This window comes from Sturnus vulgaris, chromosome 2 (assembly GCF_052056855.1).
Source record: "Sturnus vulgaris isolate bStuVul1 chromosome 2, bStuVul1.hap1, whole genome shotgun sequence".
Lineage (NCBI taxonomy): Eukaryota > Metazoa > Chordata > Aves > Passeriformes > Sturnidae > Sturnus > Sturnus vulgaris.
The window spans coordinates 54,620,283-54,908,640 of NC_142244.1; the positions used below are offsets into that span (position 1 = coordinate 54,620,283).

Here is a 288,358-nt window from a genome sequence, read left to right on the forward strand (position 1 = left end):
TGAGAATCACTCTTCAAACATGTGTACACCTTGTGATGATTTCCTTTATTCCACGTTTCCTTGGCTTGCATATGGAAATTTCACCACAACAGTGTCAAAAGACTTATAGAGACATAAAGCCAAACAATTCAATGTTTTGGCTTCTCTTTACCATCCACTATGAGAGAGAGGAGAATTATTTCAGTGGCTGAAAAGCATAATGGCAAATATGGTACCACAATGTAATAATGTATATTACACACTTCATATTCTGTTTCTCCCTGTCATTAGAGGTCTAGGGATGGATGTTGTCCACATTTCTTCCACATCTCTTTTATTTAACTATGGTAAACCAGCAATTTCAACTGGAGGACATTTCTTCCTAACCAGGAGTAGCCTAATGCTATTGCCTAGGTTGCATGAGAAGCCTTTATCCAGTTAATCCTTGTCCCTAATGGGAGGCTGCACATTATACGATGAAATTTTGTCCAACAGGCATTCTGCAAATGAAATCATAAAAGGGTTGCTATGCCATAAGTGCAGAACTAGGCAAAAATTCTCCATGCAGATTACAGTAAGAAAAAACAGTAAAGGCCAAGGGCCATATGAGAGGATGGGAAGGCAGCATTGTTTCACAGCTGCAGCTCAGAAAAAAATGAGCCTCTGAAGCATTTGAAGCTGCAGTAAATTTTAAACTAAAAGTTAATTATCATAGATAATCTTGTTTTCTCAGTGTCTACATTATCTACATTATCCTCTTTTGGAAGTAATCAGGATTTGCTGAAAGTGCATCACACCAAAATTGGGACTTTGGGACTGCAATTTTTATTATTTTATATAAAATTTCCACTGAAACAATTGTCCTGTGCAAATTTCTGTTGTTTTTCATTAGCCAAACATTTTTCACTTTACTATGTGTTTTCCTGCTTCTCGTCTCCCAAAGTGTTAAAGCATCTCTACTATTCTCTTCAAGAAAAATAAAGGGCAAGACAGGTAATAAGCCTGAAGCCAGCAAAAAGGAGGTAATGAACCTTTTTAAATATTTTAAAATTAAGCTAAACAAGATCACACTAATGTGTGAATATTTGCTACTTGTTCCAGAAGTACGCTCATACACAATGGTGTATGACAAAGATGAAAAGATGAACATTTGGAGAAACTTTTTAGCCTATAAATCATAGTAATTCCAGAAAATGATGCTATTTAGTGTCAATCACTCCAAAGACAATACAGATACTATATCCGATATCATTATCATTATGGAAAGTTACATCACGTTTTACAGCAGTTTGGAGTAGAGCATGAAGTAAAAGCCAGGAACAGAGAAAGTGCCCCAAGCTTTTGATCCTCTTCTCCTGCTTCATCCCTTGCCTGAGAGCAGGGAGGCAACTCCTCAGGGATATGTCCTGAAATGACAGCCTCTTAACCATCTTCTAAAGGGCAAGCAAGCCAACCCTTCTGAATACACTCCAAAGACTCCAAAGATTGCTAGGAATTTTGGACTTGTAGGTGTCGTGTTATGTTATTTTCCAGAGCACTTTTCACCTAAACTCTCTCCACCAGCAGCAGGGTGTCTTGGCACACTCAAAATCCCTGTGCATGCTTGGCTGCATCTCTGGGTGCTTTGGACATGCCTGCATGGTGTGCAAGGCTGTGGCTGGCTAAACATAACCTGCCTCTGATCAGAGGGGTTCTTCAGCCTGAGAGGCCAGCTGGGCTGCAGAGAGACACTGGCACAGATCAGCTCAATCCACACTGAATCTGGCCTGGATCCAAATATCCACGACTGTGGAACCAACAGGCCATTTTTTAATCCCACCAGATATAGTTTGAAATACCTCTAAAAATAGGATGTGGGAAGCAAACACAATGGTATTTGACGTAAGACTGATCAAATCATAACACTTAAGTATGATTCAGTGTCCAGGGCCATGAGCTATTCCATGTTTCTGCTTAGTGTAAGATGTCTGGCTGAGGGTTCCATCCATTTGCTGTAGTCACAGTGAAATCATTCTTCATTTACTCTTCATAATCTTTTTAAAAATATTCTTCTGGAATGTAGTTCCTCAAGCATGCAGCCTAAGTCTATCTTTCATAAGGGTTTGGGGTTTTTTTTAATTTAAAACTATAACTGCTCTAATACTACTAGGAACACCTTTCTTGTTAAAGGTAAGTTGAACATTTTTTAGCCTTTCTTTGTTAGGTATAAGTTTAAAATACAGACTCCCTCTAATTTCCTACTGGTATGTTGTCCCCAAAGCAATGCAAGTCTTCCAACAGAAAACAAATAAATCACAATTTAACCCAAGTATAGCCTGCAATCTGGTTTTGCTTTGCACAGCAAATATTGTGTTTCATTTAATTTTCCTTTATATATTCTAGTAGTTTATTTGTCTTTAACTATACCCACATTTTGGACTGATGTTTCATATATATTTTTTTATAGAAAATAACTATCAACAAAGACGCCATTAAATCTCCAGAGCTTCCTTGTTTCTTTCTGCATCTGTTTTTGACTTTGGAATCAATTTCTACAAGACCCATTAGAAATGTTCTATACTGTTTCAGTACCCTACTTTTCCTTATATCCTACACACTTACCAGGTCACTGCTTGTTGCTGCTGTTGTTTTTATTAGATGCAATTTCAGGTGCAGTCATCTGTCTGCTCCATGATGCCTATAATGTTGATCTTTCTGGTTCTTTTTTTGGATGCACTCCTACAAGTAATATTTTCAAACTTCTAAAGTCCAGGTACTGTCCGGAAGGGAATAGTCACTCTAGAAACATTTGAAATAATTTGAATTTTGTACCAGGGTTCTGCTGATCTCCCATTGTGCTGTAGTGTTGCTGCAATTAAACAATGGCAGCTGTTTGTGACATGTAATTATCTAATTTTATTATTTATTAAATATTGTTAAAATGCAGAGATCACATTAGACTATAAATTTTGATTTACATCTAAGGAAGTGGAATGTGTTTCCTGAACATTTTATTTTCTGGAAATCATCAAAGCTTCCATAAATTTGTAAAACTAATAACATTCTAGGGTATTGTGAGGTGACCTGACACCTCCAAGAGGCTGGATACCGTAGTCAAAGAAGCAAGGTGATAAAACATTGGCAGGCAAACTGAGAGTGCTTTGCCCTGGCATCTCTGCCTTACAAAATTCAATTACAATGCTGGTCACGAAGCTCAGGAAAATTACTAACAACGAGTACAGCAACTGCTTTTGAGGGCATGGAAGACAATATATCTCTCTCTATTAATATCAGTGGAGGAGGTGCTGCTTGGCTTCTTGGCTATCTAAGCACTTCTGTGGCCATGGAGCCAGGTAGGCTGACAAGGAATGAGAAAGCAGCAAGGGCACATTCCTACCACTGAGTTCAACACCAGTAAAAGGGAAACCGCTGTGACTGGGTATGAAAAAGCCACGTGGGATTAATAAAATTAGCATGCTATCTGAATTTTTTATATGAAAGAAACTGGGTCTAATGAACTTAATTTTAAAAGTTTTTTATGCATGTAGTTTGTACATATGAATATTCTGCTACTAGCTTGGGATTTATGGAGTGGATTCCCAGACCCTTTTCAGTTCATAAATTAACACACTGGACTGAGTCCAGGCAAGTGCTCTGTCTGAATTGAAGCCCAGTGCCTTCAGAGAGCACTTGTCAGCTTTCTGGCAGGCACAAGCCTGGCCTTGCACTGCAGTGCTTCCAGGGGTCACCACTGCAGGGCAGATCACACAAACACACAAACCCATGCTTACTTTTCTAAACAGAGGCCTTAAGCACAAGGGTACAGAATATTCTGTGTAATGACTCATGATTTACTCCTCCCTCCTCCTTCTTTTTTTGAAAACTTTGCATTTTGCAACAGAGGCTTGAGGAGCTGCTGTGCTCAATGAGTATCAGGAGGAGTGTGTAGATCAGCACTGCATTCAAGTGGGGAGGGAATGTTTTCTGCAACCACTCCTTTATTTTGTCCAGTTTATGCTGAATATATGACAAATATGTATAAAGTGAACTCGACAGCAAGGACCTGTGTGCAGGACCTAGCCCAGTGGAGTGTTACACCCACGGACTGGCCAAAAATATTTTCTTTTGCCTGCTCTCTTTCCAGCCCTCTGTGTACTTTAACGTGGTAAAGCTTCAAAAGGACAGGGGCAGAGTGCCTCACTCTAGCAGAGAAAGTCTCATAGAAGCTGCTGATGCAAATCTTGCAGACTGAGATGAAATCCAGGTCTTTTCTTTCCTCAATGAGGACAGTTGCTGGGTAAGAGATGGCTGCCATCTTCATAGTCTTCCTTGCCTCCTTCTACAGTTTTTAAAAGAAATGTCACTATTCCACCTTAACATGTTTTAGCCAAAACACATTCATAAATATCAGACCTAACAGATCAGTCATCTTAAGCAGATGAACATGTAGATTTCAAATTAATGATAGGATAGGTGTCAGTTTACACAGCTCTGAAGTGTTTCTGAGACTATGAACCCAGATATACCTATGATCTTCAAAATAGAAGAACTAATTACCCACAGAACCTGCATACTTTCAGCTTTAGGTGATCTGACCATTGAAATGTCTTTTTCTCCATCACAGCTTGGGATTTATGAAGCTAAATTCAATTTAAGTGTCATATTAGATGCATAAGCCTGTTCCTGGATTTTAGCCAGCCTCCAGGCTAGGGAGCTATTTGGCTTAGTGTTTTAATGGGTATCTTACAGTGTGGAAGTTATCAGCATGCTTTAAAGCAGAAGTAAGCCAAGTTCTCTCAGTTTCACACAAAAATTCCCTTAACCTCCTGAACCTCCTGAAGCCCTGTAACATTTACATTGGTGCAACTTGGAACATCCCCCCAGGAATTAATTTTCTTTTGCAGGCTAATTTATAGCATTTCTTTGATAAATGGCAAGAAAAGAGCTAATTACTGTATGCAAAGGATGTATATTCGTGCTTAATGAAAATGGTAACAGATCATGGTTTGAGACTGTGAGGAAGTTATAATGGGGAGGGAAGAGGTAGCTTGTTGATATCCAAAGCCAGTCCTGTCATGCTCTGTTTGCATGGCTCTGATGAATGTGTACATCAGTGATGTATGTGCTGGGTACAAACTGTTACCTCTCAGAGTTTGCTTTCAGTGATGCTCTCCAAGGAATGGGAACCCTGAGTACAGCTGTGTAAAGAAATGGCATGGAAGTCATTTGGTTTCTGGCAAAGCACGGATCTCGCTTCTCTGCAATGAGCTGTCTAAAGGTTCTTCTGAGAAAAATGTCAAGAGAAAAAATTTCTGACATCATTCTTATATGGAGTTACAGTTAGGACACCTGAAGCTTACTGTAAGAAACCACAGTTGAAGGAGGAGATTCTTAATTGGTGAACCTGTTAAATATGGCTGTGGATGATAAAAAGAAGAAGAAAAAAAATGTAAAAAACTTGTTTAATTAGCTTGCTGCTTTGCTAGACCGGCTGAAGATTGGCACTGCCTTTGTGTGATGGAAATACTGAATGAATGCTTTTATATTCTATAAAGTTGTGCAGCAGTTTGCAGTGGACTGGCAATCCTAGTAAGATCACACAGATGTGACACCTCCAGACATCTGAGCTCTCTCCAAATGTATATTTTTATTTTCTGAACTTGTCAATGAAAGACACTGAAACAGGAACAACTTGCACTCATAGCAGGAAATATTCTCTTCTCCAGGCTGAACTGTCCCAACTCTCTCTCAGTCTTTCTTCAGAGGAGAGACATTTCAGTCTCTTCATCATCTTCACGGCTCCTAGCTGAACTGTCTCCAGTATATCCATGCCTCTTTTTTTACTGAGGAACCCAGCACTGAACCCAGTTTTTCCGATTTGTCTCACTTGTTCCAAGGAGAGAAGGTTCACCTCCCCTGACCTGCTGGTGATGCCAATTGCTAAGTAAAAGCTGCAGTTGCCAGGGTATTTTGGAAGGAATTCGGTGTGATGTGTCATGTTGACTCAGATGTGTTGGGTCTTTTGGGCATTTAGAAGGAATATGTCATCCCTGTATCACAGCAGAGTCAGCTGTGGGACAATTACCTTGCCAAGACTGAGGCATCTTTTGATCAATTTAGAATTTCAAAATCTGGAGAAATAGTCAATGTGCAAATCAAAATATTACTGTGCAGTTTAGCAGCCTCCAATGCTTAGGTAGGGATGATAACTCTGGATAAAGGGGCCTAGTTTCTGTTCCTACACCATTTTCCATAATTGAACACTTATGTAAAGGCTGGTTGTTGATCAGGAGTTCAGTGTTATAGGTAAAGTGTGAGCCAGCAAAGAGATTTCTGAGTTATATTGCTAATGCTTCAGAAAAGGCTGGCAGGCAATGCCAGTAATAAAATATTGTTCATTACACTGTCATTACTTTATTCTCTTTTGCTGGTATTTAGAAAAGAGTAAATGTTATTTTTCACATTCTTTAAATGAAAAATTTATTTTCTTGCTACTAGTACATAGGAAATGTGATAATATTTGTAAAAATATTACCTTATGAAAGGTTAGAATATTTTTTAAGTTTGTGCCTTTGAATTTTTCAAGCTAGACATAAATGTTAAATTATAAATTCAACCATGTGATTTTATGAATAATTTGTTAAATATTTTTTGTAGATAATTTCTAATGAAATTTAGTGAAATGACAACGAAATATCATTGTCTTTGCCAACTCTTTACAGAATCTCTGAAACCTTTGATGCTGAGCTGAGGTCAATGTACTTAAAATGCATTTACCCAGCTTTGCATCCAGAGATTTGCTCATTCTGTAGGTGAAGTGTCAATTAGACTATGGTGGGACCACCAATGAATTCTTGAGTGAATGACTGACTAAAGTACATAAATTGTGCTTACTGTCATAGGGTAACATAACTTGATTTTTTTCCCAATAACTATTAGATAAACAATCATTATAATATAATTTTATAGCAATCAGACCTTCTATCAATTTGTGTAATTGGGTGTATTCTCAAATGGTATTGTGAAAATGCAGTTACAGCTATCCTAATGATTAACGTCTGGCTAACAAGCTGTGTTGACATTTTTAAAGGAATTAATCCATATAAAACACATATCTTCTTGTTTTTTTTTGTCAAATGAAAAATTAAAAATAGCAAGTCAAGGTCTATCAAAAAATATCTAGTAAGAACACACTTCATTATTTTTAGATGCAATTTAATCACATTTCATCCCATTTCATCATTTTTCTTCTGAAATTTAATTTTAAAACACCAACTGAAAAATCCAAAAATGCTGAGTAAAATACTTCTTCCATTTTTAATCAAAATTATTCTGTGAGATTTATATGGGTTAACATATACGATTAATCAAAATAAAATAACAAATTTTTGTATATTTTTTATCCTTCTGAATACATTTTCCTCATTCCATTAAACATAATTTTATTTTCATTAATTTTGTTCCTTTGAAGTCATACGATCAAATCAGTAATGCAAAGATTAGCTGCTCTAACTGCAAACACATGGAGATAAGAAATCACAATGTTCATGACGAATCCTAAACAGCAGTAGGACAAATGATTCATTTTTTTATATCTCAGCACACTCTAGTATGGAATAAATGAGACAGAATTGTTGGTCTGAGAATTACAATAGACCACCTCAGTTTTTTGGTTCTTTTTTTTAGAAGTCAACCAATATTTCTGAAAATAGTTTTTAAATCCTTATTGCAGTTTATGCTTTCTTTATTATCACCACAGTTTCAGTTAAGAAAATTTAGCTTAATAGGCCTTGCATGAACCAGAATACAAAATCAGTAATGAAGAAATTCAGGTTACATATTTATCCCTTTTCTTTCATTTTCTTCAACAGCCTGAGCTGGGAGTGTACCTCCTGAATTTTAATTTATAAGGTGAACATTGGCTTTAAATTCCCCTGCTCTTCAGCTGACAAATTGTCTAGTGATTTGAAAAATACATAGGTACTCAAAACTGGAAAATTTTCTGTGGTACCCAGTGCTGCAGTGCCTAAAAGACTGGTTCCTGGCTCTGGGATGAGAAGTTATGGTATTGGACCATACAGGGGAGAAGGGATCAGTCTGGACCAGGGGCCTCAGGCTGGTTTTCTGTTTACCCCGCTGGGAGATGTGATCTGCAGCCCTTGTTTTGAGCTGGACACGGAGGTGCTGGTTGAGAAGCCCCTCAGTCTGGAAGACATTGCAAATCCCACTGGTTCCTCTGCAGTTCTATGGCCCCGTGGGAGAGAGGGATCTGCTCAAGTTCACACCTGCTGTTTTACTCACCAGGTCCCCTGGCTCTGCAAGGGCTGCAGCTGAAACCTCTTCCTCGAATCTGAGAAACTCCAGGCTCTTTGCGTGATTTATGGGATTGTGTGAAGCTATAAATCTTCTGCTACAGCTAAATGCAACAATGATACTGTTTGTATAACAGTTTGCGTCAGCTTTGCTTCACCACATCTGTGTCAATGCCGAATTGCTGAAGGACTGAGTAATGGCTGAAATAACACCAGGCTCCCTGGCCACCAAAGGGAACTGCTTCAGCTTCTCCTGGTTCTCAGGGGATTACCAGAATTAGTATAAACAAATCCACGAGAGCTTCAGTTAACCTCAAACGAAGTGACATCCTTCGAAAAAAACTAAAATAAACCCCCTGACGTTTAGCTGGCAGAAATATCCACAAGCTGACCAATCTGTATGGAAGAGCACCTCACAGGATAGAATATATCTGGCAGCATCAATGTCTGGACCAGAATGCCAGAGAAACATCAAGAGTTCATTCTCTTTCTCCAGTAGCAAAATTAAACTGAAAATTCTTCAGTGCTCTTAAAACTTGAGTTCTGCTTCCTCACTTCTGCATTTTGGATTGGTGCCAAAAGAGGAAATACTTGACTGTTGTAAGGTGCACTATTTAGATTTCCGCAGCTGAGAATAAAACTGCCAGAAAATGTGTAAGAAATATTATACTTTGTGAAATTTACAACCTACATCTGTAAACTAATAGACATTTGGATATATACAATATTTGGAACAGCTTCAATTTTAGAATAAATGTTTGGCCTTTACAAGGGATGTGTAAGATCTAATGGGTGCATGCTAAGACCAGCCATTGACACAATCAGCATATTTTCACATGGCTGACAAGCTGCCCATATAATACTTAATTGCAAAAACAAAACACTAATTCTGAGACTGAATCAATACAGATTATTTCAAAGGCATGTCAATAAAGACTTCTTCTACCCAACACACTGTCCTAGGGTTTTTTCTACACTATATGTGTAACACTGACAAATTGTTTTAGGAACATTTAGAGAACTTTCAAGAGACTCATGGAAATGGGGTTTTTAATGTTTCCCTTTCCTTATATCCAATAAGTCTGTTACCTACAAGAAAACCACACATTTTAAACTTGAGTTCTAATTGACCATTCTCTCAGTTATGGTTTTCTTTGTTATTTTTATATGTGCTTCCTTCACAACTTTTCCGGGGTTGCAGTCCTTTTCTAGGATCACACTGAATTCTATGAAACCAAAAGGACTGAAAATTCATGTTTTTCTATTTTCTCCCTTTTTAGAAACACTTATTTAAATGCTCTTATACTTCCTTTCTCAAAAAAATTCTTCAAGGTAATCTCTTTTTATTCCAAGGTTAGGTCAGTTTCTTTTACCTCCTAGAATAGAATTAATCGGATACAATCACTTAAAAACCGTTCAATTCTCCAAGTTTTAGTTTTGTTTTTTTCATTCTACTCTAGAGGAAGACCTTTGCTCCTTGTCTCTGGAGATAATTTTGTGAGCAAAGGGTCTGACTTGGCTGAGGAGAGCTATTCTAAGGGATTACAGAAGGCATCAAGTTGGTTGGCCGTTTTCCCTTTCACTGTTCCTGCTGAAAAAAAACTTCCAATGCTTTGTTTCTGCTGAAGAACTCAGCAACTACATCCTGGTACTCTCATGGTGTTAGTCTCATTTATTTTTTTGCCTTGACTTTTCTGATACCCACTCTGCACAGTTGGCTTAGTTTTTATTTCTTGTTAGCTCTTTTATCTTGTTTCCACTCTCTGTGTCCTTTCGTTGTGTGCTGAAGGGGAATGAAGAGTTTATATGCAAGTCACATTTTTTTCTTGCTGCATTTCCTATTTTTTCAAGATGAGGTGTAATTTGTACTTGTGTTGACCTCTTTATTTTCCTCGATGGTAGTGTCAGCTCTTTTAAGTAATTTGTCACATTTTTATATTTCATTTAACAATAATGAGACTTGTCACTGTCCAAATGATGGGAGCAAAGGGATTGCTCTGCAGTTAAATAACTTAGACCTTCAGATCTTCAGACCTTCAGCTACATCCCATGTGTTCTATTGTGGATTTTTCACCACAGTAAGTGGCAATTGTCACTGCTTACTTTCAGAAAAGAATAGACTACCAAGAGGTAAATAAAATTATTGATAAGAATTTTAAGAGTTAAAATGAAAATCCTAAACAGTGCAGGATTTATTGGCATGAAATAACACATGACAACAAACAGGAAAAATGCTTTTAGATGCAAATATTGGACCAAACCCCAAAATAACATCTCAGTAAGCAATTTTCATGACTTAGGGAGCCATGAAACCCAAAAGAGGAAGAACAAATGCAACAAAGCATTAAATTGCAGTGTTATTATCTATCATATTATATTTGCTCTGTATCTTTAGGCTAGCAAATACACACAGACAAAGGAAACCCAAAAACTGCTGAAAACTGCCAGATTTGGCTTTTCAAGAAGCTGAAAGATGATGATGAAAGTATGTAAAGTAATGAAAGCTTTTAAAGGACCCAGATGGGGTTTAAAGAGCAGCTGAAAGTACTCATCACATTGCATAGCAGAAGCATGTACTCCTGACAAACGTGTGCAGATGTTTTGTGTCACTTATCCTAGAAATTAGAAGTGTAGAGGCAAGGAAAATGTACTATCACTGTATGACTTATGAGTCCTGGTACCTGTGGCTTTCTCCCATGGTTTTTTTTCTCTGAATAATCATAGAATCATAGAATGGCCTGGGTTGGAAGGTACCTTGAAAGTCATCTGGTTACAGCCCCTCTGCCATGGACAGGGATGGAGCTCAGGGCTCCATCCAGCTCCTGATATCTAATCAAAACCAACTCTCTTTGAGAATAATGCAATGTTTGAATTCATAACAGAAGAATCACACTGGTTTAGGCCTGCCTGGAGAAGCAAACTGTGTGCTTTAATTCAAACTCCTTTATTGTTAAAATAGTTAAGACATGTTCTGTCTCTTTGATCTCCTGTGATAAGGAAGACTTAATGATTGATTTAAGGAAAAGTCCTAAATAGGAGTAATGAAGGAAAAATTTGAAGCACTAAGAATCTTTAGGCCACTGTCAGATTTTTGTCTCTTTCCTGGAACTGCATAATTGAATTTTGGGCACTGAAATGCATGTAAATTCATGTTAATAATTAAAAAAAGAAACAAAAACCCGCATCAGAATAAATAAACAACTCATAATGGCTCCATGATCCCAACTTTTAAGCAGATAAATGCCTAACCAGAAACCTTTTAATCCTGTTATGTTCTCTGACAATGCATAAATAATTCCAGAGAACACTTCAGTGCAGTTCAATGCAGTGTTTTAGAAGGTATAATTCTAAAGTGTTAAATTATAATAATTTGAAATCAAGTCATTGCATTCAAATTACTTTTGTGGCATGTAAGATCAGAAAACAGGGCTGTTATCAATTTCCCAAAATAAAGACGGAAAAAGATTCATTAAATAGAACAGTTCTATCAAAGTATAAAATTGCACCACATAGGGTGACAACTTAGCTGTCTAAAAGGCAGAGCAAAAATGAATTTTCACATAGAAAGTTTCAATTTCTTTGAGGGGAAAATTCTTACTAATTCTGCACAAATATGCCCAAAATATGTTGATTGAAAAGCTCCCATGACAATCTCTCCTGTAAAGTGAGTACAGGTACTCACATGACTGTGTTCCTGAGGCAAAGTCAGGAACATAGCCTTATAAAACCCACAAAGCATTGAAATGAAATCCATTCCCATCATCAAGTTTTCACGCCTCAGTGACTACTTTATTGTACATTTCACTGCCATAGAAACACTGTGTGTAGTCATTTATAGTGAATGATTCTGCCTGATGTAGAATTTTCCGTCTTCTGCACTGACAAGGGAAAAGAACCCTGAGGGACACTATTTTCTCCAATCTTTGGGACAAGATAATGGACAGTTTTGGGGAAGTATGGAAATGAGACACTTCAAGCTACTCAATGGTCACAGGAAACTCCAGGGATCCCGGGTAGCAGTCCTTGTTTGGGAGTTTGGGAGGTTTTTGTTGGAAGTAGCAGTGGTATTAGAATTACTATTAATCTTGTGATTTTATAAACAATATTAATTTTCATGCTAAATATTTATATTTTATTAAAAGGAAGAACTGCTCATCCTCATCATTAAAAAACCCACTTAAAAGACCTGATCTGAAAAAAAGGGGAAAAATAACTTTTTTTCTATACAAATATGATAAAAACTTTCTTGAATGAGAGTAAACACAGGTCTTTTTCCCTAATATGTGGCATATACTTTCTTAGCATGAAGATCTCACATATTTTGAATGGCTCATGATTTCCTTTAAATAAGAAACAAGTAATATCTTTTATACTTTTCCTCCGTAATGCAATAGGACAATGCACGAACCAGACATAGTAATATTTTTTCCTCATTTAATGGGTGTATGAAGCAGTTGTATCAGTGACATCTAAGCATTTTTGAGGCTTTGAAAATTTATCATTTTTTTAAATTTTATTTTTATTTTTATTATATTATTACACTGAAAGCTATACTCTTTACCAGAAACAACAGAAAAAATACTTATTTTTTATTATTTATTATTATGTGTTTAGGCTTTATTATGTGTGGGCTATCTTTCTTTATATGATTGAAAATTATAGGTACTCCCTCAAATGTTTTTACATTCTTACAGCTAGTTAAATTCGAGACTGCCTAAATGTTTTGACAATGAATTCTAAATACCAAAGATTAATTCTAACACTGGATACCTTAAAAGACTTTAATGAAGATAGCCAAATACTCTGCACGCTATGCATCAGGCTTATATTCATTACAATGACTCTTCCTTTTTTGGGTGAAGAACACTCACTCAGGCTGAGTGAAACAAAGCAAATTCCCAATTTAGAAACATGAAATGTCCCCTGGATAACTCAAGTATTTTTGTGCTTACTGAAGAGGAGACTGAATTCACTACAGTCAGCTAAGTCTCTTGTGTAGACTTACCCATGGTAGAAAGCCTTATTGCCAGAAGTTAAAGTGCCAGAGATTTTCTTGTGTTCCAGGGTGTCTGTATATGCAGGCAGAGAATGCCCAGGGTGATTGCACCAGCAGCTGCACTTCCACCAGCTTGTGGAAACAGAACGTTTTGGGGAATGATTTTGTGAACCCGTCTGCAATTGACTCAGAATTCACGTTTTGGCCAGAACCACCATCAGTGCATTTTCAGCTGAGACAGCTTGTGCGTTGAGTCTCAACTAACTACTAACAAAAAACATAAGGATAAGAGCAATCTAAAAATATTGAGATTGAGACAGAGCTGGATAGAGAGAGCATAAATCTTTCCCAAGTGAAGCTTGGGGAAGTAGGTACGCCTTTAGTGATGGGACTTACATTCCATAATATAACCTGCTATGATGGATGGGGTTCCTTTGCTTTTGTTGCAGTATTAAACATCTGTCCTGGAAAAAAATCCCAAAGTAAACCAAAGGAAACTAAAAAACGAAAGAAGTAAGTTAGGGTAAATATTATGCCAGTTTTCTGCTATTATGTTGGAACATTCCCTGTGTGTGAAGATTGTAGTGGATGATCTGTTTGGTTTCTTTACTAAGTGTCTGACTGACTACATTACAGTGTGCCTGAAAGTATCCCAGTAATCAAGTGAACATCATGTCCTCATCTCTTCTGCTGAGGACTCCTAATATTCACCTAACTTTATATCATGCTCTGGTTACCTAACTTCTTCAGCTATGTTTTGTCCCCGAGACCCTTCCTTCCCTGGTCTTGTGGGTGGAGAAGAATTTTAACTGTGTGGATGGAATCTTTGATCTTAAAGAGTTGTTTCCTTGCTTGTCCACACTGCCTTACCGAGTTCAGCACATCACTGCCCTTGTGCACATGTACTTGGGCGTCCTTGTATTGGAAAAGCTGAGCTGGTGAAATGATGGTTTCTGTAATTGTAACAAATATAACCCCAGGTCTGGAAAGAGAAAGCTCTCCCAGGTTCTCCAGTTCAAGCATATGCATGATGCTCTCCAGAGCAAGCATTTCTTAATTTTATCAGCAAAAATAAGGTCTAGTATAAGTGAAAAGTGCTAAAAAACCCAGGACAAACATCTATTGTGTTGAAAGCTGTAATAGAGGGAAACCTTTAACAAGCGAGGTCTCCGTGGAGAGGTCTTCATTGCTTTATGAAATTGCTTGAACAGCCTTGTGGCTGCTCTTTTATCAAGGATGAACACTGGTGTTTTCTGAGCCTGTAGCTTTCTGACTTTGCTGATAGCTGGGGCTATGCATAAGTGAATGAATCTGTTTCAGGGACATTACACAAGTGCATGAATCCAAACCTTCTCTCAACCCTGTAATTCTTTGGTCTGTGCCTATCCAGAGTGCCCAAAGTAATGTGAAGTCTGTGTTGCAGCCTCACAGAGCAATGTGTCATGAACTTCCATAGAGAGGTTGCATCCAGTATTAACAAATTGGTAAATTTACATGTGTGTCTTGTGATGTAAATATTGTATTCATTTTAACTTGTTAAAATGTTTTTTAAAACTTGGAAGTGATGTATTGCCAAACTGCATCAGATATCTGATGTTATAAAAAGGATGATGGGGCTAGGTGGAAAAATAATTCTAAGAGCAAATTAGCTGGGCCTGCTTCAGGGAGCTCCAGAATGCCATTTTCCAAAACAGGCTCCTTCTTTCTTACATGCAACATAAATATACCAGACTTCTCATTAAGCTTCTGTTTCAGTCAGTCATTCCCTTGAAAATAAATCTGAATATGAGTAATTTACATCAAGCTGTGTTTTAACTAACAGCATCTTATGCCATAACCCAGATGTTCCATTTTGCACACTGGTATTGGAAGGCCAATAACATCTGCAGCTTCATCTAGGTGACAGTCATAGCTGCACACTTTCATTTCCCTGGATACTGAGATACCAAGAACCATAATCTATCTCTTTACAGCAGATGACAGGCTTGGGTACCTGCCTTATTTTCGGAGTCCCAGGGGAGAGTGATGTGGATTCAAACCACCCACACTTCAGGCTCCCCCACTAACAACTCATTTGCTGCATTTAGCAAGTGCTGGAGGCAAGACTGTCTCATGTACCAAGCCATTGATACCACGAGTTTAAAAGTTTTATTCAGATTCAGAGTCACAACTCCTTCTCGTTAGGTAATTTGATAAATTATGAGTGGAGACACAGTACCAAAACAAAGAAAAAAGATTATGATGTAATCCTGCCTCCACTAAAATTGACAAAACTCCCACTAGTGTCTGTAGGGGTAGGATATCTCCTCCCAGGTTATATCCACCTACTGTCTCTGTTGGAACAGCTGTTAAAATCTGTGTCCCAGTGATATATTTTGCATACCTCAAATTAAGCTTGCAAAGTGACTTTTATATCTGGTATTGGATCAATTAACAAATACTTCAATTTCAGCCCCGATGAAAGATTGTTGCAGATAGCCATTTCCCGCCCCCCCCCCCCCCCCCCCCAATCCCTATTTTCCTGAAAATTGTTGAAATGTCAAGAAGAATAAAAATAAATAGTGGTATCATAGAAGGAAAACTAAGCAATTAAATTGCAGGAGTAAAAGTTTACCACATTAAATAGTGCAGAGAAATGAACATAGGGATATATCTAGCTAGAGAAGAGATTTGTTAGCTTGATCATGATGTTCTTGTGAGACCTGAGAGTACTTCTGTAGTGCAGGGCTTGTGCATGACCTGCCATCACCCTCATGTTCAGGTGATCCTGGGTCATACAAGGATTTCCTCTCCCCACTGTGGTTTCCCTGAGCGGAAGAAATGGTGACCAGAGCAGAGAGTGAAGCCAGACTGGCTTCTAATAATGCCTCATCACCCATGAATGAATAAAAAAGAGTCCAGGAATGGACATACAAAAGGTCTGGTTTTTATCTTCATCATTCATTACTACTTATGTGGTAATTTTTCACTGCAAAAATATTTTTAATAGCATTCACACAGAAACCACAAAGAGTTAGATCATAACCTCACAATTTGATTATATGGGAATGTGGAATTTTGGACAAGGAGAAAACAACTTATCCAAAAGAGCTGTTTAGCAATTGGTCTAGGATCTTAGTGCTGAAAGTGTCAGTGTAGGACATTTTAATGATTAAAACGATTTAATGATTAAAACAGGATTTACCATTGTACTACCCTTTGAGCAGGAGGGCAGTCCATGATTAATGGCATGGTTGGGTACTTTAGCACTGCTAAGCCACAGGCTCATAGATAGCATGTGACTCTGCTTGCTTATATAAAATTTAGAGGAGCTTTTTTTTTCACATGGCAGTTCAGTGGCTGGTTGCTCTACTAAGCTAATTTAAATCATATATTTTGACATTTCCAGTTGAGTACCCAATTTAAAAATGTGCAAAACTACCAACATGGTAAAATCTGTTTGGTCATGATGACTGTTTACATGGTCTATATGGACAGATGAGACAGGCATATTCTGAAGATTTCCATCGAAAAAACTGAAGAGGCACATATGGTTTATTTTTTGTCTATGATCAGTTAATACAGCCTTGTATTGTCAGTAATCTGTGCTCCTGTGTCTCTTGTTATGTCAGTAATCTGTGCTCCTGCTCACAGGTAATTCTGGCTGTGAAACCATAAGCCATGGGGCTTTCTGAACTTTGAGACTCGTGGTCTGTGTGCCAAGAGCCAAATGAATTGAAATGGTTTCTTGATTCATGGGCACAGCCCTGGTATCATGGCTGATAGTGGATGAAGACTTTCAGACCTGTAATATTTTCAATGATGAAACTGAAAAGAATGCTGAATTTTATAATTATCTGCTACAACACTCCTACTGACATAACTTTACTTCATTCATGAAGAGGGTCAACAATTACACAAAATAGTTCTTTATTGCATGGTGTTGAAAAAATAATTTGATTTTGGGACAAGGAGGGAAATACACAAGGACATTTCCAGTTCATAAGAAATCATTCACAAATGCAACTGAGTCTCTAAATAATTTTTCGAGCTCTAGTTGTCCTTACTGGAGCAGTAGGTTTGGACCAGATGACCTCCAGAGGTTCCTTCCAACCTCAAACATGTGGTTCTGTGATTTCATGAACCACACATCCTGAACTTATATGGCATCATATGATAGCAAAAAAAAAAAAAGTCTCAGACCTATGAGGCCATACACAAACTAAGTAAAAGTCAGTACTTTGTCCAAAACCAAAATAGTTTTTAAGTTGTACAGATGTTTCAGGAAAATATGAGTGAGTGGATTATTGTCACATTAACAGGGATGTTCATCCTCGGTATAGCTAAAGCAGTTGTAATTTCTGGTGAAGGACTACTTGGTGGAATAAGTCTGCCTTATTTGATGGCAGGCAAGCCAGAAAGGGGAACAAAATATAGGAAAGCGGCTCTGAAGAGAGTATGAGGGAATGACTGATGGAAGGCACCACTCATCTGGGTAAAGCATTATGGACTATAATAGTGGGAAACAATCCAGACTTGGCAAGTAGACTGATAACATGATCTAACAACACTTTTCCATCTGTAATGTCTCTCATCTCTAGCTGGAGGAATAACAAATACACATTTGATATGCAACTGTTTTGTTCCAGACTTGCTTCTGTTTGGATTGTGGCATGACATGTCCCTGGCTCATGTTTTTAGAGCCCTTTCTGAGGACTGGAGGTGGAGGAGAGTGCACATTCAGGTATTGGTCCAAAAGAGTTGGGGTTTTTTTACACACACGAAGATCCATTATCTTGGCAATGCTCCTGGGGCTTCTGCAGGCTTGTACAGGAGGTGAGGGTCTTGCAGGGGCTACATACAATATTTCAGGGCTCTTATGGGATAAGCCTTTCCAAAGACAACCTCATCCATATCCCATTTCATATGAAAATTAAAAATAAAAAACTCAAAACTACAACAATATACTTCTTTTTTAAAAAAAGTTCTCTGCCAGCACTCCTCTTTAAAAATTGTACTTACTGTATTTCCTGTCTCAGACCAGCTGGGATCCAGAAATGAGTTATCCTTCTGCTTTCCCTGGAAAGAACAGGCTTTCCCAGTTATTTCTCAACTGCTTTTTTTCTAGAGATGGAACAAGAGGGCTCAGCAGTCTCCTCACCACTCCATCTATATCTTTGACTGCCATACAGGCACTTTGTAATTGTGGTCTTCATAGAAGACAGCAAAAAGTCCTACTAGGTCCTCCATACAAATGGACCTAGATGTCTGTAGACAGATGGATGTGGGATCTGGATTTACTATGGACTGTGGTGACAGAGTGACAGTACCTGAGCTTTGAGGGATTGCAGGGACACTGACAAGCTCAATAGGTAATTTTCTCTACAGTCAGCAAACTGAAGAGACGGTGGTAAACTTCTGGAAATCAAACCCCAGATCATTCCTGACTATGCCCCTGAAAACATCCCTGTCTCTTCCCTTCCAGTACTTCTCGTAGTGATGTGTTTTTTCTCAATTAACAAATGTGTTGTTTTAATTCTGTTTAGCATTAGTCACATCACATGGCTTCAATGTGTTCCTGACTCAGGCCATATGTTCCACTGGTGAGAAATACAGCTGTTCCATGTGAGAAATATGGCTATTGGAAAAAACTGTTAAGTATTTCACACAGAAAAGCATTAAAATACAATTGGACTACCAACTAGATGTGTAAGTGCCTGTGATCCATCCCAGACATGATTAAAACAGCTCGAAAATGTATCAGCAGGAGTTATTCCGAAATGAATGAATATAAAGCAGGCATGCAGAAAGCAGAGCTCCTACCTATCTTAAACATCCAATGCACCATGACCAGCAGCATGTTCTATTTCTTGGTGGTATATCCATCACAAAGTTCTCAGATGACACAAAGCTGTGCAGTTCAGGTGACACAACAGAAGGATGGGATGCCCTCCAAGGCAACCTGGACAAACTTAAGAACTGGACCCATGAGAACCTCATGAGGTTTAACAAGTTAAAGTGCAAGGGCTGCACTTGCATTGGGCACTAGGTGGTAAAAGAAGCTGAGGACAAAGTGATGGTAGTGTGGATGAAGACTGTATGTGCCACTGGATCTAAATTCCCAAAGAAAATCTCTAGGTATGTTTTTTCTTAGTAGTATAGATGAAAGATAAAATCAAAAGTCAAGAAATCAGAGCAGACAGGAGATGCATCAGATCAGAAAGTGAAGCAAGAATGCAACACCTGAGGACTGACAAATATTATGATCCAAAGTTTAAGTGCTGATGCCATTCCTCTGACTTGCACATTCTGTCATAGAGGTTACGTTTGTTTAGCAGGGAAGAAGTCCATAAAAGAAAGCTTGATGTCTGTGGTATTTAAAATAAGCTAGTTAAAACAGCAAGAAAGGAAGAATTTTAATCTAATATGACATTAGGAATAAATTAGTATGGCTGTAAAGGAGACTGAAAAGTCCCCTGAATAGAAACTGCTTCTACTTTTCAGTCAATAACATGCTGGGCTGCTAATGAGATATTGTCATTCTGATCCTAATTACTTATACCACATAGAATTATTTTCCCCATATAGAATCTGTAGCTAATTTTCATCTTTTGTCTCAGCTGCGAAGCACAAATCCTGTCTATCACTGAATGTTTTAATTAGTCTTGGTTAAAAAAAATAATACACTTAGATAATTTTTTCCATATATTAAAAAAAGATCAATGCTATACTGAAAAACAACTCTTGGCCATACTGAGAGGTTTTCATTTTCCTGGGATGCTATAAAAGCCATACCTTTGGAGGAAGGGGACACAAAGGAGACGGTGAACCTTTGAAACCTTCACACTTGGGGTTTATTCAGAAGAAAAGTGGAGGCAAATCTTCCTTTAATAATAGAACATGAAGCCCTGTGCTGCTATAAATCTTAGAAAATCCTGAATGATCCTATTACACATCTCATGATATCACTGTGAATTCTGAAGCTCATTTCTCAAAGGAATCAGTTCTTTTTTCGTCTGAGTTGTGCTCAGGCTTTGGTATCCCTACTCAGACCCTCCATCTGAGATTGGTGTTTATCGGTTCTGAGCTTTAGACAGTAAAAGAATTAATTACAACACAACTGATGTCTAAGGACTACTGCCTGCATCCACTATTTTATTAGAATACTTTGTGGACAAAAAGTGGAATTCTATAATTTAGTTTTGTTATTCCATGTCTTTTAAGAGATAAACGACATGAAAAGGCATTCTAAGTTTACATAAGAGATGATCCCTTGCTTAGCACATTTTCAGTTGTCAGAATGGAAATGGTAAAAAAATCCTTCCTGCCATTTTTTTTTCAGATTTCACACCATTGTCTTTATAAAGGAATCAAACTAGTCGTTTTCTTTTTCTTAGATCCTCTTTCATATTTAATGGTTTGTAGATAATTTTTGTGCACTTTCTGTTGTCAAAACTGAAAGATTTGGCAATACTGACAGTTCAAAATTCCTCTGCATTTGTTTACAGGATATCAAAGGGAGCAAAAGAAATCCTTTAAGAATTCCATCACCAACTCAACTGGACATTCCTGTTTATAAATACCTGAGAGACTATAAGGAAACACAAAATAAAGTGAATGCTCTATTGATAATGAGAATTCTAACTTGGTAGTATGCTAACCCCCTATTTAATCACATTACATTAATTTAAATTGCTCTGACTTGAGGGGAAAAAATAGGAGGGCAGGAGAAGTTGTAAGTTCTCCAAATTTGCTCTTTGGTAAAAGACTGTGTTGACACAGAAATGGCTAAGCATATGAAAAGCAAATAAAATAACATGTTAATTTTCTTTCTACATTGGGTTGAGGTCTATTCTTGTTCAGATAGCTAGAAAAAGCGACTCCACCAAAACAAATGTCACTGTTCATTGTAGCTGGGCAGACATCTGTGGTGGTCTAAGAAGGACTGAGAGGGACAATGTATCAGGGAACCAAGTTTTCATGGAGAAATGCCCTTTATATACTGTTGTATTTAACTTGTATTACATATTGCTATTATATTATATATTACATAATATTAATAAACTATATTGAAGGGTGAAGTATGAAATGTATTTTAGTGAATACCAGATGCTTTAAATGTTCTCAAAGCAGAAAACATACCAAAGTTACGATATGCCACAAATCCACAAATTTATTCCTAATTGAAAAAGCAAAATCGTCCTACCACAGGATAGATTTTAATCCATTTTTTTGCTACCTTTTACTTTCATCCCATTTTCTGTCTGCCATTACGATTCCATTTTCTTCCTTATCTCCTAATCTTTTTTAAGGAGAGAACACAGACACATTCTTCCCCTAAAATAATCCTTTCATTTAAAATCTTACTTGACTGATAGCTCATGGTAGCACAGCAGTGAAGGAAGAAATTTAAACCCAATGACTTAACGACAGTCAAATGTCCCAGGGAAAGGTAACAGCTTCAGTTCACCTTTTAGATAGTCCTAAGAGCTCTGATGCTGACCTAAAAGTCATCCCTCAACCCTTTGAACCCTTGCCAGGGTTAAAAGCTGTCCTTCCATTAAAGCACTGTCATAGTAGATGCCGAGGTTACCTTAGAGACATGTCTGATGGCCCAGTAAGGCTGCACAATTTATCAATCCCATTCCCAGATAGTTGTACTGTTCTAGGAGAGGTGTTTAGGGTATGTCACTGTGGAATTAAGGAAGGTTTTTAATTGTTTAAGGAGAGTGATGCAGTTTAAGCCATTAGCATGTGCTAAGTAAAAAGGGAAGCATCAGTTTGCTTCTGTGAAAGCATATTTTGCAATTTACAAGTTAGATTAAAAATCTTAAGAATATTTAGAATTTGCTTTGCTATTAAAAATAATTACAATTGAAAACAAACACAGTTCATCCAAATTCTTTATTGAGTATTTGTTTCAAAACAGAAGTAGAAAAGCTTGTTAGACAACGCCTCTGATACTTTGGTCTACAAAATTAAGGAACTTTGAACAGGTTTTTTTCTACTCCATGAATAATCGTCTTTCACCTTTTGTTGATAAAGGCAGAACAGCTTCTATGAGTACAAAATTAGAGTTATAAAATGGACATAATTTACAGAAAACTCCACATTAGTATCAGACATTAGCAAAGCATGTTTTGATACAAAAGCTTTCAGACCTGGCCTCATTTTTGTAAGACCTTTTCCCATGCTTAATTAACTGTTTGCATGCATTTTATTCATTGCTTTTATAATCCACTTTAATAATCAAAAGACACATTAGGGAAAAATGGGAAAACACTTAAGAATCTCAGCATATGTATTGTTATAGGATTCCTTTAATGGGAATGTGATTTCTTATAAATAAAGAAGTCAACATGATTTCTAATATATTGCAAGAAGCTCACAATATTTGCTTTTTTGCTTTTTTCAAGAGCTTCCATTAGCCAAGTTACTAGAAGGTATTTGGATATGTAATATAGGACAAAAAAACCATGATAGATTTAATATAAGGCATATTTGTTTGCTTAGAAAAGGTAACGTTACTGGTATTACGAATTTAAACACATGAGGAATTTTGACTTATAAAAAGCAGACAGTACTACTGAACCAAAAGTGCTATGTTAACATCTCATATTTCCTTAGATTACTATAAAAGTCACCTGAGGTGATTATTTTTCTTTTTCCCTTATATTTCTTATTTAGTGGAAATAATAATAATAATAAAAAAATACACTCTGTATTGTTCCCTGCTCATTTTTAATCGAATCCTGCAAGCATTTACTAACGAGAAGAAGGAATCCTGGTTCTACAGAAGTTTTTGGGCTTCCAGGATCCCACCCTGCATAGTGCTTACTATCAAGAGCAGTAAAAGCACCTCCAATAGACTACTCCCAGTGAGCACTGTGCTGGCAGTGAGTATCTGCAGCTTCACATCTTTTTGTGGATTCATGGTTCAGTTTACATTATGTCATCAAAATAACATCATTTTCTAATGCTCTCATTTTAAAAAATCCAAACAGTTCCTCTCAAAGACCATGTTGTTAATTTGTAGCTCTGTGAATTCTGTCTTGGCAGGTTTTAAGAACGATCTAGTCTTGTTCTCCTTCTTGCTGCTCCTCCTGCAAAATATGGAAAAAGAACTTTAATTATTACCTATAATTATATATATCATAGCAACAGTGTATACTGTATTTACTTGTGAAGCAGACATGTGAAAAGGAAAGATGAAGCCTGGTGCTGAATATTTCTCTCTTGTGCTGACAGCTGTGAAATTAAACTGATCTTTCAGCAACTTCTTCATTAATCAAAATTTCATAGATTCTGAGAGCTATAAATCCTGTAGTGGAGAATCCCAGAGTGTCATTTTCCCATTGTTAAGACTCCAAAGTCAGACTTCACTTTATGGCTTCAGATGGCTTTATTCTCATCTGAAACACTCATTCAATAAAGCACATAATCTACGCTGTTTTCAGATATCCAAAAAAAATAATTTCAGATTTTGTTAGGTTTTTTTAAAAACAGAAATACAGCTTTTTCTTTTGAAATCTCTATTTTTAAGAGCTCTTCCCCCTGCCCCCGACTCTTAAGATAATTGAGAATAACATTTGATATGTGTTATGATGTTTAAATGTATGGCTTTTTTTTTACCTTGTGTCCTCTTGGCTGGTTGTGCTTTCCGTGCAGGTGCTTCTAGAAAACAGAAATGTTGCAGTCAGAAGTTATTTGCTCAAGCCTTTGAATTAAAATTCATTAGAGATATTGGAAACTAATTGCTGTTTTTTGAAGTTTTTTCTTTAAATTTTTCAGTAAATTAAGAATTTTGTTCCAGAAGCATGTTGGCTTGATCACCTGAAATATGAATGCTTATAATTCCCACATTTCTCTCATGAGCAGTCATCCATTAAATCTTAGTAATGTTTAAAAGGTATATTTTCATTTTAAATATATTAATTAATCCATTATCCGCACTGATCTTCTACAGATGGTTACATGATGCAGGCAGGTGCCAGGGCATTTTGTCTGTGCTCTGCATTCATCAAACACCCTGTGACACTGTCAGTGAAGTACCAGCTCAGGTTAAGGCACAGGACTCAGTCTCAGCTTTTGGCAGTGGATGTCCAGGTCTGTTGCATTGAAATTACTTCATGAATTATTCAAAAGTGAAATGCTTGAAGCCATTACAAGATGTTGGCCATATTTCCAGCTGTGTTTGGGGCTTAATTTGTAACTGTAGTGTGAGTCCACAGTACTGTTCCACATTTAGGGTTAATTTTCTCAGGCTTCTGCTTTAAAAGGTGTAGCAGAGCAAGGACTATTGAAAAGGTACCACCCCCATTAGATACATCCTTTTAATAACACTTATTCAGTGAACCTCTGGATGTGTTTTCTTTTTTCTCATCAAACCTTGACACTTTTTTTAACCTGATGCCTCCTCATTGGGAGGAAAAACACGTTGCAAGCATGAGAAATAGTTCTTCTGTTACTGTCACAGAAAAGTTACTGCAGTAATTTTCCTTCTTTACAACCATGAAGTACTTGTGCATTCACTTAACAAGCTGCAGCCAGTTCTCTTTTCATCCTGGTGTACAGGGTATATAAATGAATAGCCCTGAGATACAGGCTTGACCTCATTCCAGCTGAGACTAAACACTGGGCATCTGCATCAGCGTGGCAGAAAATTCCAAGCTATGGTCCATCCAAAGTGTGCTTTCCATACCTAGGCACTGTCTGTACAATTATGCTTTCAGATAAGCCTCATGTTTGAAGATCACACCCATGTGTCATTTTCAGGCAATAGGAGTCTCCCCAGCATGCCTTGTACTATTCAGCACTGAAGCTGTACAAACACGATGTATAAACCTTCACTATTTGGCACAGACTTCAAAATTAAAAAGGCAGAAACACATTTATTTAATTTCATTCTCCAAAAGCCTTAATATTTTTTTCCTATGTAGTTCAAAGGCTGACAGAATAACCTATTCTGCATTATTAGAATTAGAATTAGAAAAAGACATAAATACAAAAGAAACCCTAAGCAAATTACTTCTTAACCTTGAATGAAGATCATTAAACAATGGTTGTTAAACTTGAAGAACAAATTGCTAGCATAAAGGCAGAGTGAATTCTATTTGGCTCCTTTTGGACCTTTATTCCATTCTGGTATTTCAAATCAAGAGCTTTCCTCATTTAACAACATGACAAAGGTAGAGAAATTCCAGGACCCAGTGAGATATTTACACAACCCCAGAGGTTATATTCCCTGCACCCCACCCACTCCTTCACAACGCTGAGAAACCCTGGCAGCAACAGATCACATTTACACTGACAAGAAATAACTCAAGTTAAAAGCAACTCACGTGGTCTTCTTCTGTATGTGCTGTTTAAAGAAAAGTCAATTCTTTATGGTGCATGTTTCTTCAAATGTTTTACCTAAGTTTGCGGTTTGGCATTTCCTCTTGTCTACTATGCTTGCCAAATCTTTTAGTTACTTTTAGCCACAAGATAAGCTTCAACATATTTCTTTGCAACATCAGTGAAAGAAATAATTTCCAAAACAATTATGAAATTCTTCTTGCTAAAATGCTGGTTTCAAACCTAATAATTTTAATGAATAGATACTGTAAAACCTCACCTGGAATGATCACTTTGGACAAAGCAGGTCTTAGTGATACTGAATTTTTGACAAACTAACCTTCCAGATGAACTTTCTTGATTTCTCTCTCGATAATCTGTGGCTCTCCCTCAATTACTTTAGTAACCTTGGTGTACTCAGTTCCAGCTATGGTAAGCATCAAAAACAAATGAGTTAAATGTGGCATAGCATTTTTCTGTATGCAAGGAGCCCTCAGTGGAAACAAGTTAATTTTTGGGCGTAGGTGTTACAGGCTACCATGTTACTCATGCCCTAAGGCGTGTTATCTCTAGGGATGAGTCGTTCACTGCATTCATTGCAATTTAAAGCTTTGCTTCAGCAAAGACTGCTAATTGTTTTAAGCAGTTCTGGATATTTTATGAGCAGAATTAAAGCCCATATGAAATAATTCCTTTATTTAGACAGTGATAATATATTTGTTTGTGACTGTACTCAAATTTAAATGATAAGGAAATTTTCAGTAAAAGATAATTTTATGTAGACAAGAGGGCCATAAAGCATTATCACCATTATCACCAACAATGCTAAAGCAGCATGTGTATCTGCTTTTATTGGCTAAATGTATAGTAAGATATTATCATGGCAGCCAAGGGTAGCTGACTGGATAAATCATGGAAAAGATAGAGAAAAATCAAATTAAAGCAAAAAACAAATCTGCCTACTTGGTCCATTCTGTAAAGCAGGATGCTTATGCCAACTAACATATAATAGCAAGGAAAATAGCAAGAATTCAAGAGATGATATTGTCTTCTTAAAATTTCCTAAAGAGAAACGACCTCTTTACCAAACACCTATATGCTCTAAAGTGTATCTCTACAGATTACACCTATTTGGTTGTATACCTCTGTATCTGAAGGTGATTACAAGTACAGTTATAATTGTTAGATTCTGGCATCAGAACTATCACTTTTGAACAGTTCTATGGATAAAGTTTGATCTTGCTCCTTGTTGACTGGTTTAAACCAGTAGAACATAGTTCAGTATATAGAGGAATTTTCTTGCTGCAATTTTTAAATTTCCAGCTTTTCTTTTAAATAACCAATTCAGAAATAGGTATCTCCAGAGAGCAAATCTTTTCACATAGCTGGGATACTTAGGATAAATGAAAAATCCTCTGAAAGTTTTGGTTTCTGTCCAATATTATAGGTGGATGCTGTAAAACTAAGATTCAGATGTTTGAAACAAAACTGAGAATTACAGGACAGGAATCACATCCATATCTTGGCTTTTCTCTAAGACTAGCTGTGTTACCAACTAGCATGTGTAAGTTTGGTGGTCAGCTGTTCAGCTGTTGAACCATCAGGAAATTTTTTACCTGACTGAAGTTTAAGTGACATCCACACAATACTGTTTTTGAAAAACTATGAGATTTAGTCAGCAAACTAAATGTGGCTGTAAGTTATTTTACTGGTATACAACTTTGTAACTTACTGAAAAGTGAACATAAAATCAAATGGAACCAATTAATTTATTTCAAGAGAAGCATCCATCCATATTTTTGAACTTCTGGCTCAGGTTTAAAATAACATTTACAAAAACCATATCACTTAAATTCTTTTTTTATTCCCCATTGCTATTATAGATAGTTTTTCTAGTCTACATTAAGCAAAGAACATTCCAAATTCATAGATAAAGATTAATTTCAAAAGCAGAAGTTCTTTTACTAGTTTTCTACAGCTACTGGTTATGTACTGCCAAAACTGTTAGAATTAAGAGAGCAAGAAGTAAAGAAAATCATTCCTTGGAATGCTGTATTTGAAGAGAATTAAAGTTAATGTCTGGATATCCATCACCTGTAAGCATTTAAAGAAGATGTTAAACATGCCTTTAATTATTAACTTGAGGGCAATGAACATTCATTTCTGAAGAACTGATAAGTAAGATGAATTTGGCTGGTTACAATATTCCATTTGATAAGTGTTTTTCACAGAATTAAATTTGCTAAAAGAAAATTGAATAAATCTTCATTGCTCCCCTGAGTTTTAATTAGGTAACCTTTTAAAGACTGAAAAAAAACCAAGTAATTTTTTTTTCTATGATCAATGGCATTAAAAAATTGATTACTCAAACTTTGGTGCTTATTTCCATTTCACGGATATCTGGCACTAGAATACAGTATTCTATTTTTCCATTAAAATTCCACTTCTATTACATCAGTCTTTAAAATGTTGAGTTCAAAATATCCGAGAGGGGTTTCAGTTATCATAACCTGTTGCAAAAATGTTAGTTATAATACACTGAATTACCTCCCTGCAGAAGTCTTTTGATTTCTTCATCTTCCAGTAAATGACCATCACCTTCAATAAATTTGGTCACTTTCGTAACCTCTGATAGAATACAGGTTATGGCAAAAAAAATGATGTACAGAAAATATTTGGCAATCCCACAAAAGCATATATAATCCTGTCATAGCATTTAAAAAATTAAATTTTAAAATTCATGTCATGTTATCAAATTCCACATAAACACTGGAAACACCATATTTTATGACAAATATAACATGCTATATATTAGACCCATGCAGCCTCAGCTCTAGAGCTGACTGAAATATGAAGATCAAAGATCTAAACCAGAATGTTAAATTTAGGGAGTTCTGAGGTTTAATGTCTGGGTAAGATTTTGCAGTATGAGCATAATTTTTTAAACATGGAATATCCATTCAGTAATTACTTAATTTATATCTAGAGATATATATTTATTAAAGAAATTAAATAAAACAAACATACTAACCTTCTTCAAGGATTTTCTTTAACTTCTCTTCATTGTCTGCAGCCCCTGCAGTAATTCTGGTATATTTTATTTCAGGACCTGGAAAAAAAATTATAAAATAGTGGCTTTTTTCAGATATAATAGTTTTGTCCTTAAAATATTTTTTTCTTATTTATTTCATATGGTGATTCCATGGCTAACATGCCTTAATCTGCTTATATGATTTATTTTTTACCACTTCCAAAATTAAACTGAAATAACATTTAAAACAGTAGTTAGAACTAGTCATGAAAGTAATTAGGCAAATTTATCATAATGAATTACCTTCTTACATTCTTAAAGTAAGACACTATTTTAAACACTGCTGTATCAGGTCATAGATCATATATTTCTGAAGTTCAGTTCATAGTCTGAACTGATGGTTGCAAATGGATATTTTTGCTTTTATTATTGCTACAAATAATTTGAAGAATTAACATTTGAGTTTCCTTATCTACAGTTTCTATGGGTTGAAAATAAGGATACAGGTCTGAAATGCTGTCATTTTACGTTATATTTACCATTTCATGTAGGATATTAGTGAAACTTGAATCCAAGAATTCAGAAAATTATATTTTATGTGTCTCTCCTAAAATTTTCACCAGAAAATAGTCCCAGTCTTATTCAAAAACCACTAATGCCTTTCATTCAGTTATTTTCATTGTAGTAAAAAGTTGTATGATATAGCTTAAGCATGATTTTTTATTTGTCTTTCTCAAATGAATTCAGTCGAGTTTCAACATTTTCTAAATAAACTGAATATTAGGACTTACATCTAAGTCAATATGTTGCTATAACAATGTCTTTTCCTTCCGAGCTCTCTAGCAGACAGAATTTTAATGGCAGCATTCAAACTGATATTTAAACAAGGTGATCAAAAAGTGTCAATAGGGAACTCCATATATATCACAAATTATGCATAAATATGCCTCACTCCACTTATCAACTTTTAGGATGCTTAAAGAATAGCTCTGTAATAGGTCAAATACAATTGAAATTGGCAAAGGAATTTGGGAGCTTTTGTGTGAGAAAATCAAGGGATGCAGATGCATATTGATTTTATCTTACATTAGCTGTATCCAAATGTCTAACTTGTGGATGTCAGATCAAGTCCCCACCTTACAGAGAAACAGAGATCTTTCTCTGAAAAGGCTGTCAAGAGAGCCTGGGATGACATGCAAAAGCAGGCATCTACACATTAAACATCTACATTTGGTAAAATGAAACCTTACTAGAGATATACAATCCAGAAGTTCAGAATAAAAAAAGTTTCCTTGTAAAGCAAGACAGAGTACAAAAATGCACTAAAAGCAAACTCATTGTGAAATGGTAGCAAGAAACTTGCAAAAGTAGACACTTAGCAAATATATGAAAATAAAAACTAAAACAAAAAAAAAAAAGACAAATTTTCATAGTTTTGCATGCTGTTAAAATATTGCCATGTATGTACATGTGTGTAGGACACATGGCCAGACTTACAGAGACGGGGAATTTTAGTGAAAATTCATCTGTCAAGGAAACGAAGTTTAGGCACTAGGACAGAACTTAAGATACATTACTTTTGTATGCAAAGGTGGACTTTACTAAGAATTAATATCTCAGCTTAATTTACCTTGAATAATTCTTTCTTCTGTTACTTTTTTCTCTGTCACTTCCACGGGTCGTCCATCAATGATTTTGGTGTATGTTTTAATAATTGGTTCTACAAGGATTTTTAAATTCAAGGCATTAATCAAGTGATGAACTTTCAAGTGTTCTTTTTGAGATGTGGAAACTGACTGAAGCGCAGAAGGAAATACCATAGAATATTTTATGAAAAATAAAAATGTTCAGAGACCAGGAACTAAATCTACTGAAAAACTAGGATGATTGCATGATTTTTCCTTGAAAACCATCCTAGATGTGAACATCTCAATGCCCTTAGCAAAGAGAAGGTAAGGTTTATGTCTTTTTCTGACAAAATTGCCTTTTAATCACAGAATCACAGACTAGATATTTGATTGCAGGACAACAATGAGCAAATAATTCTTGACTGAGACATGTTATGTCAGCATGCAGAGTATTTCTAAACTGTCTTGACTGCAGCTATGGAACACAACTAGGGAAAAAAACCCCATTTTTTAAAAATGCATGAGAATTAAAAAGTATATGATGCAATAAAATTGCAGCACTTTACAAAGGCATTGCTAAAAACAGAACCGCTGTCTAATGTGGATCACCTAGATAAAGTATAAACTGATGGGGAAGAGTGAATGCTAACACAAATTGAGTTGCTGAAAGCATACCAACCTCCATGAATCACTTTAGTTATTGTCTCCCCTTCCCTGACGATTTTGAACTCAGGTTCCCCTTCAATTAATTTAGTGAGCTGTGTGATAGATGGGTCTGTGACATAGGAAAGAAAACAACACCTTACAAATAGTCAGAAAATACTCATAGTATTCCGTGGGGGTGAGATGAAAGTTGCATTTTCTCCCTCTACTCTAGATAAGCCAGGTGATTAAAACAGAGAAATAGAGGGCTGTTTAAGTCTGAGAGGTTATTTGTGGCAACATTGTACAATCTTGTGTTCCCTCACACAAGATCTTAAATATAGGTCCTATCACACACTTTTGGTTTGGTTTTTTTTTTTGTGTATATGATATTTTTCACACTTGTTGGCAAGTTCCAGGCAATAAACCAGATCCTCAGCAGTGTAATAGAAGGCTTTTTCTATATATATATCTTGGTAAGAAGGATACTCTGCATCTTTGTTGATATCTTACAGCTATTGCTCCACCATTGATCAGCATGCAATCTACATAGTGAGAGCTTCCCTTTTAAAAATTATTTTTATTATTTGTTGCTTTGGAGGTTCTTTTATTTGTTGTTTCAGAGTTTCTTTTATTTTTTGCTTTGATATTTTTTATATGGCTTTTTTTTTTCCCCATTGTATTTAACACTTGGCCAGCGGTTACATGGTTTAAAAAAAAACCAAAACCAAAAAGCAAAATTCTGAGATGAGTTGGAATGGCTGTAAGGATATTTATCAGCACTACTGGCTATCATTATCATGGGTGAGGTCATCTTGATTACACGGATCCAAATGTATCTCTGTCTGACATGCTAAAGCAGGAGATACCAGATAAATTAGGAACACACCATCAATTGCCAGTAATAATATGGTTCATCTCTAATGAGTGCAGTGGGACTCCTTCTACTTAAGAAGCTGCTGTAAACTTTCTTTATTCCTTGTTCAGAGACATAAACGTAGCATAATCCATCTTTTTACTTTCCCTAAAACCTCTTAAATATCTTTATATGAGTTTTTGTAGAAGTTGATTGTGCATTGATTATTTTTCCATATATATATTTCCATATATATATTTTCCATCCTGATCAGGATTTAACAATAGCTTTTAAAGATGCGTGCCTCCTGCTAATTGTTGATAAGTCAATTTAGGCTGCCTTCAATAATAAAATGCAAAAATATTTTTTTGTTTTTTTTCAGTAGCAAACGATTGCACAAATTAAAATTTAGAGGTAAATAATTCATTTGCTGCAGATGAGATGCTATGATAGAATCATAAAGATTTCCTCTTATTATAGACATCTATTAATCCACCCTGAGTTCTAAACAGTGGAACTAGCCATCACTTCTTTTATTTTTAACAGCATGAATTAATGAAAAACATTTATAAATATTTTAAAGAAACTGTCTTAGGAAACGCATTTCCTTGCTTCTGTTTCAAACTCAGAGGAATTTTTTGCATGTTGAGAATCCACTGAATACCAATTTACATTGGTACAAGTGAATATAAATGAAATAATGTAAAAGTTGTATTTATTAATGTTTAAAAATGCCTTATTTTTACATTTCTCAATAACTGTGCCTTTTTGTGTGATTGATACAGCAGATGTGTGCAAACCAAAAAGTGAAGGCATAGGCAGCTCTATTGCCTAGTCTAGGATCAATCCTTTGAATATTTTATCTCTTAAGATTTGGGTTTCAGTCAGATTTAACTCGTTATATCTATTTAATCTTTTAGATCCCATACATGCCCAGGCATATAAAATGGAAGCACAACACAAGCAGAAAACAGTGAGACAGGAAAAGGCACACATCTCCCTCTAAACTTGGTGGGGAGAGATGTAATTTTTTTAGTGGAAATCACCCTTGAGTCATGATCTAGTAGAACTTCCTGACAAAAATTAACATTTAACTTTGCCAGCTTTTATCTACAGACTGTTGTGGATTTATGTGGTTCTGATGGCATCTGCCACTCACTACTGTTACTGAGAAGGCTCAGGAGTATCAAAATTGGTTTGATTTATTATATTTGAATAACTTGAATTATCAGCAGAAAGGCTGCACTAGTCAGAGATCTTCCCTGGAGAGTGTCCCAAAGCAGAGATTCTGTACTGGAAATGGAAAGGTGTAGCCCTTCAATATTCACCAACTTTTTTTTCTCTATTTGGTGAATAAAATTTAGTTCTACATTTGACTATACAAGTGCTCAGACATTTCATTTTTCTCCTTAAAAGACAAGTTCATTTCAGTTAATTTTCAACTTCTAAATATCCTGTGAATCACCTAAACTATATACTCTGTCTCTGGGTTTAACAGAGCAGAAGAGATACTTTCAGAGGATGATTCACCCTCACCATAGGGAAATTTCCAAAATAGCTTGGATGAATTACCACATGAAATAATCTATCCATTTATATTGCACCGTGGATCTGATTTAATGATGGAGACTAGTCAACAAAGATCAGCATGTATGTTAAATGGCCTCTAATCCTAAATAGGATGAAGCACAGACAACCTCCTGAAAAAGTAAGCATTTGTCATTTCTTCTGGAAGGAAGTCCTTCCAGAAACACTGATTAAACAGTCTGGAGAAAATTCTTTGCATGACATTTTTAACTGCCTTTCTCAGTTGAGATAAAACAAATTTCTTTTCAGTATTTTTATTTCAATGGGAAGCTTGATCTCAGCAGCTTTACTTAAATTATAAATCACAAGTGATTTTAGCAGTCCCAGCCACACATTTTTTTCTCATCAGCCCTACCACCAATCTTTAAGTCATGCTTCTGTATTGAGAAATAAAAAAAAGACAAAGATTGGGTAGATATAATTTTCAGGCATCCAACAGATATTGGTAGTTAGAACTGATTGAAAATCATAGAAAAATGAACCCATTTTTTCTTCAAAGTATAAGAAACATATTTACTTTAAAATACCTATTTTAATTTTTAAAAAAGGAAATGTCTTAATTGAAAAAAAAAGGTGATTAAAATAAATGGTTTGAAAAAAGACTAATTAAGGCATTTTTAAATACTCGTAGAAAAAGGGAAAAACTCACTTGGGGAGAAAAAAGCCCGTGGGTAATCTTTTCATACCAAATATTTCAGTCAGTTCTAATTGCAATATTTGTATCTTTGCTTTTCCAGCAAAGTGCTTAGCATCCTGGAGTTGCTAGGTATAAAATGCATCATGCTAAAGAAATAGATTCAATATATATTCTGAATTTGTATATGAACATATGCAAGAATATATATTAAACGGGCCTCATTTACCTTCCTTTGTGATGATAGGCTGGACGTTGCTTTCAATTATGTTAATTTCTGAAAATATAGAAAATGGAATATACAGTGCATTCCATTCTTACAGTTTCTTTGAGGCAGTGATCAGTTAGATTTGTTCTGCTCATAAGGATGTGGATAAAATCACAGATATTAATGGGTGGAATAGCAACTCAAAAGGATCTGGAGTATGAATCTTGGTTCTGGTTATGGAAATGGTGATCCACCCAGGTCACCTTTAGACAGAATCTGCTGAGCTGGTATTTGCCTTTGAGCCTTTATGAAGCCCATGGGTCGTGGTACCCATGATGATGTATAGTACATAATAGAGAGGGTTTGTACAATTACCCACACGAAGTTTTACACAGTTCCCTGGCATGTCTTACACCTGAGTATTGCCCTTTTCATTAGGGAGCTGATCAGGCATACACAGGAAACTTTCTGGCATTCAGAACTATAGATGGAACATCACAAAAAGTATGTCGTGGGGAGATCAAGTTGTCCTCTACACCCAGGACAGACTCAAGTATTCATTGGACACCTCTGATAGTGATTTGACTCATACCCATCCACTGGAGGAGCCCACACTGATATAGCTTCCAGCCTTCCTTGTCTTTCAATCAACTAAATATACAGCTACAGCTTTCTAGATGTCCACATTCACCTCTCTAGCCTAATTTTCACAGGCATTGCTTCCTGGGCTGCTCTCTCTGGCCATGGGATGTAGAATCAGAGAATATTTCAAGTTGGAAGAGATGCATAGGGATCATCAAGTCCAACTTCCTTCTTCTCAAAGGACTACCTAAGACTAAGCCATATGACCAGGGTGTTATCCAGAAGCTCCTTGAACTCTATCAGGCCTTGCTGCTGTGACCACTTTCCTGAGGATCTTGTTCCAGTGACTGACCACCCTCTGGGTGAAGAACCTTTTTCTAATGTCCCATCTGAACTTTTCCCAAAGCAGCTTCATTCAATTTCCTCGTGTCCTGTCTTTGGTCACTGTAAAGCAGTCCAGCACACCCCCTCCACTGCTCTTCTTGGGGAAGGCATGGGTGGCAGTGGGATCACTGCTCAGCAATGAGCTCAGCCCTCAGCCTTCTCTTATCCAAAATGAACAAGTCAAGTGACCTCATCAGCTCCTCATAAGTCTTGATGTCAATACCTTTCACCATCTTGGTCACCCTCCTCTGGACACTGGGCCCAAAGCTTGCACCCAAAACTGCACACAGGACTGGAGGTGAGGCTGCCCCAGCTCAGAGCAGAGCAGGGCAATCCCCTCCCTTGCCTGGCTGGTGATGCTGTGCCTGATGCACCCCAGGACACAGGTGGCTATTTTGGCTTCTGGGGCACTGTTGACTCATATTCAACTTGTCATCAAGGTGAATTACGCTGTTTTTTGTCCCAAGGGTTTTTTACCTTCAGTATGTCCTTTCCCAATTTTCAAAAGTCTGCTCTGATGGTTTTACTTTCTACTGTGAAATATATGTAGAACTCCATTGGAATTTAATCATTTGTCTAAATTCATACTGCCTCACAAAGTTACAGCAGGATCTTTTTCTTCTAACAGCTTGTTTCAACACATATTCCATATCCAGAAATCAAATGCAAACCCTGAGAAAGGCTGCAAGAGAACTAAAAGGGGTATTTTTTACATTTACTCCCTAAAGAAAAAGTATTCTGAACAACTGTCTCCCATTCAAGCCTCATATTTGCACATATGGGAAACAGGGACAAGAGGTACACTCTGTCCCTCTGGAAATATTTATGATAAAGAAAGTATCTCAGTGCACAGTCAAGCTGCATCTTGGAGAGTGAGTACAGTACAATGCTACATCTTAGAGAGAGATACAACTCTGTTCTGCACTATGCACTGAACCTTGGCTAAACTGAAAAACAATCTTTTCCATATGTATCTTGTCTACCCCAAGAGCTTAAGCAGCTTATTTCAGGGTTACTTTCCAGTCACACATCTGGAAAGGGAAAAATACGGTAGCACAGCAGCCAGAAACATTCTACTTTGAGTCTTTCTCTTCCTTTTCTTCATTGGCACATCTTACTTTCCCAGAAATTGCTTTCTTCTTTATTGAAAAAGAGATGTACAATTCCAAATTGGAATTGGCAACACTTAAAAAGCAATATCCAACACATCTGGAAGTATTTAAAATGAACTTACTGTAAAATGTCAGTGGAATCTCTTTGAAGGTACTGTCACGAACAAACTATAAAAACAGAAAAGCAATTTATTTAAAATTTGTAAAAAGTAGCACTTGCCTTATGGTTTCCTAATGAGTGTGGGTAGGATTCACTGCTTCACTGACCTAAAAGTTAGGTGATGTTTAGTTTTCTCTCATTCATCTTTGAGGGAGAATGTAATCTCAAGAGGTTAGCTGACATAGACAAGGATGCCTACAAGTTATTGATACTGCTGGGTTTAATGGCATAAGAATTTAGTCACTCTGTATTTTTTTCAAATAAGTTATTTGTTTTCCAAGAGTGATAAAGTGAACTGAAGAGCAGACTTGGGCCAATTCACACTGAAGTTATCCAAATGCAAATATGAAGAAAAGAAAAGAAAAGAAAAGAAAAGAAAAGAAAAGAAAAGAAAAGAAAAGAAAAGAAAAGAAAAGAAAAGAAAAGAAAAGAAAAGAAAAGAAAAGAAAAGAAAAGGAGAAAAAGGACCAGAGAATCACTTATTACTTATAATGTGCTCAGTTTCACAAATCCTGCCAGAAAGACAGAGGGATAATTACTGAAAGAATACCTTAATTTGAATGTATTTAATCAACTTCTTCAATATTGTGAGCAGCTGATCATTTCCAACGGGCAGTTCTGACAAAAGAAGCAGGCATGTAAGAGGAAATATACAAATGTGTGCATTTTGCTTTGATTTATGGTGATCAGTTGATGCAATCATGCTCAATCAATCATATAAACACATACTTGATATATAATATTCCCTGTCAGCAGAAAAACTAGTATTTGGCTAGTCTTGTCTTTCATATCTTTTACTTTCATAAAATTTCAAAATCTTGCCAAGTTTTCAAACAAGGTTCTTCCACAAAATAAGCATTGAGGTAAATTTTCTGTTTAAAATTCCACATAGGAATTGTATCTTTAAATTAATTAACTTTTTAGAGTTATTGCAGTTACATAGCATGTAAACAGATTTAAAAGAGTGGGTATACAAATTTCATTAAATACTCACCTGCTGGATACAGGAGTTTGTCAATGACATGAATGACACCGTTTGTTGCCATGAGGTCAGATTCTCTTGATTTCAGTTCATTAACCAGAAGAGTATCATTCACCTGGCAAAGGATCAGAAGAGAACCCAAGTTATCAGGGACATTAGAAAACAAACCCAAACCTTATTATAACATTTGGAAAAATGTGTGCCATCCTATAATGTGGATAGACATGGAATATATCTGTTACAAGGCTGTAGCAGGGAGACATTTTCTATACTTAACTGTTTTCAAGTAGAGTTTGCCTCCTTGGATGGTTTTAAGAATATTGGTTACACCAGGCTCAAAGCCACTTCCAATGAAAACTCCTTGTGTCAAGTGGTAAAGAAGAATATTCCTGAGAGCATTTTTGTCTCCTATGTAAAAATAAAAAAGTAGCAATAAAAAAAATCAAATGGCAGGGGATAGTTCTTTGTGGGAATTCTAAGGATTCACATAGACTTGAACTAGAATGAAACATAATATATATGAAAATACCACGAGCACATACAATTTGAATTTGTTAAAATTATTACAAAGAAAAAACCCAACTCTATGACAAATAGGTACTCAGAGCATAATCACAAAGATCCTATGAGAAATCTTCTACAAAAGAACATAAAAGGGGTCAATGGAGCAGTTAGAAATGCCGGGTTTGTCTGTTCTTACAGAGGACAGAAGCAACTTGCAGAAGCTGGGAAAGTGGGAACCCACCCTTTTTTAGGAATGATTTCCATATTTCAACATTCACTATGTGGGACAAAAGACTACATTTTTAAGACTGTCTTAAAAAAGAAATGTATCCTCTGGCCCAAGTTAATATCCTGAAAGGGCTCTCTGGGTCAATGGAGGTTGAGAGTCATAGGAGGGCTGCAGAAAAACCATAACATCCCCAGGAGATAGGATGCCAAGCAGAGAAGCTTTAAAACACATCTATTTGCCATTACATGGAATATTGACCATTTTAAGTTTAATACTAGAATTACATGCTGATATTAGTTGTTATTAGGAGTTCCAGCCTTGACGAAACTGCAGTGGGAATCCTGTCTGGTCATACTATTTTCCTTATGTCTCTCTCACTGAACATTTTCCTTTTTCCCCCTGTATTTTGTTCTGTTCACTGATACTACTGAAATTTACTTCACTACTGAGATGTAATTAAATTATCTTTTTCTTCCTAGTAAAATTAGTACTGATATTTTGTGACTGGACCGTTCACAGACAGCATTAGGTTACATAAAAAGCCTATACATGGCCACTCCAAAGATTTTGCACAAACTATCAGACTACCTTTGTGACTATGCCACTATAGTTACTGGTTAAAATAATCCTTGGTTTGTATCTTTCTTACAGATAAATGAAGTTTATACATTTTAAGGTTTAATCTTTATGGAGAAAGCAACATAATAACTTAAAAGAAAACCAAAACAGAATTCTAGAAAGCAATCTGGCACAAAAAAAAAAAATTCTGCTGTGAAAAAATTATGAGGGCCAAGGAAAGCATTAAGTAACTGAGTCACAATGATAGAAAAAAATGATGCATAAAACTCCTTGAAAAGCAGAAGGGCAAATAAAATTATCTTGTTAACTATCAAATTAGTCCAATATGGCATTAATCTCGGAAAACTTCAAGTTCTGAATTGAAGACAAAAATAATAGCAGGAAGCTGCACTGTGGAATAAGATAGTGAAGAGTGAAATCTAAATTTAAAAATCAAGTTGGAGTTTTTTTTCCAAAAAGATATTTTCTCTATGCCCAAGAAGGGTATAATTTGGGGGATTCTTTTGACCTACTCTATGCAAAATGTAAACTGCTTCAGGAGACAGCTTTTGTGTGAGAGGTGCATTAGTCTCCTTTCCAATCAATTTTACTTTGCTTATAATTCCACGTTTTTTTATGTTACTTACTTATCAGTATGTCCTTGTCATCATCAGTCAAACCTTTAAAGGCATCATTAGTTGGGACAAAGAGAGTCCACTGTCCAGGCCGTGATAGAACATCATCCAAATCTGCAGCTTTCACAAGACTGAGGAAAGTGCTGTTTACAACAAAAAGACAAACCACAAATACATTTTTTTAAATGTGGTAACTATAATTGGGTCCAGTACCCCATTTCTGAGAGTGTTTCCATTTTTAAACAGTTTCACTGTTTCCCAGAAATAAAGATAGTAGAAGAGGAAAATGAGAAAAAAAAATAGGAAAAGACAGTCTTAAAAGTAGCAGACAAAGGAACAAGTATTTGTAAAAAACATGTTGGCAGCCTGAATCAGAGCAGGATTCATCAAACAAAAACCCTTGCAGATCAAACAGATAAAAGGAGGATGCAAAGGATAGTTCTTGCTCTAGGAGTATTGAGATACTGATATATTGAAAGGGACAGAAATAAGTACTGGAAAGGTATACAGTCCTGCTGCACCCATATGGAATTGTACCACTCATTAGTTAAAACTCCAGAGTCCACTACATTTATAGCTCTGGATTCAATTCCTTCTGCCCTCTTACTCCTCTCATTCTAGCATCTTACATCTTTGTGCCATAAAAAACCATTCTAGCATTGAGTGTGGAAGTTTTTTCAGCATCAGCTGGAGAACACTTTTTCTTCCCCCACATTTTTTTCCTTTTATGTTATTTCTGTAGGCAATAAATCCTTTTCTGCCATCTCTGCTCTCAAAACCCCAAAAACTTACATACCCACAGGCCAAAACTTTTTCTCAGAGCTGCTGTGCTGTTTATAGTTACCTTCTGCAGGAAAATCTCAGTTCTGTCAATATCACTACTCACCTAAAACGCTTATCATTCCTCAGCATTTCATGCAATGTCTTTTCTGCTGGATTGATGATCTGTCTGAAGACGTGAATAAAACCATTTCTTCCTTCTTTGCTTCCTCTGACCATGCATGAATTTTCAATGCATACAGACTTATTGAAAGAGAAACAAGTGTAGTTGTTTACACAATGTTATGTACACATATATATGTCCTACAGTCAAATTGTGTGTTCTTGCCAGGAAATTTGGTGTTGCTTGAGAAAGCAGAAATAGCAAAATCTAGAATTTGCATGGTGCAAATATTTTAAAACTTGATTTTTTGTGTGTGTGGTTTTCTTTTGAGAATGTTCTTAATTAGTTCTAAAAATGAACTTTAAAAATTTGTAATTAAATGAGCACCCAATTTGAAATTCTGTTACGTTTTCCCAAAGAGTTCTCCATGCAAATAAAGCTTGGAATTAGAAAGATCAGATTTTCATTTTTTGCTATCTTAAAAGTTTAAGGATTTTTTGCTGGATAGTCATAATGGTAAATGTTGGGAGTTTCATTCAGCTTTAACTTTTATTGACTCTCCATTTTCATAGCTGGATGCATATTTTTAGAAAGACTCATTCACTTACTGTGCGATACACGAAGACTCTGAGTAGTTTTCCTCCAATTGTTTCAAGCTCTTGTCCATTGTACAGTTCATTGAGCCCAACTTTCACTTTTATAATATGATTCTGCAGGATTGTTTTAAGAAGGCGTTGATCCAGCCTCAAGGTGTCATCTACAAAACCATTTAGATATTAATACCTAGTCATTTATACAGTGAATTTTTATTCAAATAAAAAGAGTCAGGAAATACTGAGTCTTTCATTGAAATGCTTGAGTTAAAGTGTGAACAAGCCTGTGTATACAGAAGGCAAATTGTTCTGACCATCTTAAGTTCAGTCAAGAACTTTTGATGCAATGCTCTAGTTTGTATTAGCAAATCAAAACCACTACACACAACCATGATTAATTACTATAACTAATATGTCTAATGATTGACATATGGGGGCCTGCTCCATCTTCTGAATTACTGCTATAGTATGTATTAGAACTTCTCCTTTCTACATGTGCACCTAAAATCTATCCAAATTTACTTCCAAGGTAATGAGACAACACTAATTATTTGAGAAAAGGCAAGATGTCACCTCTGCAAATATACAAACACCTGTTTTACAGTATATTTTTATCAACTTCTCTCTGCTTTAATGTACTGATAAATACTAACTTGCTTGTATTTCCTGGGTTTAGCTGAGATAGAGTCGATTTTCCTCCTAGGAAAATGCTGAGTTTTGGATTTAATATGAGTATAATGTTGATAACATGCTGATGTATTGTTGTTGCTGAGCAACACCTCACTCACTTGGCTTAAGTGCTCATCTTAAGCCATTGACATGTCAGTGTCCCATGCTCTGCCAGTGAGGGATCATGGCCAGGACAGGTGACCCAAACTCATTCCATACCATAGAATCTCATGCCCAGTATATAAACTGGGTGAGCTGGCTGGGAGGTGCCAGTCACTGGCTGGTCATAAGTCAGTTGGTAGCGGGTAATTGTATCATACATACATACATTACTATTATTATCATCATCATCATCACTATTATTACTATTGTTGCTATTTCTATGAGTAATATTAGTATTATTAATATTATTATTTTACTTTGTTATACTTATCAAACTGTATATATTTAAACTTATGAGGTTTTTTTAGGTATTTTTTTTCCTGATTCTCCTCCCCATCCCAAATTGGGGGAAAGAAGGGAGTGATTAAGTGGATATGTGGTATTTAGCTGGAATTAAACCACTGCATACATTTTCTGAGAACAAAAAAGTTAATCTAATGAAAGTAACATAAAGATTAAGGAAACTTGCAGTTCATTAATATCTTTCCATTCCTACAGTCTTTCTGTGCATATTTTGTATCTTGTTTTAGTGCTACTATTTCCATTAGCAAATTACATGACTGAAAACAAGTTGTGTAGTCTGGTGGTTAGGCTTGTTTTGTCTTTCTGCAAGGTATGTAATTTGAAAGGATGAAATCATTCTGTCTATGATGCTCTTGCAGTGAGACTGAGAACAAGTACTGGGGGTTATTTGGAAAACTGTCAGAGCAGCATACATTCTTGTTTATTTTGACAATCTTTTAGGGCTACTAACCTGAGAAAGCACCATTCAGAGGTGCCAGGAGAGTGTATTGGCCTTCTGGCCTTAGAGAAGATGCCAGACCTAGCTGTGCCACCAGGTCTGTAAATGTAGTCTGCTGAGCACCTCCAAGCTCAATGACTTGTTTGGCTGCAAATAAAGAATTAAGAAAAGGTATTTTAACACACATTATCTTCTTATTCCTCATTTGGATCCTCCATGCTTATCCAGAACTATATATCTGAGGAAATCTGGGTAAGGTTATTGAAAATATCTTCAGTGAAACAAGTTTTTCAAACACATTACTGACCAGAATCAGGAATTAGCACTTGATCAATGAGGTGGATAACACCATTGCTTGTCACAATATCTTTGCGTTTCACCATTTTCACTCCATTCACAGTCAGACTTTCACCATCACAACCGATTTCAACAGTGTTTCCTTCCAAGGTTTCATAGACAGCTCCACCTGTGATGGCTTCAGAGCACTGGAGAGTATTTAATATATGAAACTTCACAAGAGCTGCAGAGAAAAGAGCAGGAGTTTAATAGATGTAGGTGTTTGGACACATATTCATATACATATATTTACATATAGTGTGGAATAAATTATTCCAGCCACACTATATTTAATTAATTTCACTCACGGGTACTTTATTTAAATTTAATGATACTGTAGGCTTCTAAATAATTTACAGTCAAAACTATTTGGCATCCCTTATATTATTAAAACTGAATTGGTTATGCTACAATCTGCTGGAACTGCATATGATAGCCTCCAAAAGGACCTATGAGTACAAAATTTTATAGGCTATGCGAAGATATGAGAGAATTTCACATTCAGATAGCCCAGAATTTCTAGGGACAGGAATGTCTGTCAGACCTATGCAGCTGAACTATCAGAAACTCAATGTGCCCGTATATTCACAGTTCCCTTAAAACTGTTTTGAAGACTAAGTTTTCAATGACTTTCCATCCTGAGGCAAGTACTAGAGACAGAAAAATAACTCCTCCTACACACATGAAAGTAGAGGTGCTTAATTCCAGAGCTATAAGGATAATATATTTTCTGCCTCCTGATCCACTCATACATAATTCTCATTTGCAAAAAAGTTTAAATACCTTCAGAAGCCACCTTGTCACCCTTGATTCTTTCAAAAACTCCCCTTGGAAGTCTCTCAAAAGCTTCATTTGTAGGAACAAAGAGTGTGTAATGACCAGGTCTTCCAAGAATATCCATGACACCTGATGTAATGGCAGAATCCTAAAATATAATTTTTTCTTTTTAATGCTGATTATTTAAAATATTACCAAAATACATTAACTGTCTAGTTTCACTTCATGCCCACAGATACTTGAATGCTAGCCTGAGATCATAATGCCTTAAAAAGATAGATCGTGAATGTTATAGAAAGATGAAAAAAGTAATTGACAGAGGAATTTTTTTTAACTGAAAACTAGAAAGTATTGATTTTTATAAGTTTTTTTAAAAGACATTAAATGTGGTTTCTTGTAACTTGGTCATGAACCGGATTTGAGGAATTCAGAGGATCCTCTGAATGTTTATGCCTCTGCATTTTAAATACCTTTTTGCATTTATTAAGGAGCTAGAAGATAGAAAAGGACAACAGTTATTTGCAAACTAATGACACATTTTTAAAATATGCAGCATGAAATCTCATTACACTGTGCAGACACATTTTCCAGAAGATGGAAAAATTAGGAACTTGGACAATTTCTAATCATACTTCCTCTGTGCAAGAAAAATCCTTCTTATGTGCATCTACTGGTGCTCTGAAACTTACTAGGAGGTTCTGAAATATATTTGGCATCTTTACCATTTTTAATCATCCATTTTGAAATTGTTCTTATTTATCTAGCACCAGACACTGTAAGTTCATACTCACATTTCATTTTCTCAGTGCTTTAAGAGAAGACGCTTTTTACGTACAGAGACACATTCTGTGCTTTTGATGTTGCTTTTTTATATAGCTAGATTTGCAATATTAGCTGGAGCTCTTCATTTGATTTATTTCTCTCTTTTACTGAGCTAACCATTTTTACCTCCAGATATCATAAAGAAATTAAAAAGGAATAAGCAAACCCGCCTAAAATAAACAGAAAAGAGTTTTTATTTTTGTCCACTTACTCTAAATGATGAAAGATCCTCCTCGGCTTCAATGAAATCTTTAATGGTATATTCAACAGCAGTCAGGACACGATCAACAACGTGGACAACACCATTGGTAGCAATCTGGTTACCATGGATGATCCTGGCACAGTTAACAGTAACAACCTATATTTGAAGAATCAAGTAGTAGAAGATTAAACATTGATTTGAGCACAAGCTTGGAACCTGACTCTCACAGGCTGGCAATGTGTATTCACAGTTGTTATTTCAGTTGTATTTTTCAAATTTTGAAGTAAAGCCTTGTAAGATTTGAAAGTTTGACTAAGCTTCTGAAAAGATAGCAGCATATTTATTCAGGTTACATTGATTTCATATTCATGTTTAATTTCTTACTGCAATTATTCTAATTTGGTTTTGCTTATCTGGCTAATATGGTGATTATATTGCTTTTTAGTGATGCAACCCGTGGACAAACAAATATTTTGATGCATTTAAGACATCAAAGATGACTGACTTAACTGGGAAGTTTCTAGCATTTATAAAAATTATTTTTTTTCTAGCCAAGTAAGGGATGTGTGTTTCCTACAACCTTCAATGTTTCTACCATGCACTCAAATTAGAATAAAAGATCTGCTTTAATATTATTTAGCAAAACTATGAAAACTAATAGTAGATTTTTCTGTCAAATTTATTATGATCATGTATTTTGGCCACACAAGGCTTTGTCTTTTATGAAGAAAATTCGTTTTCATTTGAACTTTGATTTTTTAACAGCGCGATGTTTGCTCATTCATTCTTAGTGACTAGTCTACACAGCAGTCAAAAGTTCTTCAAGAGAATATTTATTTTTGTCAGTGGCAACTGACTTGGTAGATGGCAAACTTTTGATAATATATTTTCTTAGTTATATAAGGTAATAAAGGAAATAAAGGCTGCAATTAAATGAATATATTAAGGGAAAAAAAGAGAATAGACTTACCCCATTAGGATAATGGTTAATAAGCAATTTCTGGCCATTATACATAGACACTAGGGTCATGCCATTCTTAAGATCTTTTGTCAACATGCGCTTGTTTAACATATGGTGGTGGAGAGCATTATACAGTTCAATGTTTACATTGTCAACCAAATTCCTGTGAACCTCCTGGAGAAAAAAAAAAGGAATTTAATTAATTAGAAGCTTCAAAGCATTCTTCCACTCAGAAAGATGTACGTGTTGTTTTACCTTAGTATATGCTTTCAACATATTCAGCATCTGTTAGCCTATAAATCTGATTCTACTTAAATGACCTTTAAGTCTGGTTTGCTCACAAATGGAAGACAAGGCTTCATCACAGACAAGTCATTGGAGAAGGTTTAATTCAATGTTTATTTAACTAAGATCAGTACTAAAAGAAGGACACCTGAATTACTGACAACATGCAGCCATATATCATGCAGCTGCTGGAATTCCTAGGAGATTCCCCAAAACTTTGTTAATACAATTAACAATACTAATATGTGTCAAGCAAGTGCTTAAATAAGAAGCAATTACAATTGCTTAGTACTCCTGAAAGTAAACTCAGCCTCTCTAGCTTCAGAAATGTATGTTAAACATTCAGATTATTTCATTATTACTTTTATTATGCCCTTCTAAGTCTAAAATCTCGACATTGTTTCCAATCTAATTTATCCCACACTAGCTTCTTCAGCTAAAATGTTCAACCCACGCACATGCACACAGACAGACACATGGACACACATACACACACACTTACTGAATCTAATTGGTCCCAGGCTTCATTGCTTGGTGCAAAGAAAGTGAATGATCCTCGTCCCTCAATCTCTTCTCTCAGCCTTGAAATGTCAGAGTACTGCTGTGTGGAGGTAGCTCCCACAATACCAAGAGTGCCATATACATGATCAATAGGAGCAACTAAAATAAACATGAGGTAAGAATATTGTAAACTCTTCAGTCCCCCACTTTATCACAATCAATTTTTCATTGTGTCTTTTGGATGCACAATAGTTCTGAAACGGTTTAATTCAGTATTAAACAACTTGTTTAGATTAAAAATTTCATTGTCAGCATACTCAAAAGTCGTTTAAGCACATCTGCTTGCCATTGCTTTTGGTGTTTTTCTTAATGAAAAATTAGTTCAAACAATACTGAATATTGTAAAGTTTTCTTTAGAAGAGTTGTTGTATTCTTTATCAACCCAGCATGAAATGGGAGGCTATCCATTTACAATCACAAAAATTTCAGTGGAGTGGGTCTCATTCAGTCACAATGGACCAGAATTCTTTTTGTGAGGCCTCTTGCTCCTCTTCAAGTGTCTGGTTTATGCATGTACTGATCATCCAGACAGTAAGAATGGCTATAGTCTCACAGTTAAAACATGGCTACATGATAGCATTCATCTCTCCTAATTTTAGGCATCTAGAAGTGAGACATTTGCATGCAATCTAATGGTTCTTGGCTCTTTTTATGGTTATGGAGAAGAACAGGAGATTCTAGTGTGTGACTGATCTCATCCTTATGTCAGCATCTGAAGGGAGATTAATTTATGTAAACAAACTGAACTCTGCATTATTGAACATAAAAGGATAATTTCAGATATAGGGAAAAAAAATTATGAAATGCATTCCTTCTCATACTACTCTTCTATCAATCTATTAACACTGTCAATTCTCACCAATCCAGAATCTGGAAGGGGCTGAGAAATTCAACCTAAAGTCTATGATCTAATTCAGTGCTAGCTGACTTTTAGCTATGTTTGCAGTGTGCAAATGAAGCTGTGCATTCTTAGACAGTACTTCTTAAAAAGAGGCAATAATTTCTCATGATGACCACCTTTGAAACTCTGCTGTAACTGCAATTTTTCCCATATGCCAACTAATCCATAAGAAAATAAGTTCATACCTGCAGGACATCCTCTTGTACCATCCATCTTCATATAGCCAGGACAGCACTCATATAAGACAGTTCTGTGAGATATAGACAAAAGCACAATTAAATATTATACAGGGGAAATAAAATAATTTTAACTAAGTATAATTTAATTTTTATTATAAATTTTTCATTGGTAGCACATTTCCAGCTATTCAGCCTTTTGTTTGTCATTCAGCTTTTTAAAAATTGATTACAAATTGGTCATATTTTACTAAATGTAAAGCTTTTGAATTTAAAGAATGACTACCATCATTAAATTTAAGCTCTGAGAGGGAACATGGGCAGACTTATGGTACTCATATGGAGTTACTAAAAGATGATGTAACTAGAACAGCAGCTGAAGAGCATTAATTTATCTATTGTATGTTGAACAGATATGACATTGAACAAAGAGAAAAAAAAGGTGAGGCTATTAAAATGAAATCCTGGCGGAAGGGTTGCAAAGGAAAAAGACAAATTTAAATGAATAGAATAGAAATTAAAGTGGCAGAGCTACATGAGATCACCTACATAATGGTTATAGGAATTAACCAGTATTTCAGAGAAGGTCCTGTGTATTGTATGCTGATTACAAGAGGAATAAGAGAGCCTCTGTTTTCCAAGGAAGAATTTGAAGAAGCTCAGGAATGAAGGAGAGAACTAATTAGGAACAGACATAAAATTGGTTATAGAGAAGGAAGTCACTGGAAAAGCTGGATGGATGGACACAAGGGAAAGTCCACAGGTAAATGTGAAGATGAAAACCAGAATAAAAGAAATCAAAACCAGCGTTTAAAAAACTTGTGTTCACAGCATACAGAGACTTTAGCCTTGCCATGGGCCAGGAAATGTTATATAACTATGTCAATAAAATACTATCGTTCTCAAATACACTTAAGCTACACATAACAGGGGTGAATGTTCATTTTAATATTGTGATTCTTATAAGATATAATGTCTTCTTAATTAATAGACAGAAATAACAGTTCTACCATTGACCTGTTTGAAAAATTCTCCTCTCTTACAGGAAAATGTAAATTCACTAAAGTTATCACAGAGGCAATTTTGGTTCCTTGGAAGAAATTTAGTACATTAAACTTCATGTATTATTTTTCATATTATTGTAGACTGTACAGTATATGTTACATCATAATGACATCACTGTTTTACATAATAGATTTATTTTTATAGATGTAGCTGATGTTGGCAGTTCAAAAGTTCTGAACATCAATTCCTTGAAGGTTTTTACTGGGTCTTTAACCACTACAGTCCAGCTTTTAATTTGCAGAATCTTTGGTGGCAGCTGAGTACATTTCTCTCATGTTTCATAATTTAAAGCTGACAAAAAGTTAACCACAACCACATTAAAATGAATATCTTATTCAAATGAAAAGTTGGACTTAATATCTTCAACATCCAAACAACTTCAAGGGATTTCAAGATAAAGTAGACTGGAAGAAAAATAATAGTACACAGCATGATTGTAAAAGTGAGGATTATAATTCCATAAAAGAGAGCAATTTGATGGAGGTGGTGAAGTTGATTTCTTTTTTAAACACACTCTTTTATTTCTCCATGCTATGAAAATACTTTTGTCCATTCCCTCATATGCATATTCATACATTACATATTCATCCTTCTGCCATGTTTATATTTTCAACTGAGAAACCATATATCGAAAGTATTTGTATAGTTCTTTTAGTACACCTCTCTCTTTAAAGCAATTCACTGAAGGCTATCTCTTGGGAATGCATGGATAACATACAACTTAGGCTACAGATAACCTTTTACTCTTAATCTTTCTTGCATCCTTGCCAGAAGCTAATAATAAAAACATAATAATGTGATTATCTGATTAAAAAAATGTGTAGCAGAATAGGAATCAAAATGTTCTCCCAACTGTGTGAACTGCTTTGTCATGAGAAAATATTTTTCCCTTCCCTGGAATAGAAAATCTTTCCCCCTCATCCCATGGGAAGCTATGAAATATTGCAGTTTAATTAGCTTTTGGAAAAAGGAAAGAGGCAGCTGAGTTATAAGCATAGAGTAAGATATGGCAAGTCTAATCCTCATACCATATCCAACAATGATAAAATTAATGAAAGACAGAAAATTGGCTGAAGAACATAGTTAAGATGAAAATGCTTCTTTAGCCAAGCATTACAAGATCAGTGCCTTTTTTACCATGTATCTTGTTATGCACAGCCCAGGCTTCTTTTCAGTTATCAAGTTTCTGCTTACATTATTCATGTTCCCTTACAGTTTTCTGCAGTTGAAAGGTTCTTTAGCTGTGCCCAAAATGTCAGAAGGATGAGATGGGAGAAAAGAGGTGTGCATGGAGCATCATCTCATGTTAAGGTAAGAACCAGATAGAACTCGGTGCAAGATGCAGTTCCTCAGTACCATCTGTGGGTAGGCACAGCACACAGAGGAAGTGCCACCTCAGACCAGACCAGAAATTATCCTCATGACATCCCTACTAGCTCAGTATAAGCCTTTGGCCAAAAGAAGAAAGAAAACAATTATTCAGATAATAAACCAATGCAGCATTCTTGAGGTTTTGGTGAAGTTTGTTTCTGTGTTTGTCTTGGGTTGGGTTTCTTTTTGTTTGTTTGGTTGGTTTTGTTGCTGTTATTGTCTTTTTTCTTTTTTTTTTTTAATACAACATTGTCCTGACTTCATCCAAAGGAGTATATTCAAAGGAAAAAGTCAGAACAGCACTACCTTAATCCTTGTTATTCTTGGCTAATAGAGTCAGTTTTCAGTTTATTCAAATCAACTCTGTGACTCATCTGTTTCTACTTCTTGCTGGCATGGAGATAAAATAGTGCTGAGAAACAGTGGAAAGAATTTTGGTCCAACAAATGCTGATTTTAGGAAATTTGTATGTTACACTGCCATTGTAAATGGGAACTGCACATAATAAGAACTTTCAACATTTTATAGATATAAGTTAGGGAGGACTTGTTAAAGTGGAGATATTGACATGACAAGAGCTGTTGTCCTTCGGATTAGCATTCTTATTGGAGTAACCTCTTTAGTCTTTTTATTCTGGTTTTAATGTGCAGAGTGTAAAACTCAATAATGATTAAGACTAAGTTATAACAGATGCTTTATTATAACCACAAAAACCCATTAGACAACCCTCAGGAGTTCTACGACTCAGCTTATTCTCACACACATCCTTTTCCTCATCTAACCTTCCTCATCTAGCCTTGCTCTGTGAGTACATGTACAATGGTCGGGGGGTTGAAATGGAAGGGGAAGGGCAGGTGATAATTTTGTGTAGACTGTCATGACCAAATCCACCCAGCCCCACAGCTCACTGTCTTCCTCTGGTTGGCTCTATGAGACTTCTTGGGACCTTGCACAGGATTTGTGAGATGTTTTACAACTAACAATCCTCTGAATTCCAGCCATGAGGAGAACAAAGTCTCCACGTGACTTCAGTTTGATGAACCTATACTGCCTATTGCTTCAAACTATTTTTCCTAATGCATGAAGTTATCTATCACTGCTTAACACATTTTGTTTCTGGAGCTTGGCAAAGCAATGTGTTCCCTCAGATTCATTCCGAGAGCAGACTTTCTTTCGTGGGAAGACATGACATCTATCTAGGAATAAAACCACAGAAGTAGGTTGTTTTCCAAAGCTGCCTGTGAGAATATTCAAGTTCCACTCTAAGCATTTTCAGGAAATACCCTTCATCCCAATGTGTCTGCAGTAGAATAAAATTTTAGTGCCAAAGTTATCAGTAGTATGGCAGACTTTACTGAAAAGGTGAAGTATTTTGGATGGCTTGCAGTGTGCCCAGAGAAGGAAAGGGGGAGTCAGTATTGCAATGCCACCTGGAGGAGGAGAAGTAAAGATTCTAATATCAACAGTAAACAGTTAGTTTGTCTGGGAGAAAAAGAGTTTTCTACATTTTTATTATCTCAGTCAATGGAGAATAGTTTGGAAGCGGAGCATACTTACGCTTTCTTTCCACAGATGGCTTGCTGGTACCAGTTTCTGCAAGTGCTGAAGTATTTCTTTTTTGTTCCCATAACTTGCTGAAGAGCACAGACATTTGGGCTATGGGTGCAGTGAGAAACATTTTTAAAAAAAGGTTTTGTACATGAAAAATTCAACATGAAATAGTAGCAAATACTCTCCCTGTTGAGTAAGAAATTAACATCTGGCTCCAGTTTCCAGGACAGGTGTGTTTTGAAGTAGCCACAGTGCAAGCTCTTGGGACTGCCCAGCTGGATTCCTTAGAAACTCCACCCTCCCTGCAGCGACAGAGGCTTCCTCTTCGTTCTGGTTTGACCCTGTGTTTCTGATGGGCAGCGATCACCAGCTGTGCCTAGGCAAGTCTCAATATCCATTTCTCCCTTCCCCCCGTGAGGTGAATCACCAGCCACCAGGGACCAGTGAATACCATGAGGCTCTTTTCATTAAAGTTTTTTGTCTTTTACACATCTGTGCAGCTGAAGGTCGTGGGGAGTTGGGGGAGAAAAGTGCCTTGTTCTTTATGTAGAAGGAAGCCCTGTCTTCTGTAAATCAATCAGCTATTTTGATTGCCAACCATTCTGAATACCGCAGGCACCTAAATAAACATTCTGGGAATTACGGGGGACCAAAGGGTAAATTGGCATGTAAATAAAAGGAAGTCACAGACTTCAGAGGAGAAATACATGTTCCTTAGCTTGGTGGTGTACAAATATTAATTTCTTATGGTCAAATTCCATGGAGCAAGTAAATTTAATTCGAAATGTTTATACTTCTGCAATTAAAAAAATTCACCAGTTCAGAAGTTAGAATATATACTTTACATCACTGGGAAGCCAGTGAGCTTTTTTTTGAAAAGCTAAAAAAATTTGAAAAGTATATGTGTAGCAGGCTGTGGGAAGATAGGATGTTAAACAATTCTTATTCGCAGAATGTTTTTGCTTAAGAAGACTAGAGGAAAATATCTTTAGGCACATGTGTTTCCCTGACACCAGCTGTTCAAATTATTTCCATGTCTCCAAGCAGCCTGGCTTGTAAGCATTGCCTTTTGGAAGCCCTGCTGAGCAGCTTGCTGCACTGTTCTAGTGGGAACAGAATTGTCACAAAGGATTTCCAGGATATATTCCCATATAAGAAAACATTTAAACAGAGTTTGTGATTTTCATCAGGATCGAATAAAGAGAGCAAATACTGTAGACAGTTATCAGCTCTGCAAAAGTTTGAAAGCATATCTTAAACATTTCTGATATCCTATTACAATACTTATGAACTGAAATTAATTTTGGTGATTCTGAATCACATTTTATCCATTGAGAAGTGGTGATTTTAGATTTCTTTCCATTTTATGAAGTTTAACAATATTCTATCTCCTTTTAAAACTCTGTGAAAAGCTTTTTATTCAGGCACAATTCTTGTAAAATGAATTTTAAAAGAAAATTCTACTTGAATGACAGTAAAAATTCATAGAGATAAATTACATGTAATATAATGCCAGAAGAAAGGGGAGACTAAAGATTAACAGCTTCCTTTTAAATTAGACATAAAAGCCAGTCACTTACCCCTGGTCGCGTGCCCTTATTCGACTGTGAGTTAAAATCTTGTCATAGTGAGCAAAAGCAGCTGCTGGTTCAAATGCAGACAACAAAAAAGTCGAAAAGGTGAATAAGAAAAAGATCTTCATCTTTAGTCCTCTGTTGCTTCTGGCAAGTCTGGAAGAGAGAACTGGCAAAGGGTCTGGAGAGCTGACAATTTATATACATGTTAGAAGGTGGTGGGAGGGAACCACAGGATCAACCTGAAACTTTGTACCACCCCCCTTAGAACAGCAGCTTTTGCTCTCAGCTTCAGAAACCTAAATCAGTACCATACATTAACCATATAAATAATTTATTTTAATCCTCAATTGATTAATTTCTTCCTTATTACAGAAGGCTTAACATTTTATTCTGCTGACACAACAACAGAGAGAGTTCGGGAAGTTTAGACTTTGACTTATGGTTTAGTATTTATAGCACTGAGGCATCCAGAGGTCATGATCATTGCGTGTGGTTTTATTCAAACCCAGAGGAAGATGTTGTCTGTTCCCATAAGAACTGCATTGCTTTCCTTTGTTTTCCATGTCCTCACAGTTATCAGCTATTTAGCTGTTTAGCTAGTGAAGTTGATGAAAGTTTCAAATACAGTTGCCAATAACCTGAAATGGCGTTTTTGTCTTGAGAAAAAAAAGCTGTATTAACACACATTCTGATTATGAAGTAGTCTCTCAATCAAACACAGTTTTAGTTTGAATATTGATTTTGATTCTAATCATAACAAGTATTGTTACATAATGCTTTCATTCAGAGCTTTATATAATATATAGTTATATATATCAAAATCACAGAGTATCTGAAAATTTGAATGTGTACCTTTCTGTACTTATTAATCAGTCCTTCAAAGCCTCTTGTACAATAAATGGAAAATGTAATTCTGATCTGTTACTGAGGAAACTGAGGCAGAAGTGACAGGCTCAAGCCTCCTGTGAAGGGATAGTCTTAAGGAACCAGGGGCAGCTGGTATTTGGACTGCAATCCAGGAGTTTGAAATTTTCATGTCAAGGAAAAGATGCTGCCATTTATATAGAAGTGTTTGCTTAATGCTTCATGGTTTCTAAGATTAAAACCAGAGACATTTGATTAAATGGCATGTGGGCTTCTGTTCTATCATGATCTCTACATACCCAACTTGCAAAAAACTCAAGATAGCTCATGAAAGTGTCAGCACCTCTTGATGTATGAACTCCATGTCTGAAACCTTATTGACAGATCCACTGATGGAGGTGATGGATCAACTCTGTGATTTCATATTACAAGATTTAGGAGAATATCAGTGCTGTGCTTTTATTCCTCTCAGAGCTGTGTATTTCTTTCTGGTCTTTGCAGCAAGAAATACTCTGAGAAATATCACCTGTTAAGTGCCTAACTGTGGAATTTCAAGCTGCTAATTGGCCTTAGTTTGCTTTTGCAGTTCTCAATTTAAAGGTGAAAAGATCAGAAGATATGCTGTAAAATTAACTTGAAAAACTTCAGAAACTTCCAGAACTGTCCCAGTAACCTGTCTTCTCAGGAGTGTCTCCCTCATCTCTGAAATCTCAGCATAGCTCAGGTTCTTCTCTTCCACACTTACCATGTAGCACCGAAAAATAAGTAGCAATTGATGCTGCTGTATGCACTGAGCTCTTGTTTGCATAGCTATCCACCACAGTTAATAATGGAGCCGTCTGAGCAAGGCAAACATTTTCCTTTCCATAATTTTCCAGTTTTGTGATTAGTGCCCCTACCTCAAATCTCAGAGAATCCCTTTTGTTCTCTGCATTGAGTACAGTAGGCTATAATTCAACACTTACCAACAAGCCTGGTCACAGCATTATGCTATATTTAATGAGGCAAGCATAAGCAAAAAATAGTAAATAGAGAGGTAAAGTTCCCTGAAATAAAGTAGCATAATGAAATAAAATAATGAACATAGGCTTCATTTTCTGCAAAAATATCTAAATTCCTGAATAAGTTATTCTGGTGAGTGCTGTATGAATGCATAAATACTAAAGGAATAAAGATTATCTTTTAGTGGAGATCACTTCCTTGAAAATATCAACCCAAGAAAAACGGCACAATTTCAATTTAAAAACTTTTAGTAATAACAAAACAAAGCAAAAAGCATAAAGAAGAAAAAAGAGTCCCATTACATGAATCTTATTCTTCGTTTATGTTTATGTTAAACTAGACATAAAAAACAATATTGGAGCCAAGTTCTATTTTGCTTGTGGTACAATGGCATGCTGAGCTGCACACCAGAGTACTATTTCATAATTTGCCAACTAAAGTACTGCTTTTGTTAGCCAATGCTTTGTTCACTTGTGCCTATTGGTACTTTATTTATTTTAATTTGTTGTTTATTTAGCAGGTTGACTACTCCATCCAGCTGCCACCTTAGTTTTTTTTCTTCCTTCAGCTAAATGCTTTGTGCTATTATATTTCCTAAGTGAATTTATGTTGAATTTCTAATTAGAAATATTAAATATCAAATTATAAAATAGCTTAAAACACCTCATGGATTTGAATTATTATTGTAGTAATAGGAATCTTTATTATCCAAAACAGAAAGAGTATATCCAAAGAAATACCTGGAATAAGAATGGAACAGGTGTGGATTTTCATCTTCCATGACATGCAACTTATTCCAAGAAAAAAGGTCTAAGATATCTGCTATTCTGAACAGTTTATTGTGTTTCTCTAGAGACCTCTAGTGGAGAAAAATCTGTAAAGTCATTTTCTGAAGCCTGTTTTAAGTGTTTACACTAAAAATTTATTGTATGATAAGCAATTCTTTTTATTATTCCTGAGGAAGATTAGTTTAACCATATGATGGAAAATCTTTTTTTCAAGTATTTAGGGTTGTGAATAACTTCTTTTACATCAAATTGAAGCAACAGAAACATATCTCTATTAGTAATTTGTGGCTAATCTGTAATAATGAAATCTCAACATGGTAGCAATATGATTCAAAAGAAGCCAGTACTAATTCTAGACTTAATTATCTCTGGTCATTTGCTGCAGAACTTAATAAAAAAGATTCTGCTCTTCAATAGAAATTATTATTTTTTTTCAAGTTTGAATTTCATTTGGCACACATTGTCAAATATTTTTTTCTCCTTATATTTCTACCTTTTTACAATAACTAAACTTCTTCTATCTTTCCAAGTTTTAGCAACACTAAGGTGTTTATCAAAATAGCTTCATATTATTTTCCCCATGACATCACCCAGTGAGAGTGTGACATTATGTGTATATAAACATATATGGGAATTAAATCACAGAAAACACTGTTAGATGTAGAAACACGAAGATAGCTCAGAGCCATCTGAATTTAGAAGAGAAGAATTGGAGAAAGGAAGAAATGAAGACTCAAAGCTGTCATTCTGGTGGTTCAGAGCTGTAAATACCAGTCATTACTTTGGTTCCTTACAATATAGAAATGTTGTAAGGAAACATTCATTTTTGGATATCCTCAGAAGCTGTAGGTATCTGGTTTTAAGCAAGTCAACAGGAGCTGTAAAACAACCTGATCTCGTAGAAAGTTATTAATAGCTTAGAAAGCTGTTTTATAGTCAAATTTTGGTGGAAGAAGAAATATTCCTAAAATTTTAAAATATTGTGTACATACTTCAGTTTTTGTATGTTATTAATTTATTCTATCGTTTTTATGCATAATGATTAAATCTAAAGTTTTATGTTCCTAGATGTTATTCTAAACTAAGAGTTAAAGTATCTTGTATGCTAATTTGTGGATGTTTTTCTTTAGGAAATTATATTTAATGGTGATTTACAAACCCAGGGACGGATTGCTTCTAATAAATCTCTCAAAAGCTTTTCATAGTATGGACTGATCCTTCTTATGTGTTTTGGGAAAAATCTACATCCCCAAACATCAAAATTTTCTGCTTTCTCTGTGTCAAAGTGACATTAGAAATGCTAACATACAAATTATAATGTGAACGTAGTAAAAATTTGTAAAATATAGCAGTATAAGCATGAATTATATGGTCTGATTCCTCAGTCCTGATCTCCATATTTAGCTCAGCTACCCTGAAAAATTAAGTAAGGATTAGCCTTACTCCTCAGGAAAAAGGAATGTTGATTTCTCATCTGACAGCAGGTGATGCTGTTGCCATTGGCAAACAGTTGTTTTCTTCCTTAGCGAATGAGCACATCTTCTGACAAGGCAGCCCGCAATAAAATCCCATCTATGGATTATCCAAGTGCATTCTTGACTTCTTGTGCTTGTAAAGCACGTGGCAAACGTCAGTGCAGCACCGAGATAAGAGCTGAGGGAGCCAATCAATAGGAGCTAAGAAGTCATTCAGGCAGCAGGAGAATGTAGCAGAGGGTACCAAAGACACAGTAGAAGCTACAAGGGTGTTTGTGTTGGGCACCACTAATTTTTTAAGGTTGACCTGGAATTAGATGGTGTGATAATGAGCTACACTGCGTGCCTCCACTCTCTATTCTTTACTGCTTAAAGGAAAAAGCACGGGCAAACAAACAAAGAAAAATCCTACGAGTTTGCCCATGCCATCCAGTTTATTTAGTAAGTGAATTAACCATTGTTTGCCTCACAAACAATTTTTTTTTTTGTTGAGGTTGAAATGACAGCAAATTGTCAGTAGCATGCATCTTAAATGGCTCAATTAAATGCTTATTCGCTCTGCAGGAAAGCTTTTAGAGATTTCAAATGTCATTTAAACTACTCAAGTGCAGGTAAAATTTATCACACTTCTAGTTAATCAAAAGGTCATTTATTGCAGTGTCTGTACTGTCATAAACATTAAGGAGTGGTCCCGAGGATATGCATACTACACAAATGGTAGCTATTTCATCTGGTTTGATTTTTGTCATGGCTGCTATCAAGTTAAGGCAAAATTCTAAGCTTCTTGCTATTTACAGGTTGTATAATCCTGAATGCCATGAGTCTTTCCTGTAACAGCCAGACTTTGAAACCTAGAACATACAAGGATATGTGTCAAAACTCTAAGATGCTGGAATTTATGGTATGGTGGGTGTGTGGAGTGAAAAACATGGGAATGAATAATTATTTTTTATGATGAAAGACATCTTTTAAGTTGGGGCTTTGATCAATAACAGTGTCATAATAAAAGAGCTACTTTTGCTTTACACTAAGTGTAATATAAAAACACTTAGGAGTGACTCGAAGAGAAACAAATACTTTCGGGTTTTATAAGGTTAAACACAAGAAAGACAGCATTCTGGAAGATATGAAAATAATAATTACCAAAATTGAGGTGTACTGAAATTTGAAAACTTACCTTGCTCAGTTTGAGCCTGTGTATGTAGTATGGAAGGGAAGTGAATTTGACATTAAAATTATTTTTCACTATTGATTTTTTTCTCAAGTTTCAAGTGCACATGACATACCAAGATAGAGCTTTTGTTAAGTAAAGAATGTAGTGTCAGCTCAATGTGGAAAAAGAGAAGTGGTCTAGGCAACTACATGACGTTTTTTGAGAGTTAACTGTCAGATTCTCAGAGATTTCAGGAAACAGAATCATTAATATTGTTAGCAAAATCTAAAATTACTTCTTGTTCGAATAATTTTTTTAAAATGGAAGTGATGTGAAACTGAATGCAAGATTGATCTCTGATAAAATAATGATAAATATTAAAATAGATTAAAGTATTAATAATTGAAACATATATCTCAAAAATTAATATAATTCTATTTATATAGGTGACTATAAAACAGAGTTTAAAATCTCGAGTTTCAGGAGCTACTGGAAAGCCAAAGCTTCCCCTCAAACTGAGCAGGGAGGGATTTGACCCTGTCTGCCCACATGGTGTAAAATATCAGGCTCTCCATTTGTCTGACATTCAAGTTTTTGTTTACTGCCCAGAACTGAAATGAAAGTCAGGGAACCAATTCGAGACATGACAAGACAGATTGCCTTAATTGCATCTACATTTCTATGTGTCCTGTCTGGGAACAGGGCAATTGTCCGCTGGCTCTACAAACAACTATAGAACATGGCATAAATTTAAAGAACTTTTTAGTATGTGATTAGGCTACAGGTTTGTGAATATGGAAAAAAACCCCCCAGTATGGGTTCTAAATTAAAGATTCTCCATATAATATTCACTGCAAAAAGTAGCTTCTTTGAGTTGGAGAAGCTTAAGACATGTTAACTTTTCTAGGAAACAAAACACCTCTTCCAGGAATTGAAGCATTTAAGGTATTAACTTTCAAAAATGATGAATTCACTTAATAAGATCAATAAATATCTCTACTAATAAGAATTCAATGCTGAGGTATTGTCTTATACCAGTGGGAACCTGCACTGTGCATAAAACAAAGGACAATGAATAAGCCCTCAAATGTGGCCAGAGTTTAGTTTTCATATACAATGTCATAAGGTCAAAACTTAAATGTTTTTATGACAAAAAACATGTGACTGTCTTCACCATGAATATTTCAAAACACACGGGTTGTCTTCTGAAGGACTAAGATGGCATGAAAATATGAGTAATATCGCCTTCCTAAAGGAGATAATAAAAACCAGCTTGAAGAAAGTCAAACCTGTTTTTAACAGGATATCATGCAGACTCACAAAGAAAAAGTGTTGCCCTAGTAGATGGATATGACTTTCAAATTTAGATTTCAATTCATCAAGTCATGTGAGCACATTTTTTGCATTTTAGAATTTTCAAAGCATGCACAGTCAGATTTGATCTGTACTATGTGTATCTGCATGCAGTTTTTTGCACATTTGCACTTCTGTTTTATTTTCAGTCCTTTTATGTGACTTTTCATAGGAAGTGACACCTACTATAGCTTTCATTATTAAATTGAAACTTTGTTTGGTTTAAAGACTTGCAAGGCAAAATTACTCAAACAAAATCATGCAGAATATAATCTCCCTTGACAAATCAGTAGATCTAATGCTGCAAGGTTAGAGAAAATTGAGTTTCTCTTTGATGTGGGTAAAGATTTCAGGAAAAGATCAAGGATATCAGTATTGTGTTTTGGAGAGAAAATGAAACATTTATTTGTAATGTCAGGCACACAACTATTATTTCACTGGTTCAGTGAGTTACCATAGCAATACAATCCAGTGGCTTTTGAAACACCTTATTTATCTTTGTCACTGAGGGGAGGAGCTATTTTATTCAGAATCAAGCTGAATCAAAGTGAAAGAATAATTTTTTAAAAGTTTTTTTACAATGAACAGCTAATCCCTTCACAAAATAAACTTATTAATTATAGATCTGTCTTTTTAAAATCAGCCTCATTTCTACAGTTAATGCATGAATGCATTGTGAAGAACCAAGAGTAAATCACTTGAGTGGTCACTTTTCATGTCATAATGACCATGACTTTGAGTGAGTTTTACTTATTTTGTGGTGTCTGTAGAACACTAGAAATTATAATGAAATCACACAGCTGATTGGTATGGGCTTGCATTAACACTGGTGTCAAACCAGTGAGAAAATGTGCAATAGGTGAATTCAGACCTTGCCTGATCTTTCAGTAACATGGCTTACTTGTCTAGCAGGCAGCATTTATTACAAGCAAACATTTCACTATCAGATGAGCTCTTGTTGCATTAAAGATCAGTTAATAGGAGCTGGACTGGCTTTTAGAAGTAAAAAACATGGAATAAAACGAGCATTCATGTCCTCAGAAGATCATAGATGTACCATAATAAAAAGCAGGTTAAGTAAAGCTTATGGGAAGATCTGTGTCTAGGAATGACTGCTGATGAACAGAATTACTATTTGATTATTCTGTATCTGGAAAAAGAGAAGTTTTATGATTTCTCATATCACTGAAAATAGTAAAGAATAAGCCCAAATATTGTACTATAAATCTTGGACACTATATCTTCCTTGAAGATAATTATTGCAAAGGAGACCTATTTTTTTTGAGGAATTGATTTTCCTTTTGGATTGTACAGATTGTTTGAGTGATTGGTTGAGTCTATACATTTTGCAGTACAGGCTATACTGATAAATTGCATGCTACAGATGGTACCAATCTGTCAAATCATTAAATAAATTTTAACTTCACTGAATATGCTGATTTTTAATGAAATCATATCTAATAAACTATTAGACATATGCCAAACAGCTCCTTAAATACCTATTTTTCTCACTTCATAGCTACTGAGTGCTGTAGATTGTAAATGTCAGGAAATTATAATATTATGTGTCTGAATGATCCTGAGGCTATCTAAGCAAATGACCAGTGCCTACAGTTCTTATAAAAAACAGACTGCTAACATTGCTTAGTGTTTATGATGTGGAAAAGATTAGGTTCTTAGACTCTACTAATACAAAGAGAAATCAGTTTATAGATCTAGTTATAACTGATAAGGGACAAAATAAAAAGTAACATATTCCACTAACTTTCAATGGACATCCCATTTATAAATCACTGAGTGACAAATTTATAAAGTTCTTTAGCAAATTTGAGGATCCATTCTCAGATGTGGGAAGAATTCCACCTGCAATACTATGTATCTTTAAATTATTTTGAAAGCCTGTTCCCAGGACTCCCCTGAAAATGTGATCTATTTCAAAGTAAGGACTAGGGCACCTGTAAGTATGCATGGCCAAAGTTTCACTTTGAGAGATTGGAAGAGAATTTATGGACTATAGGCTGTCCCAATATGGGGTCAAACCTTAGTCCCAGTGGTATAATGGTAGCCAAGTATACAGTGCAGAAAAAAATGTCTAATTTAGGAAGAGGTTATCTTACACTGAATTTCTGGGAGATTTTTGCTTTTTTTTTTTTTCTTCTATTTTAAGGGAAAATTCTCTACTGAGCTATATAATCCTGATAAAGGCTAAGAAATGTAAGGATTACTTCAATCCAAGAGAACATGTGATAGGTATTTATGTATCATGTGCCCCCCTGCCCCTGGGCATGAGGTTTGTTGCTTTTTTTCAGGCTTCTGTATTTGACACAATCATTCTGTGATGTGAACATGTCAGCAAAGATATATGGAGCAATATTTGGTCAGTATTATGTCTTATGTTACTTCAAAATGAACAATAATCCCCCGTTACAGCTTGAGTAATACTAGATAATTCTAGCATGAGTAATGATCAGGTCCAAGGCTTCTTTTTTAGTACTAGGCTGTATCTAAACTAATACAGAATTTCTTCCTATGTTCTGCTCACACAGGCCTTAATTTGGATATGATAATTCTCCCATCTGTAATTAAACCCTGGAGTTAAAGAGCATAATGAGAAAACTGGGAGAACAGCTCTGGGGATATTAAGACCGATCGTTCTAACAGATGGTTTAGGCATGGAGTTTAATATTGAAAAACATAATGCTTTACTCTGTCATTTTTAGCAGTGCTTCCAAATGCTTTGACCTCTGTCACACCATTGCTTAAAGGCACTTGAATCTTCTGTTTCATATAGCTCTCTCTGACAGAATAAGGATGGCTGAAGTGGCAAGGAAATAAACCCACATGCACTTTAGGGAAGCCCGTAAGACTTCCAGAGTGAAGTAAAAGAAAGACATACAATCGAGAATGAGGCTGTCAGCATAAATTATAATCAGTCCACGCTGTATTTAAAGTTGATAGCAGACTTTTAAACATACTGCTAACATTTATGAGAGCTGTGACTACATGTGGGGTTTTTTGCCATTGCCAGAGCAACTGCACAGTTATGTTGATACCCTACCCAGACTTTCCTTAAAGTTCTGACTGATAACATCAAAGCTGGAGAAAAAACAAAACCTTTGAAGTCTTGAAGTGGGTATAGACAGAGGGAACTACCCAGCATCTAAAGCCCTGTGTACTGGGGAGCCATGTGCCTGCTGAGATTAGGAAACTGCTCATTGCTGAAGGTGTCATCAGCAATAGCTTCTGACTTGGTCTGGTTCTTGGAAATTCACACTGAGTGGCCCTTCCAACATCTAATATCTGTTTGCAGAACCCCCCTCCACAGCCAATAGTTCAGACAGAGGTTTAAGAGAACTGAGTGTTGGATAACTAAGCTCAGCACGTTGCTGCCCTTCATCTACAAAAGGAGCATCCTTGAATGATTGAATAACAGTGGACATCTGACTGTGGGGCTGCAGGCTGGGCACTGCCAGAGCAGCCAGGGGCTGCCCTCTGCCAGTCACAGCTATTCCAGCTGGCTCCAAACAGTTTGGGAGTAGGCAAAGCCCAGGCCTTGTTCAGCAAGGTAAAGGTTGGGATATGTTGTGCATCCTTTTATCTTCTTGAACATTCATGGTGAACTGTCAAAATTTGTTTAGTATTACTTGTCTAAAAAGTTAAGTTTAACACCACAAGAAAAATCTGATTCTCCTGATAAAAGTTTTAGTCTTTCTTTTAATTATTTCTGTTTGAAGGCAAGAGTGGTTTTGTTTGGATTAATTGCAAGATGTCTTAAGGGCTTTTCTTCTCCATAAGGTTTTGATTAATTTTATTTTCTCAGTACAGGGGTTCTCGTGAGGTATCTTTTCAGCAGCTTCCCTGGAGCTGCATAGTTTATGAAATGAAAAATAAAACAGGTCTGTGTATTTCAGTAAATATATCAATCAAGATATGGTGCATATTTAGTCCCCAAACATTGCTTTATTTTCCTATTAAAAGATTTGCTTTCCTTTCCTTTCCTGAAAGGAAACTAAATCTTGAAAATGGAGAATAAAAATCTCACAAATACTTTGGAAGGGAGATATGATTAAAAAAGGAAAATTTGGAAATGGAGTGACTATAAGCAAATGGATGAAATAAGGTGCATTTAAAAAGAACTGAAACTTACCAGAACTACACTGAAATCCCCAAATCGGGGAATGAAGTCAAATGAAAAGACAGGAGAATAAACTGATGAAATGAAATGCTTAAAGAAAAGAAAATTCAGCACTGAAGGAAACACAATGAAATTGCATGGGATAACAAGAAGCACAGGGAAATGGACCAAAAATTGCCAAATTAATCACGAGATTTCGCCTCCTTTCATGAAATAAAGAATTCCCTTTAAAAATAAAATCTCAGAGACCAAATTGAAACAAACTGACTGGAGTGGACATGTAATGAAATAAAATTCAATAAAGTGAAAAAAGGGAAAACTCTGAAATGTGATCATTGTAATCAAATGAAATGAGATGACGTGAAGTGCTCCCTTTTGCATGCCTTTTGTAGTTTTACTTTGCCTTGAGCACAAGGCATTGTGGTTTTCTGAACCCTAACCTTAAGCGTAACCCTAACCCTAGGCGGAGCTCTCAGGACAGTGTTCAGCCGAGGCTGGTGCCGAGCAGAAAGACAAGGAGGTCGGTAGCAGCGCTGGGGCAGTGCCATGAACCCCTTGGGATGCCTTTTGCAGCTGGAGTGTCCTTGGAGCTCTGGGATTTGTATTTTTTTCAACCCTAATCCTAAAGGTAACCCTAATCCTGGGTGGAGCAGGAAAGCAGCCTTGGGCTGAGGCTGATGCCAAGCAGAAAGGTGTGGAGGGAGAAATATTAAGGCAGTGCTATGCTCTGCATTTTTTTTGTAGCAGCAGTGTGCATGGAGCTGTGGGCTTTGTGGTTTTCTTAACCCTAATTGTACCCCTAACTCTAACTCTAAGGGTACAGTAAAAGCAATGTTGCTGGATGCTGGAGCAAGACAAAGAAAATGCAGTGAAAAGGATCAAAACATGCCAAAATTGTTCCCAGTGAAATCCCTGATCTCCTTTTATGACCAGGTGGCCCACCTGGTGGATGCAGGGAAGGCTGTGGATGTTGTCTACCTGGACTTCAGCAAGGCCTTTGACACTGTCTCCCACAGCACACTCCTGGAAAAGCTGCAGCCCATGGCTTGGACAGGAGCACTCTGTGCTGGGTTAAGAACTGGCTGGATGGCCGGGCTCAGAGAGTGCTGGTGAATGGTGCTGCATCCAGCTGGGCATCAGGCACCAGTGGTGTTCCCCATGGATCAGCTGGGCCCTGAGCTATATAATGTCTTTACTGATGATCTAAATGAGGGGAATGAGTCCACAATCAGTAAATTTGCAGATGACACCAAGATGGGAGATGTGTCAATCTGTTGGAAGTAAGAGGGCTCTGCAGAGGGACCTGGACAGGATGGATAGATAGATGGGCCAAGTCCAATGGCATGAAATTAAACAGGTCCAAGTGCTGAGTCCTGCATTTTGGCCACAATAACCCCCTGCAGTGTTATAGGCTGGGAACAGAGTGGCTGGACAGTGCCCAGGCAGAAAGGGACTTGGGGACTCTGCTCAACAGCCGGCTGAACATGAGCCAGCAGTGTGCCCTGGTGGCCAAGAAGGCCACTGGTATCCTGGCCTGTCAGGAACAATGTGCCCAGCAGGAGCAGGGATGTCATTCTTCCCCTATACTCAGCACAGGTAGGGCACACCTTGAATGCTGTGCCCATTTCTGGGCCCCTCAGTTTAGGAAGGTGAGACACTTTGAGACACTTGGGCACGTCCAGAGGAGGCAACAAGGCTGGTGAGGGGCTTGGAACACAAGCCCTGTGAGGAATGGCAGAGGGAGCTGGGGTTGTTTAGCCTGGAGAAAAGGAGACTCAGGGGTGGCCTTATCACTCTCTACAGCTGCCTGAAAGGTGGTTGTTGTCAGGTGGGGGTGGTCGCTTTCTCCAGGCAACCACTGACAGAATGAGAGGACACAGTCTCAAGCTGTACCAGGCGAAGTTTAGGTTAGATGTTAGAAAATAAATTCTTCACTGAAAGCGTGACTGGGCACTGGAATGATCTGCCCAGGGAGGTGGTGGAGTCACTGTCCCTGGGTGTGTTCTAAAATAGACTGGATGTGGCACTCAGTGCCATGGTTTAGTTGATGAGGAGGTATTAAGTTAGGTCATAGGTTGGGCTTGATGATCTCAAAGGTCTTTTCCAACCTAATTCCTTCTGTGATTCTGTGATTTTGACAGAATCAGCATGTAAGTCAATAGTGTTATGCTCCCTTGGCACTGTGACAATGTCACAAAAGATCAATAAGAAAATCCCAGGTGAGATTGGAGAAGTTGACTAATGAAAATACTTTAAATGCTATTTTAATACTGTCTTTATGTGGGAAATAGATTTCCCATGAAAAGAGTTTATTTTCTAGTTTATTGTAAAGAATTTTGTCTTATGCTCATTTTAGGTTTATAATTTCTTTTATTTGTTCTTTCATCACTTGCTTCTCTTGACCATGCTGGGTAAATCTTGGCTCAGTATCATACATCTGGTTCTCTCTTCACCAGCTCCAGTGTGTAAGTGTGTGGGAATATTTAAGTTTTCAGACGTTATTCATGTTCTGCAGAAACAGAAAACAAACAAACAAGCAAAGCAAGAAGTAGCTTCCAAAATGAAGTGCTCGTTCCCCACCATACATGGTCCTTAATGAATAAACTTTCTCAGTATTCATTTCCCTGGGGAAATATGAACCAGATTTGGGTTAGAGTTTGACTTCCTCAAACTCTGGGTGCTTGGACTGATGTTTTGGGTTGGCCTGTTTTAGACAGGTTTAAATACTGAAATACATTCTCACATATATTGTGCTTTTATATTTTTTGTGTTATTGTTACTATTGTTTAGACATGACTGTCAAAGGCTCTAAATCATACTTTATGACTGGGTAAACAAATAGTTATTATAGATTCTTAAAATCAGCAGAGCACATTTCTCTGTGGCTGAAATCCTGATGCTTCCTCCATGTACATCTGATTTCAGATCAGAGATGTATAATTCTAGGACAATAAGTTCACTTGGAAAATGTCAGAGAATATTAGATCTTGGGAAGCTACAATCCTGTAAAAATAAAATTAGTAGAACTAGTCCTCAGATGAGGTCTCTCATAATCTCTCCTGATTTACAATCTCTCAGCTAATGAAATTCTTAATAATTAATAAATAAACTTCTGGGTGTCTTGCAAAGCAACCCACAGGAGCAACTGTATCATTAAAAAAAATTAATGCTTATAAAAAGGTCCCTCTAATTTTACTTAATAACAGTGAAGGGAACTAAGAATGCTGATATTCACTACTCTAACTTCATAAAAATTTCATAAAAATAGATCTCTTTGAATTTTATTTTCTCTGTTTCTTTTTCTTGATGTAGAACTGGATGGTTAAATTAGTCATAGAGAAAGATTATTGCCATGCTTTTCTAGCTGCATTCATGTTTCAGATATGGCTGAACAATATATCTGAGTAATTCATCCAAATAAAACTATTTATAGTATTCCTTAGTAAACTGTCTTTTAATCCTATGGACACAAGATCAAAGGCAACATAAAATCTTGCATTATTTGTTCTTATTGTCTACTTTCAGAAACAGGTAACAGAAAAATTTAATATATTTACCTTTATTAGTGGAGTTACACATTCACTGTAAAAACAGTATTAGATAGGGAAAATAAGCAGAGGAAAAAGGAATAAAAATTATTGCACAAATGAGCATCTGTATAGAACTTCCTGAGTTTATCTGAATGTGTTTGAATGCTTATTGTATTCGAGATAAGTTGACACTTTCAGAAAATGATGAGGTATGCATCACTCATCCTGTAAATTCTATTTTGTACGCTAAAAGCATAAATCATTAACCAGAATGAATTATTTTGTGGCTGACATTCTCACTTGGTCACGTTTAAGGAGCAGTCTATGCTGTCCATTGAATTTATGAAAGGTTAACTCAATGCTTTCAGATGTTCTTAGGGTACTAATTATACTACAAAACCTCCTGAATCTCTAAAAACTGAAAAGGCTCTGTTTTATTTTTTTTTTTTGTTTGGGGCTGTAGGGTTTTGGGGTTTTTTTTGTTTGTTTGTTTGTTTTTAAATGGGGACTGAGGTTCAGGAATACAGTGTTTCAATCCACAAAGATTTGCTGTTACTGGAGAAAAAGTCTTTTGACTAACCTGTTAAATTGAAACACATGGATTCCTAGTACATTATTTTATCTTGCTCACTAACCATGGACTTTTATTGCCTGTTTAAACATTTATGGAATAATTTTATTGTGGATTTACAAGCTGAGCATACAAAGCAAATATAGATGGGGCTACTCCTTCTTTTTCAGTTCCATTGAACAAAGTATACTAGCTCTTATGAAATCACTCTTGATTCCACACAGTGGAAGAGTTTGGAGTGAGTTCTGCATGTGTGGAGTTCTCTTAGTCATCTTCAGACTAGAACCAGCCTTTCTGGAAACACCTATTTTACATCTTGAACATTTCCTCTGTCTCCACTGCAAGCACAGCTCTCATACTATTACAGTGCAACACTGAGTATGTTGCCATAAAGAGACTTCTTTTTTAACAAGGACATCCTCAAATGCATTATCAAAGAAAAAAAGTGAGAGAAAAGATACTGAAGAACCATGATGAACTCGTATTTATTTCAACTATCAGGTATTGGAAACAGATTTCTAGTCATAGATAATGATATAAAATCCCTCTTAAATGTACAAAAGAGGAAAGGATCTCTATCAAAGACAATTATTCTGATGTTAAGTGTCTGACATTGAAAGCAACATTGGCCCTGGAGTGGTACCATGTCAGGTTACAAAGAACTAAAGGCCAGAATGAAAAGGCCACAGAAAAGCAGAAATGAGCAGTGCAACACCTACTGCTGCACAGCACTTGGCCGTGACTGTGATAGTCAAATAAAGAGAAAAGAAAGTTTAATTGAAATGAAAATAGCATAACTGATTTAGACTACACCCAAAGAAGCCTAAGGCTGAAGGGGGATGAATACAGTCAGAGCAACCAATAGTAAAAAAAAAAAAAAAAATAGTTAAAAGACAGTGGCTGCCCAAAAGTACAAATATAAACAGTTGAAATGATTCATGTGTATAAACATTTCATAGCTATATTCAGCAACAGCAGAAGATTTGACTAATTTAAGAAGAGAATTTGTTGAAGGGATCTGTGATAAAATTGTATGACTAAGTTCTCTTACAGTTCTAAATTCATAATAGTTGAAAGTTGTAACCTTTTTTTGTTGTTTTGATATTAATGAGAAATTACCTTTGCTTCATTCTTTACACTTATAAAAATAAGGCAACTTCTCAAATACTAAAGCAGTGGTTATTGAACTTGATTTGATGTAGTTCAAAGAGTTCAACTCCTTTTTATATCTGGAGGATCGAAATTCATCCTTAACTGCAGCAATTTATTTTGGAATATATCCAGCTACTTAGCCATAAACTGTCTCAAAGGATCTTTAATCTGCTCATGCTGCAGTGAATATAGGGTTCATAATTAGAATTTCAGCTAGTGAGAGAATTTAAGCACAGAGAAATAAGATTTTCTCAGGAGAGATTAGAGTGCCTATGTTGAAAGACAGGTGTGCCCAAGGACATCTTAACTGATGTTAACAAATGGCTGCTTGACATGGAAAACAGCCAAACTTTTAGCAGGGATTAGAACTGGGGAGTTCCTCTTTCCCAGGGTTAAATACATAGTACTGCTATTGTTGCATGTACACTTACTAATACTACTGCATTCACTACCACTATCATTACCAGCACTATTATTTCATATTACTATTTACTAGTACTATTATTTTTGTGAGGTTACCCTACTCACTAAAGCTTTTGGTATCTCTTAAGAGACTTTAAAATGAAGATGGATTATGTTGCTGTCATCCAGCTTGTACCTCTATATTCCCAGAAGAATACTTGATACCAAATGTTTTGAACTGTATTCAGTAGTTCATTGCCTCTTCACATAATTTAGGCATGATTTGCTTCTTTTCTCTTTCATGCTGCTTCTCAGAATATGATGAAATATTCATCTGTGGTTTTGAGATTAAATGGAGTATTATAGCTTGCAATATACAAATAGAATTTAAGAAGAGTATAATAATTTCTTTGTGTCTTTTTTCTATGCTTCACTCCTGTAAGAAAGCTAAGCAAAAATTTTCCTCCTCAAAGATCAGTCAAAGGATGCCATTAATGAAGACATTCTTGTATCAAATATACTTTTGAAGAATTTTGAGTGCCCAAATACCAGAAATTTCACCTTCTACAGCTCCCAACGCTATAACTATGTTAAAGACATGCATTCTCCTAGGACTAGTTACTACTTACTTAGAAAAAACCTCGTATTGTAAAAATCACAGAAATTCTCATTTCAACCTGATCTATCAAAAAGAAAGTGCTGTGTGATGTGTTTAGCTCATACCAGTCAATGTAATGGTCTCAATCTATGAATGAAGAAAACAAGATTAAAACCATCTGCAGAGCTGTGGTTACCCCCAGAAGAGGCACCTACCTGACTTGTTCTCTGGTAATATTGTACCCAATACAAATATAGCTGTGGCCTGCTGCAGGCTCACACGGCCCCACAGTTTGAATCCTCTGATGTTCTCACCTCTGCAGTGCCCTGGAGAGCCACTGAAGCATGCAGAGTCACAAGGAGCTTTTGCAATTTTGTCTTGAAGGCAAGCATGCAGTACTTGCAGCCTGACCTCTGACTGTGAATCAATGTGAAGCACTGTCTTGCATGAATTCAAGCTGCCTGCTGTCCAGCTATGCCAAGGTAGCAAAGTCCTGCTGGGCTGTCTGCACTCTATCTCTCCAGGAGCTGAAGAAAATACAGTGGGCAGGTATATAAAAATACAGGTATAAAAAAAAATACAGGTTTTGTCCTCACAAAAATTTAAAAAAATATTTTCTCAACATTTTAAGCAACCTAATATTGGTATTAAACTCCTTTGTACTTAGCCGATTTTCTAGCTGCCTGAAACACTTTACAATTTCAAGCTCTGCTTCAAAAGACTGTCTTTTATAGGGGTTCATATCCTGGTTCGTTTGTATTCCTCCTATTTGATGCTAATGGAAGCTGCAGGAAGGGACAGGTAGGCTTGAACTTTTAAATTTCTTTTAAGGAGAAAGTATGCTCAGCTTTGCAAAGCTTAATAATGCCTGTGCTGTGGCATTACCAGCTTTGCTCTGTGCATATCTTGATGTTCCTTGGATAGGTGTCCTCTCAGAGGCATACAGTGAGAAAGAAATTTTTTTGACTGCCTGCAAATCAATAAAAGTCCACCACCATTTCAATTTTGGATCTCTTTTGGGCTCATCTGTTGTCACAGAAGGAGGTGCTCATTTGGCATTGCTTTTAAATGGAATGACATTGGGTCCTTATTAGTATCAAGCTTTGATGCCTAAGAATAATATAAAAATAGAGCAAACGTTTATTTTATGTATGCTTTATTTAAGAGACCTATGTTTCAGTATTGGGATGTAAGAAAAAAAAAGGCACCAAAAGAGTGACCACTGTTGCTATGCAATACATTGTGTCCCTGTGGTAAAATATCCTGCCCACCTGCACTGTCTTTGCTGTTCTGTCTTGTATCCACTCCATGACTGAGACTGATGCCCAGCACAGTGGGGTCATGATGGGATGGTGTGGCTGATATTTCACATTAACTCCACTGTATTGGGATCTTCATGCACAGGAGAAACAGGCTGCTGTGATGTCAGAACATTACACAGAACTCTTAGAGCTGTTGTAGTTAACTTGTTCTGATGACGGTGATGTTTGCAATACAAATACCCTGCTCAGGCACTTTCTGTCTGGAGTGAAACCATGCGGCTGGAATGTGTTGAAAGCTCTTTTGAGCAAGCACTGTCTGTTTTGAATTTGGCTAGTGTAAAGGGAGTAAGCTTAGGACCCGAAGGCATTGCAAACCATGATGAAGAATGAGAAGCTGAAAGCAGTAGTGGAGAAGGACTGTTAACTGGAATATAGAAAATTCTGTGACAACGTGACACATTTGCTTTATGGTATTTTTAGCAAAAATGTTACAGTACAAAAAAGAACTCTCTAAAAGAGCTGACCTAATACAAATGCTATGAGGTTATTTCACCATTATTATTTATTTCTTTCTTTTTGTACTTGTAATAATTCAGGTGCTTTCCAGACAGAAAAGCTGCAGGCCCTGCCCCAAGGAGCTTACAATCTAAAGGTGGACAAGGAGAGAGATGTGAAGGAGAGAGGGTCTACAGAGCAGTCAAGAGGCCAAGATGGAAACTAACCAATCAAATATGATTTGAACATATTGTTGCAAAGCTATACAGACTATTTTTCAATTATCACTCATATTTCCCATTTTGGTTTAACTGTATCTGCTGTGACACAAACAGGTGTGGAGGAAGGAAGCTTTCAATATGTGAGATCAGAGAGAGTAGAACATGTGTAAAGTAGAGCTGGAAAACTCACCTTAAAGTACAGAGATGAGAGTGGTTTGCCTGGATTTCCAAGACCTAGTTCAGTACTAGAATAATTTAGATCCAGAATGACATGGCTTTAGGTCAGGTCCTACAGATTTACATGGGATAGATTCCATCAGAAATATAAATGTACTCTTTGCATCTGGAAGTTCCTTAATATATCCCAATATGAGCTACAAAATCTATCATGGCAGGGCTGGGGAAGTTAAGAATGAAATAACAATAAACATACCACAATTTTGTGGTATATTTAAGGAGGAAAAAATGGTGTTGAAAGTTAGGGGTGGTAATTCTTATGCCAGTTGTAAAATGAAATTTTTAATAATGTAGGACACCAGCCAACAATTAAAAACCCCACAATGTTTAATTTTAAGTTTACTGGTTTTAACTAAGACAGCAAGTCACTCATCAGTTATGAAAAATACTATGAAATTTTCTTTATACATTTAGGTATCTATTATAAAACATCCATTCAGGTTCCCCCAAACTGTAAAATTGTCAAAGAAACTCCCTTAAGGCTTGCCTTTTAAAACTTCTCAACAAATTGCCGTATTTATTCAAGTACTCAGGGGAATCATTGTATGCTTGTTTATTCCTGAAGTATCTTTCCCTTAGCAAACGCAGGTGTATTGAGAAGGAAGAAGCTAATAAGCAGCTGAATATTAAAGTGCATAGGTTGTCCACACGAGGAAAAAAAATGGTTGAAGAAGCAGTAGCTGTGGTGGTAAAGAATTCTTGGGGAGTAATCCATCATCAATTTTTAGTAAGTCACAGATATTTCTTTTCCTATAAGAAATATTTCTACATAGAGTCTTCAAAACTTGCAAATGCATTTCTAATAATGGTATCAGGACAATCATACTCCTCTTGCTGTGTGGGAAAAGTTGTAATTAAATAATCAAAAAGACCTATTTTTTATAATTTACAGGTATTCATATTCCTTCAATAAATAAAAGAATATAATTTATCTTCTGATTCTTTATAGATTTTGACACAAGTTTCTAGCAATTTAAATAAATGATTCTAATAGCTTGACATGAATTATGCTGGCAGGAGCCACATATGATTATTATGGTGCACAGAATCTTTTAAGAACCTACAAAGTTAAATAAAAGCTTACAAGTCTCTTAAGCTACTTTTTATTTGCATAGAAAAATATTTATCATAGGAGTCAACTATCATATGAGAGAAATTCCATTTGTTGTAATTGAAAAAGATAGCTAAAAAGTTTCTGTGGGTTATTGCAACAGTACAAGAATACAAGATGCTTCCATTTATTAAAAAATGTAAAACAAATCGTGAAAGCTAAAGCAGGCTACAAAACAGAAGATCCTCATATTTTCTTTCTCTTGACTACTATGTTACAAGATCATGTGCCACAGTTGATTATTATAAAGTGTAATTCTGCATTAGCTAATATAATTCTTAAAACATCTCCCCCAAAAGCACTATGCAAAATATATATATTTGTAAATGCTTCCTCCTGTAAGCATCACAACCTTGTTATCACATAGTCACCCTGAACAATTGTTTCCTGTTTGCCATCAGAATCAATGCTAATGTCCAATGCCTTGTCCAGCTGATCCTGTGGAGTGGCAGGTTCTGAGTTCTGTAACTCCATTTTCTCTGTTTCTGAAGCACAAATGCTTCCCTCTACCTGTGAATCCAGAGACTCACCGGGATTTTGTGACTCAGCTAACACGCGTTTTTTGCCAGGACTTCGGAAGTTTAATTCACAGTTCATGATTAATTCTCCCTCTTCCAGTTCATCAGTTTTCTCACATTGTTCTTCTGCCTGTTGACGGGAAACTTCTTCAGAAACTGTGTATATTTTGTTTGTACTCTGCTCCACAGAGTTTGTTTTTGATCGTCTGTGAAACAACCCAAAAGTTTTTATGTCTGTTACAAAATTCACACGCTTTTGTTTCTCCTGAGTGGACTCTGACACCATCATTGCTGAGCCATTGCTTACATTATGTCCTTCAGAGGCAATATTGGCTGATCGTGGATGAATCATCGTTGTTATGTCAAAAAGGCTGAAGGGTTTCTTCTTTCCTTTCTTGTTTCCTTCACTCTCACTATTTTCCTCATTTTCTGACAGAGAGGCAGCGTCTTTGCTCATCTTTGCAGTCTGCAAATTAGACAGCTTGCTTCCTTTTAACAAACCCAGGACTTCAAAGCGAAAGCTGGAAATGTCTTGTTTTAACTCCTAAAAATTAGAACGAAAGATGAAATGTTACAACATCAAAGCTAATTTGACTCTCCTTTGAGGGGGGAAAAAAAAAGGAAAAGAAAAAAAAAAAGGTTTAGGCTTGGGTGGGGTCAGCAATAAGCTTTATTGTCTGGATGTCAGCATACCAAGGTTGAAGATCTTGCTCTAGGAAGCAAGTTATATGCTACCTGAATAACTGAGTGTAAGAAATATGCTTCACAGTCTTAAAATATCTTAGTAAATTACTAAAACACCTATAAACATAAGAATAAACACATACCTTAAAATTTTCTTCTGTCAATCCTTCCTCAGTTTTGGCATCTCTTATCATTGCTGCAACATACCTTTTAACCAGATTTCTCATAACTTCCTAAAAATATAAAGTATTTTGTTAGCTTTCTTGATATTAGTTAGTAAACCTATATGCACAGGCTCTGCTTGGGTTTTTTCATGTTTTAGGAACCTGACAAAAACTATACAAACCTTAGGTCTGTTTGAAAATTTGTTTTGCTTTTTTATGGAAAGTACTAATGCTCATTGTTCTGAGAAGGGATATTTTGGGTTTGACCCAAGGTATGTCTCCTGCCAATAATATCCAGCCTGGTAGCAAGCAGTTGCTGATGCCTCATGAGGAGAGCAAGTCTGGTGTGGTTGTACCACTTTATTTCCAGCTATTCTCTCTCAAGTCTCCTGTGCTGTGAGATGCAGTGACTCTCTGAACAAAAATGATAGTTCTGGGTTTAACTGGCTGTCACAGGTTTTCTTATGCATTTTGAACTAATGTAAACTTTCAGCATACAGAAATCCTCTGCTAATGAATTCCACAGTATGAAGTAAGATTCCATTTGGGGTTTTATTTTAAACCTTCCGTTTGGTAGCTTCCATTGTTGTCTTCTAAGAATCCTAGAAATTATTTAGGTTGAAAGAGATACCTGGAGGCTGTCTGAGTCATCCTGGGGCCATGCCCAGTCAAGTCATAAATATCTCCATGGGTGAAGATGCTGCAACCTCCCTGAGTGACATTTTCCAGTTCTTTACTACCCTCACTGTGAAGATAATTCTCCTTACCTTACAGAATTTCCCTTCCTTCAACTTGTGTCCATTTTGTCTTTTGCTTTGCACCTCGAAGAAAAATCTGGCTCCTTCCCTCTAACCACCCACTCTGTTATTTAAGGGACCAGTTATATTCCCCCTAACCTACTCCAGGCTGAAACCTGAGCTTGTATGACAGTCCTCTCACCATCTCGGTGCCCCCTTGCGGGATCCCTTCCAGTTTGTTAAAATTTCTCTTGTAGTGTGGGGTCAGACATGACATACTGCTCTAGATACAGCCTCACAAGTGAGGGCTGGTGGAGAATAATCACTTCCCTCAAAAGACTGTCTATACAACCTCACTAATGAGGTGTTGTACACGTGTGGTATTCAGTTTACAGATAAATGGCAAGCAGCTGCTCTGTGCTCACCTTCCTCACGATTTTATAGATCCCTGTTGTACTTCCAACAGCTGCCTCTTCTTCAGGTTGGAAAAGTCCCAGCTTACCTAGTTATTTCCCATATAGGATTTATTAACTACCAAGCCTACAACTCACACCTTGTTTAAATTGCAGCCCTTTTAACACAACAAAAATTCAAAATAAAGCTGAAAATTATTCATTATGAAATAATAATCTAAAAAAAAAAAAAAGAAGCTGAAGAAGGAAGGATGAAAAAAATTGCTTGCAGAGGATCTAGGCAGAGGGGTTATTAAGGAAGTTGTCTATGGGGGACTAAAGCTGGAGACATGAAGAGTAGGTTCTGATGGAGCATGCCAGTTCGTGGCACATACGGTTCTGATGATTTCTGGCAGGCAGGAATTTGCTTTTTTTAAAGGCAATCCATGCTACAATGGTCAGAATACTGAATAGTATGCTATTGCTTTAGAAAATATCCTTATGCTCCAAAAAGAAGAAAATTATATTTTCAAACGTTTTTGTTTGAACATCAAAAATACTGAGCTTGTTTGCTGAAGAGGAAATAAGTACAGCTTTTATGTTTTTTTCCTTTTATTTTCCTTTTCCACTTTCTTATGAAATTCTTCTAATTTTTTTCCTCATTAAGATATTCTGAAGTCAGAGAAAACAATTCCCCAAAAAATAAACAAAGGTCTGTACCTGGTATTGATGATGTCTCCTCAAATTGTCAGCTGCACGTCTCTGAAAAATAGAAAAGAATAAAAAAAAAAATTAATCCCTGTTTGTAAGTAAAATACTTAACCACAGAAAACAGCAGGCCTGTGCATTATGTGATATCTACCAAGCTGAGAGAAAAGGTTCAAAATCTGTTGAAAAATGACAGTGTTTGAAAAAAGCCTATCATTTGCGTTATAGAAAGGAGAAGGCTGCTGTGGGGAAGGCAAAGTGGATTTTCTACATTTTTGTCAAAATGCTTTTATTCCTGCATTAGCATGGATGTGGTGGAGCAGCCAGGTCACAGGTTGCAGAGCCCCAGGGTCAGTGATGTGAGATAGAAGTAGAACAATGGATCATGTCACTCACTTGCACAGACTGAAGCATATTTTACTGAAATGAAAAAAGCTTGACTCATGTCAAGTTAGATTTTTCTTGGAGGTGCACAGCGAAAGAACAGGAGTCAATGGACATGAGTTACAGGAAGGGAAATTCTGCATAGAAAATCATCCACACAGTGGAGTTCATAAAGCCATGCTGTTAGCAGGATGCTGGCTATGGCTCCTAATGCCTCATTTAAGATAAAGCTAACCAAAACCTGCACTATAAAACTGTACTAATGAAAAAGTTCCCCCTTAGTTCTCTGTAAAAAACACTTAGTCATAGAGAGGTGTATGGAAGAAAGAAACAGCTTTCAACACAGTTTGGTGTTGATAAGGAGGGAGGGTAAAAGGGACAGTGAATAGGAGCAGCAAAAACAAGTATGGTAGGATGAAAGAATAGCCCAGGTTTTAAGCAGGTGTTGTATTAGATTATACTGCCATATCTAAGGGCTGCCCAGAAGAAGACGAGAGAAAAAGGCCTGAATTTTTTTTCCCTTTAATTTCTTTTGTCCTCAATTGTATAACGAGTAGCATATTCCCATCCTCTAACATAATCATCCCTAACTGAGGAAAGAAATACAGCTTTAACTTAGATTCTCATATCTGCTGCTGACAAGAAAATAATGTGTCTGACCACTGATTATATTTCTACAAAATAGAGCACTGAACAGCAGCTTAAAACAGGGTGAAAGGACATCCAAGGGACTTGTTAAAATTGACCTCAGTTGCACAGTAAGGCAGGCACAGCAAGTTATTCAATATTTTTTTTTTGCTTGAAAGAAGTGATGAACCTTTTCTCTGTACTTAGAGTCAGTTTGCACTTCAGGGTTGATTTCTTGTTTGCAATTAATTTGAGGGATGCAGTGGCTTTGTGGTTGGGCTAGCAAAAAATAACAGAGAGAGGGAAAATCATGATTTCCTAATCAGTCTGAACAGTCACTGGGGTAGGGCTTTGTAAATGAGAATGCTTTCTTCAGTATTTTTCCAGATTTTATTTCTCCATCTATGCCCCGTCAAAGAGAAAATGGATATTTCTTGTGTTTAAGGATGGAAGGATGGGCAGGCTTGCCCATCACCAGGGCCGGAGGGGACAATGCAGTTGTGAGAAGGCTCACACCCTCACAACACCCGAATTTAGCTGATTTTTATAACAAATCTCAGCTTTCTTGCAGTTGACCACACGGTGGAGATGTTTCATTCTGCTGAGAGAGCACCAAGGGAGTCCGTGGCTAAGAAAGCTCTCAACAACAGCTCTGACTCACAGGTGAAGGGAAAAACACTTTAGGGTGTAATTGAAACACACTTCAGGTAAAGTGAATAACATCTAAGTAAAAGAAATGCTGAATCTTGTCTTGCACAATACTTCCTGCAGCTGCTGTCTGCTCTGCTTTATTTTACAGCAAAATGTGAAATAAAAGCATAGGTTTAATTCTGTACCTGTAAAAAGAACTACCTAGATAACATTTATCCCTTTTTTTGCAACCAATTCAGAAACTTCCAGAAACAGAGGCTGTGACTTCACTTAATGTAATGCCAACAAGTCCAATTTGGGATAACTATGTGAAAAGATTTGTGTGATAATGTGTAAGAACAGTTCTACTGCATTTAATTGTTTTTAATCCATACTACCAAGAAGCTGAAAGAAAATTAATTTAATTGTATGTTTTCATGCACAGCTACATACCTACTCCACTTGGAATTACTCATAACCTATCAAATTTATTATCACCAAACTGTTCTCTCTCTCCCGTTTAAATGTTTAGGTTCCATCTCCAGTTCCTAATTATCTTTTGCTTCCTTTTGAAACCAGAATGAATCTTTGCCTAAACACATCTGAAAAACAGGCTATTCACTAGACATAAAATGTCATTAACATTCATATTGCCTTTATTTAGTTCTTAGCTGGCCTGCTTTTCTCTGCTTGGCTATAGTCTAACTTATGGTTCAAAATTTGTTTCAAGTAACCATTGTTCTATATGCATGAAGAAGTCGAAAATTATGGCTGGCAAAGGGATGAAAGTTTAATTTGATTAAAAATAGCAACAGGGTGGGAAACACAGTTATGCATGTCAAATGCAATAATGAAATTGAGGGAGATGCTGTTGTCACTTTCCAAAAGGGGGCACTAATATCCTTTAGGAAGCTTTAATAGTAGATCCACTAGTAGTGATAATTATTTTGGTTTTCCTGTTTATGCCATTCCTAGCAATTTGCACTGTTTGGAAAAAGACAACTCTTTAACAGTCAAAAATTTAATAATATTGTATTACTTATTCTGATGTGTTTTATTAAAATGATATCTTTTATAGTGAAGGAATATAAATCCAATGTCTGCATTTGACTTTAAACTGCCTAATGATAAAGGTCCAGAAAACAGAATTATTGTCTTAAGTTGTGGGATATATTCCTCATCTTGAATAGAAACATCACCTTTAAAGGATTAGAACTTAGGTGTGTTGACAGGGAGGCTTCTCCATGAAATGGTTCTTGGCTATACAAGGAACACTCCAGATTATTGAAAGCCATTACTTCTTCGTTCAACTTTCAATAGCATACATTACAGAGAGAATACAAAATGCTTATATTGACTTAGAAATTGCATCATTTTCCACTGGGTGAAAAAAGAATAAGAGAAGGGAAAAGGAGATTTTCTGTGGTAAATGATAATAAAATCATGTAGGTTGCTCAGAAAATGGCATAAAAATCTGGATAGCTAGAAAAGAGAAACCTGTTTATCTAAACATGAGATGCAAAAAATATAAATTACTGAAGCAATCCCTAGCAATCCTTTCCATTTTCAATTCTGAAATACTTAAAATTATAGGTAAAACACTTTTTAGTGACGGATCAGACATAAAGTGGAATGTAATTTGAAGAAAACAGTACCATTTGTTCTGTTTGGACTAGGATTTCTTTTCCCGTATTTTTTTTTTATTTCTGAATAAGCAATGGATTTCAGATGACCAACAAGATTAGCTTTGACAAGCCATAAGCCTTGTGTAGTCAGGAAAACCTCAGTTTAAATAATAGAATTCTATTGCTAATCTGGCTTTTGCAAAGGTGATCTAACAAAATAAATAGAACTGATACAGATATAGATGATACAGATGTATGTAAAGAGCAGCACACACATTTCAGAATTTTAAGTGCAGGAGACAACTGATAACAACTGAAGAAAATGCTGCATACCTGGGATATGTCAAAATGACAGAATATAAAAATGTGCTGAACTCTGAATGGTAGAAGAGTTCTGTCTGATTCATAGCAGAGCTGAAATATTAGTAAATCACATGTACCATCCTAGCCTTCCTTCAGCAGAAGCTGTGGCTAGAGAAGCTGCCATCAGCATGGCTGGGCATTGTGTTGCTTTGGAGAAAAAGTCTCTTCCGAGAAAAAAAACCCTGTGACTTCACCACCCACTGCTTCAGCTGTCCCACTACAACAAAGGACAGAAGAATCACAGAAATGACATCCAAGGAGAAGCACATTAATTGGCTTTTTTTCAGAGGCACCTCATATCATTACAGACCGTGTTCTTGCCCATGATAGTTTTGTTATAAACAGCAAGGCAGATGAACCTCCCAAGCAGCCATGTCAGACTTTTTTTACTGGCATTTCTCTTCTTCCTATGGGCCAGATAAATCATTTCACTAGAATGTGTGCTGTAAACTATCCTGACCCTGAACCCTTTATTTATACATTTTGCCTGCATGTAATGAACTTTCAAGTGTACACATATATAAATTTTACAGTGGATTCTTAACACATTAGATTTGATCCTTGACTCAGTCCTAGTTCATGTTTCCTGCATTTCCGTTACTGAGGACTTTTTGCAGAGATCATGCATAATCCCTTGCCAGCTCCTTTCAGTCTATCATCTATTTTATATCCTCTAGCACTGACTCACTCTTTGGATGCACACTATTGCTTTTTCTACTGGAAAACACCATAGTACGTCACTGCTGATTAGTGCTTCTTAATAGGAAAGTTAACATTTAGAGATTTCAGAACAGAATGTTTTAAAATCTGAGTTCTGCCTTACAGACAATGTGGCATCCATCCATCCATATAGCCAATATCAGAAAATCATGCTATAGAATCATATAGAATCATGCTATAGAAATTTTTTTTTATCTCCCAGTTCTAGTTGTGGGGAAGGAGACAGAGTTTATAATGCAGGACTCAGTGAAAAGGAGTAGATCCCAACAAAGCTTATCTTGTAGCTCAGAGGCCAAAGTTATTACAGGGGAGATACAAGTGAAGTGATACAAGGTTGAAAGGACATAGAGGTTCTAAATTTAATTTGTGATGTAGCTTGTGGGAACTTTAGAAAAAGTTCTAGGAAATCAAGGCTGAGCTGTGGGTGATGGGAAGTTTGTCAATACCAGAAAGAAGTCCACTCCCTCAGGATAAACTATGACATCACCATGGTGTGCCCATTTGTTGAGTGATGATTTAACCTCTTGGAGAATGTCCAGTTAACAGCACCTATGTGGTGGTTTGCATCCATCCAATGTGGAAATCAGAGCACAGAGTGCATGTGCACATCTTACTCCATTTAGGAGCTTGGGTGAATAACTGGATCTGGAAATTGCAAAATGTTCCAAATTCACATAACTCTAATGGGGCTTGGGTTCTGCTGAGGAATTAGCTGAAGAACTCTGTAGTTTTATGAGATGCCCATGTGATGGACTGAATCCGCCTGGTCAGCCACAGCCACTCACTTTTTTCAGGCAGCTGGAAATGTGATTGCCATGGTAGCTCTGCTGGTGAGCTCTCTGCTTCAGAGGGATTTCAGCTCTAATTCCAACTAAGAATCTATTCTGCAGGGGAAACCAGTGATAGATATGGCCCTACTGTCCCATTCGCTTTAGGGATTCCACTTTCAAATAATTTAAAAAACATTACAGAAATCAACTAAAAATGTCCCACATCTCCCCGTCACTGATGTCCTCACTCCCAAACAGTTCAGTAATCAGTGGTTCACATTCAAATCATAAGGAAGTTAGGTTCAGCCCCCTCTCTTCTGTTCTCCCAAGGGAGCACCTTAACCCCTGCAGTATCTTAAAGATACTGAGAAATTTCTGTTGTCATAGCTTTTATGCTTGGAGTAAGTAATTAAATGTCCACTGGAGAACAGAAGTAAATCTGGGTCTCCCCAGCCCAAGATATTTGCTTTAAATGGCATCTGCTCCTTTCTTCAAACAGAAATTTCATCCTGAAGCTGAAAAGTCTTTCCCAACAAAAGCTTATTTGAAATTGAAATATACTAATTAAAATATTTAGTGTTTAGAGACGTTGGGGGATTTTAACTTAAAAACAAAAAGAAAATTCTATTTGGAAAAATTCTCAAGCAGCTTGGTGCATAGACTCCCTACCCTCTGACCCTTTGCTGCACCAGTTTTCCCAAATTTAAGATGTGGGTTTCTTAAAGGTGGTATTTATGTACCCCAGCAGGAGGTAGGTGCAGGAAGTAGAGATGATCTTTCTGAATCCCCTTTCTCATCATACCATTCAGCATAGGGCTGGGAGCCCCCCGTATTTTTCTTTATAATTCCATTTATCCAAGAATGAGTTTACTCCTAAATCTGCAGTTTGAGAAGATAAGAAAAAGGAAAAAATATTTCCTTATCACAGATGGGAGGTCTGACAGGAAATATTGTCCTGAAGATTCAGCTGGGATGTATAAGGGTATTCTGCATCTGTCTCAGTCAAACAGGAATATTGTGTTAATCAGCCCTCTGCTATATACTGGCATCATACCATTAATTTTAATATCATTCTCTCAGTTTACACCAGCTAATCATCCCTACCAAATGTTTAACAAATGCCTAGAAGCATAGCCCACTCTCCCACATACACAATACATCACTCTCTCTCGACTTTTTCTTTCCAACAACATCTCATAGTTTCTCCTTCTGTTCGTCTCTGCATTTACTTTTTTCACTTCCTATGTTACACAGAGATGTTTTACTCTTAAAATTATTCACCATTCATGCTAGTTCACGTTCCTTTTAAAATTTCTATATGAATCACTGTTAGTCTTTCTTAACTTAATGGTTTTTTTTCAGTGTTTGTTTCTTTTAGTCCATTACTGGTTTGTTTCAATGTCACCCTCATGTTTATTAGTGTCTTTTCCTGGCTGTTTTTTATCAATATGTAAAAATATGACAGCTGTATGAAATAATTTTGCTTTCATAATTTAGATATTGGCCAACAATATCAGTATATTGTAATAAGTCTGATTTGAAGCTTTCTACAAAGAGGATAAAATCTATTTATTAGCATAGTAATTGTGAATTAGCTTTCTATACCCCTTTTCCTCTTTACCATATATCTGTACTTGCATATGAAATAATTCCTCCAAGTACATTTAGAGATTAAACTGCATTCCAGGATATGACAGCAGAATAGGTAGGAAAAACTTATTACTCACTTATCAAGAAATGGGGAAGAAATACAAAGAAAAGGTTGATGTAGCAATTGTCCATCAGAGAATTGTATCAAACCCCCTGACTTCTTTAAAATGGATGGAAGTTTTATTACAAGAATCAATAGCACAAGGACTATACCCCTTTCTTTTCCCCCTTACTCACATTTGACTTTTCTACTCTCTCTTAATGCTTGGCTGTCTGAGTTCCTAACAGACTTGAAACATTTCTATTCATCAAATCGTTATGGTATAGAGAAAATGCCATTATCCACGTCTTATCCCAAAAGGTCTTCTTCACACTAGAGCTGACTAAATTCACTCTAATTACTGAGGTACTGACTCACTCATGGGAAATGAAGAAAACGTCGAGAGAATTAGTTGTTGGTAGATTAGGATGTTGCCTGAACTTTTACACTGACAGTATAGAAAAACTGTGCCACTGACTGAGGTATCTCAAGCAGATGAAGTTAGGAGGGAAAAGTTCAAATCTGCTTTACCCACTGCAGCTACCAGAGAAAGTAAGTGGTTGAGATATTATACAGGCATCTGCTGAATCCAGGTGCAGGACTATTCTTGGTCATCTTGTATCTTTTCCCCTCTTTTTTTTTCCCCTAGAAATGTCACTGCTAATCAGCTATATGAGAATATGGTATGATTTCAGACTGTGATTCTGAAATAGCTCTACCTTTAAATTCAAGAAAACAAGTAAATGCTGTTACTTTTCAAAATGTTTTTTTAATGGGAACAGCTTTTGTTAAGAATGTTTTTATGGTAAACTCATTTCATTACATGTAGAGAGACAGAGACACAGAGAATATCCCATGATGAATACTTCATATATGAGTCTGTGGTTCATGGTATTCAAATATACCCGAACTGTGACACTTGAACTAGGGATTAGCAACCAACAATTCTGACACTGGCAGACAAGTATACACATTTGATCTCTTGTATTTTTTATTGCTCTTAATCTTTCTTGCACAATCTATAGATGAAGCACAGTAATGGTTCATTCTGTCATTTTATGGGGATATCATGATACTTTCTCTTCAAATACATTGATATTAATGCAAAAAGTAAACATTCAGTGCTATAATTATTCTCTAACTCATATGTACATTATTTGACAGTTCAGACATTCTATAAGGCTGAGAAAATGTCATCTGTATAGCAAAGAGGAGGACTACAGGCAGAGTAAACCACAAAACTTACCCCTATTGTTCCAAAACTTTCAGGCTTTCTTCTAATTTTTTTCTTGCAAAGATGTCTCCATAACCATTTGATCAGATACCACAAAGATTTTGGGCTTGGTATGACATTAAAAGGAGTGGGCAGAGTTCCTCCTTCTTCAAAATAACTCATCCAGAGTTTTGTTCGAGCAAACTTCCACTCAATGTCTGCATGATCCTGCACACAAGAAGCACATCATCAGCACAGATGTTGCTGTAATTAAGGAGGTGAAATAAACCTTTACAAAAATCTGAAGAAGCTAAAGCTAGAACAATCTTGAAATACTAACGAATTGTCTTGTTAAAATACTGCCATCTTTTGACAGGTCTTTAACACAAAGCAAGGCTAAGCTGCTTTACCTCAGTAGGATGTTCAATATGTAAAATATATCTCTACTTATAAGCACTTCTTTCATTGTTACAAGCTGTTCAATTATTGAATGCCTCTCAAAAAACAGAAAAGGTAATTACAAGCAGAGAAATTCTACATTTCTAGAAGAAACATTTTGTTATAACAGCAGCTCACAATTATTCCACATAGATCAGTCTAATTATGCTGCTCTGTGGCACCTTCAACAACTCAGTAAGACTCATGCATTTACTTAGAAATTAACAGTCCCCAAAATTCACAAATAAGTTATCCAACAAATTATGAGCCTATTAAAAATATTGAGTCAAGTATCTTTTTTTTCCCCTACTACTTTTGAATTCTATATTTGGGATAAGTTGTGGGGTGGGGTTTTTTATGTTTATTTGAAATTTTATTCCTTTTGGAACCTATATAGTGTTGTATAATTCTGAAAATTTTGGGAAAACGAAAGCTAAAGGTCATGGAAAGCTATCTAAATCCTGATAGCAGATGAATAAGAAGTTTAAATCACTAATGTTAGATTTTGATAGCCAAGAACTTCAGCTACAGGTTTAGCTCTGGCCATACAGTAAGAAGAGCAACAATTCAGAAGTTGTAGCAGGAAAAGTACACTACTTACAGCCCAAGTTTTGGTGAGTGGTACTATGTTGTGATATGGTTCACTAGACTCTGACAACTTGAGTTATACAAACACAGGTGGTCAGTTTTTCTTTTGTGGAAACACTTGTAATTTCCAGATTGGAAAAAAGGGCACATTTTAAAATCTTAAGACTGTAAAGCTTTCTTTTGTTTTCTTTCTGCATGATCATTCTTGAATTATCATATGATGAATCACTGTTTCTTTTTCTTATTCTCATTAATAGACAGTTTAGAAATAAAACTACACCAATAGCCCTGGTAAGGGTAAAGACAGTTTTCATTAAAGGCACTGTGAACAGGACACTGTTGAATGAGAAGACATGACCTTTTGTTTGAATAGCTAGTGTCCTTGGAATATGGGCACCCAATTTCTGTTAAATGTATTTCCATGTCAAATTAAAAAAAAAATGTAGCCTTTCAAATGCCACTAAATATAATGTATTAAAAATGAAGCAGTGATAGAACAATCCTGGACTGTCTTTTTCTAAGAAAAGGTCCTACACAGTGCAGCTTGGGCAGGGCTGTAGCCCATATCACTTGCCAGAAGGCTCATGACACCCTTCTCAACCCATGAGCTGGCTTCTTCATCATGGTCACCTCTTCCCCATTTGGTGTTGAGGGGAAATTTCCTTCTACCCAGTCCAGCTTGGGTCTGGTTTCTTTGTCCTTCCAGAACAGTGCAAAAGAATCGGAGTAAATTGCAATATTTGTCCCAATGTTCTATCTGTGAAATGTTTTACTGCCAGAAAAACTGAATGTAGGAACAGAGAGAGGGTATATATTATAAATTATCTAAAAACAAGGAACAACTTACAGCAATGAGTTGGTAAGAGTTATTCATCATGGCTATTAGCATGTTGAGCAGAACAACCAGAGATATTACATTATAGGTACCAAACATGGTGGCCCCAACAAATTCAGTGAATTCATGCCTCGCATTCACGTTGGTCACATAGAGATTGATGAGTCCAAATATAGACCAGAATAATGACTGCAGCGTTTCAAATAACCTGAAAAACAAACCCCAGAAGGAATAGCTGTATAATAGCAACACATTTAGTTTTCAGATTGTTCAGTTTCTCCCAAAATGCACAAAAGTTCTTGACTTGAGATGAATGACACTTATCACAATATAGCCAACATAGAGGGAATATCTTTCTAGTGAAACAATGGCCTAGTGTTTAAAATCTGAGCCTCTAGATATACAATACAGAATCTATAAATAAGCCTGCAAGCAAAAGGCTGATTTTGTTCCATCTTCAGAGATATAAATAAAGTTTCAGATGTGTCATGTTGGACACCTTCTTTTGAAGAATTTTGACCCTTTGCCTTAACTGTAAGGGGTAGAATAAGGATACGAAAGTAACTAAGTGATTGTGTCTCGGCAGGATGTTGAAAGAAGTATGATATCCAAATATGCAATTCTGATTTGTTGAGAGCCACTGAGATAAAGGAGTTAAATAATTAGAAAGACATTATTATCATTAGCATACGTATTGTTTTATAAAGAAGGGAGACATAAAAAAGATAAGCATGCTGCTTTCAAAAGAAACTTATGTTTTTATACCTAAAGCATATGATATTCCCTTAGAGAAGTTTGTACAACAGATAGGAAGCTATTAATGATGAACTGTAAAAAATAATCCTCTGCAGCTAGATAGATTGAAAAATTTTCCCTTTTTTCTGTGTTCAGCTACACCAGTGTCATAAGAATGGTCCTGGTTAGACTCTGCCCCTTGAAAGTATGGAGCACATAAAGCATCACAGTTTGCCATGGCACCACCTTGTAACACTAGTACCAGAACTCCCCACTATGTCCCAGATGAATATTGCTTCCCTCAATGCTGAGCTCTGAAAAATGTCTGTGTGCTTTTTTGTTCAGATCACATACAGTTTAGACCTGCATAGGTGTTATTAATATAAAATATAAATATGGGATGCCTGAAAAAAGTTACTTGATTAAGATGATATAAAGGCTGCTATTTTTATAAAATTATTTCCTCTAAGAAGGAAGCCATTGGTAATAAATATATTTTTTAAAAAGCCTAGATACAGAGAAGTTAATAGGGAACAGACATTTATAGCAGTAGTTTCATCCAGGTTGGAAGGTGAAAGACTTTACTTTTCATTTGGTAGTGTTTTGGTACTACAGATACACTAAAAATTATAATGAAGTATAATTGATTTTAAAGTGAAAGAAAAAGAAACCGTTTATAACAGAAATTAAAAATTTGGTTGTGCTGAGTAGAGTCAGTAGAATTTTGGACTGCATGGTTTTTTACAGCCTATTATATTTGCAAAGATTCTTCATTGATTTGTGAATTGAATTTAATTGAATTCTGAATTGTACAGACTTCATTGTAGTATGAGGCGAACATTATTAGAGTGATGAAACGTTAATAGTTTTTTATTATTAGGGTAATATTAGATATGTTTGTCAGGACACCACTGTATTACCAACAGAAAATGGAGGTTCTTTTCTGTAAACAGCATCTAAGTGATTAAAATATCTGGGGAGAGGAGGAGGATAGAAATAAATAGCTACTTACGTTGAAAATGCATTATTCTGCTTTTCACATCGTATTCCTTTGCAGTTGCCAGGTTCATTTGTCTCATAGTAGAAGTACAGCTGGTTCAATCCATTTGCAAAAGCGAGCAGCACAAGGCAGTATATGAAAAGAAACTTCAAAATGTCCAGCAACATTCTTCCTAGAGATATCTGCAGAGGTCCCAGGTGAGAATTTGCAGTGAATAATGAGATCAGGCGCAGGGAGCTAAAGATGTTTGCAATTGCAAACAGGGCCTCAGCCACCAGGGTTGGATGCCACATGTCCCAGCTGTCCCGTGGAACTAACCCACTATACTGAAAACAAGCAGAAGGGGAAAAAATTACTCCTCTATTTCAATGCATAAACAAGCATGTCACTTTCTTTCTAAGCTGCTCAATTAATTTGCAGATATCACAATAAATTTTCATGGTAGCAAAAATTTTCACAGTTTAAAAATTCTGACACTGCAAAAGGGACAGTTTGGAGCACCTTGCTTTTTGGAGTGATAGAAATTTCCAGCTGTACAGGCAGGTAAGTTATTTCTTTGAAGAAAAGTGCAGGGCTGACAGTGATGGATAGAAACCCACAAAAACTCTGGCAAGTAGGAAGAAAACATTCAATCACCAAGTAAGTATATCACTTAATCACTAATACTAGCCCAATGATGAAAAAGATGTTTATTAATGAACCATGGCAAACTGCTTATGTGTCTCATTATCAGAGTCTGACCCCTGAAATTGTGACTTCTGTTCCAGCTCTACCAAAAAAATTATTGAAGATGAAAGATATTTGAACTGAGGCTTAACTACTGTGGCAAACTCATTATTATTTATTTGGTCTCATTAATCTGTTTTATAGAACATATCAGAGTAGAGAATCATTGCTAGGAAGCCCTCTAAAAAGGGGATAATATAATAGGAAGCAGATTTCAAAGTGGGACTATGGTGTTATCTGTATTTACCTACTCTAGACCACACAGATGCACCTTCAGAGCTGCTGAGCATGCCCTGAACAGAAAGGAAAGGGACTCCATTTGTCACTGGGGCCAGATGACACAACATAAACAGGCACCACAGCATTTCACCACGTTCGCCCTACAAAGAAGGTGATCACTCTCAGAGTGGTTCAGGAACACCTGAGTAACTTGAACACATATTAAGTCTGTAGGACCTGATCAGATGCATCCCAGAATCCTAAAGAAAATGGCTGATGTAGTTCCAAAGTCACACTCCTTCATATTTGAAAAGTCCTCTCAGTCAGGTGAAGTGCCCAGTGACTGGAAAGAGGGAAGCATTGCACCCATTTTTAAAAAGGGGAGAAATTAAAACCTTGGGAACAACGAACCTGTCAGCCTCCTCTCTATGCCTGGGAAGGACATGGAACAGATCCTCCTAGAAGCTGTGCCAAGGCACGTGGAGGACAGGGAGGTGATTTGAAGCACTAGCACGATTTCACCAAGGGAAAGTCCTTCCTGACCAACCAAGTGGCCTTCTAGGATGGAGTGACTGCATCAGTGGATAAGGGAAGGACTGCAGGTGTCATCTGGGCTTTTCACATGGTCCCTTGCAACATCCTTCTCTCTAAAAGGTGAGAGATGGATTTGATGGGTGGATTGTTCAGTGGATAAAGAATTGGCTGGATGATCAACAGCTTGAAGTCCAAATGGACATCAATGACAAGTAGCATCCCTCAGGGATCTGTACAGAGACTGAGACTGTCTAACATCTTCATTAATGACACAGACAGAGGGATTGAGTGCACACTCAGCATGTTTACAGATGACACAGAGCTGAGTGGCGAGGCTGACATGTCTGAAGGACAGGATGCCATCCAGAGGGATCAAGACAAGCTCAAGAAGTAGCCCATTGGGAACACCATAGGTTCAACAAGACCAAGTGCAAGACACTGCACCTGAGTTAGGGTGGCTCCCAATATCAAGAGAGTCAGAGGAATGAAGGGATTGTGAGGAGATGGAGTTGAGGTACTGGTAGATACATGCTCACAGCCCAGAAAGCCAACCATATCCTGGGCTATAGAAGTGTGGCTAGAAGGTCAAGGAAAGGGTTTCTGTCCCTCTATTCCACTCTGGGGAAACACCTCCTGGAGTGCTCTATCCTGCTCCAGCATCCTCAGTACAGGAAATACATGGGCTGTTGGAGCTGGTGTACATTGAAAAGGTCACAAAGCTGGAGCACCTCTCTTCTGAGGAAAGACTGAGAGGGTTGGGGCTGTTCAGTGTGGAGAAAAGGTGACTTTGGGGAGCTCTTGTGGCCTTCTAGTACCTGAAAGGGCCTCATAGCAAAGATGGAGATAGACTTTTTACTAGGGCCTGTAGCAATAGCAATGAGCTAATGGTTTTAAACTGCAAAAGGATAGATTTGGACTAGATATAAGAAAGAAATTTTTTATGATAAGAGTGGTGAAACACTGGAACAGGTTGTCCATAGAGGTGGTAGATAACCCATTTGGGAGACATTCAAGGTCAGGCTGGATGAGTTTCTGAGTAGCCTGATCTGGTTGAAGATGTCTCTGCTTACTGCAGAGGCACTGGACTACATGACATTTAAAGGTCCTTCCAAACCCATACCACCCTATGATTCTGTGATTCTGCAATCCAAACCGTGAAAGGGAACTGGGCATTGTTTTGGATGCTAACAGTTGGCAGGGTGTCTCTAACTAACTGCTAGTGCATGTGGAACTTTCCCAGTGCCTGACAGCAATCACTGGCACAATGCCATTTACTCATATACAAGCAGCCATAGCAGCTGACAGGTTTGTGGATTTGGGGATGAGAACTGCCAAACTGAAAAACAGCCCATTAAAGAATTAAGAATTACTCATTTCGTTCACCTGTGATATTTGTTCTCTACAGAGAAGTGAATTAAATCTAGACCTGCTGGAATCATAGATCAGTACTCTCTTCATTAGACTATCCTCTCCTTAATGATTCTGCTCATCTGCCCCATACACTATGGCTCTTTAATATGGTTCTGATTGATTCAAGATCAGTGATGAAAAATAGGCAGTAGAAAACAGAATTTAGTTACCAGAGACAACACCTAAGAGATAAAACAAGAAGAAAAAGCAGAAGAAAGTATTTTCAGTGTTTTTGAGAAGAGAGAGCTGAAAACTCCTCAGCATGATTCCTATAATGTCTTTCTTTGAATAATATTTTACAGCACATTACTGCAAATTCTCATGGCACTTTACAACCCTCACAGCTGAAAACTTGCACCTATTAAATAATGAGGAATAATTGGCCGTACAAGCAAAGATTGGTACTGAGCAGTGCAGTAGATACTCAGAGTAGGCAAAAGTACACAAGGTGTTTTGGGGTAATAAAATAAAATACATTCATGGAGAAATGTAAAGAACATATATGAAATTGGGAAGAGACAGAGTTTTTGGTAGAAAATCAAAAGCATCAAACTGCAGGCATATTTGAGGTGAGGGCAAGTAGTAGCAGATTCCAGATAAGTTACAGATATGAGGGAGTTGAGAGAAATTTAAGGAAATACCCTTCTGAGAAATAAATGGAAATACAGGACAATGAATAAGTATAGCACATGATATACCAAGACAACAAGAATCAAGTTTAACAAGTTAGGTGTGGACAGTCATATCTGCACTCTGCCACCTGCTTTTACAGTCAGCAAAGAAAAATGAGAACTTGTAGAGTAGTGGGAAAGAAAATATCCCACATAGCTGAGTTGCTATTTAACTTTTCATTTTCTCCTGACTGATGTGTGGGGAAGGGGATAGACTGTCTTACAGCTGTAGTCTGGCAAGATGTATCCAATGTCACATTTTCTAGAAGAAATGATGTTAAGCAGAAAGATGAGGAAAAAAGGACTTTGCCTATGATATCCTGGATAAAGACACAAAACTAATTTGTTCAAACATTCAGAAAATATTAAATTACCTTTTATTTGTAAAAGGGAAATTAAAGGCACAGTTGTGATATTTTAGCATAACTGACTCTTCCTTTTTTGGGCCCAAATGCTTCCTGCATGTTTGGATAGAATTCAAGAGGTGTCACGGTCATAAGCAGAGAGTGATGGCTGTTATTTTAGTGTTGAAGAAACAATTTAAGAGACTGGAAATACTTGCCAGAAGAAAGTGAGAAAGGTGAAGGCCTAAGAGATAAGTTTGGAAATTGTCTGTGAAATATACTAACTGCAAGAAGACAGCAAATGATCTGAAGAATAAAATGGGTATAAGAGGTCTCCAACAACAAACCCCTATTGACTCCACTAACTTGAGCAGAGGATGCCGAAAAGAAATCTAGAAATATTAAAGAAAGAGAACAAAGCAGCTTTCATTTGGAAAGAAAAATACAGAATACTACTGAAAAGACTAGGCATCCTAAAACCAGGAACAGTGAAAAAGAATTTTAAAATGTCTCTTAGAGCCATACCACGGAGAATTAAAGTATTTTTTCTCTCTTGTTTGGTGAAGTCCTTTTGTTCTACACAGGAGAAATAAATTAATATTGTTCAACAGAGTGGAAAACGGTAAGTAAAAACATAGCAACACTGAGTTTGCAGTAAATCATGATGTTGATACTCTGCAGTCCTCTATTTGGTGACTCTGACAAATTTCTGCCCCCTCCTTGAAATGCAAACACAAACTTTTGACATGCAACAAAGCCAACCACTGCTTAATTTGATTAAATAACACCTATTATTGGGTCAGTGGTTGAAGAAAATTTACATGGCACATCAATGGAAAATGAAGAAGAGCAGAAAACCGATTGAGCAGCATATAAATGTAGTTTTAGGATAAATGTATGATGCTTTTGTGATGTCAGCCAGGGAATGCAAGATAATAATTCTTGATCCTTACTCAAAGGAATTAAAATGCAAATTCAATATCTGAACCATTTGAGAGAAAAAAAAATCTGAGCAATCACTGTTTTCCCATTAAAACAAAAGACATGAACTCTCCATCTTTTGGAAGCACCACGAGAGATCAAACAGACATGTAGATCAGGCTACCTGGATCTTTAATGGGCTGTTGGACCTCAGTCTAAGGTGACCCCCTTGTTTCTGGTCACAAAGAGACAAGCTGAATAATATCCATTTCAGGAAGAGTACTTTAAATCCTTTCCTGAAAAGTCACATGAAAATGTGAACTCTTCCTATTTTAAAATGTATGTACCAATCTTTGCATTCATTATGTGGAATTTCAAAGCAGCAGTAGGAAGGGGGCAGAGGGATGGCCTAGCAGAGAGCTTTAAAATGGTAATTACACTGAGGAATTGAGTCCATAATTTCTCAGGGGTGGAGAGGTGTTAATTCTCCTATGTAAATGGACATTTAGTCTGTGAATCTAGTAAATATCAGTCAAAACCATTTTACAGAGCAAACATGTAAGAAGATGCTAGCTTCTGCAGAATTGGTGGCAGGAGAGATATATAATCTTATTTACTACTGAACAAAGTATACCTGACACAGTGATCATTAAGCCAGTAAATATTCAGATAAATAATTTACTCTAGCTACTTTTCAGAGTTCTTGCCCCAAATAAGAATTTGTTTCCCTACTAGATCTTCATGTCAGTGGCTGAGGCACGTTATCAGCAATGTGGAATTGTATGTGATTTCTAGCAGAATTGGAAATAAGTAGCACGAGGTCAAATGCTCAGGTTTAACAAGTATTTAAGATAAATCAAGCAGATTCTACACACATGTTGGCACTGAACTTAACTTTACACATCAGAACAAAATAAATTATATTCAAAAAACTTAAAAAGAACAATTTTTTTCTTAACACACAGTGATTTTTACCTAAAATCCTCCATAAAAACAAAATGTTAACAAATGCTTAAGATCTGTTATTTTGTACTTTAAAAAAATTGTGACTATACATGATGATATTTTTATGGAGGAGAGAGCATTTTCAGTAGATATACTGGATAATTTAGGAAGACCTAACATGTTGATACAGAGATAAAAAGCCATAGGCCATTGAAAATTGTAAGATGCCCTTGTTTTATTTGAATACTGGCAATGAAACCAGTAACTGAGTTATTTTAGCAATTCTCTCATCCTGAAATTTACGCTTTGGTGAATTTTACACTATGCCATCAGCTACTCCAGATAATATCCATCTACTTAACTACTGCATCAGTCAGAGAGCCTTAAATGGTAATGAACACTATATTTTACTCTGAGAATATTTATCCCATAGAAGTTTATTCAAGGGAGTTGGTTAAAATGTTTTCTTAGGTGGTTGGATCTGTAGATGATAGAATAAATCTAAGAATCGACCCTACATATTTGGTTCAATAAAGACAGGACAGCTGTAACTTAGAAAAACCTAACTCACAATGCTTAGGAAAGGAAAATTAAAACTTTACATTAAAACATACTGGTTACATTTGGCTTCCTCTCAATCTCATCTGGCATTGTGGCAAGGAACACTGTGGAAGGCATTTGAAGGTATGTGGCAGGGTATTAAATCACACTTCTTTTCCTCTGTCCATTACTTCATCATGTGTTTCAGTTGACTAGCACAGCTTTTTTAAACACTGTATTCATTATGATTAAAATGTAAGCACTAATTTGAAGAGTAATGGATGCACATTATCCCAGATACTGTCACCTTGGAATCTGATTACTGTAACTAGAAGGCATTTGGGAGATGAAAGGATTTTAATGTCTTCTAATTAATATTATTCTGAAGTGAATAATTGACCATCTCCAATGCTTTGGAAACATCTATTTCAAATGAACTCTGTGCTTTGTTAGAAGGGACGGTGAAATGACTACTTGTTTTCTAGTCACTTTAGGATAAGGTATCTTCATGCGTGAAAAGGCATTTCATTAGTTTTTAAATGACAATTCAGCACTCTTTGGAGCACCTTCCTCTTTCAGGCTCCAAATTTCTTTGAGTGAGAAGATTTCCAAAGGTTTGAAGACAGAGACCCAGCATGCTAGAAACCTTTTGTCATAGAAGGCTGATGTGTCAACACATCCCAGGGCTTTGTTCATCCCTGGTTCTGACTGGCTGACACATGGACTCATGGACACAAAATGATATAAATTAGAGTTCCTAGGTTCCTCTAAGCCTGTGGCAGGGCTGCAGCAAGAGCAGCTGCTGTTTGGGGAGAGGAAGTCATAACTGGCTTCTTGACAGCTCTCTCCTTGTCCCAGACAGAAGTACCTTGGCAGAGGAGGGTCTCTCCTTCCATGCATACAGAATAGTACTATTGCAACTATATATTATCACTGGCAGCAGGGAACTTGAAAAGCCTGAAGTACAATGCTGATCCCAGTGGCCAGTAAAGATGGGCTTATCTTTACTTGGATGAGACAAGAACTCTAAGACAAATGCTAAAAAATGCTTTCAATTTGTTTCATATGTGGTTTCCTTGCACTTGAGACCATTTTTTGCTCAAAATATCTAATTTTATGAGGAATTTCTATCACATTATGTGCTCATGTGGAATACATACAAAAATTTCACACATGTTCTATGCCTTTGGAAAGAAGGTATGTTCTGCTGGAAGATACTTAAAACATTATAAATATAAGACTATTCACAACAAGTCCATGAAAAGAATGTAAAAACAATCTTACCCAGCCTCAAGTGACCATTTTATACGCTTCAGTTTTGCTTTTTCATGTTGCACTTATAATAAATTCTCAAAAGAAATTAAAATCTTGCTCTTTAGCTCCCCCCACCAATTTTACATATTTTGTACATATTTTGCCAGTATACCTTTCTGAAAGTTGTATAATATTGTCTTAGGGGCAATAATTTCTCACTTTAAAAAATCAAAGATTAACATCAAATGCAAATGTTATAAAATACTGCAGGTAATTTTAATTTCTCTAGAAATCACCAGTATAACAGGTCAGGAAAAAAAATAAGAAAAGATTGCTTGGGCCAAGAAGAAAAAAGCATAACCCAAATATTTTGTTTGCTCTTATACTTGTCTAGTTTCTTGTCATTGCTGCAGAAGATTCACAGAGCACATCATACATCTCTTACTTTGCTAAGCTTCAGGACCTCCAAACACAGAAGAAAGATAGAAGAAGCCTAATTTAATTTATCTTAAAAATGTAGCTCGTTGTTTTTTTTTACAGTTTACCTTTGAAAATGCAACAATTTTCAAGGAGATTGTTGCCAAGTACAAGGAGTTCATTACAAAATCCATGAGGTTCCACCAATCGTGAATGTAGTCCTGCAGTCCACCATCCCACATCTGCTTAATTTCACCCCAGATAAAACCTGTAAATAGAACATAATTCATTAGGCATGAATATTAAGTTTAAAAAAGGCTGTGACTACTTTGGACACTTAACTCATGGTAGATTGATTCTCCTTATATCAAGTGTAAAGGGAAGGTGGGTAAGTGCTCTAAATTACACATCTAGTTAGGTGAAATTTCACCACTCATTATTTCCAGAATTAATTTGTCACACAAAACATCCCCAAAAATATGCTTATACAAGGATAATTTCTCTAGTTTTCTTCAATCTCTTTCTCATTGTATCCTAAAAAGTATAAAAAGGGTCCGAAAGTAAGTTCCCAGTGTCAACTCAGTCCTTAGCAACTCAATGTATTTTATACTGGAAAACTGATGACTGCAGAAGTCAATCTGACACAATTTATTTTGATTGGAACCCACACAATAAGGAAGAGAATTTCTATTCTTACTGTCAATGCTGAGCTACAGTCTCCCTTTTCCATATGAAAGAGTATTATCTCCAGAAGAAAGTCTTTTGTTGACACCTTCCTTTGGGACATGAAGGAATCGAAACTGTTTTCAGGTGTCCAGAGCACACATTGTGCTAGACACAGTGAAACAGAAATATTCCATCCAAGAGGGAAATCTTGCAAGTTGTCTGACATGAACTTGGTTTAACAGCTTCAGAGACAACTGTGTGGGGACTCTTTAATGTTATAAAAATTAAAACCACTCTGAAGAAGATATTCCACTTACTGTATAATATGCTAATAAGACAAGACAGTACATTTAAATGCATATTTCACATTATTATCTACAGAAATCTTTTTATAACAATACCATTAAAGCTTTTAATTTTTCACAGTTAATTATTTTATAGTAGGAATTTCTTATGTTGTGCTCATTAGAGGGGCAAAATTCACCAAAAATAAGGCCAATCTCTCCCACAATGGTGTTGAGATACAGTTTATTCAACATGGCTTTTTTTCATCTGCTCTTTTAGAAAATGATAAACAGATTTTGTGCAGGGGCCTATAGAGTTCTGCATTTCTTTAGTCTGAACTTAATTCTTAAAATTTTGTCTCAATGGGTCTTCTGGTTGACTGGATGGAAAACTTATGTTTTTTCTCAAACATGATCCCTAAGAAGTAATTTCTGGCCTACTATTGCTTGTGCCAGGTAGGTTTTTGAGTTATTACAATTTAATTTTGTAGTGTACTGACTTGGTTTTTCTGTCTCCTGATTACTTTCAAAAGGAAAAATACCCTTCCTCATTAACTTCACCCTCAAACCTCAGACACATGGTCCCATCTTGTTTCTGTGTGTCATCACCAATAATCACAAGCCTCAGTAGTATCTGAATCATCTGACTGATCCATTTCATAGGATTCATTTTCAGCCATGCTGCTATCACCATTTCAGCATTCTGCAGACCTAGGGCAGCACGCTCTGAGGAAGGACCTCACTGGGAACATGAGGACAGGAAAGGGGGATACCCATTTTACTGCCTACAACAGCCTAGACAGACTGATTGCAACTCTACTTGTAGTGTATCACACAAAACCAACACAGAAAATACAGCACCATTACAAAGTGAACACTTAATTTAAAGGTGCAATCAATTGTGTGGAGTAGCAGTGAGAACAGCTGAACATGATTGCATGGCAGGGGTCAGTATCTTCTAACAGCACACACTGTTACACTGCTCTTAGCTGCCCAAGGCCACCACAAAGGCAACACAGCTCCTACATGCCTGCCCATTTCAGCCAGTGAAATGACTTAACCTCTTATTCTTCAAAGACCTGGTGAACATGAAGATGTTGACAGCAGATCTGCCTCCCCCTTCTCTCCACAGTCCTCTCCAACCTTCATCACACAGTCCATGGACTTGCAAATGTCCCTGCTTGCTCTTCCACTATCTTTTGGGCATAACTTATTAAGACCTAAGCATCATCAGGTCATAAAAGCAGCTGGTTTGTGTGCTGCTCTATCCCCTTCACATTTCAGACACTCATCTGAATCACCTGCATTATAGCACATAAAAATCACCACTGTGCTGCAGAAAAGATCTGGCTCCAGGCTCTGAGCTGAAGTCTGTGTAGTACAGACATGGCCCCTAAGTCTCAGTGTCACAAAAGTGCTTTGCTCTTTTTAATTTAAGAAATTTTCGCTTGAAAGTTGCAGGCTCTTGACATCTGCAAGAGTGCTGTGGTACGCGAAGCAAAGAGCTGCATTGATAGAAGATCCCCCAATAAAAAGGCTTTGCAGAAATCAATACACACATTCATAGAATGAAATAAACTTTTTTGTAACTAATCAGAGTTAAGGATACCTTTAAAATATGCTTTGAAAAGACAGCAGTAATAGGTTGGGATGCAAAATAAGATGAATGCTTTAACAAGAGGCTTTAGGTTAATTGAAGTATCCTGCCAAGATATTCTATGGTTCATAACCAGCCAAAGGTGGGAACTGACACAGACTGCAACGGGGCTGTTCTCTGTAAGATTGTTGCTCAGTATTGTATGCTTTGACAGCATTACCTAAAATATAATGGGATTATGTACAGATTGAAAAAGAAATGCTGACTAATGCTGCTCCACTTGATCTGTTTCGTAAGTGAAAAGCCAGACTGTTTTCCCAAGCACTTCCTGGGCTTCAGAAAATGAAATGCAATTTTAAAGTTGACATTAACAGAGAAATACTGGCCTATTATAAAATAGTGGAAGAGAGTATATGGCTGTTGTAAATTTGATCATTTTGAATTAGAAACACAATTAATCCAAGCTACCAGCGATTTGGATGTAATTTGGCAGCTGAAAGTTCTGAGTATACTTTGATATTGTAAAGGTGGTGGTTCTAATTATTTTCTTGGCTCAAGACAACTTTTATGTTCATCCTGATGCATATTCTTTTCAAGCAAATAGTAATGGAAAACTGGAAATCCCATATTTTTGCTGGCTGTAATGGAGATGTGATAGTTTGGTCTTCTTGCTGTACAAATTCAATATATAAATACTGAGATCCTATGTGACTCCAGAGAACTTTAAGCTATGCTGATAGATGGATGGATACTATGCTTGAGAAAGACACACAGCCCACACATGCACAGAAGAGCTGCCTACACATGTATTTTTGAAAGCAAATCTTGGTACCAATTCCTAAGATTGATTGCTCAAATTCACAATTCCAGGGCAACCTCACCATGAAAGCTGTGATCAGAGTCTTTGCAGCTACCAGGTCTCCATGGCAGGGATTCTTAGCTGGGCTCATGTGGAGCAATGAATGCTGGAAGAACTGGACTCTCTAGAGTTCTGTAAATCCTCCCCAGTGTGCCTGAAGGGCTATCCTAGAAAAGTGTACTCTGAACTCCCAGAGCCTTTATGTAAGGCTGAAGATGTCTTTAAGGCCTGGTGAGCTTATATGATGAAGGTATTCTGAACAATAAGCCTCAGGGATTCCCAGCTGTGCTGTTTAGGTTTAATTTATGGCAGCCAGGGGCCTTGGAATCTTTTTGTAGATCAGAACTGTATCTTTTTACAAGAAGGAAGTGTCTGTGAGGAAGAAGTCAGACCACCCTTACTTCCACAGGCTCTGACACAACATCCAATTTTTTTCTGTTACGTTCACTGGAAGAATCAGGAAAAGACTTGGAAAATCTATGTTGTTTTGTTTTGGTTTGTTTGTTTGCTTTTAGAAAAAATGCATCCAGAGATCAGAGCAGAGTTATCTCTGTGAACTTGTACACTTTTCTACTCAGAAGATTTATGGATAGCTGGGTGCTACCTGATTTTATTATGCAAGAAGGCTTTAGGGCATTTCCAAACACGACCTGACATGATAGAAGAGAAGACAGGCAGTGACAAGACTGTCTAATAGAGGCACTGCTACAGGTAGGAAGGAGATACAGAGTCCAGGCACTGCCTGATTATTAACGTGCCAAAGCAGCAACATTGCTGCAAACTGACAGAGCTCATGTCAGAGCTACACATTCAGAAGCAAGAAAGCTCATGTCTCACCAGAGCAGAGGGGACACTGCCAGCCTGCACACAGGTATTGGGGAAAAACTGCTATGAGAAACCAGACAAAGGCAGGGAGTAGATCTGAAAGCAAGAGCCTTTTAGACAGTCAGGCTGGGGACAAGTTGCTTGCCCAAAGCCCTCTTTAGCTCCCTGGGAGGAAACAAGAATCTCCCAGGCAATAATCCTGTCATCTGCAGGTGGGTCAGTCTTCCCACTGGCTGAAAAGGGAGCCATGGAGGATCAGGCTTAATTAAAACAGGTGTTTAACTTCCAGATGCCTCTATTTAGCTGAAATAATTACACTCGGAGCAGATTTCACTATTTCAGCTGGATATTCTTAGCTATATTCTGTTTGTCTCTTTTTGCTCCAACTGTGTCTTTCCTATCTCTTCACATCAGCCAGAATTAACACCTGCCTCTTAGACCCTCACTTATCCATTCCATGCTGTTATCATTTATTGCCACTTTACCACTTACAATGAAATTATCAACGTTGTGCAGCTCTTCCACTTCATTAATCAAGGACTTAAATTAAAAAGTTGAGGGTAAGACTTTCAAATACTTGCTGCATTGTTTATACCCACATATTGGAACAGTAAAAGAGAAATAATAGCACGGATATTTTGAAACAGCCTGAGAAGACAGAGACAAATTTCATTAAATGCCCATGGTTTTAATGGGATGAAATAGATAAATTCAGGGCAGGAATCCCACAGACCATAGGGGAACGACAGACACCATAGAGAGGTTTTGTAAAGCATTATGAGTTATTATACATGTGAGCTGATCAATAGCAACCATTGACTGAAGTCCAGTTTGCCTGAAACAAGAAAGCAACTAAAATTGATCATATAAAATTAATTTGTAGAAATAAAATGAATTTGTGAGCTAAATATTTTTTGCAGGAAAATTTTCTGAACATTAATGAAAAAAATTGTTTCTTCTAAAATAAACTGCATATAGTAAAATAGGTTTTATTCAAAGCAGCAAAATGAAAATACATCTTAGAAAAACAAAAAGCACTGAAATAAAAATATTCTTAGAAAAACAACATCTTTCATTAAAATTCTCATAACACTTAAAAAAAATCCTTAAGAATTTAGTAATAGATATCACATACTGCATATGATTAATGTGTAGATGCATCAATAAATATACACTGATAAGTTTAGCTTTCATTTTAGATATTTATCTATAGATTTTGATTTTGAGGCTGTAGTTCCAGTCTCGAAATCTTTGGATATTTCCAAATTATATATTTTGGATATAATTTTTAATATCTTTTCAAAAAAGTGGACCTGCTTTTCTGGTCATAAATTAAGACTAATGCAAATCTTGCAACTTTGAGCAGGGCAGCAACTCAATGCTGTTACAAAATTTTTCTGTTCCTTTGGATAAAGGCTTGGGTTAAACACAGAATGTTTTAGTGCTGGTTAGAAAACATTTTGGATCTATCCTGTTTGATCTTTTATAGCTACCTAGAGCTGTAATTTACTTTTAAGGAACACATCTCTTAATCTCATGCAAAGGAAACAACAAAGAAATAACTTCCCTCTGAAATCCATTCAAAGGTGTTTTAGGTTCTGAGGAAAAAATTTTAGACACAGCCTGTGTAAATCCCTGTGTTGTACTGAGACTTGAGCAACTGCAAAAACAATTTTCCAGCAACTGTGGAAATTCACAAAGATTTATGCCATCTCCACAACACTGCCTTTTGTTGTTTATAATTATAATTATGGTTAAAGTTTCACTGTGAACAATAACATCAAAATTTGTCAGAGAGAGATATGAAAGGCAATACCCTGAACCATGTTTGGTCTCAAAAAGTTTTGTGGATCCCTTGCTAATTTTTGCCTTACCTTTCCCACAAAAGGTTGGTTGCTCTGAGCTATTTTTGTTCCTTACCATTCAGTGATGGGAAGCATGAGGTCCCTCGGGGTCACTCCCTGCATGCCAAGATCAACAACAGCCTATTAGCATGTTTCTTGGAGAACATATTTTTGCCAGGCTGTGAAACCATTTAACTGACAAACTCTGCTTTGCTATGTGATATCGGGTTTTTCACAGACACAAGAAGAAGTGAGACAAGCTGCTAATGATCTAAAGCTCAGTGAAGCAAAGGAAAGTCCTTCCAGGGAATTCAGTCAGTATTGATGAGGCTTGATAAAGCTCTTCTGTTGCACACCTGGGCTGATGAACTGATCTCTGCTGAAGGTATATGAAGGTAACAAGAGGGATCCTGGCATGATTCAGGGGCTTCCACTCTCTCGGGCATATTTTGTTAACAGAGTACAGCTATTTCAAGAGAACATGCACAAAATCAAACACACACCTCTGGCTTTCCCATGGGTAAATGTCTGCTTGTGAGGGGAACAACTGTGCAATCTAAGTCCTCTGTCAGGTGAGGCAAAGAAGTGAGAATGACATGGCCAGAGGCATCATTAAAAGTACTTCCCAAAAAAAAAATCACCTGGCTATTTTTTTTAATCATAGTAGAAACAACACATTTTTCTTTGGCCTCCGTTTTGGAAATAACAAGACCATTCTAGATCAAATCCTAAAGTACAAAAAGGCCACATACCAGCCAACATCACCAACAACCAAAGAATAAAATAAAAAAATCTATAGAGAAAATATTTACCTTAAATACTTACAACTTGAGTTAAAGTAATCGAGTAAAAGGTCCTATTATGGCAAGATACAGGCAGTCTGGAGAACAAGTGGCTCTCCTGATGTTTAAATAAATAATTTCATTACTGATTCCAGTTTTGGAATACTTAGCAAAGAAGAGATATGAACTCTCTGAAGTGAACCTAATGGAAGGCCATCAAGCTAAACTGGCTCTGGACCACATGACGTACAAGAGGTTGAGGGAGCTGATTTTGCTCAGGCTAAAGAAGAGAACACTAATGGGAGCTTAATAGTCTCAAAGCTCAGTTGGTTGGAGCACGGTACTAATACTGCCAAGGTTCCAAGTTTGGTCTTCACTTCAGAGATGGCCCTTGTAGATCTCTTCCAACTCAGAATGTTCTGTGATTCTGTATTGTTGATGTCATCCACTAATGAAATTGCTGGTTCTGAAGAGCTGGAGCCACACTTGCTTAGAAGTGCACAATGGAAGGATAGGAAATAATGGTTGCATGTTGTGGCATGGGATATTGCTACAAGTATCAGAATAAAAGTTTACTGGTTGCTATACACAGGCACTTGTGAGAGAGGCTGTGAAATATTTGTCCCTGGGGAAATTAAAGATCTGACTGCACAGGAACCTGAACAATGTGACCTGTCTTTGCAGTTAGCCTGTGTTGAGCAGTAGTTTGGATTTAATGGCCTTTTGTGGTGATTATGTACATTATCCTTCCTTAAACAAAGTTGTGTTCCTGCTTTTTCCGGGGTTGTTTTTCTCCTCTGTGCTATATATGTCACTATTGGTTATGCACTGTTTCATCTTGCCAGCCATATTACCCTCTATATCTGCTCCCTGAAACACGTCAGTTCATACTAAACGTTTAATTTTTTTACACAACACTTTCTTGACCTAATTTAGGAGATGGTGCACACTGTACTTGCCCCCTCTATGATCAATTATTCTGAAGTGTCTTGCTGTGCCATCAGTTTGGATGTACATTGTGTTAAGGACTGACAAGACCATACATTCCCATACATCCTACCAGCAGCTTGCTAACCACAAATGTTTGCAATTTTGCACAGTTCCCAAACATCCACGTTTGCTATAGATTCGTGTACTCCAATAATATAAACCATTCTGACAGAAAGGATGGGAAACACATTGTTCAAGAGATCCAGCAGGGTTGTATTCCTGCTCGGGGCAGGCTTTTGAACAATGCAATCAAAATGAACAGTTAAATATGACCATAAAAGAACAAAAAACTCATCAAAAGAAATTCCCTAAAAAAAAGTCTTTTGCTGCAGCCCCCCTGAAAAACTGGCAGGGAGCTTTTTAACCACAACTATTGAACACTAAATTTTTCTGGTTGATGCCTTTCTCCTCTGAATTTCATAGCATTTGCTGGTGAAGCAAATGCCCACTGTGAGGACACTTAGTACAGTCACTGCTAGGTTTGAGGCCATGGTTTAGGGCAGAAGAACAGCTATGACAACCATACAGGGATCAACATGATCCTTACATGAGCTGCAGTCGAGGCACACAGAGGCACACAAAAGTTGGGTCTTATCTGATTTCCCCTCTGAAACACTACTATCATGCTCAGAGGACACCCAGCAACTGGATGAGAAATATGATGAAAAAAAGCTGTTCTTCCTTGTTTTTTTCCCCAAGATGATATTCTTGATTTTTCCTGTTCATATTTCAAGGGCGATTGATTCTCAAGTACAGTAATCAGGCCTATGTTTCTGTAGTGTGAAGCAACAGCTAATAATAAGATGACAATTAATTTTCCTTATGAGCCAAAGTTTGTTTCTTATTTGTTCAATAAAAGGACAGGAGATTCTGACTCTTCTTACTGGGAAGTTTTTCCTCAACTACTTCTTAAGGTTATGACAGCCTTGTAACACTGACCTACTGTTCCACAGATAATCACCATGTAATGGAGCACCACTTGTGTAATCATCTAATCATGTAAAAGACAAAATTAATGCAGAAGTTTCCTCAAGAGACTTTTAAAATGTAAAGTTGATAGTCTCCATGGAAATGTAGCCCAATACAAGTTTTTCCTCTGAGCCTCCTACTCTAGTGACAGTTTGAATATATGTTAATTATGCACATTCAGCCTTCCATTACATAGTAGTTGGCAAATGCTAATTACTATTTGCTCACTGGAGAGCTTAGGTCACTGTGGACAGTCTTGAAAGTTCCTAAATTGCATGAAATATCAGTGTCCTGAAGTTCATGTTGATGAGAAACCTACAACAGTGAGCACTTCTTCCTCTCTAAATTCTAAGAGAGATAGTATTACAATGCAAAGTACATCCAGAGCTATTTGAATTAAGAAAAGTAAAAAAAAATCCTATTGTTTAAAATATTAATAGTTTTGACATACAGTTGATGCTCCAAGATATCCTTTCCCCAGGAAGTATTTACTTATTTATTTATTACCAGGTTGCAGGTTTCAGAGAAGAACTATAACTCTAGAGCCACACTAGTTTTGACTCAAATGACAAATTTTTTTGTTTATATCCAGAAATGCAAAAAGATCTCTATGTATCTCAGATACAGTCTCCCTTGAATAGCACTTCATTTACTCTTTTTAAGAATACTGCTCAATTTTATGTATTGGAGAGATGAGACACAAACTAAATTGCAGCCTGGAAACAAACATTAGCTTATTGATAAGGACTTATGAAAAATATTAAGTTTATTAAAAGATGACTAGACCACAGTTTGTATGTATGTGAATAGGAAAAGAGCAGGGTTTGGCTGAGATTCATTCCTTTAGAAAAACAACCACCACCACTGAAAGCACCAGAAAAAAACAAACAAAAATTCATCAAAAGAAAATGAACCAAAATAACCCCCTCAACAAAAAGCAAACAAACAGAAAAACACATCATGAAAAAGACCCAAATATGCAAACAAAAAAGCTGAAATAGACACGTTCATCACATGCTGTGAGCTGGAATGTCCTGTGGAGATGTGTGTCTCCTTTAGTGGTACAGGGAAATCAGGTACCAAATGAATTGCCTTAAATTATGATGTGTTAATCTGAGGCCTCATTATTTGGCTGGGCTAAGGCACTACAGCAATCAAAATCTGAAAGCTGAACACACAAAATGTGAAACTGGAACAGGAAGCTGCTGTTAGGAAACATTAGAGATCAGTGTGCAAAATGCATAATTTTGAATGAGGGAAATTTTGGAAAGCAAGGTTTTTGTGAACAGGACAGTCTAGATTGACTACAAGCTATTTGATCAATGGTATCAAAATATTGATCTTCATCCATGTTCATGAACTTTTGTTTATGGAAGTGGCTCCCTTGACTTGACCTGTACTGCTTGCAGATGAAGGGTTTGTTCAGCACAAGCACAATCCATCCATATGAGTCTCTACTGAAAATACTAATGTTGCTTTTAGAAATGATAGTCATCTTAAACACCATAATTCTCAGGGTTAACGGCTTCTTCAAACAAGTGCTTTGGGATGCTGAGTTAATTAAACATCTTCCCAAGTAAACAACTATGTCAGAGGTTGAGGGCAACTGAGGTTCTTCCTCTTCCCACTGAGAGTTTTCTGGAGAGGAGCTAGTCACTAAATTTTTTTAATTGCCTATACCAAAAACTAGCTCTTGCCCTTCTCAAACTGTGCCTCTTTCTTCCAGCTCTATTAAAAGACAGGTTAATGACAAAATTCACTTTGACATGTCAAGGTCTACGTGCCAGCTATTCATTTTCTCTTATTATCTTTTAGCCTCAGGATACTGTGAAAGCTGAATAGATACTGACCACCTGCTATTTTGGAAGGCCAGACAGAAAAGATACTAATATCCCTTCTGGGCATGGCACAGCACAGAAGAGCCCCCTGCTCCTCCTCAGCATTGTAGCATTTATTTCTAAGGAAGTAATCTATAAAGATAATAGTGTTTATATTGCTTTCTCATTTCTAGATGGTACAAAACTGGGAAAATTAACGGGAGGAAATTTTTCTTTTAATATTTAAATGTGAAACTTGCTTATGGAATAAGTTATGACTAGTACATACTTGTCTGTAAGAATTACCAGTCTAGACAATCTCCCATATTCAATAATTTCTTCTCAATAATCTTAGATTTTGGCTGTTTTACTGTATTAGAAATATTTATCCAGCCAAGGAAAACACACCTCACAGTGAAGGCTGGTGGTGAGTACTGCTGTGCTACCACAGGGGAAATCCCAAAAAGCAGTTCACCTGTGGAAGGCAGGTCCTTCTGACAGATGCCTGAGAAGTGAGTGTAGACAGAGTTTTCAGTCATGCACACTGTGAAAAGCAGATGTACACCTGCCTCCTGCTTCCCACAGTGCTCTAACAAGGTACATACAGAGGAAAAGCCACTGAATTGTTGTTCTCCAAAATATCAGGCACAGCCAACTAGTGTACTACAAGTTCTACACTGTGTAGTATATTTTTTGGGATGAATGGGGCCAAAAGCCTTAGAAAAGTTACATTACTCTAAAGAAACCCACATGTTTGGGAAAAATGGAAGATACACAGTATCTTAATGAGAAGCTCTGGGAGAAGTAGTGGTATCAAAATACCACTGAAATTTAATACATTTTTGTGCAGGTACCTGTCCATGAGATGACAATTTTAATGAACATATCAAACCTAAATTCTTGCACTCAAGACTACTAAGTCCCTCCTTCTACAATTTTATTTTAAACAAATATGACCTGATCCAACCTGCTTTGGTTCTTAAAATAAGAAAAAAAAGGGGAGAGACCACAGCATATTGAGAGAAATTACCATCTGGCAGGGCAGACAGGCAAAGTTAGGGAGCACCTAGGATAATACTAGGATCACAGGAAGGAAGAACCACATTTAAGGATGACATGGTCCACACAAAGTAGGCTTTCAATAACCCCAGACTAAAATTTTTATTTTCAGCTATGAGGATAGAGAGGTAAGGGTTTTTTTCCATTTTAAAAATGCTAGGGAATTTTCTTATTCTTTCTGATATAGGATATTTGGTTTTAATTGAGAGGTCAATTCAATTGAATTGAGTTACAAGCTCTGGCACTGAAAAAATACTCTGTGTGAATATTTTAATGAAAGTACTCACTTGAAAATGCTAATCATCACTATTTGCAATAGGTGTATCTGTCATTTAGAAAGAAACTTACTGTAGGTAATTAAGGTTAGTAATAACACTACAGAAATTGCATTATGCCTCAATTCCCTACATGAAAAATAATTCTTGTACCAAAGGGATTCTTTATAAGAGTAGATTAGCAGTTTTAAAAAATGGACACTTACAAGAAACAGGAAAATTTCTGATCTGGAGAAAATTTATATGTAAAAGAAAAACAATATATATGTTTCAGGGCACTGCGTAATCACAGGAAGGAATCCTTGATATCTGCTGTTTTTCCTCACTGTAATCTATCAGATGGTGCAACTATGGATTTTCAAACTCTGCTGCTTGTCTACATTGTCAACTATTCTTGCTAAGCACTGGAGGAGATGGACCAATTGCCTGTTTTAGTAGGTCAATAATTCACGACAGAACTGTGCTGTATCCTGCCTCAGGAAAGCTTGGCAAAACCACAGTGGTCAAAATAGTTTTCACTGTATTTTCTTTAGCAATACATTTACCCAGGACCCACGGTAATATCATCCACTCGACGACGGTTGGTGGGGGTCCCTGCATGCTGAGGTCTGACCTGTCGATGTGCTGAGAGGCAAGCAACAGCAGGAACAGAAAAGTCAAGTAGGATGCAGTATGGCAGATAAACTTGATAAATGGCTTTCTGATGAACAGCCCCAGTGGGCTTTTGGGAGCTATCAGGTAGCACACAGAGAAGACTGGGAAAAGGAGTCCTATGACAACACATGTCAACATCTTCACTGCCCAGTGTCGCCTCCGCCATCCGGGGAACTCGTCGTACCAGCGGGATGCGAGCAGCTGCTGGCAGTTGGGCTGAGCAACAAACTACAGAGAGAAGAAAGGAAGAGAGTTAGTTTCTTGGTACCTCTGCAGAGTTTTTTCATTCTATGTATCTTTAGTAGATAGAGATTAAAAAAACGAAAATAAATCCACAACCTGTGCAAGCCCACTCATTCTGATTATACCAGTAAGACAGGGCTGGGTCAGCCTGTCTTTCCTTCGATGACAAAAGTAAAGTGCAGAGAAAAAAGATTTTCTTTTCACAATAATGCTTCACTTCTTCATTGGTTAAGTACACGAGGAGTCAACAGACTGCGAAACACATGGACTTCAAAACCTGATTTGAAACTGAAAAGCAAGTTCACAAATACTTCTATTATTTAATCAGCAACATTTGTGAAGAATTCACAGAACATGAGGTAGAAGCTGATATGAAACCAAGGAGCACAACTGAGGTCTGCAAACAAATAAACTGAATTCCACAGCCATGAACAAACTGTTCTCAGTATGTTCCCTGCTAATTCTCTAAAAAGCAGGTTTACATGCTTTAATACTGACAAAACTCTTGCAGATGCATTACAAAATACTTACAATGTGAACTAAGCACTAGCAATCCCCAGTGTTTCACTAATCCTTGTCAGGATGCACACCTATCCTGTGCGATACTTTATGGTCTATCTGTTACCATGACAGGATTTTATTTTTTACAATATTATCCTGAAAACTGAATTTCACCAAAGTCTCCCAAAAGCAAGTAAATATTTATTATTTTTTCAGATAGCTTTTCAAACAAGTATATATCAAGGTTTTATATCATAATTTTCTTTGATCACTAGTTCCTATTTCCCCACTATTTTCTTTTATAAAGGTGACATTGAATAGCATCACACAAGAGCTGACATAGAAGGCATAGAATAGAAGAAACGTATGTATCAAAGAGGGCCAGAGTTGCATTAAAAAAAGAAAAAGAATGAAAATAAGAATTTTCCTTCTGTTACTCTGGTGGTTTAGTGCTGGCTGGATGCATGGTCCCAACAAAGCTGCTCTATCACTCCACCCCTCAGCTGGGGAGTGGAAAGAGAGAAGATATAAGGAAAGGCTCATGGGTCAAGATAAGGACAGGGAGAGATCACTCACCAAACACCATCATGGGCAAAATAGACTCAACCTGGGGCAATTAATATATTACCCATCAAACCAGAGTAGAATAATCAGAAATAACATCAAATCTTAAAACCAGCTTTCTCTCACCCCTTCCTTTTTCCCAGGCACAGCTTCACCTCTGAATTCTCTATTTCTACCCCCTGATGGTGCAGGGAGATGGGAATGGGGGCTGTGGTCAGTTCCTCATGCTGTTTCTGCCTCAACTTTCTCCTCAGGGGGAGGACTTCTCACACTCCTCCCCTGCTCCATTGTGGGGTTCCTCCCATGGGAGACAGTTCTGCACAACTTTCTACAACATGGCTCCATCCCACGGGCTGCAGTTCTTCATGAGCTGCTCCAGCTTGGGTCCCTTCCATGGGATGTAGTTCCTCAGGAGCAGGCTGCTCCAGCATGGGTCCTCCATGGAGCCAGGTCCTGCCAGCAAACCTGCTCCAGCTTGGGCTCCTCTCTCCACAGGACCACAGGTCTTGCCAGGAGCTTGGTCCAGTGCAGAGTTCCCAGTGGGTCACAGTCTCCTTCATGCACATGTTCCAGTGTGGAGTTACCCAGGGGTGCAGGCGGATCTCTGCTCCACCATGGACCTTCATGGGCAGCAGGGTGACAGCCTGCCATACCATGGTCTTCCTCACCAGCTGCAGAGGAGTCTGCTCTGGCACCTGGAACACCTCCTCCCCTCCTTCTCCATTGACCTGGGTGCAGAGTTGTGTCATGTTCACATATTCTCACTCTCTTGTACCCTGTCTGAAATTGTTCCTGTGCACTAACTTCTTTCCTCTTCTTAAATCTGCTATCCCAGAGGCACTACCATCACCAGGGATGTTCAGCTTTGGCCAGAAGCATGTCCATCATGGCATATCTGGCATTGAGCATGGGAGAAAGGGGAGAATCTTCTGGAAGCAACAACTCACTTAAGCAGCCCAGCTATCAAAATCTTGCCATGCAAATCCAATACACTCACACACGTGTGAGTGCATTACATACATACAGTGGGTTAAATCATTAGCTGAATTTAGTAAGGCTATGTAGAAACTTTTTTGTCGTACTACATTTTTTTTTTTCACTAAATAATTTCAGATTTGAAGTCCATTCAAATGCACCTATTTTAGGATCTTACATTATTTTGATAATACTTATAACCACAGGAGCCAAGTTCCTTTGGGGATGAATAACAGGTAACTTCTCAAATGGTTTCTAAAATCACTGGGATTACTACTGGTAGAAATACTCTTTTTATTGGAATGAAATGAGAGTCAGCAGGCATCTTTCTATATATGTCTGGATCTTGTCAGAATTGATTACCTCAGCCAAATTCAAACTTAGTGTACATTAATGAAATGTCAGAGTCTTTAGTAGAGACAAATTTGCCTACCAGACACCAGCAGTGAAGCTGCCTCTGACTGTTGTGAAAGACAAGAAAACTTCCTCCTACTGTAAGGATCTTGAAAATAGCCTTAAAGTAGAGCAACAGAGTGCACTCCTCCATTAGGAAAAATACATTCTCAAGGTTTCAGGTTTTTTCATTCAAGGTACAAATGTCTGAAAATAATAGTGTATGTGGTCAGAGCAGATGGTTTCAAAGTTATGTTTTTGCCAAGTTTATTTTCTCAAAAACATTTTTCAACTTAATTAGCTGGAGTAGGTACAGATTAGTGCTTTGCTTGAGTAGTGAAAAAGTGTGACTCATAGAATAATTCCTCAATAAAATATTTTTCTCTTTTTCCCCAGAGAGTGCCAGGTCCATGTTTGCTTCCTCCTCTTCATACTTTCCCATTATATATCCTCTCACCTAAAGTAATCAGCTCCTAAGTCTTGCCTGTGCCCCCTTTCTAAACACCCTTGGCCACCCTCACAGTGTTGGGAACCTATGTGGAGGAACAGCTGCCAGCACCTAGCAAAGGCTGGGGACAGATGTAGGGCACCTACTCCTTGCCAAGCATGCCTAAAAGAGAATTAATTTTCCTGTCTGCAATGTAGAGAAAATTAAGTAAAAGGCAGGAGTTTTTCCAATGTCCAAATGCTGGGCTGCCCTGGGACTGGGCAGACCAGAACTGATGCAGAAGTACCTCATGCCACAGGGAGATCCTTGCTGTATGCGCCATCTGGAGGATGCTCCATGATGGAGTGGGCACTGCATTGCTTAGTTCTAATCTTTAAACAGATTAATATGCAGAATTGTCAGTGTTAATAGAGAAAGCATTTCTGAGCAGGCTTAAAAAAAAATGCCTCTTGTCTTCTAATACTCAGATTTCATGGTGTTGGGACTGTGTGGCTAAGGTACAATGTGTCAAGGATAGTGTTCTGAGGCACAGGAAGTTTTTTAGTAAGTGCAGAAAATTTTTAAATCCCAGACACTGAAGAGACAATTTTTTAAGTAATAATTTCATCAGAAGTTATTCATTTTTCTTCAAACTATGATTGCAATAGGCGAGTTCTAGCACTGGTTGGATCCTCTGATTACAGAAAAAAGCTTGCATAGACTATACATTTGCTAAGGCTGGAGTCAGAGGGAGCAGACTTGGTAATGTGCTTTAAATTACTTGCTTAACACAAAATATGTAAGAAACAACTAATGGCATGGCATGGCATGGCATGGCATGGCATGGCATGGCATGGCATGGCATGGCATGGCATGGCATGGCATGGCATGGAGCAAGGACATAAAATACTATGTCTGCATTTAAAGAGCTGTATGCATAGGGAAGCAGTTCTAGTGCCACAGGCAAAGGTCTATAACAGAAAACACAACACACTGTGTTTATCTACAGATGATATAATGCATTTCTGAGAGATCCAAATATCCAGGTCCATGCTGGTGTGTTTTTAATGTAACAACACATTGGCAAGGTTGGTTAGCAATGTTCTGAGACAACAAAAGTATCTGGCTGTTTACTGAAGACTTTTCTTTAGGGTTCTGAGCTTCTTTTGCCGTATAACATTAATCATGAACCAATCCAAAGTATTCTTCAGATATTTGGAAAACTATCTGAAATCTCTTGCTGAAACTTCTTTTGAAGTTTAATTTATCAATGCAGTGTATGACATTATTAAAAATGTCCAAACTAATTCTCACAGATTTGACTACCTCTTTCAATTTTGCAGCAAAGAGATTGTCATTATATGCTGTGAAATATGGTCAGCAGTGGTAGCTACATTTATTACATTAGCTAAAAAGTGAAGGAAGGTTTTGAACAGGGAAAAATTATACCCTGATGGAAGAAAAGTGTGCACAGTGGTGAACCCTACAGTCTTGTCTTCAGCTGTGCAGAAAAGGTGAGTTTGTCCCTTTTGGCCCTTGTGGAGGACCCGAGGAAATGACAGGAAGATGTTTTCATGCTTTGTAAGTCAGTATTTGAGAGCATCCAGAACTGAGGGCAGGGAAACCTTCCTGGGACTCAAAGTGTAAAGGCTGCCCATGTAGCTTGTAGACATTATTCACAAGTAACAAACAGTTAAATAGATCAAGTAATTTAATCTGGGAATAATATATTTTATTACTGATTCCAAATTCTTATTACACTTTTAATTTATCCACTGAAAAGCCCTTCTCTACAGAGAAAAATAAGGAAAAAGCCTTAATAACAAAATTCTCTTGTCAATTCACATTTATGCTATAACCATTACAAACCTTTCTATTAGAATGGAAGAGTAAAAGTGGAGGGAAGAAAGACAGCTCCAGCACAGGACAATTCCTGTATAAATGGATGGCATTACATCTAAAATGATCACGTATTAAATCTAAGTAGACAGGTAAATCCCCTGATGAACTTGGAGACAAAAAAAAAAATTAAAAAGTATTTTACACAAGTATTTTATGACTAGCATAAATAGAAATACACTGTGACATTAATTTGCCAGTTCTGCCTTGCCTATGCCAAAATATTTTCACTGTAATTTTCTTCCTTAATTGGAGAGATTGGAGGTATTCTTTTACTATTCTTGAGTATGTTTTATACTGTCAGTATTATGTTATTTGACTTTGACATTGTCTCTACATAATTAGCAATCAGCAAGTTTATATTTTCACATTATGATGACTTCCAATAGCTTCCAGCAGTTTGTAATTACACAAGGGATTTTGCTATATGACTATTGCCAATTTCACATCTTTAGCTCCTTTAAAGAATTTGCCCATCTGAAAATGTTCTGCTATTCATTCTCTTAGCTGTCATGCTGGGAATTGGCTCTTCCCTGAAACCACTGAAAAACAGAAATTATTCACAGTGCCAGAAAATATAATCTGGTATAAATAATAACAGAGCCTGATTCTAGTGTGATCCAAGCATATACATAACACAGGATTTAATTTTCACTTCTGATTAAATTTGATCTTTGGTTTTCCTAGAATATATCTCTCAGTTAATGAAATGATGAAGAAATAACAACTGATACTATTAACTATATATGGTCTTTAAAGAAATAATACTTTTATAAATAATATATCATCCAAATAAGTTGTCAGCTCCTTACTGTACCACAATTTTACCTTCAGGTATATATTTCACTGTATTAGGAAATACAAAAAGATATAAAAAACCTCCACTTGTAACAAGGTGCTCATTTTTACATTTACAAAAGCAGTCTAACAAAATCTGAGGTCCAAATTAAATTCTCATTCTGACATCAATAGGTGGTTGAGTATGTTATATAAAAAAGGATGTAATTTGTCATCTAGAAATGAAAGGTGTCAAAGAAAATGTATTTTCTTTCTTACATATACAAGTAAGTTATGCTGTAGCACAAAGAACTATCTCTAATAACATTCTCTCACAGATAAGTGTTAAAGACTATTTTTGAGGAGGAAACAGCCAAAAACATTTATCATCAACTTTCTTATTTTTGAAGTTGTGGCCAGATTCTCTGTTGTGCTGTGCTGTACTGCCATTACAGACACACTGGTAAGAAAGGTTTGCTCTGAGGTCTGCTGCTTTGTCACACACACTTCTCAAGGATTGTGCTCCCATTTGACAAGCTCAATTGCTTTTTCTTTCTCTAGAATACTTTACTTTTCATATTTTACAGATTTTCACATATATTTAATGAAAACCTAAGCTCTTCTATTTAGTTTAACTTCAAATTCACATGTCAGTATTTTCTATCTATTGGTTGAGAAAAGCATTGGCACTAATGACAGATTTAAGTCCCAGTCTCACTAAGAAGACTCCTAAATTTGGTAGATTGATTCTCCCCTTAGAGATGTCACTGCATGTTCTTTTCTATATCTTTCCCTAAAGGCTGTATTTAGAATTTCAGCACTTACTCTTTGACGACTGCTTCATTAAGACAAACAACATTTAATTGCAATTTAAATGCTTTGATGTTATTGACTAGATCAGCTCTACATTTTCCTTTCCAAAAGCTAGGGACCATGTTCTGGATTCCTTTGGGTACAGTAATACTGAGAGTTTTCTGCCTCAGGCCAGAAACCCTGCACCAAATCCTATGAATCTTCTCAGGTCTATCCCTTCTAAATCTTGTGTCAGCTGGAGCAGACTATCACAACAATCACGACTCATGCTGGATGCAAACCACTGGTCAACTTTTAGTCAGTTCTATCTGCAGCTGGTCCTTAAGGGGACCAGTGAGCTCACTCAGTGTCATGGTTTAACCCCCAGCTGGCAACAAAATACCACAGAGCTGCTCACTCACCACTTCATTCCTCTCAGTGGTGTGGGGAGGAAAATTGGAAAAAGGTAAAAAAACATGGGTTGAAATAAGAACAGTTGAACAATTGAATTAAAGAAATATAAAACAACAGAAACGATAATAATGATAAAGGAAAAGAGATAGAGGAATAAAACCCAAGAGAGAGGGGACTAAAACTCATTGTGCTGGTGATGTACACCCACAGCTGAGTGCTGCCCAGCCCATCCCAGAGCAGAGATTGGCCTCACCCCTAACCAGCCTCCCCCATTTTATATACTGGGCACGACATTCTAAGGTTTGGAGCATTCCTTTGGCCAGTTCAGGTCACCTGTCCTGGCCGTGCTCCCTGCCAGCCTCTTGTGCACCTGCAGACCATGGGACACTGAGATGTCCCCTTGGCTGAGGGTGAGCACTGCTCAGCACAACAAAACATCAGCACGTTATCAACTTTATACTCATACTAAATCCAAAACTCAGCACCATATCAGCTGCTAAGGAGAACATTAACTCTACCCCGGCCAAAACCAGGACACTTGGGATCAGAGCACCAGACCACACCACCTTTTATATGATCAGGACAACCTGAGTCTCATCAGATCCCTGTAGCAGAGCAAATTCACAGCACAGATGCCTTCATCATAAAATCCAGAGCTTACATTCCTCTCATCAAGAATAAAATATAATTCCAGGGGGTTTTATTTTAATTATTATATTGTGTAACTTCATATATGAGGAGGAAGGAAACAAAATAGAAGGAAAGCAAAAAGGTAAAAACTGAAATGCTTTGTTAAAAGGATTAATGACGTTGCAGCTTTGAGCATTTTAAATTTCTCATTTGCTACATCAATACAAGCAGAACCTGTTACTTTGATTCATTACTCCTCAGTAAAATAAATCAGTACAGAAAAAAAGCTATTAAGTATCTATTAAACAAGTCAGGATTTATCTATAATTGCAGTGATTCTGATTAATTGCTTAGAAAAGGCAATGGCAACTGAAAGTATAATGCAGTTGTTAGGAACCAGCTGTGCAAAAATAGCTGTTAGACTTCCCAGTGGTAAGGGAAAATGAATCAGTTATTGGGCTTTGGGATGATTGTGTAAAATAGCTCAAAACTTCAGAATTGTGATGTTGGTATAATACTTCTAGTTTCCACTCTGGGCGAGTGTTAGAACCACCACAATTCAAGACATTTTTGTAAGGAAAAACAAATACAGAAGCCCTGTAAGTATCTGAAGAGAAAATATAATATAAACTTACTTCTGTTATACTGGATCCCTGTGTTTGCACACCTAGCTGGTGTATTTCCACGCATAGCAAACAAAAAATAAAACTGATATTTCTACATAAAGTCCTGAATTTGGAACAGAATAACCCTGTGCAACAGTGCAGGCTAGAATTCATGGTCGAGGGAGTAACTTTGCATTATACACCTGGGGACATAAGTAAGCAAGAAGATAAATATGACTGGGCATGTATTTGCTTAAGTCTCTGTCATTTCAATCCTATTACTCCTGAGGCACTCTTCATATACCTCTGTATATTTTCTGTCTGTACCTATAGTTTCTACAAAATACACTACCTCACCAGAGAATAGAAATAGTGGCTGATCATTCTCTCAGTATTCATTCTGAAAAATTTGAGAATATAAACATGTTTTGTTTATAATCTCAGAAGTTCAAGTTTATTTTACAAGACCCAAATCAATATGTATTCAAAAAAACTTCATTTAGCAACACAGGGAATGTTTAAAAAAACCCACATCTCTTGGCCAGTGAGAAATTAGCAATTAAATCTCTATTCCAGCCCAAATAATTCTATGACTCTATTTACATTCAGGTTGTTTTTGTGTCCTGTACTGGTGAGGCCCCCAAGCATTAGCTGGTCAGCAAGAAGGGGTTAGGATCCAAGTTACTTGTAGTTCCACTGTGTGATAGAACCAGTGAGTTCCCTCACACCCAGAACATTCTACCACTTTGTCTACTTAGCTGCCATATCACCAGAAGGAAAAGTTTCAAATTAATAAACCAGCCTTTCAAAATTCGTAGGGGAGCTGCAAATATGTTGAAAGCAACTAAAGCACAGAATATAGTGAGAGTTTAATTGGAGAAAAATTATCTAAGGAAAGCTTTGAGTGAGGGATGGGTAGGAAAGCAACCAGAACAGCTAGATTCTTCCTCTGGGCATTGCCTGCTCATGTGAGAATTTCTATTGGCATCACTGGAGACCACTCTGTTCCTCATTTGCTCAGCTTGTTGCAGAGGCCAAAACAAGACAGAGAGTCATTTTTAGTACCACTTTCCTTTTTTGACTGTCCTTTCAGATTGCAGCAGGATATTGAGTTATTTGAAAGAAACCTGAGCGCAAAAATTTTAATGCTTTATTTTCTTCATTTTCAGGCTCTTTGACTGTTTCTGTGAAGAGAAAACCCTGCATCAGTGCTGTTTTGTTGCACTATTTAATATTTTCTGTAAGAACAGTGGTAATCACCTCCCATTAACACCAGGCAAATTTAGATTTCACTCTATTTGCTTAGCTTTATGAGTTGCCATCCTGCCTCCGTATGTCAAAAATGGATATTAAGCATAACTGTTCTTGACTCCATGCTAATACTATTCTAAGATGTAAGAGAGTTGAACTCCAAGGTTTCCCAGTTTCTTTAGAAGTGACTGTTTATGATGTGAAGCTTGTGTGGAACTGAAGAGGCCAAAGTTCCCCAAAATCAGTGGGAATCCAGTTCTTGGAAAGCATAACACTCATTTGAAGGCTGATTGAATACAAAATTAGAGGGATAAGGGAAAAATAAAAACACAGACTGATTTCAAAGGCATTCAAGCTAAATAAAGCAATAAACAGCATATTTTTCTGTTGAAAGTTCTCTATTAATGTGTAGATCTGGCTTTCCAGTTTCATAAATACTTAGGAACAGAATGTATATAGTCACTTAATCTGCTTTTCTTTCTCTTCAAACACTTTGATGCTTTTTATCTTTAAGTTCCTCTTGTTTAACTTGGCTGTGTTTTTATCTAAGAATGTTGAGGGCTGAGAAATCAGATTAATCACCCAGTTCCTGCACAAAGACTAAACTGAAATGATAAGTCTTTGGCAAGGATGCTCAGGGAGTACTATTCTGAGACCATTTTCAGGAGAAATGTATGTGAGTCTCTAACAGATGTATCAGTTTTATTAGTCAAGTGCAGCCATGTGCAGCTTCTGCAGTTTAAACAAAAAATATTAATCTTGGAAAGTATTTTAGGGGAGTATAATTGATGCTCCAAAGTCTTGCTTTCCAAAAGCTCTTTTACACCTAAGAATAGGTTGTGGTTGAAGAAAATTACCTTCTCTTGTGAACAGACCTAAGAAATACTGAGCTTTCATGTAATGGGAAGATACCTACTACAGCCGCTAATGAAAATCTGTGTATCCAGCATCTGCCAGCCTGGATAAATAATTACAGTCCTTGGGTAGTTCTTTCCTCTTATGAAGCTCTGCAATTTGTGGCAAAACATTAGACTTTGGTATCTCAAATAAAACCTGGAGTTACTCTCACCGTCGTTGTAAAGATGTCTGAAAACACTGCTGCTTTCTTTCATGGCAAAGAACCAGAGTGACAAAGGAATCAGTGAAGAGCCCATTTTAATTGAGAATTACATAAGCATCACTGTTAAGGATGTTCAGGCCTCATCTACATTGAAGAAATTAGTGACTGAGTATTCGACCCTAGTCATCTCCACTACCTATTGTGTCTTGCCTGGTTCCATTTTTTATTTCTCCAGACAGGTCTGTGCAAGGCAAATCTGCAACTTTTTGAAGTCTGCACACAAATCCCTTAGCATCACTCCATCATCCAGTCAGGCTATGGTCTGCTTGCATTTAGCAGTACAGGCAACCTTTCAAAGACCAGTTCCTCGCTCAATATTTTATTGATTTACATTATACATTTCTGTGTTAGACTGGTGTTTCTAGAACTTATTGCATGCTTCTAGTAACTGGATGACTCAGGGGATGTTTTTGTTTGACCAGATTCCATGGCATTCCCTTAAGGACATAGGGCATAATACATCGGCTTGTTCTACCAGGTAAAGGAATATATATTCTTTTAAAGTTTGGAAGAAAATGACCATTTTTTTAAAAGCTAGAGGTGGAAGAAATGTATGCAGAAGGATATAAACAAAGGTTGTTTCAGTCCCTGAAGGTTTGAGGCTACATTCTTCCTCGATAAATCAAAGGCAATTTGTTCACTGTCACAGAAATATACTTCATAGGCTGTTGTCACTGCCTGCATGACATACATGCCCTGGCCTGTGCTCCAGCAAGTCATAAAAGATACATTTCTAAGAAAAAGCTGCTCTTTAATCCTTGTGGAAGATACTAGTACTCTGAAGAAATATTTTCTTTTGGTTTTTTTTTCACTCTTCTGTGATGTTTCCTGATCATATGCATGAAAGCATGATTTTTTAAACCAAAGTTTATTTGAGAATCAGTGGCACATTATAATTAAGAATAAAGAAAATGATTGTATAATAAGACATAAGTGAGTACAGAGAGGAAAAAGCCCAAGTAAACATACAGAAACCCCTGAAGCTCCTATGTGACATGCAATTTAAATTTAGATCACATGAGTAACCTTGATCATCCTACATATATGCTTTTACAAAATCAGCTGGGTCGAAGACTTCTGCTGTGGTTCACAGAGGCCATTCTGGTGATGCCTCCTGAGCTAATGTCATCTTCAGTCATCTTTTTCTCCACAAAATCCAGCCTACATCTGTAAAGGTCTTATACTAATGCCATCGAACACTGTAGTCAGGAAGCAAAACCTCTTCTTTAGCACACAACCCTTTTAAATTTACATCCAAAATACCTACTCACTGAGATTACAGTGGGGAGACTCCACCTCGATCTTATTACTTACTCAATTGATTACCTGCTGCTGCCCACTCTGTGCCAGTTAGTACCAACCCTGACAGAATCCATAGCTCTCCTAAATTCAGCCTCTATCCACACACAAAAAAGGTGATTTCTTCAGCATCCAAATGCTTCAGTGAGATGTTGACAGGAATGGCAGCCAAAAAACTCCATACTCCATAATACAAAACTATAAAGTCAACTACCTTACATTGTAATTGTGCAGGAAACAGCTGCAGCACTCTCGAAGATTTAACTGTGAGCTCCTTTAGTGCTTCATACTAGAACTTCAAAGATAATCCAGCATTAGTGTTTTTCTCTGGGGAATTTTAGAAACTCCAACAAGGGATCTGACACACAAACCCCTTAATTCTCTAACCTTGACAGCTCACAAAGGCAAAAACTCGACTCCTCTTCGGAAAAGAAGACTTGATGGCAGATGTATTGTCACTACTGCTTTGGGAAAATGTTTTTCTTACTCTAAAGTACTGAGTTTGCTAAACTTGTTACCAACCCCAGCTTTTCCATGGAAACTGAGGGAAGATAGAAGCCAAATGACCCAAGGCTGAGAGAATAATATTTATGTTGTTATTGGCAGAGTATTTATATTGGCAGTGTCACAATGGGCCAATTTACATTGATTGCATTTATGAAGGCAGGTAAACAGTAAGGAAGGGAACTTCTTTTCCTTAATTTTCTTTTTGAAAAGTATGGGATAATAACTTTCACCTAAATGTTTTGAAGTGAAGCATCATATCTGTTGAAAAGTTGGTATAAGAAGAATGGTATAAATTTGCTAAATAGTTAATTATTTAATTATGTTGTTGATTTTGGTACTTTTTTGTCTAATGTAAGTATTTGTGTTTTGTTCCTGTGAAAACAATATCTGTAAACTGAACACTTTGACATTCTATCTTCTGATGTAATAAATATTTTTACAGTGATCCACCCTCTTCCTTCCTCAATCACTTGAAAATTCATATTGCTTGATTACTTCAAACTCATTGAGCTATTTGGGAAGTTAACTATCCCTGGAGTACTGCTGCAATATTAATAAGAACAAAAATACCATTTCTGTACTCTTAAAATCTATTTAGAGTCTTCCTTTATGCTTTCAGCAGAGATGCCAGGTTACATACTGGCAAGCACATATGAGAAAGATTAAGGTGGCCAGATTCCTGAACAGCACAGGGGAAGGGAGGCAAGTATGTGTCATCCTCTGTACACTTGATGACAGAGATTCCAAGCACACCAGCAACAGTGCTTATGTCTCCTCAGTTCCTGCCATCAGATCACAGAAAATCCAGTCTAGAAGGGACCTCAGTGGGGAATGAGTTCTTTCTTTTGCTTTGCCTGCATGGGTGGCTTCTGCTTTATTTATTAAACTACCTTTGTCTTAACCCACGAGTTTTCTCAATTTTACTCTTCTGATTCTCTCCCCCATGACACTGGGGGAGAGTGAACAAGCAGTTGTGTGGTGCTCACTTGTCAGATGAGATGAAACCACAACAGATATGTTTACTCCAGCTGAAAGCTGCACCAGAAAAGCAAAAAATAAGAAAAGACAACATCAAGCCAATATAGCCTTAAGTATTTATAAGGTCTTGTTTAACCATCACTCATGCACCGCAATTTGCAGATCACACCTGGAAAGAGTCTGAAAAGAAAACGTGCTGCTCTTGCCAGGCTACTTTTGCCAAGTTTTAGTACAGAACAAAGGGTTTTTTCATAGCCAGGTTAGGAAGACATAGCCTTAATTTAGTATAAAAACGATTATTTCTCCTCATTTAAGTGTTATTATGCTACTTATCTTTAATGTGATTTGACTAATGCAGTTTTATTGAGAATAGGACCACATGCAGAGGTTCTTTCTTTCACATGTAGTGAAAGAAAGTATTTTTCAGATTATATAAAACCTTTATCCTTTTTTTCAGGATTTTGACTGATTTGGAATAAATTCCCTAGAGGTTTCAGCTTTGGAAATAATGATGAAGAAACGTCTCAACACAAGTACAATCTTGCAGGCTGTCATAGCTCTAACAGTTCTTCTTTGCACAACTTTCCATCCAATTTTCAGAATCTTTATGTAAAATTGAGGATTTTTCCTTCAGACCAAAACTCTGAAATGCAGCTTTGCATCATGCTTACTTCTCCAGGCAGACCCGTAGATCACAAAATGCACGAGAAGGGATTCCTGTAAACAGGTTCATCATTTGAGCTTAAGGGCCTTTTCTGGGTCTCAGAGAAACAGAATATCAAGACTTAAAAAATAACCACTGTTAGTTACCTTCCGGAAATTATATGTTATTCTTTTTAGCCTGTATAACACATCTAGTTCCCCTTGTCACCTTTACAATAATTGTAAGCAACATAGGTAGTGACAAAAAATATTTTGTTCTCAGACAGCCTGAGTTGCCTGGAAATGTCTGTCTCTTCCCATCAACGATGAAGGAACCCACAAGGCTGGGCTGCTGACATAGGTACTGGAGTTAAATATCTGAGGTTATGTGGAATGAGTCAGGAACTCACAGCATAAGCACACTACAGGAATGGCTATTTCTATTTTTTATTTCCTGTGTGCTATTAAGAAGGTAGAAGCAAATGCTTGAACTAATTTTATTAATAATGTGTCAAACCTTTTTTACACGATGTTACACTTTGAGTTTGTCTTAATGTCAAATACCATGTAACCGAATCATGTCTTTTTGTGAACCGTAACAGGGTTGCTAACAAAACCCTTAAGGTCAGCTATTTAGAACAATTTAAACAATTTAAACAATTTAAACAACTGCATTACCCTGACAATTATACATTATTGTCTTTTATGCACAGCAGGTAGAGTAAAACATGTTCTCTTCATCCACCTAAAAATCTTAACATGCCAAACCTTGCACTTGACCAACACAGCATAGGCCTGTTGCACTTTGTAGACCTTCAGCAATTCCTACTTTCTGAAGATCTGCATTGGTCTTTCTCTCACACAGATGTTAAAGATCCTCACATTTATCCAGTACTATTCAGGAATGAAACACACTCAAAGAATAAAAGTCATGATTTGATGTAATAAAAAAAGCATGGCAGATGATGTTCAGCTCTTAGATTTCTTTCTTCTCTTATTCATATGTATTCACCTTGGCTTTTCCCTGTTCTCCAAATCATTCTGCAAAATCCTTCCTTATCAAGTCCTTGCTCGTTTGCAAGTGCTCACCGGCAAGTGAGACTATTCTCTCCATAATAAAGTTTTCAATTTCTTGAAACCTTTTCTTAAAATGTCTTATTTTCGTAAAATATCTCAAGAACCAATCTATTTCAACCTTGAAAAATATGATCCTATTACTTATAGAAGAAAGCCAATTGCCTCTGCAAGGAGGACATATTGATAGTCTTGTGTAAACATTTTCCTTCCTCTTTGAAGAATACCCTAGAAGTTCAAATGCCAGCACTCAAAATTGAACCTTATATGATTTTCAAAATCCAAGTTCCACTTTGTCAAACTTCTGCCATATTGAACATCTCCTAATTTTTCTACTTTAGTTCCTGGGGCTGGAAAGTTTTGAAAGTAATATTCTCTGCTCAACTAACTACATATAGATCTGATCTCTTTGGAGGCACGAGAGTGAGTTCATCTAACAAGCATTTGTTTTTCTCATAAACCTTTTGTTTGACCATGGGTGCCCATATTGATGAAGGCACCCTTTGCTATTTCAATCTTGATAGCTAAGGCTTATACTAAATCAAGGAAGGGGTAAGGAAGGAAGTGAAGATTTCTCTGCAGACATCTGGAGGAACAAAGAGAAGATAGATTAAAAGAATGAGCAGACAGGCCCAAAGCCAAATTTTGCTTTGGTTGTCTTGTTTTATTGTTCAATAAACACTCAATGGCGAGAGCCAGGTAGTGGAAAAAATTGCACTGCAACAGCACGCAGAAGCTTCAGCGTCAGCATGTCTAAATGTGCCTCAGTTAAGAAGTCGCTCTTATTTCAGGCTAGTTAAATCTAGCAGAGGCATGGATTAGTTAGTTTGTGGACACAAGGACAGAACACTTTGTGACATGTTCCTAAGTCTACCCTAGGTTTGTAGAGAAGCTTGTAGGTACATTAACAGAGACTCCTTCAGACCAACTTCTGCTGCTGCCAGTCTTGACAGAAGGGCTGTGCACTGCTGGTTAGGGGTTTGCACTACTGTATTTTCCTGTTGAGGCAGATATCCCATCAACATTTCTTATAATGAAGATGCAGAAAAGGAATTGAAATGAAAGATTTCCATTGTACTTCATTAACAGAAAGTTTCCTCTGAGTTAATTACTTCCATCAGGTGTTTGAAATAAAAAGACACTGATCTTAGTTCATGAATAGTTTAACTAGAACTGTGATGAGAGGGTTGTAACCTATGTGTAGCATATAGCATTTAAAGGTTATTGATGCCTTCTGAGACAGCATTAATTACTTACTGGTGAAATTAATTTCCCTTTTCTGAGCCTCTAGAATTCAAAGTCTCAACACATAGAAATTGCAGTTGATGCAGTAAATTGTCTACCTTGCTTCTACATTTTCAATGCCTAGTGAAGCATTCTAAATGAAGTACACTATTTCCTTACCCAGCCACAGAAGCAGAGAGAGAATTCTCTGGAATGTCTTATCTTTAACAGACAGGATCTCCCTCTGTGCATACCTCTGTCTATTGACTGTATAAGGAATTTGTTCCCATATTCTAGGAAAATTGTTTCACCACAACTAAATGCTGTATTAAGCAGATGTGCCCTGTGATTTAAAAACATTTTTTTCTTAGCAGCAATAAGTAAACCTTCCACAGAGACACCTACACTTCATTTAGACCTGCTTGACTAATTGATTTTCTTCTATAACAAGGTGACCTGAATGAGGGAAGGCTGTTGATATTGGCCACCTGGACTTCAGTAAAGCCTTTGACACCATTTCCCACAGCGTTCCTCCTGGAGAAACTAGAAGGTCATGGCCTTGATGGGAATACCCTTCATGGCTTAAGAAACTGTTCTGATGACTGGGCCCAGAAAGTGGTGGTGAATGGAGTTGCATCCAGTTGGTAGATGGTCACTAATGGTGACTCCAGTGCTCAGTGTTGGGGCCAGTCCTGTTTAATATGTTTATCAATGATCTGGATGAGAGTACTAATTGCACCCTCAGTCAGTTTGCAGAGGACACCAAGCTGGGAAAGAGTGTTGTACTGCTAGAGAATAGGAAGGCTCTACAGAGGAATCTGTAAAGGCTGGATCTATGGGTTGAAGCCAATGGCATGAGGTTCAACAAGGCCAAGTGTCAGGTCTTGCACTTGCGTTAACAGCCCAGGTAGGACTGCAGGCTGGGGGCAGAGTGGCTGAGAAACTGCCCAGTGGAAAAGGAGCTGGGAATGCTGCTCAGCAGCAGTTATACATGAGCCAGAGTGTGCCCAGGTGGCCAAGAAATCCCTGGCCTGTTTCAGCAATAGCATGGCCAGTTGGACCAGGGCAGTGATGGTCCCTCTGTACTCAGCACTGTGAGGCCTTGAATCCTGTGTTCAGTTCTGGGCCCCTCACTACAAGAAGGACATTGAGGTGCTAGAGTGTGTCCAGAGAAGGGCAATGGAGAAGGAGAAGGGTCTGGAGCACAAGTCTGATGAAGAGTGGCTGAGGGAAATGCAGTTGTTTAGCCTGGAGAGAGGAGGTTGTGGTGAGGTGGGGTCAGTCTCTTCTTCCAAGTAATGAGTGATAGAATGAGAGGGAATTACCTCAAGTTGCACTGGGGAGGTTTAGATTGGATGTTGGGAAAAATTTCTTCACCAAAAGGATAGTCAAGTGCTGGAACAGGATGCCCAGGGAAACAGTTGAGTTGCCATCCCTGGAAGTATTAAAAAGACATGCATATGTGACACCGAGGCACATGGTTAGTGGTGGACTCAGTAGTGCTGGGTTAATCATTGGAATTGAGGGTTTTTTTCCAACTGAAAGGATTCTATTACTAATTAGAAGAAGACTTTGTATGTGTAGCAAATAATCTACTCATCTAATCCATACTATTAAACAATCTGTGGAGTTCTTATCTATAAACACGGAGACTTTTACATGATTTACAAGGCAAACATATGACCTGGTTTAGAGTACCTGACTCTTGCATGGAAAAATGTTTATCAAATTTTTTGAGTACTATAGCTGAGAGTCTGCAGAAATGGGTGTTCTGGAGACATGGACCCAAACGTGTATATATCACTCCTCTCACTTATGCAATTCATAGACTAAACATATCTTCCTTTGGTGTCAAAAATGTCAAAATATTATCAGAGTCTGGTTTCTGTGAGGTTTTGTTATTTTTTACATGGAGACTTCTGAGTGCACCTTTGCAGCCTTTTGACAAATATCCATATACACAGTGACTTGCTACACATGGCTGCTCTGTTTCTGCTTATGTTTTAGGTGTGGACTAATTTTAAACACAGAACAATTCTTAAGATGTTGTTTTTCCAAAGTCATTCCTGCTTACAGAGTCAATAATTCATGGTTTTGCATCTGAAAGACTTTTAATGAGAAATTCATTATAATTAAACATTAAAAACTTTACTAAGAATATAGCAACTTTTCATTTCAGTAGTTTAAAAAGATTTTCTCCAGGAATTGCTAAAATAGTTTTCAAATTCAGTAATTCTTGCTTTCTATCATGTCTATACTGGTTTCTGTAATAATATGATATGGATGATATTAGCTATAAGAATTTAACTGGCAAACATGTTAAAGTCCAAATGGATTTGAAGTAATTGCAGACAAACAAAATCCTTTATTTCATTGAAATGAAGTGTTTAGACACTGACATGAAATAGCAGATTTGAAATGATTAGGCGTGTTTTCATTAAAAATTTCACTGAATTTTTGACATTATTTTGAAACATTTTCATTTCACTGAGGCTGTATTTTGCATAGAAAACTAGGAAGAACTGATGATTCTTTTTTAAAAAGTCCTCTTTTGAGCAGAAGCAAACAGATGGTTTTTATTATCAAAACCAAACAATTTTTTTTATCCTGCATCTTCACTTTCCTAGAAAACATTAATTGATCCATGAAATCTGAATATCATATTATTGTATTTAATATTTAATTTAGTTTTAAGCTGATTTCCCTGAAACATTTTCCCTGAAATTCTTTCTAATAAGGTCTGACCTCTTGTTACTTCTTTAAATACATCAAATTGTTAAACCTACTCTTTTTTTCACTCTGCCCTTTGCTAGCACATGTTCTGCAGCTGCTCACAACTCAGAAAAACAGGTCCTGCCCTGGGAAGAGAGAGCATTTAGAGGTCCATCTAAATGTATTTGGGAGAGTTTTAGTAGTTAAGCAGCTTCATGTCTAGTAAACAGGGAGAGAAATTTATATTTAGAATTTTTTTTAATCAGACCTATAAAAAATTCAGGACCAGAAAAACTTCAGAAAACTTAGTTCTGGCTTCTTTAGATAAGCCTCAACATGATACATAACACTGGATGGAGGCTAGATAACCTACACATTTACTTTAGGTTTTTAACTATAAAAGCAGAAAAAAAAGTCATTAAAATCTTTCCAGACTGCTAATTTGAGATGTGCAGAATTTAACCTGTTTACATCCTATTTACAGTATACGGTATTCCAAATTTACCAGAGACTGTCAAGGGAGAGAAAGATGATCAGCATAATCTAAGAATGGAAAAGATAAAAAAGTAGACCCGACCCACACCAGCCAGTGTTCATTCATTTGAGAAGTGAGAGAGAAAAGCTCAACAGTTACATACTTAAAAGTTCCCATTTCTTCTGTGTTGATATGAGAATGTCTAATAACAAAACAAAATGAGACAATACTACCAATAATTATGCCCTCATCCTGTTACTGTATTTGAGCTTATACAGCTATAGCTTAAATGAAATGGGATATTTAGTGTGAGGCAAAAATGTAACAGAGATATAAATGACTAGTGTAAGTATTTTAATTGCACTAATTAAGCTTACTGTGAAACCAGATGATATTGATTCAGCCTATTAATCTTCTTTATTTCACATGTAAGCGAAAATTAGTAAGCATTGTAGTAAAGCACTTTGTCGCATTTTTGTAGTTATGTGCTTAACACCTAAACAGGAGCAAAGCTAAAACAAATTTAACTGAACAGTGAGAGAGACTGGGTTCTTCCTGTGATATCTCTGTTAAATACTCTGGATATATATGACAAGAAAACACATATTTTGGAATGAGAGCAAAAGATGACTATCTACTAATCAATAAAGAGAGCTACTATTCTCTTCTACTTAACTGCATTGCTGCACCAGAAATTTGCAATTAACTTGAACTCAGATTTGCTTGTGAACCACATACAGGGTTTGGGATTTGCCTTCTCCATCCTTACATGGAGCTGCAGCTAATTCAGATAATATTTTCATTTGCTTTTGAAACCAGGGAAACTTATTTCTCACTGCTCATTGTGTGCTTAGAATCTGCCACAATGAACTTGTGGCAGCCTTCATAAAACAAAACTCTCCCCTACTTGAGACAGCAAAATGTCTGTGCCCAGTGCAGGGTGGTTGTGTGACTTCAGGAAACATCTCTTGTTTGCTGCTGGTTGTAGCCCAGGCAACAGTAGGTGTCAGAAACAGGCACCACAAGCTTCAGCAACATCTTTGCTTACAGCCAAACAGCACCAGTGATGCAAAATGAACAGAAAAGAACCAGCACCTTGGATATTCTGTCCCATGGGCTGTGCTACAAAACCCCACATAGTCTGGCAGATACACTCCTGGTTCTGCCCCACAACTCTGAACAGATATTATCCACAGTCTTTCCAGACTTTATCCTGCAAGGTAAACTTGAGACTTGAAAGATAAATCTTTCAACCTCATTAGTCATTAATAAAAAGGATTGATGATTTTATCAGGGAAGTTTCTCTGTTGATAATACACTGTAGGTAACCTGTGACCTGACTCCACAGGCTGACAATCGATATCACTGAGATGCCTTTTGACAGCACATGAATGAGAATCACAGTATTATGGTAAGTGTGAAAGGAATGGAAATGCAGAGATGAGCAACTTTCACTGTGGAGAACCTCAGATCCAATTGGCATAAAGTTCTTGGTTTGTGGAAGGCCCAGTTCAGCAGCAAAGTGAAGAACACGGAAAGCTCTAAAGACGAATACACTTTCTCAATTTTAACAAACACAGGGTGATGTCAGGGAATGCAGACCACTACACAAAGCACTGATTAATCATGTGAATTTCAAGGCACGTTCTCTGTTCATTATAAGGCATTTCTAGATCTACATTTCAAATATCATGTCATTTTGCAAAGTTCTCAAGAACTCTGACCTCGGTAATTTTCTTTAATCATGTTTACTAATTTTAATTTCTTTACACATTAAAAATTCTTCACCATCCACTTGTTTGCTTCTACAGGTACCCTCAATCTGCTGTTCTACACCATCCTGTGTCTTGAGATTAAACCAACTTACTTTAAAATGCCAAAAGGAATTGCTGATAATAATTTTTGGTATTGTTTTCAGCTTGAAAGGAAAAAAGTAATACTTAACTCTTGAGCACTTAATCATAAAAAACAATGTAAAAAAAATAGAAAGACACACTTGTCATTATTTTGCCACTTTTAGCTGCAATTTTTGGACTTAGACTGGGCATTCCGGACAACCAGACCTGATTGCTTACTTATGGAGCTCTGACCTCAGCCCAATACAGCGTTGATAATAGCATGAATAAAGGTTCAGATGTTAGGGGAGGGTTGTAAAATAAGAGAGGAAGACAATGCATTCTTATCTGTTTTGCTGTTTTGTTTCAGGGGAGGTGCATTTAAAGAAACAGAAATAGTCATTGTTAAGTTTGGAGCAGTACCATCTGAAAATAATTTATAAAAGCAGTGAATATATTGCCTAAAATCTTGTACTATCAAGAGCTTCTGGCTCGGTTCCAGTGCCCAAGCTGAAAGAATCCGCTGACCCTGGAGGCTGCTGGATTCAGCCGGAGGTTGTGTCTCCTGCAACATCCTTAACACAAGAAATAGAAGGAACCTGGTGATGTATTTTTATCATGATCTATATGGACCAGGACAGCCAGAATCCAAGCAATTGTTATGCCTGAGGTACGTTTCTTGATCTTAGAGCTGCACCTACCAGAATATTGTAGCAATAATCAGAAATAAAATAAGGAACAGTTACAGAGGCTACTGCTTGCTTCAGCAATGAGCATGGAATACATTTTGAAACACATTTAGTAAATCTCGATTTTACTTCGGTGAGAATCAAATGGTAGGGATAGTGGGAAATATTTATAGGAATGAAAAATGTGTGTAAACTATAAAGGATCCACTGATTTAGAATTGTTTCACTAAATCAGTATGGCCTAATCTTTTCTATTATGAAGAATAAATTATGTTGTCAGCTGTATTACTGAAACTTAATTAGGCACAGCAATCAGATGCAACTATGAAAAATATTTCACCCTACATATGCCTATCACAGTCTCTATCTCAAATTAAGAAAATTCAAGCTTTGTGTTAAGGTTTAAAAACAAACAAACAAACAAACAAACAAACCATAAGAGATCAGAATTTTATTTCAATGCATGAATCCTTGCGAAAACAGAAGTCCAAGCTTCAGTTTCTTAAATGAGTGTAAGACAGGATTAGCATTTTAAGAATAGAAATAGTGGTTGTTAAGTCAGGCAAAGTATGATCTGAAAATAATTTATGAAGGCAGTGAATATGTTGCCTGAAACATTGTACTATAAGATATAAAATGATGCAATACATTTCCCAAAGGAAAAAATGCTTATTAGAAGACTTATGAAGTCAGAGACCAATTGAGATTTTTTTCCATCCGTACTTCTGGAGCTCCCTACCTCCATGGTGGCTTCTTAGGATGACTAAATTGTATTTCAAATGGACAAAAGAATCATTAAATGTTTGGTTATTATTTCTTCAAATCTTTCCAACATACTTAATAACACATTTACTATTATATTTTGCAGAACCAAGATTTAGCAGAGATAGACAGACTAGCTCAATTTAACACAGAAGTTTCTTAAGCATTTGTTTTAATGAATATGAACAAATACTATACACTTACATTTGTCTTGTCTATAAACTTCCATAGTTCAGCTTGGAATGTACTGTTTCCTAATAAGATAATACAACATATTCTGACATGATGATGTGCAGGGATTAGGTGAAGGTTTGGAAGTATCATGGAAACTGTCTTCCTAACTCATTTTTGTATCTTGCTTCTTCTGCATTTGCATGGACAAAAGAACTGCATTACTTTTAAAAAGATGTACAGGAATCCTCTGATTCCAGCTGAATGTACACATTGGTGAAGCAAATGTATTCATTTTCGACTGCCATGGACACCAATACCCAGGTATTTCCATTTTTAATTCTTTATGAAAGAGAATCTGAATGTCAACATTTTTGGGAGTCATGCATGGCTATTAAACTTCTGTGTCAGTATCTATAATAGCTACTTTTTGAAGAAACTCTCAACAGAGATGCCTCTAGTATGTGTTTTAACACATAGCTGCCTTTTTCTGTCAGACATGGTCCAAGTTAATTTAAAGTATGCTTTATGTATTTCTCATCCTATTACTGAAGAGCACTCAGAGCACAACTACTGAAGACTACATCTATTCAGGTATAAGAGAAAAAAGTTTCACAGAATCTGTGCTAGAAGAGAACATTTTAAATGCTGATACTATCAAACTGTAACAACTATTCAAATTCATCCAATTAAACCTATAAAAAGAGCAGAAACCTAGTAGAACAAAAAAGAGATAAGCAGAAATTTGTCTCAGTTAAAAGGATGTATTTCAGGCTCTTATCTATCACATTACTACTACTGAATACGCTTAAATATTCTCCAGCACACTCACCTCTTTTTGACGGTACTTAATTGCCAGTTTCAATCTTGCAAGATCATTACCACTCTGTTCTTCTATCAAGCTATTATCATCTCTGTAATTAAGAATAATTTCCAATTCCCTGGAACTCCGTGTCTGATCCAGGAGATCTTTTGCAAATTGCTTGCATTGCCGTGACAGTTCCTCATACTCTGACTTAAACTCATTTTCGACTTTGCTCAGCTCCTGCAGCTCCCAGCTCAGCTGAAAAGCGGTAAGGAAAGGATCCTCGCTGGACAAAGCAATCAACGACGGGCTGGCCAGAGCCTTGTAGATGTTGAGTCTGGACCGAGAGTGGCGGAGGCTGTCCACATCCGAGCTTGAGACACATTCCACACAGTTACAGCGCACCTCGTGGGGCCTGGGCACCGACACCCCTTTCTGCACGAGGAGCTTTATGATTTCGTAATTGTTGGTGTGGGCAGCCAGAATAATAGGTGTGATGTCCGGCGTAAATTCTGAAAACTGCTTGTCCAGAAGCACTGGTGGCACCTGTGAAAGAAGGCAAAAACCCTTACAGGCCTCCTCGTTGAACAAGACTTACAGAAAATTAAGCTAAAAGTGGTTTACCAGGTAATACACTTACTGATGGATTTTTATTTCTGCCCAGAGTTGAAGGAAGCTCTTTAAATATAACAATTCAATTAGCTAAGATAGTGTCTTTCCAGTTAATCAAGTGCTATATACAGGGTGTGATTTCTCATAGAACCTGTTTATATGCAAATAACCCATGGACAATGATTTATTAGAGCAAATTATTAGATAAACAAGGACAAGTTAGACACAAATGCTCCTCCCGGTCCCTTGAAGCGAGCAAGATGGAATTTTTTTCTTGCTTCTCACACTTTTATCTCAGTTTCATAGGGAAGAAAAAATCATGGTGGGCATAACTGTGAATCTCTGAAGGAAGCAACAACCAAGACATGGGCAAATTGATTTAGAAAATAAAATGGTCAAGTAAATGAGAAGAAAATATGTGTTTTCTTAAAGAAAATGTTGAAAATAGGGTGTGTAGAGAAACAAAGATACTTGCTGCAAAGAGCTTAATGTCTTAAGGTTCAGTTCTACATACACCTGCACAAATAAACGTATTCTGTTTGTAGGAAAACAGGGGACTTAGTAGAAGAAAGGTCCCCAGAGACCATTTTTAAAGCCTCTTCTGATGGGCATTTCTGTTTTGTCAGTCCTCTTTATCAGAAGACTGTAAGGTTTTTTATTTTAAGCTTGTTTCTTTATTTTACACTACCAGGCTCTAGACTCTTTCCCAGGTCAAGACAAATAGTTTGATTAGTATGATTAAGAATGCAAGAGCAATTAGCCAATGTCAATCCAAAAAATAACCACCAGAGGGAGGACCTCTGAGTGGAGATCTTTCAGGAGGAAGAAAAAGGAAAATAATTGACTCAAAGTTCTCTGAAGGCTAGAGAAATATGTGGCCATCACAGGGAGGAAAATATTTTTATACAAGTCTCACAACAGCACCATGGCCTCACTGCCAGGTGGAAAAAACACCAGTAGAGTGGGGGTGGAAAGTCAAGACTGGAGATCTGGCATTCAGGACTGTAATCACACATCCCTCTGGAAGCAAAACCTGCCTGGCCATAGTGTATTGCTGACCTTAAGTAGTTGTGCCAGATTCTGAGAAGGGACGTGGAGTCAACAGGCCAAAATCCCTTTCCTGCCCTCTCATGCACTCAGACATGCATGCTTGGCTTGGCACTGAGTCAGGCTGGCACTGAGTTTGTCTCAGCACAGGACTGTGGCTGCCTGGGCTGGCACACCCACCCTCACCATCCCGTGCAGAGGGTGCAGCTGTCCTCACAGGTGGATGTTCACAACCATGGTTCTGAGCCAAGAAGCTTCTGTGCAACCTCATTTCTGCTTTCTTTATTCTGAGGTACAAACATGATGGTGTAGCATGTGCAGACAAACATGGGTTAAATATTTCTCATGAGGTAATGAACCCAGCTGTGAATATACTAATGAGAATATATGGATGGATGAGAATATATGGATGGAGGGAACACTTGGGTATAAGAGCAAACAGAAGCTCTGTGTGCTGTGCCTGGTCTCAGGCCGAAAACCACAACTCTGGACATAGAGCTTCCCAGAGGACTCCATGGCTCTGCCCATGCTGCTCTGTCAGGTCTCTTCCAGGGTATATCTGTCACCTCCTGGCTGGACACTGCACAGAGGCCACCTGGGGATACTCAGACCACATCATTATTCCTGTCTAGTGTGAACTGGGATTGAAATCCATATATGTTTTCTCTCCTGTCTTTGGTGTCAGTGGGGGAAGTGAGTTTCCAACCCCAATTCTCACAGGTTATTGTAGTCTTAGATTTGTCTTCTCTTTTACTAACGTATTATATAGGGGAAAAAAAAGAACACTCTGTGCATACACACACACTTTTCATGCTCTCTAAATTGCAGCTGTGGGCAGTGCTTTTGAGACTAGAATGGCACGAAAATGGTGGTAGAGATTGAAACTTTGCATCAGTAGAAATGAAACTTTGGGCTATCATAGAACTGAAAAAGGTTTACAGAGAGGCATGTGTTGTGTTCTGACAATATCTGCTGTAAGCAGTGAGATTCTCTCTCGGCCTCATGTTCAGGGTACCAGAAAGTAAAGGAGAGAGCTGCAAGGGCAGAAAACTCAAGGTCAGAAAGCTGTAACTTCAAACTCACTGACTGCTCAGAGTATAACTCTGTCACTTCACATGTTGCTAGTTTTTTACATTCTGACAGTACTAAAGTAACATTTGCTTCAAGCCCTGCCAGAACTGAAGGCTATCCTTAAACATATCATCAGCTGCAAGCTCTGAAAAATTAAGACACAGCTTCAAAAGACATGGTATCATAGTGACTGACTTGTACATGGGGTCCACTTCCTTACAAGCTGCTTGCTTTTTCTCATAGCTTATCAAAACCTTTCATCTTAAGCTAATTCAGATTCAAGGCTAGTGCACACATTTTGCAATTCATTGCATTGGAATTTACCCAAATATAGAAGCATGTATCACAACTTTTCAGCCTTAACTTACAGAAACATTTAAATTTAAAGGGCAAACCCTAAGACTTCAATTACATCATGACTTCAACCCCTGATACTTTACCTCCTATTTTAAGATTTTCTACTAATTTAAACGAAAGAGAGAATATCAAAGTAATAAGGTCAAATTATTCCCTCATCTGAAGCAAAATAAAGTACTTATCTTTGAAGTACTGGGTGCTCTTATGGCATTCAGAAAATTTCAACATCTTACAGTCGACCTGGAGTACTTGCTCTTAAGTTATCAGACTTACAATGAATTTTACTTTCAAATTACTAAAAATAATTATCTTTAAAGAGAACTAAACTAAATAACCAGCATACACTGATATTAGCCACACATTTGGAAGCCTTGACAGGACACTCACAGAAAATATTCAAGTCTTCCTTAAATCCTGGAGGATGGAAAGATACTAGGTCTTATAATCACTGACTCTGACTGACTTCCCAAGACTCAACAGTAGTGTAACTATATTATACATTTTGGAGTTAGTGTGCTAAGTTTGAGGCTGCTTAAACTTGAAAAAGTCAAATAAGTTTTGCAGTCTTACATTTTGTGAAGAATTTCTACTTCAAACTATTTACAGGGCTGAATGAAGAGGTTTGGTGACTATCTATATTTGTTATGAATGTCTATGTGATTAGTAGACAAAAGAAAACAAAACAGAAAATAAAGGATAGCACTTCAGTGCTCAAGGGCATGAGATTTTTTTTTTTGCATTTCTTTTCTCTGCACTCAGTGTAAATAGAAATGAGTTAGTCTGGTTTGGATATCTAACAATTCTTTTAGATACCAAGTGGAATGGTCCTCTTCAATGTGTTAATATTTCCTGTATGGTCTGTGTGAAGACAAGCTCTTTTGCTATGACAGGAAGAGAAATCTAGGTTAAATTAATGCCAGTTAGGTCTGAGACGCTCTCCTGTTCCCATGACATCAAAGGAGAGACCGATTGTTGATGATCTCTTAGACATCTAGGAAACAGAAAAATACAACAATCAGTTTGGAAAAGGAAGAGCTTAAACCCCATGTGTGTCCTTTTCTCCATCTAGATTTCTCATAATAGCTCTCATTACTGCAATATCTCAACAGAGAGACTGAAAACTGGAGTCCATTTACCTGCTGTTTAAGTTCAAGAAATCAGAATCTATAGAAATCTATTTCCTTGGGCAAACAGATAGGCCACCTGGCTCTTGTCCTTGTTTATTTATCTGCAATTATTTTGTCTCTTGTTTGTAAATGAAAGCAAATCCCACTTGGTTTTGGGCAGCTAGGGGAATAAATTTCTGAGTCGTGTCCGTCATGACAGCATGACTGGAGGAAAAAACCTGAAGCAAAGGCAAAAAGCGAATATATGACAGATAAGATGAATACATATGTCATGGAGTACCAAGTTATATAAAGAAATTTTTCTTATAAAACTGTGTCATCAAAGTCTCAGCTGCTTTATCACTATTTTTCTATAGCTGTCATCACTCAAACACCTTGAAAGTGCTTAACTCTACATTTCTGTACAGCCCACAGCACATGAATTATCCCTATGCATACACAATTTCATGTACTACATTCTGGCCTGCTGAGTTCTTCTCTTCTTTGATTTGCTATTATTGTATCATTACTGTATCACTTGAAATATATCCTGATTAAGACAATGGAAGTAGTTCCCATGGGAAGGGTTCAAAAAATTCCTCTTACTGCAACTCCTTTACTGTGGAATAAGACACCAGTAAACATCCAGATATATTGAATAACTTAGAGATATCATCTCAAGATAACTTGAAATCAGTTATACAGTCCTGAGGCTCGTGTTGAAACCATCCTCACAAGACCCCACACACAGCAGGACTGCAGTGGTGGCTCCTGATTGCCTGGAAGTGCTTTTCCCCATCCCAGGGTGCTCACCGTGCCTTGTGCAGCTGGCACGCTGTGGGGCCATCAAGGATGTAAGGCAGGCAAGTGGATGGAGGTGTCCAGGCTGAGCTCAGGGACAGTGTGTGTGACACTAGCCAGGCAGCACACACCTGGGACGCTCTCATTGTCTGCTTTCCAAAGGCAACTTCCCCGGCCTCCCTGCTAAGGGTTCTACTTGTTCTTTGTCCTTGAACTCATTACATTTCCTAAAGGTAAGTACCACACTCTTAATCTGCTACTGAAGTATTATCTTTCACTGGACAATATTCTGCCTCTGTATCTTTTTTTTGTAGGAAACAGACACATAAGAGATGTAGAAAAGAGGGGTCTTAGGCACTACAAACTGTCTAACAGTCTGAGGACTAAATGTAAATGTTTCAGTAATATTTAACTTCTTCTAATTGTAACTTCTTAAGAATGCATACATTCATAAGATTTAATTACAAATTGTGTCCTTTAAGATTTTCATACCTACATTTTACCTCAGTGCTGGCAAGGTGTTTAATGCTTCTCTTCCAGATTTCTTTTCTCTGGAGTCTAATGTAATTCCAGTTATGAATTAAAGCTAGGTAGGTATAGCAAAAAATAATAATTAAAAAACAGATATTTTTGCGTGGACATTTTTTAAAAAAGTATTCCAGATTATTTTTTTCTTGTTTATCTTGAAAAGTTCCTTTATTCCAATATTTCCCTATAATCTAACAGCAAGAAAGGCCTATCCCACATTTTTCCAGATTAAATTACTGTGGTCATACTATATGATTATGACAATTCTAACTATTAATTTTTAAAAATGTCCCGAATATTTTCTTGTGAAAATATTATATTTCATGTCATACGAGTAAGATGTCTAGCAGAGAGGAGCTCTGATAAGCAGCCCAAGACATACATCTAATTTATAAAGCTGAAACTGGGGAAGGTAAACACTCCCCTTAGCATAGAGCTCAACGTAATTTATTCTTCAGACACACAAGCCATGTGCTAATTAGCTCAAAACTTGATTAGTGTGCTATCTCATGCTGGTACTGACCCACAGCTAGCCATGGCTTGGGTCTCCTAACCTGCACTGCTGGGATACAAGACAGGCATTTTTCAAAACTACTGCATTTATCATTTTGGCCAATTCTCCAGGATGTGTGAAAAACGAGTATGAACAGTTAATGCTGAATGTGTTACCTTAGGAGCCTGCTTTTAGTCTGTGTTCCTGATGGTAAGGGGGGAAAGGCCACATTCTTGCCTCTGTGTAAACCCTTCTCCATGTACATGACATGTCATAATGTATTGCCAAGGCTCAGGCCTAAATGCCCTCATTTGGTGGCAATATGAACTGCTGTTAGCAAAGGATATCTTCCTCCCACCTAGAATAATGTTTTATGCAATATTATGTCCATTTATTTTTCTGAAAATTTACTTTCAGCTTTGTTGGAACATGACTGGAACAGGGATGTTTATAGTAATACAGAAACCCTGCCACATTTAAGGAGGCTTCAGTGCTTGCCTTTTTACAAGTCTGTGAATTTTGAAAAGTTAAATTTACAAGTTTGAGTTATTTTCATTCATTTTTTTTCAAGCACAAGCTGAGTACATCCAAAACCTTGGATGCATTTTTTTTTATCAGTTACACTTAACCTACCACAAGATGTGAGCTTTTTAATGCTTGTTCATGCTCATTTTATTACAGAACCAATTTGTGTGTCACAAAAGTCACATCATGGACTGATCACTTCCAGTCTCCATGACAGCCACGCTGCACAAAAAGCATTAATGTAACACATTAAGGAAAAGAATTTGACCAATCTGTTCCTAAAGATCTGCAGTGGTGGGTGGATATGTCACACCATTTCCTCACAATGTCTCTGATACTTCATATGCTTTACCTTTGTGCAGTTTAAGCCCATAAATTCTTGTTCTATGAAATGTGAATAGAGAGAATATTTTATTTCTCTGCTTATTTTCTGTTTTCTAATTTTTAGTTCAGACTTTCCTTATGGGGGCTGGAACAAGATAGCCTTTAAGGTCCCTTCCAGCTCAGGCCATTCTGTGATTCTATAATTCTGTGACCTGTGCTCATTCTGACGTCATTAGATGTGATACTGACTTTTGAACAGCAATACGGTATTGTCCAATCTTTTTATTTTAGTCTTGTTTTAATATTCCCTGCAGAACTGTTATCTTAATTGTTTTCAATTCCAATACATACTTGGTTGATTATTTCTGCTCCACTTATAACCTTACATTTTTTCTTACTGAGTGCTTTTTTCACAGAAATAATTTCTTGCTTGCCAAAATCTGAATTCCATTTGTGTCCTGCAAAAGCCTTGAGATTGCCAGTTCTGTACAGAATTAACAGGCCCTCTATTTCATCTAAAATGTCATGAATACTTGCACTGATAGGGACAGATCCCTGCAGGACTGCTCATTTCATCCCTCTGCTGAATTCATATGTCCTGTTTCACCAAGTACTGTTGGCAACTCCTGTGAGTGTGGTTTTCTTAGACTGCATTTTGAGTGACAGTTTATGAAATCATATAAATCTCGAGCTATATGATATGTACTGCTTTCCCCCAACATACAGAGCTTGCTATGTGGTGATGAATGATAATTATATTGTTATGACAAGCTTTGTTCCTGACAAATCTTGGTAGACTGCTATTCATGTCTATATTTTCTTTTAGGTATTTACAAGCAGAATGTTGGACTATTTTCTTCAGGATAGTCCTGCTGTAAAAAAAAAACGATACATTTATTTTGTTTGAAAAAAAGAGAATATGGAATGGAAAGGAAATGTTGAAAAATTAATTGATAACAGTTTCCAGACGGAAGCAGAGGAAAATATTCTGGATTTGATAGTTTTAGGATATGAATTTGTTGGGTGGGACTGATATCAAAGGATTTCAGTGCTTTATTTCTCTATCTCTATTTTTTAAAAATTTAATTTCTCCTCCCTGTATCTCTGAAAGAAGTCTGATTCAAAATACTGCCTGTACACAAAACTGCTCATTTCCAATTAATGTTTTCCTGTGAGCATTATGAGTGAATGGATGTGCTGTTTTATCAATGCCAGTAGCTTGAGCAAGGATAGGAAAATGCTTAAAGTAGACACTCAATAGAAGACTGCCAGGATACTCAAAATTTGTTTTCAGCTATAGAACTTATACTTGCTCTTACCACAATTTTTAAACAGGTAAAGGAATGTTTCTAGTAAGAGTTCCGGGCATTGCTTGACTGCTCATAATGAGGAGTGACAACCAAAAGTTGTTTTCACTCAAGGGACAGTGAAAGAAGAAAAGTAAAATCGTTTGGAAAAAACATGACAGCTGAGAAAGAAGAAAGATTTTATTATGGGAAGGATTAAAGGGGAACTTGAATTATGTGTTTCCATCATGATAGAGCTCATATATATCTCTCTCAGAGTTTGCCTGATGAGTAAAGTAAATAGTGAAATGTCCTGAATGTTCAAAGATCTAGGGGAGACCTTCCTATCTAGATTTTTTAAACAGATGCATACATAATTTCCCAAACACAGAATGGCTCATAAAGGCAAAATCATTTTAATGAAGCTTAGGTCTGATATTCCATTTCCTGAGAAACTGTGTCTCTGGTTTGATCAGTAAAATGGGGAAAAGCTCTTGCCTTTCCCTGTTCATTTTTCTTGTCCCAAAATGTCTCCAATAGTCAGCTGGAGAGGTGGAAAGAAATTGGCTTGCTTTGACAATGTGGTTTTCAGAGAAACGTCAGAACAAAGTTCCTAGAATCTTAGCAGGATCCTTTGTTTATCCCTGAGCTTCTTAGATCTAGAAACAAGAAAAGCTGTCCCACTGGCTATAGAATTATAGAAATAGTTTCTGAAAAAGAGCTTTTGCAGAAAAGACAATCACAGATTGGTGGCCTCCCTTAGTATCAACAAACTGTTTAGGAGATACAAGTGTCTCAGAGGGTGGGAATTAGCTAAACTTCTTTCCAGCTGGTTGCAATTATTTAACATTGCAAAGTAATTTGTGATGTCTTCATGGCTGGGATGTATATTTAATGTTTGAGAAAGTTAAAAGGGTTATACTCACAAAGAACAAAGTGGGAAACAGGCAAATTCATGGAACACTTACAGAAAAATGTTTTCTTTATTTTAAAAATATTAAGAGAAAGGAACACAAAAGATTATGTCAGAGACAAAGAAACCTGTATCTTCAGTAGATGCAGAGGAACTTCACAGTCGGCTGTTTCATAAGTAAATTATTCCCAACATGTTATTCAGTGGTTTGTTTTTTAGCAGGAGCTCTACATTTTGAACCGTACTGTAAATTTGCCATATTTCACAGATGCAAAACAGAGCACTTTTTCTGAAGTATACCAAGGAGACCAAGGCTCACAGCACTATGCTAGGATATGCTGGGGACGAAGATGTATTTGAGAGCCAAATTATTGAAAACTGAATGGTTGAAGACATTCTCAGATGGATTTAATTCCTTAACAATAGACGCGTTAAGATCCTCCTTGCATACAAGAATCAGTTGAACAATCCTCCTGCTTATGAGGTTTTGGAAACATGTAAGTAAACAAGAGAAGATTGCTAGAAATAAAGATATTCCCTTTGAATTCGCACTGCAAAGAGATCAAAGGAGAAATGGCAGAGACATGCATTATTATAACCTGCCCTACACAGTGAGAGACCGGGGGCAGAAGACTTAGTTAGAGGTACTTAAGGGTACATTGCTAGAAGGAAGCCTTTGAAACTGATGCCAAGGGGAATGGATTGGTTTAAACCCCTTAATACTCCTTGTTTCAAGTTAGGCTTAATTAGTATTGTATTCCTCTTGAGTTCACCAATTGATTGGATCTTGATCTGTACAGATCTTACACACGTGGTGCATCCATGCATAAGAGGTATTCCTAATGTGCTTTAGGATATGGAATTTTTATTTTTTTCTTTGAGCGTATGTAAGTATATTTTACTAAATTCAGGGTACGGTAGTAAGCAGAGAATTAAGAAACAAAGCTCTAAACGAGCAAGGAGCAGGGAAGAGAAATTCAATCTCATCAACCAGATTGCTTGTACTTAGAGTAAGTGTCATAAAACAAGTTGGTAGCAAATAAAATGGTGGCAGATGTTTTTGCATTTTCTGCAAATATTCAGCAGTACATAATATGAAATGTTACACTTTGAGGGTAGATATTTCAGATTTCTTTTTTTTTTTTCCCTGCCAGAAAGCCTCACACACTGTGACAAGCCTGCAAACTTAGATAATATTTAATTACCAATCCTCAGTAGTATTTTAGTAGCTGAGTTGAAAGGGGAACTAATTTTGCCTCCTGCCAATCTGTGGCGAAGATATGGAAGATATGGATCCTGGTACAGGCACAAAGTACAATTGAAACACTTCTGTTAGCACAGTATGTGACACACATATCCTCTATCCAGAAAACAGTCAGCAAATTGACAAGCTAAATTGGTAGCCTCCCAAGACAAGTAAGCCCCTGTTATCACATTAATGGGCTTTATCAGTCAGTTCATTGTGACTTTTGAATTTGTTGGATTGCTCCAGCTGGATGTTAACATGAAGGAGTATTAGAAATACTAAATTCCTGAAAGTTTCCCAAAAGATACGGATGCTTGAGATCTAAAGAAAATTTTGGTGTGAGTACAGCTATGTTACTAGACACCAGAGAATTCATACAAAAACGATGCTATGAGTGTATCAGCCTCTTCAAAGCTTTGATGAGTGCTTATAACATCCAAAAGAGGAAATTCAATCATGATGCATATTGTTAGGTGGAAATCAGATTTCATAAATTTCACTGCTCACAGAGAAATTTGACAAGAGATGGCCTGTGACACAAGGAAAGATAATGGTGGGGTGTGGAAGACCATATATGAACAAGCTTCTTGACAGTGGTGTGTTTCTGTTTTTTAAATTTTCCTAGGGTTTTCCTGTGCCTGAAGGTTTGTATCTCCACAGACAAGTTCGAGGTAATTGCATTTGAGCACAGAGGCTCCTCATAAAATGATGGCTCTTTGAAAATATTTTTCAATGGACCACTGCTCAGCCTTGGATTGCCTGAAGGTTTGTGTCCTTCGGAAACTGCTGTGCCTTGAGCTTCTTTCAACAGTAGGTGGTCCCATTCCTGAAACATTTCCTGGATTTCTGCACTGGGCACTGTCAGAAAGAAGACACGTTGCAGAAGAATGTACAGGAGGGTATTTATCTTCAGATTTAAACACCTAATGATAGCTCTATATCTGAACTTTTTTTTAAGCTCCTATTATATCCAGGAAAATTTAGGGCTCATCTCAGCTGCCCTCAGGTTCTGTGACAAAACTGCAAGGCCACAATACATGTCTCACAGATATTCTAAGATGCTTCATATTTCACTTACCCACTACATGTGAGCTACTGAGCTGGGCCCCTGCTGATGTAGTGAGTGGAGTCCAGAGAAGTCTTTTTCTTAGCTCACATTAGACACTTGCATTTGGTCAGCAAATCCTCTTGCTCATCACTGACCTTACTGGGTTACAAATATAAGCTATCTGACTTATATGTGAGCAGTAAATTGACTGATTCAAACAGCATTTTACTGCTTAAGACACTCTAGAGAATGAGAGAGATCTACACAGAAATGACATGAGACTTTCTGGAGGGTCTCCCTGCTTTGCAGGGCAGGAGGGGACAGGGAGGACACATCTCTGCACAGACTCTGAGCTCCACTGCTGCCTTGCCTTCTGCTTCAGGAATCTGAATAGGGGGCTGATTTCCACCCCCTTACATACATATATCTGTATGCATATATTTATATATAGCATATATTTATTCAGAGTACAGATCTCAATCTGCTCTATCAAGGGCCAAAGCATTAACTGTTCCCTGAGAGGCTGCTCTAAGCAGAAAACCTGTTTATATTGCTCCTTTAATGCTTATAAATTTGTTAACCTCCTAGGCTAACTCACATTGCCAAATGTACAAATAATTGGCAATGAGGATTTCTAGACCTAGAAGACAAGACTACCTCAATCAAAAAACGTTCTGTTTGTTGAACTTCTCACTTTTAACAAATTTATACTACTGGCCTCAAAGCTTATTCATAACCTATTTTCAGGCACAGAAAAACTGTTAAAATCTTTGGATGAAACTATCTTTGCAGTTGATGAGTTGTCAGGAAGTGAAGGCAGGCAGGTTTGGCAAAAAGGATGCCAGGCATGGAGGCTTGTGAAGATGACAGTACAGGACCACTGACTGTAGAAGACAGAAATTTTGGACATCTTTTTAAATTTGGATGCTGCCCCTATTCTGATTGTTAAGTTTGGCTGAGTGCTGTAAAGAAGGGCTCGAAAAACATGAAAAAAAGGGAAAATCAATCAGCACAGAAAATATGACTTCCTGAAGAGAAATCTCACTTGTATGCAGACCTTGTTTTTTAATTAACTTTCTAAAGATTTGGATTTTTTTTTCTAAAAAGTTTGATTTTTTTCTAGGCTTTCAAATATTTTTGATGATCTGCATTCATCTCCTCATGGTAGGAAAGTATTTTCACTTTTAGTATGAGCTTAAAACAAGAAATATGAAAATATCAGCAAATACAGGCAGAAAAGTACTTAATATTTCTGAATCTGTAACACTTCAAGTTTAAGTGGAAGATTGGTTCACCAGCCGTCTTTAAAATAAATCTGTATTTGTCATCACCAAAATTTTCTGGATTTCTGCAAACTACTAAACCAGAGGATTAGATTCATAGCTGGGAAAAGTCATCCTCAATAACACTACCTTCCAGAAATCTATCTATAAGGATCCTGATAGTCCTAATTTTTCTTTATATTGCCAATAAAAAAAACGGCTCATCATTTTGTAGAGGTCAAGAAACTGTCATATTTCCCCATATTTTGGCATTCGTCTTTTGCTACTGCTTCAACCATGGAATATTATGATTTAGCATTTGTTACAAGGTGATGGGTGCATGTTGTAGAACACATTGCCTACCTCAATATTCAAATTGCTAGCAGCTCTGTTTGATGGCACAGGCATACCAGCTTCTGGAGTATTTCTTTAATAATTGTCACAGGTTTTTCTGCTCATCCACCCACCCTACCTCTGATGCATATAAACACAGACAGTTTGGGTTTATTGCCAAGACATAATGACATTTATGTGCAGCTTTTTTGAACTTGAAAACAGCCAGCAACCTTCTAAAAACACAAGAACAATACTTTTGTAAATTCTTATCTCCATCTCATGTACAATTAGTCAGCTCTACCTTTACAGTGCACCTGTGCTACATGTTGTTTTCATATGCCCAAGTGGTTTTATGAAAGACTGAATATGTGGATAGGCTACTATATCAATTTCATCCATAAAATGAAATATCCACACAGCCTCTCCCATTCATCCTTCTATCAGTATGTCAGAAAATTCTAACTAATCAGACACCACTGGGAAAAATATACTCCTCTACCCACTCAGGCAGCTAGCAGTGGAAAGAAACAACTTTTTGCCCTCACGTTCCACTTCAAGAATGTGTACTTCAAGCTCGACAAAGAATCTCTGCAACGCCTCCTCCATACTCATTACCAGCTAGACTGTCATTAATCACAACATTCAAAAAAGACATTTAGTTCATAAACTTCTGTGGGAGACATTTTCAAAACAAAAATGATGCTTGAATCTCAACAGACAAAGAATATCCCACAAGAGATTGTGACTGGTATTTTGCAAAGTTACTGGAGAAAGAGGTTTAGCTTAGCAAACTACCAGCCATCATTCAGTGTTCATAAAATCTTTCTGCCTCCTCATGATCAATATAACTCCCAGGTCAGCTACTAGGGGAAAATTTGAAAGAGCATTAAAAAAATACATTTATGTAAAGTCCACTGCAGGCATTCTGGACCTGTAACCTGTATAAATTCCCTGGTCTTCTCCATCAGGGCCCACTGCTACCAGGAGCAAGTACAACCCTGACATAGGAGCTTCCCCAAATACACCAATGGGCTGTGTGGCAATGCAGGACTAGGAAAATTATATCCCACGAGCCTTGGAAAGAAAACAATGTGCCAAAGCTGCCTAAATGCTCTGCACACATTAAGGGAGGCTGAGACTGAAGCTGGTCACAAGTGCAGCTCCAAAGAAGAGCATTGGCTTCATCTCAGGACCCTGGGACTGCTCAAAGGGCAATTTCAAGAAGTCCAAAGATACTAAGAGACATTAAAAGAACAGAGTGGGTGATGTGGCCACATGTAGGGAATCTCCTAGGAGATAGGAGCTCTGTCAGGCCTGATAGGAGCTCTGTCAGAAGAGCAGTATCTACGCTGCCAGTATTTCAGGAATGGAAAATGACTCTTCAGGCTCTGTGCTACTTTCGTGCTGTTTCCTGACTCTTCACTTTTAGACTTTGTTTCTGGGCATGCTGCTAGACTGAAGGCACTTTGCCTGCAAAGCTGTCTAGCTCTGTTGTTTGTATCCCTTCCCAAATCGCTTAGGTGAGTGCCTGAACATCCACAGAGAAGTCAGTTCCACTGGCCTAAAAACTGTACTGTCCAACATTCTGGACACTTCCTTGCACAGGACCTCATCCCGGCTGGTCTCTTACAGTCTTTCATTCTCTCCAAAACTACATAGCAACACTGGTAAAAAAAAAAAAAAAAAAGAAAATCAGATGTTGAGACACTGTTTTTTCCTGATGAGAGTTGCATCAGTAGATTCAAGTGAAAGACAATTTGTATTGTTGACCTCTTCCTTTCTACCTTCCCACACTCCGAATAATTCTCAATCAGATACACGCTTCAAGATTTATAAAGTATAACTTCAGCCTTTGACAGTAAAACAATGCCCTTTTTCTCCCTACCTCCCAAAAAGTCCCATAATAGGAAGCTTTCCTACCAACCACCTGATAACTCTTCCTGTCCAAGAGTTCACAATGGCTGCTAGCATGCTGAATAGCACATAAATACCACAGCATTCCCGAATTCATGCCTGGTTTGTGAGATGTCAGAGTTGCCATCTTCTTCCCCATAAATTCTCTCCTCACCCATCTCTTCCAGATGCCATCCTTCTAACAGCATAAAACCACAGCTTGCTGTGGTTACCCCTGCCACAAAACATGCATCCCCTTCCTCTCAGATCGTTCCCTACAGATAAAGGCTAGAACAGACCATACCTAAAGTCTACCATGACCAGAGAGAATACAAATTGCTCAGTCTGTCTGAAGAGAAAATGGTGACTTAAATGTTGAATCTTTCAGTCCTTCAGAAATGTCTCTACATTTAAAGTTTCAGAGGTTTGGGTTCTGTCTCTTCTAATAAATATTTTTTTCCCAAATATTTAGACATCAGATTGAACTTAGCCTTTCTTGGGCCTTTGAGAAATTGCCAGGAAAATCCATGAAAAAAATTGTATATGCCATGGACTAGCATTTTTAGAGGCCAACACATTGACAAGCTGAAGTCTTGCTTCCTGGCTTGACTTTGGCAGAATAAGTAGAGGCAGGGCTTTTGCATAAAGTAGTTTATGATGGGACTTTACTGCTTGTCCTTGGAGAGCAAAAGGCCTCTGAATATTGCAGCATGTGGATATAGTTTATTTTCAGCTCCCTACTTCCAGCACCATGCCAGCGATTTCTACTTTTCTCTGCATGTGAGCCAGGCACATATCACAGTAATCACATCCTTCCCTGTCCCAAAGTTCTCCTTCCTCTAGCAATTCCCTTGTGTTTGTAAATGCCAGTCTGGCACTAGCTCAGTATTTTTTTTACACATCTGCACATCTATCCCTAGAGTGTCCACCCTTTTAAAAATACCCTCAAGTATCACAAGACTGACATGTAATAGTGAACAGAAAGCATAAAAGCACTGTCATGTGCTTTCTTCTGCTAGTCAGACAATGCTGTAAACACTGCAGTCAGGTTTCCAAGCCCTAAAGCAAGTCAGCTAATACAATGCTACATGAGTTCAAGCCTAGTAACTGAGATTTCAGCTTCACTTATGTGATTTGCAGCATCCTTAGAAGGCAGCTACACCTCTGCTTAGTCTTCCCTGAATATATACAAATATCTGGATGGTCAACCACCCAGCTAATGATCAATGCCTGGGTTCCTTAAGCAGTAGAGCACACTATGATTTAGATAAAGGTATTACTTTTTTTATGCTGCCTAATCCCCAGCCCATCTGTGGATGTTGCATGCAATTTAATAAGACAAAAACTTCTTCTGTAGATACTAAATTTAAAATAACAACTTCCCCCTCCCTTAATTTGGCATTCAGATATCCCTCAGGGTATGCAACAAGTGACTTGGCAGATAATTCAGGACATATGGCTTTGAAGAATGGTAATTTAAAAGTACTTGGATAAGTTTCCTCAACTCATTCACATTAATTTGTGCTATTCTCTTTTACTTGTGCCCAAGCAGCTGGTACAGCTAAAAAGTATAGAAAATATAATGAATATAATGCAAGTAACAAAAAACCCTTTTTCCTGAGTTGGATTAATGTATAGTGCAAAAACATCGCTCAAAAACTGAGAAACAGAAGGAGTTCAAAGACGATTCAGAACTGTTAAACCTCCGTGCCTCATCTGTAGTCACCAGGTGGCACCAGATGTATCCAGAGATTGGTGATTAGGTTCAAGCCATTGTAACCTACGTGGTCTTTGAAATGCTGGGCACATCACCTACAGCTATTAAGTAGAGCCCCACAGCTGAACGATCAGTAGACTAGAGAGTTTAGATCTAACTTTAACAAGATCTGAACATTGTTTTACAGTTTGTTTGTTTGGGGGAGATGGGGATGGGGTTTGCTTGTTTGTTATATTGGAGATTTGTTAGGGTTTTTTCATAATTGGAGTGGTTTGTTTGTTTTGTTTTAGTGTTTTGTTTTTTTGTTGTTGTTGTTGTTTGGCTTTTCTTTTGTGTTCTTTTATTTCTTTTAGGAGAAGATGTAAATTAAGATACAATGCCATCTCCTAATTTGGAGATGTTGGTTATAAAACTTTCCCAAAAATGTAAAAACGCATTACTTTAATTATACTCATTTATTCTTGGTCTGAATTAACATATTGTTACATTTTTCACCTTTTCTTTTGCAACACTTAAAATGTTTAAAACATTGAATTTTGGAGTATAACCAATTCTTTTAAAAGATACATTTTAGCAGTCCTGAAGAATTGTATCTTTCTGTTGATACAAGAGGACCTGTTCTAGCTTTCTGACATTGACAATGAGCGCTTAAATTATATAAGAAATTCTGCGCTTAAAAATTATTTCTTTTTACAAATATAGCTACATTATTGTAAGAGGTGAAATTGAAATTAGCTATGCATCATACACAGGGTATTAACTCATGAATATAAAAAAATAGTGAGAGCTAATTCATTTACTTGTGATTCATAACAGTTTTTTTCCCAGAATTTCAATGTTCATAACTTTTATCACTAATTAAATATTTGGAAAATTGGTTTTTGTGCTTGGATTGGAAGTATTTATATTTTTCTTTTTATTATCTGTCTTCTGTAGAAAGAAAACTCTTCATTAGGGACCAAATAAGAAAAAAAAGGAAAAAAAAAAACAAAACTAAAACCAAAAAACACCACCAACAAGAACAAAAAAACCCACAAAAAACTCCCAAAAACCACCCCCCCAAAAAAACCCAACCAACCAACCAAACAAACAACAATAACAAAAAAAAACCCGCAAAAAAGGTGAGACCTTGACCTCACTGTATCTATGACAAAACTCCCACTAACTTCAAGGGGCCAGGATTTTACCACACATGACCAGATTTATTCAAAGAAGAAAAACCAAACAGCGAAAGATATCATGTTATTAAAAGCACAGAGCCTGAAATCATTGTCTAAACAATATGTTAAATATTTACAAATACCAGTAATCAGAAAGTAGAGTTGTAGTTTGAAACAGTTTCAAAAGAAACTTGAAGAGGAAAAAAAAAAAAACAAAAAACTTGAAGGAAGGAAAAAGTATATAATAAAAGTATATTAAAGCATGTAATCCTGAGTATTCAGATTTTATATCTTTAGCCCATTGGAATGATTTTTCAGCCAGAAGGTACTTTTTTATTATATTAAATTCATTGTGGCATTACTACAAAATGCCATTGGTATTTGCATTCTCTTCAGCATGCCATGTTCCTAAAAATGGACCAGTGTGTTGATCAGTGTATTATTACACACATGACACCCATAGAAGCTTAATCGTTGTTGGGATCCCCAGTGCATACAACAGAGAACACCCAAGATGTTCTGTAAAACGCCATCTTTATAAGCACTGGCTTGCAAGCAGTGCTTATGGTGGCAATGGGCAAACCGAGCCTTGTACAGACACAAAAAGAGATGTCTCTGTTCAAATGATTCATGATTATTCTTCACACTTTATAGTAAGACCCCCAGCAAGTGCAACCAGGGAAACCAAGAAAGCGTAGGAGGAGCAGCACTCTCACACCAGCCAGCAGTGGACTCTGCCACTGAAAAAACATGCTTAACCTTCAGCACAGAGAACAAGCCTCTAGATGGGAGCAAAGTAGTTTGTGGATAATTTAACATGGTAGTATTCACACAAAAAGTAGCCTATCCTTTGTCTGTTATAGAGTGAATCTTGCCTAATACAAGTTGTTCTGTTGGATGCAAGAATTTTCATTGAAGCAGCTGTGGCACATACAAAAACGTAGTCCTGAAAGAATGAAGAACAGTCTGAAATTTAGTCAGCTATTGTAAGGTGAAACTGTAGATTCCCAAGGCTAAACAGGGGTGTATGCTGTCTTAAAGCAAGTAATTGATAAAGACAGTAGCAGGAGTTCTCCAGGGAACTCAGTTTTTTTGCATTGCTAAGGGGAGCCCAGGGAGCCAGACCAGAGACGAGACACACCTTTGGATGGCTACCATCAAATGGCATGAACTCTGCCCTGCAAACGGCAACTTCCACTACAGAGGCTGGATAATGGAGAAACCGAGATTTAAACTGGTTTGGGATGGGGCTGTGCACTGATCCTTCAGGGTCCTGGTACACTGCATTGAGAAATTCCTATGCACTGTATTCTCATCTGCACTATCAGTTTAGGAATAATGAAATGAGACAAACATAATATGAATACAGTTTTCTTCCCCTTCTCTGACATAAATCTGTTACCATTTTACAGGAGCTCTGCTTTTACTGTCTAGAAGAGAAGGCAGGCACACACATTTGCAGAAAGACCTAGTATATTTCTTTCTTAAACAAAGAAGCATAGAATTAATGTTATTTTATCAGCAAAAATTATACTTTTTACCTATTATCTGCAATTCTCTCCATGGCAAGTACATTATACTGTAATTAAAGTATATTGTATGAAATTTCTGTAAAAGATCTGTAATAATTACAACATACTATTCATTGAAATGCATTAATGGAGTACCTATAACACAAAAAAGTTGAAATTGATGGAAATAGAATACAATAGTACAGCTACTTTTAAGGGTTTTCTTCCTAGCAGAGTCCTAGGAATATCATAATTTATGATATGTTATCCTGTCTCCACTATTTTCTTAAAATGAGAAAGATTTGCAAGAGGCTAGATACTTCCCAGAGATGTATCAAGGCAGTTCAAGGGAAAGCAGAGTAGGTATCAGATCATGAAAATCATGAAAATTATTTTATCATGAAATCAAGAAAATTAGATTATATTCCTTTGAGAGATTACAAGGGAGAAAGGGAGGGGAATTTGCACCTTTTCAGTTGTACTTCATAGGATGGATGACTACTTGAGACAGGACTGAAGTTCTGATCAACTGGGTCATGTCTACCAGTTTTGCCTTTCTGAGTTGAGATATGATGACCTCTACATGGATGGGTTAAAACATTCATTGACTTTAATGTGAGTTTTATAATTAATTCAAATGGACTACTTATTAACACTTCTATTATTTTTTGAATTATTTGTTTCTTTGAATGATTAAAGATTTCCCAGCAATATCTGCAGGAATAATGTTATCATTATACAGAGGGGAGTCATAGGAAAGACAGAGACTTTTAACCAAGGCCTGTAGTGACAGGAAAAGAGGCAACACTTTTAAACTGAAAGAGGGTGGGTTTAGAATGGAGAGAAGGAAGTATTTTTTTTTACGATTAGAGAGGTGAGACACAGGATCGGGTTGCTCAGAGAACTTCCAGGTGTCCTATCCCTGGAAGAGTTCAAGGTCAGGTTGGATGGGGCTTTGAGCAACATTGTTTAAGGAAAGACATCTCTGCCCATGGCAGGATGTTGGAACTAGACTTAAAACTTCTTAAAAGACTTAAAACTTCTGACTCAAAACAATTTCTGACTCTATGATGTATAAACATAGATGAATACAATGCATACGGCATCAAAGGAATTGATTTTCTAGTTTTAACTACTGAATGCATGGATGATGTCTGATTTTGTTTTTCTTACTCCCTTTGCACAGTTCTTCTCTTTACATTAGACCAGACTGCAAACTCAGAAAATCCTGCACGTACCTGCTTCTCTCCACTGGGCTTCTTGTGATTTAACAGCAGCTCCACGGCCCCAACCACCTCCTTCCGTATGGCATGCAACAGAGCATCTCCCACATACACGTTAAAACTTAAGAGCAGCTCAATGAGCTCAAGGTTCTCATTTTCAATTGCTATAAGGAGTGCAGTTCTTCCCAGGGGATCAATGCAGTTAATATTGATCTTGAAATAAATTTCTGCCTCCTCCAAAGCTTTCTTTACACTGGCATAATCTCCTTTCTCCACGGCGTTCAGGTAGGCTTTCTCTGAATGAGACAGTTCGGATTCTGCCCGTACAATGCGGAGAGGGATACGATCTCTGTAGGGAGCATTGACGCTTCTTTTGTAGTAGAACTGGGCCATATTTTATGCCATTCTAATACTTTGTCTCTGCAACATGAAAACAAAGATGAAATCAATAGCTGACCTGGGGGGTATGATGCACCAAATTAATATTTGGAATATGTAAGTATTTATAACTCATACTAAAAGGTGATGCTGAAACACATACAAAATGTTATCAATAGAGCATGTAAGCAAAAACAGAAGCCAAAACATTGCTTATTTGTAACTTAGGAAGTCAAAGCGTATCTGTCAGAACACCATTTGCTTCTATGCTTTTTTAAAATCTGTGGCAAACCAGAAATTATATGATACAACATAGCTTACCACCAAAAGTGTAGCTCTACTTCATCCTTAATTTCCTCATTCAGTTCTGCAAGGATTTAGAGAGCACAGTCGCCTGTCTCAAACACTGTAAAGTCCACAGAAAGACTTTGGCATGGGAAAAGCACAGAAAGGAGTGACAGGATGGTGACCACCTCAGGTCTGACAGAGGTGAGATCTGGTTAGCACGTCCTGATCAGAGCATCCCAACGAAAAATTCCCACTGCAGCAAACTGCGTAGAGAAGCAACTGCTCATACACATATCACTGGTCAAACAAGATCACCCCAAGTCATGGGAAAGATGGCATCTGCGACCACCAATGACCACCAAAGCCTCCCTCTACCCCTCAGATATGCCTCCATGGATATCTTGAACTTGGACTGTAAGATAAAGCACTACTGCAGGGGCTTGAGATAAGTTAAAGGTGTTACTATTGTCCAAGTGTTGTCTCAGACCTAGGAGGAAGTTAACAAAGCCTGGGGAGAAGAATGGATTGCTGATAATGGACATAAAGAATATAGAACGTATAGGCCACAAGGGAAGGCAATTCAAAAACTGCTGAAATCAACTCCAGCTGGGTAAAAGGTAATTCTGATGGAGAGATCATCTCTGACATCCTACAACAACCCATGTGTTGTTTGAGGATTGTGTGTGGACAACCAAATGCAGCTTTTACATCTTCTTAGTCCTACTCAAATACCCTGACTTACCTGTGGCAGGTGCAGGCACAGACTGCACAACTCAGTGGAGAGCTTCCCTACTAAGATTTTGATTCAATTTCATATGATATTAGAAAAACATTCACATAAAATGTTTTTCCAACCAGAGATTACTAACTTATAAATTAAAACTCAGAACCTAAAAGGAAAAACAAAATCCGTAGGAGATAAATTTCCAAGGACTGGTAGATAATAGTCACGGTTTTGATTCTGAACTACTCAGTTCTAGAATTAATACTGCATTAATAAAGCTAGAATTAATACTGAAACATAGCAGCTATAAAACAATCCTAAACTCTTACATATAGTAAAGTGCTTTTATTCTGTAAACTTTATTCAAGGACTTTGCAAAAAAAATTCCTCCCAACAAAATTATTTTCTCCTGGTTCTATCTTCCACGTAGGGAAAAAAAAAAAAGATTAAAAAAAGGGGGGAAAGAGAGAAGACAAAAATATTGACCTCAAAGAACAAGGTCCACAAAAAATATTTCCCCCTGCTGTTCAGTTGAAGGTTGAACACCTTATTAGAGAAAAAGCTGTAGCTTCTTGTCATTTTCTCAGATGATAATGAAAGCTGCATTAACCCACTGCCTTTTCCTCCACTTTCTTCAGTCATTAAAAAAAAAATCTCTGTTGAGGTTCATAGCAAGCTATAGTACATATTTCTATTATTGTGAGATTTTCATTCATTTAAAAAATGTCACTAAACACTGTGAGGAACATAGCAATTATTCTGCTCCCACTTTTCCTAAGAAGTGCAATGAGATATGTACAAAAGCTGTAGTTGAATTGTTTTCTTTGTTTTCTGGAGCAGATCAAAACGGCAGGAAAAGGTAAAGAAGACATATGAGAAAGAACTCTCCTCCCCATCCATATACAGGAGCTGAGGAATCACAATCCTTTGCAAGATGTTTCCCAGTTCTTCCTACAGGATGGTATCAGTCTACAGTCTGGGATACTAGAGGTTGCACAGTCTGTGGATTATATTCTGTTAATCTCACTCTAAGTAAAATGAAGTTCATGCCCGTTGCACAGTTTTATACCCCTGGAGCTAGTATCATGTTCTTAATACACTGTATTTCATCACTTTTCATTCTTTTGTTTCAAAACTGCAAGTTCAATTCAAGGAGGTGAAAATTTTTATCAACAGATTTAAATTATTTAAATTAACAAATTAACAGATATAAATGTAGTTCACAAGGAGGTAGCTACAAGAAAGGTGGACTGCCATATTCCATGGACATCCATGGACACTTTGAGTTTCATTCCCCTCCTCCCAAACTCAAGTAGATTGGGTGTGGATGTGGAAGGACATCCTGCCTGACTCCAGCTGCCACCTGACAATGTCCTAGGTCTCAACACGGGCTGTATTTCATACCTGTCAGGCAGATGTCAAGCTAACCTACAACAATGTACACACATTATTCAGCTTCTTACCATTTAGAAAGAGTAGTAGTTCTGAAGACACCTGAAAAAACAGGGACTGCAGCTGTGATGTTAATACTGAAGACTCCTCTCTCTTGAAAGCACACGAAAAAACAGATCATTGTCTCCCCATTTACTGTGAGACAAACCATGAATTAATTTGTATCAGTGAAACTGGGCATCAGGGACATTTATTGTAGAAGAAGAGTACAGTCACCTACAGATAGGATCTATCGTGATTTCATGAAGATGACTTGGGGGTTTCTTGTTTCTTTGTTTTTCTCCATTTTTAAGTTAAGTCTGATGAAGATCTTTTATTGCTTTGCTGTAAACCATAAGCAAAATACTTGTTGGAGCCTTTTTTGTTTACCTTTTAATGATTCGTGAGAAGTAGATCTAAGTTTAGTTTGTCTCTTTTAGAAGAGACATATTAAACACACATTTTCATTCTTCTAAATAGCTGTCCCCTGCTAATCTCTATTTCTTGCCTCCACCAATTCCTGAACTTAATTATTCATAAATAAAGTTTTGTTATAAGTAAAATTCTATGTTTACATGCAATTAGAAACTAGAGATTGATTGCTGATACAGTACAGTCCTGGAAGGTGATATAAAAATCACAGAGAATGGTTCCATGGGTGTTTATAAAAATAAAACATTTATTTTATCTACAGGTGGAAAATGTTGTATAACCACTGTTACTGTGCATGTAAATGTACTGTACATGTAAATGCATGCATATGACATTTACATGGAGCTGTAAGACCTAGAAACAGCCAGCAGAAGTACAAAGTCTCCAGCTGCTTTGAGTATCTCCACAGGAAGAAGTCTAAAGAAACAAGAGATCAAATACACTGGGCCAGTGTGAAGAGAATGAAGGTAAAAAAATGATACAAACTTATAAAAAGTGTAATTATAGTTTCTACAGAGTCCATATAACTGACATAAAAAAAATACTTCAGAGAAGAAATAAAGACAAAATAATTCTATATAGTGCTTCCTGCCATGCCATGGAAATATCAGCAACACCTGAGCAGGAGAAATAGATAAAAAAAGGAAATTATAATACTTTGACACAAAAGTGATTCTTATGAGAAAACATTTTTTTCTTAACAGGCAGTTTTGTTTGCACATGTTACAGACCACTGTTTCAAATTATATGTGACTGTTTCTTTCATATGTTGTTTTTCAGGGAGGAATGGTAACATTCTACCTTCTTTGCAAACCTTTGCCATTTCCATTCTATCATTATTTAATAATTTCATATAAGAAAAGCTGATGTTATCAATTTTAATAATCCTAAATAAATAATTTGATTTTTTTTTCTGCTGCTGTATCATTGTGTGTATGTACATGCATGTTATAATCACAGATATTTCCCCATCAAAGCTCAAGAAAAACTGCAATCAGATTTCCTTGGCACTTATTCAACTTTATTTGCTCCCTCTACATATATGATCATAATCTCCCAATTTTTCCAAGGGACTCTGACTTGCATTTCCCTTGCTTGCCGTCCCCCTACCCCAAAACAGCCCTAGCCAGGTGCAAGAGGAAAATCAGAGTGAGCCGCCAGCAGGCACAAAGGCCTCTGTGATGAGGCACTTGTATTACTGCTCACAGACCTACTGCAAACCTTTCAGGGACTGAAAGAGACTCCAGAGACAGCACATCTCCTTCAGCAGATGGGCATATGTGGATATGCTTCTTAGTATCCACACGTGCAGCTTCTGAAATCCTCACTGACAACCCTTCCAAAGGTACTTTATTCCCAGCACTGACCACTGTTAGACTTAATGTAGCATTATAGTATACATATATAGATAAATATAGTATTATACTATATGGCATCTTCTATATCATTGAAAGCACACTTCTGATTTTGCTCATGAGTTTGTTTTTCAGATTATTTGCATTTTTTAAAAAAAGCGAAACTTCACAAGTAACTGGCATCACTCTGCTCAGGAAATCAGAACATTTATGACAAGTGAATAACGTGCTGATTTCTCTGCGATCTTCTGCAACTATTTTATATGCACTTTTCATGGCAAAGAAAAGTTTCTGACATTTTCTAGGTTCATGAAAGTATGAAATTTTCTTTCTAAAATAGATCTGTGACATACCAGCTTTAATCTGACACAGAACCCTATTTGATACACAGTAAAAATTATGTTCAAAGAGAATTTTGGAAAGCAAGACTAGCTCTAATAAATCCCAGACCAAATGAAGCATAAAGTTCCTTCTCCATCAGTCACCAGAACAGACTGCTTCATTTCAACAAAAAGAAAAGAAATGCAGATAAGCCTTTGATTTCTGAACCCAGCATCAGTCCAGATACTGCCATATGTCTATACATCAACTTTGTTATAGCACTGGGGTCAGCTGGCTAGGCTGTGCCCATACCGTTAAACATACTTCACTCCAAAACGGGGCAGCTGAATTAGAACTGTTTTCTGGGACTAATTTGGGGTCCATGCTAACTCCTACACTGTGCCAGGAAAGTGTGCAGAAAGATGTTAATTTTATTGAGCCAGCAACTGGATTGATTCCAGGGAACAATAGAACAACTCGAACAACTTTGACTGCAGGTGATAGAATTTCACTGATCATGCCTGCCTTCTAGCCCTGTTTATTTTACAATTCTTCTAGCTGGCAATACAGTAGGTGGGGTCCTCACCTGAAAGTAATTTTTCATTGTTAAAACTACAATCACCTTCAGATTTGAAAGCTAACAATGGCAAAAGTAGCAATTTGGACTTTAACACTGATTCACACACACAGGATGTAAACTGAGTAACTCAGTATGGTGTATGTTCCCTGCAAGGATATTAATTTGGAAAAGGGCTAAACCTCTTGGTTTTGCTCTGGTTTAAAACGCTCTATAACCAAAGTTTCAGTAAAGCAAAGAACATGACCTAGTATATAGCTGTAGTGGCTGATGGGAAGCAGGACGTCATGTTGTCTGCTTACATGTGTTCTGGCTGCACAGTCAGGAAGGCAGAACATCAGCTACAAAGAACAACTTTTAGGGTCCAAGGTACAATGGTTATGTAGTGGATTAAACCTCACCAGCATTTTATATCTGCATCTTAAGAGATCAAGACCTAGGAAAGTACGAGTCTGAGACACTGAATGTGGTAAACCACTGATGAGGTGACACAGATTACCTACTTTGATTTTTTTGGTAAAAGACAGTATGCGATTTCATAGCATTTTTTGAGGGGTTTAAAGTATGGTGCTTCATATATAAAATAAAGATGGTCTGTAAGTTTACATAATGCCAAATGGGAGGAGATTTTTACCTTCTAGGGCTGATGTTGCACCAAATCTTGGTTGAGAATGATAGATTCTTATAACAATGACCTTTAAAGTCTACAAGACTACTATCAGACTAAAGTTTGAGAAATATCAAGATATAAATAAAAGACTGTTGAGAGACATCAGAAATTATTAACAGATCTTAGAGGAGTAGGATGATTTGTGGTCAAGCATACAGTATTGCAAATCTGCGTATTTTTTCAAATAAGAGATATTCGAGAACTTGATTCTTCACATACACCTAAAATTGAGCCTAATTTCATTTACCCTATGGGCAAAAATCTGATAGCTTACCCATTAGAGAAAAAAAGAGCATCACTAGGTCACAGAAGTATCATTAGATGACAATATTAAATTAGTTCATCTTTCCAGTTTATTTAAACTAGAAAAAGTCACTATTCAGAAAAATTCAAGATGCATGGTTACCTCTTGCTGATGGGTAGCAGCATGCAAATATCCTCAGGAATCTGTGGGAATGACGTTGAAGCTTGAACTATTTGTTCTTGTTCAGAGGGAAATAGCAATGTGTTTAAACCTGCTACCAGAGCAAAGGAGAGAAAGACTGCTTTCCACTGACTGACATGAACTTGTTCTTTGAAATGATGGAGCATGAATGATGTGAGTCCAGCCTACACTCAGAAGGCAGCCAGTTTAGGGTGGGAAGGACAGGGAAGGCAATAACACAGATAATGATCTTAATGAGTGACTGCAGCATCTAGTTGAGTCGACCTTCCTGTCTCCTTGGCTGGTGTTTTTCTCCTGGGTAAATTCAAGGAGCTCTCCAAAATAGTTTTCAAGATAAAAGTACTTCAGTGTCATCTGGCTACACAGAAGGCTGCCTTCCAGCATTTCCAACAGTAGCAGTGACCTAATGCTCTGTGGATGTGATTCTGCAGCAGCCACACAGCACGGCAACATTTCTCAGGGGATGCAGGGAGTGCTCATGGAGAAGGTGGGTGGTCTTTCCCCAAATGAGAAGTGGATAGGAGAAAAAACCTGTACACAATCTGTTGAGAAAAGGATTGGGCAGAAAGCGTCTGACTGTGCAAATTCACTTGAGGAGGAAAGGAGAGAGGATGGAGATTAGGTTGGGAAATACAAGACAGGCGCATTACTTGTGGGAATTATACTGCAAGTAGCAGTGACTTTTCTCAGTTTCAGGGTATGTTTCCACACAGAACCACGTCTTCCCATGCTTTCTATGATGAAGTACAAGGCAGCATGCAGTTTGGCCAGAAAAGGGAGAGTTTGGGCAGACTACCCAAATACTTTTAGTAAAGACTTGCTAATAAAAACACTCCACTGTGGGTCCATTTTCAGATGCACAAGCTAAGCCTGCCCGAGGATAAGTTAAAACACTTTTCAAGTATTTAGGGCCAATAGGGAGCCAGCTGTGAAGAGATTTGTGTTCATATATCCTCACATAAGCACTTTAGTACTGGCTGCTGCCCTGAGACTGGTATGTGTATTTTGTAGGGAGCATTGAAAGAAGATGAACTTTAAAAAACCCAAAAGCTACCAAAAAAAAAAAAAAAAAGCTAGTTCGGGAATATTGTTCAAGTTTTGGAATTTACTGGTCTGTTTCCACACACATCCCTAGTGGATCTGCCTCACACTGCTTAGAGACACTTGAGTTGGTGCATTTTATTAATTTTAATAAAAGACTTCATGAAAATAAAATCAGGAGAAATTATTACCTAAGCTCACCTACCATAATAAACCAAAAACTCAAGTTAAAAGAATTTTAATGAGCAACAAATTGAAATCAGTGACACCAAAGCAAACCATTTAACCTCAATAGCAAAGAATGTTCCACCATTTAGTTAGTTAGATAATACAACATGTAGTTCTACAAGTCTGTAAGACAATGATCACCCATTGGTAACAAACGTCAACAAATGAATTTGATTGAAATCAGTCAAATGTATAATTTGGTTGGTTAACTTGTCTAACAGTGAAACATATTTACTATCTGGACCAAAGCCTGACAGAAATAACGGTATTTTTTTCCTCAAGAAATTGTACACTTGTGTGGTGACTAACCCCTTCCTGCCCTTGTAGCAATAAAGACTTCAAAACGACAGGCCCTATTTGCCAGGAGTCATAAAATGACAGTTTCATGTCACTCAGGACTTAAATGTATTGCACAGAACATGCCCTAATGAATAGCTTGACAAGGTATTATATAAGGCTTCTTAAATCCAGAGGAACAGTTCTTTCCAGAAATTCACCTGCATGGCCAAATTTTCATTTATACATATCCCCAAAAAACAATTCAGGATTAAAAGTATCCTGCTAAATTACAACAGGAGTGAAAAATATAAATAGTAACAATAAGAGAATTCTCATTGCTAGAGAGTGATGGCACCAGAAAGCTGTCATGCAGATTCCCTGGCTGACAAAGGCAATTCTATTACAGTGCTCTATAGATCTGTGACCCAGCAGCAATTATGTGAGATTGGTAATAGCTCAAATACTTCGAGCACCCTTCAGGAAGTTTGTATATTCTTGTGTGGGAGAATGTCAGAAGAAGGTACATTGCTGCATTACAACACAAAAACTTTAAAAATAGATCACCTGAAAATCTGAACAAATCTATCTCCTCAACACTTCCTTCTGAACTGCTTTCTGAAATATTATATAATGTCTCTTCTCCTCAATAATGAATCCTCTCCCAAGTATATAATTATTTCAGCGTCTTATTCACAGAAAAAATATATCTGACTGATTAGAAAACAGGAAATAATTGATACAGGAAACTTTCACTGTGAAAAATGCATCTTCTCAATATTTCCAACTGGCAGATTAGTTCTGCACTCTTTTAGCCAAGGTTTTTACTCATCTACTTTAAAAAGTAATCACCCAGATTTATGTCTGGAAATAGTGAGCAAACAACTTCATTTTGAAGCACCTGTGTTACGCTTTCTTCATCTTAAGCCAGAGGGTACAAGTTCATCTAAACACAAGCCAGCCTAACTTGGATTTTCATTGTAGGAATACCTCCTTAGCAAGACAACCAAATAAAAGCTGAAGAGAACAGCAAGTAATACTAACATTTCAGGAAAATAACCGTTGATTATCAGAAACTCTCTGAAACAATATTTTAACTATCAAGAAGCTCAGATGTTATGAGAGAGTCACAAATTTAAGGATTACTGTAAATACCTCATCTGAACTCTGACATAAGGCAGATTGAGGGAAAATCGGCATGCTTTTCCTGGTCCTGAAAAACTTGAACTGGAAAAGATGTCCTGAGCCACCAAATCCAGCCTCTCACACAGGCAACTCTTCCAACAATCTGACCCTGTAAAGATCAGACTCCCTGTCTTTACAGAAGTAGCTGGGATCCCCCTGCTTGACCCATTGCTTCTGTGAGTGGTGGTGGACAGAGACTCATTCCTCCAGCATGACAATTTCCTCAGCCCTAGATAATGTTCAGCTGTTAAGGACTGCTGACAGGATTATCTTTCTTCCAGCATAGTTGGAGAAAAGCTATCCCTTTTTAGACTTCATTTGGCCAGGCTGCACAAATATGTCTCCTTTACAGCACCAGCTTATTCCTTGAACACTGGTGCCACCTGAAACACCCTGGGATGCCCATCTGTCCCCAGTTGCTCTCCTGAAAAGGCACAGGTCCCTTTTGCTCTTATGTCACACCCCAAACCCTGTAACCCTCAGGCATTCAACAAGAAATAGATGTCTACAAGTGGTCAGCTTGAACTGAGCCTCCAGACTCCCTTCTGTGTTTGCATTACTCCCTTGCCACACCACTTTTTTAGTGTGACCAAAGTGTACTTGCTACTCCAAGACATACTTTCCTGCCTTATGTGATTTCAATAATTCTCTATCTCATGCTTGGATATTTTATTTGATTAAGTTCCAGACCCACAATCACATCATAATCATCCACCTTTAATCTGCTGATAACCTATGTTCTTTTCCTCCTCAGCTGTTTTCAGCCAATAAAATTCTGATAAAAGGAAAAAAAGACTCCTTTAAAAATGATTTTGCAAATGCTCATGTAATTTGCATTTTTAAATAGATTAAAATAACTTTTTGTACTCTCTTTCCCACAATAGTGGCATAACTGGTCTCAAGGGCAAAGCAAAAGAAAGCTCATAATGCATGTACCTAATTCTTAAAGATGCATATACACAAGAACTTCTTTTCTTCCAGTAATCATCTTCCTCCCCAGAGCTTGAGCTTTAGTCAGTTTTCTCTACTTAGATGTATCACACAGGTCTCTGTCTCTGTTTGTTAGTAGTCAGTAAGTCTTTGACTCCATGACCTCTTGTAGTTAAGAATGTCAAATGTTCCCTGTGAACACCATGAACTTTGTACTTGAAGACTTTGTTCTAAATATACCCACCACTATTTCATTTTATTAGGATAGGTGGAATATAAATATGAGCTTTCCTTTTTTTTCTTTCTATTTTATTGCTCATATTTGCCAATAAGGCACAACAAAGGCAATTATGAAGTGGCTAAAAAGAGAAGTTTTTATTGTTAGTCTTTTTTCCAAGTGAGTTGAATGACATCCACCCCTGTCCCATACTAGCGAATATAAGAGGTAAACATTTTAGATATTAACCACATTCAGTAGTGGTACCTCAATGCAACCTACCTAAATTTAGACAGCCTACTAAGGTTTCTAAGTTGGAATGTATTTATCTTGGTCTCCTTCTAGAGCTAGCAGAAAAAGAGAAGGAAAATTCTGCTGCAGGCAATTCAATCAAATCTCCAATTCTTTCTTTTGACTGGCACAGCAGGGTATGAACCTAGGCCTCAGCATCTGCATTTGAAGAATTCTCTGAACCAAAGATGTTCAGGTTTGTTTTGAAAAGAAACAACCTGAAAATAAGAATTCACTTGGTCAAAACCGAATGAATACAAATGTACAAAGGAAGACAGACCCTATCTTTATTAGAAATATCAGGAATATCTCCCGATATGCAGGTGCCTGTCACTATTGTATGCTAGATACAGAAATAATGCCAATTATGCCTGCAGTAATGCAGACTATGAACAAAATTTATTTTTGAAAGATTTCCCTCTGCAGGAAATTTATTTCTCACTCTAATGCCCTTCTAAGTAAGAATACAAATACTGGCACATAAGAGAGTGCATCATGAGCTGCTGCACATGTTCCCTGTCGGATGCTGTGCTGTAACAACATATCAAACCATTGCTGGCCACTAGAAATCTCATTAAATGTCCTGAGATATCAAAGAAGATCACATATATTCTAGGGGTATATACATACAATTCACTATAACTGTCAGGGGAAGTAATATCCACTTTTCCTTGAAACAGGTTTTCTGAGTGATGAAACAAAGAAGTTGAGCTTCAAACAGATACGTGGAAGCTGTTAACATTATTCCTCATTGTGCAGGTGTATCTTACACCTTCTGCAATCCCCAGCATGCTGACATTGCAGTTACTTATTGAGTGTTGGAATTTCTTTCTAACTCAGCTGCTAGTGATGCAGCTTCCATTTTCAATTTTTTTTCCCTCTAAATATGAGAGTATATACAAAGCTGAGCATAACCCAAAGATAAAACCAGCTGTTAGTAATAAGGCCATGTATGTCTACTAACTAATGTGGATACTCTGTTTTGAAAGTAATTATTTTATTGGCTCCATGCATCTCCTAGAGTATCATTGCAAAATACACTGAGTAATTTTAGACTGAAAATTAATATTTTAAACACAGTTGATACTCTAGCACAAATCTAAAACAATCGTGGAAATCTAATTATGACTGTTAGAAATTCCATGCACAGGAAATGCATTAGCCAAACAAGCAACAGGTTATTCTGGCCTGACAGTAACACCTTCCCTGAAAGCACAGCCTAGCACACGTTCTTAGAGCAACATCCCCTCCAGCCACTGCTTCCCTGCCACTGAAGTGTCCTCAGCAGGGACCTCCACTGGTCCCTGTGGGCTGTGCTGCCTCCAGGGCTCACACCACCTGCCAGGCCACCCACAGCCAGCTGTGCTGGACACTGCTCCCTGCTGAAGCAAATTAGTAGTTGATACTATTTTACCAGTGCTCTAAGGAGAAAAATCTGACAAACAACTTAAAATAATTCAATTTAAAATTAAAGTTTGTGAATAGAAAGAAGAGTCCTTTTAGGGATGATTAAGAATCAAAATATTCAAAGTGATTTTTTTCTTACAGCAGCAAAAACTTCAGACTGTCAGACATCAGGGATAGCATGTTACTGAAATATGAATCCCTCAGTTCTCTACACTCCCTGCTTGGAACAAAGGGGAAAATTAAATTGGCATTGGTACATACTGTGCTTGAGTGCTCACTTAGCACTGGTTGTGTAAGGAGATGCTGACTGAGGTTTTAATATTGTTCACAGTAACAATTCTCATGGTAAAACAAGCAATTTGTTTTCCAGAGGTAGAACTGTTTCTAGACTAATCACACTCATTTCATTAAATAGTAAGGCAAAAGGGACTAATTCAAGGGTAGTATAATTTAGATATTGCCTTTACAGAGTAGTTCCAAAGCCCATTGCACAGTGGCATGTCAGTGAGAACTTAATCAAGCTAATTGTCTCAAAACATAAGGTCAACCTCAAGGTAGAAATACCAGCTGTTAATAAAACTCTTCTTCTCAGAAACAATTACCCAGTTTGACTGAACAAGAGTATCTGGATCCTGCATTTTACAGGTATCAGTAAGAGTGAAAAACGTCCACCATTTTTAGCAGTGGTTTAGCTGGCCAGAAAAGAAATTGTAACATGAAAGCAACAAGAGATGGGCAGTGGATCATGCAACAGAATATGTCCATTGGAATAGGGTAAATAACACAGAATTGCGAGTTTCACCCAGTGGCAGTGGACCCTATAAGTATACGCTGAAAAGCAACCAACTGTTTGGATGAGAGCTGTGTCAAAGTGCTGCATGTATCTGACAATCTTTTACTGGCAAGTTTTTGGCAAGTTTTTGCTTCAGGCAATCTCATGTCCTTAGACTACTTCTTTTGGGAGAATTAAACTGTGGGTGGGTTTCAGTTCAGGGTTAAGACACCTACGTTAAATGTCTAAATGTAGACATCAACATTTGAGATAATTCCCCAAATTCCCTCTGTTGTTGGTGCATAATCAGGATGCGATTAGTTTTCTAAACAGAGAATGACCTTTAAGATATCCTGTATGCCTGACACGTCCTTGGGAACTGGCAAATAGAAAATACCCCTCCTTGTCCACAGGTAGAATCCATGAAGGATGCCATATCAGATGTCACTAGACACATACCTTTTAGCCCATTTTATCACAGCTTTAATCAGTGCTGCACTTGCAAAGTGCACTTAACCAGCTGCACTTGCAAAGTGATTCGACTTGCCTTAGGGATCAACATGCCAATCAGCTCCAACAGGTCATAGATTGTTTTCTCATCTAGCACACTTATGGACATCTGCATGAATAACCCTGTGGGCCTGGATGCAAATCCAACATGGTGAGCAGAATTCACCTGCTTGAATATTGTGTGTAGGGCCACAAGACGATACACTGAGATTTCAGATATGATCTGGGTCAGGTGAAAGTCATGACAGGCAGGGAATGGGCTGCCTCTAGGGCAGGTATCATCTGCCAGTTTATGCACTAGGAGGAGCCCAGGAGCACATTGAATTTAGATGTCTTCTGGGGAAGGAAGAATGCAGACCATCTGCTTTAAGGCAGCTGCTGCACCAGGGGGGTTGCTGTCAAACTGCTTCCTGGCTGTGCAGTCTACAGAAAAGCCATGCAAGGGGCAGAGAGATGGGAAGGAGCACGTCTCTTCTCCCTGTGGTGTCAGAGGGTCAGCAAAAACTGAGACTTCAAGGCTGCTGGCAACATCCAGCAATGGATGGGAGATGCCTGTGCAGCTTCACCTCATTGCACAGGTGGAGTTTGCCATGCACTTGTTGCTACTAATAGTAAAACCAAGAATTTCTCCCATTAAACCAATATCTGATGAGCAAATGAAGATATAATACATTAGCAGCCATCATTTGGCACAGATGAGGCTGTTGCAGGCACTGCTCCACTTTTGGGACAATCAAACTTTGCCTTGACACAAAGTGCTAACAGGCAACCAGGTGTTATCATCCCACAGCTTGATACCCTGCTACTCCACACTTGAGCAAACGTCAGAGCCCTTCTGGGCTGCCATCTGGTTATTTCTAATCTATGATATTTGGCTCACTGCTTGCCCCACTAGAGATATATATTGCTAGGGTTAAATCAGAGTTGCCAAGATTTCCCAATAATTTTCATAGATACATGATTAACATATCACATTAGAAAGGCAAAACAGCACAGAATATAAATGATAGACACATATGCAAGTATTTCAACACTAGGAGAGAATGTTTCACAGTCCAACACACTTCACTATTCAAAATGCTTTCCAGATATTTCGCTGGTATTTCACTTTGCTATCTCACACCCCATTACTTCTAATTATACTCAACCCCGACCTATTTAAGCAAATTTTGCTAACAGTCTGTTTATTGACAACCACTCATCCAAGTTGTTTTCATCTATGACATCTATCAAGTAGGAAGATTTGGGATGAACCGGCTGCATGTTTGCCTTTTGCTATGGGATAATGGGCAAAGCTTTCTACTGCAGTCACAACTTCTTGCTGTCAGATTTTCAGGGGTGACAGCATCACATAGCTTCAATATTATGTGTCATCCCTAAAGCAAGTCTTTATCCTACCTTTTCCTTCAAATTTTTCAATAAACTTATTTTATCCACACCTCTCCTCCAAAAAAATCCAAAAAACCAAACCCCTTCCCCCCCATAAAAAACCTGCCCAACCAAACCCAAACCAGACTAAACCAAAAATAGGAAGTATAAAGGAAATTAAGCCAGCTTTCTTGAGAACACTGTTAGTAGGCTATCTGCAAAGCTTCAGTTTGTGTCAGGTGAGATGGTAGAAGTGAGGAGCTGAATTGGCTGGTGACCAGCTCTACTTCTACAAGTCTAGTCTGATTTGATGAGAGCAGATGAGTGACTGCTAAATTAGCTAATCTCTGCCACATTGCTTTTACTGTGCGAAGCAAGGCTGATCAAGAGCAACCACCAAAGAGGAAGCAGGAGCAGGTGTACCTGTGCCTGCCTGACATGAGCCCTGCTGTCTCAGCTATATTCAGAAAACCACCTGCTACCACACAGAGCTGTATGTGACAGAACCAAGGCATAAGGAAGGCACCAGTCTGCTTATTGAGACTTGCTTTGTGCTCCTCAAAAGCATGTGCAAAACTTGAGTGGGTCGTGACAGGGCACTGGAGCTTGAGCATTATTTTATCATCCTGTCGTTCCTAGAGGAATAGATACCCTAAGACTGCATCTGCCTCGGCAAATATCACAGTGCAGTAGGAGCAGAGCTCCTGTATTTCAGGTGATTTACCTCAGACAAGCTCTATCCTCGTCCTGCAAGCTGAGCATTAGCAGCTGGAGTGTGGCAGGAACACACCTAGAGTCAAAAATCTGTCTTTAGATCCTGTAGAGGAATCTAGTCCACAGAGTCCAGGCCTCTCTGTAGTGCCAAAGAAAGCATGGTAGGAGGGGGAAAAGTACGAGGGAAAAATCACTTAAGAGGGTGCTTTGATGTTATGATACTAGACTAATGTAGATACATATACAATAATTCAATCTCTTGTTTTCATTTTAGAAACTTTAGTGCTGACATAAATTGCTCTGATCATTAAATACCTAAGAAAGTTCCCCCTAGCCCATTGGTATTTGACAGTACTGCAGTTATTTCCATGGGTCCTGGTGGCTGGTACATGAAGTTAATCTTCTTTAAGATACACCTAACAACAAAAGGAAGGGTTCAGTGACCTATACGAGAGCATGATCTTTAGTGCATGATTAAATTCTTATTCTCTGTGTTGAGTTCCTCCCAACCCAAAATGTTCTATGATTCTGTGATTTAAACTCCACTTTGTGAGAAGACTTTTGCCCCCAGTCCACCCCACACTCTTCACAGATCTAGAGGAAACTGCTCTCCTTCAAGTAAGATTGTTTCTCTTGAAACTAAAAGTTTCTTGAAAGAAACTCATTGTTTCACTTGCAAGTAAAAATATAATAATCCATTTTTCAGGAAAATTATCTTGGATAACTACTTTCAAACCAGAAAGACACGTTATTCTTGATGTTCATAAAATGGTTCAGTCTTCAGAGAACTTGGTCAAATCTTGAACAAAATATTCTGAGATTGTTTACAGACATATATTCTAATCCCAATGTTGTCCTGAAACGTAATACTTTTCAGTATTCCTTTTGAATTTTGCCATTGAAAAAGAAATTCAAATTGACCACAATAGGGAGAAGCAACAAGAGTGTGGTGCCAAAGACTAGTGCTTAGAGCACTTGCCTGAAAGATCCAGTGCTCAGTTCTGCATTCAGGACTGGTTAGAAATAAAGGCTCAAGAGATACAATAGAAACTTTCTGGTAGGCCTTTTACCAAACACAAAGTTAGAATCATAACAGAGGACTGTAATGAGAGTAAGCTCAAGGTTATTACATGGTCTACAAATGGAGAATATGAACTGAAAATTACAATGTAATTTTTACCCTATAAACTTTTTGATTATCATTTGCCATAGCAAAATGTTGTTCTGCCAGTGCATAATGTTAATTTTGAACATGCACTGAAAAGAATTTAGACTTATGCTTTCTATGTATTCTATATTACAGATCAAGTAAGCCGAATATGATGATTAAAAAAAAGAAAAGTCATTCTATTTTGGATGCCACTACAGACTTTAAAAATAATAGGTCTTAAACTCTATCCATGATTTGTACTGACCTCAACAAGTCAAGAATGATTTGTCTCCAGCTACTTCTTTTTTTTTCTCCTTGATTGAAAACAAACCTCTGCGGCTGTTTTTCTAATTTTGTAAGTTATGTATAACGGACCAACAAGCATAGAATACTATGGGCTTTTTAACTATTCTTCAGATGTTATGCAAGTCAACCTTGATAGTGAAATATTGCTTCATATGACAGGGCAAAACAAAAAAATATTATACTTATAAATGTATCTGGAGAAGACTCCTAGGAACAATAATTGAGGGATTTCCAATTGCTTATGTTCATCTGCAAGTCAGAACCATCTCTGTCATCTAGGAAATTGTGAGAGTGCTTGAATTAATTACTATGTGGCCTTTTTAGAAGCAAATCTGCTTAACTGTTACCACTATGCTGACTGTGAATAAAGATGCTTTGTATATTCTTTTTCTTAAGAAAATGTTCTCCACACACCACCCACAAATGCCTAAATAGAGCTACATTGTATTTTGACACTATTTCTGATTATTACTAAAATAAATCTAATAAAAGCTCCTCACATGAGAGAGAGCTTTTTTCTTCTCAAGTCTTTGCTTCAGGAGACATTGCAATATTCTAAATTGCAGAGATCATTTCGACCAAACACATCTTCATCATGGATGTTTCCTCTGAAAATACATTCATATGACTTGAATCATGCCTATTTTACAAAATGCAGGTGGAGGATAGAGACAAAGATCTAATATAAAGGGGATCTGAGATATTGCCTGCTGCTTAAACAACATTCAAAGTGAATCCAGTTACGACTTTTTAAAATAGTTGGACTTTTGCAGAATAATCAAACTCCAAGGACTATTTCATCACACTTGCAATATAAAGGGAAATGGTTGTCAAGTTGCATCAAGTTAATGCACTACAAATAATTGCCACTCCTATAACACCATCACTCTCTATCTCAAAAAAATCAGTTTCCAAGTGCAAAGTTTTAAGCTTTTGTCATCCAACTGGTAAATAGTACCAACTGGTAAATAGTACCAACTCCCCCATCCCAAACTTATAAATCAAGAAAAAATGTAGCTAAAATAAGATGTTCTGAATTACAATTTCCACCATGGTCTAGCCGACAAATAAAATATACCTCCTTACTCATATAATTGATTTTGTTGGAATACCTAGAGTATAATACCTGAAACACAAAGCAACCATTGTGGCTGTTGTGTAAGTTACTTTGGAATGTAATAGAACATGTAAGGAAAAGCAAATGGAACTACAAGTGGCCTCTATCACACACTATGCCAGAAACATACCTGGAAAAGAGCTGAGACTTTTTTCTGTACTTTTCCTGCTCTCTGGCCATTAATTCACACTTCAAGGGAACCCAGGGCCAGCCAGTTTAAGAGCATAACCAATTTACTGGCTAACATATTTCAACCCAAGTGAGAGGACACAGGCAAAGGAAAAAATTTACTCATGAAAAGATGGCAGTGCAATGAGTACCAGTTAAGTCTGAAAGTGAAATGCATGAGGAACATATTGGAGAGACTAATGCCAGTAGCTTCTCTAGATAGACCCAAATTCGGGCAATTATGGAAGCTTCCCATGTCCTGATCCTGTGTCTTCACTCCACCAAGACAAATAATCAGTTTCATCTTTGCCCACAACAGTGAGATCATCATTTCTAACTGGCATGTAAACTGTTGTGGAGGAATTCCTCCCACCTAAGTTTAGTTGTCTAAATTTAGTTTTCCACAGTAGTCTTAGTTAAATTTAGTTGATTAACTAAGGGGAGTCCTCCCTTACAGTCAGTGTAGTGAAACAGGCTGCTACAGATTCCTCATATATATATCTTAGATACTTTCTTTAGGATCAGATTAATTCCTCCTGGAGACCTTGTAGGCTATGAAGGAGGCTGATGCTGATTTGTTTGGATTTAGACATGTGTAAAAGAATTAGAAAGACTTTTAGTATGTCATCCAGAAAATGGATTTAGCCTACAAATTCTTTCCATGTGGGACACATGAGTTATGAAAGGCAGCAGGAGACAGTTTAAACATGTATTAAACTGCGTTTTGATACACAGTAATTTAGATCTGTAGTACACATATTTATAGATTTAGAGTTGTTTTGCACAGTAGAATTAATATTAACCTTTATAACAACTTAAAAATTATATTTGTAAAATAAAAAGTGTGACATGGCCAGTTTTTACACTTGATAAATTATTTGTAACTTAAAACTTAATTAAAATTGGTCTAACTTTAATTCATCTTTTAAAGTAGTTACTCTGAAGCTTGACATATTTTATCAGTTTTGTGATACTGTAATATAGTTTCTTCAAGGAAACTTTATTTTTATTTTTATCTATTATAAAATGAATTTATATTAACACTTTGAGTGAAAACTGTGTAGCCATTTACATACTCTGTATACAAAAGGAATTATGACTCTGCAAAACTTATTTTTCCCTTTCTTGTTAGGCGAACATAATGTCCTCAGTACAACATGTAACTTAAAATTACAGCATCACCAAAGGACAATGTCAGACGCACTGGAGAACTCAGGTCTAAAATGGTACAATTCTTGGATTTTAAATCTTTCATTCATGCCATTGTGAAGGTCAGCTGTTGATGTTTTGAGTTGGTTAAGGTCTGTGGAATGTTTTGCTTCTCAGCTTAGAATATTCTTCCCAAGCAGCCGCAGGGTTTGTTCCTGGGCCTAAATTAAGACTCAAAACATTCCACGACCCTTTGCCTTGTAAGCTGAAACATCAACATCTGCCTCAAATACCACCCCTCCAGAAAGTGGGCACATGGGATGTAACATCATCACAAGTATTTCTACATGTTATTTAGGAAGTCACCTTCAACCACTTGTAAATAATTAATTATATTTTCAACCACCATATTTTATCAATAGGGTTTTCAGCTGGTATAGTTTAGAAAGGGTGAATTCCAGATGTCAGGTTCTGCAAATTTTGCTTTTATTTTTGCCAATAATTTGGCCATGGGAGCAGCCAGAAAGCAGGATCCTCCAGATCTTCTGCTGCAATTGAATATGTGCACTACAGCTTTAAAAACCTGGTAGAGGGAGACTTTAATTTGCAAACTTTAATTTTGCCTTATTTCATAGAGTTTTTCCAGGTCACTAATCTTACTGGAGACAGAAGAAATAAGCTGTTACTAGAAACAAATACTTCACTAGTACTTCTATCACTATATCCTATTTTTAACAATTATATTTATCATTAGGCTTCGTACTTCAGATCGTTGCTTATGTTCAGAACTATTTTCTATTTTTGGATCTGATCCTTCAGCACTAAACATTTCATTCCCACACAACTGCCTTAAAGAGACAGTAAGAACACATAGGAAACTACAAAAATAAATGTTTAGAAACAGATAACCTTGCAGCATGTAAGCTGCAAAGTTACAAACGTACAAAGCGTAGCTGCCTTGTAACAGAACCTCAACACCTCTAATATATCACAGCTTCTTCCTTGTGGTTCCAAAAAAAGATCATGGTCAACCACATGACATATGTACCCTTGACAATAAGCTGTGAAAACAGCTGCTTAGTACTTAGTCCACTGCCTATTTCCTGTTTGGTTTGAAGCACAGAAAGCTCTTCCACAGACAGCCAATTCATTTTGAGAAGCATCTACCTCTGTTAAAGCAGGACACAACACCACCATTGATTTTATGATGAAATTCTACTGAACAGCTTGCTTAAATTACAAGATAGCAATGGATTGAGATCATTGATCAAAAATAAGGATGAGGCCAGACTGAGACAAAGGAATTGTGCTCATGGGGGAAGATGTCACTAATTCAAGATTGCAAGGGGTCAGAGAGTGATGCAGACCTTCAAAGAGGGGAATCATGTGATCCACTACAATAGATTGGGAAGTTCAGATGCCAGCACCCAGGAAAGCAGCTGCAGAAAGGTGTCAGAAAAAGGGTGCAATCCACTGCAAACTGAAGAAAACATGGAGAAATAAAGCCCTCACTACCAGGAAGGAATAATACAATGATTTAGGAGGAGGGCACCAGAACCATCACCAATTCCCTTCAGAAGATTGCAACCCGGACAAAATATACTTCATAGAGAATGGGATGTGAAATAAGTCTCATTTATCAGGGGAATTCTCCAAAATAATTCCAGTATCCCCCCAGAATGATGTAATCTATGTCAACAAAAGCACTTGTCTGTTGCCAAAGCATTTTTAAAAGTATATTTTGTTTACTGGTGAGTATGGCCTCTCTCATCCAGCTAAATGACCTAAGTTTTTGAGGAAAATATTTGAAAGACATGTCTCCAAGGCTAAGCAAGAGGTGTGTGGAATGACTGAAAGTTTCTAGTTAATTAAAGATCATGTCAAAATTCTTTACTTTTTGTCTTTATTTGAGATTGTTGCGGGGCATTTTTAATAAATCAGTGACATTTACTCACTGAGTGCACATTATACATCATCTCCAAATGCTCCTGCTCTTATATACTGCTTCTACTTCAACAGAAGAGCAGGAGAGGCTGGCAAAGTTACTGGGAAAACAATAAACTGAAAGCTAGACGATGTGGAAATACCTAATTAAAGTTGGAGCAATAATCTCTGCTTTGTTGATTTCCTTTGCATGAAAGAAGAGAAATCCAGCAATTATAACCTAAAATAAATACCACTCCCTGTAGCCTTTCTGAATGAAAACTCTGAAGCTGTGCTGGAAGGTTAAGAGTGGATTCAGTCTTTCATTAATCTCAGGAAGCACCTATTGTCCTTGTGTTGGCTGGTGGGAATACCAGAACAGAGCTGTACAGCTCTTTCCCAGGGATCTAACCATTGCCTATGTAGTATGTGTAGATTTCACACATCTCTCCTCTGTATTTTGGTCAGACCTATGTTTCCTACCCAATTTATATGCTGTTATTGAATCAAATGTGACCTCCAGCTTGTGATATGAATATGTAGCTCCTCAAGGTGTGGCACAGGAACCATCTGAGGTTCAAAATAAATGGTGGAAATAAATGCTGGTTATCAACATAATCTCAGCTTGTGGGGACCACAGCAGAGACAAAGTGTTGTCAAAACTGCCAATAAAAATAAACTTCTTTCTTAGTATTTTTTTCTCTCTTTTTTTCTTCTTGGGCTTTGAAGACAGTGATGGGCCTTGAGGGGAAGCCGTGTGAGGAGCAGCTGAGGGCACTTGGTCTGTTCAGCCTGGAGGAGACTGAGGGGAGCCCTCACTGCAGTCACAGCTTCCTCCTGAGGGGAAGAGGAGGGGAGGCACTGATCTCTGCTCTGGGGTGACAGGACCCGAGGGAACGGCCTGAAGTTGTGTCAGGAGAGGTTTAGGTTGGATATTAGAAAAAGATTCTTCACCCAGAGGGTGGTTGGGCACTGGAATAGGGTCCTCAGGGCAGTGGTCACAGCACCAGCCTGACAGAGTTCGAGAAGTGTTTGGACAATGCTCTTGGGCATATGAGGGCACAGGACTCTAGGGAATGGTCCTGTGTAGGGCCAGAATTGGACTTTGATGATCCCAGTGGGACTCTTCCAACTCAGAATATTCTGTGATTCTGTGATTCTTCATATTATTTCAAAGTTAAAGTTTCATTAGATAATTCGTTCTTACATTTCCCAGTGTAGCTACTTGTTCCACCTTGGTGTAGCTCCAGGCACAGAATATTGCTGCAGACAGAGCTGCAGGAACTATGTAATTTAACCTCTCTAAGAAAAGAGAGCTTATAACAGATAAATTGTACTAGCTAATCCCTGCTGTCTTACCCAGCACAGAAACAACCCAAGGAAATGTTCAGGAAAATAAAGCTGATATGAGCAGACTGCTGCCCGGGTATTTTCCTTCTCTCCTCCTCTCAATGGAGGAGAAAACCTTCAACTAAGAGGCACAGAGCCCCGGGTATTCCATTTCTTTGAAAACTCATGCAAATTTAGAGCAATTTGCATTCAGTTTGACTCTCACTACTCTGTTTATCTTTTCTATTATTTATCACCAAGTTATTTTGCAGGAAAATTTACTAACATGGAAAGACTGTGCCAGAGGTGGCAACTTTGCTCCAGCTGCCCAGACAGCCAGCCTGAAATACACAATACTTGTAATAACTTGTTATTCTGAGTGTATTACTTGGCCTATCTCTTCTTTTCAGACTTCCATACTTAACATGTTTTATGTCAATAATTCATAACTCACATTAAAAATCTGTCATCATATAAACAGTTGAAACAGCTAATCATGTTGAATGTGCTAATCATCTCTTACTAGAGAAAGACTATTAAACAATGTGCTGCCAAAAAAAAAAAAAAAAAGGGATGAAATCTGCATGCTGAAATACTAATAAAGTCTTTTAGTTTGGGGTCATTATTTAATGACAGACCGAGGCTTTGGAAAGGATAAAAATGCCTTTTTACAGCGGATTTCAAAGTTTCAAAATTGAAATGTGTTCTAAATGAGACAATTCAATATTACTCAAGAAGATAAAATGCTGAGAGATGGAAGTGTGGGAAGAGAATACATTGATTAATCAAAATTTTTATAACAGTTACAATTTTGACATTAATAGTGAATTTAAATAATTTTAAAATTATACAAAAAATTAAATAACTAAAATTTTTGGAGACATTGTTCCAAAGATATCTAAACTGATTATTTCAACATTCTGGAATAATAATCTTTCCCTGAAGCTTTCATCCAAAATAAAATTCTGATATCAATTTTTCTGCTAATTGCTAGATGCAATTTTAATTTGTCATATTTTTACTGTCTCTTGGTTTTACTGACTTTCATTTACACTGAATGAAAACTCAAGAATCTTATTAGCAGAATTAATTATGTTCACTCTTTTTTTACATCATATTTCAGATGCAATGAGGTACACTTTTTTAACTTTGCAGTTCTAAGTACACAATATCAAAACTGTGGATACAGACCAAATTGTAATATACCTGAAAAAATTTGATCACTGAAAATGCTCCTACTATATAACAGTTCTGCATTCCTACTGAAGTATTTATATTTTTTATATTTATATTTGAATAATTATGAATATATTTTAATATATATTGTACAAAGTGATGACATTTCTTGTCATCCATGTTATGGATTACATATTTAAAGACAAAAGTCAATTTTAACTATGTTATAAAAGATTGGAATAGAGACACAAACCAGATTTTGGCTCAGAACATAAAGTTGCAAATAGTGTATGTGATTTCATTAAAAGCACTCACATAGTTATTAAGTCCAATAGATACCTAGCTCTTGCAAGGAATAACTTAATATTTTTCAATAAAGTCACAGAAATGCCACATAAAGATTCAGGGTTCTTTATTTGAAATATGCAAATGGCAGCTATAAAAGGTTCAGGTGATCTGCATAAAGCACCCTCAGACAAAGTTCATTACACCTTAATAGAACCAGAAATATTTTTTAGAAGTCCCACATGCCCATGTTTTAACTGCCTGAAACCAAAAGCCAAACCATGCAACGCTGATTCATTTCCTCAGTGGCTGTTTTGCTCAGGTAAAGACCCTCATACAGAAGACAGAATTAGCAAGAACCCAGATGCACTGCAGAACACACCACAGCAGCATCACTGAATGATCTCCATAGCACAAGAAAGGTTGGTTCAGGTCTTATTTAGGAGTTTACTGATTCTTATAATGCCCTAAACGTGCAGGTCTGACACCTCCCTTGCTGCCTGTGAACATCTGCCAACCATCCTGTGCTGCTCACTGCAAAATCCTTCCACGGGTGATGCTGCACCCTCTTATGGGCAGTGAGAACTTCCAACCCATTGAAGTCAGTGGACGCCCTCATGCTTTGAGAGAATTTAGCCAGTGCTGAACTGTCACATGTCCCACTCACACATGCTGAGAGGCTGGAGGGAAACCATTTGCAACCTCCTCCTGAGTCCTGAGCTCCAGGCACAGAAACAAAAACAGAACTGGGGACCACGCTACCCACGTTTGGCCAGACATGGTTTGTGTCCAGCTGCATTTCTGCTTACCCAGCAGTTCTATACTCAGGAATTGCATGAATTTTCCTCCCTGGGTATCTTGACCTCTACAATACAAACAAGGCTTTGATCTTCCTTGGTTTCTTGTCTACAGAGGTGGGTAAAAAATGTGCTTCAGCTGTATTCAGGCTTGTATACTGAGGTAAGACAGCCATAAGATTTATGCATTATTTTCTTTACTTTTGGGCAAAGAGACAACCACTGGGACAGGAATGGAATGGAATGGAATGGAATGGAATGGAATGGAATGGAATGGAATAGAATAGAATAGAATAGAATAGAATAGAATAGAATAGAATAGAATAGAATAGAATAGAATAGAATAGAATAGAATAGAATAGAAGCGAAGCATCTCAGTTGAAAGGGGTCTACAACAGTCCAATTATCTGAACACTCCAGGGCTGACCAAACATTAAACTATGTTATTAAGGGCATTGTGCAAATGCCTCTAAACATTTCCCACCAGCAAGAATGACCAGAAATTGTCAAGAATATTGGATTGAGAGCAACGTTTTTACAGAGTTTTTGCTGACAGCTGGGTGTGAAGATTACTTTTTGTTTGGTTGTGTGGCTTTGGTTTGCTTGGTAAAAATTTACCTCAGTGCTTTGATTTTCATTGCCTGAAGGATAGATGAGGCTGCAGGATGAGGAGAATTGCAAATCAGCTAAATGAAAGCAGGAATAATAAACAGCCTCAGTAAATTCAAGTCTTTTCACAGAGAACATGTCAGCAAAAGACAGAAGTTTTCTCTCACAGTTATTGTGAAGAATGTAAGAGTTAAGCATTATCTAACTGTAAAAGTTAATTAGGAATAACATATTGAGGATTAATTACAGAGAAGAGAGAAGAGAAAATAAAGAAATATTGAATAAAACGTGCTATATTTTCCTTATTTTTCCTAATCTACTCCAATATTGCAGCTCAAATAAAGGTAAGATTCTAATATTTTTAATCACATGATATACTTATTGGAACACTTTGCTCTAATAAGTGATATTAGAAGAGGCACAAGCTGGATTCTTGAAAGGGAAAACCTGTAGCATTCATTTTAATTTCATTCCTATTCTTTTGATTGACAGGAAATTACTTTCCTGTTTGTGATATATGGCAGTGACACATATACTCACTGAAGTAATGTGACAGCGATGACTTCAAAGTACAGTCACTGCAAGATATACATTCAGGGAGGTTCTACAGCCTGCTGTTACTACTCATGGAAACATGATAAATAATGAAAGAATTACAGTACTTTGTTTTCTAGCAAGTAAAATTTAGGACTTCACAGCGCCTCTGAGAAGCCTTAAAAAAACCAGCTGTAAATAGAAACAACAAAAGTGCCTAATTTCAGGTCTGTCTTCAAGTGTATGGCACTGTGCCTCTGCTACAGCAGTGCCAGTGGGACATCACAGCCTCCCCAGAGAGGCATAGTGCTGACAGCAAACCTCACCCGAAATTGTTCCATGAACAAGAGATTATCTCTCTTTTACAGATGAAGTCTGAGGCTGAATTTTTATTGACTTGCACAGTGGCACCAAGGCAGCTGATGGTTCAGGGAGTGGGACTGAAGTCCTGTCTCTGCTGTCTTAGTGCAAATGTGAAAGGGAAGATTAGCTTTTATTTCACTGAAAGTGTTGGCTGCCATTCAGATGAAGAGTCCCTCCTGGATTTTCTATGTGGAGAAGGGGAGGACAGGAAAATCTGCCAGGAGTCACAGAGCTGCCCATAAACAGCACTGAGACCCCACGCTTCTTGTTACACCATGAAAGGAGCCATGTCCTTCTCTTCTCTTCCTCCCTCACCTCTGTGGAATCTCACAAATCACATCTCCACAAGGAATCACGGCCCTCTTGGCTCCCTTCACCCTCGAAGCCAACAAGATATTGATGAGGCTATTTTGCAGTATTTGCTTGCATTTAAAATCTACAGACACCCTTGGGCATGCAGTGACAGGAAAAACAATTTAGTAGTAGCAGCAACAGTGAAGGAAGGTAACTATTACCTGAGAAGATCTCTTTCTCCAATGGTAAAGACCAAATTATATTTTATTACAAGACTGCACCTGCCACACCAGATGAAATTTGCCAAACACATCATCATCTTACAAGAGGCAGCAATTCTACAGCTATCACTAAACAAGGTTATGTAGTCCAGACTGCTAAAGCAGCTTCAGAAAGAGAACATAAAGCAGAATTCTCCAGACTTACCAGTTATGGAAGAATTTAAAATTGCATATTTAAGACCTGTGCTTAGAATAAATATCCACCTCTCTGGGATTTTAGATGGAATGTGATTTTATGAACTTTCATTATGTCTGTGCTGACGTGTCAGAATGAACTTGGGAGCCATCCCAGGCTGGCTCAGAGGGGACACACTAACTGTGGTGGACAGGGGAAAATGTTTCTCATGGCTGTGTGTGCTGCAGAGAGGAGCAGATGTGCTTGGGAGACAATGCCAGAGTGGAACACCAAGCATGATGCACCAGTATATATGTTTTTTTCCTGATAAAGGAACATGGAAGACTACCAACTCAGATGGTAAAAGCTTTTGCTCATCATACTCAGTCAGGCTCACGTCTTTGAGTTTCCATAACCACAGTGCCCACGACAATTTAGCAAAACAGCCACAGCACTGTCCAGAGACAAATTCTGCCAATGATCTGTAGTGAAAAATCTGGGTTTTAGATAGCTGGATCATGATGCAGAGAACCAGTGAAAGACTCAACAAGTCATGAAAAGTTCTCCGACCGTGGACCTCCCTAGGGCTCCTCAAAAGAAATTTGCTATGCCAACAGCATTTGATCCTGCCCTAACTAGAATTTCACCCATAAAAGCCATGTGGCACCCTAGGAGACTGTCCTACCAAGCATGATTTCCTCAGCTTCTACAAACACTGACTGGAGAAAGCAACAAAAGGAAATCCCCTCCCAGCAGGGAAACATTCCTTCCTTCAGTTCTCCCCAAAAGGAAAAAAAAAACTATGTCTTTTTTCAGGCCAGTAAGCCTAATGTTTGCCTGAGTGTTCCCATGTTTCCTATTTTATCTAAACTATGTCTATCAAAGTGAAGGACAGGTTTTGAACAGGAGCATGGCACAAAGAGCCAGAGCCTTCTACTGCCTGTATCCTTGAGGTAAGGATGGCACACAGATGCCAGCTGCCTTTCTGAGATTCACACACAAGCAGGAGATCTTTGGCCTGAGTGAGTTACCTCAGTGCAGTCTTGTGGGGCAGTGTATGAGACTTTGGGGAGAAATGCCAAGGGACAGTGGAACTGAAGCATTGCTGGGGACACTGCAGAAAACATACACTCTTACTTTGCTCTTCTCTGCCATCTCTTCATTTGCTTGCACATGGCTGCAATGAGTAGGGCCAGTGATTTTTTTGTCTAAAATGGCACCTGTGATTAATTAAATTTAGAGAAGGGACATCAGTATGACTATAAATAGTAAATGTATTTTCACAAAAACGTTCCTACAGAAACAGCCAGAAGACTATCCTTGATTCAGCAAGCACTCCAGCACTTACTTAAATCTCAGTGAGGCTTAATGGGGTTTAACAGTACTCTGAAGACTTTTCCCTACACAGCATTCTAAGTGATGTTGTGAATGCACAGGGCATATAAAAGATTGAATGTATTTGGCTTATGAAAGGCTTATCATCTTTCCTGGAGTTGTACCATTTTACATGAAGCAAACCTCTAAGGAGACCATTATTTCAGGTCATTTTGTTGGCTACAACTACTTACAAACTTTCTGTTGCACTTCTACATCACACTCTGCCCTACACAAGGATCTCAGTTAGACTGAATAATGCATTCCAGAATTTAGGTACAAAATTATATATAAGATGTCAAGAAATATGTCACATTTTCAGATCTTTGAATGCTAAGTGATATAAAGTAATCAGAGGAGAATTTCTTCCTGTGCATGTGGAGATTTCTTATTTTCATAAGCCATCATATAAAAGCAACTTCTAATATAAATAAAAGCTAGTTTCATCTAAAATGCAAGCAGTGAGGGCAATTAAAAGGAAATAAATGCATAGTCAGTGAATCTAACTTTGGCCTCTCTTAAAAAAAATTATGGAATTGTTGAACTTAGAGATCACATTACAACATCTTATTTTTTTTCCTCCTCTTTAAGACATTCATCCTGAACTATTAAAAGGAAAGAGGCCTCTGAGATCACTCTGTACATAAATTAACTCCCAAGCACCTGTTTAGGAATGAAAAATATGTTTTATTTCCAGAAGAATTGCTCATATCCCCGTCACCCCCATTAAAAAGGCCAAAAAAGCCACAGTTCCAAAACTGAGTAAGAGAACTGCAAGCAGCTCCACATCACAGAACTATATATACATTCTTATACAGCCACAGCTGTTCTTGTGCTGGTGAGAACATGCTTATATAACATGCTTAGGAGACTCTTAGGAAGGGGAACAAAAGATTTTGGAACAGATGTACTTCTGTTCAGTTACCTGGTGAGCAGAGCACGGGCTGGAACTCAAGGTACCATCGGGTGATACTGGGTGAGTCACATTGCCCAGTGACTCACAGAATTAAGATTGTGAAACTGATTTTACCTGGGACAAGAGCTGCATACAGAAGAGATGTTACTCTCATTCCAGCTGATGGAAATCATGCCAGTACTGCCCTTGCTGAACTTTATGAAGAAGATGCAGATTGACCTGATTCAAAACTCAAATGAAAGTCGAAATTCACAAATTAGAAAGCTTTTAGGATGAAGCCATTGGACCTACTAAAATATACATGCAAAATGCACAGAAACATATTTATCTGGATCAAAAATACTTGTGCAATTAAAACAAACAAACAAACAAACAAACAAAAAACCCCAAATCAAAACAAAACAAAATACAAAACAACAACAGAAAAGAAAGAGGTCTACAAATCATATCTACTGTTATTTATTGGATTTTGAAGTTTCTATTCAACTATGAATGTTTGTGGTCATATGAGACCACCCACTGTGGCTACCTCATAAGACAGTATTTTGCTTTGAAACACTGCATACATTGTGTGGTATTTATATATGTCTCACTATTTTGGGATAATCCTGGACTTTATCAAAAGAGGCATGACCAGAAGGATGAGGGAGCTGGTTCTGCCCCTTTACTCCACTCTCCTGAAACCCCATCTTGAATGCTGCATCCAATTCTGGGGTCCCTGGCACAGGAAAGGCATGGATCTGCTAGAGCAGGTGTGGAGCAGGGCTATCAAGATGATGAGAGGGATGGAGCTCTCTTCTATGAAGACAGGCTGAGAGAGATGGAGTTGTTCAGCATGGAGAAGAGAGGCTTAGGGTTGACGTCTTTGCAGCAGTACTTAAAGGGAGCTGGAGAGTGATTTTTCACATGGGCAGATAGCCACAGAACAAGAAGTAATGGCTTTAAACTGCAGGAAGGTGGGTTTAGATTGGATATTAGGAAGAAATTCTTCAATATGAGGTTGTGAGGCACTGGAACAGGTTGCTCAGAGAAGTTGTGGATGCCCCATCCCTGGATGTCTTAAAGGCCAGGCTTATATCCACCTGATCTAATGGAAGGTGTCCTGCCCCATGGCAGTGCGTTGGAACTAGATGATCTTTAAGGTTCTTTCTAACCCAAACCATTCTGTGATTCTATCATTATATTAATTAAACAAAGAACACACAGAGATTTTCAAAATTACAGACCAGATGCTCTTATGAAATGTTTGAAACAATTTTGAATATTAGGCAAAAACACTCAGAGATAAACAGATATTGGGTGGTAATTCTATGCAAGAAAAATGCTGGCCTTCTGTAACAATTGTTAATGAAATGAAGCTCTACACAAAGTTAATGTCTTCTCTCAGACTACTTGGATGGTATCAATTTCACAAGCCATCACTTCCCTTACAAAAAGAATTTCAACTAAAAATAATTCCTTTTTTACTTTTTTAGGAAAAATTAGGACGTATGTTCTGGTACTTTGTATCACCTGTGTGAACAGCACAGATGTGATTATTTTCAAATAAAGCTGTGTAAATTTCTAAACTTTTTCTCTTTGCAAGCAATCTTTTTCCCGTATATTTAAATATGGCTTGGGCTAAAAGATCTAGAAATTGTGTCCATAAAAAGTAATTGTTTAATGTTAGATTATTTAGCTATAAACAAGCAATGTAGTACAATTTCTAAAAGTTGGATTCTTGGTTACACTATGACAACTATTTTGCAATTTTAAGTATTCTTTCTTAAGCAAAAGCGAATAGTATTTATTGCCTATAAATGTCAGAATAGCACCACCCACATACTACAGCTCTTATTATACAGTTCACTGCTGTAAGTCTGCTACAGTCTCTGTTTTGGAAGTAACTCCTGGCAGCATTTTTTATATATATGGTCTTTCAGTTCTTAACTTTTCTGACCACATACCAAAAGAACTACAAAAAATCCAAATTACAGACTCATGGAAGATGAGATCATTGAGTCCCACCATTAACTCAGCATGGGTTATGACTCTTCCTTTTGGCATTTTCTCTTGTTACTGCCAGCCACATGAAATGTGCAGTCCAACCATACTCATCTGCAGTTTTTATGTCCCTTTATAAAGTATGATAATTTTTTCCAAGGCAGTAGTTATTATTTACACCTTGCAAATGCATAGTCTGATAATGAGGATGAGATACAGGCTCATCTCCAGGAACATAAGCAGTCCATTTCAGGAAGAATGACTTATTCCATGCTCTGCCACTGTTATGACTCCTGCTGGTTTTCTTGCCCTCTTCTTCCCTCTTCTCTTGCAGTCATAGCATTAACATTTATGATGAGTATAAACAGACCATACTTGGCAATTGCAAGATCTAGATGCCTTGCTTGGGAATATATTTTCAATGTCTGCTTGTGTGCTTTGTTTCTTCATTAGATATGCTTCCAGCAGTACTCATGAAGCAGAGAGATCTATTTAGTCTGGCTGATAGGAATTTTCTCTTCCCCCATTTCTTTATGACTCACTCTTGATCCTCATGCAACAGCCAATTATTTCTATTGATAATCCAAAATATATGTGTAAATACTTTTTCATCCCAAGCAGCCTTAAAATGAAAAGAATGCTTACTTTTAATTTCACACCAATGAATACCTAACATTTTAGATGCCTATTTCTTTATTCATGTTCATAAAACTAGATAAGATGTAACTGATCACTGACTGATTCCTGTGTTATAATGTGCTTTTATTAATAATAACTATGCCATAAGAAAATGTGATTATTCAGGGTAAACAACATCTGCTTTGGACCATTGGAGATAAGTACAATGACATTAAGGAGAAAAGGAAGAAACTGGTTAATCAGAACTGAGACCTTTTAATTGGAGAGACGTTAAGATGCAATGTAAAGAATGCTGGTTTTGAAGTAGAATCCTGAGTTTAAGGGAGCTAAGCTTTGGGTTGTAGTGGGTTTGCATCATAAGATTTTCCTGGGGGTGGGGGGAAACATCTCGGGTTGCTTCTGTGAGAAGCTGCCAGAAGCTTCCTTCATGCCCAACAGAGGCAGTGCCAGCCATTCCCAAGACAGATCCACTGCTGGCCAAGCCCAAGCCCATCAGGGACAGTGGTAATATCTCTGTGAGAATATATTTAGGAAGGGGAAGATGGCTGCACCACAGTAGCTGGACAGAGGAGTGAGAGGCACATCCCTGCAGACACTCAGGTTAGTGGAGAGGAGGGGGAGGAGGTGCTCCAGGTGCTGGATCAGAGATGCCCCTGCAGCCCCTGGTGCAGACCATGGTGAAGCAGCTGTGCTGCACAGCCCTGGGAGGTCCATCAGGGTGCAGGAGACCCACCTGGGGCAGGTGGATGTGCCCAAAGGAGCAGTGACCCAAAGGAGGCAGTGTGGGAAGCCCACACTGGAGCAGGCTCCTGGCAGGACCTGTGGTCCCCTGAAGAGGGGAGCCCACATTGGAGTAGGTTTCCTGGCAGGAGTTGTGACTATGTGAGGGACCCACACTGCAGCAGCCTTTTCCTGTAGGACTGCACCCCATGGAAGGGATCCCTGCTGGGGTAGCACATGAAGGACTGCAGCCTGGGTAAGGACCCAAATGAACTGATGCTGGCTCAGTCTTTTTCTTTCTGAAAGAATAATGCAAATGTGTGACATCCCAAGGGTTTGCAAAGTTGTCAGAGGATGTGATCTATGTCAGTAAGATCAAATGCTGAGCACTGTTGGAATCAAGTGAATATTTCAAGCCCGTATCAAAAGATATCAAGAGCAGAACAAGCTTTGCAGTGCAGTTGCTGAGCAAAGAACCCAGCAACATGACAAAATAAAAACCACGAAGTGGTGGTGTATTCAGATAATATAGTCACACAAGATACAGACTTCATGGCATTTCTGAACCACCAGATTATCACCTCTAATGCTCTGTCACAGAGAATCACGACAGAATCCAATTATTTTTGTATTGCTTGTAATTAAAAATCCATTACAATGCAGTGAAACACCTTCAAGTGGAATAGTTCCTCAAAGTTTGGAAATGTATTGACCATGAGCTTTCTGCCTACTCAGGCTTCCCTCTACTTTGTCTGTTCATATACAATAACAAAGATAACACCTTTCAGTGCTAAGGAAATTACATCACCCTTTGGTATGAGCTTTCAAACATTACTCTGGTGAAAATCAGAAGTATTCGAGCCCGTAGCTGGGTTATGTTTCTGTCACTGCCAGCTGAGGGGAACTTGATCATAAATGCATCTTAACAGTCTTACAATATAAATTGTAAATTTTTCAGGTAGATGTGAGAGAAACGAGATTAAATGATGACTCCTTTTCCCAACAGACAAACCAGAAAAACAACTGAACCGTTAACCTTTTGCTAAAGAATCTCTGATATATTTTCTTTGGATGTCTTGATGAGAAACACATATACTTAAATTATAAACTCTGAGAAAAAGACTTTTATTTTGTGATATGTGTAATTAGAGTGCAAAAGGCAGAAAGGAACAGTGGGTTCTGTATGGCTCAGTGAGTAGTCTCCCAACTCTTATTTTCAGTATTATATGACTCAGTAAATTCCTATTCTCTTAAATTCTACAGTTCCACAGCCTGAGATACATTTTTAACAAACTCAGAACAACAAGTTCAGCTGGGCAGAGACCGTGAAAATTCAAGTGAATAACAAAAGTTTTTCAACAATTTCCATTAGATCCATATGCTTCAGTGAGTAATATGCAGAATTTTAACACATGTGCAGGAACTAAAGGACTGATTACTAACATTAGCAAGTATTTCTACAAGATAATGATTCAGGTTTTGCAGCACTGTTTGATCTTTATTTCAATTAGCACAATAAAAGTTATGTTCCCAGCCCTGAAATAGACTGACATAAACAAAACACAAGACGTTTTATGCATCTTCCTTACTTATCTATGTGAAAATGAGTTATGACCAATTCCATGCCTCAGCTACCTCTGCCAAGCTGGCTTCAGGAGAAGAAAAGAAGTACTCTGTAACTCTTCTTTTATAAAAAGGGACGAGGCAAACAATTTGGAGTCACCCAAAAGGTGAGAAGAATTTTCTCTAATTAGCATGCCCATTTCCTGTCAAACAGAATTTGTTTCACTCATACTAATGCAAATGTGTATATGTCTTAAGTTTCAGAGAGGCATGCAGGATTGAACATGCATTTCTAGGCTCCTTATCCCAAAAAATGAAGCCAGTAGTACTGGAAAACCTTCACACAAGAGCAGAAGAATTATTAAATCTCCAGAAGACTTTCCAGAAGCAGAAAGACTAAATAAGGTACAAATCTTCACTCTGTGAAAGGAGGACAGATGGAAGGTGTAATGCAGGTCTGTGTAATTATGGGTGTCAAGAAAAGGACAGATATGGATTAACTGTTCATTGGCTTTTCAGGTATGACATCCAGACTCCATCAAACAGGCAGGCAGTAAGAGACATTCAAGAAAAAGAAAGCGCTGATGAGACTTCAAGCAATTACTTGAGGAATTCATTGCCGAAGGATTTTGATGATGCTAAAATTTTCTGTGGGCCACATAGAAGATTGGATGACTTGATGAAGCAGAAATCCCCAGAGGATTGCAAAACACTGAGAAATTGTATCCGGCAAAGAAAGACTCTGCCAAGTACTACAGCAAGTGACCTCTGTTACCTTACTCATGTCTACAGATACACTTTTTTTGCCACTGTTAAGCATGTGCTACTAGGCTTTAAAAAAATCTAGATGCAGGCAGTAAGACAGTGACTGTATTCAAATCAGTTGAAAAATTTCCAATAACATCAACACAGTTTATTTTCTTCATTTAAGTTATTATCCTCCAGACTGTAATCCACTGCAGTTTACAAGTTCTTTGTGTTACTTCACACAAGTAATGAGATTTACATATCTGATACTCAGGAAATCAACACTTTTTCTTTTTTTTTCCAGAGGAAGTACCAATACAATTTTTACAGAAAAAGACACAAATTATCAAGATCACTCGACGCTTCAAATGGTAGTCTTTCACTTTGAAATGTTTTTATTTGGAAAAAAAAAAAAAAAAGGATTGTTTTCATTGCCTAGCTTCATCTATCTGTTCCATTACAGTATATTCATTTTCAGGGATCTGTTCCAACTCTTTCTTTGTTTGGAGTCTCTCCTACTTGACTGCCAAGACACCGTGTAGCTCTTGGTCTGTGTTGCTTCTTATTCAACAGCTAGAGAAAATTAAATACGCTTAAGATTCTTATACCACCCAAATACATGATTCATTTGATTCTCAAAAGCTGGCAGGACTGCTACAGTTCAGCAATTACATCCACAATACTACATAGCTGACTTTTGGTGTCACTCAGATAGTGTCATTTAAGGCTCCAGTGGTATTATCATATTTTGTTTTCTCTGAGCTTTCCCAGGAAATTTTAAGCACAGTCTCATGTCCCCTTTGATTTCTTTCATGTGAAATATCCAAAATGGTATATGGAAAAATGTTCCATCCTCTACTGCCAACACCCCAGCAATCCAGTTTGTCCTACCACTCACAGCGTCTCTCAGTCTTGATTGTTGCTACAATATCAAAGGCAGTGCAACTGCTCAGTAGTTCAAGTAATGTCACAGCTGAGGTCAGTGAGCAAAGCAAACTTTGACTTAGCCACGTAGGCTGGGGTTAAGGAAATTATAAATAAATAATTACTATAGGATTGCTGTTTAAATGTGCCAGGTACTATAGGTCAGAAAGAAATGAAAAATTAACGTGTGTTAGTACAGCAGTACTGCTACACTACAGATAGCTCTACTTATTGTATAGCCTAAAAACTACTGTTTCTCAAATTACTAGTACCTCTTTCACTAATTGGCACTAGGAAATGACAGAGAAAGTGATTTTTGTACCTTTTTGTATCACCGTGATGTAGCTTTACTGTACTATTCTATCTTAAATCTTCTATATGTTGTGATCCCTTTCCTCTTCAGCAAACCATGGTTTTATCTACTCCTAAATCCTCTTGGAAATCTTTCCAGTATTTGTGCATTCCCCAGTGTGCTTCCTCCTAGTCTGTGTGTTCTACTTGAACAGTTCCTTAATCTTTTGGAATTAAACAGCTGTTAAACCTTCTTTCAAACAGGTGTTAATGACTATTGTTTTCTGATCGCATCTCTAACCCAGTTTATATCTTTAATCCTGTAGCAACTTCTTTCCTTTTTAAAATATTTTTAAAATAAAACTTGAAATTATTTTGGATATGTCCTCTCCTTGGTTTTAGCATTATAGCAAAATTGCAGTCATGTTTCTGACAACTACTGAAACCCGTAAGGCAGCAGAGGAAAATGGGAAAGATGAGGGTTTCAGTTGCTAAAATTTTTGAAACTTCAGCCCTCTGATTAGGAGCAGATCCATTTTCATCAGTCTAGAGATAATAAAATATGATGAATTATAATCATTTGCTTAAAAAAGGATTTTCAGAGATTGTTACAGACTCTTGTATACTTGAATAAAGTTATTTACCTGAAGAGGACTATTCAGTTTATTTGTATTGGTATTCAAGGCTTAGACATCTAGAGAAGGAGCCCCAATACCCTCAGGTTTGCCTATCATCCAGAGCTAGGAGAGACCTTGTATGGTTTTGGAGGTTTTGTACAACACATAAAATAGTTATGGTTATCAAAATTGAATATATGATTATAAAACAAAAAAGAGATAAGCACTAGGCTGTTAAAGGAAAGAACTGTGAAAACATGTCTGTGAAAATCTAACATCCAAGCAATGAAAAAATGAGCTGCTTTTTTGACCTCAGCAAACACGAGTGTAGATTTAATCTGTTCTTCAAAACAGCTGCTACTGGCTTCACTTAAGCTGGCAAATCTGTTTTGTGTTCAGATTTTGGCCATCTGCATTTCTCACCTGGCAACCCAAGTCAAATCCTTTCATTTCATTAATTTTGTCTTGGTAGCACTTAGCACTTACCTTTTTTTGATCAAGGAATTTGCCAGTTCCACTGCATAGGTTACCAGCTAGCACTGAAAGGAACTGGATAATTATCTGCAGATGGCAGATAGTAATAATCAATGACTCAGAAGGAATTTAACTTCTTTGAAAATTCTGAAAACTTTAAAATATTCTTTTAAACATATGAGATAAAGAACTGAAAAGTAATTTCTATGGACCAGTTTGTGACTAAATCAAACATGGTTACCTAGAGAAGTCGAACAGTTTGGCTGGCTTTGATCCCTCCAGTTCTTTTACACTCAGCCAGCCTGTGCAGCTACTTCAAAGGTCCAGGCAAAAAAAAGGGGGCAACTTACTCAGTTTTTTATAGGCAGGTGAGTGCAGAGATGATTAAGAGGTCTAAAAGAAAATCTAGGTTATGTGTTGTCTGTTTTTACCAAAAAAGGAGTTTTATCAGAGATTCCAAATTACTGTTCTTCTGAATCAATCAACAAGGACCATAGCCATAACATGCACCTGCATGTCCCAGGGCAACTGAAACTGTCAGGCCAGGATGACTTTTTCTACATTGGCTGAGATGATATGCTCTGCTTACTCTGAAACCCCTTTTTTCACTCCTGCTCTATTCTTACAACAGTTCTTACACTCAGATGAAGGAGATCACAAAACAGCCCTGTGCCATTGCAATGACTTCTTGTGAAACATCCAGCAGGAAGGATCCTGAGGCAGCACATTACAGAATCATAAAAAGGTTTGGGTTGGAAGGGACATCAAAGATTATCTAGTTCCAGCCTCTCTGCCATGAACAGAGGATGACACTCACTAGATCAGGTTGCTCAAAGCCACATCTAACCTGAACACTTCCAGGGATGGGGCATACACCGCTTCTCTGAGCTACATTTTCTTTTTATATTATGTGCACTTTGGTTTTTACACTCAAAAGCAGGTTTCTGTGGAGGTTTCAGAGCTGTGTAGCACAAGAGCATTCTGCCTTCTTTCAGATGTTTTCCCTGACACCTGCCATGTGCAGTTCACCTAAGGATCAGTTAAAAATGTTATTGTTAAACTTACATGAATCTGATTAATAGACTGCTGTGTTTTTAATTACATGAGTTATAACTTCTACATAAAAGTCTACCAAAAAAATTCCTCCTGGATAATAAACAAAGTGAAAGATAATAGATTAATCCTAGTCAAGCTGTATTTGCTACTAGACTTGAGAAAAAAATTCCTTTATTGGAGCTGTGTCTAAGTTTGCACAGTGTCAGAGCTGTCAGCTCCACAGACAGAAATTGCTGGCTTTTAAGAAGCCTCCACTTGCTTGGAGTCTCTAAATTCACGAGAAAAGTAACAGCCTCTACATTTTCCATGTCCTGGTAGGTTGCCATTAAGTTAAGTTCACAGCTCTTCTCTGTTTGGGGTGGCAAAGAAGCCATACTTGGCCAAGAGCTGGACTCATAGTTTTTAAGTCTTATGAACAAGTGCAGAGAGATAAATACTCCCAGGCAACGAGACACTGATACAACTCTGTGTGAGCTCACACAGGATAGGCACTTTAATAAGCTGTATTGCTGAACTCTGGGCAGCTCTTCTCTTTCACTGGCCAGAGCAAATACTCACTTTTCATGTGTCTGTTACACAGTGCACATAAATATTTCTCTCTACATGTAAATATACATGTGTTCTTCTCTTATATGTGTGTGTAAAGCTATATATGCATATACAGACAACACTGTAAGGATCTATAAATGTGAATATTTTGGCACAGAATTCAATTGGAGCATCCATAAACCTAGAAAATATTCCATCATAATACAAAGTCTGGTTTCACAGTTGACATAAGTAGATAAAATGTTAAACCCATGTTACCTTATGTTCAGTGAAATGTATGAGATTTACTGGAAGTATTAATAACAGCTTGAACATACTGAATATGTAATAGTATACTAGAGTTCTGCTTATAGTAGAGACGTCCAAGACTGATTTTTTTTTCATTTGATGTGCTATAACCTTGAAATGGAAATCAGTTTTTGGCAATTCTATAAAACCCTGTTCAGAATGGCTCCTGAATGTTTTACAAACTATTAAAAAAGAAGTTTGGTTGAAAAACTATACATGTCATCCCCTACTCGATTTTCATTCCTAAAGTCAATTTCCCAGCAACAGAAAGATGCAGGAATTCTTTTAATCAGACACAGTGAGATTTTAGATCTTGTCAATTATAACAGTTATATTTAAAACAAAGATTCACTGCTTCCATCCATGAATATTCCATATATATGAGTCTGTAAACTGCAACAGAAAAAGGTATTTAGACAGAGAATGGAGAAAATTTTATATTACACAGAACAGATGCTGGCTACAACCATGGCAATAATTGCAAACAGATGAATGTTTCAGGACTAAGTATTTTTCTAAAATACTCAACAATGAATAGATTTTGGATTAGATTCTCCACAACTCGTAATTGCATTGACTGCATCAAAGCAGAAAAATAAACACAATATATTTTTCATAAACTGCTAAATTATTGAGTAGAAACAAGAAGCTGCCAGAGCACTATAATTCTCTTGAAACCAAGGGGACAAATTTTCTAAAACTACATCATCTTTACATATGTAAGATTGATGAGAAGGCAGATTTTTTTTTATTATTTTGTAAAATTTCACATAAGAGTGGTGTCTTTTCAAATTAATTTGACCATTATCACCATCTTAAATTCACTTGTGATCTTAATATTTCCCTAAGACCAAAGAACACACATTGTTATAATGTACGAGAAATAAATGCACAAATAAATGAAAAACACAAACTTTGAGGATTTTAGAAACCTTTGTGATATGCAAAAGTAGCTGAAAGAGTTTTTGAACATGTCATCTTTGGCTACGAAATGGCCTTCTTAAATGACAGCTACTAATATAACAAAAGTATGTGATAAAAGGAGTTTTCTCAGAGAGTTATGGTAAAGGAATGGGAGAAATTTTGAACAATGAGTTGATCATCTGAACCAAAGTCACACTTTCAAGTGAGAATGCAAACATGCAAAGCACAAACATCTTCAATATATTTCTAATACCCGAGAAATTGCTAAAGAGATGTTCATTTGTGTATTATTGATATTTTTCTTTGTTGTCATATATAAAATGTTCACCTGAATTTTCAAATTATACTCCTTAAACCCAGATTAAGGAAAATGCGAAAATGTCTCATACTGAGAAGAGGAATGAAACCAAAGCTTAACAGGAAGCACCTTCTGAAGCTGCTTCCAGTAGAACACCAGAACTTCCTTATGCTTGAATATTTTCTTGAATTAAAGGCAAATTAGAAGGAAGCAACTTATTTCTTAAAATGAATTCCATCATGTGCTGGCCATAAAGCTTTGCTATCATGAGTGGTGGATTGCTTTAGGTAATTTTTATTGTAGGCTTTTTTTTTTTTTAGCAAACAGTTCAAGTAAAGAGTGTTAAAGTAACAGTAAGTAGGAAATTTGGCAAGAAAGCACCAGCAAAGATGGCTAAAGTGTCACGTTGCCCCAGTACACATCAACCAACACATTATGTTTCCAAAATAAAATCAAGCCCTTAAAGATATCTATTATCTAACTGTGACTGGAAGTATCATGGGAAGATGGGCATGAGCTGACCTACTTGAGTATGTTAATGTCTCTCAAGAGTCACGGTCTTCATTGCTCTTTATTTCCTTGATTGCTCTGAAATGACAACACTGACTGTTTTGTCCACTTTTGTTTTGAAATGTCAACTTGCTTCTATCCCCTTCCAAGTCTCCCTCTTGCCCTTGCTATCTTGCCCACATTCAGCAAACCTTGGTTTTAACAGAAGCCAAGCTGTAGATTATCACTGAGAAGAATCACTAATCAGCAGTGATTCTTTCTGAAAATAAGGACCCTGACATGTGGAGTTTGGGTAGTGAGAGATACTGTACCCTAAATTACTTGTTTCTTGGGTGTTAGTAGCAATGCCCTGAAGAACTTCAAAGGCTCTGAAGACTAACCAGGAAATGAGTGCCTTGGACATTCTCATCACACAGACCTACAGACCCCCAGACAGGTTCTGCTGGCCCAGCCTCTCCTCAGGGACAGCTGATTGCTTCTTTCCCGCAGACCTTGGTGCCATTACAGAAAAAATAAATGCTCTTCAGTCTCACCTAGAGCTCACCTACAACTTCTGGACTTAATGTACTGAGCAAGTGAGTGGGAAATCCAAAGTTAACAAGGGACATGGATGAATGCACAGGAGCACATCAATTAAGGAGACATTGGTAAAAACTCTCACTAAAGGTGCTAAGCAAGAAATACCCTGCTATGGGAGCAATGTTTCTTTTGCAAAATGACAGAACAGATAGATGACATACATCCAGATCCTATGCACTGGAGAATCTTTTTAATTATAAAACCTGAAAAGCCAAATCCTGTCTGCATTTAATCCAAAGGAATTCTTCAGATGGAAAAGAAGTCCCCACTTGGCTTAAAGCCAGCACAAGCAGTAGCAAAAGGAGGGTGGTTTCTAGGAAGTAAACGCACAGGAAGCACATTGGGGATGAATGAGGAATCCTTCTTTGATTCTAACCCTTCCTTATAAAATCCAGCTTGTGCAGTCAAGCTAGTTCAGTCAGTCAGTGCAGCTCTGAGGATGGACTAGTGGCCAAGAACTGAAATGCAACCCAGCTCACTGAGCATCCTCTGCTTCCCTCTGTGTGAGTAAAATCACACTGAAAAGAAGAGACTTTCAAACCCTGTTCAGTCTGCTTGGTTTAAGTATTTTGAAAAAAGAAAATTTAAAACTGAAAAAACAACCAAAAAACCCCGAAAAAACAAAAAAAGAAAAAAACCCTAAAAGTTATGTGGAAGTTTAGTTCTACATAAAGACACTACAGTAAAATAAATGGAATCATCTCAAATCACATCAGTATTTGGTACAACTGGCCTCAGTGCATAAACAAATATGCTCAAAGTTAATATCACTAAGCCAAACAATCATGAATAAAATATTTTTATGTAAGTGGACAGACCAAAATTTTATTTTGCAATTGCTCTCTACAAAGCATGATGCCTTTTATGAGAAAATACAAGAGCAGTTACAGACTAGGAGTTAGTGCAAATACCCGTCTATGTCATCAAGTTGAAATATGTGATCTCTATGCCATAGGTACCAGGTTCCTTAACAGATTAAAAAAATTAGTGCAACACATTCTTCATATTAGACTTAGGAAATTTTACTAATCATTATGTGACACAATAAAGTACTTCAATTTAAAACATGTGGAAAATAAAGTCGAGACACACATTCACTAAGCCAGGAATCCAAAACAGTGACATCCAAGGCTGGTTTGTCATCCTACTTTTCCTTCATTACAAACAGGAAGAAATGCACTCCCTGCAGAGGACAATTAATTTCCTTCAAGATATGTCATATGAATCACCCTGTGAACTTACCAAGTTCTTTCTAAAGGCTGTACAGACTCAGAGGTCTGATGCTAAAATGTCTAGTTGAATTCAAAGAGAAACAGTTAGTTACTGCCTTTGGAATGACAGTTTTGCAGCTAAGAGGCTTAAGGAAAATTAGACAACTGTTCCGTAGGGAACTTGGATTTGGTTTTATTAATGGCCAAAATTCCTGCTGCAGGGTATCTTCTAGCTAGTTAAAGCCACTATAGGGAAAGCACGTGTGGTGTTGCAGGTATAAATGCACTATGGAACACAACAAATTTGAAAAACAAACTCACTGTGCCAGCATAAACAAGTCCAAGTAATTGACTGCAGCTCTCATAGCTTTAAATCATTATCACCAGAAATGAATGGCCCCTACCTCTCCCAGCCTAAAAAATAAAAAGTTGTCAGTATAAACAAAGCACAAATGAGATTTTTTTACTTTTTTATCAGTGAAAGATAGGCAGGATCCATTCAGCAATCAGTGCTGAAGTGCAGCAGAAGGATTGCTTTTGAAGTGTTTAATAATAATAAGCATTTCGATATGAACATCAGTTTAAACTATTTCATCACTGAGAGACAATTTCTGTATTCAGTGGACTAAGGTACTGTGGCAATGCTGAGAACATTTGAAGAGAGAATCTGTGCTTGCTTTCCCTTGCACCACAGATACAATATGTTCTGCCTGGAAAAGAGGCACCTTGCTCTTGGAGGAGGCAGGATGTGAGCACCCAGAACTGTCTGTTCTTCTTTTGCAAGAGTCCAGCTGACACTCCCATTTCCCTTGGCACAAGTAGGAGCCGTATTTCAGCTACCCAAACCATTCACAAACTCCTAAAAATTTTGAGAACAGATAATAGGATATTTAAATTATGTTGCAGACGTCTGGTTTTTTTATGATAAAGTCAACAGGATCTTAAGACACCTTAGAAGAAAATCAATGTCTATTTATTGTCTCCTCTGAAACTGTTTTGTTTGTTTGGGTTTTGGGGTTTTTGACACCACTAGGATAAGGTTCACATTGCTTTGCTTCAGCTGTGTGAAATCAAACAACAATCAGCAACAATAAATACCTGATTTCTTTCCATTCTATGTCAGGTATAAATCGGATGGATTAGTTTGTTCATGGGAGATTTGTCTCTCTCTGGTGACTATACAAAGAATGTAGGTGGTTGGTGCTTACAACTGCAATTAAATTTGTGGGACCTAGGGGAAAAAAAACCACAGGCCTCCACTGCAAAAATCCCTTATTAGAGCTTTTCAAAATTTGCCATTGAAATATTTTTGATTGAAATTAGTATACAGAAATGTACTAAGGGTAATCAGACACAATATGAGCCTTCTTCTTCTGCTATAATCCTATTGTTCACTCCTTTAGTCAAAGGAAGTAAATTGGTCTGGCTTACTTTTTATAATGGAAATAAAAGTAGCAAAATACAATGCACAGAATACAATATTTACTGGAAAAGATAAATTTAAAGTCTATTAAATTTTAGAAGAAAAAATATAGAATAAAATATCATTTTAATTGAATGTAAATTTGGTTCTCTATCTTAGTCCAGTACTCTCTGGCCTGACATGAAATTACTGATCTGTTGAAAACATCTGTATGCTAGGGAATAGAACAGATTTCATCTTCAAATCTTTGACATTCTTCCCTTGATTTAGAGCACTATAGAAGGATCACTAGTGAAAGTTTATCTATTAATTTAACAAACACAGGACAGCATTGATTTTACTAGAACTGCTAAGCCTGATGTGAGTGGGTATTTTAATTAAATGATGGTTAGAAGAAGAAATTTGAATTCTCAGTGAATATCACAGAGAATCTCCTGGTAAGGTCCTTACTGGCAGAATGCCTACATCCTTCTAGGAGATGTGAAATGTAAAGAGTAGTGAGACTCTAAGGCCAGGCCAACTTCTCACCATACATTTTGGGCTGGATACAGAGCTGCATTAATGCTCCTCTCATGCTTTATGACCTGGCTTAATAATCACCTCCACTACTTAATGATCAGTGAGAAAGTTGCTGGGTTCTTCAGCAGCAGCTGCCTCTCTCTGACAGACATGAAAACCACACACCTAAGATGAAAAGTGACAAAAATTTAAATAGTTATTGAGAGTTTGCATTAGACTATGTTTTGAAGGATTCTGTGAAATTGGATTGCAGAGGTGGCAGCTGACAAACTCCCAAAAGTTCTGAGTTCATGTTACTTACATGCAGATTGTTTAAAAGTTAGCACAGTAGCTCGGAGCATATGCATGTGGATGCATGTTTTGGTTTTTGTTTTTTTTTTTTAATGTACATTTTAGGCTGATTATAGCAACCATTTATCCTATATCTACTGACCTCTGTGCTTATTCAGCCTTTATGATGTACTACCACAGCCTGCTCTGCACATCTGGGATTCATCAAATATATCTTAAAAGAAGGAAGTTCCTTCTCTTGGTGTTTGCTGCAAAGTTAACAAAGAGAGACAGTCACCTGTGGAACATGCTTGTTCTGTTAACGACAAAATATAGAGGATGGTTTATTCTCTGCTTCAGTCCTTCTCTTTCCAGGGAAGGAAGAGAGACACTCCAGGTTCACCCTGATAGCTGGCAAACAGGTATTCCATGTCAGTTCAGGGTTATCAAATGCAGCCACAAAAGGTCAGCCTGCATGCTACAAGATCTAAAGGAGGCTGGAGTCCTCCTTGGTGCCAGCTCTCAATCAACTGATCCATGCTTTGCCTGACTAGCTGGCACAAGGACATGAGGAGCCCAGGACTTCTTTGGCCAGTAGGGTGTTGGGTATGAACACAGGTTGAATAAACTTTCTGATTCTCTGATCCAAGGAAGGATGTATTTGTGGTGCTTAACCCCGGTGTCAGAACCGCTCTAAAAAAACAAAACCAAACAAAAAGATCTTGTTTATTCTGGAAAACAAGCATGTGCTGAGCTAGGACTGGAAGACCTTAAAAGCACCACCACATGGCTTGACTGCTCAGGGGCTGTCCATGCACCAGTGCTGGAGTGGAGGCCTTTGCCTCCTGAGGAAAGGCTGCTTGATCCTCAGAAGTTTTCAATGATATGTGGAATGCATCTCCAGAAGAATCCTACAACGTCTTTCTCTGAAAAGCCCAGCAAAAAGATCTTTCTCCATTTACTGTTCCCCTTTCTACTCACTGCATCATATACCCGGTAATATGATTAGAACATTCAAATGTTTCATCTGACATGCACAAGTATGTCAGAAGCCTTTGAGATGAATGTATCAAGCACAGACTCAGTGACCAAGAAATTGCAGAAACTGTCACGGACTTCAGAGATTAGATTTGACTGGCTCATGATCTTAGACAAACATACAATTCACTCAAATTTAAGAAAGTTTTACTGTCCCACTCCAGCCCACCTTTGCTAAAAAATATCTTAGCTGTATAAGAAAAGTAATTTTTATCCAAGGTTCTTTTCAGTTTTTGTCTCACACTAGTCTAAACTAGAAATGTGGTTGCAAAAGAGTGGAAGAAGTAATTGAGAATTTACCAAAACAGACATTTGAAGGGAGAAGAAAAACCTTAAAAGAAACCAAACAGCCCACAACTCCAAGAAGAACATGATACAATAGCACAGACATGTATTTGTTAGTTTAGTCTTTGTGGCACACTAAAAACCTCTTAATTCACTTGAAAATTTCACTGTACAAAGAAATTGTCTTATTTTTAGCTGTTACTCTTCTGACAGTCTCAAATTCTGTTTGACTGAAAGGTAATCCCTCTTTAAAGGACTTCTTCATGTATATATGTTACAGAAAGATTTAATTTGCTGAGCCTTCCCATGTAGTCACTTAACAAAACTATATTAATTAATATGTATTTATTCAGGAGATTTTTTTTTTCCAACAACAAATCACAGTGGACATGAGGATCCTGGCGCCATTGTGGCTGGTGTTACAGTAACACTATGCTATACTACTTAAAGTAGTGTCAGTGTAATAAAGCAAGGGCAAGTTTGGCTTCTCTTTCTCAATGATTCAGGACTTCTAAAACAGATGGTTTCTGGAATTTTGTTCTGTCACAAAGCATGGTGATGGAAGATTGATCTAAACACAGAGTTTTACCTTCAACCTTCCTTCAGTAATTAAGAACACTGCATTTGAGAAAGTAACAAGAATATAGCCCAACACAACTTAAAACTGAATAGAAAAGGTAATGATAAATCTGACACTCATAAAGCCATTAAATGTCTGAATAGAACAATGCTCCATCTATTTTTATCTGCTTTTTCTTTAAACAGATTATAACAGAGTCTTTTCTTCCTGCTTCTATTCTGCCTTTCCGTAAGATAAGTTATGGTGACTTAGTCATCATTTTGAAAATTAAATCAGTCCCTTTTAACACTGACTAGCAGCACCACCAGAGGTAAGTAGAGATGCCACACAGGATTTTCCTTGTTGGTTTTGCCACCTCACTCCAGTAAACCAAATCCTAGAAAAAGCTGACAGTTTAAACAGTGTACTGGTATGGAGACTGGTCTCAGGTCTTGGGAGGAGCAATCATGCACATTTTTCCTGTCATTTAAGTCAGGCAATAAAAACACACACGCACAGAGGTGAAAGCTAACCCTTAACTGTTTTCTCTACATATGTCCTTCAATAAATACTCGGTGGTCTCTCCACACCGAGAAATGCAAGCCCACTGTCACCAAGAGCAGAGCCACATTGGTCAGGACCCAACATTTTCAGCAGATAAGCAAAGATATCTCAAAAAGATAATCAAAATCATACCAGACCTGTAGTGACCTCAATTGCACTTAAATTTCGGCTGACAGTATTTGGCTCTAAATAGCACGAGATAAGAAGAAATGGAATTTTTTTCTGGAGCTATTTTAAGGGCAATGAGTGCTATACATAGAGTCAGAGTAAGTGGCTGAAGTTAAATTTAAAATACAGACATATTTTTGTTTTCCTGTTTCCAAATAGAGTCTCATCTGTTCCTAAGTCTGAATAACAGAAGCAAAAAGAGGAAAAAAAAAAAAACAAACCACAAAAAACCCACAAAAACCCCCCAAAACACAGTAAAGAATGCCATCCTCCTGCAACAAAAAACCAAGGCCTTTCAGTGTAGAAGGCAACACCAAAGGAAAACCATCTTTGGTTTCAGCTATTTTTGATATTGAAGGATAAAGCTTATTTCTGAGTCTTGCCTAAAAAATGGGCATAAATTCAAGTCTTCCAGAAATTCTACTATTCTAAAACAGTTCTAAAGCACTCTCACTGGTGCCTGGCTTCTCTAACTGTACACAAAAACCATTGCTTAAGTGAATGAGGTTAATTTATGGAAAATTCAGTATGCTTGTACAGAAAACCTTGCTGAGCTATCCATGTGTGGGCTTTGAAGCAAGTAACATAAACACTGAAATGTTCCATGTCACTGCAATACAATTAAATTTGAAATTTCAAGCAAACTGGACTTAAATGTACTTAATGTTGATATTTAGTGTGTAGAACTTAAACTATTTCCCATTATGTCTATTCTGCTGTCTATAGAAAATCTCTATGTGCGCTGTTTCTTAGAAATACTTATTTCTCAGATGAAATTAACATGCATCTCTGTTACCTATATTTTTTTCTTTGTTTGTTTGTGGAGTATTCATTCTCTGTAACAAAAACATAATAGAAGGTGGTTTTATTTACTTCCACCTGAAAGGTGGTGTAATGTTGGAAGAGCCATCTCCCAAGTCATGCATAGAGAAATCTAAAATTCGGTTGCCATGCTAACAGGAAGTCACTCAACTAAGTCCAGTAAAACAAAAGTGCATAAATGACGTTTTCTGGTAGAAACAGGGAATATTAGATTAACAAGTCTGTAGGTCCTGACAACTGTAGCCATAACTGCAGTTGTGTGACTCGGTAGAGCGCTGAATTTCTGCCAGCATTTAAATCTCCGGAGCACCAGCTGCTTCTTCCCAAGAGGACCACAGCTTCTCTCCCATCACCTGGGGCGTCAGTGCCTTGCCCGTGTATATCCCACACCGGGATGAACCCACCAGTCCCTCCCTCTGCCCCAGGAGCCGTCCCACGGCCCACTTCACCCTGCTCTGCCCCTGCCACCCGCATCTCGCCGTCCTCCAGGTCCCTCCTGGGGGCTTCCTCACTCGCCTTCCCTGGAGGGTTCCTGCGGACTGAGCCGGCTGCGAGCGAGGTGCCCTCGGGGAGAGCCGCCTGCGGGGACGCGGCGGCGGCGGCCGCCACCACCGCGGGGAGCGGGGCGTTCCGCGGCGCGGTTCCGCACCCAGCCGAGTGTGTGACATGTGAACCCCCGTCTGGCGCTGCCGGGGCCGCGGGGCTCTGCAGCAGCCGCGGGGGCGAGGGCGGGCCGGGGGGTTCCACCTGCGCGGGTGGCGGGCGCGGAGCCTCCTCCTGCCCCTCCTGCCCCACGGAGCCGCCCCCGCCCGCTCCCTCCGGCCCGCTGGGCGCTCCGCTGGGCTGCAGGTGTCACCCGGCGACCGAAGGATGCCGCTTCCCACGGCAGCCGCTGCCTGGGAAAAATACGTTTATTATATACTAGAGGAAGGAAGAGATCCTAATACTCCTCTGGACCACCACCAAGGGACAAAGGCGTGTACGATGTCGCTTTATGCTACTTGCGTCGGCGCAAAAAGTTACCTTAAACAGTCATAAGGACTTCTTTTTTTCCTTTTTTCCCCCCCTTTTCTTTGCAGAGAGTCAAAAAGGTAATCAAAGGCTCAGAAAGATAATAGATCTAAGTTGATGAGAACTTACTTGGTTTAGGTACTTGTGTTGACAGCCGGCATCTTCCGACAGCAGTTTGAACAGGTCACATTTTCCCATGGAAGTTGCACCCTTTTCAATCCCGTTTGTAAATTAAATCCCTTCAGAAGGTGTTTGTTTTATTTCACTGGCTGCCGTCCATCGCGGGCACTATCCACATTTTTTACTTTATTTTCTCCATGTTTGCCACACATGCAGACGCTCTGGGACGCACGCCACGAGTCAGCGGGTGCCCATCACCTCCGGCCGGGGGGACAGCGCCTGCCGCCGGGCTCCGCTGCAACAGATGAGAGGCAGGTTCTTCCCCGGTTGCTTAGCGCGGCGTCTCCTTGCTCCCTCGGGAAGCCTCATGCCGGCTGCCAAAAGTAACAGCTCCTCCCGACGCGGCGGTCCCCTCCGGAGCGCGGGCTGCGCGGCGCGGCGCGGGAGGAAAGACACCCCAATACCGGCAGAAGGAGCGCGGAGGAGCACACTCCGGGTTTCTCCGTCCTCGCCGCTGCTGCTCTCTCCCCGGAGCCGGCCGCGGGCTCTGCCTCGGCGGCGCCGTCCCGCCGCCCCCCGCCCGCCCGGCCGCCGCCCCCGCCGCGCTGCCCCCGCGCCCTCGACAACCGCTGCGCCCCCCCGCGGCCGCACCGCGCACCGCGCACCGCGCCGGGCTCCGCGCAGACACCGCCCCGGGGCGCTCCGAGGCGCTCACCGGCTGCGGCCCCCGGGCGCTCCGAAGCGCTCACCGGCTGCGGCCCCCGGGCGCTCCGAGGCGCTCACCGGCTGCGGCCCCGGGCACGGGGAGGAGCGAGAGGGTGCCCGCCGAGAGCTGGAGCGGGGCTGGTCGGCGAGCAGAGAACGCGCACCGCTCGGGACCGCTCGGAGGCAGACGCACCAAGGAGCAGCCTGGACTCCGCAGAAAGTTCGCTGTTACATCGCTCCGCATTTGGGAAAGCCCTGAGCCGCTCCGTGCAGCCGCGGTGGGGCTCTGTGAGTCCGCCTTCGCTTCGAGCCCGCAGCCGAGGCTTGCTCCAGGTAGCTCACCCGACGCTCCTTCCCGGGCCGCAGCAAAGGCTCTGCCCTGGTTGCCCCACTCAGCACAGCCTCCAGCCGGGTGGTCCCTGCCCCTCCGGTGCCCCCGGGTCAGCCCGGCCTGGACGTTAACGGGACCGAGCCACAGCCAATATTGGTAATTGAGGACCAGAGGGAATGAGGCTGCTCAACGCCCATATCCTCGCTTTACTTTTCCTTTCCCTAAAAAGCTGTGACAGAACTTAAATGCACGAACTTAGAAATGGTAGGGAAAAGATACAATGTGCAGAGACAGAGATGCATAACAGAAGAACATCCATGTCTTCTCCGAGTTTTCCTTGTTTGGCTGGGGGTAATAATAATAATAATACTAATAATGATGATGATGGTGTGTATGATGATGATGATGACGATGATGATTTGAGGTCTGTTTGAACTCAGCCCTGCGTTGGGGTCTGGACACGATGCAGGGGGCCACCTGGCACCATGTGCAGAGCGTGCCGTGCCCGGGCGAGCATCCCTCAACATCCCAGCCCACTCCTGCCTCCCCTGACCCCCGAGAGGCTGGCCGCGCCTGGCACCTCCGGGCAGCATGCCACCGGTTTCGCACTTTGCCCGTCTCTTTGGTTGAGTAGTTTCCACCTGGGGGCCTTGAGAGAGAAGCGGAGTGAAACAAGCCCAGGGCAGCACCGGGCAGGGCTGAGTCCCAGCGGGGTGTGCAGTGTCGCGCAGGCAGCCCGGCCGCCTTTGCTTCCTGCACCGCCGAGACGGGAGTGTCCCTCGAGCTGGGTTTCACCTGCCTCGCTGGAGCACACCGAGGAGTGAAGCGCTTGCCAAAGCAAGCGAGCCTGAAAATGTCACTACAGCAAATGTGAAGGAGCTGCCAGCCACAGCACGCTCGAAGGCAACTGTGAGAATAAGCACCAGACCACCAGACCTCCACGGGCAGCAGAGGTGATGCAATTAATCTGCATTAAGCTGTGCAGTGAAAAATGCCAGATGGATTCTGCTCTGGGACTACCACGATTGCAGCATCAAGTCTCTGCATCAGACTGCTGTGTGAACCACTGGCATACGTATTTTAGATGTGCCCCAAGTTAGGCACTGCTGAGATTTCAGCAGAAACATAATGCCTTTGGGGAGGTGCTCAGAAAGCAGCCTCATGTCACTGAGCAGTGTGCAGCACAGGCAGGCTGTAACAGGTCTCTGCGGGTCTCTTCCTAAGAGATGCCAATGGAACACGTGAGATCAACTCATGTCAGCTCAAATACAGATCAAATACCAAAAGCAGATGCTTGGAAAGCTGAGCCGGTCATTCTAGTAAGCACACATCCATGTAGTCAAATGTTTGTGTAGACCCATCCATGCATATCCACACAAAGGCAAGGAGAGAGAGCTGGGTAAAGAGAGGTGCACTAGAGGGCCAGAGAGCCTGCCATGAAGGCTATGGCTTCTCCATCAGATTTCATTGGAATTGGCAATGTAAGCACATCAAAATATTATTGGAGCATTTGTACGTCTCGTGCTGGCTACCAACAGCACTGGTATTGCTCTGTGTTGCTACAGATTGGAAGTGTAATCACAGCTTGCTTTCAGAGGCACTTCCCAGAGCAGAGTGCTTTTCTTCCTCCATATATTTCCTTATTAGATCATGAGAAGCCAACTTCTGAGTGTTATATTTAATTTTTCACAAGCAAATACCTCTATAATTAACAGTATTTCCTATGCCTTTTTATGCATATTGTGACATTTCTACTCTGCAGGGGTGAGTACAACATGGCACTATCAATGTGTTTTACGTTTTCTGGCATTTTACGTATCATAACCCATTAGCAGTCTCCCAAGCTTGTAATTCCTTATTAAACTAATGTTCAGATAAAATCTCTGTGGTATTACTCAGATGAGAATTAAGTAAACAGAATTTTACCTCTGTTTCAGGACAGTGGAGTTGGGATCCTTGCAACATTTTGAGTGCATGCTAGTATGTTTTATTCCTAACATGTAGCTAGCTGCCAAATGTTTCTCAGCAGTAAATGCTTGGCCAGAAGATAGAACTAAAGGGGAAAAATTAAATACTCTGTGAAACCTATATCACATATTGAGGTTTTAGGGGTAATAAACAGCACGATTGGGCCTTCCTTTAATCTGCTCATAGTGTCACACCAAAATGAGTCCCCCTTAGGAACCTTCTCCATTTCTACCTCCCATCTTGCATCCTCCTTCTCAGAACACCTACTGACACATGCTCAAGTGCTGACCATTTTCAATTCGGCCAAATCTTGTATATCCAGAAAACCAAGCAGAATGGGATTTTCCCTTCTCTCTGCAGTTTGTGCAAATATCGCTAGGATATATCTCTTGGTTTTATTTAATGAACAGAAAAACACAAGATTAAAGACAGCTTGAAAAAGAAGATGGAGCATTTAGGAAATAGTAATTGATTTCACCTTCTAATATTAGTGAGTACAGGTAAGAACAGCTGCAGCAGCTGTGATTCAGTGTAACTTTAGCCAAATCAGGTAAGCTGACTCAGCTTACAATCTTTAAAGAAGAAAGGAAAAAGAAATGCAGAAATTTTAACTATATTTGTTCATTCAGAACCAGGTAAAATATGCCATAATATTTTTATGTCTCAGCTCCTTTTCGTTATGCGTTAATGAACACTTTTCCTACTAGTATGGACTAAGAGATTATGAAATTTTCTCCAAGGTGGAGATTTATATGTGTAAGAAAGAAACTTATACTAATTATTTAAAATAATTGTATTCAATTTATTAAAAAGTCATTTCTATTATTTTTTTTTTAGCTGGGAATAATGGAGAAAGATTTTCTCAGACTTATTATTCTCATTTAATTTTAAATATGCTTCTACCAATCTATTGCTCATTAGCAATGATGTAAAATCACACAGCACAATAGTATCTCCTCTTGCAGTTAAGATTTTTTTCCTATGTTTGTTTTGGAGACTACACTTGTACACAGAACGAGGCTTATAATTTTTTTCTCTGCATTAATCTAATTCATGAAATCTGTAACAAGTTAATTTCATTAATTCTATTGTTACAGCCCCTGCAGTTCTCCCAGACAGAACTCTGCAAGCAGCAAATGGTTCTTGCCAGCCCACACCAAGCATTCCATACTATTAAGTCTTTCCTTCCACATAACTCAGTGTATTACCATTTATGTACTTAAATACCATTAGACAAAACTCAAGTTTCTGAGACTCGAGAAAAGAGATTCTATTTATTAACGGACTGAACAATGTAGATTCTGTGAAAGAAGGTGGAGAATCCCCGTTAAAATCTTTCATTTTCTATGAAACATTTACTGGCAGAGATATCATTCTTGTGGAGGTTTAGTGGGGCAAAAGGGTTGTGAGTGAAGAGAGACAGGAACATGCAAGGGAAAGGAGAAGTAGAGGAAAAGATTGATCCAGGAATGTGAATAAATAGCAGCACTTTCTTTTAAACAAGCTAGTACTGACCTCAGCTGAAGGACTTTTTCTCTCAGGTTATCTTTCTATGCCATATGCCAGACTAGAATCTTGAACTATATTTCGTGTTTGTCTTTGGTTGTGGTTTTTTTGTTTTTGTTTTTTTGGGGTTTTTTTTGTTTGTTTGTTTGTTTTTTGTTTTGTTTTGTTTGGGTTTTTTTTGCATTAAAAGGTGAAAATAAAAAGCCAGAACAGTCAAACACAAGCGAACTACTAGAAAAAAAGTTGGTATTTGCTCAACCTTAATTTCACATCATGACAAGCAGGTTCTTGTTTGACTTTTTCTCAAGCCTTCCAAGTTATTCAGGTAAGAAGATATTTGGTGTTTGTATTTTAATACAGGGAAGAAAGTTGCTTAGATTTATTGACAGTTAAATTGCTATTTCATTTTATTATTGCAGTTTACATTGGAAGTATGCAGAATTATATGTAGATTCCCATTTTATTACTACTTAAATCTCAACAATTCATATTTTTGGTGGACAGCAAGCAATTAGACTTATTTTATCTGCTTACATTTGTCAGTTTCACAGAATTAACATCTGTTATTTTTACTGACATGCTGCAAACTCTTTCTCCTTTCTTCTCCTAACCAGAGTTTTTGAATGACTTGAGCTTGTTTTTCTCATGTCAGAGAGTGGAACTTGGTGCAATAAGGTTCACTGCTTTCTTTTGCAGTTTTTTAATGAATAGTTGAACAACATTATTAAAGGTTTTGGTGTTTTTCAAAGTAATTTAATTTTTGTCCTTTGATTATTTTCATGTCTGTGCTTCCCAGAAAGCACTTACTTTCTGTCAGAATACTCAGCTGTTGCATTTTGAGGTTTTTCTGGCACAGTCTTTCAGTGTCGGGGTTTGAGGAAGGAAAGATCTAATGAATCAAACCCTGTGCTGGAGTGGGATGTGGCTCCAGACTAGAGACATCTAAATTTAGGTGTACACATTTGAACTCCTAAGTGTCCTAAGCTCCCTGTAGAGCCAATGGAAATTTATTCAATATAGTGATAGGATCGTTGAGAAAAAGCTTTGAATGTGCATTTTGACTTCTGGGTGAGGTATATCCTGTCTAAGTATTCTACTGAAGGGGAAAAACCCCAAAGCAGAAGTGCTTTGTGCTGTTTGAGGTTCCTAAGGCTATGCAAGATGCCTGCAAAAGGTGAACAGATGTTTTTTGACCTGCCTCCCATTGCCTTGCAAATGAAATTGCCTTTTAGGTGACCTGTATGTTTCTGTATGTTAGACCAAATATTCTGTGAAATTTTATAGGCTTTGGACACCTATGCACAGCCACCCGAGTCCACACTACATGTCTTTTGGCTCTAATAGGAGATCAAACCTCACGTATAAACACTGACTTGATAGGCACACAGAAACAGATGTTTGAATCTTCATCCTTAGAATAACACAGGAAAAGCCTTAAGATAGCAAAGTTGAAAAAGAGTAGAAAGTCAACCTAAGGAATTATCCCTTTCTCTTTTTTCTGAAAGAGCTGAAACCTTTACCTGTGTTTATAGGGATAGTATCATGGTAAAGGACCTCAAATCTTAGAAACAAGTGGCATATTTGAATCAGGAGATAAAAGAAAACAAGAGGCAGGATTCCAGGGCAACTAGCCAGACATTTTAGATATCTTTAAGTATGTGGAATAAAGAGAAAGAACAAAATGTCTTGCTACACAAACAAAGCTATAACTTAATCAGCAAGACAGAGACTTTGTAGGATAAATCAAAGGATTGGAGTGTTGCTAGAGAGCGGTACAGGCTGTTCAAGAAAGAAAGGCTGGGAAAAGGAGAAGGCAGCATTGCATTACCCAGAATGTGTTTATGATTTGTTAAAAGAGAAGGCAGATACCTCAAACATCTCTGAGGGAACTAAAAACAAGGTTTCAAGTGATTAGTCTACCTCAAATCAATGTAGAGAAGAGTGACTGAACATCTTAAAGACACACAAAAAGGGGACATTTCTTGGAGTTGTGGAGCTGTTGTTTTACATCCTTAAGTGGTAGAGTGTATACTTAGATTTTATTTTCTCTTAATGGTGTGAAACAGGTGAGAAATATAAGATGAAGGCCTCTACATTTGGTAAAAGTGGTTTTGAAATAATAGGATAGAGAACAGCAGAAAATAGCATTTCAAAAGAAGGTGGTGGTGACATACTTACATGATGTAGGAAAAGTCTAAAGATTTTAATGGAACATACTCTGAGAGAGAGAGTCAGCCAAGAGAAGCTGTTTAAAAAAAAAAAAAAAAAAAAAAAAAAAAAAGCAATACTGGCAAGAAAGCTAGTAGACATTCAGAATGTATTACCAGGAGTGTAACATGTGAGAAACTGCTCTAGGTGAGCAGAAGTTTATGTCAACTTCAAACCTCATGTTTGACAGAGGTGTAAAAAGAACCCCCTACAGAGAGCCTAGAGATCAGCGTCACGGATAATGAGGTAATGTGGTTTTTCAGGAATATTACAGCTGGGCTTGTTCTGCCTAAGAAAAGATACCTTTCATATTATTTCATTATTTCATTCACATTTCAAAATTATGCCATATAGTTTATAGGTGTGAAAAAGAGAGTACTAAAGAGACAGCTAACATATTCATCAGAAGTGGAAGTAGTAATCCATTTTTCATCTTAGCAAGGAAGACCTAAACTACACATAAGTAGGATGTTCCTAACTATAAAAAGAGTTAAATACTGGAAGATTTCACATGTCCCAGTTGTGGAAAGTTGTGGAATCCATATCTTTCAAACATATGAACCTTTCTCTAAGAGTAAGGGTTTTTCCTACTTTAGGATTCTCTAAGTGTCTGTAATGAGGTATTTTTTCTCCAAAGCTTAGTGTACCCCTTTTTATCAATGATATTTTGGGAAACTGAGTTTTCATACTGCTAAGAAAGACATGCAGCCAATCTGTTTGCACTCTCAGATGCCATTTGAACAGCATGATTCAACTTTGGAAGCATATGTAGCTTAAGAGACCAAATACAGTTTCTTTCCTGGCCTTTACATCTGAAAAGGGCGAATTCTTCCCTTTGGACAGAGTCCTATAAAAGCCAGGATAGTACCAGTGTATTCAAGTGCAGGAATTTGTCTTGTGTCCATTGTGGTTTAAAACAATGGACTTTAAATGAGGAATTCAGCTGTCTAACCACAGTCTTTTAGATCCTTAGGGCACCCCAAAGGTCTAAGTAGGTGTTACCCCAGCCTAACAGCAGGTCTGCACCTACCCAAAGAGCAGGAGGGATATTCCACTGTCCAGGAGCTCCATGAAACCTGAAATAGCACCAGGAAACCGACTCCTGTCCTGGAGGTGCTTTTTGGTAGTTTTATCGCTTCCAAATTTTCTTTCAGCTAGCATTGTGATAAAACATGCATATTTTTTTTTCCCTTAACCTCTACTTGGAACTCTGTTTTACATTCAAATCACAGATTAATTACCCAAGCTTTCAAAAAAACATAATTAGTCTTTTCTCTCTGCCAGACAGATACATCAGTAATACTTTTAACATCTGAGAAAGGGAGAAGGTGCGGCTTTTACAGTATATTAGTGATCTGGCTCATAAAACGGCAGAATGACAACAGTTCAGCTTGGTGGTGGGTTGTGTTGAAAGTGTGTAGAACCTGAGAGTATATAAAATTCACTCATTTCACAGACAGGCTCTAGAACAAGAAGGAGATGGCAGATATTCAGGCTTGAGTCATCACTTCTCTTCCTGCCTTGTAAATACTTCTTTTGTGCTGTTCCTGAGATTCAGTTTTCTTACTTATGATATGGCAATCATCTTTCTTTATCACTCCATTATGATTGTGCACCCAGGATCCAGGAAAATATCATAAATACCTGTAAAACCATTAAAGACCCTGTAAGTGGAAACAACAGTTACCATAAGAGGTTTGGTTAGAATGGATGCTGTACTGATTCTGCACTTTGGATAAAAATAGTTAATCTCATTTTTAAAAATTGTTTTCATTAATGTAAAATGCTGGAAGTGGATTATTTATATATATGAAAGACTGCTTGTAATAAGACTTGCTGTGTATATTGAGACTCACTAATAAGAATAATGGTTATGTATATTTTTTATGGCATATTGATGACATTAAGAGAGGCAAAGGGTATCAAGAAGATACCAAAGGATGTTTCAAGATTGAAGTTGCTTTCTTTTAACAGTTGAAAACAATTTCTTTTGCCATGCCTTTTATGTTTTTATATAGCTAGGCAAAAATAAAGAGAATTGACTCATGTTTTTACTGTTACCATTTTAGAGTGCTCTGGTAGCATTCAGATGTTTTTTTCTTTTGTCTGTGTGACAGCACAGTATGAAATTGGCTTCCTGGATTTCAAAGTGCTTGATGCAGTCTTTAGCTACATTTTTGCTATTACCTTCTCCAAGTGATGTAGAACTGTGACAGAAGCTCACATCACATTTGATTATGTGTAACAGAAATAGAAGATAATTTGTTGCATAGATTTACAGAACATTGTTTAATGATTAATTCTGAGAGACTGAGCTTCTATTTATCCTAAAATAAATAGATCCCATTATATTCCGCGGTTATTCCAGTGTGTTGTGTCCATAGTTAGCTGAGGAGGAGTGGCAGAAGCTGAGCAGGGCAGAGGGAAGAGCAAGCACGCCGAGGATACGGCTGTGTTGTGTACACTTCAGCCCTGAGGTGTGGAGTTTTGGGGCGCAGGTATTCTGCAGCGTTTTCCAGCCAAAAAAAAAAGCCACTGGATGGTGCTGTGGAGACAATTTGCAGTCATGGCACAGACCTGCAAGGTGCGCAGCCTCATAGGCTTCTGTGTGAGGCGTGAGAGAGGCTCACACAAATAATTAAATTTACTCTTCCCTTTCTTTCATTTCTTTCTCAAACGCTTTATAGCATTCCATGGTAAATTCTAAGTCAACGAATAACAGTCAGCTACAACCTTATTACAAAACATGCATCCTATTTTTGTGTGTGCATGAACTTTTTGTTGAAGGAAACTGGTCAAGAATTTATGTTGGTTCATCTTTCTGTGGCACTGCACTCACAGTTACATAGCCATAATGCTGTTTTATTTATTTAGTGGGAGTTTAGTAGAGCATGTCATCTCTCTGGGTATTTTATGCAGGTGAGAGCATTTGTGCAGAGAGCTTTAGCCTCTTATCGCTTGATGACTGACTCCATGGGAGGGAAGGGAAACAGCTTTGCTCTGTCTGTGCCCTGCCCCTGGTTACTGCTGCCCTTGCTGTGGGTGGGGTGATTGATCTACACAAGAAGAATTTCCTTTCCATCAGTGCTATGATGGGACCACTCTGGGGATCAAGAAAGTAGAGATCTAGTACAGTCAGACCCCAAAGCCTCTCTACCTCAGGATAATTCAGCACTTGGTGCTCAGATCCTGCTCTCATGGGTGTCTTCTATGCAGGTGGTCAGAACTCCGGTGAGATCCACATCAGCAGGTGTTCAACACTGCAGTACAAGTGCCTCTATGAGATACTTTCTTGCCTGTTGCCACACTGCAGCTGATGTAGACAAAATGCTTTGACAAAGTCTGTTCACAGATGGGATTCTTCTTGCTGTAGGAATGCCATTTTCTCCTCAATTGCTGCCAAGACCGAACATGGCACTTTGCCTTCTGTAAGCATCTGCAGAGAATCTCATCCTCATAGCCCACAGACACAACTGGCCATGGCCTTCAGGGAAAGGACGTGTATGCAATATTGCAGTTTGGAAGGAGGAATTTACAAACATTATGACCATGAGTGTATGAAACAGAGTTATATCATCTCAGCTGCATCCTTGAATTCAAGTTTGCTCGAGAGCTGATTTCTTTCATTTTCTAAGTGTCACAATCACTATTGCTCAGATATCAGAGGGAGAACTGAGAAAAATACTGAGATAGATATTTCATTTCTTTGAAATTAATTGTTTGTTCAAGTTCCTTAATGTTCCTCTATAATAACGCCTATTCATTCCAGATCACTCTTGAGTATTTCGATTTTGCAAATACTCTGTTGCATTCTCTTAAATTCACCAAATCTCTGAAAATATATGACTATGAACACAATAAGTAGAATCATCATGCAGATAAACACACAGCAGGAGAATACATTGTTGTTATCAGAAGAGAGATAATGAGAATATATTTCTAATAGTCATTCAACTTTACTCATGATCTTTCTCTAGAGGAGAGAATATTCAGAACAGCTGGTCAGATAATATAAAGTAGAGTCTAAAGGTTAGTAGCAATGCTACTGAAGTTATACATTTTTTGGTGTAAAAGAATGGTAATAAACAAGCACATTGAGTGATATCGGGATATTTAGTGCAATAGAATAGTGTATGTTTGTGTAAACAAGCACAAAACTCGTGACAGTAATGACTTATAAAATCTAACAATGATTTTGCCCAGTAGGACTTAATGGAAAAGAACTTACAGACATGGGAAAATATTAATATGAAAGTCCAAAAGCATTATCAATAATTGCCTTCTGGAGTTTGGTTGACACCATATTCATTTTAAAATACAAACTAATGCTGGAATTTTCACTGAGATTGTACACTTTTCACCACTGCTACCCAATGACCTTTCCTAAATAGAGATATGTAGTATTTAATGACTTGCTAGAAATCTTTTTTTTTGCCCCACTCTCTTAGATAATTTTGTGGGTGGAAATACTTCCCTGTGTAATTGTATTATTTGTGCAAGTGACTGTCAAGATTTTCCAGGATTTTTAGGTTTGTTATACATGTTAAAATTTATTAATAATTTTTCAAAACTGATGAGATTGCTTGAAAAACTCAGATTTTCTAATCACTGAGATCCTGTGACTGTTAGATGCTTTTCTTCCTTGTAATAATTTTATGTCTATAGAGACCTTTCTCTCTGCTAAAATATTTGTATTTGTCATCATTTAATTTTAATGTCAAATAGCTTTATAATTTAAGGACCATTTCACCTGTCACTCCTATGCTTTCTTAGTTCACACATGAATAAAGTACATTTTTCTTGCTTTGTCTCCCAAACAATGGTTGCCAAACCAGTCAATATCAACAATCTAAAATGTTAAATTTGAAAGTAATTTCAAAAAAATAATTATAATGATGCTTTAACATCTTGTTTCTACCTGGAAAAAACACCGAGGTCTGATGGCTCATGAAATTAATATATTTAATTTAGAGGAAGTAAATCTTTAAAAAGTAGCCTGCTGAATGATTAGTCTTAATAAATTACTGTTAGTGAAAGAAATAACTTAGTTAAAGGGGAAACACAACACCATTATCTTTAAGTTAACAGATTTAGTGAAGAATATATGGTTAGATTATTTTTGGCTTTTGGAGAAATCCTACAGGAGGGGAATGGTGTAGCAATTCTCTTCATGGAGCACAGCCATACATCTCCCACTTACACTTCCCACTTTCTCTGCCCCATGAGAAGAGTGCTGGTGTCAGGTAGCACTGATTTTGATCGGTGGTATTAGACAGGAGACAGGACCGCACTGATGATGAGAAAGTGTGCTTAATCATTTTCCTGATGTGGCAGACGTCACTGGCTTCATTACTGTTTTTCAGCCATGAGCAAAGGCTGCTGGAGCCAGGAGGTGTGTGACAGCCCCGAGCAGCATGGTGATAAATATTCTTCATTGTTATCTGACCAACTTAGACACATCCATTAATATAAGTCAGTTCAAGTATTGCTTGTATCTTCATACGGGTGGGGTTTTTTTGAGTAACAAATGTCTCTTGCATTGATATGCAGGCAGCCTGAGCTATTCAAGAGAGTTCTCCTTTTCCTCCCTTTTATCTCATGTTCAGACAGACTTTACATCAGCTTAATGGCACAGATAGTTGTAGCTCTGCTCCCTTGAAGCATGCTAAAACATTTCCAGTCATCACCCAAGCACCAGGAGGTGACAGTCAAACAACTGAATGGGTCTGAAATATTTTCTGGATCCCTTAGGATTCCTGGGGCTGTGCCAGCTCAGCAGGGTAGGCTTCTCCATCCACAACCGCAGCCCAGCTGGCAGCAGGTGCCTGAGGGCAGGCATGGGCACAGGGACCTGCTGCTTGGGTCTCTCCCTCCCTCTCCAGCATTCCCAAACAGATCTCAGCTGCCTGCTCAGCACGGGGCTCCCACACAGACCACCGTCCAAGCTACACCCTCCTACCAACTATAGCAGAGAAAATATCTCCTGTGTATAGAAGTCATCCAAATTTCCCTCCATTTCCATCTTCTAATTCTAAAAAAAAACCCTCATGCACTGCCCACAGTGCATGCCATCCTGTAATGGTTTTTCTACCAAAATATTGTAGAAATAAACTATTTTATAAGCCCAAAATGTTTTATTAATAACCCTGTTAGGAGCACTAAATCATGTGGCATACTTGAACTTCGCTGGATTTTTAATTCTGGGTTCAAACATTATATGGAAAACTATTTTTTAAAGGGAATTATTTTTTTTTTCTTTTTTCCTTTGTTTTCTTCTCTCACAATTTATCTAAAAGTTTTTAAACTAAAAGTTTAAAAGCTGTTTAGGTTAAGAAATTTTTCAGCAGAAGCAGAACCAGTAATTCTGAAAGTCAAACTCACCTGACCTCCCTATGCATGCTCCAAAAATTCTCTTTAATTTTCTTTGTTTGACATGTTGCTTTGAAGTATTTTTTCAGTTATATTTTCAGAAATGTCTTTCAAAGCTACTGAAGCTCACGTGAAGTTTTGGAAGAAGTTAGTGTAGAATTGCCTCTCTTAGGAAGTTTAACCCTATATTGTGCATGGATTTTAAAAATTTTTTATTTCTTGGCAAAGAATAGTCTCAGTTGCCATCTGCTGCACCTTGCCAGATTCATTGACAAATAAATCTTCTGTGACAGCAGGACATGATTGGCAATTTTCTTTCCGTTGCCTGTAAAATTCTGTGGCTAATAAAATAGAAATCCATCTTAGAAAATGACAGAAGCGGAAGAAAAAATAGATAGACTTCCTTCCTGTGGTTAATGACTCAACATAATGATGAGACAGTGTTTCAATTGTAGCATTTTCTCTAATGTCTTGGTGTCTCATATGAAATATTCCAGTTAAAAGCAATAAATGAATATGGTTTGGTTTTTTTCCTACTTTCTATCTTTTTCTCATTAATCTGTATTAAGGAACCTCCAGCCCATGATTTAGACAGACCCAGAACTAAAAAATATGTTTCCCAGACTAGTACCCAGTCTGCTTGAACGCATGGGTGACATCAAACTATTGATACTGGTCTTGCTCACAAATAGCCTTGTCTTTACAATGGAGTTTGGTAAGGTTTCATCTTATGTCAAAAGGATACACAGAGTGCATCTGCATTTTAAAATAAAGGACACAATCACAGAATCTGTGCATATACTGACAAACCTAAACTACAGTAACTGGGTTTTTACTTATTTGGGGTTTGGTTTAGTTCTGAGGTTTTGGATATTTTGTTTTTTTCTTATTTGTAATCCTCCCCCTCCATCGTCCATACAAAGCATCCAAAGCATTCAGGGGACTATGTCACAGTACGGTATTTGATGGCAAGAAACAGAGATGTAAGATGAATAGCCAGGGCTGTGACATGAAGTCATGGATGGGTGTTTGCAGACAAACCTCCCAGGCCTTGATGGGACCGTGTCAGTGAGGGGGCAAGGGACCCAGACAGGTGTCACCACACCTGCCCTGCCATGCTGGGTTTTGCTGTGGGAGGAACATGCAGAAAAGAACATAAAATAACTTTAGGGCTGTATGTAAAATATGTAGAGAAAGACCCAGGAGTGTAATAAAGAGCTAAAATTTTTGACTGTGCAAAAATAGCCAGAGCTTCACTGCTGCTATGTAAAACCTGCTATGTCATTTCCTCCTATTATTTTTAAAGCAATATAACCATGGTGCAAAATATACTAAATTAAGAAAGTAAAGGAATGAGCTTGAGCACTGGACATCAAGTGTTTACACAGTTTAGGGCTTTTTTTCCAGACCCCTCTAGTTAGATATGAAATGTACAACACCAAATGCCAATGAGTGTTTACTGACCCTCTCACTTGCACATTTAACTTTGTATTCTTCACAGGGAAGTGCCTATTGTAAGAAAGCTATATATATGTTGATCTATTACATCAATATGAGATAAACAAATGAGTTTTCCTGGTGTGAATGAGCATAGTTTGGCTATAATAACAATGTGTTCATTGTATATTTACTGATATTCATTTTCTTACAATCATTTGCTCTTGTTCTTTTTTGGACTTGATTATTGCTGAAATGTCTTGATTCAGAGTATATTTTAGTTATCTATTGTGCTCATTTATTGAAATTCAGAACAACTATATTGGTTGTTTATTTCTTAATAGATTTTTTTTCTTTTTAAATTTCCGGAGGGGTAATTCTACTAGTCACTTGACAAATATGTTCAAAAATACAGTTATGGAAATGCCTCATTTTCCTGAAAATAGATGTTCTAATTCTTGAGAGACCCAACAGTAAACTTCATTTATTTCATGTTGGAGTCAACAATATCCACTGCAAGATACTTGTATAGATCTATTTTTGCATAAGTAATCTTTATCCACATGAAAGTAATTACAAACATTTTAAAGCACATTTTGTTCTATGATAAACTGTTCTTTTATATCCTACTTTGTGTTCAAATTGTATGCATTTAAAATCTTTGATTTTTTAAATTATTTTAAGATTAAAGTAATTCAGATCAGACTTAATGTGTCACGTTCATACATTATTAAGTGGTGATTGTAAGTATTTACACAGAAATGTGTTAAATTATTAATTATTTATAAAGTTACCTATAATATTCATTATAGCTTTGTAAGAGAGGTCTAAGACCACCACAGAAGCCCTATGCACTCCTGCAGACCCTCTGGTCTCATAGTCTGTGATTTGGGGAGTAATGCCCGTTTAAAAATACCAATGAAAAACAGGAGGATAAAATAAACTGGGAAAACTGTGCACATCAGCAACTGGGTGAAATTAGAGCCTTACTGAGGACAGAGAGGAGGTAGATTAGTATCTCCTAATTACAAATACTCTTATTTGCTCTATGCAGAGAGAAGTGAGACCTTTCACTCAAATATGCTAGAGAGCATAATCCAGTAGCTCTTAATAATTTATTTAGCTCAGCACAATCGGAGAACAAACATTATGACAGAAAGTTGGAAAGAATAAGTGCTCATCATCTAGCCCCAGGCAAGTTGTATAGAACACAACAAGCTGTCTGGCAGACAATATCAGCCCCAAGGCAGTTTCATGGAAAGACTGAAAACTTCAGCAAATAGCATATTGAGAAAGAGAAAAAGAGAAGAAGACACCAGTGATACCATACAAAACCAAGAATGGATTAAAACTTTACAGTTTCTGGTCAACGTTTGATTAAACAGAACTACATTCCAAAATAATGAAACTTTTAAAAGGTATTTTTAAAATGATGAAGCTTTCTAATTAAATAGAAACAAGTTTTCTCTTAGATGGACAGGCAGGCAGCTTGCTCAAGGATGAAACAGTAATCAGCACTGTGAGAAACACTCTAAATATTATAGCTGAGATGCTCTCAGGAATAAAATTTCTTTTGTTTTCTAGTCAATTTTTTTACATGAAATAATTTTTAGTTTTGTAGAATTGCAGAGTTGAGTTATATTTTCTTCTAACACTCAGCTTTTCAAAAATTTCTAGAGATGAAAGTTTGGAGCACTGGTAGCAGCAATAAGATTGCCTTACCTCCATTTGTGAAATATTGTTAACTACAGGGGCTGAGGTAAGATCTGGGTGCTGTTTTTAAGAAACAGAGAGGAATCCTCTTGTTCAAAGCTCTTTACAAAGCATTTGTAAACAGTCATCACCCATAAACTGAAGCCTGTGTGCAGCTGTGAGACAGCATCTCAATACATGCTTACAATGAAATTTTTGAAGGCAATCAACCAAACCTGAAGGGGACATCACAGTGAACATGGTTTCTCTCTAGATAACTTCTGCCCAGAGTTTCGTGTTCTCCCCAGTCTCCTGTGCAATACCAGACCCGTGGCACTGGCCTCCCCTCATGGCCCTGGCCTGCCCTTTGTGGCTCAGGTTGTTTCTTAATGAACATTTCTTTGCAATTGACCCAAGTTTCACCAGTATGTTAACTCTGTTTCTAGTCTGCTGACTGGTGAGGCACAGTGCTTTTCATTCTGGTACAGGCAGGGTGCTGCAAAATAGCCCTGAAGACTGCTGATAGAGATCATATTCAAATAGTCTCCATGGCCATTTTCCTAAAGATTTCTGGAAATGCATTGTCTCTTTCAAAATATTGGGGCTGCATGTTTTGCTATTGCCATGGACAAGCAACTCTGCAGAAACTAATTACACATCCATGACTGTAGCTGTTTTTTTTGCCTGCTGCCCCTTCAGTCTAAAAGAAATATGGAAATCATGAATTGAGGAAAATACATTCATTTATTAAGCATAATTTCCATCCTTCCTTTTGAAAGCATTTGCTTTTCACCTCCCTGTTTACTTAGAGACATTACTGAACACTGTTTTTCTTTTTTTTAAATTACTGTTATTTTATATTTGGTGAAAAATTCCATAACTAAATATAAAAATGTTAGTTGAAGAATAAGGAATCCTTGATTTACAAGGGGGGGGCGATGGTAAGTAAAGCAAAGCAACACAATACTCTGTTTTATCTTTCATAAAAAATTTACTGCTTTCACATGTTAATGATATTCATGCTTCTGGACAAGAATTCACTGAGAAAAAAAAAATTCTTACCAATAAAATAGAAATGTCTGTATTAAAAACAGGAGCTAGAAGCAGTCATTAAGCAGAACATAACAGTAATATGCAACTGCGTAAGGTGAGAAAAATCTCATTCAACTGATCCTCAAAGATATTTGTGGTATGCAGAATGCAATTATCCAACACAATTTCCCACTGAGAATCACGTCCATCATCCCACTGCTATGAACAGTTCCACTGACGGGAGTTTTTACAACAATGCATCCTACATCTGGTTGTTTTTCAAACAATGGTGCTTTCTCTCCATAAACCAGCAGGAATTGATCTTTGCATTTGCATGATGTGAGGGTCCTTTTCCCATCTCTGATACTCCAAAGTATTCTATCAGCTGTGGAAGGGTCTGTTACAAGATTAAATAAATTGCAAGGCTGTGGTAGAAAAATCTAAATGTCTTGTTTTGAAAGTAATTGTGGATCATTCAAAAAAAATTGCAACAATCCGGGATCCACAGATGATGCTCCTCATCCAAGAGAATGGTGAAGGCAAAGGCTACTTTATTAACACCACCTGAAAGTTTTTTCTAAATTGCAGTAGAGTTACATATTCACAAAGAGGAAGAGAATTCATACGATGGCTAGAAATTAGGGTATTCAAAGTTTCACAAAATATATTCTTTGCTAGTGACAGAAGACATAGAAGCCAATGAATTAAGATTCACTTGCCACACAAATCTTTCCCAAATTTGCTCATCTGAGTTTCTGAAAGAAAAGTAGGACCATATCCAAGGGAAAAAAAGGCAGATCATACATGCAGCGTTAAAATAATAGAATAACTGGAATTCCACGCTCCTCTTTCCAGCACTAATGGTACTGATGCAAAATACATGTGAACTGGAGGAAATAGGTTCCAATCGAAGGTCTTGAAAATTTCATTAGTCATTAACAGAGTTGAGTTATCATCAAGTAGCTTCCTAAACTTCATGTAAGATTTTTCTTTTGCTCCTTAGACTCACTCTGGGAGTTTTTGCTTCATAAAACTCTTTACACTCAAAGGAAAACATGGGGTAATGTCTTATGTTCCCATTAAAACTACAGAGCTTTGTAAGGTTTCCAGTGGAAACCACAATGTCTCCCCAGCATATCCTCCCCTGGTATCAGCAGGTATCATGTTTTGTGGATTATTTAAATTGCATTGGAAGGTTATAGTTAGGAGCCAGCATGAGCACAGAGAAAAGGAACAAAAGAGTTTCAATAACTTATCAAAAGTCCTATTTTAACTTATACACAGAAAAGAAAAAAAAACCTCCTGAAGTCTCTCAGTAACTATTGGCAAGTCAATGCACTTTAATAGAGATCAACAAAGCACACCTTGTTATATCCTGTCACTTACTGACAGAGAAGTTCTTATTATGCTGGTAATAATTATTATGACTTCATCTTACTGACTGTGGTGGATAACATTAAATATTCTATTTCTAAATTTGCAGTCGAATGACAGAAGCTCATATTTGAATTGGTGATAAAAGTATATCACAATATCACAGCTAGTGACTTATAAATCTAATTTTTTCCTAAGAGTCACTATTTAAAAAAACGAACAAACAAACAAACAAACAAAACCAAAACACCAACAAAAAACCCCATAAAACAATCACTCCAGACTTCTCTGTCATTCAGTCTTGATTTTATTTGGTCTGTGAAAGGCTGATGTGTCAGATTCTTCCCTGCTTCTATGTTCCCCTCTGCTGTTGACAAAACAGCAGGGGAGGAAAAGACTACTGAAAGAACAAATCCTAAATCATTGCAATCGTTATTTTATTTTTTACTGTGAAATTAGGTGTGGTCCTCATTTCATTCTGAGTACTGTGGATAAAGAATACAAGTGTTCCTCAGATCTCTAAGATAAATGTTTACCTACTAGGAGACAGACAGAATAAATAATCATAATACTGAGAAGAGTATGTATTTTGCATTTAATTAGTATCAAACTCAAGTCAAAATTATATATTCTTTTTCCTGCCCATGTTATATCTTATCAGAAGCAACACTAGTTATCTAGCTGATTACATTAGCATGAATCAACGTAAGTAATTTGACATTTAGGTCAATGTTTTGTTGCTGGGAAAAACAGTTTGATGTTGAAGCTCAATACATATAGAGCAAAAAAAATGGAGGACTAGGGAGATCTGCAATTCGTCTTAGATTGTAAGAGAGAATTAAGTATATACCACGATGATGCCCTTCAAAATATTTGCTTAATTAGTTCTTGAAAACCCAGTCTTATTTGAATTTGCTGACCTTGTGATGCAGTTTGCTTAAGTGCTTTAGCTAGCCTCAAATCAGAAAGATTTTTTACTAATTTTAATAATACTTCTTCTAAATCAGATTTTCTGTGAAGTTGGTACAGCTCATTCTGACCATAAGGAACACAACAGATGGAATAACCCATCATCATTTTCTCTTCAAATACATAATCATGTCTTCTGGTTGTTTTTCCAAGTCACACAAAATTGCAACCCATCCAATTTTTTTTTTTCAGGTGTCTTGCTTTCTTACCTATTATACTTTTCTCTTTCTGTCTCGTTTGTCTTCCTTACCCAGCGACCTATGCTTTTCCTATTGTATTTCTGTTCATCTTTTAATTTTATATGATTCTTTGTATATTTCATTATGTACTTCATTTTTCCTTGATTTTCTCACAGCAGGCTTGGGACCCTTTCAATAGACTGAACACCTTGACAAACTTGACAAAAGTGGTAATACATCAACAAAGAGTGAGGATGCTGCTGGTGTGTGACCCCGAAGAGATTTAGTCAAACTACCCTGGGATTCATTGGGCTGTTCAGTGGGGTCCCCATAACAGGGCACTGGCTGGGTGTAAGGGTCTTGACTTCCCTGGGGGCACCAATAGATTGATCAAATATCAAATATCAAATATCAAATATCAAATATAAAGAGCTCAAGGAAACTCCCCCCTTTCACATGACACTCCTCTTCATAATCTGCTTGCTCACCTGAACCACACTGTCCTTTGGAACACCATCTCAGGAGCTCTCAACATTTTCTTGAGCTTTTGGAAAATTGCTGTTCAGGGGTTTCTTTCTCCTCGTTTACAATCACAAACAGTTCTGTTGGAACTTCTTTTATATGAATTGCTTTCCATCTTCATATTCTTAATAACTTCCTCAGAATCAGATCTAAACCAGCCTGATCCATTTTTCCAGCTTCTGTGTGAAGTTCTCGTCCAAGCCTTTTGAGAAGGTTTTGGTTCATTCAGTTGCAAGTGTTGATGGTCATAAATATTTTAGCCCCCTTACATTCAGATACAATCAACTACCATCCTATCCTGAAATAAAAATGATGTATTTGCAAAGGTGTTGAGTACAAGAATCTTATTAAAATAAGCTTTTTTTTTTTCTATTACTTTTGTGCTAGGAAAATCTGCAATATCATACTTTCTGTAGAGTGATACAAAGATCACAAAGACTAACAGACTTTTTTACTGCCACAAATGTTCTTAAAGTAGATCCAGGACTACACTACAGACTAGCTTTTGCACTATTCTGTAAAAATGCTTCTATTCTATCAACTAATAGAAGAATCAGTGTTCAAACAGCCAAAGGAATAAGCAACAGTGGTAAGAGCGGCAGTTAGAAAAGCATGAGAATAATACTGTTTGTGAACTCATCACTTGAACAAGTGTGAATTCCATAATATTGGCTTGTAACTAGTGATATGAAGAACGATTTCAAATTAATGACAAAACAGTGTGAAAACGTGTTTCTTAATTGCTTTCTTAAATCAATAAAACAATGAAAATCATACTGTTTGAGTCTAAAAATACTTTTCTTAAATTGATTCAAAGTTAATTTTATTTTTTTTTTGTGGAAGTAGAAAGCATTGATATGGAACATCTCTTGCAGGTCTTTTGAAATAAGTCATAGGGTTTTTTTAAATTCCCATTACTTGAAAATTATGACCATAAAAACCTGCAAGGTCCTATCTCTCTTAGAGTAGTGAAGAAGCTAAAGAAGGGATTTCATGCCCTATAGGATTTGTGGAAGCACAGCTGAGGATGTAGAATGTATTGGAAATAAGTTGCCATGGAAAGGGGATTCAGGTAAGCATGAAAAAGAATGGTTTATGCTTGTTCTGCCACTGCAAAAGTACTCTAGAGTTCAGCAGATTTCAAATCAATTCTACCCTGTTTTCTCTTTGAATTCTATGTCTACATTTTTTAGTTGAAAAACAAACCTGACCAACCAAACCCTACATCTTCCTAGTGGAAACTGAGTTTTGATTAAGTGTATTTTTCTTAAAACCAGACACGTTCCATGAAAAGTTTTAATTTAAAAAACGAAGTTCTACACATAAGAATCTCATATAAAGTCACTGAAAATGTATATTTCCATTTAGAAATGCTTCTGTCCTGGAAGCTATGGGGTGGTTTCCTGCTATCATTACTTTCTCCTTCTGATCGCATTCCCCAGTCAGACTCAGTCTTCAATGATTCACTAAAGATAGAAGTCCCAGGAGCAGGAGGCAGTAGTGCTTTACAGAAAAATGTATCCTAGCCAGGGAATCTGTCATATGGAGGATGGCAATAACAGAAAGCATTTGAACTGCTTCTACTATCAGTCTGGGGTAAAAGCTGTCACAGTCTTTCTGTATAAAAAAGTCTGTTTTCAAATTTTTAAGTATTTTCATCGCTTGATTTTCCAATGAAACATAAACAATTGTTAGAAGGGGGAGCAACAGCTGCCATGAATATCTGCTGAAACAAAATATCTAGGTTTTAATGTTTTATCTGTACAGGAATGAATGAAGCCCAGATATATAACATCTATGGCTAGCCAGCTCTAATTATACTTTTTAGAAGGCATGAGAGTAATTTTAAGATAGCATGTCATTGTCATCTAAGTTGAAATCCAGGCATTACAAAGTAGAATGTTGAAGCAGATATTTCTGTAGGTAGCTGAAAGGTGATTTTTCCATTTGAATTAGTTCTTCATATTGATAGACATGAGATTTAGAAATCAGGAGAAGAACTGTAATATTTAACTTTCCAAATCGTGCAACAGCTTCCATAAACCAAAATTAACTATAAAGCCAAAGAGCAGATGCTGAGAACTTTTTAATGACCCTATGAAGCCAGATTGTTTCCTATTTATAATAACACTGGGAAATATGCACCTAAAATGTATCTGATTAAATTGTGTTCAAAACATGGCAACATTTAATTAGAGGGGATCTGTGAATATACTCTAACTGAGGAGCTTTGTCTAAGCCTGATTTTAGAAACCCTATAAAAAACAGGCCATAGCAAAATTATTGGTGGAAAACAATTGGTGGAAAAGGATAGCCAAGATAAAAAGTCCCTCTTGGACTTAGACTGTGAAATAGGAATGTCATGGTCTGGCTTTCCCTACTTTGATGGGGAATACTCTAAGATTCTAGTACATTAAGTATCACTTTAGCACTTCAGTTATAAACCAAATATCTGTTTTATTTGTCACCTCCAAAAAAGACAGTAATAATGATGAAGAATAGCTCCCAGCAAAGAAAGAGCCTTATAATTTAAAATTGGTGGCACAACATCATGAACCACATGTCTGTGAAGTATAAGCAGCAAGGAAGCAGAAAAAGGACAGATATGTCTGTAATTGCTTTACTTTTTTAGGTTTTCAAACTGTGCAATTTGCATGTTGTCAAGGCCATTATTAGAATAGCAGTAAAACAAATAATGTGTTTTATTTCCAATACTGCTTAAACAGATGCCATCCAGAAACTTCCCCGTCAGAGACAACTCCAGGGGTTTCTGAAACTGCTGTTCAGGAGACTAAAACAAAATGAAAATCCGTATTGATAATTTCCCTCCAGTCTGGCAGTGCTGCCCTTGGAATGGATTTTCATTGTTACCTTTCTTGATTCCTTGTTAGATTGTGTGTTTGAGATTTTAAACATCTTTATGTACTTAGTAGTAGCAGTGACACTCATAGTAGCATTGTGATTCCTGGAGGTCAAAACTAGATTCTCTGCTGATGTCTAAGGAATTGACTACCTTTGTCTTGAAGACTGACTCAGAGATTTTATTCACAGTGGAGCAAAACACACAATTATGTTTCATTTTGTCATAACAATGTCCACCTCAATACAACTAGCACTCAGAGCAATAGCAGTAATGATGTTCACTATTGATTTCAGCATACACTAGCAGTGTAGGCATGTATTGAGGATTCTTTGCTATGCTTCTAGAGATTTCACTGATGTCCGTGCTGTCATGCCTATAAAAGTTGGAGTATGGCTTCCTGAACACAGGTCGATAAATCAAATTAATATGGAGAATAATAAGAAGAAATAAATATTAAAGCATCAGCATGATGAAAGTGATTATAGAAAATCTGTTAACTAGATTTTCTCATTTAGGCAGACATATTGGCAGAGAGTATTTCGGGGAGGAATATGGGAAGGATAATAAAGCAGTGTGATTGCATGCAGCTGGATTTGCTATTCAGACTGTCTTTTTTTGGACTGTGACACTATAGGAGCCCTGTATACAACAGTACGTAGCTACAAAACTACAGAAAAGCTTAAATAATTGAATATGTAAAAATAATTTCTTTAACAGTGATGTTTCAAATTATAGCTAAAGCAAAATATGGTTTCTTGCCTGTTATTGACACAAAGAGTTGGTCCTCTCAGTGAGATATTGACTCTTGCAAGGGTAAAAACAGGAAAACATGCAGAATTCTTAAAAATCTTATTCTGGGTATACAATAGAAGTAAATGTACATTTCATTGGCAGAAGACAAAATGTAATGATTCATTATCCCTTGCCATTTCTGAGAAGTACAAATAAAAGTCTGATCTCATCAGCTATGTCTCTAAATCAAACATTGCTATAGCCTCTTGATTTTTCTTTCTCTACATTCAGTTTCTTCTGAAGCAGATTTATGCTCTTGATTTTTACAATTCAATCAGGCTGCGTAGAAAGAAATTTCTTCTCGAATGCTTACAAATTTAGGCTGACCTTCAGCAATAATCCATTGAAATAATTACTCTTTCCATATCATTATACAGTGTAGTGTTGCTTATCTGTGTTTTCCCTTTGAAACTGTTGAGCAGCCTATTGGAGATTTATCACGTCTCCCATATGCAGTGAAAAATAAATTTGGAGCATGAAGTTGCCCCTCTCTTTTATTTGTAGCAGGTGTTGGCTCACTAGCACTTTTAAATTTAGTCCCTCCTGACTATGAGAACAAAATGTTTCAAATTGGCCTGGTTCCGACTTTAAAAGCACTGTTTACATCTAAGTTGGGAGATAAAAGCAAGGAGGTTTACAACTTAAATATCAGAGGAATAGCCTTAAAAGTTTTCAGGAAGATACCTTCTAAGGCAATACTCATGTGTCAATGGCCCTGTGCTGAGCAAGTTATTGAACACAGACGGTTGTATTTCTCAGCCTATTAAAACTTTCAAGACTTCAAAACCATTCCCATTTCTCATCCAGTTAAAAAAAAACCAAAAAACAGAAAGAAAAAGAAAAATAATTTTATCTCCAAGTTTTCCACAAAAAGTAGATATGAACTGAGTCCTAAGTGGTAAAACCTCTGTGGCTGCAGAATTCTGCATCCCATTGCCTTTACCATTAGATTTGTTGGTGTTTAGGGCTTGGTTTTCCTTCCTTCCTTCCTTCCTTCCTTCCTTCCTTCCTTCCTTCCTTCCTTCCTTCCTTCCTTCCTTCCTTCCTTCCTTCCTTCCTTCCTTCCTTCCTTCCTTCCTTCCTTCCTTCCTTCCTTCCTTCCTTCCTTCCTTCCTTCCTTCCTTCCTTCCTTCCTTCCTTCCTTCCTTCCTTCCTTCCTTCCTTCCTTCCTTCCTTCCTTCCTTCCTTCCTTCCTTCCTTCCGTCTCTTTCTCCCCTACAGCTTTAAACTGTCACTTCAAACCTGATGGATGCAGCTTTTGTTCAATGACTCTTTTATTACCAGAAATCTTAGAACAGAAAACAGTGAAAGAAATTCCCGAGTGTATGTACATCATAAAGCAAGCAGGGCTGGAGTGTGGGTTTGCACATTGTCTATAGCTCACCTCACTGGGGCAGGAGTCAGCCTGCTCCCTGCTTTGGTGGCATCCCACACCAGTTGGCACTATCTCAGTCTCAACTAAGTTTTCTTGGCAACCCTGGATAACAAAGATTTAGTCAGGGCAGTCTCCTGCTGGGAGGGTTCATATAGGACCTAGCCAATCTGTAAAGCTGAAAGTCTTAACAAAACAGGTTGGAGGGAAATGTTGTAAGGAAATGTCATGTAAAAGCAGGACAGATGCTCCACATGGATGCACTTTGATGTATCAACAAAGATTAAGTTAGGCTACACAGCCTGTCATAATTTTTTCACAACATACAGGCTCATCTTTTTCAGTGTCAATCCAGTTTAAAAGGTAACCAACCATGTCTCATTAAGTATAGTTCAGTTTCCTGGTTGCCTACCTATCTGTTAGCAGATGGGGAAGGAAGGGGAAGGAAGATTCAGTGATGCACTCACCCAGCACATGTGTATTGGTACCCATCTGCTTCAAGGAGAGAAATTCCTCTCAGAGGAAGGGGCTGAGTGCATAGTGGTAAAGTGATGCCTCATTTCGTCCTCTGGTTGGTGAACTTCCTGAGAAAGTTGACTTAATGAAGAAAATCTGTTGAAAGAAGCAACTGGAGGATGAAATGTGTTACAGTACTAGATACAACTGCTACTAATAGTTAACAGGGATGGGTCAAATTTGAGCCTTCTTCTCTCTGCCTCTGCACATCCCCTCCATCTGGTAAAGAAGGGCAGCCACTCTCCTGAAAATGAGGAGAAATGTTTTTCTTAGAACTCAGAAGGGCAAAAGCTCAACAGCTGGTGTGTAGGCTGGAATGGTGATTGTAAGAGACAAGCTATGATGTGGGCAGAACCTTTCTAGTCTTCATTAGACTTTTTTTTTTCAGAGCTTTAAAAAAAATTATAGCTTTGTTTAGATCTATTCTCCAAACAGTGTGCTGTGTTGTCACAGTACAATATTTTATTCCTCTAATGCTGCTCTATGCTATGAACTATGGTATATAGCATGATAGCTCTGAATTCAGTGTATTCATTAGTCTTAATTCTAAATTTCACTGATTCATATGCTTTCCTATCTGTGGGAAGTTGGTGTCATCTAGATCCAATGCTGAATTTGTCTTGAAAGCTGGTTTTATGTTAGAACATTAAATTCTGCCACAAGGAAATGGAGTATCTCCTGCTAGTCACATAGATTGCTCCTGTACTTACTGACTGATGGATGTGGCAGCATACCCTGGAACGGTGCTCTGGGACTACAGTAAATAACTGAATGGCTCCGCCTCAGACACTGAGATGTGAAATGTTATCAGAGCATGCACATGGAAACTAGGAAAGGCTCTCACATCTATTAAACAGCCATGGTTTAAAAATCCCCCAGTATTTGCAATCTCTTGCATAGCTTCTAGCTGGATTTATCTGTATTTCCATTTGCACTTAATTTACCTTTCAGACAGCTGTAATAGTCTCATTTTAAATGCTAATACAAGGCATTGAAATGATGAGTAAAAGTATAATATAGGGTACAAAATGTCAAAAACAAATATATGGATGGAAAAAATGCATTGTTTTCATGTTAAGGAGCAATACAGACAAATGCAAAATTAGATAATAATGCTCTGCAAAATGTAAACTAAGGCTTTCAGCAGGGCTGAAAGGTTCAGTCTTGGAAGAGTCCCTTATAATAAATAGATTACCATTAGGAAGGTCAGCAGAATGGAGTCCTTAATCAAATTAGACAACACTAAACATAATCATGTTTAAAAACCTTCTGAACACATGTGCTTTATTCTCCTTTATAGAGATATGAAGGAAGTCAGTATTTTAACACTGTAATTACAGCATGTAACTATTTTGTTTCCAAATGTAATTATTAACCCCTCAAACTCGTTTCCATGCCTCCATAATATCATGCAATCTGATTTCAGAGGCCGATCTATTTTTGTATCACAGTTATATTTAAGTTTAATTAAACCACGATGACTTCTTGCATTTTACAATACAGTAACTTAAGAAATAATTTTTCTCTCAAAATGAGTCTTTTCAATAACTTTTTAGTGCTGATTTTAATGGCAAACTCCTATGTTCTGGGATAAAAATGATCTGTGCTTCTAAAAGGAATATAAATATTTCCTTTTCACTGTGCAAATAAATCAATTTATCCAAGCTTAATAGTTTTCCAAACATGCAAATAATTCAAATTATTCATGGTTAGATCAGATTTATTTTCTCACTTCCTGACAGAACAGACGAAGAAGCAGAACAGTTATTTGTCATTGTGAATAAATTTAACATCAGAAGATGATCAGATTTTTTGATCTTCAATTATACATGAAGGATTAAAAAAGACTGATTCAGAATACAGTTTATTCTTAAACACTGTAAAATCAAAGATTGTAGTTTAGACGTATGGCAGATTGTCTTCATATCTGAAAATGAGTAATATGGGAACAACTATTTTCTGGAAAATCATAACTCATATCAGATTCAGTAATTAATTAACATTTCTGAATGCATTGTAGCACTGAATATTTAAAATTAGAGGTAAAAATGGTAAATAGTACTATATCAACTTAGCCATAAATGTAGTTTTGATGAAAGTACAGTAACCTTCGGTATTTATATCCATTGAATCTTTGGCAGAAGATATTTATTTTTTTATTAGACTAACTGATGCAGTGGGAAAAACAAACAGTATTTTTTGGCACAAAGCCCCATCTTAGAGCTTGAAATGAAAAAAAAAAAAAAACGAAAACATAACAAAACAAAACAAACCAAGGACAACAACAACGAAAAAGAAAAAACAGGAAACCAATCCAAAAGAAGAACCAACTGAAAAACCCCATCCCAAACTCCTTAAATCAATGGAATGTCGTCTCTTCTTTAGAACAGATGTACTGCAATCAGAAAGCCTTCATGTCTGTCACAGCTTTCTACAATGTACAAGGTCTTTTAAGTCAGACAAGGTGTTCTCTCAGCTTTATTCACAGGGTAATGTTCATAATGTTACATGATGTCTTACCATATTTATCAAAAAAGCAAAAACATTTCTATCAGTATAATAGTGCTCTGCTTCACCTCACAGTGTCCCTTTTCTGTGTATTATTATTCCTGAAAACAAAAAGGGGAAAATCAGAGGTTATTCACTTTCACCATAAAAAAACATCTTTCCTGATGGCTCTACAGCAGCTCAAGTGCATTTTATCTTTGATTTTCATCTTCTTCCAAAAAATTCATCTAGATGATAGAATAGATTTGCAGCAAAGCTAATCCATTATATTTAAGAAAAGAAATAATTTTCAGACTAAAAAGAAATCTTTTCTCACATTATGGTGAATTTATTTCGCTCCTGGAGAGGTCTAGTGAAGATGAGGCATGAGGCAGTGAAAGGAAGATGACCATGTCCTCTAAAATATGCCAAGTTAGAGTCATAACAGCCCTTGAAGTAGTAATGCATGCTAGTGGCCATCCATCAGCTTAGCCAAACTGTGAGCCTGTGAGCAAAACAATGTGGGAACAGTGGTAGACCTGTAAAAGCAGGTTAGCTATTTAAGCAAAACAGAATGAACTGCTTAAAAATTTTGTTTTAAAGTCCCAGAGGTCAAGGCTTTTTTTGAGAAATACCAGTTGTAACAGTCTCCTCAGTGCAAAAACAAAAGATTGTTGTTCTTTCCAGCACCAACCTTTGAGTGGACAGCCCCTCACGTTTGCTTTCTGAAAGCTTTTCCTCCCCCAGCTCAAGGAATGACATAGGAAACAATAAATTATTGCCTTTGCTTACATGTCCTGGTGTATTCTGACAAATATGTTGCCAAAATGCCTAAACTTCCCCCTATCTTTATTGAAGTAAGATCTATTTAAAAATCAAAGACTTGATTTAGTTTTTACCTTTCTGTGAGAAGAGTTGCAATTACTCATAGGAGCTTGTAGAACTTATGAGTATGGATCTGAGTCACGGTGAAAGTCATATCTTCTGAGACTGGGTTAGTTTTTTTCTCATTGAAATGTGTCTGTCCTGTACACCTGTAGGATTTAAGTTTAGGCAAAGGCAGAAGAGCTAAAAGAGAATAGAGGTAAGAGAATTAGCCTTGTGAAGAACATCTTAAAAGAAGGAGCATAGTGAGGATCACTTGATCGCTCCTGCAGCATGAATTTTCAGTGTCATACTGGCATCTAAAGTAATGCTCCTGCAGCAATCCAGACTGCAAACACAAAGGCTCAGAGAATCAACAAATGTAACTCATTGGCAATTGGACCAGTTGTCCTTAATTTCTGGTGGTGTTTTATCTTATAGATCAATAGAATAAATGCACTTTTATAGAAGAAATAAACTTTTGACATCCACCAGTGTGCTATGTCCCCTGCCGGCCCACATTAACATTATGTAGCCTTTTTGTTTCTCCTTTGATAGTGACCAAGGAAAGAAGCATTGTATTTTTTTCTTTTGTTCACTACTGTTTGCTGCTTAGGGCAGTATGATCACTTTTAGACAAGAAATGCCATTTATTTCCTGATATTAAAAATTGCCATTTGCTATAGTAGTTGATGACTCTAAAGGGTAATGGATTATAGCCTGTAAACCTAATTATTTTGATATGTTTAACCATTTAATTTGAGTCTAGACATACTCAGGAAAGACTAGCATTTTAAATTATAGCCTTGCTGTTAACTTTAAACCCTAAAAATTTTAAGAGTAACAAAACTAAAAATATAGGTCCTGAAACTCTTCTCCATGAAAAGAAATAACACTGGATCCAGGTAGGCGTGGAAATCCAGGAATGAGCTGAATTCACTGCTCATATCTTGCAGATCTTTAAGCTTAGGGAGATCCTTTGATTTTTACTGTCACCTGAGACTGTTTCAGCAGAAGGCAAAACAGCAGACAGCTTCATACACAGCCCTATAACCATATTTTTTGCTCATTTTTCCTAGTTCTATCATTTTGCAACAAGTAATATTCGGGAACGAGGTCAAAGTAAAATTTTAAGGGATTCGTGTAGTGGCCTACTCCTGTATGAATATTTCAAACAGTGTTTGTTATTCTGACAATCACCATGTCTTTTTGCCCTAATGATGTCGTTTACTGGTATCATTAGCAAAAACTTAGTGAGCACTTATTATTAATAGGTTAATGGTGTGAAGCTGGGTAGGTGAAGTTTTGGGTTGGGTATCTGGAAAAGGTTTTTCACCCAGAAGGCAGATGAGTGGATGAGCACTAGAGCAGGCTCCCCAGGGAAATGGTGACAGCACCAAGCCTGACAGAATTCCAGGAATGTTAGACAATGTTCTCAGGAACATGGCGTGACTCTTGGGATGTCCTGTACAGGGCCAGCAGTTGGACTCAATGATCCTGATGGTTTCTTTCCAAGTCAGCATATTCTGTGATTCTGTGATTCTCTTTTTAATTTTCTTTTTTTTTTTTTTTTTTTGAAAAGAGGAAATACACCTTAAGTCAAAAGTTAATTGTTAGCGTGTTGTTTAAAAATCATTAAATTTTATTACAGTCTAATTCAAGAATCATTGCTAATCTGGGAGTAACTGTTGCAGGAAGAAAAAAATACACCTATGCAGAAATACTTCTAGTAATTATAATAATTCAGTTAAACTCATTGTGAGATCACTTATTATTTTCTATGCCTTTTCCTGATTTTCTGCTCACTCTTTCTCTGCTCCTCAGGGTCATAAACTTGCTGGTCTCATCCTAGCGTTGACAGTGAGGATGTTGCAGGAAATTTTCAGCATCTAAAGTCCTTGATGGGAAGAATAGGATGCCCATGTTGACAGTTTCTTCTTCCTCACTCTCTGATCCATACAGGGTCACTTTTGTATGTTTGGTAATACACTTTTACACTGTGATCTTTCTTGCCTGGTGCGCTGCTCTCTGTCTCACCTGAATTTATTAGGGACTACTTTGTTCCCTGTGTAACCCCCTTCACTGGAATTCCAGTCCTGTGTTTCTGTAAGTGACCACTGATGGGGTGTTTGTAGCCACAGCCCCATCTCTTACCATCCCATTCTCCCCTGACACATTCTGCATATCCAAGTCCTCTTCTGTGGTGTTGTGCCTGTATTTCTCCACACTCCAGGACAGAATTCTTGGGAAAACCCCAGATATGAATCACTACTGAAGCACTGCTGAGTTGCAACTTCACTGCCAATACCCACCTTGGAACAACCCTGAGGCAGCTCTGGCCTGTGGTGATAAGAGGCAGTAGCAGTAGGTCCCCACAACTTTTTAATCCCCAGATGTTTCTTCTGTTAAAGGAAGGGGATGGGCAGGAGGAGGACTGTCATCAGAAATCAGAATTCCTTCCTTCCTCCTTTTCTGGGCCACAAGTGAGTTGATGACCATGTCGGCAGAGCGTGGAGCTGAGGACTGGGGTAGATCATAAGGGAGGAAGATGCCACAGAAACAACAGGCTGCCTTGGACTGAAATTTTGATGCTTCCACACAGTGGAATTCAGCAGAAATTACTCCTTGGCGATTAAATAATAGGCAGAGATCCTAAAGGCTCTTAGTTTTTTTGTGCCTTTGTACCTTGAAGAGGAAAGATGAGATAAAGAAAGCATCGTGGAGTGCTGAGAAACGAAAAAGCAAAAAGCCTATTTTTCTGGAAGATTTTACAGAGTCAGTTCATTGTGTACAGAGGACACAATATGCTGTGAGCTGCTGACAAGCTTGTGAGCCTGATTTTTGCCATGAAGCACTTGTATCTCAAACAATAAAAGTCAGAGCACAGCAAGCAGACAAATATCCAGAGTACTTCAGTGACGAAAGGTTTTGCTGAGATTTATTACAGGCAGTTATGTAGGGGTGACAGATTACTAGGAAAAGCACCGGACTAATTTTGAGAGTGTTTAGGAGGTTAATATAAATTGAGAATTTTAAAACACCTTTTTCTTCATTTCAGATCATTCTATAGAAGGCAAAGCATCTTTGAGATGGGTGAAAAGCTTTGGTTTGTTCCACCAGGTATAGCTGTAAATATAAAGAATGTTTAATCTTCTGGAGAGAGTTGCTGGAAATTTCTATTTTTTGTCTGTCCTTCCCTTTTGATCTTCTTTTCTCTGTCTTCTATCTTTGTTACCAAAAGATTTTTGTTCTCTGGCAGAATCTGAAGAAGGCAACTTTCACCTTGAATCACTGGATGGTGGGAGCTGAGCATTATGAAAGATTCAGACTGGCAGAGTGTTCTTTAAAAAAAATTAATTTGATGTGAGAAATTTTAAAAAGGCAGGGAGGGAGAGGGAATGCTATCAGCCTACAGTGGCAACTTTTATTTTTTCCATCAGATTTTTTGTTTCATAAGGAATTATGGTTTCTTTGGTCTTGTTCTAGTGTAAAGAAGGTGAAAAATAAAGCCAATTGATAATTTGTCATGAGCCAGAAATACAATTCTCTCCCAGTTCTTCTTGAAGTTTAAATTTTACTGATCTAAAAACCAGGAAGCCATCACCTTGAAAGAAGTAGCATTTTCATTCAAGAGGTCTTTTATTTTTCAAAACACCTAGAAATATGGTAGCTATTTTGTTTCTGACATTCTCATTCCTTCTGGTTTCCTTATTTGTATTGTGTTGTGTTTCTAAGGGTTTTTTCATTTAATTAAATTTCTAGAACCATCTGAGCAAAACCAAAGAGATTCTATTGCAGCCTAAAGAGATTTTTGACTCCAGGAATGCCATTAAAAAAAAATTTGAAATTATATTATAAATCATAAATGTTATGATTCCTAAACATTCTCAAACTTGTTGCTTTTCAAAGTTTGCTCTCTTCAGTTTAAAACTGTCTTAGAATCCACAACCCAGGCTGTTTCTAGAGACTACGGGAGAGCTCTGCACAAAATATGTGTTTTATTGTCAGAAATTCAAAATCCGCTCCTTTTCTCTTTCAATTTAAGCTGTCTGGTAGTGGAGAAATTCTAATGACAGTATATTTTTCATTGTAATCGAGATGAATGCTCTTTACTAAAACAACATAAAATTTGGGGAGAGTGTTTGAACATTATCTATCGATGAATTTCAAATGTGAGTGGCATTTAATCCATAAATACATTTTACTTTTTTTTCCTAGCAAAAATAAATTTTAAATTTTTTAATAGTCACAGAGTTTCAAATTAATATTTCAAAAGCGGACATTATTTTAGAAAATTACTTACATTGAGCTAGAAAATGCAATGGAAAATATTCTAAACCACATTTGGATGTCTAAATTCAAGGAGGGATACTGAAATTATGGCCAGTTGGTGTGTGTCTGCATGTTCCACTCTGCTGATGGACAGAACACATAAGTTTTGCCTCCTTGGGCAGCATTTGCAGATGCTCCAGTATGAAGAAAAGTCTTGAAAACCTGCCTCCAAATTTAATCACCCTGTGCATATTAGCCTGTGCAGAGGGTCACTCTTCATTAGCTTGACAAATGTTGAAGTGAAATTCATCTATCACCCAGTGCAACAGGAACAGCAGAGTCCAAACTTAAAAGTGCTCCTAGACTCAGTTTTAAACAGAATTTATAAACTCTTTGTTAACTGGTATTTTAATTATAAATCAATGTTTCTTAAAGAACATACAATATCAAAGCCAAAAAATTACACTTTCCGTTCAGCAATAATCAAAAAAGAATTGAAGTCCCAAGAGAGTACCAATCTGGGGATGCAAATATCCGAATAATGTATTTTCTATATTCCTTATCTTCATTTTTCCTGATATTCCAGTCAACATGAGCTGTTGTTGTGAAAGCCAGAGATAAGATCAGTGTACTAATGCATGTGAAAAGTAACTAGGAAAAGAAAAACTTGCAGATGTTGAGCCTAGGTTTTAGGGAAGAAGTCACCATCAACACATTGCCTGCTAGACTTTTCTTGTCCATATGTTCAAATTTATAACACCTATTATCCCCTTGGAAACTTCTTTTATACTCTCAGGTACAAAAACGTTCCAATTTTTTTTTTTTAGGCAGGGATTTATTTTGTACATGACAACAATACGCAATAATAAAGAAGATTAAAATTACTTTCATAATTTGAACCTGTCTGAGACATGAATGTATCAACTTTTGGCTTTTAAAAAATCTAGAGATTCCACTTTTCTGAGTTCATTTCTTAAACTTGCATTTTCACAAGGAATTGAGTTAACCATTTAGGTAGAGTGGCAGGTGGGCTAATTAAAAATTTTAACTAATAAATCTCTGCTGGATATACCATTTCCAGACCAAATAAAAAAATCTTAAGAGCTGACATAAAAATTCTCACTGAGACACAGGAGGATGTGAGTCAGTGGAAAGGAGACCATTGCCAGGCACAGCCTTTGTCAGCTTAAAATAAAAAGAAAATCCAGGCCCTGATTACACTACTTTGCAATGGGTGATTGTACTGAGGCAAATGACACTTTCAGAGTACTCTTAATATAATCTAGGAATAAAAATCTGCTTTTGAGTAGTTGTAAAATAATCTGGGAACAAAAACCTGGTCTGTAACAATATAAAGACTATAAAGATCCAATGAGAATATGGAATCTAAATATGCCAATGCAGAAGTGAGGTGATCATGCTAAGACTGCAGGTCTGGCTTTTGAAGACTGGTGGTTGCTGACAGTGGGGCAGCTGAACAACTTTGCTTCTCAGGTCCCCGTGCTGCCTTAATGCTTGTGAAATGTCTCTTTAAATGCCACAGTTTGGAGGATGTAGTTTCAAAATTCATGCTGTTTTACCTTAATAATGAGCCATAAAATTCCATGTAAGAGGAAGAGTTTCAGTAACAATTCCTCTGTCTTCACTGGGGTGGCAGAAAGGTCAGGTTACAAACCCAGAGTAAAACATCCTTGCTGCTGTGTCAGAACTATTCACATGTATCTTATGAGTTAAGACTCGTCATTTTGCACTACTATTTTTATACACAGCACATGATATGGCTGACTCTCTTCTAATCTTCTGGAAGTGCATTCAGGGCTTTAGATCATGTACAGTATACAGTAACATGAAAAATTGTCTTCATTAGAAGATTTGGCGCACAGAGAAGCTGCTTTGAAGTCTGGTTCTGTAACTAATCTTGCATAAACTCTGTTGTTCAGATGTTGAATACTTATTAGTAATCCTTTTGCTGAAATAGAGATCCATATTATTCCAGCTTGGACAGTGTTATCCTAAGGAAGATATTTAAACCACAAATATGGTTAGCTGCATGTTAGAGACTTCTCAGACATAGCAGAAAAAAACCCCAAAAACAAAACAAAAACCTCCCATAACATTTCAAGGGAAAGAGATGCAATTGAAAAAAAATACAAGAATTTTAAAAACTGCTAGAGCTTTATTGCCTCAGCTAATCTTATTCCAAATATCTACTTTTAAGTTATAAGTTTTCCATTGAAACAGATATCCAAAGAAATTGATTGCCCTATAGAAATGCTTTTAGCTGACATTTCAGTGTTGTGAATTTTTTTCAATGTTTATGACTTTAAAAGTTAGAGACAGCAGGGAAAAAAATAGAATAAATCTGTTTTGACAGAAAATTATAGTTCTTTGAGTCTGAAATGTTTACTTTCTAGCATGTCAGGTTGGAAGTATTTTTATCTGGATCCTTAATGAACTGCCCTTTTACAAAAAAACTTTGTGTTTGCAGTATTTCTAGACTGTGTTAAGCAATTTGGCACATTTGCTTTGGAAATGAAAATTAATTGCTTTAAAACTGTGGAATCAGTATGTTCCTAAACCTATAATAGTCTGACAGAATGACAGGGTTTTGACACTGGGATAGCTACAGGTTATTCCAGGACTGACAGCCTTAAAATACTGAGGCATGAAGAAAAACATATCTGAGTGAGGGTCTCAGCCCCAGCCCCACCTAACATCAGAGCCTCCAAGTGATCCTGGAACTGCTTCAAACTTGTTTTCCCAGAGAAGATAACACTTTTTTCCCCCTGATTCTTTCAGTGCTGCTGTTCTCAGCTGTAAAAGGTATAGAGTGGATGTGAGCCCTGCAAGTAGCTGTGCCTTAGGAGTGGGTGCAAAGGTACACAACCTATACAATACTTCTATCTTATTATCTGGTAAAATATAACAACACTAACCCTCCCTCCCCCTAAAAAAATATCTTCCATGATAGCAATATTCAATCTCCTTCCCCAGTGCTACTTGTCAAGATAGAAATGTCTGTGAAAGGACAAAACAGCTACTATTTCACATACCATGGTGTGCTCCCAAAGATGGTTATAAAGAGATCCTCTCGGGCAAACGAGGGGCTGGCACACTCTTTGGGTAACACAGCTCACAGAGTATTAAAGATGATGATTCTGGATGCAAAGTCTCTGCCCCCGGTTGAACAGAGTGTTTTTGGAACATCTGAAAGCATTGCTTGGACTAATACACTTCAGAAGAAACATCACTGGCGAGCAACGTGGACTGATATGAACTCTGCTATGGGATGTTCACAATCAGTCTCCTGCACTGCAAACAGTGCTCCCAGATCCCAAAGAGTTTTATATCTCTGTAATGCTTTTACAGTGTAACAGCTTAGATCGAAGATAAAATAAATGAGGCCAGTAGGTTTTGATTATGATGTGCAAGATTGAAATACCAAAAATAAGCCCTAAATTATGAAAGCTCCTGACCACAATAAAAAATTGCTCAGTGGATTGGGTCTGGGATAGAGAAAATTTTTTTCTGCATATGACCCATCCTAATGAGCCAGATTTGTTTTGTAGTCTGGCTAACACATGGATTCTCATGTCTCCAGCTTCCTTGTCGGGAAGCCTGTGGATGAATGGATCTGATCTGAACCCAATTTCATGGGGAAGAAAACACCCACGCTAACAAATATTTGGGGTGTTTTGAGGTAATGTTTTAAAGTGCTGAGCAATTACATTTGTTCCGCATGAAGAAAGAGACGGAGTAACCCTTTCTTGCCAGGTAACTCCACACCTAACAGATTTCAGCCACCTACACCTTTACCAGTGCACCAGATGAGCATTTCATATATGCCTGAAAAACATGTTGCTGTCCCACTCTTCTCTTTTACCACAGTCTTTTCTTTCTTAACTATCACTCGTTAGGAAGTTAGGAAAAAACCCTCAAAACCTAGAATAAATGATTGAAGTTTTCTTTCAAGTTTCCATTCAGCTTAATTTAGGAAAAATGGCTCATTTTTAAACAAATTTAAAAAGTAAATCTGAGGTAAAAAGAAAGTGCCAAAAAGATCCTGTGAAATGGGTGATGGTATCTGGGCAAATAGATAATTAGAGTGTATGAAATCTAATTTTTTGAGCATCTGAAGTGTAGGTGGACTTGAGGAAACAAAGTATTAAAGCTCAATTTTACATTTATTTTATTGTCTTTGCACACTTGTCTCAGTTTCCTGTGATGCCAGCCATCTGTCCAAGCCCATGTGTTTGATAGGGCATGTCATGGTATGCCACAAAAACCTTGGGTACCATCCTGTTTAGTCCAAATTTCAAATTCTGGGTTCTACATGCAATTCTGTTTTATTTTATATTTGTCATATGCCTGGCTGTTAGTCCAAGTCAAATATAAAAACGAAGGCATGCTGTCCTTCAAGGAATGACAATCCCTTATATTTAAAATAAAGAGATAGTGCCAAGAACACAGCTAAAAATAAAATATATAGATAATAAAGAGTGCTGCTCTGGTCCTGGATTCACAGGGCATTTTGGAGACTGAGGTGTTGGCTGTTACTATCACAGGGAAATTTTTGCACAGCAAAATTTAGGTAGACTCTGCATTTAAAGAAATAGGATAGCCTGCATGGCAAGGTGTCTTAGCAAGTCTATAACAAAAATTAGAGCCATCAAGCATGCAAACTAAAAGTTTTGAAGTTAGGTGTAACTAATTAATTTTTAAATAATAACTCCTACCACCCCACCTCAATTGAGTTAACCATATCATGCATAGCATCCAAAGGGGATTGAAGTCTTTTTTATCAGCTTAAAAGTGATTTGAGAATGAATCAGAAACAAAAGTTTTTGCAACTGCATTTGTATTTCTGTTGCTTATTTTCAAAACACATAATTTTTGGAATGGGGACACTGCTGAATTAGAATGATCCCCAAATGGTGAGAAAGAAGAGCACATTGAGAGCACTGCAGATCACAAGCTAGTGTCTGATTCCTCTTCACACATTCTGTATGATTTTGGGAAAGTGACTGAATGTTGGTGCTAAGAAGATTTTAAAACATTTTTGAGAAGAAATGTACCTGCATCCATTGTCCAACTTCATTGATTCACTGCTGTTTAAAAAACTCAACTTAAAGTTTCTAGAATAAAACAATGGCTCTGTATAACATCACCTAGGACATTTCACAAGATTTTTAGTTGATTTCCACTTTTAAAAATGAGTATCACATTCTAGTTTTAAGTATTCAGTGAAGCTATTGTAAATTTTTCTCAGTGAGCAACTAGGCTGGAAGCTGTAAAACTGCACCTTTATTTCCCCCTTCATTTTTCTAATCCGGTTTTCAGTATGGGTTTGATGTAGTTATAACTTTGGCAACTGGATTGAAGTACCCATCATCCATGTTTTACTCTCAGTACAGGTACTTAAGGGAAGTCTGTATCACTCTAGAGTTTTTGATATTCTAAATAGCTTCAGCTTACAGGATGCCATTACAAAACATTTAGATTTCTCAGTTTCCAGATTGTCAAACAGACCTCATAAATTGTGGCCAGTATATGTGGATATGGTGACAGTCACAGCTCTGTCAGTACAAAGGAAATATAGTCACAAAAATCCTACTTGGTGCTGTATATTGTTCATACAGATATCCTGTAAGAGGTTCAGGTGTCGCTCCTGCAACAGAGCTCTCCAGAGCCCTCTCAAGGGACAGCAGTCCTCTCCATTGCCAAACAGCAGAAGTTCTCCTGTTCTCTCAATAACACCTGTTTTCCAGATGTTTTACTTCCACTGATGGAATAAAAAAGCTTGTTGTCTGCTTCCGCTCATCAGATGAAGCAATCAATTTTTTTTTTTTATTGTGAACTTATCCTCTCCTTCATACTTACAATTTTTAAAAAATACCTTCCATCAGCATACTTTATCAGTTTGCTTTGCTTGGCTTTATTCTAAGTTGCTCAAAAGAACTGCATGTTTCATAAAGCTAAGAATCAACTCGTGTGGATTCTTGTGTCCCTAAGAAACGCACTGGTTGATTCTCATTAGTTTTGAGATATGCCATGTCTATTTTTAATACAATCTCAGTGCTTCATATTAATACCATTTCATTTTAGTTCTTAATCAAAATGTCAAGCAATGTTGAGTCACAATCATTACAGAAGTGACGGTTTGTTACACCACCATCCATTACCTTCATTAACCAAACCGAGATCATTAACAGAACAAACTACTTGGAAAAGATCTAACGGGTTTTCCTGAAGCATTAATCATTTTCCTAATTGTTCATTAACAGACTGTCAGCCATTCCCATATTTACTGATGCTGGTCAAATTGGTCTATTTTTAATTACTTTGTTTGAGCAACACTGTGAGGGCATCATTACCCCTTTTATCCCCTCTCCACTTAAATAAGTGAGCTCCACTGTCTCTGATAGACTGATTGGCCAGCATCAGGTCTGTCTTGGACACCTCTGTCACTCACTCTGTGGACATGAAGGAAGTTTCTGGTAGCTTCTCTCAGAAGCCACCCATGGTAGTGAAAAACCACACTACCAAAATCTTGTCAGGTAAACCCAATACAAACAGGAATGAAATTATAAAATTGCAGTGCTGCAAAGAACTGAGTCACATTGAGACACAAACTGGAGCACTCATAGCATAACTTCAGTTACATAAAATTTAAATATATCTTTTAAAACAGCCATTTACGCCTTGTTTATAATTACTCTCAAGATATAATTGGAGTACAATTCATCCCACAGATGCTAAACAGTTGAGGCTGGCTCTGCTGTCTTTTGTGGGTGGCCATCTATCTCCAAGTAATCCAAGGAAATTAGGTTAAATTAGGTGACTAACACTTATCTGGCTAAAGACAGTTGAAATAGATTCCATGCAACATGGCTGATCAAAGGAAACCTGCAGTATGAAATAAATTTTTCAACATTCTTCACATCCTGTAGAAAAATATAATCATTACCCAATTCTTTTCAACTGAGATCGGAGTTTACTGAAATAGAATAAAAGTGTCAGTTTAAATATAACCTGCATTCCACATTTAGGTTTTTAATTGGCTTTTCATAGAAAGCAACCCTGAGAGAAAGCCAATTATTGTACAGTGCTTATCTCTAATATGAACAAATCATCTCTCCTAAATAAAACCAGTGTATATTTATAGCCATTGTATGTTTATTTGATTGTATGACTGTGTCAGGGTTTTTTATTAAAAGGAAGATAGTATGCATTTGAAATTATTAATAGAAGATATTAATTTACATTTAAGTCTGCATGTGCTAAGTCAGAGATTGCTCCTGAGGAAAATGGCCCCCATACTTCAAAAGTAGAGTCTTTGTTTCTCCTTATTCTATGAAAGTTCAGTCCTGCTTCCCGAAAGAATGCAAGTTCCCTTGCTTTTTTAATTCCTCTCTCTCATCAAACCAAGCACACTGTCTAGCACTCTGAGACAGAAGAAAACAGTGAGACTGAGCCCAATTCCCTCCCAGTGAAGAGGGGAAGGGAGCTGACATACTCCATTAATCATTGCCATCTCCCTGCTGCACCAACACAATGCAGCACCTGTGGCAAGGAGCAGAGTGCCCCTTTGTGCTTCTCACTGGAGGCACACATTCATGGCATTCACACATTCAGAATGGGATCTTTGATGAATAAGGAGTTATGCTCAGTGATGAGAGATGTCCAGTAATGAGGAGTGAATTTTTCCTTAGCGAAATGCTATCTATTAAAAAAAAAAAAAAAAGAAAAAAAAGAAGGAAAAAAGCTTTCGGGCAAAGAAGAAATTGCAGATCTTTAAATACTCCAGTGCTATTAAAAATCTTAGACCTTAGCAAATGATAGACAATATTTCAACAACAGGGAAGTGGCGACTGGGAACTTGTCTGTGAAAACAGATGGTGCTTGACACTTCTGTGGAAGAACCTGTCAGCCCCTTTAGAACATGAGGTCATCTAGACTGAAGTATAAAAAGAGAATATTCTTGTCCTAAAATGCTTACTATGTAACTTTAATAAACCATTTGTGTATTAATTGCCATGGAAAGACTCCAGAATTACTGAAGGTGTGAGTGGTGGAGCAGTCTGGAGTGAGCCTTGCTCTGGACTCAGCTGGCACTTTGCTGCACGTGTACATGTTTGTGTGCATGTATACACAGGGAAACACATCAACACAGCACCTCAGCAAAGAAGGTAGGGACTAGCCTGACTTGTCCTATAGGCATTTGGTGCTGGTTTGGATGTCCTCTTTGATTTAAGATACCTTGAAGATGCATTTACAGGTATTTACAGTCAGCTTACAACTTTCTCCAGTTTCAGGAGGAAGTTGCCAGACTCTTCCCACAGTGGCTAAATGACAGTAGACACAAGTGTTTACTGAATCCCACCCCACATACTGTAGTGGGGAATGTAACCTGTTATCTTCTGCTTTATGTATTCATCTTGTGACATATGTTGTGATGACCAAAAATCAGAAACTCAAGGGTTTTAGCTATTCAGAACAGTTTTACTTCATTACTGAGATGGGTTTCTCACTCATTAATTTCATCTGGTCAAATTGTGCTTCATTTTGCTGCTTTCACTAATGAGTCACCCTGTTTCTGCTCTGGCTTGCTCACTCACTGAAGTGTGGGAAGAGATGTGCTACATGCAATAAATTCAGCTGGCTTCATACACCAGCTTTGGTGTCCAAGACTGTGAATGAAAGAACTTCAAGTTTATTTTTGCTTTTGCTTTGCACTTTTACAAAGGGAAGTGATTGAAAATGGGAAGAAGTGACTAACAAGTTCTTGATTAAAAACCACTGTAAAACCAGACCTGAGACTCCTAAGAGAAAAAAGCCCCTAATCTATGCAAAAAATGTATATATTTAACTAAAGAAAGTCATAAACTAACTGCCCAGTAACTGACTTTCTCTAAAAATTCACTCTATAGTGTCCTTGTAAGCATGTTCTTTATGCTTTGAAATCAAGCTATTTTTATATTGGAGTCCATGTTATCACTTTGATTTGCAGAGGCGAATATGCATTGTGTCTCTATCCATTTTTCTATTTTTATTTGTTTGGGTTTTTTTCTTTCCCCTTTTTTAGTTTTTTCCCCTCTATAATAGCATTGTTGACAAATTTGCCATGGGATTTTTTAAAGGATCATATTATTAGTCTACATTTCTAGGAGCGATTCTCTGTTCAGGAGTAACCCTGCCAGTCTACAGCTAAGCAATGAAAGAGTGGAGCATGGGAAAGTTCCTAGAGTTCAGGCTTGATCCATTTGGTGGCTTAAAATCTGAGATGAGAACCAGGCCTGTACTGTATGTTTCTTATGCCTTGCTTTCTGTAAGTTCTCAGTTCTGACCATTTTATTTAAAATTTCATTGGATCCACTTCAACTGCAGATCGAACTTTTGTCTTGATTGTATCTTGAGAGAAACATTCCACATTCATCCCTGTCAGAGTTCAATACTCTCTGACCAGTAGGAAGGTTCAGTGTTCATTACCAAATCTACTAATTTGGTGTATTTGTGATTTTGACTTAACAGAGTGCTGCAGCAATGTACTGAAATCATAACAGAAAAATAACTCAGCACTTGCATACTGGTTGAATCACAGAACAAACCTGTTTCTCATTACCGGGTCTCTGTGTGCTCGCTGTCAGGATGCTGAGCATCCCCAGTCCCTAGGAAGGCATGCATGGATTAAAGCCAGATCGGGCTGTCTTCCAATTTTGTTCTAGTAGTTGATCAGATTTTATACTTTATGTTGGGCTGAGGCATGTGTATGTCCTCCCAGCCCTGGCACACTGGTCTGGGTAGCTCAGGAAGACATAATTGCATGTTAATTATCTCAGGGAACCTGATGATTCAATGCTGCAGCTGTCTTATCTAGGAACATTACTCTTCATTCTCACTGGTGTTGAGATAAGCTTAGCTTTCTTTACGATGCTTTTTTCCCTGAGCTCATTGAGGATTTTGCCTCATCTCTGAACATTCCTTTGCTGTGGAGGTGTGCTGGTCAACCACAGAACAGCTGCTGTCCCCCAGTATAAATTTGCAATATATTTTCCCAAAAAAAACCATTGCATACAGTATAACTATTACACCTCAGGTTTCTCTTCTGAAATAACACCATACAAATCGCAGAACACAGCAGCTACTTTTACCTGCTGACCCCATTTTAATTATGACTATAATAGACTGTTAGTCTTCTGCAAAATCTTCTGAAAAGTTGTTTTGTTTTGTTTTTAATCTTTTGGGGCTTATATTCTGATTTAAAACATAAAAATCTAATTATTGTGAAAAGGTATATTCTCTAGGTACCTGAGAATCCATCATTAGCACTGAAGGAAGACAAGGAGTCAATACAGATAGTTGGTTTGGAAATATCCTGCAGGAACTGATGACTTTCTACAGCTGAGTCATATAGTACAGAAAATCATATAGAGAGGTCATTGCTCATGTGAATCAAGTGGCTAAGAGCATGAAAATTAGAATTCATTTCTTTTACCCCTCAGATCAGAATTTTTACTCTTTCTTTTTTTAAGCAGTGAGTGCAGGATATACAGAAAGTGTTATTTTTCTAGTCCCTTTTCCTCCAAAAAAATCCTTTCTGAAGAAAACACGCAATATGATGTTTTACATTTTACAAGTTAGAACAGTATTGTTCTAAATTGGCCAATTCTAATTTTTTTAAGTTATTCACATAACAATGTATAAGTTATGAGATAATTTACAAATTTATCTCAGTGATCACTATATTTATCCAAAGAATGTGTCCAGATTTGCCTTTATGTAAAGGAGTATGTATGAGGCAACACCTCTGCAGTTTCTGAGTAAGGCATTGATATCCAAAAAAAAGAATGAAATACAGAGAATGAAGGGAATCACCCAGATACATTCAAAGATTATGTCCACAGGAGCAAATTAAATATGCTTGAAAATATTTCAATGCAAACTAACATTTATTAAATTCGATTCAATCACAGATGGACAGTAGAGTTAGATGAATAACAGAGTTTTCTGTAGATTGTTGGGTCTTATTCTGGAACTGTGCATTATATTGCTGAGCTTTTTGTTTAGACTCTAGGTCTAAACTTGTTGGCTGTCCACCTTCTCCAGCTCCTGGAATGCCTTTACAAAAGTCCCTTCATGGATGAGTAAAGTGGTATCATGCAAGTATCTATCCTCCTTAATCTCTTTCCAAACACTTCTACAGGCCATTTTCAGACACTTCAGAGGCAATTAAGGATCATTTTATAGGAGCTGAGTCTGAACCATAAAATCATCTTCCACCTGCTCATTGTCTGCTCATGACTGCTAAAGGTGTGATGCTTAGTTTGGTTCTGGGTCATTACCAGTGAATCTTTCAAAGCCATGAAACTGACCTTCTGTTTCCATCAGAAAAGCAAGCTGAACTGGACTGATAAGAGTAATGAAGATCATTTTGTGAAGACTTTCCTTTTCTTAGCTGGAGAAATAGGGTTACTCATCACACTAGTTTAATCTATTCAAAATTCATGTTTCTATATTCATTTTCTTAATTTCCAGCCCAAAAGGGAGGCAGTGTTATGCTTGTATGTGAGAAATGACAATGATTGATACATCTTGGAGAGACCTGTAATCCTTCAGTGGTTCTCTGGTCTTTCCTTAATTTTCATAATTTACAAAACTGTAAGGAAAATCAGGTTTATTCTAGTTGGCTTGTCTTGTTATGGTTAATTTTCTCCTTTTAGTTTAGGGAATATGTTGACCTACTTCTTTTGTTAGATAACCTAAGTTCTTTGCCTCTCTTTAATTTTGGATAACTAGTGAACCCTGAAAATTATTTTTCAACAAATAAAATTAAGGAGGTAGAGTTTTCTATGTATCTGATATGCTGATGATATAGAGATGTCTTCAGATAGTATTTTATATTTAACACACCAGCTTGGATTGCTCGGCCTCAGATAAATACCTATAATCCCTATATCACACTGTGAGTATGGTATACAATAACGTGTCAAAACTGTGATCTATTTCTCCTATTTTAGTTGCAGATATCTGCACATGGGCTAATTCTCTCATCAATATCCCATACTTGAGAAAAATGGATACTCCTTAGAAGTGCTTCACCTGGCCTATTTCAAAGGTTGGCTTTAGGGAGAGTTTAATAATGCCCTGCTAGGACTTACTTTTCTCTGCTGCCAACATGACTGTATTACTTCAAAGACAGAGCCTGCATGGTAGACATCAGCATGATATCAGACTTCTATTTCATTATTTCTTATCTGGAACTATAGTATCCACAGGTGTTGCACTGGGCCTGGGGAACCATTTGTCTCCAAATTGGCACTGGGCTTGGGGCTTTGTGCTCATGGCTTTGTGCTGTGGCTGTGCCAGCAAAGAAGAGCAAGAATATGAGTGACTGAAAATAGTCCCAATTCCCAGATTGTCTGTGGGCCTAGTGAGTGTCTTGTGTCTATTTTGCAGTCTTTTGTCTGTCCTTGTTGCTACTTTCTTAAATGCACTCTAAACTTGAATGTTTCTTAACTCCATAGCCTCAGTTTCAGAGGGTCTAATTTATGAGCCTTGTGAGCTTTTGTGCAGAAATAATGAGTTTATAAAGTAGGAATACATATTCTGCAAGACAGATAAAAATTTTCCATACGTATTTAAACAGTGAAGATGACTGGATGATGGACAGCAGCCTCTTTCTTTTGTACATCAGGATCTCTTGTGAGCACTGATATGATGTGGGTGCTGAGATTTAATTAAAATGCCTATTAAGAAGAAATTTCTATAAATATCTTGTCTTCAGTAGGTAGATATTAAATTTATTTTTAAAATGTTGGTTTAGCTGTGCAAAGCAGAGCTTTCTTCTTTAGAAAGATGAATATGAATGAAATCCTCTCCTTTTATTTTCTAGTGAAAGCATAGTGCTGATAACGCTTTTAACTCAGATTTTATCATTAGCCTATTGCCATCAGCAGATAGAAAAGCAGAAATTTCACAGCAACTTCTGAGTCACCAAGTTCAACCCTGTGCCATAGACAAACTGAACAGACTACTATAAATGTATGATGCTCTGTTTAAAACAAGCTGCATTAAGTGCTTTGCATTACACTTGAGGAAAAGGTTTAGAGCCTCACTTTTGGACTCCTGAAAGAGTTCTTTTTCTAAATTCATATATAAACTTACTAATGGTCCCCAGACAAGCTGCATATTTCAAAGCTATTCCTTACCTTGGTTTACCTTGCCCCTGGATGTGCAGCAAGCACTGATGTGACCGAATTGCACTTGCATGGCAAGGTTTAGGTGGGTGGTGCTGCAGGGGTGGCTCCTGCCAGAAGACACCAGAGGCTCCAAGACAGACCTGCTGCTGGCCAGGGCCGAGTCTGTCAGCAGTGCTGGCAGAACCTTGTCTGTGATAACGGATTTAAGAAAGGGTGACAAATTCTGGAAGAGAGGAGTTAGAAAACGTGAAAGAAACAACTCTGGAGGAGAAGGAGGACGTGCATCAGGCACCAGTGCAGACTCCCCTGCAGACCACGGTGAAGATTGTGGTGAGGCAGCTGCACCTCTGCAGCCCATGGAAGATCTCTTACCAGTGCATGTAGATCTGTCCTAAAAGACACTACAGCTGTGAGAGCCTGCACTAGAGAAGGCTCCTGGCAGGACCTGCTGACCAGTGGAGAAGGGGAGTCCATGCTGGAGCAGCTGTTCCTGAAGGACTGCACGCTGTGGAAGGGACCCATGCTGGAGCAGTTCATGAATAACTGCATCCTGTGGGAAGGACTCATTCTGGATGAATTCATAGGATTGTCTCCCACGAAATGAGGGGAAGACTGGGAGGAGGAAGAAGAGAAGACACGAGGGGTTACCAACTGACCACAATCCCAATTCTCTGTCCCCCTGCACTTCTCACATGGTAGAAGAATTGGGAATGAAGTTGAACCTGGGAAAAAGCAAGAGGAGCAGGGAAGATGTTTTACAACTACTTCTCATTATCCTGTTCTGTTTGATTGGCAATCAACTAAATTAATTTCTCCAAGTTGAGTCTGTTTTGCCCATGATGGTAATTACTGAGTGACCTCCCTGTCCCTATCTTGACGCACGAGATTTTGGGTCTCATTTCCCCCTCATCCTTTTGATGGAAGGGGAGTGACAGAGCAGCTTGATGAGCTCTTGCCAAGGTCAACCCACCACAGTTCTTTGTGTTGCACCATGGGGAACTCTTTGGAATTGAATATAAGAATAGTAATTGGGAAAAGTAATGGGCAAAACATAGACTGAACAATGCTAGAGGGCAAAATCATTGTTAGGAATTTTATTTGCAGCTGTAGTGAAGGGATTAGGGGTGGAGTGTGTGTGAATTGTCTGTCAGTGTGGAAATGGCACTTTAAATTTTTGATTGCATATTTAAGAAACTGAGGTATTTAAAGAATGTATGATTTCATCTAAATTTAATTAATTGTTAACAGTGGACGACCAGCAGGCAACAGGTGCTGAAATTCCTCTGCCAGTCCATGAAGAAAGTTAAGCACTTCCAAAGTACCTTCCTGTTTTAGGCCTTTTTAAGGCACCTAGCCTTGTGTAATTTTCTTTGCAGGCCTTTTATTCCCATTCTTTTAGGCTTTTATTTACATTTATGGCTCTTTTTGAGATACTGTCTTCCACAGGATCTGGTCTGCAACATATATATACATTTTTCCTTTAAGTTCTCAGGAGTCACTTTCATCTGGAAGCAGCATAATAGAAGCTCTATTGTTGTATGCATGATATGTCTTTGTTGTAAATAAAAACCTGATTTTTATACCTTAGAAAAACATCATTTCTAGATCCACAGGTAACCACAACCAGTGTTGCTCTTTATTATTGAATATTTATGTTTCTTTATCTTGAGCCAGTTTTGGGGTTTGACTGTGAAAAAAGATTTATGTTTTCTTACTAAATCTGATTTATTTAAATCTAAGAAGTTAATTCTATCAGCTTCTGATCAGCCCTAATTAATGAACACTTCAAAATGTAGTTCAAAGTGTAGGGTCAAAAATTAATTTAAAATGTAGAATCCTCTTTGAAAAATCTTTTTCTTTCCTAAGGTGTACCTGCATCTTGTGGTTTTTTTTAATTGCTATCATAAATTACTAGATTTATCAGCACCATAGTTTAACACAGTATTTTTCCTTCAGCAAAAGCTGAAAGTCTCCATTACTAACTACACTTAAAAGGAGATTTGTTATTTCTCCAGCCCATCCTTTTTCATCCTATAGATTAGTGTTTAATTGAAGAGATGATTGGAAAACAGAGTACATTAAGAAAAGTTAACCTCTAGGTCCTAATATATTCAAGTTCAAGACAAATTCTCTGCAACAGTGCATACATATTGCAGAACAATAAAAGACTTTAAAAGCCCACAAAATATTTTCCCATGGTCAAATTAAAAACCCGCATGTGATTTTAGACTTGCTATTTTCTTAAAAAAATAAAGACAATTGCCAAAGTTACAGATGTTGCTTGGAATTTTGGCCACACTGAAAATCCTTATGGAACCATTTTTTCATAGGTATCTTTAGTGAGGCCTTTTTTTTTATTTTATTTTATTTTAATTTCCTCATTAGCAATAGCTCTCTATAATCTCTTTTCATGTCTCACTGTCATTTTGTTTTTACTCTCAGCTTGATCCCAACAGTCCCACTGCACCTGCAGTGCTAGTACTTATAGTCATGCAGAATTCCAGATAAATTACTGGAGTCCTGCATTGAAGCAAAGACCCATTTTTATGAAGCCATCTCAGGTCTCTCAGACAATACCTGGAAATAGCCAAGAGTTAGAGTAAACAAGGAACAATTTCTGAGATGCAGTTCACTATTTTTAGTATTGGAATCTATTTTGACTGTGTTTAATTTGTTGTGTGCACATATCCTTAATATCTCATGGTGTGGTCTCCACTTGTGAATTACCTAAAAGTTAAGTGCTGCCTCGGAATCTGTAATAATCCAGGGTCTTCAGGAGTGGTGTGACACAAATGTCATGGTTGCATTAGCACTGAGCAAGGCTGTGGGTGGGATTTGTGCTAACTGGGTGCTGCTGTCTTGTCTGGGCTGCTTGCTCTCTGCAGTGTATTACCACTGACAGCTGCAGGTGACTTATCTTACAGAAACATTCACATCACAGCACTCGAGATACACAGGACAGAAATAGTTCAGTGCTTCCGGCCCAGCAAGCTCCTTAGGTACTGAGATAAGCAAAGATGAAGTGGTGTCATCTTATTGCATAAGCAGCAGCAACAATAAAGAAAACCTTCTTTTTCCCACACAGGTGAAGCCTGTAACACGAAAACCTTTCAGAGTACAACACCAGAAATAAAATCTACATATTTATCCATGCTCCAGGTCATGTCTGTCCTCTTTCCTTTCTACTCTGTGTCTCTCCTAACAGCATCAGCTACCATTTCATCAGCTAGCATCCTGCCATCACTCATTCTTGAACTCTTTTTCTACTTATTCTGAGCAGAGGACCCCCCCAACAGCTATTCTCTGCCTTGATTTCCCTGTAACTGATGTGGTAACTTCACCAGAAAGCAGAATATGGATTGTTTCAACCAGCCTGTAAACACTGTCTTAGATGATGTAAAAGCTCATCAGGAAACTGTAAAAATCTTTATGAGATCATGCCATATATGCAAAATGAGGAGAACAGGAATGTGAGAATAGAGCCCCAAATGAAAATCAGTGCTATAACTTACTGTGCTGTATTTGCAAAAGCATTTTACTCACTATGAGTGCAGAAAATGCAAAAGGTTTTCCTTCTTAATATATTTAGAGAAATTACATGGTGATGATGATGATGAAAATCTAAACAAAGACAAATACAGGAGTTTTATATCAACTTCTATTTCAGTATAATACTAGCCTGGCTAATACTGAAATTTTCAGCTGAAAACTGAGGACACCGATTTTTCAGCATAGCATATTTTAGCAGATATTCAGCATTAGAAATAGAAAGGAAAACCTGTAAAAATATATTTTCAAGATCTAGTTGTACCAATTAGGAACATTATTTAGTTCTGTAACTATGATTTTACAGGTGAGATTTACTGCTCCTGTTTATTCACTTCCAACCTAAATACTGACAGACTATATAAGCAGGTGCCTGTCATTTCTCTGACTAGTTTATTCTTCGTGGAAAGTTTCTTCCAAAGTTTTGTGTAAAGATGAACTGACATTAAAAGAAAAAAAACAAGCTTCAGAAATTATTTTAAGCAAAGACTTCAAAACCAAACTACTCAACTAAACCTTACACTTTGAGTGAGGTTCTTATGTGAAATCTTGTTTTATTCATAACAAGACAAGAAAAAAAAATTAAGATTTTATCATCTTACTTTTATAATTTGACTTGAAACAGTACTGAGGTTCTACATGCTGGATTTTTGAAGTACATAAAGCAACTCATTCATTTCTAGCTTTTGCAATCTTGAATGCACAAATGCATTCAGGAAGTTTTTAGAAAGAAGAAAAGCTAAACAAGAAATGCAGCTTGACATGCCCATCTTCTATTTCCATCCTTGTAAGGTGTTTGTGGCAAGGCTACGGTAGCAGGTGAGGAAAACGCACATGCAAGGAATGGCCACTTGATGGATTTGGCCAAGAGCAGATGTCTCCTAAAAAGACCCATTTCAGGACACAGCTGGACCTGTCAGCCAAGCTGGTGGTATCTCTGGAAAACCCTAATTTAGAAAGGGTGAAATGCCAGAGAACATTTTGTAACAATGCTTCTGTTTCACTTCATCTCATAGATTGTCCTACCTAACAGATTACTGATGCTGATATTGCAATGGAAATCTCCTTAAAAGACTATATAACATTCAAAAAATTACATTACATCCTAAGAGTGCATTGGGAAGTAGTAGTATGAACTGGGGACACAGATTTCTTCCTTGCCATCTTCCTTCAGAGACAGGAGAAGCTCCTTATTTAAACACTGTATTCATGGGTGTGGGGAAAGGTGGACTAAAACACATCATTGTTACAGAGGCTGCCACTGTCCCAGAGATGAAAAAGTCTTTGAGGTAAGCTGAGGCATGAAAAGTGAAATCTTGTTCCCTTTGGCCTTTGTGACTACATCTCTCTTGGAGTACGTGATGCCATTGGGCTCTGAACTCCCTGTGCTGGTGCAGCTCGGTGGTGTCTTACACTGCACACCTGGACGTGAGTGTGTGCCTGCTCTCCCTGTGTCACCAAGTGGGCACAGCAGAAGTGGCTTTTCCATAGAACGCCGTACATTTCAAAGGTTTCATTTGTATCACATTTGCAAGTGGTGCTGTGAGACTCAGATCCAGTTTCATAAAAAATTGTTACTCAGAGATGAATTTTTCTGCCTATGTGACCCCTGATTCCCAGCTTGCATAACTCTTCCACAATGGGACACCAGCAGAAACTCCCTTCTTTTGCTAGTCTATTGCCACAAGACTGATATTCTTGGGAACGTTTTCTGCCATTCTTGGTTGAAATGTATTTCTCATTATTTTAAATTTAGATAGCCTTTGACTATAAAGGATCTGCTTTCTGGAATAAAGACGAATGTGAAACTCAGCATCACAGAATCTGCATCACAGAGAAAAACAGCTAGCTTTGTAGCCACTGGAACTAACAGAGCTGGGGCTCTGGCAGGTTTGCAACTTAGAGTTAAAATATCTCATATCCACTAAGGTGTGAACTAGATCAAAGCCTTCCCTGCAGCTGGAGTCATCATGACTTTTCTGTTTCAAGAATAACATTGGGGCTTTCACCCTGCTGCTCTTAGAGTCCCACATATAATATGTAACAGAAGAAATAAACTCTTCTTTCTGGTTCTGAGTCTTTCAAATTGAAGTTATTTTTATTTATTTCATAACTTAATGTCACTTGCCAATCTTCCATCACCTGCCTCCCTATCCAAACTGTGGATGATAAACAGGCAGAATTCTCACATTGTGACAGGCATGGGTTTTGATTCTCCTCTGTCAGCCAAGCTTCTTGTATCAAGTATATCATTTTTCATTGCTGAAATTGAGAACATTTCAAAAATATGGATGATACAAGCAGTTCATGAAAAGATGCTGGACAAGTTCCTGAAATTGTATGTAACCATCTAAAATAATTTAATAAAGGTATTAATAAAATTACTCTATGTGCAGAAGCTTTCCAGCAGCATGTTTTTTCACTCTGTGTGCATTCCCATGTTTGTGAAAATGGGGTCAGAAGGAAAGGCTTAAGTCAGGTGACATGAAGAGTGAACCCATCTGTAACAGCAGAGAGACTGTCACAGAGTATTTGGCTCATGTGGCAAGGTTTTGTTAGCTGGGGCATTGCAGGGTGGCAATGTTATTGCTTGTTGGGAAAGAACCCTTTCCCTGTGGGGAAAGAACCCTGAGAGAAAGAACCCTGCAGATGCCAAGGTCAGAGAAGGAGAAGGAGGAGGTGCTCAGGTGCTCCAGCCACCAGAGCAGGTATTAGCCTGCAGCCTTTGGAAGAGATTATCTCCACACTCCAGTCCATGGAGGCCCCCATGCTGTAGCAGGTGGATATGCCCTGAAAATGGTGCATACCATGAAAAGAGCATGCACAAACATAGAGAGAAGCCCACAAAGAAACAGGTTTTCTGTCATGGTCTGTGGCCCATGAGAAAGCTACACTACAGCAATATGTGAAGGACTCTCTCCAGTGGGAAGGAATTCACACTGCAGCAGGGGAAAAATATGAGAAGAAAAAAATAGCAGAGAGGAGAAGCTGGGACTACAACTCCCCTTCCTCATCCCACTGTGGCAGTCTGCATAGTGTATGGAAGAGTTAAGGAACAAAGGAGTGAATTTGAGCCTGGAGAAAAGTGGGGGCTAGGGGGAAGATTGTGAGTTTTGTATTTGCTTTTCACTATCCTACGCTGTTTTTAATTGGCAATAAATTAAATCAATTTTCCTCAAGCTGAGTCTGTTTTGCCCATGATGGCAATTATTAAGTGATGTCTCTATCTCAACCCACAAGATTTCTTTTATGTTATTTTCTCCCCTTCATCCTGTTGAGCAGGAAGAGGAATATAGTAACTGGATGGGTGTCTGACAGCAAGCCAAGGCCAAGTCCAGTACACAGATACAATAATGAGTTAGTGAAATAAAGAATTTTTGATCCTCTTCTCCAGGAAACATTGCTATAATTTGGTTGCCATTATCTCACTGTTCAGACCTGTGCATCTACAGAGTGTAGCATAATTAGGAAATGCTGAGGGTTTCCAAAAAGAGAGGAAGTTTCCCAGCACTGTGATCCCTTGAAAAAAGGTGTCTAAAGTGTGACCTCTGTCAAGGATGCTTGGATTGCTACTTAAGGACAATTTATAGTGGTACAGAAGATTGGGTAGCTACATAGTCATTATATCTGAATTGGTAGTTATATGCCAGTGGGAGGGAAGTCAAATCCTCTAAGTAAAACCAGCTGGGTGCAGTTTTGAAATGTGCTCTCAAATAGAAGTGCTGACATAAGGCAAATTTCACAAGTAGAACTAACTGTAGGACTAACTCTCACTCAAGGTGGATGAAATCTCAAAGCAAAAAATTTAAAGAAATAATTATAAATGGAGATAAAAGTCAAGACAACATATTGTCTTTTATTCTGTACCTCTTATCTTTATTGTCCCTGAAGAGATGTGAGAAATCTTCTATCTTACATGTGCAAACATGTACATGTTACTGATACACTTTCAGGAATCTTGACAGGAAGATATGTCTGCACTTTTCTAAACATAACCAAAGCTGGTATTTGTGGTTACTACGATAGAAAAAAGAGAGAGAGGGAGAAAGGACCTCTTTAGGGAAAAAGGACCAACCTTATTGAACGGACAGCCCGTATTTAAAGAATATTACGTGGAGCTAGGACACGGCAGTAGCTCTATGGACAATTGGGAAAAAGGTCCATGGGACCGTACCTCAGGACGTGTCCCACAGGAAAAACACCAGCTGTTAATCTTTATTATGAATTCCATTGTGGTTTTCACCATATTATCACCTTGGGAGACTTCCTCCATAACTGAAGCCACAGTCAGCTTATCAGCCTGGGAATGGACCTCAGAATCAGGAGAAATCCAGGCCTGAAAAAGAATTTTCAAGCTGTAATTCCCCAGCTCTCTAAATGTGTGTGTCCACAGGTATTCCTAGCTTTTTCCTTTTTATCACCTAATTCCCAGCTGTTGTTTTCTACTATCTGCTCTGACTGCTGCAATCCTTACAGTTTCAGCACAAGAAGAGTCATACTTCCCTCTGCTTCATACGAGTGGACAAAAGCTTGTCAACAACCCATAAAAACTAAATGAAAATGAATAAAAATTTTAAACTAACATTTCCACAGATTTTGCACACATTTGTTTCCAAATGCAAAATACTTGAGAATGAAGAAATCTGACTGAAAAATGCCTCATTTACGTTTTCTGTTGGTTTGCAGTGAAAATGAGTCCTTGCAGGAGAAAGGAGAAATACATAATGAGTCCTTGCAGGAGAAAGAAATAATTATTTTGATTCAAGCTTCTGCAAGTATCCCCAGGTCTTTCTCTGCAAAATTGCTTCTCTTCAGAGTGACCCCAGTCTGCTTTGTTGCTTGCACTTATTATAAAAGGTACTTAAGTAACAAAGCTCTGTCTGTTATTTTTTTATTGTGAGGTTTATCAAACCCTGGCACAGCTCACCCAGAGATGTTTTGGAGTCTCCCCCTTGGAGATATTTAGAAACCATCCAGACGTGGTCCTGGGCCAAGTGACCCTGTTTGAGCAGGTGGTTTGGACCAGATGAATCCAGAATCTCCTTCCAACCTCATCCATTCTGAGATTCTGTGAGCTGCTGGCATTTGATCTGCTGGATAGGCACTATTTCTGTATCAGTGGTATGTGATTACTGAAAAAAAAATGTAGGTAACCTCGTATTGGTGTGGCAGGATAATTCCTTGTTAAGAGATCACCGGGCTCTGAGACATGAACTTCTCTCTGTAGCTCTCTGCTAATGTGTGTTTCATCTGCACTTTCAGGACATTTTTCAAGATGACTAAATTGATTTTTGTATAAAAGCAGCTTCACCTTTACCAGTGCTTCAATGCAAATACTCTCTAGGTCCCTGAAAATTCAAATATTAAATGAGTTGAAAATCATGTGAAGAGAATCATCATGAGCTAGTCAAAAACTTTTCTCATTTTTGTTTCCATTTCAACCACAGTAACATCTCTTTCTTTCCCAGTCAGAATTGTAGTTTGACTTTGTCAGAGAAAAACACTTTCCCATTGCCATTAGAGGATCTGTTTTTACTGCTTGCTAATCATGTTCTAACATAAACTATGCATAACTAATCATAATTTTAGATAACTATAATTTACCTTTAACCAGGGGAGTTCTGAAACACCTGTTTTAATATTCCCGAGTTGTGATTTTGTTTTTCTTTACAGCTGTTGAAGCAACACATCCTAGTTTTATAGTAGAAATTAAGTTTTATTTTGGATGTGTGCATGAAATCTAAAGATTAGTTTTTGTAGATAAGTAGAATGACCATTTCTGTTAATTCATGAAAACAATAAATTTTGGGATATGCCACTAAAGAAACACAGGGAAATTTATCCATGTGTGAGAAATCATTGTATCATAGCAAAAAGAGCATTTAATTTTCATTGTTTATAAATTCCAGCCAGATTCCAAACCTATGAATTCATAGCTGTGGGAAACTGCATTTTTGGGGCCTCTCAGGTCACCAGGAGTTAGAAAGAGTGGCACTACTAAGATTTCACAGTGCTGACTAATTAGAAATCAATGACTAACTGAATAAAAGTCTCCCCCATCAGACTCAGACTGAGTCAGGGAGTGATTTTTGAAGGGGGAATGACAACAGCTTTCCCAAGAGTCTTCCAGGCCTTTATGGCAGGTGTGCAGTCTGTAAACCTGCCTGGCAAATGCTTGCTATGCTGTCACTTCTTCACAGACTTGCCCTGAGTACGTACACTGGTCATACATTACATCTTTTTCTAGAAAGCATCCTTCAGCAGGACAAGAGAGTTCTTTTGATAGACAGAGTGGGATTTTACACTGAAGTCAGTGGGGGAAGTTTGAAATAGTGGAAAATAACAACAAAAAATATTTAATCAGAGCTGTGTATCTTTTTCATTACACTTTACTTTATTCTGGTATTTAACTTTGGTCACTCTGATAAGTCTTACTTGGTCCCTGTATCCATCGTATTGTCAGACAGGGAGCACCATTGGGAGCATAAGGATGTTCCTATGCCATCCCAAATCTCAGTATTTCCCATTTTTATATTGTGTTAGTCACATGCTTCATTATTTAGTACTGCACATCTAAATCTATGGACTGATAGTTACATTTGATTAAAGGGAAGTAGGAATGAAAATACAGGGGAAAACCACAGGTATTTCAGCTCTTATTTGAATTGCATCTAGCCTCTTCTTTCCTAAAGGTAGCACCTCACTGCAATGCAATGTGGGTCAGGATTCTCTGCTTACAAATGTTCAGAGAAACGAGGCTTTGCTTTTGACAAAACTTGTTTTTCTTTTTTCTTGGAAATTTAGGATTCATTTCTGTGACAGGTTTTTACTCTATTTTTATGGTTCCTGCTGATGTCTTATCATGAGAACTTTACATTTTAGGGTGGTATAAAGAAAATTGAGTGAGATTCTGCCCTGTGGTTAGTTCATGTGTACAGATCATGGAACTGCAAGACTTTTGCTGGGCAGGCAGAGAGATGCTGAATATGTGGAAGAACTTAATTATTTTCATCATGATGTAGTCAGTATTTTGGTATCTGGAAATTTACTAAAGAATAGCAGCATTCTACTATTGCAAACTTAACTACACTTTTAATAAGAAAAGTAAAATTTGGGCTTTTAGTTCATTTCCAACTGCTGCTTCCTATTTTGCTGTCAATATAATCCCTAAGATCATAAAACTCTCTATATGAGTAATTAATTTATGCATCTGCTTTTTATTTGGCCAGATCCACAAGACATGGAGAACAGTGTCTTGTCAGCATTTTTACTGAGGATCTCAAAGACTGAGGCAGAGAGGGGGCTAAGACAGTATATATACACCCAGAGTTCATATATTGCAAATAATGTATAGGAATGGCTTAAGAATCTGTGTACCTATTACACTTAATGTTTGTACTGAACACACTGGATTGAAGTATAAAATTTTGTCTATGTCACATAAGAAATTGCTTCTTGCCTTCTGTGTTCAATTTATTTCTGATAAATAATTTACTTGAGCAATTAGTTCTGAATCTTTACTCTCTTGGTATGAGAACATAGACTAAGTTACAAGATGAACAATTTCTGTGGAGCGTAAGCCAAAATGAGTAAGAAATATCAGTATAGTAAAATATCTGAATGCTGTGAAGGACTGGAAGGATTGCTGTCTTAAAACATTTTGGGTGTATGTGTGGGGAAAAGGGGCAGGTTGGGCCTTACCTTTGGTGTATCCCAGCCCTGCCATGGCCACCAGACCCTGGGAAACTGGAGGCAATGCTCTACACCTGCCTCTGGAATCCCATTCTAGCCCCAGAATGACCAGGCTGGAAGTCCTACCTGTGAAGGGCCCAAGAAAGCCAAAAGGTTAAATACCTTTAACCACCACTCACATTTGGTGAGCACGTCTTAACCCCACCTCCTCTTGGAATATCTATCAGCTGAACACTGCTGGAAACAGACTTGTTCTTTTCTTTATCTTCTCTGTCTTTTTCTCTTTCTTCTTCTAATTCCCTCTTCTCTGAGTTTTGACTAACTTAAATTAGATTGGATGGCTTTGGAGTCTACTAATTTGAATACACAAAGGTAATGCTTTGAAAAATGTTTTATGTGTTTTAAACTTTGGCCAAAGTTGTCTGGTTTTATGGAGTTTCCAGTAAAGTTTGTTGTTTTGACGTCTACAGAATGTCTTGTCAATATTTCTCCCTTGCATCTCACTCAGAGTACATGAACAACCCCAAGGCCTTAAGAGTCTCATTGAGTGAGTTTTTCTGGGGCCTTACAAATGCACCCATGCATATCTGATGAGAAGCCCATGAAGGTCAAATAATGAACAGATAAGTGTCAGTGCTTGTGGGAGACTGGAAATGTCATCAGATTAGTTATGTGATTTTGCATATATAAGCTCAGCTCAAAATAGATGCATTTGAAATATCATTGGGACCCTTGAGAATTATTCTAATATCCTTCTATCATGTGTTTTTTAACAATACATATAATTTTCACTGTTCTTAGGAAGTTTTTGTATATTAGCTAGGCAGATGTGCAAAAACCTTTTGAAGAGCCATCATTTGCATTACCACACAGATAATTTCTCTTTATGTCTCCTCCATACATATCTCTTCAGAATACCTGAGCATGAGAGTGAGGGAAATGGATATGGCAGTTAGAGGAGTTACTTGTTTGTTTGCTTTGTGCATAAATGATTACAGGCACAGGCAGGCAGCAGTGCTAACAGAATACAGGAGATTACTCTCAATGCTATGATTTTGCAAAATCAATCTCAGACACAATGCTTAGGACCTCCATGATATCAAATTTAATGAAAAACAGCAATCCTGATTTCTTCACAGTCACTTCAGCCATGTGGATCTCAGCCCCCCAAATGCACACCTGCACTTAGGAGCTCTGCACAGAGGTCTACAGGCATCATCAGGCGTTTCCTTAGCAACAGGAGCCATGTGTAGGCTATCCAAACTGCTTTTCCTGCACCAGGTTTCCTTGGCAGCAAGGATAATGCTTACAAAGGAAAAAAAAAGGGACAGACCAATTCCAATACACAAGTGGATTTCAACAGTTTGCTTGTGAAGCCAGAGCTGCAAAAAGAAACGCTGTGCTGATTGAAATTACATTTTTTTTCTAAACATCTATATGGACCTGAGTTTTGATCTGCTAATACTGACAGAGAAGCTACAGGGATGGCAGTGTGCCTAGCCCAGAAGAGTGTGTCACTGTCACAGCTGTCTGTGCACCACAGCATGGTCCCAAGAGATTTGCATACCCACAAATGCAGCATCTTCCCCTGCAGATCCAGGGGAGACAGGGGCACTGGGGAAGCAGCTTGCACGAGCTGTGTACTGCCAGTAAGCTCAGAAGGAGTCCAGCAATTTATGAAGGGTAGTCCCTAAATCAGTGACGTTTCTCTGAGGAGCAGAGGTTGGCCTTTGCTACCAACATCACAAACCATTTAGTCACAAACAACCTGTGCTCACCACTGCTTGTAAGATCAGGAAGGAAACAGTACAGGGCTGCTGTTGCTGTCACTGGCTATAAACTTACCCAAATTTGAAGATTGCTGGGGTATATCCATCTATCACATAAATAAAAAGGTACATCCAGCTCCTTGACAAGGCAGATTAACCCCTGGATTGTTGTATGGTACAGAGAATCAGGAATAAATGTCCCGAGCCAACTGGCCTAAAACGGGCATGTGGATATTTAGCCAGAAGAGTCCATTTGAATTATAAATTGTTTCAGAGATATTTGGATTTATTTAAAATCTAAAACACACACCTTGCTTCATCTATTTATCCTATAATGAGACTTACAATTTATTTTTCAAGTAGAACATAAAATAGAAAATGTATCCTTTGTATTATTTGTATATTTTTATTTGACTTAGGGCAGCAATACTGTCTGAAATGTCAAGTAATGACACACCCTAGAAGAAAGAATAATGGAAGAAAGCTTAATGACTAAAGATTCAAAGGAATTTTCTGGAAGCAGTTTCTTGCATTTGTCCGGAAGCTTAATGGCCTAAGGGGCAGATTTTCATTTTTATAAGAAGGAAAATGGATTCAATATTTAATGTATATATTTATACATATATATAAACATACATATATATAAACACAAAATGCTCAAATTATCATTTATATTAGGAACACAATGTTAACTTAAAAACAAAGCAAGATCAGAAAACTATGTAAACCAATTCATATATTCCAAAAAAGATGAGATCATTCGTACTGGGATTTTTTTGGAAATCACAAAAGTTTAGTAGGAGGTACCACCAATGTTTTGTTTATGAACTTGGATCTACTCCCACTGAATTCACTGGACATAGATGAGAAAATTAATTTCTTCAGAAGTACACAAAGACTTCTTTGATAGCCATTCTAGATTTTCCATTTGCCCCTTACCAGAGATGACAGCACGGGTCTGCTACAACTGAGCTCCTAGTTCAATTAATCAGCACAGCTGCCTGAACAAGATGGGCACCACAGTCCCCAAAAAATTAATGGTCTTCATTAGATCCACTCAATATTGCTCTTGAAAACAATTTCTTGTAAGTGCATGTAATATCCCTTGAAATATACATTTTTGTCTCCATTTTTGATGATCTGAATGGTTGAGCAGTATTAATAATGGCTTCTGCATGCATCTGTGGGGGTGGATGCATTTTGGGGTCCTGTAAAAATCCTGGTTGTATCAGAGAGCTATATTGGGATACCTATTCAAAACAAAGCTTTTAAAATCCTTTCACAATCTATCATAAAAATGTACTAAGGTGAAAAACAAATGCATTTAGGTACTATACTGACTCCTGCTTAGATGTCTCTAACATTTTTTATTTAATGTTTTGTCTTTTTAAAAACTAATATGAAGGCAGCATAAGAGCATTGTACAGCTATTTGTCTTCAGGGTTCTATGATGCCAGGAACATATTTTATATGCACCCTGATGTGTAAGGATTATTTAAATCACCAGCAGAACTAATGAGTAGGTCTTTGAATGTCCTGTCACTCAGCCTAAACTTTAACATTGGAAATTAGTGACATAATTTCTGTGGCACATAAGAATGATAAAGAGAAACTAAAGGGCAAGACTTCTTTTACTTCTAACTGCAGTAGAGTTATCATCTCTGAAAAGATCTCTTTAGTCCAGATTACCTTGATTACCACGTAGAGTCAGCTATTTACCTCTTTTGGGCTATTTTACAGTACTGCAAAAACTATTTGTACAGTCTTAAACTAATTTTGGAAGAGATATGTGATAATGCCTAAGCCCACAGAGTGCAATTTTAAAATATATGTTAATACTCCAAAGTGTGAAAATGGCGTTATGGAGATAAGTATGAACAAAGAATAAGATCCTTTTGACATAGCCTATTGTTAAAATAGGCATTCAGACAGATGCACTCAGCAGTCAAAATCTATCCCTATTTTGAATATAATTTTTTTTTTTTGTAGTGCTGTACTTTGTTATTTGTTTGTTTTAATCCACGAGGTTTTGGGTGAAACTGAGAGTATCATCACAAGGAACCACTGGCAGACATGACCATTCACACTCCTTTCGAATCTAAATGTTACAAAACTGATTCTGATCAATGATCATTTCATCTTTCCTGGACATTAAATTAACCATTGTGGTATTTCTTTATCTACCAGCTGAAGCTTGTTGAACAAGCTTCCTTTCCTATTGTGGTAAGGTTTTCCCAAGAAACCTCAAACTTTTAATGATGACTTTGTTGAAATTTTCTACTCCATCTATTGCAATGTTACATGCTGGTTAGCAGCTTTGCAATGTGGTTTTATTCCAGAAAGTAATGTAAAATAAACAGAGATTTACTGAAGAACTGAGGTAATAATCAATGGCACTTCAACTTAAGATTGATCACTCTTCTATAGTCCTACTCAAATACCCCACTTGGGAATTTTGACCAGTACACTGCTACACAAACAGAATCAAAATAGTGCATTGAGTACTGTGCTTCTGAGCAGTCATCTTGAGGGTTTCTTGTGTGAAGAACACCTCACTAGCAGGATAGGTTTTTAGAGACAAGGTTTTCTCTCTGAACTTATCACTGAAAACAATGTATAAGGCATCAAGAAACCTAGTGCATATTTTCTCCTTCTGTATCTGTCTGCTGCAGCTGTGGAAAATCTATTTGATTTTCTATGGGTCACATATCTCTGAATACCTTTGCTACAAACAGACACTCAGGGGTTTTTTATCTATTTATCTGCTCTTAACATTGGCTATTCTGCAATTCTCAATACTGAATGCAGGCCTCATACATATAAATAAGGCACATGCTGTGGCACACTTAACAGCCTCCTGAGATGCTTCATCAAATTCAAGCTGGGCAGGCACATTCTTAATCAGGCAGAGAACAGCCATTGGCCTCTGCCCTTCTGTGCAGATCAAAATGAGTCTCCCTGGCAGCAACTAACCACTCTCAGAATTGCTGCTTCCTTTTTCTATCATCTCAATTGCTTGGTCTTCACTATTACAGTAATAGGTTTTTCATAGAATCACAGAATCACTAGGTTGGAAGAGACCTTCAAGATCATCAAGTACAACCCACGCCTCAACTAAACCATGGCACTGAGTGTGACATCCAGTCTTTTTTTGAACACATCCAGGGATGGTGACTCCACCACGTCCCTGGGCAGACCATTCCAGTACTTTATCACTCTTTCTGTGAAAAACTTTTTCCTAATATCCAACCTATATTTCCCTTGGCACAGCTTCAGACTGTGTCCTCTGGTTCTGTCAGCTGCTGCCTGGAGAAAGCGACCACCCCCACCTGACAACAACCACCTCTCAGGAAGTTGTAGAGAGTGATAAGGCCACCCCTGAGTCTCCTTTTCTCCAGGCTAAACAACCCCAGCTCCCTCTGCCATTCCTCACAGGGCTTGTGTTCCAAGCCCCTCACCAGCCTTGTTGCCTCCTCTGGACGTGCTCAAGTGTCTCAAAGTGTCTCACCTTCCTAAACTGAGGGGAGAGAACTGGACAGAGCACTCAAGGTGTGCCCTCACCAGTGCTGAGTATAGGGGAAGAATGACATCCCTGCTCCTGCTGGGCACACTATTCCTGATACAGGCCAGGATACCATTGGCCTTTTGGCCACCAGGGCACACTGCTGGCTTGTGTTCAGTCAGCTGTCGATCAGTACCCCCAGGTCCCTTTCTGCCTGGGCACTGTCCAGCCACACCATCCCCGGCCTGGAATATTGCAGGGGGTTATTGTGGCCAAAATGCAGGACTAAGCACTTGGACTTATTAATCTTCATCCTATTGGACTCTGTCCATCCATCCAGCTCTTCCAGGTCTCTCTGAAGACCCCTCCTACCTTCTAACAGATCAACACATGCTCCCAGCTTAGTGTCATCTGCAAACTTACTAATGAAAACACAGACGTTTCTACTTGTCTTCTATATTTTATGACTGATGAATACATGCTGTTTCTTTTAATAGATGCTGGTGAAGGTTATCAGTGAGATAGCAAAGGTGGCTTTAAGAAAGCTAGCCAGGATGGATCATAACAAGGGTATTGAGGCACTGGAACATGCTGCCCAGGGAAGTAGAGATCTCACAAAGCCTGACAGAGTTCAAGACATGTTTAGACAATGCTTTTAGGCTCATGGTGTGATTTTTGGGGCTGTCCTGTGCAGGGCCAGAAGTAGGACTTCGATGATCCTTGTAGGTCCCTTCCAGCTCGGAATATTTAATAACTTTATTTCAAGTGTGTCAAAGTCTCAGAAACATTAAACAATCCATTTATAGGCATAATGGGAATAAAAAGCAGCCTTTACTGCCTGAACCACACCTAACAATAACAGTTCCAGCTGTCCTAAAATATCTTATTGCTAGCTCACAGTCTGGCAAATCTGTGGGACTTGAGTAGTTCTGTAGAAAAGTCATCATAATGGGGGTGGGAAGACATAGCAAGCATCTTAGTGGATGCACGGTATGTTGCTGTTGGATTGCTATTTATTTTCAAGCAAACAGATGACTGACAGGAAAAATATGAACTTTTCCCTCTGCTCATTTCTGGTAGCTCTGTTGCTGCATTTTAGCTTACTTCAGATTGTCTCCAGAGAGGCTACTGCCGTCTATAGTCTGTCCCCATGGTGAAAGACTGTGTTCTGCTGCACAAGGTGAGCAGAACCAAGAGCCTGTGACAGGCTGTAGCTCGGACCCTTGGCTGATAATGCTGGTATGGCTTTGGCAGCAGAGGAGGGCTCTGCAGAGAGCAGTCCTCAGTGATAGCCTCTGCCGTGTCCAGAGGAATGTCATATGATCTAAAGGCAGCAAAAACGTGATGGGCATCCCGTGGCCCAGCTCCAGAATAGGGATCTCTCTGGGGCAATGAAGAAGGGATGTTTTATTAAGACTGAAATGCATCCCAGTGTCTATTGTCTTCTTCAAAGGGAATAATTAGTATACAGATATCTGCTTTTCAGGGCTCACAAAGGTACAAATACAGAGAGAGAAGGTGAAGCACAGAATGAGCTGAAGGATCTTCTGGAAACTTTGTATTAATTTAATACGGGCCCTACAGAGACCCACAAGAAAGAATGTGTAAAAAAGAAGTTTAATACTTCTTGTGCTGATTAAATCAAAGCCCTAGATTAAAAAACCAGAAAACTTGGTGTTAAGTACTCAAAGTCTTTCTAGGTGGTGCAGAAGAATGACAGGAGAGTGACAGGAGAGCAACAAAGATTTCAGGAGGAGAAGTAGAGAATATTTGTATTTAAAATATTTGTTCTAATTATAGCATGAAATAAGGAATGTGGGAGGCATTCACAGCTCCTGGTAGAAGCAGGTGGGCAGAGAAGGAGGATTTTTTCATTTTCATATGTCTGTGAAATGGTGACTTAAAACAGGAACTGGGGTGGGAAAGCACTGCTGGAGATTCAAGAAAAGAGCAGTTTATTGAAAGGCAGCTTTAAAATATGATCACCATCTTCAAGGTATGCTGGAGTAGGGAACTCATCAAAAGAGAACAAATTACTAAACTCAAACTTCGTCTTTTGATTTAAATGCAAAATTCATTTTAAGGTAAAGTAACTGGTTAGTGAAGCAATCTCACACTGCTGAGCACTCCCTATTAATTTTGCTAACTGAGTACACTCACAATTGTTATGTGATAGAGTAGACATTACAGAGAAGGAGTCTTTTGCTAAAGTTTCTTGAGAATTACCATAGAATTTTTCTTTGGAAATTGATTCTTTGGGACTTGTGGTATGCCCAGGGGCCACCAAGAAAATGCTAACTGATGACATTTCCAAAATATCTTCCTGAATAATTTTGTTGCTATTTTATGGGTTTTGTTTTGTTACTGAGGGGTGCTTGTTCCTTTCAGATTCTCCAACTGTTGATTTTGGTAAGAGCCCTCATGCAGTAACAACATACTTTGATATAATAATATAGAACTCAGGTATAAGAATTTTCAAAAGAGGAGGTTTCCCACAGAAACCTTAAGAAAAAGGGTTTTGGTTAGTTAAATAAGGATCTCTCTCTCTCACAGTGAGCTTTGTACTGCATTGTCTTTATAAGTGGTGACTTGCAAGTGCGTGGAAGGAAGGATTGAAGTATGAGGCAGAGCTTTGAAGGAAGAGCTGGGGAAAATAGCCAGTGCAAATGCAGGTTACAGTTGTTATGATCCTCTCTCTAGTCCTTTTAATCAGCTTTCTTCATAAAGATGTGCTCAGATTTATAGACTTGGGTCTTTCTGTACTTCATCAAAGTCAGTATGTGGTATAACCAAAGAAACCCAGAGTGTGGGAAAAGAAAGTGCTGGGAAATACTTGTTTCAAAAAAAGGTGACATCAGGTAAGACAGGTATGATACAAAGACTCATTAATTCTGATATATTGGATTTCTGTGTGGCTAATTAGCTGGTATTGACTCAAAAATAATACAATTTTATGTATTTTCTATTGCAGTGTGATCAAGCTTAAAATTAAAATGTTTTTGCATTCCACCTCAGATGTCTAGGAATCTTTTCTTGCTGGTGTAAGGTTAGCTCTAAGAAGAAAAGCAGTGTGGTAAATTCCACACAGAAAATGTTAATGGATTAAATCTGCCCAAATAAATAGGCATTAACACCCCAGCAGAATGTTTTTCTTCAGAGAAAAGTCAGTATTTTTATAACTTATCATCAATACCTTTTTCTGAAGGTTTAGATTTGACAGGCCCCCTGACAAAATATTGATTTGTCTCTGCTGAAGCATATATCCACTAGGAATGATGATAAAATCCTAGGAAAATGCCTCATCTAATTTGTTTAATCAGCAAGCTTGATACAGTGCAGTTTATGGATACTGAGCTCCTTCATTTGCATACATTTTGTGTTTCCTTTTGTGCTGGTTCTATATGCTAAAATAAACAGAAGTTTTATTCCCCTTGATGGTTTCCATCTAAGTTTTCCTTTTTTGTGCTTCAGCAGATCCATTACGGATCTATGTGTTGTACAAGGAAATTTTTCAGAGATGCTGAAAAATTTCTCAGGCCTGAATCCTTGGTAGCACTTAGATCTGTCAGAGCTCAGCATGGGTTATATACTTATTGCCTTAGACAGTCTGGGTCTCAGCCCTTTCTGTGATAAAATTTTCCAGAGTTATAGCAAATAGTAATAATCATGCACAAAAAAAATTGATAGTGGCAGAACAGAGAGAAATGTAAACTAGTCAGGAGGCAGACATTGGTCTTAGCTGTAATGGTAACTACTTCTATGGTTTTTTATGTATATTTAATATAGCTAGTTATGTATGCTTGCTTTTCATCTATTTTTACAAAGGTATAAATGAAAATACTGTGGAGACAAGTATTTCTAGACCACTTTCACTCCTATGTTTTGAAGTATTGGCACAACACTTATATATTTCAGAGAAATTTCAGTTTCTCCTCCAGACAGTATCTTTCAGAAGAACAAATTCCAGCAGTTGCAAACCTGGAACACCCATCTGGAAAATGCATATATATTGTCAGGTGTACAAACAAAGAAATGTTCAGCTTAGCAAATTCTGTGAAACTAAATTTATCTTCCCTGAATGCTCAAGAAGTATCTCACAGTTCTGTGAAACTGTAATGTTGAAAAGATTTTCATATATGGAGTTAACTGAAGGAATCTAGCTATGAGGTTACAGAAAACAATATTCTACAAGTATTTCTTATATTTTCAATTATACCCCATTTATGCCACGATTTCAGTTTGCCATGAATATGAAAGTCAAAATGGTTAAAAAAGAAATTAGAACTAGTATATAATTTTTGAATGTGCACAGTTGAAATATTCTATTGAATGTGTGTACGTTTAATGTCCTCATATAAAGCTTATATGGTCTTTATGCCCTTTCCTCTCAAACAGTGTTTGAATGTCCCTAGCACCCTTTTTTCTCCAGATATATCATCATCATAATCATCATCATCATCATCATCATCACTTAAATTAATGGCAATTAACAAATATGTTTTGATTGGATGTCTCAAGTTGACTGGAAATTAGCAAATGTAATGCCCATCTACAAAAGGGTCAGAAGGATGACTGGGGGAAATACAAGCCTGTCAGCCTGATCTCAGTACCAGGGAAAGGTCATGGAGCACAGCATGTCAAATGTCATGACGTGGCATGTGCAGGACAACCAGAGGATGAGGCACAGTCAGGACAGTAATGAAAGGCAAGTCTTGCTTGACCAGCCTGATGGCTTTCTGTGGCAGGATGACCCACTAAGTGGAATGGGGACAGGCTGTGGATGTTGTCTACCTAGATAGACATCAGTAAAGGTTTTGACATTTTTTCACACAGCATTCTCCTGGAGAAGCTGGTAGCCTGTGGCTTGGACAGGTGCACTCTTCACTGGGTAAAAATCAGTCTGGGTGGCCAGGCCCAGAGAATAGTGATGAATTGAGTTACATCCAGTTGGAGCTGGTGACCCCAGAGCTCAGGTCAGGAGTTTGATAACTTTATTGATGATTTGGGTGAGGGAATGGAATTCACTCTTAGTCGTTTTGTAGAGGACACCAAGTTGGTTGGAAGAGTTGATCTGTTGGAAGGCAAGGCTCTGCCAAGAGATCTTGACAGACTGTATCACTGAGCTGAGGTCAGTGGTATGAGGTTCAACAAGACCAAGTGCCAGGTCCTACACTTGGGTCACAACAACCACAGGCAGCACTACAGGCTGGGGGTAGAGGGGCTGGAAAGCTGCTCAGAAGAAAAGGACCTGGGGGTGCTGGTCAACAGCAGCTGAACATGAGCCAGAGTGTGCCCAGGTGGCCAAGAAGGCCAGTGGCATCCTGGCCTGTATCAGCAGTAATGTAGCCAGCAGGACCAGGGCAGTGACCATCCCCCTGTACTCAGCACTGGTGAGGCCACAGCTCAAATCCTATGTTCAGTTCTGGGCCCCTCACTAGCAGAAGGACATTGAGGTGGAGCAAGTCCAGAGAAAGGGAATGGAGCTGGGGAAAGGTCTGGAGCACAAGCCCTGTGAAGAGTCCCTGAGTGAGCTGGGAATATTTCGCCTGGAGAAAAAAAGGCTCAGAAGGGACCTTATTGCTCTCTACCTGAAAGGAAGTAAATCTCAATGTATTAACAAGGTTAGATTAGCAATAAAAGCAAGTTAAATAACTTCCTGATACTGGCAATTATTTGTTCTTGCTGAATTCCAGATTTCGTACAGGTTGCTCAATCTCTCCAATGTAGTATTCAAGTACTGAGAGCTGCTGACCTGAAAATCTGCATTAAATTAATTTAGGCATCCTGAATCATGGTTTTAAAAAGTTAAGATTTTTGCTAAGGGTAGAAGTAGTTTCCATGACCAAGATGTAAGTTAGGTATGTAAATGGTAGGTTAATAATTACTAGATGCTTAGGCTAGAGCTAATTGGTATAATTATCTGCTATTATAAATTTACGTACAGAAGAACGTAAAATAAGTAAACTGCTAACCATGAAGCACGGGGCCTTGGATCGTGCCAGAGGGTCACTGAGACCTGATGAAGACTCTCCTGACTTCATCCTTCGAGACCACCGACCCATTTCGAGACCACCGACCCAATTCAAGAGAAGAGTTGCCCACGTGTGAAGGACTAATGGGCTCATTTTAATATGGGATGGGGAGGGGAGGTGCTGGGGTTATGCATGTGTATTGTGTGTAAGATCTTGGGCAATAAATAGATGGCAAAGAACCTTGTTCGGGGTGGTCACACCTTTCGGAGGTGACTCCCGTGCCACCCACCAGTGAATAAACATCCCACTGTCTAACTTTAATTAGTTAGAGGGTCTTTGTCCGTGATTATACTGCTTTTTTTAACGATTCAATCTGACTGTTATGCATATCCTTTAATGTTGCTGTCATGGAACCTGAAATCTTATAGAGTTAGGGCAAGTCCCATAGACTCCCTGTGATTTTATTTTTTTCATGATATGTAATGAGAATAGCTCAACAGCAAGACAGTATTCTCTACTTCATGGTGTCTACTTACATTTAACAATTAGAGTTTAGTTGCTTGATAAAAAACCCTCTACTACCCAAATTATTCAGAACTCTGTTCTCTGAATATTGTTTCTTTTCACAAACAGGAACTGGGGTTTGTGGGATAGTGCATAACCTATGCCAAGTTTCAGAGAGATTATGTAAAAGCTTACTCTTTCACTGCAGATTGCATGGGCTATAACATCTCTTTGCCTTGTGCAGACTCATAGTACTTTAAAGTTGGCTTGAAACTCCTGCAGAGGGCTTACCTAAGTATAAATAGGATGAAGAAAAATCTCTCTGAGGGCACATTTTCAGTATGATAGTAGAGGTAATCATTCTGATCCTATTAACATGTAACAGGATTGTTTACAAAACCATTCCTCTATCTACCACTTGATTTAAAAGTGCCTAGAGGACTGCCCTTAAATATAGTGAGACTTAATCCTACTCCCAGACAAAGGAAGCAGGATCTTAGACACAGTTTTTAAGCAGAACTGAGCGTAGCTCATGGAGGTGAGGTAACTGCAAGCATGGGGAAATATTTTGCTACGTTTTAAAAATAAATCTTAATGTGTAAATCCTTAATATTCTTATCACCTGAACTCACATGTTGAATTTTTAACCTGATAAGGAGAACCAGCCAGTGAGGTTTCATCACCACTAAACTTACAGATTGATTTTATTTTAGGATTAGTAAGTACATTTTTTTTTACTATGTCTGTGTATTAAGGGTAGGATACAGCCACCAAGCTAGGATGTCACAGTTGAGTGCCCTTGATAGCATTCATTTCAGAGTTTACTGAACAGTCTCCTCATATTCTTCTATTTTTGCTCATTCTTTGTTTGGATTTTTTAAAATTCTTTTGCACATTTACATACAATAGCTCAAGTTAAAAATTCAGCCAATAGATGTTTACTCAACTTTGAAATGCAGTAAAATGAGACTCATTTTCTCCTTTCTGTGGCATATTAAACCAGTGCATTACATTTAAACTTTCAAAGTAATTATTTTTGAGAGAAGATTTTTATCAGGTGTGGTGGGTTGGCCTCAGCTGGATGGCAGGTCCCCACCAAATTCACTGAATCACTTCTCATCCACAAAGAAGAGAGAAATTATAAGAGAAGGCTAATGGATCAAGATAAGGGCAGGGAGAGATCACTCACAGATTACTGCCACAGGAAAAACAAAATAGACTTAGGGAAATAAGTTTCATTTTTCGCTAATCAGATAAGAGCAGGGTAATAAGAAATAACATAAAATATTAAAATAAACCCACCACACCACCCCTCCCTTCTTCCTGGGCTCAACTTCGCTCCTGAATTCTCTATCTCCTCCCCTTTAGTGGCTCAGGAGAACAGGAAATGGGGACTTCTTCACATATTTGCAGCTCCTTCCTCCACAGAAGACTACCCACACTCTTCCCCTGCCCTACGTTCTGGTCCTTTCCATGGGAAACAGTCCTCCATGAGCTCCTCCAATATGAGTGCTTTCCATAGGCTGCAGTTTATTGTGAACTGCTCCAGCTTGGATTCCCCATGGAGTCACAAGTCCTGCCAGCAAACCTGCTCCAGAGTGAGTTTCCCATGGGGTCACAGCCTCCTTCAGGCATCCACATGCTCCAGTGTGGGGTCCCCATCATAGGCTGCAGATACTTGCTCTGTCATGGACCTCCAAGATGATAACCATGTCTTCATTGCTTCTGACTACAGCTACCCTCCTAATTATACAACATTTTGCAGAAATGCAGTGTTTCTGACATTCATTCTGTAAGTGTTCTTTGAATGCATCACATGAGGTTTTCTCATTCTTGACTCCCTACTGTTAGAAAGCATCAACAGCTGCTAGGCACCTTCAAAGCTGATCTAATATAAATTTGTCTTCTTTTGATAAACTTAAGGATTGTGCAAGATCATTGGTTTGTTTAGGAGGAACCTTTTTCCAACTTGTCACTCAAGGCTATATGATATGAGAAAAGATTCTGTAATGTTTATGCTGAATTTTAGTGATTTATATGCGATTACTCTTGTGAGTAATCCCAACAGATGTATGTTTGGGTAAATGGTGTAAGGGATTAAATAATATAGATGATAATGTCTCTTCTTACATATATATGCTTGAAAGTTATTTAAGAATATAATATTCTCTGAAAAGTTTATATTCAACTTTTATTCTCTATTTAAACTCTGAAAGTTTACAAAGTATTTTTCATTTTACTCTGAGATTAGCAGGGTGCCTTGGAAATCATGACCTAAGTATTTCCTCCATATCTCAAGATCATGTCCTCACTGACTGCTCTGTGATGGGAGCTGCTTAGGCATGAAGCAACTTCTTCCTCCAGCCTCAGCTAGAGGTTTGAGTTCAGGCTACTCAGCACTGCTCAGAATTGACACCACACAGAAGTTAAATTGCTAATTCTTTTGGTACAGTGGCAAACACCTTCCTCAAGACATTTTAAAAATAAGGTGATGAAAACAAGAAAATCTGTTGCTCACAAATTTAGATCATTTGGAATGTTCACAAGTACCCAGAATCCTGTTCAAAGCCTCAAGACACTTTTTCCTTTCTAATACACATAGTACTTAAGAAATACTGACATCTGCTGTCAATATGGGACTGGAATCAGCCTGGTAGGAGGTTTTGTCTGGTTTACTACATTCTGTACCTCAGATGACCCCCAGTTTCTCTGTGCTTCAGAGTATATTATTTCTCCTGAAACAAAACATGCCAGCTGTTAGTAGAAATAAGTATAACTTGGGGAGTAATTTGAAAACAATCTGGAACAGTTTCCTTTGCTGTCACTGACCTAGGACTACCTGAGAACTGGTAATGATCAGACAGAGTTTTGTGTTGATTTCTAGTTAATGGCTCATATAAGGAGCCATTTTGATTTTGAAGTCTCTATTTAGACTAAAGTAAGTGTTCACTGAATCACATCAATAACAAGAAATTATCATGAATAAACGTGAAGAGAATTAACATGCAGATTTTTCTAGGTTTTTATACGTTAAAATAAATGAATGGATAAATGGATAAATAAGTAAAATAAAAGTTCAGAATATTGTTAGGGATCTGTTTTGAAAGTGTCCATTTCTGCTGATCAAAGATATATACTTTAAATTAGTTGCATATAAGTAAGGATCTTCTTATGTAGTTTCACCATTCTTATTTGCTCACTAAGGTTTGTGTGGGATTTAGCTTTGGGCAGTTTTGTTAAGTATCTAGCCAAAGGTCATCTGGGATTTACTGACAGTGGAGTAAGATAGACTGCTTCAACAAGATGTCTACAAAAGAGTTGAGAATCTTTTGCTGGATATGTCCAGAATGATTTCTAATTTTCTCTCTGCTGTAAGAACTATAGCTAAGTAAAATGAGTTTTGAATGAAAATTGTCATTGTGACTTGACAGTCTGAACACGTAACACTATCCAGAGGTTGGAACAGGATTGCTCTTTAGGTCTTAGTGACTGAGTGTGTAATAAAATGAAATAATCATGTTTGGTTACTGGGTTGCTTATCATTAAGATATTATATATTGCTTTTACTAAAAAATATTAGTGAAAAAGTTTATTTGTCTAAATGCAAATATTTCCAAGAAATTTCTCAACTGTTCACTTATTCCTTATTTTGTGCCTTGACATGTGTCCTAAGCGAAATGTATTTCATTCTAGAAGACAATCATGTAAGAGCAGATTCAGGTGCATTGGCAGTAGGAAGGCCAGTAATTCCTCTTATATAATAAATACTTGAAATAAATTTGTGAGGCCACAGAAAGGCAGCACAGATTTCAAATACGTATGCAATAGTTGTTTGGGGTTTTTTTAAGGATCATGAAATTCTGACCATCTGTTTGATTTGCCTTCATTTTTTCCTACTGTTTAAAGTATTCTGTACCTTATAAATTTCTCATGGTTTTCAGTTATAGGACGTCCAGGTTCATCCTATGGGGAAAAAAAAAAAGCAAGAATAATGCAAGCTTTGAAGGTACAGAACAAAAATATGCAGTCACTGAGTTTTATTAATCCCTCATTTCATTCTTCAGTCAATAATTACAGTGAATCGTCTTTTAAATTTTATTTAAATTTTAGTTTATGTTACATTATTTTTCTTGACAGAAGGACTAAGTCTATTGTAAAAAAATAAGTAAATCAATAAACCAGAGGTGATTGAAGCATTTTTACGTGTAGAGCGGAGTGAAAGAAAGTCACACATTCATTTTTAGTTTAAAAAGCCAGCTTGTGATCTACCTTCAATATTCTTGAAATATCACAAAATATCCCCCTCAAATGAAATCTTGATTGGTGTTGGCAATGGAAAATCTCCTCTCTCTAATGTTCTGTGTCTCCTATTCTCTGCTTATTGCATGCCTCCATGTGTAAAGTTCAGTTCTGTCCCATTAGGTTCCACCTGAAGACAAAGGTGCCCACGTGTGCTTGAGCCCAGGAGGTCAAACACATCCTGGGCTGCACCCGAAGCAGTATGGGCAGCAGCTCAAGGGAAGGGATTCTGCCTCTCTGCTCTGCTCTGGTGACACCACACCTGCAGTATGGATCCACATAGGGGTTTCCCAGCACATGAAAGACATTGGAAAAACCTGTTGGAGTGGGCCCAGAGGAAGGACACAAAAATATTCAGAGGGCTGAAACACCTCTCCTATGAGGAAAAGTTGGGAGAGTTAGGGTTGTTAAAACTGAAGAAGTAAAGGCTCCAGAAATACCATATTGCAGTGTTGCAGTGTTCCAGTACCTGAAGGGAGCCTGTAAGAAAGGTAGGAACAAACTTTTTAGCAGGTCTGCAATCAACAAGACAAAGGTCAATGCTTTTAAAGTGGAAGAGGATGGGTTTAGATTAAACACAGGAAAGAAATTTTTACAGTGAGGACAGTGCAACACAGAAACAGGTTGCCTGGAGAAGCTCTTGGTTCCCCATGCCTGAAAGTATTAAAAGTAAGGTTGGATAGGACTTTGGTGCAACCTGGTCTAATGAAAGATGTCTGTGTCCATGGCAGGGGCCTGGTCTAGGTGATTCTTAAAGTCCTTTACAACCCAAATAATTTCATGGTCCTGTGGATACCTTAATGTGAAAACGAAGGAAAAATAGACTGGAGTGATAATTTTGTCATCATGAAAATAACCACAACCATGTTACCTGGAGTGGTGGGCAGAACTCTATAGAGCTGTAGAATGTCTGGCATTACCTTAGTGAAGAAAGGGGATAATGTTCCATAACAGATTTGTTTCATTGTCTCAGAAAGATGTTTTCCATCAGATTTTTCTCCATTCCTTGTTGAGCCTTTATCTTCTGTGATGCAGACAGCTAGAGTAATTCTATAACACATATTCATTTTCTCAATTACACATCTCAGACACTGAACATTGAGACAAAGAAATGGCCAGCAATGTCAAAGACAAGTATTGAAAGTGTGAAAATGGAAGAACCACCTCTTCTTTGTAGGCTGAGGAAATATATGATAGAAGTGAGGAAAAGGATCATATCGGCATACACATATGTGGGAGTACAATAACAGTTGCATATGGCTGAAAAGAGTGGACTGACAAGAAAATGAAGAAACAATTACACTGAGAGCACTGCAGGGAAAAATAATATTAGGGACTAGAAGAGTCAAAACACTGAGCATTTATGGAAGAACAAGAAGAAGAAGACTGATGTTCATATGGAAAAGTTGAGGATAAAAGAGCAAAATACAGCTTGGAAATGCATGGTTGTCACAGTTAGGTAATCCACAGGTCTTCTGTGGTTGCACCTCTAGCAGTAAATTAAACAGTGTCTAGAAACTTTCCTGGGTGCTAGCAATACTACTATATGCATTAGAATTATTTAAATGGTCCTTGAAATGCTTTTAATGCATTTCCTAGTCCAGTAGCTTACCATACATCAAGCACCATTCTCAGTAGGCTGTCTTCATGCACACACCCTGTTTTGGAGATTAAAATATTTCATCAAGTCTGTATGAAATGCTTTGCTCCAGATTGTGTTTCTGAGCACATTTCTTTTACCACTGTAGATATAACCAATTCATCTTGTTCTGAAGAGTAGCAGTGGCTAAAAGTCAAGGTTTTTCTTCCAAAACCCTGAAAAAGATTTAGATTTATCCACAGGTAGACACATGGGAAAGGGTCCAGGAGACAAGTTCCCTGAGAAGAGCCCAAATAGTCATGGCATATACACAGCAATCTGCTTTGCCAAATGGCATAAAAGAGAGTTGCAATTTCCCAAATGTCAGAGGGAAATGATGCAACTGCTCTACTGTAAAGGCTGTGCTGCTATTTAGGCAGTTGGACTAGATGATTGCTCTATGTCCCTTCCAAATGAACCATTCTAATGTAATGGACACTGAAGAGGCAGCTCTACAGTCATGCAAAGATTTTCTTCCACCCTAAGCAAATAAAATGTGGTTCTTTTCCCTCTTTATTATTCCAGAACTTAATTTCTTTCAAACCCTTCAATTTTATCACTGTGGGTAGTCTCACATGCTGTGTGTACACTTACAAGGACCCTAGGAATAGGAGAATGTGCATGAAACCGCTTTTTGCTTTATTCTTTTCTACATAACTTCACCTGCAGTTTTCAGCAGCTCTTTCACGTAGGCATAAAGGAAGGCTGAGTCAAAGAACTAAATGCATTTTATTCTTCACAGCGTGTAAAGCATGTGATTAGAAAGAAAAGGGCCTATTTGAGGTCACAGATTGCAGAGGAAAACAGCGTTTACTCCCAGCCCACAAAAGGTCTTGATTTTGATTGACTTAATTTGAACCCCTAAGGTTCTGGGGGAGAAGGAGAGTTCAGTTTCCTTTGTTTTGTTTTGGGGGTTTTTAAAGAGCTAGTTCCCACAGAGTAATTTTGAATATTACAGAGAAAAAGTTAAAAAGCCTTTTTCAAAGACTCTATTTGTTCCATAACGAAAATATTTGAGCATTCAAAGCTCAATTAGCTCTACACTTCAAAAGTATTTTCTAAAAGGACTCTTTACGAGACCTAAAGAAGTACTCTTTTCCTCTTTTTACACCAGGATTATTCTATTCACTTCAAGAAATGTACAGACTAGGTATGTAGAAAAATATATGAGAGGAGAATTTTAATTTGGCTGTTTACCCTAGATTACAAAATCCTGTGTTGCACAGACTCCTAGATCTCTCTGTTTCTGTAAGACAGGATAAGTAGACACATCCTTAAAATTTTGACATAGTGTTAAAAAAAAAATTTGGCAAGGATCCCCGTATACTTAAAATCATAAAAATATTTAGGTTGCAAAAGGCCTTCTAGATCATCAAAGGCAACTGTTAACCCAGCACTGCCAACCACTAGACCTTGTACCTCAGTGTCACATCTACACATTTTTTGAATGCCTCTGGGCATGGGGACTCCACCACTTCCCTGAGGAACCTTTTCCTTTCTTGATAATCCTCTCCATGAAGAAACTTTTCCTGATAAAGTCTAAACCATCCCTGTTGAAACTGGAGGCCATTTCTCTATATCCTATTACTTGATATTTGGACGAAGAGACAAACACCCACTTTCCTATAACCTCCTTTTAAGCATTTAAAGAAAACAATAAGGTCTCCTCTGCAATTCCTTTTCTCCAGATTAAGCACTTCCAGCTCACTCAGTCACTCCTCATAAGATTTATGCTCAAGACCCTTCACCAGCTCCACTGCCCTTCTCTGGACATGCTCCAATATCTCAATGTTTTCTTCTAGTCAGGGCCCTAGACCTGAACCACAGGATTCAAGATGTGGCTTCACCAGTGCTGAGTACAGGAGCACAATCCCTTCCCTGGCCCTGTTAGCCACACTCTTGCTGATCCAGGCCAGGATGCCATTGGCCTTCTTGGCCACCTGGACACACTCTGGCTCATGTTCAGCTGCTGTTGACCCACAGCTCTCAGTGTCCTTTTCTTCTGGGCAGATTTCCAGCACCTCTTCCCCCAGCCTGTAGCACTGCCTGGGGTTGTTATGATCAATACACTTGTTGCCCTGTATGTGCAAAATTAAATGCATCAGCTCAGAACATTTTACACTGTAAATGCTGGACAAGGCTGATGGGGAGCTAATGAAGAAAAAACAGCTTTGCTTACAAAACTCAAGATTTTTCAGTCATCTTCTCCCAAGGGTCATTACCATAATTCAGCAACATAGGCTCTTAAGGCACCTATTCAATTTATCAGTTAAATTAACTTATTTAGGCAATATAATGACCAGTAAATGGTGGAAGCTTGCAAATCAGATTATATTATGCACTGGAGCATAGCCTACCCTCAGGGTCTCACTCTCTTTTAATACACAATCACCCCGCACTAACAGCACCACACTGCCTTCCACAGTTTTGTTGGTTTATTCTTCTAATCACTGATACCTCTCTGCAAGCTCAATGGTTATTTTACAAATTGGTGTGACATGGTCAAACTGTGCATCTTTTCTCCTCTCGAGATGTCCCTAACCAACCCTGGACCCTGAGTCTGCTGCGTTCAGGTGTGTACTCCACACGATGAGACACGTTTAATGGCAAAAATTTCTATTTAATTAATTAATTTCTAATTAATTAAATTAATTTTATTAATGTAAAACTCATGCTAAGCTCTATACTGAAATGCCTTTTTCTATTTATTTATTATATCCCTAAAACATATTAAATTTTGTAAAGAAACAGAGGAAGAAAGGTGTCTTGAAAACACGATTTTAGAAAAGAAGCAAAAAAAAACCAACAAGGAGATTGAATTGTTTTATCTTTTTTAGTATGCCATTGGAAGTTTTCTCTATAAAATAAAGTCAATTTATCTGAATTTGAGGAATAGGCATTTTAGGTAGATTTGTCTCATTTTGAACTATTGCATTAATGGAAATAATATTTTGTTGTTCATGCGTTCTGGTTCCTGGAACAGCTAAGGATGTATTGTAATAAAAGATTTCATGCCACACATCTCCCAACAGATGTCAGAGGGGCAGTTTACAAAGTAAGGAAAATATAAACAGGGCAAGGGCTTTTATGCCATGACTAAATGAATTTTTAGACAAAGTGTTTTAAAAGCATGAGGGCAGCTGAGTGCTGAGTAAATTTGCATTTGAAAATGTACCCATTTATTCTCTTCCCTCAGTTCTTCAGATACAATGAGTCAGGCCAAATGCTGACGTAAATGAAATCCAGGCTACTCAATTCAGAACATCCCACAGGTGAAGGCTGTGCTAAGCCAACAGTGCTGGGAGGTTAATTAGAAGCTGGATCCAGCAAATACTTAGTCACAATTTCTCCAGAAAAATCGTGGATTGGAGGGCTCAAAATAGCATGGACAGATGCTGTCTTCTGGATCGAGCACTGTGATTTTGGCCTATTTCAACTGCTCCTTATTTATCACCTTTTGGAGATTTCCTGTTCTGTAGCTTTTCTGATCTCAAGGGCTTCATGGAAGTGGTTTCTAATGTGCACCAGGCATGTCCAAAACAGGAAAGGGAATATTAAAATGGCACTGAAGCCAAGGGTTTATTTTCCCTTCCTCGGTCTGCCAGGTAACTTCACACTTTTTTTTTTTTAATGCATGGAAATATATTTATATAGAGGGAATGATTTTCAATTGTGCAAGGGAACAAAATTATGAGGGCACTCCTGAGGCAGTTTGGCATCATGACCTTAAAAACACAAATTTTTCATACATGTAATCTCCTTTGAAAAGTACTGAAAAGGGATTAAGGAAAAAAACCACCCATCAAATGAGTATCTCAACATGATTATTATCATTGACAGGACAAGCTGTTTGACACTAAAGCACACCAAAATAATGACTTGTTTTCATTTTTAAATCTTCCTTTTGGGAAAGAAATAAAAAAAAAAATCACTTCATTTACTTGAAAGAAATTTCCTTTTTTAAAAGATTTAAATCAAAAAAGTGTAATCATAACTATACAACCTGAAAACAAAAATAGTGATTTAGGACAGCTTCTTTCTCACTGGAAATGTACCATCACTTACAATAAAGTTGATAAATAAAAAATATTCTTTTGAAGAGGCTAGAACTCAGAAGACTGTCTAGTAATCCACTACAGTTAGAAAAATGCTGATATATATTACTGAAAATCAATTTTCACTACATTGTGTCCATGTTGCCTTAAAATGCAGACATTAGTTTTGGTGTAAAGCAGTATGGAAATTGCAGTGACACAGTCCTATTGTCTCTTAGAAAGAAAGATTACTCTTACTTGTAGTGCAAAATGCCCTATTTAGTAATAACCGGTTATTAAGATAGTTGGAACAGTGCAGTGAGAGAGAAACATTAAATTTCTTTACAAAAGGAATCATCAATAGACCTTTTATGCAATTTTTTATATAAATACAATATTCCTATATTTTTGGGGGTAGAATGAGGAGAAAGAAATGAAAGATCTCTAAGAAGATCTAAGACACTTCTAAGAAAATTTTAAAGCATAAAGCTTTCAGGATATCTGCTAATGATCTGACTAATAGAAAACTATCTGCCATAATAACTTGTCCATCAGTTAAAAAATAGTCATAGAATCATTGCTTCAATTTTAGATCAAGGCTTGAAAAGATATTTTGGTTTTAAACTAACACTTCATTTAGAGGAAAATCAACTCACACTATACAAAAGTAATTTCAAGATTCATGCAATCACAGACCTAAGCAGTAATTGCAGCTAACACTTACATGAATTGCCAATACCTCACTGAAAGGAAGTGAGCAACCCCTTCACTGAGCAACCTATGCTAGGCATTGGCAATTGGCATTCCCTCCTAGGGTAGGGAAAGCTTTCAATAACTTCACAGCCCTGAAGGTTGGGGGAAAAAACCCACTTAAATCCTTGTTTCTTAATGGTCTACTCTAATGCAGAAGACAGAATAGAAAAGGAATGATAGAAACATTTTCCACATGCTTGGGATAGAATGTCTCAGTTTTGTTTCCATATGTATATGGAAGGACTTTCAGAAATTTATAAATGGCCTAATATTTTGAAAGATGATTCTGCATACAAGTTAGATGTTGTAGTTATCAATAAGATCCACCCAGCAATCTGAATGGAAACACAGAATAAATTGAGACAAAGCATCATATGTTCTTCTCAGTAAAAAGAACTTTTCTGTCAGTGCACAGGCCAAAAAGCTGGGGCTACAATAATGATTATTACTTAACACTGGAGCATATTTAAATTATTCAAACTCTGCTAATTTAGGTTTTAAGTACTCAGTATTTCCACAAATAGGGTTGGGCAATACCCATATCAGATTCCCTAGCTTTCGCCAACTTTTTCACTATCTAGTAACATCTGAGGAGTTCAAAGACAGCTTTAATAAGATATGTACCTTAGTCAGTGCTTCCAAAACTGCATGTGTCCAATGGATCTCTTTCAATATTCCACTACCTCACTACAGATGATTTACTTGTAGAAATGTGGAGTGAAATGTTATTGCTAATTAAATGAAAATTACTTATTTGGTTATTACAGATTGGTAGTGAAATTTGTGTCAATTTTGAACATGGGATGGCCTTATTTTAAGAAATGCTCAGCATCTGATGTTCTTTGGTGCCTACAAGAACTGCATTAATGATAGCTGCCTACTCAAACAAATGTTGGAGGACTGTGAACTCTTACTTATATTTAGGTTTTCAGTTTTAGCAGAAATATGTGGGTGATACAAAAGAAAAAGTGTTCTAAAGATATAGAACAAGTATAGATTTTCTGATGAGCTTGGGGAGTCTAGATCAGTTTATTTTAGATTAGTTTCTGTCAGAAATGGTTTAGGTATATCCTGATGGGTTGGATGGGATTACCTGTAGTACTTGTATTCCCTGCAGCTTTGCAATTCTACAGATAAGAGAAGAAACATTAGGATAAGAATTGGGGGGATTGGGGTTGGGATAAGAGTAGAATTGGCCTGTTTCCTCAGCAAGATCAAATTATGTACCACAACTAGAATAGTTTTCTAACATTTAATGGTTTAATTTGGAAATAAGGACATTTCATTGCAGCCTGGTATACTGAAAGATCTGGCTGATGTTGTTGAGAGATGTCTCATTTATCAATGGTCTTGGGAATATGCAGAGGTTCCAGACGACTGGAAGCTGGCAAATGTTATTTGAATCTTCAGGTGGGCAAGAAAGAAGACCTTGGTAATTATAAGCCTGTCAGTCTCACTTCAGTGCCTGGCAAAATTATGGAGAAGATTGTTGGGGGAATTATTGAAAAATACTTGAAAGACAACGCAGTCATCACTCAAAGTCAGCATAGGTTCATGGAGACAAAATCATGCTTCACTAACCTAATTTCCTTTTATGAAAGGGTTTTAGTCAGGGTTACCTGACTAGTGGATAAATAGAAAGTACCAGACATAGCTGGTTTTGGGTTTAGTTTTTTGTTTGTTTTGTTTTTGTCTTTTTGGAAAGGCTTTTTATGCACTCTCCTATGGTATCCTTCTATAAAACTATCCAGTCATGTGTACAATACAATGTGTGACCAATGGGCTGAAGACTTGGACCCAAAAAGTGTTGGGAGGCATGGGTTAAAAAGGCAGAGGTTGGTGAGGAGATTGGAAAATGCCAAAGTGACCTTGCAATTGGGATTAACTCTTGATTAGCCTGTGTGAACAGCAGGCCAGGGATCTTCTAGCATGGACCCTTTTTAACAGTGCCTGTGTCTCTGCTTGTAAGCCTCTGCCCAGGTATTGCTCTACCTGCTTAACAAGATAATGAAAATAAATTTACTCTATCCATTCTAGCCACAAATTTGTGTTTGTCCCAATTGCCTGCCTAAGTTGACTCACACAAAGAGTTGCGTAAATGGGAGGACTTTTGGTTGGTGACCAGTCACTAGTGGTGTTCTCCAGGGCTCAATTTTATGGCAAGTTTCCATTAACATTTTTATCGGACCTGGATGCTGGAATTCAATGCACACTAAGCTTGTTAATTAGCTAAATTAGGAGGACTTATTGACTTCCTCAAGGATAGAGGGGCTTTACAGAGAGACCTTCACAGATTAAAGGGCTGGGCAGGCACCAACCACATGAATTTTAACAAGCACAAATGCCAGATCCTGCATGTGGGAAGGTGTAATCCTGGATGTAGGTATAAACTGTAGGCAAAAGACTGGAGAGCAACCTTGCAGTAAGAAGCTCTGGCAAGCTCAGTACGAGTCAACAATGTGCCCTGATGGCCAAAGGGCCAACTGCACCCTGTGGTACATTAGGCCCAGTATATATGACCAGCTGGAAGAAGTGATTTTCACACTGTAACCAGTGTTGCAGCCTCACCTCAAGTACTGTGTGCATCTTGATTTCCAAAATATAGGATGGATATAAAAATATTAGAATGTACCCAATTTTTCAAGTTGCCTTGTGAGGAATCAATTATCCTTATGGATCCTTTCAAACTCAGGGTATTCTATGATTTTATGAATCCTAGAAAACTGGAATAGGAGAGAAAACATTTGTCAAGGAAACATAAAAGAAGAATTAATACTTTTAAATGTCTGTGTGTACTTCAATTCCGAAACAAATAGCATGGTTTATTGCCTGAATTCTTCACTATGCATTTTTGAAAATTTTAAACATATGTATGTTCAGAAAGATGCATTTATCAAATGCTTAATGTACTAATTAGGCATCTCTTCCAGCCTCGTGGTGTGAGAATGATATGAACTACTTCTATTTATCAAGAACAGATATTTGATCAAAAATTAAAAGGGACAACATCCCCACTACTTAAACCACACTCAACTTGCTTTCTATGAATAGTAATTTAAAATATATCTCTGTCTTAGAATAGATTTCACTTTATTCTTTACTGTTTGAATTTCTTACACAAAGACTTAAAGCAGATCTTATTCTTAAATTATTTAATTTTTACATTTATTCTCAGAATTCTTTTTATTATATTCACCTACATACAATTTAGGTTTGTGATTTACTGTCGAATTCATTATTTAGTATTTCGTGCTTTGCAGTGTAATTGTGTAGAGTTTATATCAAAACATTTATTGTGTTGACTGCACCGTGTTTTCCTCATTATTGTGTATTTAAATCTATTTTAAGTATGCATGAATATATGTAAAATCTTTAGAAATATTCTTTTGTATTTTCTTTTCTGACAAATTTTTCTTATGAAATATTCCATTTAGGTGATTGAAAGGGATTTTAATGAAGAAGTGATTTATTTATACTCACAAAAAATAAAAATTCACATTTTGCCCCATTAATTATGTTTTCTTGTGCACCCACTTTGAAGATAAAAAAGACTTTTGAGCATTGTATTTATCTTTTTTTCTTATTTAACTTTGCTTTTGGGCTATCTTACTGAGTTCTGGTTATAGTGTAGCAAATTTTCTAACCAACGTAAATAAATTATGCATCAAACTAAAACGTCATAGTTGTTTGAAAAAGAATTTATTATGGCTTGTATGCCTTAATGGGCTAGTCAAGTTTGGAAGCACCATTGTGTTTGCTTTTAACTAAAAATGCAAAATATGGTTCTTAATTAAACTCTGTTAGGATAGATTTAGCATTAACAACCTGTTGAGACAGTTACCCTGTGATACATCACAGAAGTGAGTAAAGATACTGCCTTACATGAAAAAAGATGTTCTAAAGAACAGTGTGGTGGGAAAGCTTAATGATTAATGCCTACCATTAAGATATAACCATTATCTGCATATAGTCTATCTTTCTTCCAGTAGACCTTGAAGACCTGTTCAACCCACCTGAGCATATTCTCAAACAAATCTGTTTGTAACATGAAGATAATACATTTCCAGACAACAGCAACAGAACAGATTGCCTAGGAGAGAGTAGGAGATAATTCAGCAGCCTTTTCTTTAGACAAATAAACCAACTTGCCAGCCTAGAAATGTTTTTTTGTTTTATCTCATTGGCAGAGTTTTCTGTTTGTGCCACAGAGCTCATTCGCCCACAAACACCTCAGATCTGGCTAGGCTAATGAAAGCTCCAAACACCTTAAAATATACAAAGCCCTTGCATTACATCCCAACTGACTTTACAATGAAAATAATAAAACTAGAAGCATGGATACTTGGATAAACAAGTATCCAAGAATATACTTCTTTTCATCTTACATACTTGTTACCTGGGAGAAGAGAGAGATCCCTGCCTCACTACACCCTCCTTTTAGGTACTTAGAGAGAGCAGTAAAGTCTCCCCTCTTTTTCTCCAGGCATGACAAAAAGTAATGGGAATCTCTTTCTTTTTCTTTTACTTGAGTATATTTTTGTTTATCTGTAAAGGTATCTTCATTCTATATTTGTGAACCAGTACTCTGAATTAATAATTTTTTGTGTGTGTGAAAAAGAAATTATTGCTTTTGACAAAATGCATTATAATTTTATATTTTCTGGCATAAATTTTCACGGCATGTTCACATACAATATTTATGTTTTGTATTATGAGACATTCTGTAAAGATTTCATTTAATATTGCTTAAATTTGTGGTAAAACTTTATTAGCAGTCAGAAAAAAAATATCTCATTGACTTCCCTGCATACGAATCCACCATCAGGAAAAGGCAGCTACACTTTAGAGGTAATTCAAATATTAAAATTACATTCTTCATACTTTTCTGTCATCATCTATTTTCACTTCTGCATCTGTAGTGTTTTGTGAAATGCCCTTTTCCATCCAGATGTTTGCTAGACTGAATGCTTAAATAATGAACTGCATTAAAAATACTTTTGGAATTGATTTATTGCAATATTCAAATAAAGTGGCAACAGAGTGGAGGAAGAAAGGAAATGAGGTGATTAATTATATGCACTTCAGAGGTGAAAGCTCCTATTTTCTCCATCTAATTGTTGCTTCCACAAAATTCAAAAAAGGCTCTTAAACTGGATTAACATAAAGACATGTTTCTGACTAAATAAAGTTTTTTATGGTCTTGCTGACATTTTATACTTTTCTGTCAATGCATGCTGTCCAGTGTTCATGGGTGTGCCACGCCCAGGGTGGAATTTGGGCGTGTCTCTTATGAGTGCCGAACTGTTTTTTTGTAAATATTTTTGATGAAGATATCAAAATCTTGGGTAGTCTTTCTAAATTTCCTGAATCCCCAGTATAGCAAGAGAAGAAGCAGTAATTTCATTTCAAATCAAGAGTTTAAAATGGATCTTCATGACACTGTTTCTATAT

General features: G+C 37.6%; 2 protein-coding genes across 8 annotated transcripts; both read right to left on the minus strand.

Moving 5' to 3' along the window:
• Positions 1-22,135: 22,135 nt before the first annotated feature.
• POSTN (periostin) lies at positions 22,136-53,177 on the minus strand. 7 transcript variants are annotated; one of them, XM_088159594.1, is made up of 24 exons: positions 52,951-53,177; positions 51,377-51,475; positions 47,393-47,457; positions 46,248-46,405; positions 45,470-45,634; positions 44,509-44,655; positions 43,482-43,623; positions 42,670-42,882; positions 42,375-42,509; positions 40,805-40,953; positions 40,200-40,336; positions 39,326-39,456; positions 37,665-37,795; positions 37,400-37,502; positions 36,956-37,023; positions 36,368-36,413; positions 34,189-34,236; positions 30,920-31,015; positions 30,243-30,332; positions 28,613-28,690; positions 28,129-28,209; positions 25,922-26,008; positions 23,878-23,916; positions 22,136-23,348 (listed from the first exon to the last, which is right to left on the minus strand). In XM_088159594.1, exons 1-24 carry the CDS (start codon positions 53,070-53,072, stop codon positions 23,308-23,310), a joined length of 2,571 nt encoding a protein of 856 aa, XP_088015720.1. In that variant the 5' UTR covers positions 53,073-53,177; the 3' UTR covers positions 22,136-23,307. The 7 variants fall into 7 exon arrangements, with proteins under 7 accessions (XP_088015720.1, XP_088015719.1, XP_088015721.1 ...); XM_088159593.1 differs by having other exon boundaries at positions 23,878-23,919; XM_088159595.1 differs by lacking the exon at positions 34,189-34,236 and having other exon boundaries at positions 23,878-23,919.
• Positions 53,178-71,771: 18,594 nt separating this feature from the next.
• TRPC4 (transient receptor potential cation channel subfamily C member 4) lies at positions 71,772-202,807 on the minus strand. Its single transcript, XM_014868889.2, has 11 exons — positions 202,550-202,807; positions 152,958-153,362; positions 132,511-133,029; positions 108,611-108,947; positions 96,227-96,366; positions 88,130-88,443; positions 86,395-86,590; positions 84,555-84,749; positions 76,512-76,553; positions 74,642-74,731; positions 71,772-74,358 (listed from the first exon to the last, which is right to left on the minus strand). Exons 2-11 carry the CDS (start codon positions 153,333-153,335, stop codon positions 73,642-73,644), a joined length of 2,928 nt encoding a protein of 975 aa, XP_014724375.1. The 5' UTR covers positions 153,336-153,362; positions 202,550-202,807; the 3' UTR covers positions 71,772-73,641.
• Positions 202,808-288,358: the final 85,551 nt, after the last annotated feature.

Bases quoted from the DNA above. Each gene is read 5' to 3' on its own strand.
- TRPC4 (XM_014868889.2), bottom strand. From the start codon at position 153,335: ATGGCCCAGTTCTACTACAAAAGAAGCGTCAATGCTCCCTACAGAGAT. The intron at 96,367-108,610 runs GTAAATGTATTG...TTCTATTTACAG, and splicing joins GATATTACCGTGGGTCCTGG to GTTTTATCTGGGGTGAAATT. The intron at 86,591-88,129 runs GTAAGTAGCTAT...TTTGTTTTTCAG, and splicing joins CAGAATAATGCATTTTCAAC to GTTATTTGAAACGCTGCAGT.
- POSTN (XM_088159593.1), bottom strand. From the start codon at position 53,072: ATGAAGATCTTTTTCTTATTCACCTTTTCGACTTTTTTGTTGTCTGCA. The intron at 37,503-37,664 runs GTTAAGTATAGA...ATCCTTTGCCAG, and splicing joins GCAAACTCTACTTGAAAACA to GTGAATGATACTCTTCTGGT. The intron at 28,691-30,242 runs GTAAATTAAGCT...TTTTTTTTCCAG, and splicing joins AGAAGAAAGAATTATTCAAG to GTCCTGAAATAAAATATACC.